Below are 229,646 nucleotides of genomic sequence, written 5' to 3'. Positions count from 1 at the left end.
GTACATTGTGAATTCACAGTTGAATGACATTAAGGTCTATAAATCTAAGTCATTTTGTACCCTGTTCCCAAACTACTGTACTTCCATTTCATACCATTGCGTAGATTTATCCAAATATCTATTAGAAAGTTGGTTAAATTTATAGAAACATTTAAGAGGTTTACTTTCTGTTGGCGATTTGGGCTTTTAAAATATTAATTTGTGCAGAAAAATTAAAATAAAATCTCCTGTTTTTGTTACTGTCCTCAATGACAAATACATAATAAACCCTGCCCCAACAAAACCTGATGCCTTATCAAATCTAAATTTACTAAGCTTACTACATTTTTCTTATTTAAAGTTGATGTTAAATCACAGAAAGACCTTGTTTATTTAGAGATCAGTTCCATTATGGGCTTCAAACTGTTCATAGTTCTTTTTTCTATTGGCTATTTTCAAAGAAAATATGTGAGTGGAGCCTATCCCGGGTAGGGCTGGGAGAGAGACACTACTTAGTTAAAAGGTTCTACATTCACAAAAGATAGTCACCATAATTTACATTAAATGGAATTTGGAGGTTTTATAACATAAATCTGTGGTTGTGATTGTTGCATAGATGCATCTGAATACATTTATTGATGCTTACAAGTTTTTTCCGAAATGGATACTGTTAAGAAACACTGTCTTTTGGGGGGAAAGCGAGTGAATTTAACATTACACATTACCAAGCTGAAGAAGATTGGAACCAAACACACTTTTACCATGAATATATTTTGTCTTGTGGTAGGGAGGAGGCATTTGTGAACATTAGACAGAGAACATCTACTCCGATGAAGGGCTGAATTTATGTAAAGCAACATCTGTATCTGAGTGTCATATATTCATTTATGTTTTTTTTTTATTTTAGGTCAAAATAAATATACCACAATAAGTCATTTGGATGATTTGACATATTTCTGCTTTTGTGGGCATTAAAATAAACATACCCTACCAGTCAAAAAATTGGAGTCATCCAAAAAATGTCTAATTTTTTCAAGAAATGTAATTATATTTATTAATTGAGTTGTAAGATAAGTAGAAAACATAGTCAAAACATTGAAAAGGTTAGAAATAATTATCTTTCTTTTAAAGGTATATAGCCACGTTATATACCAAAAACTGTTTGATCATGATAAAATAAAGTTGTATAAATGTCATGTAAAGCACTTTGCATTGTCTTTGTACAGAAATGTGCTATAGAAATACATTTGCCTTGCTTTTTGCCTTCCCTATACACCAAGCCTCCATCCTGATGATGTTTTGATGGTCCGTTTTGTGGACAAAAATAGCCTCAGCACCAGGTGCGATGAGTGGATATAAACATACGTGGCGCCTTCTCCTGGCAGTCTAGAAGAACCATCATAATGCCGGCTTGCTTAATTAATAAAACAGTATTAAATAATGCCAGAACAAGCCCTGACCCTCTTAAATGCCTCGCAGTAAAGCGGCAGCTCGGCGTGATCCAAGACCAACCATTATTAATTAAATATACCGATCTACAGCAACTTTAAAAGCCTCATATCAGAACATTTATTCACGTCAGTCAACTCTGCGGTCACATCTGAGCCTCGGCAGGTTTAGCATTTGCTTCAGTGAACAATGTTCATACTGCATTCCCAGCGACATTCCTGTCTTTTCCCTCTTGGAATCATATATTTTTGCCATTTTTTCACTGAATCTTGGACCATTCTTTATTGTTTTTCTGGGAGATGCTAAAAGCCATTTGCTGCTTCCTTGCTTTATCCCCTGCTGAACATGCACAGAGACGTATCTTCATAGTTATTATAAATAAACACGAAAGGCTTTAGTAACAAACTGAGCAAAAACAAAGCATAAAACGGCAAAATAATAACTAATACCCCAAGCAGGATGTAATAATATTTCATAAAAACGTTGTATGCTTCCAGAGTGAGCTACTGACAAATCAATAAAAAAAATAACGTGGCTATGCACCTTTAAAGAATCTTCCATTTGCAGCAATTACAGCCTCGCAGACCTTTGGCCTTCTACCTGTCTGTCTGTTGAGATAATCTGATGAAATGTCCGCCCATGCTTCCTGAAGCCCCTCCCACAACTTGGACTGGCTCAATGGCCACTCCCTGCTGGGCGCCCTCATAACAGCTGGCTGCTCCATTACAGACAGAGTATCACAATGACAGTGTCTAGGCTGTATTTCTGATTTATTTTATTTTATTTGGGCTTTTCATAAAAAAAATACATGGACATGTCTAAGTGACCCCAAACTTTTGACCAGTAGTGTATCTTATTACTTATTATTTTTTGTTGTTTTAATATTTAATTTGTGTTCTGACTTGGGCATATTATCACTGTCTTCATTTCACTAATATCATAACTCTCTACGGCGGCCGTTCTTAAATTCGGGTAAATCTTTGCTCTAATAGAATTATGAAAAGTTGTAACTTGCATGTTGTTTGTTCGTTTGTGTTTTTTATCTGTCTCACAGTCTTTCCTGCTGGCATCCTGCAGCCCACCCTCTACAATCCTGAGTTTCCACAGTGAGTATCCCCGCTTCTCTCCACAGAGAGTCCACAGCTGTTCCACAGCTACAACAAAGGTCGTTAAAGCCTGCGTTAGTCTGGAAACCCTCTGCTTCTCCTTATGTCCCAGCACACCCGATTAAACCAATTTAACTACCCACCAAGAGCTCAATTACTGAACAATGCCCTGCTAATGGAACAGGTGTCATTGAAAGGTTGTCGCCCTAAATTTAAGCCCGTCAAGGAATTTGATGGGGCATGAAAGTGGATCTGACTCTGCCTATTCTGACTGTCTCACATTTTTGTAAAAAGATATTAATGAATTACAGTTACAAAAATATTGACCATTACAATTTGTAACATTGAGTTGCTGTCAGAGGTTAACATACCATCATTATGAACTTAGAATAGAATAGAATAGAAATAGTTTTGTTTTTCTGTGGGGAAACTCAAATATATACACATGAAAGCACATGTGTATATATTTATACATAAATATAAGCAATAATAATAAAAAAGACCATATAGAAAGGTCAAACACACTACATGTAAAAAAAACTATCCAGTAAAGAAAAACTGCAGATACAGAGTCTAAGAAATTAAAAAGTGCATTAGGAAACTGTACATATGTGCGAAAATAGACCATTAACAAGAATATGGAAAGAAGCAAGGAAGTGCAGGAGTTTAAACACCTTATTGAGCTTGTTGGGAGCAGGGATGGCTGTACAGTCTAACAGCTGGAATAACCTACAATAATGCTCTTCTGTGCACTTAAGATGCAGCAGCCTGTTGCTAAAGCAGCTCTCCAGTGTTGTGTAAGTGTAATGCATGGGGTGGGAGACATTATCCTAGAGTGTTGTTATGTTTGCTGGGATTCTCCTTTCTTTTACTGCCGGCATTGGATTGAGGGGGCATCCAAAGACAGAGCTAGCCTTCCTGATGAGCTTCTGAATTCCCTTCATCTCAGCTATTGATAAGCTGCTGTTCCAGCAGACAACACCTTAGAACAGCGGTGCCCAAAGTTTTTTAGTCGCACAGACCTTCTTTGTCCCAACCGAGTTGACGCACCCCCAATCCCCTACACCTTCAAAAACAAAACAAATGCAAGCAGCATTTTTATAGCCATATTAAAGATGACATGTTTAATCATGCTCAAATGACCAGAACACACAACAAAAGAAATAATAAAAAAGGGAGAGGGTGCGAGAGAGAGCGAGAGGCATAGAGTAACAATAACAGAGCGTCGGCCATGATAAAGCTGTTATTAATCAGATAAATAAAAGTTATTTCCTGATTGTTTCACACCAGTTACATTCAGCAGGTAAACACGCCCATGGCAACACACTTCAGCTCCCCTCACCGCCACCACCGCACCAAAACCAACAGCGTTTAAGTTATTTCCTGTAGGTGTTACTCCAGATTTCTACACAACACCTCAGGCCCGGTAAAATCAGTGAACAGTAGAGTATTATACGTTATAATTCAGAAAATGTTTTGCTTTAGTAAGAATTGTGATGCTTCTGATTGTCTGAACATAGTTAATGTGAGGTGTCCAGCAGAATTTGTTGACGATAATCTACTATTTACACCTTTACTCCATCTATTATGACTTTCACATCTATATTTCCTTTATAATTAACTTGAACTTAGTTTTTCTCTGAATTTAGGGAAATTTGTTTCTGTCAAACCATTTTTTTTTTACTTTATTCATCCTTGGTGTGATATCACCCAAAAGCTGCTGTAAGCGCTCACCTGTACAGAAAGATTTGTATCATCTGGAAACAAAACAAACTATAATAATTTAGAAACCTTACATATGTCATGTCAACCTGGCCAGCCAGATTGATAGCGTGCAGCACTCTCTGTTATACACTTTATCAGTCTGGGACTGCTCCCATCAAATCAGTTTGGGGAAAGGACAGAATTTCAGCAGAACTGTCTGAGTTGATTGGATGAGGCAACACCTAGTGCCCGCCTAACAAATATTTGTTTTAGCCAATTATGGAATCAAATTAAAATGCAAGCAGCAGACGTCATGCGAAATCACACCAAGGTAAGCTAGTCAAGGCACTTGTTGCTGTTCTTCTTTCAAAGATGAAATTGTAGATTCTGACAAAACAGACATGATAGCAGCAATTTCAGGAAACTGCGGGATCAGCAGCTCTTGCTTTGGTAGCAGCTGGTATGTCCTGCCTCAAACCACAATACTGCAATGTGATTGGCCCAAACCATTTTTGGTTCAGTCACAAACGGTTGAAGGCAGATCAGTACGAGATGGATTCTTGTGTGTTTGTGAACGCACAGATACCACGAGAATAAACGGTTTGGGTCAAATGCTTTTTCTAGATCTACAAATAGACCCAATGCAAGCTTTCCTCTATTGATTCCAGGACTGCCAGTGCTGTGGATCTCTGAGATCTAAATCCATATTGACTTTCAGAACATAATTTGTGTTTATCAATTATGTTTTCCAGTTTATTAATAAAGTTTTTTTTATTTTGGAAAATTGTGAAAGTAGATAAATAGGCCTATAGTTGTGAATTGGTGTCTATCTCCACTTTTTCTAAGGCTATACAAAACTGCAGTTTTCATTTTGTTTGGAAATTTACCAATTTACCAGGAAAGAGAGGTTACAGGTATCAGTGGTTTAACAACTGCATCAATAACTCTTTTGATTGTTGTCACATCAGTGTCATTACATTCAGTAGAGCTTTTATTTTTTCACATTTGTTAACATCAGCTGTGGTCTCTCTCTCTCTTCCGCTGCGGTGAGAACAATATAATTAAGATTTTTTTGTTATTGTGAATTCCTCATTGCAGCTCTCTGTTGTTGCAGGATCAGAGATTGTTTCTGTCACGAACTCCTCATTAAATTTGTGAACCACTACAGACACATCTTCAATAAATATGTTGTTGCTATTAAAATGTTTTGGATAATTAATTTATGTAGATTTCTTTGGAAAAAATTTTTTTGAAATTAAAACCTTTAATCTTGGCTGAAATCTGCCCACTTGGACAAGCCAAATGACTTTGGAACTAAAGTTTTATGTACAGATGAGTCAAAGATTCAGCTGAGGAGCATGAGGGGTCTGGCTGAGACCTTCAAACATGGGGCTGTTTGGCTGCAGATGCCGAGCAGAATAACGAAAAATGAGGTCTGCCTCTAAATTCTGACTCCATCCATAACATAAAGGAGAGGCATCAAAAACACAAAATGTTGCCCGAAGTTTGGCATTTTTAGGAAAAAACAAGACCAATTCAAACAGGTATGCAGTGGTTACAGAGTGAGACGCAGAACAGCCCCGATTAGCTGAACAAGCTTTTATTTTCCCTCAACACACTCTTAGCAAACCAAAGCTGTTTTCAAGAAAGCAGTAGTGGTAATGTTGAGCAATATTTAAGCAAACATTCAAAGCATTCCTAACTACATCACCTGCAGTTTTATACCCCCCCACACACACACACACACACACACACACACACACACACACACACACACACACACCTCCGAACAACTCCATAGATACTTACAAGCATGAGATAATTAGACCTGCAGCTTGTGCATTCAGCATTTGCTTACGTTTTTATGTCTTCATTAGAGCTTATCACCGCTACTTCTACTAGTGGCAGCTATGCATGCAAATCGATTTTAATTAATGACGGTACAAACACACAACACACACACACACGTGTGTCCCCCTAAAGTTATTACTGCAGTAGCCCCAACCTCCCATAAACTCTGTCTCTCTCTTACACACACACACACACCTCTACACTGATGTTGAGTATAATGAAGCTTCAAACAGCCTGTTAGTTTAGCAAGGGAGTCGGCCCAGTGTGAGGCAGCTTATCGACTAGCTGTCAGAAAGTCATTTTCAGATGTAGCCATGTGAATAGCCTTAAGTCTGGCCTCTCATTGCTCTCTGGATCTGCATGTACAACACAGACACCACTCCCGCTTCTCACAGGGGTCAAGGAGAAGGAGGGGTACCCCGATCTTTTCTCAGGAGGGACACAGGAAACTTGTGGAAATGATATGAATGTTTTTTTTTTGTTTAGTTTTTTTTTTAATCAATCGACAACTTGGGAAATAAAGATTAATGTTCTAAGTCCCTCTATGGATTTGTGCATTGCTTGTTAAACATATATTTGATTCTTTCTAATTAATATAAGCAAAAAAAAAAGTTGCCTCTACACTGATTTTTATTCAATAGAAATCTGAAACAAATGGATCCAAGCAAGGTCTCGAGTGCTCGGTTGTTTAATCCAGCTTGCCTAAGCAGAATTTGCAATGAGGACAAAGGGACAAAGGAAAAGAAAGCCAAGTATCTGACACTAATGAGACACCTCAAATCAGTCAAATGGCTTTTTTTTTTGCCAGAACACAAACTTTAAAAAATCTCTAAGGAATTAATTGGGGTATGTTGGGGGAAATGTCTCTTAGTGGGAAGCGTTAAGGCTGTACACTGCATGAATAGGTCTAGTTATTAGCAAATATTAACACATTTCTAAAGAGAATTATTCATTATCAAAAAACATTTCTTATATGATTAAAGGTAGAGCTTTTTATTTTTTTCCGGAAATGTAAGTAAGTCCCTTTTTAAATAACTGGCCTTGTTTCTTTCTACCTCTTCTTCTCATAAACTTGTAAGACTGTTTGCTTCTTGCGACTCTCAGCCATTTTCAAAGTATACGGTGAAAGCAGCGGAGCTACAATGAACGGCTAACACCGAAGCTAACCAGGTACATAAACACTTGAAATACGCATTCGCAGCCAGCTAGAGTACACTAACAAGGAACGAGCACGCACACTGGTGTTATGTAAGCATATCAGAATGATTGGCATGTGGGACAACCAATAGATAAGGTGATACCCCCTGAACTTGAGGGACCGAGTGAAGTGAGGGCAGGACCAATCCTTCGACCTCTGACCAATCCCTGCCATTCGGACCAAATGGCAGGGATTGGTCAGAGTTTATAGAGGCATGCAGCTCTCACAGAGATCTAATTTTTTACCCTCTTTTTTCTGTTTAAATAATGTCTTAACTACTGTCAGTGTGGAAGGATGATTTCAAATAAAAAAATTTACAGTAAATGTCAAAATTTTAAAGTACAACTCTCCTTTGCCTTGTGTGCACAAGGAATACACAACAGGAAAATGTCATCTATAATTTAGGAGAAAATCTAACTACTGCATAAAAGGGGGTTAATGGAGTTGTACAGAAATTGACACAAAATAATCCAATATTTTATTTATATAAAAACAATGGATATAGTGCCAGGATCTAATTTTCCTGCAAATGTTTTATTAGAGTAGAAATCTCTGGCCAGGATCCTTTCACCTTGGATGAAGACTCAGCTTTGATGTAAAAATGCAGCCAGAACATGGACGGTCTGTGCAGAGTCTTTGGGTCATTATCAGAACAGCAGGAAGCTCTCCATGGGAAGCATACAGGCTCCTTTTCCTAAATCCTCGGACATCACGTATCATGGCGACGCTTTCGCTGAAGAGTGCTTACCAATTAGACCCTTTTGGACGCGGCCACTGAGCTCCCTCATCAGCATTCAGTCATCCAGCTCTGCGGAGGCCTCACAAAGGCTGGAGAAGGGATTATTCTAAAAGTTGCAGAAAAGTAAAACAGGAGGCCTGGAGTTGGGCAGCCATGCGTTAGCACATTGCTCCATTACAACACCCAAAAGAGATGTGACCGTGTGATTGTGGGCTTTGACCCAGTTTAAAGAACAGTCTTCTTTTGAGTATAATTCCAGCTTGACTTAATCACACATCAGAGTATCAAGTCACTGAACCCCACGTTGCCCTCCAATCTGCATACTGGTATTTAAATCTGTGTGCACCTGTGTGTGGGGAGCGGTGAATGCGACCTGAAATGTAAAAGTATATCCACTGATCAGTAAAACTAAAACTAAATAGAGTGATGTTTAGAAAATCAATCGTATTAAAATATGTGGTAATGTGGAAGTCATGAGAAGATTCTTCTGATGAGTTCAGGTTGCTTGGATACCTGGAAATTTCTAGGAAAATACCTGTTTGACAAGGAATAGGATTGTAGTGGCATCATGAGTTCCTTGTTACTGAAGGAACTTTTTCAAATTAACTGTGATCCAGCCACGTTCTGAGAGGTGGAGTATTTAACAGAAAAGGTAGCGTCAAAAGAGTCAAGGCATCTTTAAAAAAGCACTTTTTCTGCATATTTGTCAAAGTCAACGACCAACAAGACACTTTTAACATTGAATAAGGTTGACCTTGAATAACTGTCCAATCCAAGCAGACTTAAATGCTTTTATTGGTGAGCTCCTTCTTTGTGTAAGAAAGTCCTGCATAGACCCCAAACCTGATGTGTTATCATTGTCTGCTTCCATGTTGTCCTGACTAAACAAAACACAGCTTTTAATGTCAGGAAGTACATAAAACACATATGTAAGTCCATTTCTACCTGGTAGCACAAGACAGGATTTACAGCAAGGTTAACTTAGCTAATTTTAGCAAAATAATGGAGCCAAGTTAACTTTACATTAGAGAAAGTTTGACAGTGTCAGAAAGTGCTGAACAATGACAGCTATGTGTGTTGGTGAATTAACATCAGTCCAAGCTGAACTCATGATGTCAGAATGGAAATAATTATAGTTAAGTCTGGGTAAATTTACCTATCACTTACCACTGCAAGGACAGTTTTAACATTCTTGTCTTTTTCTTCTTTTACTTTCATTCCTTTCCCACTAATGTTCAGGTGTGTCTTGATGATGCCTGCGTAGTTCATATTTTTGTAATTTTCTGTTTCCATTCTGCTTCCAGATCTCTGAACTATGGAGGAATAGGAGCTATCATCGGCCATGAGCTGACACACGGTTATGATGACTGGGGTAAGAATGACAACCGCTCTGTCAATGTTCATCCTTTATTTTTTTTACCATTTTTACTTCACCTTCACATTCTGCTTCTTTATTATTTACTTGTAACTTTTTATCCCAGTCAAAACAATGACTGCCAGAAATGCTCTTCTGATAGGCTGTTCACCTAACAATTAGACAACGTAAGCCTCCTGGGGTGGTGCACTTCATGTTTATCTGATATGACAATGCAAGACAAGGGTTAATATATACAAACATAATGAGGGGAACTTACAGTATAATCTTGTTCAGCTACCAAAAAGTGGAGCAATAGCATGTGTGGCAGTTCTTTGACTGTGAAGAAAAGTTATGTATTATGCCGTTTTCATGCTGATATTCACCATCCCCCTGCACTTTTGCCCTTCATCTTAGTGATGCAATGGTTCATGTCCCTAGGGGGCCAGTACGACCGCTATGGCAACCTCAAGCAGTGGTGGACTCAGGAGTCCTACAGAAAGTTCCAGAGGAAGGCTGAATGCATCGTCAAGCTCTACGATAACTTCACTGTGTATAACCAGAAGGTGGGCGTTCCCCCCCCCCCCACACACACACCACAAGTCACAATGGCTGAAAATTGAATATTTCATTTTTAGAGTTGATCCCGTGCTGTAATGTATTAGTTCTGTTCCTAAAAATCATTTCAAAGTTCTGATGATGCTCAGTGGGCTAATAAAGCAACTCTTGTATAATGGAGGCGGCTCTCAGAGCATATAGTTAAGACCTGTTATGTGACTGGAACTGCTGGTCAGGGTGTCCTGGTCTCCTTTACATTAGAGAGTTTATTCCCCCATCCAGTCGTTAGGACTCTTGTAGTTGGTTCTTCACTGCATCTCCACTTCTCAACCTGAAGTTCTTGATGCTCTGGTGAACTGCTCTATCATATGTAAAGTTCCTAGCAGCAGTGTCTTTACATGCAACATCTTTTTTTATGTAAAGCAAATAAGGCATCTTTTTTTTTTTCTTTGAAGCTAAATTGTCATTGTCCACAGCTGCTCAGGAATGTCTCCAGCTGTCAGTGTGTGAGAGACAGCATAGGCCATGAGCAGATCTGGGATTTGAACTCAGGATCTTATTGCTGCTAGGCAACACTGCTAACGGCATCATCACCAAACTGCCCCATTGCTTATAGCAGAAGACACTGATGATGCTTAAAGCACATCTGTTCTTCTTTTATAGCAACCAGTTGGCTGATTAGATCGATGAACTGATTTCAGCTGGACTCTCTTACGGCTTCATTTGTGCTTACGATTGAACTAAAGTCAGCCATTCAATTCTCGCCTGTGCAAAGTGACTTATAAAATTATTTTTAAAAATTAACTTCCTGATTTGGGGCAGCTTCATAACCCTGATCGATCTGCACATTAATCTTAAACAACGCGTGAGCTGCAAAGTTTGCAAAACAATGCTGGTGTCACTGCTAAGAGTTTTGGCCACGTCTACATAACGCTGCATAAAGCTGAAACCAGCAGGTGTTAGTCTTAAAAAAACAAGAAATGGTTCCAGGGGATCTCAGTATACGTCCAAGTACTGATGTGATGACACTGATTACATCAGCAATATCCCATGTATAGTCTTAAAATTACAAAGTCAAAATAAAACTAAATAAAAGCTGCCTGTGTCATCCTGCCTCCAGTTGTAGCTAGGTGACCTTGACTCCATGGTACCCAAATGCAGATTTGACAATGTAGGATGCATGTGGAGTCAAAGTGATCTTTGAGGTGAGTCAGACTGCAAGCTCCAAAAATTGCAAACCCCACTGAAGCACTTAGTGGTGTTTAGGAGCGTATGTCTCCAAGCCGGAGTGAACTTGATATTGCAGTGCTTTAAAAAGCTTTTTACTGTTTCTTAATCTCCCTTTCTGTGTGTGCAGGTGAACGGCCGCCTGACATTAGGGGAGAACATTGCTGACATGGGAGGACTAAAGTTATCGTATTACGTAAGTAAAGTACTCTGCAGTAATTGTTACAATTTTCCTCTACTGCTTTAAAAAAATAGAAATATTTCCATGTATTTTTTTAGATCATTTAATAAATCCTTTGAACTATTCTTCATAAATCCCTCTACTTTTTCTTTAAATGAGAAAAAAGTTCTACATCACTATAGACTCAAGTTAAAAGATGAGATTTATCTCAGTTTCATTCAAATTACAATTTCATTAAATATTTGAGTTACCTTAGAAAAGAAATTGTGGCTGTCATCTGATTCACTCAGAATATCAAGTCTCCACTGAACTGACGAGTATTTAATGCTGGCAAATACAAGGTTCATTTCCCTGCAGCTACATAAATACACACAACACAGATCCCCTACGTACATCTTTATTTTTGCGATTTTGAGGGGGTTTGTGATGGCTTTTGTTTAGATTCATGTTTTTGTTGTCATCTGTTATGTTCTATAGGTCTTGCCATATTTTGTTTTTATACAGTCATTCCTCGTGGATGAATTCTGTCAGTAATGTGCTTATTGGAATTGATGCTGGAACTTTTTCATGTTAAATGGACAGTGAAACAGGAAGGTAGAAGAGGAAAAAAGGAGAGAAACAGAGACAAAATGCCAAAAGGGAGAGAAGGTGAAAGAGAAAGAGCAGAGAATAGGGAGAGAGCAATACAACATTATTCATTACTTTGAATAAGGCATTTCTAAAAACAAATCCACCGCCATCAACTGCCTGTAGAAACTGCCTAATTAGAAGACCCCTAAACAGAGTTCACTTTTGAGCAATTTATTCTCAGCATGAATGCAGCGGTTCTGTAAAAGGCCTTATGGGGTTTCTTAGGGAACATTAGAGAACAAACAACATCATGAAGACCCAGGGACATATTGGACAAGTCAGGGAGAAAGTTGTTGAAAAGTTGAATGCAGAGTTAGGCTGTAAAACAATGTCCAAGCCATCATCTGAAAATGGAAACAGTATGGCACATATAAAACTGCCAAGACACGGACAACCGTCTAAAATGGCCAGGCAAGGTGAGCATTACTTAGAGAAGCACTGGTGACTCTGGAGGAGCTGCAGAGATCCAACGCACAGATGGGAGGATCTGTTGACTGGACATTTCTTAGTCATGAACTCCGCAAATCTGGCCTTTAAGGAAAAGTGGTGAGAAGAAAAAAGCCATGACATGTCCTGTTTGTTTCGGTCAAGTGAGACCAAATCTAAGCTTTTTGAGCTACTGGCAAAGTGCTATATGGGGTTGAAAAGTAATATTTCACATCACCCTGAACACACTCAATCGCCCATTCATTCAAATATGCTGGTCACCACATCATGTATGCTTTCTTCAGCAGGGTCATGTATCATGTAGGTACACATATATGTGTACCTTGTACCACTCTTTTATGTGAAGCTCTTGGGGTGTTTTTGGAAGACACTGTAACATAATAAATAGGCTATAGTTGGTTTATCTGGTTCCTGGTTTCCTTTTTGAAAATGAGAAAAATCTTAACATCTAAGTCTACGGTTGTTTTTCTATTTCCTGTCAGTTATTATCTCTTCACTTCTTCTTGCAGGCATATCAGAAATGGGTGAGGGAGCATGGTCCAGAGAGGCCCCTCCCTGGCCTAAAATACACCCACGAACAGCTGCTCTTCATAGCCTTTGCACAGGTACAGAAACTCCTCTGAAGAATCTGCAGTTCTAGTTTTCTTTCTGATTTTAAATCATATCAGGTGCCACTCTCAGCTGGAGCTGCAAGGCGGAGGGCAGGTTGGCGCGGTCGCATACCAACATTAGCTGATAGATGCATTGAGAATTAGAGGGATCAAATAACCAGAGTCTTGATGACAGCACGGTGTCTTCAAGCGCTAGACCACCCTCGATCCTGCCAAGTATTACAAGTCATCATTGATATTCAATGGTTCATTGAAATTCATGGCTTAATGTAACCGAGGCGGAATCTGGAAACACTTTAGAATGCAACGTGGTGTGTTTAAGCTCGTTTTTTAAAACTCCTGCCCTGGGGGAAATGTTATGAAAGTCAGGAATATGTGCTTACATTCATGTGAAATGTCATATGCAAGTGTGAATAAAACGCTTAAGGCAACGCAATCACCTCGACCAAAATTAATGCGGGCCTCCAACCTGCACAGCAGGCAGACACACATGCCTTTCAAACATAATGACTTATTAGGTTTGGCTTTAAAAGGAAAAAAAAGTGAAGAGAAATGTGATCATCATAGCACGAGGGCTGTTTTCTTCAGTTCATTTGTTGCCATCGAAATATTTAGTTGTATAAAACGAAGAAAAAATCCAGATCCCAAAGTTTCTCAGTGTTCGATGACATTCACAATAGAGAAAGATGAAACAGACAAAGCTATATTAGCTTCTCTGTCAACATGCCCACTGGCTGTATGCAGAAGGGGACGGATGCATTAGTCTGGAAAAGATACAGCAGAAGCTTTAAACTAATAATTGTTTTTTAGTGTAGTAGCATAATGCCACTATCAATGATTTAAAAAAAGCTTTACCTATCATGCTAACCTTCGACTACCTGTTTTGGTTTTAACAAAGTGGCATTTATTCATATCATTTTAATATGAACTTAACAATTTTTCAATTTACAGTTTCCCTGTTTTTTTAAGTTGGTCAGAGTTCTGAGATTAGAGTGGGAACGTCTGTTTATTAATCACTGACTTCCCTTTTTTCTGGGGTATAAATGTAACAAACATCAATGTCTTTCAGCTATTAGCCGCTGCTCTGGACCATGACCCTTATTTAGCTTTCCACCATTCCCAACATGTGGTAAACGTATGGAGTTCACTAAAGTCTATGGGTTGAGGTGGGCAAGGTGTGAAACAAAGGTTGTATATGTGGAGAAATGCTTCCCCACTGTTAAAGGGTAACTCACCCCCAAATCAACATTTTTATAGAGCTGTCTACATATCCTATCATTATTTTTTTAAAGTTTGTGCATATTTGTTGAAATCCTGCTGAGACTGTGACGTGGGTAGCTCTGCCACTGTGAGGTATAAAAGCAGCTCTGTCTTAAAAAAAAACACACAGCTCCTTCTTGTGCCTCCACAGTGAGCACTGTTGCACTTTTCAAACCTTCTAGCGACTTTTTTCTTCAAAGAATAGACTAGAAACAAATCTATCAACTTTGTATGTGTTATTGGCAAATTTACATGAAAGCAACCAATTGTTGTGCTTCTGCCGTTAGTGTCTTGAGGCAGCCAGGAAGGGGCTGCTGTGAGACCGCAGTGAAGTTGGTATTAGGTAGGATATTGGATATTTGCGCTCCGTGGCTTCAACAACCTAACCCTAACCCTAGCCAGATTGATATTGCTCCGCCTAGCTTCACTCACATCCATCTGGGACCTCTTCCACAGAGAGTGATTTCTCCAACCAATTGATTTGTCCAGCCAATCAGGACGCAGGGCTGGAGTGTCATAGATGTGACGTAGTGGAGAAGCGACCGTGACGTGAGACTGTTTTGATACAGACAGCAATGGCGGCTCGCATCAAGGAAGCAAGCGTTAACATTGAGGAGAAAATATTCTCCTCCTCAAAAGACCAAACCATGGCGCAACTACCAGCATAACTCTGCTCACTATCCATGATTTTGTATGGTGGTTTTGCCACGGATCGGTCATTTGAAGTGGAGGATTTTTCACCCCCCAAACGCATAGCTATGGCAACAAAAGCATTACCATTTCAACCAATAGGAAAAGTCAACTGCCACCGTTCAAACCCTAAGAGGGCAGTACTAAAATAGTTCTAAGACAAATGTTGCAGAATTAAACAAGTTTGTCTAAAAATAGAAAAAGAAAAAAAAATAGAAAAAATGCACAGTAACATTAAAGTAGCAACTTAAGGCCCAGTTTTTACAGTTTATATGCAAAAAAGTATATTTTTGGGTGAGTTACACTTTAAAACAGCACTTTGTAACTTTTAGCCCTTAGGGGGTGCTAGACCTGAAACATTTAGGTTTAGCGCCCCTAAAGGCCACTGGCAACACTGCAGACAGGTGAAGAGAATAGACTACCAGAGAAGACCAGGGGCCCGTTCTTCGTACGTCGCTAACTCAGTTAGCTGGATTTGATTGTTGACGATTTGGCATGATCTTGGATTGTTTGGTTCTTCGAAACTCATCCTGGACTTGCTGTCATAGCAACATGTGCGCCAGCTTAAACCTGCTCGAGAGCAGGCTTATTTCATGTAGACAGGATTAGATTGCAGCTTTATAAGCGGAGGAGATAGGGAAGTCTGCCGTAGCCATGTCTTGTCCGTTTTTACGACAGCAACCTGTTGCAGAAGGTGCAAGAATAATTTCTGAGCTTTTCGAATTAAACGCGTATTGCGCAATAGACAGGATCCTTTAGCGCAGCGCGACAGTGTAATTGTAGAGAGATTTTTCTTGGTGGCTGTTATAAACAGACAAGCACATCATTTAACAGTGGCTTTTAAAGAGGAAAAAGTGGTGTTAGAGCCATAAATAGAAAATATTTAAGTTATTTGTATGATGGTTTACTTTTTATTTTTATCATATTCAGTAAGAAGATTTGTTCAGGCCATTTTATTGTGAAGTTTAGTTTACTTTGAAAGGCTTGCTTCCTGTCGAGCCGTACATTGCATTAGAAAAAAACTACGGATTGATTATCTAGACACGGAGCAATACAGTTTTACCGTGTAAACTGTTGATGACTTGGAAAAGGAAAAACTTCATTTTTTATAGATAAAGAATTTTTAGTTAAAATTAACGGTTTTCACGTGTCCTTTACTTCCAGTGTCTAAGGAATGACACCGATATTGGATCTGTTGCCATAAAAAGTGGCTTTTTTAAAATAAAGTATATTAATTAAAGACTACCATTTTGTAGAATATTCTTGTATTTCACTTTTACTTGTCCCCATGTTCTAATGGGTCCCGTGGAGGCTCTGATATAAAAGAACAAAGTAAATATGAGATTATTAAAATGCAAAAATACATACTGTAGAAAGTGATAAAAACATCTAACATGGAGAGCACGTACACATTAATTTGTCTGCTGCTTTTTGCCAGCCCTCTCTCCTGGCTTTAGCAGACTTTGAGGTGTTACCTGTCGTTTTAATTAATGACTCAAATTCAGCGTAACCTTCCATTAAAAGATCGTGTTCTGCTTGGGAGAAAAACTGTGGGCGTTCTTTGGCCATGCTGAACAGCCAATAGCAGCGCTGCTGATCATTGTTTCTACTATCGATACATTTCCCCTTTTAAACAAACGCATGAACGCGCAGTTATCTCAGATTACTCAATCCAGCCATACTGATCAGAAACAACAGGTGTGTTCGAAGAAACTCAATTAACCGGATCATGATTAGCCGGATGAAATCATCTTGGATGTGTCATTTGATCTCGGATGTTTTAAGCAACGTACGAAGAACGGGCCCCTGGACTTTTTATGGTCCAAGCAGATTGTGCATATAGCAACAGTCAAAGATCCCGCCCTCTCTCTCTCTGTGCTCCCACCTTGGAAAAATCTACAGAAGACTAAGTGCTGTGCTGTTGGCAAAAAGGCAAACATCAAACCCTTTTCGGTGAGACAATGTTTCTGCACTAAAAGAGAATTTATTTTAAGGCTTTTTTCCACAACTCTGGCAGAGGGAACAACAAATGTTTCTAAGTCTGTACCTAATGATTTCAGTTGAACTTACAAAAACACCTTTCTAAAGCTAGAAACCCTTAAGTATGTGGTAATTGCTCAACCCGATTACATGTTAAACCTTGGCTGATTGTCCAGCATGCACTATTACCAGCAGCAGAAAGAAGCGTGAGAAGCGTTATGCTTTTCAAAGATTTCCATTGATTTAAACAAATGTTTTATTTGCTGTGCAAAAGCAATGTCAGACATTTGCAAATGTTGAAATGAAGATTGGACAACAGAACTCTCCATGAATGCTTTGGATTTTCTTTGTATCTTTGCAGTAGAAGAGCCTAAGGTATCCCCTGCAGCACCAGCCACCAAAATAACAGATGTAAACACTCTCTGTAAATACTATAGAATTGTCCACACTTTCATGTCGACAGTGCCGATACATTCCTTTACAAACTATTTTGCCTTCTTCTATACCCCTACTGATGTCTTCAGCCTATCTGATATGATCAGCGAATAAGACAGGGGATGGAGTTGGAAATACTATAGTTTTCTGATACTATGTCTTGGTAAAATACTGCATACCCAATATTAAATATCAATGCTGTCTATCAGAAACTCCTGGACATGAGGATCTAATGAGGAGATGGTCTCACCTTTATCTCAATTTAGTTCTTACTTTACAATCATGCCTTAAACACACAATGACACAAATGACAAATAACATTTTCCAACATGTTTTTTTCCATTTTCTAGAGTACAATTACATTTTTTACAGTGTTGAAAACTTAATCTCAACACTGGAATTCACCCTGTCTGTCTAGATATCAACATCTGGACCAAATCCTGACTCAATGTGATCCATTCCTATCTCATTGGTGCTTGGAATCGATCACAATTTGTTGGCTTTGGCTTATCTTCCAGCTTCTTCAGGTACTGACCAAAGGTTCTCAGAGGGGTTAGGGTCTGGGGGACTTCTTGGCTTGACATTTGTTTCCCATCATGGCATTTCCTCGTGCTGGAAAATGCTCCAGGTGGTCACCAACTTGTTTCTGGATGGTATGGAGTGTGCCAGGACTACCCTGCAGGGCATTTTGATCCCACTCTTTATTCATGGCAGTGCTCAGACCCAGTTTTTTTTTTTTTTGTTTTTTTTTTTATAAGCAAATGCTTTGTATCAGGAAGCTTCACAATCATGGTGGCTCTCACATTTTTCAAAAATAGTCCATTCTCGTATTTGTGCAATGAGTCTAACAACTCTCATGTGTGACTGGAAAAACTTCTGGCCATGTTTGAACAATTCTCTTGTCAACTTGTTGGTTGCGTTCTGGTTTTGAAAACATCATTCACCATTTCCTGGTGGCAAATTTGCTCAGAAAACCTGTTGCTTAAAAGGCATAATGAATTATCACGGATTCAGCAAAGCTTTTAAAGCAGCATGAAGAATTGTTGCACAGCAGAAAATACCAGGAAAAGCACAACAAGTAGCCAGAATTACTGCTGCAGGGGCCCCAGTACAGCTGTGTTCTTTATTCTGTTTATTGCTATACAGAGATGCTTATGAGGACATTGCACAAAGAGCTAACACAAAAAACTAAGAAAAGAGCAGAGAATGTCTTGCAGTGCATTCGATCGTGCTAAAGGGCACACATATAGATGTTTTTTAAAACTCTACCTTTTCAGGTATGTTCAGGTGTCTAAGCTCTTGATGCTGCTTGTATTTATTTTCCTTGACCACTATTGAAATATGCAGAAAAAACGAAAATAAATATCGCTAACACAAGGCAACTTAGGCATAAGTTGCTGAAGAGTGATGACATGACAATTAGAACATCAACCTTTGACATCAGCGTTTCACGCAATGGTCCCTCAGTCCTAAAGAAGAATCTCCAGATCACAAGGAATGTTGCTACCTTAGAGCAGTAGCTGGGAAACCTAACAAACTGGCACCCTGTGCAGAGATTTAAGAGCACCCTGTCATAAGCCCAGCCTATAGTCCACCACAGTGGTAAATTAGTCCTTGACCACTCCAACGGTCTCTGTCGTTGTGTCATTGGTCAAGACACTTCACCTGCTTTGCCTGCTGTAGTAGTCAGAGGGGGCACTGATTGTATGGCAACCTCCCCTCTGTCAGTCTGTGGCTACAGTGTAGCTTACCGTCGTCAGCCTGTCAATGGGTGAATGACTGAATGTAATGTGAAGTGCTTTGGGGTCATCAGACTTCATAAAGTGCCATACAGGTACAGGTCATTTACCATGTTGTGACCAGAGTAACCTATTCCATATTAACAGATCAGACGTGAAAGTCTCACGTTTCTCCACATAATCAAGGCACCCATTAAGGCTTTAACCACGCAAAATCCCAGTCATGTAGCTGTCAAAACATTATTTTACAGTCGTCAGCAGCCATTTTTTTTTCTGACAAAGAACATATAAAATGGCAATAAAATTCTGTACCAGAAAGCGTTGCCCACCTCTTCACTTTACGCTCACAAACAACAGCTTCTGTCGCCTCATGACTGCTTGAGTCCTGCTAAAGCTATCTGTCCTAGAAAGGCTGAACTGTTGCGTTCTTTGTTTTTTTTTCTTCATTCCACGATTCGAGTTGTGTAATAATCCCTGAGTAAAAAGTCCACACTCCAAAGAGTACTCCATCCATCCTTTTGCTGTCTTGCTAGTCAGCAGCCACACGTCCATTTGACACACTCTCTTTAAAAATGTCCCTTTTTTTAAAAAAATTCAAGAAAACCGCTTATTCTCTGGTTATAGTCACAGAAAGTAACATGCTTCAAGATTATGCTGCGTTCCTGTTTTAGTAGGCTGTTTTTTTCTGGGTTTTAAAGTTTCTATTTTGGTTGGTAAATCAATGGTAATAAAAGACCGCAATTTATTCATGTTTCATACTTTCACTCTATGTCTAGGTTTTAGCTCCAAAGGGATTTATGCACTTCAGCTCACTGTGGTGTTGGGTTATTTTTTTTTTCCCTTTCAGAACTGGTGTATGAAGAGAAGATCTCAGTCCATCTATCTCCAGCTGCTCACTGACAAGCACGCACCAGAGCACTACAGGTGACGTGTGTTTATTTAATTTTACATGTTAAAAAATCATTCTACTATAAAGTAATCATGAATGTTGAGATATTTCACACATTCCACATTACCTTTAACCTTTTCTTCTGTTTTGCCATCTCCTGCAGGGTGCTTGGCAGCGTTTCACAGTTTGATGAGTTTGCCCGCGTTTTCCACTGTCCCAAAAGTTCTCCGATGAACCCTGTGGAAAAATGTTCCGTGTGGTGACCCAATGATCCTTGACTTTTCAGCTCCCAGCAAAACTCACCTTTTCCTCAGACACATCACCCATTGCCAAAGCTCATCGGGGAGTGTGAAAGCCCCTGCATACGGATCCGCTGGTCAAACCAAGCATGGGTCACGTCGCTGTTGCTTGTGTACATATGTCATGTGATTATAAATATTTTTCTACGTTTGAATTTATTTTGAAATCATCTATTTTTCTATTTAGCAGATATCGCATACATCATGTAATGGATTCATAGAGTTTTCTTTCTAATTATGTATCATGTTCTCTTGTTTCTCCCTGGAAAAGACTTTATTTCATGTGAACTGCAGAAAATGCCCAGTCTAAAGTGAATATGGATTTGTAGCATCTTTGTACCAGCCAATCAGGAAGTATCTATCGGCAGGCATCGCTTTCAGGCCCCCCACCATTTTCCAGTTCATACATTTTTTTGCTCTCATGCCCTGACATTAAACTTAATAATAACCCTGCTGTGGTTACATTTGTATTTCTATTATCCTACAGTGAAAAAACAGATGTGTACATACACTATATAGAAAGATGTATAACCTTTTGTTCACACTGTATGACATTTGATCTGACTAAACCTTTCCTGTTTTAGGTTCGTTAGGATTTCTATTCTCTAAATCACAGAAAAATAAGAGATTTTTTTTTCAGAATTGTATATTTCTCCAAGCTCAGAATTCCACTTACACAAAGATTATTACGTCTTTAGACAGTTTGGGAATCCCAGAGCATACTGTCATGGCTTTGTAACTGTGTGTTATGGAAGGAAAACCCAAAACATTTGACCTAGCTCATCCAGTTTGAAGGTAATTCCACCAAATACTACAGAAATGCATGTCAGCGAGTCTTTTCAGCCACAGCAAGTCATTACAACTTGCCCACAGACTTGGCAGAGTTTTAAGGACAGACGCCCTTCTTGATGCAACAGAGAGTTGTCTCTTCCTGTCGTATCAAAGACACGGACATAGTCCGCTACACCACCCCAGAGGGACTATTAGAAAAATGCATGTAAACAAAAATAGATATTTGTTTAATAAATTTCAGACTTTAGCAAATAGAAATAATATTTCTGGAAATTATAACTGACCTAAACAGATATTTTTATGTAATTTGATGACAGTAAGATTTTTTTTTTTTTTCATTTGGATGTAAATATCTGTCTTTGGTCATGAAGTCCCAATAGATTTTTTTTTCCTTCCAACACACCAAATAAAATGTGTGAACTGGAAGGCCTGGAGAGGGGGGGGGGTTGGGCCTTAAAGCAGTGTTAAGGACCTGAAGTTATTTATTATTGAAAATCTGGGCCTGCTCTCGCTCTGGTGTTGGAAGTGTCATTTGTGTTGCAGCGCCGCCCTCTACTGGCCGCGGAGAGCTGTGGTCAGTGTTCGGCTCGTCTCGACTGTTGTAATCAATGTTTGCCTGCATTGGTCTCTTGTTACTGTGAGTGTTTGTACGGTTTTTTTTAAAAGACGTGTTGACTCACGCTGGGTGACTTTCTCAGGATTTGTAGCCAAGTGCAGCACCAAAGAGAGACATCTTCTCTCCAGGCCATGCTGCCAGAACACAGAGGAAGAACGGCATCTGTTGGAGGTCACGCGTTACATGTAACCCGTCAGAGAAACCAACAGCCTGTACACTGAGATCTAACTGTAATTATGGAGAATCATACATTTGTACACAGTGTTACTTTTCTATGAAGAATTTGTTAATACAAAAACAGGAGTCATTAGAATCTTTGTACAGTGGTGATGTATATCAGATGTAATGGTTGTGGAAGTGAGTGCATGTTTCCATCCAGACCGGCATTAAATTCTGATCGACTAACATGGAGGATCCCACACGCGCCGTAGTGTCCAGCTGCTAACCCACATGTGGCTGCTCTCTCTTCCTCTCTGTTGGTCACTGTTAATGTTCTAATAAAAACAAAGGGTAACCGTCTGTCCAGGTCGTTGGGATAATCTCTGCCTTTGTGTTTTCAGCTGTGTTCTCCTCACAAGCTTGGAGAGATGTGAAGTCAGTCTCTCTTGGCCTAATAGTGCTGGGCAACAAGAGTCCCCCCCTCTCCCACTCCACCGCCGGATGGTTTATTACAAGCAAAGCTCAGCAGTAATCAGTACAAGTTGTACAAACCAGAAGGTTGTTTTCAACAGATAGAGCCTTGCATAAGTTTTAATACAATAACTCACGTCTCACGACGTCATAAAAAAGAAAACTTCAATGTATTTTATTTGCCAGACCAGGGGCTCCTAAAGTGGGAGTCTGGAGCCCCTGGGGGCGTCGCAAGACACCTCTTGGGGTCCCAAGATCATTTTGTTGCTGATGTGCTCAGACTCAGTATTTTCTTATTTGTGAAACCGATACCAAAGCATAACTAACCTTTCTCATAATTTTATGACTTTATTATAAGACACCCCCCCCTCCCACTTGAAATAATCAAGTGGGAGCAGCAAAGCAACGGGAGCATAGAAAAATTGGCATGGAGGGACCAGCCGCTGGCGATAAGATGTAGAACGCAACAGGCTTTTAACTACTGGTCGGGTTGATGAGAGGCATGAGAACCAGAAGTGACCAATCAGGAGAAGTGGAACAGCGGGGGAAGAACACAAGGAGGGACCTGAGGATAGGTGACTGATGAACGTGTTAAAAATAAGCATAAGAAACTAATTGTGACGCTAAATGATCTCACTGAAACAAAAGACAAAACCAAACCCTTTGCTAAGACTTCAACTGAACTACACAAACAGCAAAAAAAAAAAAAAAAAAAGGAACGAATAGGAAGCTGTGTGACATGGAACATTAAATGGAGCGCTGCTCGTTCTCCGACAAGAGTAAGAGTATGATACAGCTCCAGACTTAAAGAGGCAGGCCTGCAGAGAACAGCATCGATCAGAGAAGCATGAATGAGAGCCATGCAAACTCTGGAGGAGCTGCAGAAATCCATTGCTCGGGTTGGGAAAATCTGCTGACAGAACAAATATTTGTCACACAGACCAAAAATGCTGATCTTTAGGGACGATCGGTTATATTGAACACCAACTTTGCACATGACCCTGAACACACCATCCACACTGTAAAACATGGGGCTGGCCCCAGCATGCCTTAATCCAGCCAGGACAGGAAAGCTGCTGAGAGCTGATGGGAGAATGGATAAAGCTACATACATAGATGAAATTCTGGAAGACTTGAGAGAGAGAGGCAGAGGCTCTCCTTCCAGCAGGAAAACCATCCTAAACTCGCAGCCAGAGCTACAATAGAACGCCAGGATGGCCAAAGGTTGAGAGAAAATTACTGCTCACAGACGCTCAGTAACACAGACACACAGTAAAAGGAAGTTTCATCAAGTAAAAACCCACAAGAGTTGAACCAAACACAGTCAGAAGTTTACGGAAAGAATTTTGAACACTATGCATCATTGTCCTTCTGCTTCACTGTTACTTTGTGTTTGTGTGCAGCGTACATTCCCAATAAAATACTCTGAAGCTTTTGCAAGTTCCGCTGTGTGAGCACAAATATAACACATTATAAGACTGCATAACCTGAAGTTTTAATATTTCTTTATTTAACACACCACTCTACATCAAACCCAGCTCTGTGCAATCAGCATTTTTTTTAAACAATGTATGTGTAATAAACAAAACCTGTGGAAATATATTCAGCCTGCCAACCTCCACTCATCTGGGAACTGCATCAGGAAGCAGCAGCTCGGTCAGCACGATGGATTTTTAATAGTTTGTGTTGAGCCGTGCATATTAACATCGATGTTTAAAGCTCAGCAGATGATTCCTTACAAATAAGAGACATGGTAGAAAAGGTGTGACTTGTACTTGTACTTACCAGATCCGCTGGTAAGTAGTAGAGAAATTGAGATTTAGGGAGACCTAAAAGGAAAGCAGTAGGATCTCTTCTCATTTTGATTCTAAAACCACCCATATTTCCTTTCAAAAATAACTAAAAATGACTTCATACTCCTGGAAGCAGTGAAAGTATGCCCCCTCCCAGAGTGACAATACAAAGAGAAAACCTGAAACCACCTATTTTATTCTTTATTTCAAATACCAGGCGTTAAAAGCAGCCTGTGAACAAGCTGGGTTTTCTTTAATGTGCCGTGGTTCAGTCTTCTTCAACACTCTATAAACAAATCCTGAATCCTCCTCCCAGCTCATAGATCAGAGGTCATTAACGAAGGAAATGTTGATGCTAAACGTGGTTTTTGTGTTTTTAAGGTTTGCAGACAGAGGCAGAAACCTTATGGACTTAAAAATGGCCAATGAAGCACAGAATACACACCAAAAGAAAAAAAATATCAGACTGGATCCAAAAATTGTAGTGCTCTGTTTTTTATATATATATTTCATAAGAAAGGACTGTTCTTACATTTTGAAGCAGAAGGGCAGGGGTCCCACTTTCCTCAATCACAGCAGGGGAAGAAAAAAAAAAATCCTCCCCATGTTTAAACAACCCAGCTTTTAAAGTAGCAGCCTGTACCATTTCTAATTAAAGGGGATTTACATCATTTACATTTTCTATGTGAGAAACAGTCAACTAAATTAAACCTCTAGAGGAAAACGAAACAAAAACCATTTACATTCAACTTGAGCAAATTAAAACTATACAATAATCTACATCCAAACAAAACCCAAGTCATCTCCCCTTCCTCTCAGTCAGTGGGGATTTCCCTTATGAGGCTGATTAAAAACACCAGGTCCTCATCAGCACTGCTCATGGACGCGCTTCCATGGCAACACCTGACCAGGTGCCCTCAAAGAAAAGGAGAGCGGTGAGAACAACAAAAAAAGTTATCTTAAAGTTACATCAATAAATACATAAAGACTTAAACCTTCCCCAAATAATAATTTTGGATCGGAAAGACAGAAAATGCATGTTTACAGCACCTGTTAGTGAGAAGGTAAGTCCCCCACAGCGTTCTAAGGGGAATTATTTCCTTCATCTCAATAACCACCAACAAAGGGAAGGACAGCGACGTTTGACACCAGCGGGGCTTTCATGATCAGCTTAGCTGCACTGCCTCGTTTTCTAATTAGGACCCAACCTGACTCCATGACTAGATTTTATTGGAATAAAATGGACTGATTTGAAGGGAATTTAGACCCAACTGGTTTCTTTATAATTGGATGTCACTGTTTCTATGGCTTAAGTAACACCTGTAATGAATTGCTACTATTTAAGCTGAACTGAATTAAAGATCGTTTTGCACCGCTGTAATTCAGGATACAAATGATCAGATTTCATTCGATTTTCTGTAGCGCATCTGAAACAAGAGGGAAATGACTGAAAAATGAATTTACTACAATCCATCTTATCTGAGAAGCCTGGTGTTCCTTTAAAGTGTTAACTCGGTCTTCTCCCCTACTGTTTTATGAGGATTCTTTTGATCAAAGAGAAGCAAAAAAGGAACGTGCAACAGCAAACTCCAAAAAATGTGAGACAGAGATAAGAGAAAGAAGCAGCGAGCAGGGAGGCTGATTTGCTTTCCTTTTTACCTGTTAGATGTGGAAATATACTCAATAGTGAAGTTTTTACATTGGACTGAAACAAAGCTGATTGCTAAAACAATTTCAGTTGTGTTCTAAGAATCCAGAAGTGCTGTTCTGATAAGCAGCATAACTCCCAACACTGAGGATCTAGCAGATTACTTCTGCTATAGTATTGAGCCTATGTTAACTCTATCAGCATTGACCGGTGACCTTAGACCTCCACGTGGAATGGAAATGCATCCAAAAAATAAACTTGGGCTAATTTCTGACATCAAGGTTTTGAAAAGCTGTTCCTTTTAAAACACATGTCTTCATCATCCTGTTTCTACAGCTAAGATAACAAGGCAAGTGTTTTAGGGCTGAAAGGAGTATGGCATTGCTCTTCTGCTCACTGCCAGTCAGCTGGCTGAAAAGATGACTCGTACTCTTTTCCTTTGGTAAGTAGTAAGACAGATTTAGTTGCTTGGTAATATCTCAGGAAGAAGCCCATACTGTCCATTGCATTAGCGCTGGCTATTTCCAAAGAAAGGTACGCAGGCATCTTTGCACTGATATGCTCTCGCATGTAGGGTTGCTGCAAAGTGAATTGTAACTGAAAAAAACAACATTTCCTTTGATTTCTTAGCAATTTTAAAGGGCCTATATCACGCAAAATCAACTTTTTTGACATTTTAACTACGTTTTTATGCTAGGCCTTCATCAAAATCGGTATTTTGCTTGATTCATGCATGTCTGAGTAATCCTGGTAAATGCAGCAGCCCCTCCCTGCCCTGAAAAACTTTCATTTCTGGTCTACACAGAGCGTTGATCATTATATAAGTAGACGCCTCAAGGACGGACGCGGCCTATTGGCAACTAAAGTCCAAATATATTTACTGTAACTGCTGCCACGGACAGTGCAAAACACTCGTTGCATCGAATGGCTTGACCTACTTCTGCTTTAACAAGTGTTACTACCAGTACTTCAGTACTACACTCGCTGCCCCCAAAACTTCCCTAAAGTCAATATCTACACCAATTTGCCAATATAAAGTAAAACAAAGACTTGTATGTACTCTGAAGGTAAAGCTAAAGCTTATGTGAACAATGGACTGTTTGCGCTACTTCTGTCCCACTTTTGTGTGCATTAAGCCTCAACAACACACCTCGTCACTACGTTCCAACAATGCACTTCATAGTTTTATGTTTGACTGACAGAGATCAGTGAACTCTTTTACTACTGTCCATGCTGTGACTGAAGGACGAAGCAGAAGCTGCTCAGAGCTGCAGACGGAGACAGCGGATGCTAATAACATGCTAGGTTAGCTTTTAATAGGAAGTGTGTCGCTTACGCGTCTTTTATCTTGCAAAACTAAACTTTTGATAATAATAACTACTTATAAAAAACAGTACAAACGTACCTGGTGTAAAAGTGGGTGTCGTCATCTACAACGTGCTGCAAACAGAAGCGGCTCCGTAGCTGTAGCTCTTCAACCTGGACTCAAAGCTGTTCAATGATTCTGTGCAGCCCCTCGGTTTCATTTACCAACTCATTGGTAATTTGTCCCGTCGTCACAGAGACACAATAGTCATGATCTGGAGCCACGGTCACATCCATCTCAGTGTCTGGGTCCTCTGCTGGGTCTGCTGGGTCTGCTGTCCATCCACACTGAGCCTCGGAGGGAGCAATAAGTAGTAGCTCCACCCAAAAAGAACTGGTATAGCCCGTTTCTTCAGGCTCCAATCCTCAATCCTCCAGGAGTCTCCACTACATCTCCTGGTAAGAAATGTCAGCTACATACTCAGGTACCTTTTGTAGGAGTGAAGTTGACACGTCGTATTTTAGTTAGCCCACTGCAGACGCACAGCACTATCAAACGGGAATGAATGTAAACTTGTATTCCGAGTGTAGAGCAACGAATTAGTACAGCGAGGTACACAGCAGTATAGCCCTGAAACTCCTAACTTTTGATAAGTTAAACGCCTTCATTGAACCTTGAATACAATCATTTTTCTTCACTAACAACGCCAAATGAATATATTTTATATTTTAACAAAGAAACAAGTTTGATTATCCATTAAAATATATTTCACTCTCTCACACACAATGCTGAGCCTTCTGTACACACCAACAACAATAATTTCTTCATATTTTTGCGTGCAGATGATAGTAAAGAAACTGAAACCACCTGGCAACAATGAGCACAAGGACATGAACTTCTACAGAAAACCAAAAAATGGCAAAAAAGCAGAATAAGGCAAGATCTATAGAACATGAGATACAAAGAAAATGTCGATAAATATAAACACAAAATTAAAACCCTAACCTATCAACTCAAGATCATGACAATGTGTTTGCTAGTAAAGGCCTAAAAACAGCCTACTCATCCAAACAAACAAGTCGCAGTTCATCAAAATGTAATTATACAAAAAGTGTTTCTGAAAATGGATGACAGGAAAATGGAGATACTCAAAGCAGAACCCAGGTCAATGGAAACCAAGAGCACAAGGCCTCTAAGGCTCAGTTTAATGCTTGCAACGGCAACTACGAGACAGTCTCTGACCGGCAGCCTTCATTCACCGCCGTACTTACCTTCTGTCATTGTCCAGCAAGCAATGTGGTTTTATTAATTTGTTCCCTTTCTTCAATTTAGGTTTTTCATAATTGTATTGCAACAGTTTTTCCAGTTCTAGAAGAAAGAAAAATAATTTCAATAAACAAATAATGAACATGTAAAAAAACATTAAAACATTTCTTTATTGAATAAACAGGCACCTAATTGATAAAAAAAAAGCTTGAATCATATCAAGGTTTAATGTAGAAAGTGTAACATTCTAATTGTTTTTCAGGTTTGTACAGTTACAAAGTTATCCCTATAATTTTTTTAGCGACAATTTTTAGTAGTAGCCTATTTATTATCATGTATTTTAAGTATTGTAATAGGAAAACTTGTTGATATGTTGTTCAAACTTAAAAAAGATGTTATACGTGTGTGCCTTTCTTTTTCTGCAGTTTAGTTATAAAAGACAGGAGCAGCGTGGAGGCTTCCCAGAGTCACCCAGTCCCTCTGTGCTTCTGTTTCTTCCTTATGGAGCTGGAAGCTGCAGCTTTTATTTGAAGTTTTGACGTTTGAACCGCAAAGTGTGGTTTCACACAGCAGGACGCTCCGCGGCCCGAAAACCACTCCCGTGTCTTCTGCGCCCCCTGGTGGTCGATGGCAGAAACTGCATCCTGTGGTGGAGCAGAGGTTTTCACTTTCTGTTTCGGAGAAATGCGACCGAAGACAGAAGTTTGCGTTGAAGTTTCAGGATAATCTCCCACGCTCACGCCAACAGACAGCGGCTGTCGATGGAAAACACGGAACCAACTCGAACCTGCGGAGCATGGTGAGAACTGACACCACAACCGCATGATCTACTTTACCTGTTTATGTTTACCAACATAAACAGGCTGAGTGATAATATGGATGTCTGAAGGATGGGTTGGAATGAAGCTTTGCTTTTAGACCCGGCTGTTCACAGTCTGATCTGATCTCAGCCCATCATGAAGCTTGGTCAGCTGGGTCAATGCTGTTTAAGGAGTTTGCCTAAAATGAGCAAAGACAGGTGCAGAGACAGAGGTTTCGCTTTAGTTTAGTTGCCTAAACTTAGCTTGACATCTTTGGAGGAGGTGGTGGTGGCTATGGTCTCTGTAGTTCTGTGAACCAGCTGCTTCAACAGAACACAGAGTTTTACTTTAAGGTTTTTGATCCTTTCTTTTCCCTCTGATCCGAGGCAGTCCAGTTGTCCGAACACTGTCAGAGGATGGGTGTTGCCTCTCCTGACTCAGCTCTTTCAGGCTTTAAAACAATAAACCAGTGAAGTTTCAACCCTTGGATCAAAAACTTCCTGCTTCAAAAACTGTAGATCTTGACCGGGTTCTAGAAATGGGAGAGCTAACCTCAAGCGCACAAAAGCGCTGTCATAATTTTTCTGTCTATACCACAGGAGTTCAAAGCAGCCATGTGTGGCTGATCAAATGCTCTTAATGGACTGATCATCAGCAGATGGGAGCACCCATAGAGAAATCTGTGTGTTAGCACAAAGTGAAGGAGGAAAGACATCATGAGAAGCCACTGTCCATCCGCCTCTATCAGGGCTGCAAGGCCGTTCCATCATTCTGCAGCTGTCAGATTATTTGCAGGTGGGCAGTATTAAAACAGCTTGTCTGGGAGGCCCACCAGGAGAAGGCCTCTTCTCTTCAAAGAATATAACAACATGACTTTTACAAAGCAGCATCCTGACCACGGGAAACAACGACCCTTCCAGATCATACCAGATGTCAAGCACTGTGGTGGAAGTGGGACGGCTTGGGCTTGGCACAGGAACTGGGGACCTTCCAGTCAGTAAACAACCACCAACTCCAAGGTAGACAGGAAATGATCAATTAACCAGCTGGAGACTGGATTAGCCAGTTTCCCCCTCTGATCAGTGATCTGTGGGTTGAATAAAGAAAAAGTGAGGCAATAAAAAACTATTCATGAAACAGATTGAACTATGGAATCTGACTCTTTTTGGTCTAGACTCTCATCAGCCAACAGTGGGTACTTTGATGCACTTGTTTGAGTAGAATGCAGTTAGATGAAGGTTAGGGACATGATGGAAATGTTCTTAATTTTCTTTGTTTTTCTCTATTCGTTATGTTTGATTCACTAGCTCTGTCAAAGAACCTGCAGCACATGTTTTCCCTCTGTTATGTGTTACAGTCCTGAGGGCGAGAAACAATCTGAATCAGTCGAAACCTGAACTGACAGATCAAATCTAAAAAAAAAAATGGAAATCCTTTGGCCCAGGAAGAGCCTGATCTGTTCTACTGGCCAATCTAAGCCTAATTCACAGCTGAAGCTTGGTCCAAACTGGTTCCTGCACCAGTACTGGACTGATAAAGCCTAACAGAAACCAGTATTTCGAAGTTAAAGGTGCTTCTAATCGCTGTTGATTCCATAGCTGGGTCTGCAGTGCTTTTCTGTCTTGGTTTCATTTTTGCTTGATAAATAATGGCAGTGTGGGTTTGTGTTTGGTGTTACATTAGAATAGCACCAGAACCTTTTGTTTTTTGTGGCTCTTTTGGCCTTCATTTGAAAGAAGGCTGACAGGAAATGGGGTTGAGAGAGAAGAGGAGGACATGTGGCAAAGGTCCACGGGCAAAGACCTAAACCCGGCATGGCCACATCAAGGACTGAGGTCTCCAAACAAGGGTCACACAGGGGCACTACACATACGCAAACACCAAGCCTTTTTTTTATAACACCATTGTTGTTATGATAAACATATGTACTACAGATCCAGACATTTGCAAGCCAGTTTAGTTTCCTTTTAATAATAAATCGGTTTTAAAACAGGATTCAATCTATGGATTTGGAAAATGAATGCGGGACGTTGATTTGTACTTTGTCTGTATTCGCCTTTAAGTACAGGTAGACGTTACCAGACCATGCTGAGGAAATGCTAACCAAATAAAGGACGGCTTAGTATTAGGGTGGAGAAATGTAGCAAAAGTCAGCTTCAGAGCAGGAGAAACCCAGTCACAGTTTGCAGAAAGCTTCTGATTATTTTTCAAATCAAATTTAGTGTCTTTAAAATAAGCAAAGCAGCCCCGGACCATCGTTCTACCACCACTGTGTTTGACTGGCGACATGAACTTTTTCTGAAATGTTGCCGCATAACTTCTTAAAAGTTAGAAGGTTTCCCAGAGTGTTCTGGAGCTCATCGGGATGTATTTTTTTTACTAAGAGTGAATAGTAAAAAGTAATAGTAAAAAGGTATTCTGATAAATGAAATGTTTTAGTTGTTGCAGATGATAGATAACAACCAAACTAGGATATTTATTTGTGCAAACTTGTGATTCTCTCAAAACTGTTTGCTGTACCGTAAAGCAGAAGAATTTCACAGGGTGTTAATTTGTTTTAACCATGAGGCATGCACCAGCCGCTCTGTCATGTGGAGCATGGGTTTGTGGGTAAAAGGTACGGTCAGAATGTTTTTAATAAAACAATTTATTGTATGTGTTCTGGTCCAGCATGTTAGTCAGAATGAAAGCTTTTGTTATATTCTAATCCAGAACTGAGTTAGCCAAGTCACCCAAAAGCCACTCCTGAACCTGTTCTTCTTCTTCTTCTTCTTCTTCTTCTTCTTCTTCTCTTTTAGCCACAAGGAGGTGGCCGAGGCCAACTTCGCCCTGCATGAGAGCCACTGCCAGCGATTTCTATGCCTCTGTCCTGACTGTGATGAAGCTGTTCCCAGGGATCAGCTGAGGCAGCACAGAGAGGAGCAGCACGCCCAGGTGGTCATCCACGCTGTTGCTCCCTGCGGGTCACGCAACACGCTGTGGATTTTTCCCTGCAGACTGAACCTTATTGGTTTCTTTCTGATTTAACCATTCTCGTCTGTCTGAAGGTGAAATGCTCCAAGTGCAACAAGAAGATGGAACGCTGTCACCTCGCGGATCATGAGGTGAGTACTTTTGAACTCAGAGAAGCTTCGGTGGGATACCGCATGGGGCCCACATCAAGGTTGATATTTTCACTCCACAGAGTCTGGACCAAAAGTTTCTCAGGCTTTGTTTTCTCTGCTTTGTTTGCTCACATACATCCAGTCCTGCGTTTCTGGACTGGAACAATGATAAGTTTCAACCCCAACCGATTTAGGGCCAGATATGTGATTAAAAAAAGTGGGATTGGTATGAAAGCAGAATCCATAAAAATCTTTGAGGAGCAATGATGATTGACATATCAGATGATTGACATCAATCATCTGATATCCGATCCTACTAATTGGTCAATATCTGATCCAGGTATCGGATCGGTGCATTTCTACTTAAAAACCGAGTCCATGAGTGGAATTTAATAATTTTAAGTGAACTCTACCAGTTCTGCCAAAGACACGGGCTAGAAGTTTGTTGATTGTTACAAAAAGTTATAATTGAGGTATAATATTTTAGCTACTATCAAAAATAATGCGTAATCGAGCTGAATGGGTGTGTTTGACCATATGTGGAGCAGAGAAAATCAAACAATAATTGTTTTTAAAAATTAATTACAGTTGTTTGTCTTGCTCTAGTTCAAACTATCTTGTTGCAAACAGTGAAGAGCAAGAGCCCAGCGTGGGTGGAGCCTATCATGGGTTGAAAGTGATGGAGATCTGTTAGAGCTGCACGAATTGCTAAGTTGGACCACAGTTGCCATTGCAGTAACAGTGTTTGCAATCTGACAGACGCAAAGGACCGCTTGGATATAGTCTTTCAAGGGTCAGCTTCGTGAACTTGGACTATTACTGTCCATTAAGATCTCACCTGATCCAGGTCTTAGCAAACGGTGTGTCAGAAGATTCACACAGACTGTTGGGGGGGTGGGTTGTAATGATTGAACAGACAGTAATGATGAAAATATGGGTTACACATGATCAATGCCATCATCACAATATTCAACAATACTAAGGTAATTTCATGTAAAATCATGCAGTAAATGGGTATCCGCTGTGTGCAACAGAGCAACTTGATCTTTTCAACTCTGCTCTGCTTCCAGGCCGAGGAGTGTCCGGACCGTCTGGAGAAGTGTCAGTACTGTGAGCTGGAGGTGGCGTGGAAGCAGCTACGGGAGCACTGTGTGGTCTGTGGGAGTCGCACGGAGCTGTGCAGGGACTGCGGCAGCTACGTCAAACTGAGCGACCAGCCACAGCACAGTTTGACCTGCTCGGCCGCCGACGAGGAGGACTCACCTCGACCTGCCAGCAGCGCACCAGGCACAAGTGATGACGTGCCACAATCTGCCCAGAGCTCGCTTCATGTCCAGAATATAGCAGAGAACATAGTGAGCTGCAAAACCTGTAGGACTTCCGTTCTGGCAGAAAGGATGGACCAGCATAAGGTATGGTTACCATTGTCCCTGACATTTGCTTGGGTGATTGGGAATTTCAAGTGTAACTCACCCCCATGTAGAAACATATTCCCGTCTACAGACACATTTAAAAAACTCCACCAAAGCAGGCAGAGTTAAGCGATAAATGGCAGGGGGTCGCTGTGTTCAGGAAAGCAGCAGCTAGCTTAAATTTGTCAATGAATCATGAAGAGGACCAAGTTACCCTGGTAGTTACTCCATGGTTTGGTCCTCTGAGGTGGAGCATTTTTCACCCCCCTCATCACCGGGGTTGGAGGGAGTCCGTGGAGCCCAGTGGGCCAGAGCCGTATCAGTTTGAGCTGCTGGCTGCTGAGGAAGTGGAACACAGGATCAGTCTAAATATATTATCATATTTATTTCCCGCTTTATAATTCAAGAACTCCGAGTTCGAGTGAAACAGTGCTCACTACAGAGCCCTTTTATTCATGCGTGTGCTGGGTCCTCTGCACGCCGTATGGCAAAGTGCAAACAGGACTTCTTATGACTTTCTTTCAACAATGGCTTTCTTCCTGCCACACCATGAGGGGCACGGTTGTTGAGTACACAACTAACAGTTGTCCTGGCTACAGTTTGTCTTACCTAGCAGCTCCTCCAGAGTTACCGTGGACTTCTTGGCTGGTTCTCTAATTAATGCTCTTCTTCTGTCAGTTGGGCGGCCATGTTTTGGTGGGTTTAAAGTGCAGCTATACAACTTGAGATGCTTTAAACCTTCTTCCGGTTACCCGTCAGTTGTGTTCCTTCGCCCACATGGGGATGTTTGCTTCCTTACGAACCTCTGAGGCCTTGACAGAACAACTGGATTTGTAATGAGACTAATGTATAAACACTTCTCAAGGCGATTGGTTGAATTAAATTTTATCTTGGGGTATCTAAGTGAAAGATGCTGACTTTATGTGCATGCTCAGACTTTAATTTGTTAACAAAGATCTGGGACTACTAGGCTAAAAAAGTCTAAGTTCACAGACTATCTCCATCCAGTCTGACTGACAATGAGGAACAGGCAACATTTTCAGTCTGCAGAGATATACTCTAGGTGACTTTATAAAGTATTGACTCCAGGGAGCTAAATACAAATGCACGCTGCAGTTTAATTTGGTTTTAAATTACTGGAAATAACCTGTCATGCTCCTTCCTTTTCACAACTATGTCTTTGTTTATTGGATGATAAATCAATTAAAAGGACACAGAGGTTTGTGGCTGTACTGAGACTAAAAATGAAAATGTTCAGTGGGTATGAATCATTTTATAAAGCACCATATTTAGGTTAAATGTCATGTTTTCCTCGGCCATAAGCTGAAAATCTTCATAATTAACAGAAATAAATGCTTGAAAACATCTGCCTGTGTAAAATGTACCATATAAGGTGTTTCACTTAGTTAATTGAGCTCTCTTTAAATAAATGACCTTTTCAATAATATTCAAAGTTATTGAACGGGTCTGAATATGTAACTGTCAACTGCTGTGACTGAGGAGCATCATCACAGCAACAAATTCACTTTGACACATCTCAGTGTCTGTCTTCCTTTGTCACGAGCAGCTGGAGTGTTATGGCACATCCCAGTTGGTCTATAGAGAAGTCGACCCGATGGAAGACAAGTTGGAGGATGAAGATGACTTCTACGAGCAGCAGAACCAAGATCAGTTGAGCAGTGCTTATAAGGCTACTTCCCTGTCCTACACGGGGAGACTGGCTCCCTGGGGCAGTGGAGGAGACCCAGACCAGATCAGCACCTGCCCACACTGTCATCTGGCTCTCCCCTTCCCAACACTGAAATGGCATGAGGTAGAAATGCCACATATGCTATTTTTTTTTTTGGGGGGGGGGCATGTTGAATATTTAATAACTAGGTTTTTCTTCCTTTTGTCTCGTAGGCAAAGTGTCGAATCCATATGGTCTTGAAAGGCACAGATGGTTAAAGTCGGGGGGAAGTCCTTTGAATGGATCTGGTGCCTGAAGGAGTGACGATCAACATAAAGACCATCCTGGCTGTTTTAATGTCACCTAATTCAGCTTATATCTTAGGATGTGTGTTTACATTTCGTTTTGTTTTGTTTTGTTTTTAGCGGAATCGTGTTGCTTGCCAAAGTAAAACATTCAATCTGGGGCCTTTGTACATTTGCTAGAGAAAATGTTTTTGTTCGTTTCTTTCAGTTTCCTATGCTACAAAACACAGCCTTCTATGTCATTATAGATTAGATACATGTTGATGGTGCATGGAAGATTACAGACACCTTATTATTGAGCTGAATGACCTTCTGCCAACAAAGCAGACAGCTGAACTGAGCGAGGACACATGGAAGACGGAAGCTGCAAAGCAGAGCTGTTAGCAGGGCGCCGCTAAGATCTGGGCTGCATAAAACAATTACACCATTTTCTTCATGCTTTGTCTCGAGACTAACACTAGCAGGATGGATTATTTACTGCTACAAGTTCAATCTGTACATGTAAGGGCATTGTTTCCATCTTGCCACATGTGTCGGGGTGGCTAAAATGTTGTCTTATGTGGGACTAAAACATGAGGAAATGAAGCACAATTGTGGAGCATCAACTCCTGTCTCTACGATGAGTGTTGCTTCTGTTGAGCCCGTGATTTGTATGATATGTTTGTATTGGGAGGATGAGTGTAACATTACAAGTGTTCTGCTGCATCAAATTGGGTCATTTTTTTGTCATACCCTCAGCATCATGTTTGATTTTTGTCATACATAATTATCTATTTATACGGTCCCTGACATCTTCCAAGTAGGCAAATGGTTAAAGGCAAGTCTATTTATAAGGCAATTTTCAGTAACAAGGCGATTCAAAATGCTGATTTATTTACAAAGTAGGTGAAATTGCATCAGATATAGCCTCGTCAGCCACTCTTATCTTGAGGTACGTTTCTTTCTTCATCGCTGTAGACTGAGCATCTGCATAGTGTCACTTACTCAGGGGAGTAAGTGACATAATTTGGTCATTGCTAAAACATTAGGTTAATACTTGTGTCAATTTTGTAATATTGCCTAAAATTATTATCTTAGAGTGTACACTCGTGTTGCAGAATCGTGTCACGTGCCTAAAAAAGATCCTTGGCTTCCTGGCACAGTTGGAAATCAAAGTTTGTAGTATATGAAATGTATAAGAAGAAAGCAATGCTGGAGCATTATTTACTTGTGCTCTATGCCACAGGTTCCCAAAGTGGGGGTCGGGACCCCCCCAGGAGGTCGCCAGACACCTCTTGAAGATGATTTGATGTTGATGTGCTAAAAATATTTAGTATTTTTTGTGAAACCGGTACCAAAGTATAACTACAAGAAAAATCCCTCCTGCCAAAAGAGGGGTTACAGTCTGTGGCACTGTAGTATTGGAGGTCGTAGGATGAAAAGTTTGGGAACCCTGCTCAACGCCATCGAAATGCAAGGCAGATATGCAATAGGGTGATGGGGATATAAGAGACTGCTGTGCTTTTGTTTGTGACCAGCTCCACAGCAGCTTCTAATTCCAGCTAGACACGCTGACATAATAGTAAGGTGATTAGGCGGTGGCTCAGTTGTTAAACCCTATAACTTGGTGCTGTGGTGTGTATCTGAGCTAAAACATGAAATAGTAATGAAGCAGTGGATCCACTTGTACAACAGTTGGTAACCAAGGAACCTTGGGACTCAGTCTGGTGGAAAGAAACTCGATGTGATAGACAGCTAATTCAGCACTTGACAATCATCTTTTCAGTAACAATCATCTTGTTACTGAAAAGTGCTTTACAAATAAACGTACCTTGCTTAAAAATAGTGCAAAGTCTCCCCATAAAGAGATGTGACTGATTAGGCTTTCCTCCTCTTAAAACCTCTGACGTCTGAATGAAAGTGTGGATTCATTCAGACAAAATAAACAATTGTGTTTCATTATAAACTTTATTTAAACAAGAATACAAATAAAATGCCAACTTAAATTATGTTGGTGTGTATGTTCATAAAATGTTGCATCATAAAACATTGCCTTTTCAAAAGTCAACAAATCCCCATTAGTTTTGTCAGTTAATTTAGTCTAATATGTCTGAACATGTAAGGAGCAAAGAATTACAATAGTTTACATTTTATTACCTGTTTTCATGTTTCCTGGATCGCTGCAGTTTCTATTGAATTTATAAACATTACATTTACAGTGTCTTCCAATTGTATTCATACTCCTTAAATAATATAATATAATATGATTGAACTTGACTTTGTAAAGTGCCTTGAGATGACATGTTTCATGATTTGGCGCTATATAAATAAAATTGAATTGAATTGAATTGAAATGTTTTTCACATATTTGCACCACAAAGTCCGAGGTATTTTATCAGGATTTTAGTAAAAGCGCCAAAATAAAGCAGTCATGCATAATTTACATTTAAAAAAAGAATCTTAAAATTGGGGTTTGGATTTTTCTTAAGCCACATTTACTCTTTGCTTTTATCAGACAAGCAGCCAAGCGACCCATGGTGACCCTGAGGGAGCTGCAAAGATCCACGGCCCGGATGGGAGGATCTGTTGACAACCACTCTAAGCCTAAGCATATAGCCAATGCTTCCGTGGAAATGGTTGAGTCAAACGTTTATTCACGTGTTAGAATGGCCCGGTCAGACCAGACGTACATCCAACTGAGAATCTGTGCTAGTATGTGTAAAGCTGGTATAGACATATGTCAAACTATTGACCTGTTCACAATCTCCCCTGTTTTTTTTTTATCTGGCAATGTGGTGTTTCTGCTGTAGACTTCTGTAGTAATAAAAAAGACTCTTCAAACCGTAGCTATATTTTACCAGATTTAATCTAAAAGGCAGAGGTATGTTTACAGATTCAGTACTGGGTTCTCATAACAACACAACGCAACCGGTACCTGAGAACCCCGGTCGTTCTCACACACAAACCTTAAATAAGAAGCATGTGTCCACCCATTCAGGGACGTATACAGTATGATCAGTGTTCTGTTCATCACATTGGTGGAGAAGATCGTGCTGTAATGCAGACGTGTCCCTGCTGACACATTTTCCCATAATCATTCTGTCCAATCCAGGTATGTCAGACTCTGTGCCTTCAGAGTCAGTTTATCTGTAATTTCCATGGTAACCACCTTTGCAGTCCAGTCTCTGTAATCTCATAATCTCCAACATTTCCCCCTGTTGATGTGCTCAAGAAACACAGCATCACACATACCACAAGAACTTGGAGATAAAGGTGGTTCTACTTCCGTTGATGCAGAGTGCAGGATAAAATCCATGCCACACTAAGCTTTTTTTTTAACAACCTTGTATCATATCAGTTCACTTCCCATTCATCTCATAGTTTGTGTTGGTCCGTCACTTAAAACACACAGAAGTTGAAGTTCAAAGGACAGAACTACTTTTTCCAGGCAGTGTCCTGACACAAAAGCTTCAGTTAGATGAAGGTCTGTAAGGCACAGGGTAAAGGAAAGGCTGCTATTTAATATAACCGTATTTATTTTATATTCCATCTTTTACATGCCTGATGAATACACAGCTTGAACATCTTCCTGCCGCTGATTGGTCAGAAGTTGCGTATGATGATGGGCTCCCTGTGCTGCATGCAGATGACCTCATCAATGTAGAGAGAGTTGGCCTTGGTGTCAATGCTCTCCTTCAGATCCAGCTGGCAGCGAGCCAGCGCCCTCTGCTCCTCCTCAGACTGGGCCACTTCCTCACGCAGTCTGACAGCACACAGGTAAAAAAAAAAAACGTCATGTAATGATGGACTGTAAGCTGCAATTCTTATAAACAGGAACTGAAAACATCCATCAAACCCGCAGGTGCCGTGAGTTTCAAGCAATGTTTCAGTAAATACACTGCATTGCTTTGAATTCTCTAGCATTCGCTGTGTTTTGCTGGAGTAACTTATCTTATCAAGACAGGATCAAATGTTTTGTATTTTAATCTCTTCTCAGATAGGAGTGTAAGCCGGTCTCACTTGTTGATGTGAGCAGTGAGTTGCTGGACCTCAGCGAGGAGCTGGGCCTGTGCTGGGTCGTGGCACTGCTCTTTGCCAGGCCTCTGTTGGCGCAGGGCCAGCCGGGACTGGGCCAGAGTCAGGAAATGTTCGTTCTCTGCAATGGCTGCTTGGAGATCCTCTCTGATCTTCTGCTGGCTGTTGATCTCGGACAAGATCTAGAGGGAACAGAGGCGTTGCACTATGATCATTTCAACCTTCTGCTGATGGACATAAATCTGTCAAGTCTCATGGATCTGATTTTAGAAAACAAATTTAAAGAAAGATTGTTTCGTATGAATCATTAAAATTCCTTGATGCATTTTTAATGCTGATATACTTAATTCATTTTTGTATAACAGTCTGATGAAGAGGATGCTCAGGGTTGACCATAATCTTTTTTTCATTTATGCAGAATCCTTCTTTGCACAATCATCTCCAGTGGTTCCCCAGAACAGAGCTGGCCTTATTTATCAGCTTGTTGAGCTTCTTTAAGTCAGTTGCTCTGGTGCTGCTACCCCAACAGATGATGGCAGAGGAGATCACAGTCTCCACAACAGACTTAAGATCTGCAGCATCTTGTTGTAAACCCTGAAGAACCTAAGCTTCCTCAAGCAGTCCAGTCAACTCTGGACTGCAGATTTTTAATTAGCGCTAGGTATAGACATTGACTGAGCTTTTCTAACATCCCCCCTACCTCATCAGTCTAACCAGGGTACCCTCTTCCATCCATCCACCCATCCATCCATCCATCCATCCATCCATCGCCTTCTGATTATGCGAGATCAGGTCGCGGGAGCCACATGTGCAGGAGGGAACTCCAGACATTTTTCTCCCTGGGGACATCCTTCAGCTCGCTGTGGGGATCCCAAGGCGTTCCCAGGAAAGATTGGATTTATAGCCCCTCCAGCATGTTTTGTGTCTTCCTTGGTTCTTCTCCCAGTGGGACATGGCCAGAAAACCTCCATAGGGAGGTGTCCAGGGAGCCTCCTGTTCTTTCAATGTAGGTAACGTCTATGCTTTTACCTTCGATTTACTAATTTTATAAACGCCTCTCTGTAAAGTTTTCCCAAAGTTTCATTGCTTTTTCTCCGTGGTTGCCACATCACCATGATGAAAGAAAAGAAAAAACACAGCTGATCCATTTTTAATCCACATTAACATTCATAAGGGGCTTTGCATTGAACATTGATGGTTGAATCTGGCCGTGCAGAGGGCTGAACATGAAGCAGAACCTGGTAAAAGCAAAAGTTCAGGTACAGCTGGGATCCAGAAAGGGAAATTGCATGCTGTTGTGCGTGTACACACACGGAAATTCTTCACAAGGGTAAAGATCGGGTACATTGTTCAATGGCCAGGACGAAAGCCTCATTGCTCCTCCTGGATCCAAAGTCCAACAATCAGTTGGAGCCTCCTCTCCCAGGGAGGCTGAGAAGTGTGATTACTCAATAATTGGAAAACACTCTGCATTCTCCGTTGTTAAAAATTGGGACTATTACAACTCATGCGACATTGAAGAGGGGTTGCAACCATGACAGCCATACAACAGGGGTCACCAACATGGTCACCAGGTAGCCCCTTGAGGACCACCTGTGGTGCCCACAAGCCTGTTCTAAAGAAAAGCACAATCCACCAGTAAGCTGCATCTAAAACTTTATTTTATTCTGTTACTCTTAATGTTTATTCACACAATATAGATTTAAGAATGACAATATCTATAACACAGTATGAAAAATTTGTTCACTTTACATAGAGTTAAGGTGAACTCTCACTCCTCCAGTTCAAAGGTCAGTACTGGCAGCCAATGAAGTAGCTCTGAGTTTCAAAAAGGTTGGTGACCCCTGCCCTACTATATCCAAAAAAAAAACTCAGCCCAGTCTCATCCAGCCCTGGCACCTTGCCATCGGGGAGCTTTTAAACTACCTCAGCAGCCTCTGAAGACTTGAGAGAATATGATCCCATCCCTTGAGCAGACTCTGCCTCCTCCATGATTAAAGGGATCCTCAAATTGCTCCTTCCAACCACCTGACAATGTCCTCAGTCCAGGTCCACAGTTCCTTCCTACCTTCACCTTCCCTGAGGCAAATTGACCCTACGAGGATCTAAAGCTGTGCACAACATAGCTCTAAAAAGAAATTTTAAAAATCACAGCGGTACACAAGCCCTCCACCACATCAAGGTGGCAATTCAATGGAGGTTTGCAGCTTCTTACACATATACAGTGTACTCCTGACCTGTCTACTGTGTTCCTTCAATAGCAGCTTGTTCACTAATGTTTTCTAAGAAACCTCAGATGCCATCACAAAACGGCTGGATTCATGCTTAGTTAATTAAGGCACATTTGTGTAATTGAATCTAAGTTTCCTGAAGTAGGCTACACTGGATCATTTTCAGAGGTGTCTAAGTAAAGGAGGGCTGTACATACATATACATAGGCACATCACACCTTTCAGACTGCTTTTATTTTGTAAAACTCTTGCACACTGTGTATCCTCTCACTTCTACTTCCCAATTATGTACTAATGTTGGTTTATCACACAAAATCCCTAAAACATATGCAGAACAGGAAGTCATTCTCATTAAAAAAGATGGATTAAAATGCCTTTATTGACATGGGATTGAGAAAATAAAATTCCAATTCGTTTTGGAGGTAGCCTTCCGTAAGGGTTAATTGAGGGAGAAAAATCCGTGTTTACTGTAATATGTCATAATGTAGCAATTCCTCTTTGTTTCTGCCTTAAATAAAGAATAAAGCACATGCTGAACCCTACCTTGGGCAGCTTCTCTTCCTGTAGGCTCTTGGTAGACTTGATCTGCTGAATGTGGAGCTGAAGCGCCTCTGTGGTAGCCTTGAACTGCTTCTGCATGTCAGTGGCTGTCTGCGCGAGCACAGACTCCACCAGGGCCCGCAGGGACAAAGAGTTGCTCTTCTGTTGCTCCGCCTTGGCCATGGTCAGATCTGAAATGTTCTCCCACTGCTTTGGAGTGACTGCCAAGCTGGGAAAGGCAAAGGAAAACAGCTAGAACTGAAACCATTTGCTGACAACATGACCTCCTCCTGACATCCTGAGTTGTTAATTATATTTCTTCTACAGTTCTTGAACACTCTGAGCTCAATGATGGGGGACCACCGTCCTGCAATGGACATATAGGCCAGATCTGCTGCAAATTTGATGGATGGACGGGCAAAATGGGAAAGGGGTTAAAGTCTGGAAAAACAAGTAACATACAAGTATATACGTACAAATATACTAAGCAGCTCTTAAAAAACACACTCCTGTTGATATAGCCACGTTTTGTGATGTTATAAAAAAAAAGAGATACCATTAATCACTTTAAAGCCTTCTCTAAATATATTGTGACATTTATCCTGGTAATTTTTTTAACTGAAAAAGATAAAAATTCGTAGATGGGAAATCTGGTTGTATACTTAGTTGAAGCACCGTTTAATTGATTGAATTTGACTTTGTAAAGTGCCTTGAGATGACATATTTCATGAATTGGCGCTATATAAATAAAATTGAATTGAATTGAATTTAAGCCTGCTCAATCTATGAGAAAGAGAATGTTTCGTGCTCACATGCTCTTAAGTTGACCCCACAGATTTTCTGTCATATTCAGATCTGGAAGCTTAAATTTTCCTCTCATGAAGTCTTTCTTGTGAGGATCGTGATGTATTCTTGGACTCAGTGTGCTGTTTAGAACTGATCACAACTTTATTTAACTTGAAAGAAAAACCCAGATCAATCCAAAGACAAGTGACGCCCAGAGCTTGACGCCGTCACAGCCATGTTTCCCTGAATATGTATGGTTAGTTTTTTGGTGGCACACACACCTTATGAAACTGTTGCCAAAAACGTCAAGGTTGGTTATATTAGGCCATAACCTGTAAGTTAATAAAGCTATGGGGGATTTTAGCTAGGTCTGGGGGGTTCGCTGCTCTTTCCAGGTGCTCTGAGTCTTTATACAGAAATATGGGCCGGTAGCAGGGAAAGGCACACAGCTGATCCTCTCGAGTCAGCGCGGTTTGACCATGCTGTAATTTAGGAAGACTGAAAGGTGAAAATGAATCGGAAGCTTTTTAAGGAAAGTAGAAGCTTAAGGATGTGAACACTTGTGCAACCATTGAATTTTTTATCCTGCGCCCAGTGGTGCCCCCAAACTGCATGTTTTCACTGTGCATGCACGGGTTCTCTTCAGGTTCTCCAGCTTCTTCCTACAACAAACTGACCACTCTGTATTGCCTTCTGCGTCAATTGAGTTGCCTTTTGATCAACTCAACCTGTCCAGAATCCCCTTACGCTGTCAACCCCAGGCACAAACAAACTCCACCGCCACTACCCAGAAGTATTAAGCAGGTAAAAGTAATGGAAGGAAGCATGGAAGGATGAGGAATGCATCCACTATTGTGGAATACAATGGGCCAGGGAATAAAGTCTGGAAATTAAAACATTTTCCACTATTCTAATTTCTTTTCCGCAAACATGATAAGTAGATAATACCTTACAACTGTTTGTAGCTTGCTTTTATATAATATGTGCATTTAAATGAATCAAAGCAGGCAATGAAATGGCTGCCGAATAGCTATACTATAATAGTTTCTGTCTTTCTGTCAGGAAGCTGAGAGCTCACCTTCCCAGTCCAGCTGTGTTTTGCTTGGACATCTGCAGGTTATGGATGGAATGGACGGTCATCAAGGCACAGGAGTTATCGATGTTTTGAGCTTCGAACTTCTCCCTCAGATCCCGTTCTAAATGGTACTTGGCAGACCTGTTCAGTCTGGAGCATAAAAAGAGGATGTGCATCATTCTCTGTTCCTGCTCATGAAATTTAGACACATCACAGGAATGTACAATACACTGCTGCTCCCAACAAACGCAGCAAACATGCTGCTGCTGGCAAGGCTTCTTGATCAGATTAAGAATTATTACACCGTCTCTCGTACGTCTATTGCATCCTTTTAGCTTCCCAGGGAGGGTTTGTTTGTACATTTATGAAAATTACATTTTTGTACAACTTTATTCTTTAGAGATACTAGTGGTAGCTCTCACCGTATCTGCTCAGAGATCTGCTCTTGCACACTTTGAAGTAGAGATGCCACTTCCTCGTAGGTCTCCCACTCTTTCAGCAGCTCGGTGTTCACCTCATCAGGCATCCTTTCAGAAGGAGCCCGTCTCCTCCTGCGAACCACATAGCAGAGAGCATTCATTCAACAGAGAGTCTGTTGGGAGTTTAAACTTAAAAGTTCCAGAAATTTCATGACAGATTAAAAAATATTAAAAGAAAAAAAATGTAGGTTGTCTGCTCCTGACTCCTCAAGTTGCCCTCTCCTCCATCATTTGCCAGTCTCACCTGTCGTCCAGACAGAGAACGGTGACTCTCAGCGCCTCCTGGTTCAGCTCCAGGGCCTTCCTCACTCTGCTTTGTAAGTCTACAAGGACATCGATCTCTGGAACAATCTCCTCCAGCTTCAGCTCCAACTCCTTCTTCAGAAACTGGATGTCTCTGACCCGCTGATCTGAACAGCGAGAGAAGAGAAGAACAGCTCAGCTCGCCTCAGCGACAGCAAAACACTCGCTCCTTTTATTAAAAGCATCAACCGGCCCGACTTACCAAGACGTTTGCTGTCATCACTCTGCATGCGTCTGCATGCTTTCTCTGTCTCCAAGATGAGCCTCTTGCACTCGTTTCTGAAGAGCTCCGCGCGGTTCAGCACGACGTCGACACGGAGGAAATTAGGAGCTTCAAACTTCTGGTCCTGGACAGACATGGTTTTCCTCTGACAATTCCTGTGAGCAGACGGGACATTAGATAAGGCAACGTCAGAGAATGCATCAGATTATGGTTAAAAATAAACGACTCATTGGATGTCAGGACAAATTAAAAATGATCTGGTCGTTGACAGCTTCTCAAATTACTTAAATCCACCTTCAAGTGCATAAAAACAAAGTCCACACTGCCATTATTTGTTAAAAGACAAATCAGTATTTAGAACAGGACTGAACAGGAGCTGCTTGTTAGGAAGGGCTGCTGTTCTCTAAAAGCAAGGCACCCAATTTAGCTTCTTAATGTTCCAACCGAATGGCTTACTGAGCAGTCTTCTTTGGACCAATGAGACCAAAGTGAAAATGACGTCATAGCTCTGCTGACTTGCAACAAGAAGGTCCTTGGGTCCAATCCCAACCCGGGGTCTTTCTACATGGAGTTTGCACACTCTCCCTGTGCATGCGTGGGTTCTCTCCGGGTACTCCAGCTTCCCCCCACAGTCCCAAAGCCTGACTACTTGTCACGTTCTGGTTTATGTTTAAGGTATTTTGCCCTCCTTCCTTAGGTTCTCTGGTTGCTTTGAGTTTTGTCTTGTCTAGGTTCTTGTTTACTGTTAGTTTATCCTGTTTTGTCATCAGTTTTAGTCTTAGCTTTATTTTCTGTTTTAGGTTTGTACTTCAGGGTTGTTTTGTTCTTTATTAGATCGTGCGTGTGTAGTTTGTTTCTGTCCACTTGTCTTGTCAGCTATTTATATTTGTCTGATCTGTTCTTGTTTTGAGCCTCTGCACTGATGTCTGGTCTAATTACTTATTCTGCACACCTGCCTAACTCCACCCCTGCTGCAATCACTTCTCACCGGTTTCACCTGCTTCCACCTCCATATAAACTGTTGAGACCAGACAACAGTGCCAGGTCGTCTTGTTGAGTATGGGTGAGTTTTCCTCTTGCAACTTTCTGTTATGGTTTGCTTTTGGATTTTTGACCCCCTTGTCTCCAGAAACCTGAGCCATCCTGTTTTGCCTGTTCCTGCCGTGCCTGCCCCGTTACTCTGTTTATTTTTGTGCCGTCTTTTGGTTTGACGGTCTTTTTGGCTTTTTTCCCTGTTTTGCTTTTTGTTAATAAAGAACCTGATCTGAACCTCTGCTGGTCTGGCTGAATTCTGGGTCCTCTGCTCCGATTCGTGACACTACTGGGTTAATGGTCTCTCTAAATTGTCCTTAGGTACATGGTACATGGTTGTCTGGCCCGTCCAGGATGGAGGACCCTGATGGGTAACACCCAGAGGAAACCTCACACAGCAGCTCAGCACAAATACCTCATACAAACTCCTGCATGGTGGCGGAGGGTTGGTGATTTGGGCACATTCTGCAGCCTTACAGGTGAAATCTGCCCAACAGCTAAACGCTGGCTGGAGGTCAGCAAAGCAAAGCTGTAACGGTAAAGGCCAGAATGGCTCCTCATGGATGAGAGAGACTGAGTTAAAGCTGCTAAAGACGATTCCACAAGCTAGAGAAGGAGATGTTACCTTTGTCACTCTGACAGCGAGGAATATGCTGTCTAAAAAAAACAAAAAAAAAAAACTACTAACCGTATGCACATAAAAGTATAACATGAGTTCCCGTGAATTTTTTCATTTCTTTTTTTTCACACATGTCGTTATGTTCTTGCAGGACGGAATCCGTTAACTTTCGCAGCAAACCAGCAAAGCTGTTGCCGAACAAGAGGTCTTAGACCTGAGCCGGACATTTTCTATCTAGATGGTATTATGGGCTTTCCAGATAAATATGTTAGTGGTAAAAAACGTAGCTTACCTTGCTTGGAGCGACTGAACCCAACAAAACGCGTCGGAGCTTCCTCGGACTGCTGACAGTAACAAAACAAACGGTTACTATGGCAACCAGGGACGACGTCGTCTCCCTTCAGCTGTATGGGGTTCCATTTGTATCAAATGTCGTACAGCAGTTTAAACTGCTGTACGACTTGCATTCAGGCCAAGTCGTACAGCAGTTTAAACTAAGATAACTCCAGAACGATTGCTTTCCAATTTGAGATGTTGGATCTGATGGTGCTCCGCGGGAACATTAACAACTTGGATATTTTTTAAATAATTTTATTCTTCTCAACAACTTTGTCCCTGGCTTGTTTGGAGAGCTCCTTGGTCTTCGTGGTGTGATGCGGCCTTTCCAAAAAGCTGTGGACTTCATTTCTCTACTTATGGGACATTTGAAGGAAATTTTGCACAAAAACCTTTAGAGGCTTATTTTGTAGAAAAGTGGATAAACATGGCAATTCTTCGGTTGTTTTCTTTTTTATATATACATTTTCCTCTTTTCACTTCACCATCTTATGTCATGCTGATCATGTAAAATAAGAATAAACAATCTAAAATGACAAAAGTTTAGGTCATCAATGTCAGCTATTTCTAAAAGCAAAGCCATCAAAAGTGACCACCACCTGCACCCAACACCCTTTCTATCCTCAGTGCATCTTCTCGGTATCAATGGCTGCTAACATTCCCTTGACGCAGTAATCTACAGTTCGACTTTCTCAGCTTCAAAATTACAGTCAGTTTTTGTCACCGTTTAGTCCCACACAATTAAACTTAAGGTAGTGCTTAATGCAGATAAATCAAAGTCCATGTATTCTAATGGTAAAACGTTTCTAACCTTCCAAGGTTATCAACTGTGCATGGGGTCAAATCTCAAATGTTCAAATCTTATAAATATCGAGGCATTTTAATTGTTCAGAATAGGTCTTTTTAACTGCAAATCCAGAAACTCATTTCAAAGCTGAAATTGAGTTTCTTTTTTGGAAACAAGTCATGTTTTTCTTTGGAAGATAGAAAACATTTGATCACCTCTACTTTTTTTTTTTACCATTGTTGGACTATGGAGACCTGCTTTTTATGCATAGTCCAGGTCAGTTTTAAAGAAATTAGATGTCGTTTATCATTTTGTATCAGTGGTTTCACCTATGGCGTACATCGTTGACCCTTATATGCAATTGCACATTCTCCATATTTGTATGCTCATAGGCTCTACCACTGGCTGACTTTTATTTACAAATCTATTATATGTGTAGCTGATATGACGTGCTTCTCAGGACTTCATTCTGATGCAGATCCAAGAGTCAGAACTGAACTGTGAAGAAAAGCTGTTAAATTATCTGCCCCATCAACCTGGAATGATGCACAAAAGGGCCTGTAATTCAGAACTCTTACCTGTGGGGGATTTCAAAACTTTTATAAATGACAGAGTAAAAGGCATGGTTTGATGTTGTGACTGCACTTTGTAAACTGATAATCTTACCGTGTTTGATGTATTCAAATGTGTGATGCACTCAAAGCATGTATTTGAGGTGCCATCTTGACCTAGTCACTCTTGGAAAAGAGGTTTTAATCTCAATTAGCTTTTTTGCCTGGGTAAATAAGGGAATCTGATCCACGATCAGCTAAACGTTTGGTAAATAATTACATTTCATTAGCTCAAAATGGATTTACAGGATGCTAGCTACCATCACATGTGGCATGTTTTAGAGCATACATAATAATGAATGATGAAACACAGTCTGAGGTGGGAATTGTTTAATGTTCATTTTTAAAAAGTTATCACTTTGTTTTTTTTGTTACAGTATGTTTGCAAAGAAAAAAAAAAAACAGGTATCATAGGTTTAGATGAAAATGAGATCTGAAAGAAAAGAAGCAATAATATGTTGCCCGGTGATAGATCAGGTAGAGGTGGAGCATGTATCAAAGTTACGGTAAGCAGCATCCAGTTCAGTTCAGACCAACTTTGGAAAGGCACTTACTGAATTCATAAAGCTAAACATAGATTCCTAATAATAATAATAATAATAATGATGACAACTTTTAAATATTTACATAACATTCAACAGTGCAAATCTTTAAGTTTAAAGTGATGCCACCAACTGCAATAAAAGGGAATGGTTTAAATTATTTTTTTTAACTCCAAGGTTCCGGGGGACTCCGGGTCGCCTTTCCAACTCTTGAGTCCCTGGAAATAAATTCAACAGGGCCAAAAATTTGCAACAAACAGCTGAAGAGCTTTGACATTTAAACGGTCACTTAGGCATTCGTCTTCTCACAGCAGCTTATTTCTACTAAAACAGCAATAATCATAAATCATTTAAAACCACAATACCATCAAGCTTGCACACAACAGCAGTGTTTCCATGACAGTACACAGATAGAGAGACGCATCCCACGGCAGAGAATCCTTCACATTTTTCTAAACATTTGACACTTTCTTTACAAACTGCCACATACTTCTAAGGCAGAAGTGAAAAAGAAGATTTAATGTAATAATCTACGATCTCTACAATCTAGAAATGTTTCTGTAATGTTGCTGTAAAATAAGGGATCAGTGCATTGTACAACCAGACGGCCACTCAAGAAAATATTTTAATTGCTGAAAATTCTGCAAATGCAGACGTGCCCGCTGGTGTAATTAAGGTAGCATGGAAAGAGAAAAGTTTGCTTCCTAATTCCCTTTTCCAAATTGTAGCTGTTGATATCGACTGGAGGGTTGCCGTGTTCCAAAACAAGCCAATCTGAACCATTTAAGCTAATCTCCCTGAGCTCGTTACCTACGGTTTCAGGCTTCAAGTCCAGCAGCTAGTCAGTCTACCAGGAGAGCAGCCCTAACAGAAGACGCACTGACCACGGGGGCGCAGGGGTCAGTGTGGATGAGATTCCTAATCTGTGCTGAGCTGGAGGTCAAGAAACTGGGTCGCTTCAACTCATCCACATCTGTGAGAGATGCGTTTCAAAAGTCGTCACTTCTTGCTATTTTGTCCAGTCCGTTGATCCTCTCAGGAAGCAGGCCCTCTGCCACAGCCACCTTTGACTCCTGGACCTACAAAGAAAAAGATTTTACTGAAAAACACAGAAAAAAGACAGACCACCTTCTTTCAGTTTTTGGCTTTAAAGAGTCAGGACCCAACTCTCCCAGAGATAGTGATGTGAAAAAATGTTTGGCCCCTTAAAGATGCAGCCTGTTTTTTTTTTTTCTTCCTTTTTTTGGTAAGTTTTAGATTAAATACATTTTGATATCAGACAAATATAGTCTGGGTAAAAACAAAAAAGCAGTTCTCAAAGGATTTTATGTACAGAAAATAGCTTCTTACACCCTTCGTGCATCCTCTGACTTTATTATCATATGCCTTAATGATACTGAAAATAGCTGAACTTTGAGTCTTCACTCAATAACAACTTCCACATTGAAGAGGGTTGTGATTAACACAACCTAGTGGGACTTAAATATTAAGAAACAATCGCATTTTGAGTTTCTGACCAGCTGGTCACCGGTCAGGGTTGGTCAAGCTGAAAATCAGACGATCCCACCGATTTTTGGGGGATAAGAGTAAAAGAATGCTCCTTTCTGATTATTAAACAAACTGCAATTATTGCTATTTAGAATTAACATGTTGTAATTTAATAAACTACAGTGAACGCCATGGTTTATTGTTTTAAAGTTCAACCAAAGGGCTCTGGAACATTTTACGGCAGGCTTGTCGTTGTTTTAGCAAACTTCTGCTTATATAGAAGCTATTATCCATCCTATTTACCACATAACAAGGACCAGAAACTGGAGTCCCCGTAAAACCTGAGACGTCAAAGAGCACACGTCGACCGTGTCCACCACCAGGAATATCACACAGTCCCTTCTACCTTAATGCACACTTTCTCTCATGTTAATGCATGTTTTTGCTGATAACTCACCTTGAAGGGTTCACTAATTCCAATGATGCACCGCAGACTGTTGCTATAGTAACACAGGACACACTCTCCGCCTCGAACCGGGATTTCCTCTTTACTCATGAACACCTAGAAAGGACAGAAGAGTTCAACTCCTCGGCGGGCGTTTCTACTGACAGCTAGCTACGCTCCAGGCTACGCCGGCAGCTACCTGCATCACTTCCTCGTTGAAGGCCACCTCGTCGTCTTTGACCCACGTGTAGGTGATGTAGTCCGACACGCTGCTGAATCCAACCTGAAAGCCAGACAGGGTGTGAGCGGCGCAGAAACCGAAACAGAGGCCCTAAGCAGCCGGTGGCGAACGGCCGACCTTGTAGAGTCCGATCCAGTCCCAGGTGCTGGACGGGAAGGGCTGCAGGGGTCTGTAGAGAACCATGGAGTCAATGTCTGCGCTCCAGTCGCCTTCTGCGTGCAGACTCACCAGAGGGGTCTGGTACATCTTGGTCAGCTGTAAGGGCAGAGGCATCAACTTTAATGGCTGTTTAACAGTAAATACACCAATTCTAACGTTTCTAAAACTGGTTGACAGCAGCAGGCTATCAAAGCGCTAACTTCAGATGTACACTTCAGCCCCATTCCTCCACACCCCTGGTAGATCTAGGGTTCAAGTAATCAGTCAGTTTGACCAACTTGTTTTGAAGTAGCCTGACTTGAATCTGTAGAGAAAGATCAGGGTGATGGTAAGGAGGCCTTCCAACATTTAAGACCTGGAGTGCATAAGCGAAGATTAACAGTTAAAATACCAGTGGAAACATACGAAAAGCTGGTGAGGGATTATAGGAAGGGTTCGACTGCTGTAAAGCCAATAAAGACTTTCCACCAATTATCAAAGGTGGTGTAAATCATTTTAATTTACCTATTTTTAAATCAAGAAATAAAGGTTGGTGTTCTTTGCAGTCTGGGAACAAATATGTTCATGAAAATAACATGTTTTCAACATGTTTTTTATAAAATGTAACTACTAATAGATCATTATTTTCTTTTCTAAACTGATACTCCTTTTCCATCCCATTTCCTGTCAGAAACTAATTTCTTGGCTGAATATATGATTTTAAATGTAAATCTGTCAGGGGTATGAATAATTTTGGGCCAATCCTGATATTTTCGATACTTCTTTAATTATGGAAACTTACATCCTTAGTAATAATATAAAAATAAGAGGTTTCAGAACAAAGCTCCCACTTTGGTCCCAAAAAACTTGAAGAGAACTGGGGCTCATAAATTGTGTCTTAAGAGAACCGGCCTCTCATCTCAACCTGGGTCAGTTAAACCTTCTGTGGAACAAAGAAATAATGCCAGAAACCCAATCTTTCCCATTTCCTTCCCACCATGGTGGAGTTTCTCACCTCCAGGGTGAAGATGCCGATAACCGGTTTGTGGTCGCTGATGCTGTACTCCATGCTGCTGGTGTACAGCTCCTGCCTGACCTTCAGAGGGTACTCCTCCTCCTCTTTCAGCTGTTTCCTTTTCACATCCTTCAGGTCCGGCTCGTCGTTGGGTGGGGATTTGGGTCGGACCCGCCACAGAATCCGGTCGGTCCAGGCAGGCTTTCGCTTCTTGCCACTGGCAAATCAAGAAACGTTTAACATTTAAGGTTTTCACACTTGTTGAGCTTGTTTATTCTGATGACGTAACAACCACAAACTTTACAGCTTGTGGTGGTAGAGTAGGGCAAAAGGATAAAACTTTATCCTTCAATAAAAACTTCAATGAACGTTGCAGGATTTAGCCTGCAGATGCTTAAAAACTGTGATAAAGATTCTTTTCTCCTTCTTTCAGCATTACGTTTCAGGTCAGTTGTTTTTAATACAATTGCGAATGAGTTTTGCAGTTTAGTATGTTATTTCTCAGTTTATACATGTAAAATAAAGAAAGCTTGCTATGCATACTTGTAATGTTTAACCTCTTTTTGCCAAGTGGGCTGAAGGCTAAACTTAGAGAAGTCTTGCTGTGTCTATCTCCGCCGTAGAGGAAAAGATGGAGGAGCTTTCTGTGACGACAACAATCCTAACAACATGCCGATTTATGGACTATTGACAAAAAATAAATGATAAGAGCAACTGATTTGTTTTATAATGTAAAAAAAAAAGACCAGAAAGTGTTAAATAAACCCCCGTCTGATTTCAGCTGAGAGTAAGAGATGATGCAGAGAGCAGGGTCCATGTGTATCCCCGGCTATAAATGACGAGTCAGCGTTTAGCTAACATCAGCTTGTAATAGCATCACTACATGGTTTGTTTGGAAAAACTGAAAAGTTTTTTGCTCTTTGTGGACTCTGGCTGGTTTGCAGGACATGATTCTGACACAGACCGTTTGCCCTCCTCCCCTCAGATCAAAACTGATGTTAATCTACGTCACAAATGGGAAACATTTTGCTGCTTTGGGCTGCTCTTGTTTCAAAGTTATTAACAAAAGTTTAAAGGTCAAAAGGTCACACACACACAACCACACACATACAAATATTACTGAAATCAAACAAATTGGCGTCAAATGTCTGTTTTTGTTGACCTTTGTTGACCTCTGGAAACTTTCGTTAATATCTTTAAAATGATAGCGATGGTTGTTGGTCCTGTGTGTCTCTGGGTTGTCCTGTGACGGACTGGCGACCTGTCCAGGTCCTATCCCGCCTCCCGCCCAATGACTGCTGGAGACAGGCACTAGCCACACCAATGGATGGCAGAGTTTGGTGGGGCTAGGTCATCAACACCAAAACTCAGCCGTTCATGCCTTCATGGAGTGAGCTTAGGGCTCTGGTGAACAGTCGTGTTTAAAGAGGAAGGGGCCGTCTCCAGACTGTTCCCACAAAGTCCCAAAATCTCTTGGTCTGCTGAAGCATTCAGAGTTCCTGTCACTGGAGACCAGTCTGCATGCCTGGTTCTTGATTTTCTAAGCCTGTGGCCATGGAAGTGATTGGACAGCTGATTTGGGGTATTTGGATGGATGAGTGAATACCTTTGGCAATATAGTGTATATTAGAAAACATGCTGCCTTCTATATGAGCATTCCTGGAGAGCAGCAGCAGGTGTTAATGGGGAGTGGGAGTTAATGGGGTCAATACAGACTATACAGGTAAAAGGTACCCAGTTGGCTTTCATACTCCACTTATTTTATTTATATCAAATTTTATGCAATTTAACATACATATATATATATATATATATATATATATATATATATATACACTTTTTGTGTCAGTAAAGGGACCTTTTCCCATCAGCAGAAATGGGAAACAAGCATTTTCAGTCTTTCGCGTGCAAAAGCCAAGCTGGAGTTTGTCGTTTTAAGACTTTTAACTCTCTCTGCTTGTTTCTATCATCTGCTTCGTGATCTCTACCGCAGCAGAGCTGAGGATTAAATGTGATGTTTATCCTTTACCTTCACTTTTACTGGAAGGTAAAGAAGTGCAACATTTTAAAGCATGGTTAGATGAATTAGCTATGGCCAAATACAGAGCCAGCCTAAAGTAGTCATACCTCTCAAACTTCATTCCCCAGACGTTTGCCACGTTCTGACCTCAAACTTTAATGTACAATTAAGCCCAAAAGGGTTCACACACTGGCCGCTTTACATTTTCTAAACATGTAGAAAATGAGACAGGCTCAGTAATTGTTAAATTTAAATAATTGGCCTGTTTCTATTTAAATTTGATTAAAAAAAACAGCAGATCAAAATTATTTATGCTCTTCTCAACAATGATTTGAAGTACATTTACTGGCAGCCAAACTCTTCTTATAACTCTAGAGCAGCTTTCTGATCGTTCCTGCTGGTATTTTGCTGATTTATCTTTTCTGATGAGCTTCAAGAAATGCCTCCCCGCCATCACCCTAATCTACCAGTCTCAAGAATCTGGGCCGCTCTGAAACATTAATATCACTTCCAGTCAGAAGAAACGTGCTGGTAGAACTAAAAGATGACTAAACCTTAGTCTACCAGGGGTATGAATAATTGTGGGCTTAACTGTACACAACGCTTGGTGTAAACAGTTAGAACCCATCAAACTACACTGAGGCTTGTGTTTACATAATGTGGCAAAACGTGGAAAGGTTCAGGAGTACGAGCACCTTTAGGAAGACCCTGTATTTTAGAGAACATGTGTTTCTGATCAGACTTTGGGAACTCTTACTTAAAGCCAAACCATGTCGCGTAGAGCCTGTAACGTTAAGAAGAGGTCAGGATGAAATAAACACAAATGGGACCTAAAGTTGTGCTTTTCACCATCTTGTTGATCTGAATCTTAGTACCTGCTGTCATAAGTATCTGAGTTCAAGTCAAACTTGTATGTGGGCTGAAAGTCCAGCGGGCCTTCCTCAAACTCCTGCAGCAGCTGCTCCTTCTCCTTCAGCATGATCAACTGAAAACACAAGGCAGACTTTTTTTTCACAGCGCCATGGCAGCCGGCTACAGGAATTACGAGGGGAACGACGGAGGAGGGGGGGCCGACCTGGTCGTGGCTCCACAGCAGGTTGTAGGTTTGGTTGTTGATGCACGAGCGGACAAAGTGCATGCCGTGGTCCTGGATCCTGAAGTTGAGATCCCCGAACCAGAACACCAGCCTGGACACGAGGACGGGCGGAATCTCAGCGAGCAGACGTGGTTGAGCCGTGCCGGTTGTGCCGCGCGGGCGTTTCTCACCTGTGGTCCATTATCCTTGGAGCTTTCTTGCAGTCGAACGTCTGCGTGTCCACGATGCGCTCAAACTCATCCACCCGTTCGTTCGCGTACTTCATGTGAGCAGCCAGGTGGCAGTTGAGGAAGCAGAGCGTGTGTCCGTAAAAGGACAGGCGGACGGACACGCCCCCTTTGTTACCCTGGTGGACAGACAGGGAGAGAGAGAGAGAGGAAAGCACACAAACAAGCAGGAGTGAGGGTGAGAACACGTGAAACGCTATGAGAGGCAAGACTGGATGTAAACTCTGTGGGTAAATCTCTGTGTCTGCAGTCACAGGGAATCCAAAATCTGAGCCTTTTGTCTCTGAGAGGATCACACTGACACTCTATGAAGCTCGTTCCTTGTCTTCAGTACGACGGGTTTATTTAGCTTTTTAACTGCAGCCCAACTGAGCACCCAGAAGGAGCGGTGTGGTTTGGAAGTAAACAGGCAGACAGGTGATGCGGATGTAAATGATCTGATTTGCAAGCAGCTGGCAGAGCTAAAACTGGCTTCAGAGGGAACAGCTGGTGGATCCTCCATAGGTAACACCGCAAACACACCCACAACCACAAACTTCCATGTATTTTAGGGGATTTTGTGTCCTAGACCAATGTAATGTGTTGCACAATCAGGAAGTGAAAGGAAAAGGATTTCTCTGGTTTTCTTTTTGTTTTACAGAGATAAAAAAAATCAGAAAAGTGTCCCGTGCACTGGTACTCTGCCCCCTTTACTCTGACACCCCTTAATAAAATCCAAGAACAACTAACTGAACACCCACCTATGAGTGAATGTATTTATTTTAATCAGATTAGGGCACCACAGCAAACCTACCAAGATGTGGCTCCTTTTAAACTGAACGCTTCAGAGGGAGCATTATTTACAGCATGAGAGTGGCAGCATCATGCTGTGGGATTGTTTTCCTCCAGCAGGGACAGCAAAGCTGGTCAGAGCTCACGACTAGAGGGATGGAGCGAAATACAAAGCAATCCCGACAGACAACCTGCTACAGGCCTCAGCCTGGGACGAAGGTTGGCCTTCCAGGTGGAAACAGACCCTAAACTTTGACCTGCCTTGGTGCTGAAATGTGCTATACAAATAAACTTGACTTTAGATCAAAGCACATTCATGGGTTTGAATGGCCTAGTCAAAGTCCATGCTTACTCTAATCTCCATCACATCTGACTGAGCTCAGGCTGTTTTGCATTTTTTAAAATGGGGGAAATTTTTAGTTTCTCAATACGCAAAGCTGCTGGAGAGCTAGCCACCAAATGATCTGCAGCTATGATTGAAGCAAAAGACGTTTATTTTTCCAAAGTAATGATGTGATTCTCTATCCACTTCACAAATATGCATTATTTTGTTTCGGTTTACCAGATAAAACCCCGCTAAATAAATGAAGGTGTCTGGTTGCAACGTGACAAAAAGCGGGAAGAGTTCATGTGTGTTTAGCATGTCCGCAAAGCGGACGCCATAGCATGTTAGCCAACCGCTTTCTCAGGCTACCTCGGGAACATTGTGCGTGAGTATTCATCGCTCACCCAGTAACCAAAGATGCCAGTGCGGGTGTAGGTGGCCTGGATGTCTCTGATGAAGGGCACGTGCTCCAGCTTGGAGAAGAAGAGCAGCAGCAGACCCTGCATTCTCATCGAAGACACCTGGAACACCAGCAACCCGTACGTTAAGAGCGGTCTGTCTGCCCTGGTTTACGGAGCAGAGCGGCACGCAGGCAGACCATCTGTACCTTGACGTAATGCCGCGGTGCCAGGATGGAAATAAACAGCTGGCTCCACGGGTCGTCCAAAACCATGTCGGACACAAATCTCACCGGCCCCGAGTACACCTCCTGCAGCCTGAGCACACACAGTGTTGACCAGCAAGCTATATATACACATATATATGCAAACATGTGAAAAACCAATCCTACCCTATGACATAGAGGTCGGGAGTCTTTGGTGAGTTCAGATGGAGCAGCGAGGCCACATCTTCAGGAGGGTCAGCGGTCGCCACGTTCCATGTCACCATGTGAAGTCTGGAGGGTGGAGGGTGGGGAAAAAACAGAACGATCAAACGATAAACTACTACGTCTTATCCTGGACACAATAATAAAGCTTTCACTGTTTGGATCAGCACCAGCCGAGGCAAAGCTCATCGAGCACGAAAGCTGTGACAATGGCAGCAGTGTAATGTCGCCAGAGGCCAATCCGGTGGCCACAGCGTGTTCAGCAGAATCAACCCAGAGCTGGGGCTGCGCTGACCGACAACACAGAGACTCGCAGGAGAGGCTAGACTCAAAGCTTTGGTTAGAAGAACAAAGAGAGCCTGTTGTTAGGCAGAGAAGCAGAACCCAGAGGAGTGCAGATGTGAAAGAGACCAGCAGCGATCTCCAGGTTCTCTGTCCACCTGAAGTGGTCCTTCTTCGGCCTGTTGGCTCTCCTGGCGCACGAGCGGAAGGCGCTGTCCAGGGTCTTGACCATCTTGTCGTGCAGCTCGGTCCTGGGGTCCAGGTCGTCCACGCAGGTCATCAGCTGGCTGAGCCGATGGCGCAGAGCCAGCCTGCTGGCCGTGGACTGCGTGGCGTCGGAGGAGAGCGTGTCGCTGCGGGCGCGCCCGGCGGCCCCCAGCAGCCGGCTGATTTCATCCATTCTGGCTTGAGGCGTGAAGGCCAGCGACAGCTTTCCGGAGCGCTCCCTCGGAGGAGGTTTGGATGAAGTGCTCGGGGAAAAACAAAACCTCTCTCAAATCGGGTCAATCAGGAAGCGAATCAAGGAAGCAGAGAGCGTTTCTAGCGTAGCGTGGAACCGCTGAGGGAAGTGAAGGAAGCCCAGGCTGGAGGACCAGGGTGATTAGAATTACAGTTGCTTAACTCGCCTACAAGTCGTCTTTGTGCTCTAAACTCTGCCTCTAATCTCGCTAAAAAATGTCCCAACAATAGGCCTATTAATATCATTGAGAAACCACCTTGCCTGCGAGAACGCGGAGAACTCGAGGGCCCCCGCCTCAGCTGGACGGCACGGCAGCACGCCAAATCCGCATTAGATGTACGTTATGCGCGTTGTTGGGCAACCTAATCCACAGCGGCAGAAAGCAGCAGAGGGGTGAGCAGCGCTCTGGGTCTAGTTTTACGTCCGACCCCACACGACACACACAATCAGGCGTTTTAAAGAGATTCTTGGGAGTACCAGGCCTAGCATTAGGTGGGACGGCTGAGTGGGAATCTAGATGCCAACCAGTAAAGGCAAGAAAAATGGCACAAAGAGGAAAGGACTCTGCAAACATGTTTACAATGAGAATCGGGTCTCACCGGTCAGACGTAATCTAGGACGATATAGAAAATAAAGCATATCGATAAAATAGAAATCATATCGCTTGATATCGATAATTATCAACAACTTAAAAAAAAATGTATTTTGAATTTGTGTTTATATGAATTTTTAGATAAAGAACACAAACACTGAATTCAAACTCAACCCTTTATTCAACCAACTTTTTACCAAAACTGCAAGTTTTTAAAGAATGAGAAAGAACACGATCACTCTGAACTCTTTAAAGGGGGCGGTGCTTGGGGGGCGGAGCGTTCCTGGGTCTGGGTTTGTGATTGGTTGAGAGGATGTAACGACTGTAATATTAACCTACATGATAGGCTAGAAGGAAAAAGGAAGGAAAACTTTTATTCTATTGAGCTTTTTATTGACCCTTTTTTCTATCATCAATATACGTCTATCGATCCATATATATATATATATATTGTTATTGAATTATCGCCTAACGTAACGTAAACAACTGAAAAAGGAACAATTCTCTAAAAAAAAAAAAAAAAAAAAAGCAGGCCATGTTTTCCCCAGTATGCGTTTGTTTAGTCAGACTTTTTCCAAGACTTCCCTCGCTCCAAGACGGATGGAAAAAGCACGGCCTAAAAGACGAAAACGTTGTGTTGTACCAAACATTTTTCACTGTTAAGGAGATTTTTTTTTGTGTGTGTGTCGGTTACAATTTTCCCAAGATTTAAAATAAAAAGTCTGCATCTAAGCAGGAGGACGGGCCCGTAGCTGATGCTAATCGCATCGGTTTGGTCAGAATCCACAATTTATTTTTGAAAGAAGAAGCAAGAAGTGCCGTCACCAGCCTAACTTGCTGCTGCTCACGTTTTATTTTGATACCGTCATTGGCTAAAACCAACCTTTGGTAGGCGGGCACTAGGTGTCGCTTCGCCCAATCAGCTCGTAAAGTTCTGCTGAACTGCACTCTTTTCCCATAATGGATGGGAGCAGTGCTAGCTTGATAATGTGCAGACGCATTATTGATCTGGCTGGTCAGGTGTTAATGGAGTTATTAACACTTGAGGTATTAAAATCACCTCTGAAACATGTAAGCAGCTGTATTCAGGGAGAAGACGGCTACACTCAACTCTTGTTAAAAACAAGGTCAACGCTGTGCGAAGTTATAAATGTTTGGGTTTGAGATGTTTCTGTTACGTCTTGTCAGCAGAGCGTGAGAAGGAGAGAGAGAGATTCTGAGGGGAGCAGAGCTGAGAACAGACAAGAAGGCTGCGGTCTAGCCAGGGGTGTCATTACTTTGTCTCTACTCGATAGAACCATTGTTTAATTTTACTCAAGAAGTAATCTTTATTTTCCACAGCACCAGGTTAGCAGTCTGGGGCCACACAAAGGAAGTCCAGGGGCTGCACATGGCCCACGGGCCACACTTTGAACACCTCTGCTCTAAATAATGTGATGGCTAAAAAGTGCAGATGATTGCAGGTGGATGAGACTTAAACCTTTCTAAAGAGATTACAGTGGTGATGCAAGCAAAGCAGAGAAAAGATTAACGTTTTGCTACTTTTTCCCCCCAATATTTCCTGAGACTTTTTGGGAGAGAAAACGATGATAACCAGGAAGAAGATCCTACCGGAATCGTCCTCGGTCCTTCTCCGGTGACTGATGATCATCTGGTTGCTCCTCGTTCTCTTCCATCATCTCCTCACCTAGCAGAACAGGATGCGGCTGGTTCGTGACGTTATAAACAGATAACAGCACAGCTAGCCTGCCAACGCCTGGCCTAACACAACAAGCGAAACTTTCCTACACAGTGCACCTCATTGTGGGATGGGTCTCAGCGACTTGCTCGTACTCTGGTGTTGTGCTCTCCGTTTTAACGCTACACAGTGCTAGCTGCACTGCGCAGCAAGCTAAACACAGACTTTTCTTTAACTAAGCACCGAAAACCTGAAGTAACGTAAAGCGCTAGCTGTGATATCATCGCATACTACCTGAAATCCTATGTTAGTATCTATTTTGGGCATATAGTCAACTTGTAAGAACCCGTACAGTAGTCTTAGCAACTGTTGTTGTTCCCGCCCCTGACCGGAAAAAGAGTAGTTGACTTTCAAAATAAAAGTGTTCCTTGAAAAGCTGCTTGCTGGAGCTGGACTAAAGAGTAGATGCCGCATCGACCGCTTTCGCCAATGGGCGCTGACGAGATTTGGGGGCGCCATCTTGGGGCGGTTGACAGCTTTGCTCAGTTTAATGTGTTGACCAGGCGCAGAATCAAATTTAATCAACAACCCCCTGAATATTGTACTAATTTCCACGTTTATTTTGCTGAAAACCTTAAAACTATAGCTATTATAAAAAATGGTACAGAGCATTTAAATATTCTTCGTTTGGTTAAAAGAAATAGGATGTATGTTACAAAACACTGCCACTCATTTATATAAGTTTTTTTATTACAATATACACAAACACATTTATACACAAATATACACACACACACATATATATATATATATATATATATATATATATATATATATATATATATATATATATATATATATATATATATAGGCCAACACCACTGTATTGATTTTTTAGATTAGGCTGATTTCGTAGTCTAATCCATAATCCCCAAACTGGGGAATGGTTATCATTGTCCAGGCCAACCTTTTAATTCCTGTTCCTAGTGAAGTTCTAGGAACAGAAAGGAACAGCTACGGTACTGGCAAGATCCAGATATCCATGGATCACTAATCTTCTATTCCTATATTCCAAGCTCCAAAACTAGAAAAACTATCGTTTATCAAGCTGTGAAAGGCTGCAGGTCCAGATAGCATCACGACCAGGCTATTTTATTGTAAAGTATTTTGCTCTCTACTTGGCTGATGTAACAGATTATATAAATTAATAGATTAAACCCATGACAGGAAGTGCTGTGCAAACCTACTGCGTTATACCATGGAGCTTTGTTGAAGAAAGCCAGAAGCTGGGGAAGGTACCAGAGTTGTGAAACACCTCATGTGTGGTACCAGTGCCAAAGATCACACATGTAAAAGATCTCAGCAGCCAAAGGCCTGTAGCGCTGACCTCACAGCTGATAAAGACCATGGAGAGGTTGGTATTCAGCCATCTTCCCCACCTCGTGAAGTCTTTGTTGGATCCACAGCAGTTCACCTACAGCAGACAGGCATTAAGGTGTATGATCCCATCATCAAGCTCTAACCCACCTGGATCCTGGAAGTACTGTGAGGATCATGTTCTTTGTTTCCTCCGCTGTCTTTTTAACACCATCTTCCATCTTCTTAAGGCCTATATAATGTCATCAACTCAAATATACACAACACAGTTAACAGCTATTTTGTCCGGGGTGCTTGTTTTCAAACTGTGTGTATGGAAAAACATATTTCATAACTCAACAGTTTTTAATTGTCGGCATAGCCTGGAAAACAATTGGCCTTAAGTGTTCCACTGATAAATGAATGTACACATTTTTTTTTAAATTGGTATTATAGAAAAAAAAAAATAAGCTGAATAAAAGCCATCTTCCTACTATTGCAGTAACTACGCTTGTGCAAATGTGTTTATTATCAGGTGCCAACAGTTTCTGATTCAAGTAGGGGATGATTATGGATGCTCTTTAAACAGGCTTCTTCCACAACTCTGCGTTAAATTACAGCACATAAGATGCAAATGAAAAAACAACCTGTTTAATGTAATGCACAAACCCCATAAAACTTGTAATTATTGCAACTGACATTCGACACAAGACTCACAAGGATCAAACATTTTCAATCTGCAAACAGTTCAGATTCTTGGAGACATAACACTCATTTAAGGGCACAGTGTCTAATTCAAGTACCTCACCAAAATCTGGTCATGTGATATCAGGATCATGATTATTAAAACACCCTCATGTGTCACCAAAATCAAAATATGTATTCTTACTGTCTCAGGATGATGGAAGGCAGAATAGGAGCCTTTACACTGATCCAGTAAATAACAGCAGCATGAGTGCCATAGCAAACAACATGCCAAGAAAAATATATCTCAGGTTACTTACAGTACAAAAAAAAAATAAGATAAAACATTTACGAATGTAGACAGAAAACAGTTTTCCTTGCTGTGGGAAGTAAACAATAAATCCAAGAAATCATACAAAATCAAGAGGAGGAACAAATCCAATGAGGATTACTGTAGTTGGATATGTGCCAGCCAAGAGAACCCACACCGTCACTATAATGTTTTAAAAGTTGTAAAGAACAGGCATAAACAAGAATATTTCATCTTCCATCCTAAATCTCAAGAGAAGCGACTAAAAGCAGTCGTAGTCAAATTTAATTGTTGTAAATTAATATGCACGATTGCTTTACAATGAGCTCTTATTAAGAGCAAATCTTTATTAAGATGTAAGGGGGGGTATTCTTGATTATGCCTGAGAAGCCACTGTAGTTCCAATCAGCCTGAAGAGCGGAGCGTAAACTTGCAGGATGAGGTCAGGTCTTCCAGTATCACAGGTATCTGACAGAGGGAGACAGGGCAAAAATAAGGCCAACTGTGTTTGACAGATATTCACCCAATGATAAAGCTATTTATGACTTACTGGCTGGACATCACTCATCGGCACCCATTCCTTTGACCTCTTCGGTTTCCCTCAGCTATTAACAGAGAAACGCGTTAGTGATAATTGCGGCCAGGTACCGACAATTAAACATTTTGCTGACCTTACAGTTTGTTTAATGTGAAACGTGCTTGCTTTTATTTCAGGTTTTTCTACAGAAATGTGCTACAATATTGACTCCAACCCATCACTACAAGCACTTACAACCCCACCGTGAAACACTTCCTTGGCTCTTTGCTTTGCTTCCCCTCCATAATGCTACAGTCGCTCATGTACTGATCAACATCTGGAGGAGGAAGTGGGGGTTGCAGTTTGATATGTACATCACTAGATGTCACCAGAACCTCTCTTAAATTTTTTTAAAAGGCCTTCCTCCAGTTGGACTAATCCATTTATTGATTTTGTACAACACAAAGTAAAGCAGGCAGCCAAATTCAGTCAGATTTGATTTGCCACTTAACGACGACAACAATAATAATAAAGTATCAGCTCAGGGTGTCAATCCAAGCTTTTTAAAAATGAAACTCAACCAATGATTGCAGTTATTGGTTCACCGTCTGATTTCATCTGTCATGTACCAAACCAGCTGTGCATTTATCAATTATAGGCAGTGAAAATCGTGTTGTTGATCTAAGAAATCTGGGTTGTTTTTCACCCTTTACAACTATGTTGATGGTAAAAAGAGAGAATATTGGCTGTTTTACTTTCCTCCATGTCTCAGTCATGTGATCTGCTCTACACTCATATCCCCAGTGGAGCTGCACAGAGAGGCTGAAACAGCCCTTGTTATTAAATTTTACAACCCTCACACAAGTTCTACTTCTTCACATGTTTCTGAAGTAGGAGAATAAGTTATTCTGCGAGTCCGGTTCCCATAACATCACCTGGAACCACGCTGAATTATCAGCAACTCATAAAACCGGACAGTTTACGGGCTAGCATTAGCCTAGCATCAGCAAATTGCCACCCAGGAAAACATGGGAGCTGGACCACAATGTGATTTTACTGAAGACTTTTGTATAGCAACTAAGGCAGAGCAAACAATTTACAATGAAGACAGCATGTTGTTAGAACATTATAAAAGCTTTCCTAATTGATTAACCCATATGCTGTGAATAGATACTAACCCACAGTTACTCATACAGAAAAAGGAATCTTACACATCACTGGTGAATGGGTGCGTTGTTAGCCAGTCCTTTTATGTGATACTGACAGTATGTTATTTTATTGCATAAACAGCATTCATGTTAAAGAGATATTGGACCGGGACTGTTCCCGCTAATGATAATTTTAGCTGTAAATGATTTTAGATTGGTAGCAGGAACAAAAAGAAATTCTGGGTGGAACATCCATGCTCAGTTTACATGTTCAGTTGACCCCCCATTGATTTTTAAGACAAAATAGGAAATAAAGTATATGTCTGCTTACACTCACCACTTCCTCTCTTTAGACACTTGATTTAAATCATGAATGCAACAGATTGATGTTTTTCAGGATCCCTTCCTTTTTTGTAATTACATATGGAGCCAGAGCATTAAATAATCCTAATGCGGTAACACAAAGGGAGGGAAAACTCCCACTGCATTTATAAGATAGTCCTTATTCACCTTGTCCAGCTCGTTTTTCGTCTCCTCTTCCATTCGCCGTATGTCATCCATCGTCAGTTCGATCCAGTCGTCAATTGAGCAGAACAGCTGCCTGTGGAAGTGGGTAAACAAACGCTTCTCCACCTGGACACAGCGGGAGAAGCACCAAATAACACTGTGAGCACAACACACAAATTCAAACAGGGATGAAAGGAAGGCAGCGAAGATTCGTTCTACAGGAAATCAACAGATGACCAGGTCAGCTTTTTTACCCTTTGAATGAAGCTCTCCATCTTGTTCTGTAGTCCCAACCACTTGAATTCAATAGTCACTAGCTTGTAGGCACACATGTGAGGACATTTGGGGTTGTTGGCAAGTTCTTTCTGCAATTCCAGACAAAATAGCCAAAATGAACAAGAAAGTAGAGAAATAAAACTTTAGGGTCTTTTAAATCATCCAATAATAAACTGTACCTGCCAGTTGGGTCCCAGAGGGCCTCTTTCCGTCTTCTTGGACTGAAAGATAGCAGGGTCCTGCTCTGCCTTGTAGTCCTGTAGAAGAAAGGTAACAATGTTATTGTGACTACTCAACAAGGTGAATATATTATCTAGTAGAAATCAACCAGATTCAACATGGGGATTAAAAATAAAAAAAAAGAAAGACACCTTTCTTTACAACTTGAAAGAGGATCAGAATCCATGTTTCTGCTTTTTCCTCTAGACTCTCAGCTTTGGATTTTACAACCATAAACATTTTCAATTTGCTAACATGTTTTCTCTTACCTTTTGATTGATGCTACTGTTGTCAGCAATGTCAATGTTAACAACCTCCACTGTGTCCCATTTCTCCACATTATGAACCTGCAAGAGAAGAAATATCATTTTCACATTTGCTGAAGACAAGAAATAAACAGGAGTGTTAAAACATAATGAAGGTATAGCCACTTAGCGAGCAGATACGCTCTATTAACTTTGTATCTAGCTCGCTACAGAAACAGGCTCTTGGCCAGATTTGTGGTCCTCAATGAGGGAACAGCCTGATGAGAGGTTTGTTTGGGCACACTGGGTTTTTTGGACAACCCAGAAGGTTTGGAAAGGTTTATTTCAATAAATATTACCATTGATTTATTGATGGATTTATAACCTCTTGTTCATTAAACACCAAACAGCAGCAATTGTCCAGTGAAAAGATCCATTTAGACATGAGTGAATTAAATCTTTGCATCTTGTGCACATCAGAAACTTCATGCCTCCTAGTGTGGTTTTCAGCACCTTGATTCACATCTACAGCGAGCTGTTGGTAAACATGTGCAAAACTAAAAAAATAAAAAATAAAAAACTTTTTTTGGCCTTACCACATAGCCTGTTACCCGTTTTATTCTGTTGTGTTACTATATCTGCAGGTTCTGTCACAATCTAAGCTGATGAAAAGCTCCACAACCTTTTATTGGATTTCACTGCTTTAGGCAGAAGATGTCAGCAGGACAGTGGGGATATTCCCCTCAGGACCATGACCATCAGATCAAAGTGTAAAGGAATATCAGCTTCCTAGTGTTCTTTTAGACCCACATCTCAGGGCCTACTAATATGTGGGCTACAGAAGGGCTACTGCACTTTCATTCCTTCTACTTCTCTTGCTGATATCCATATAAAGAAATCCTTACATCAAAGTTCTGAAGACAACCATTTTCCTCTCATCACTGCTTGTTTTAACTTCTGCATCCTCATTTTCAACCATCATGATTGTGAATCATGAAGGTCCATTCCTGGCTTAAATAAAGCCAAATTGTTTAATCTCCCTTAGGGATTAATAAAGTATAGTTTAATTACCCCCATTGCAGTTCAAACGCTTCCTTCTGTTCGAGTTGGGGGGGGAGAGAGAAAAAAGTCTGAATGAGAATATTTCAGAATCCGTCCATAGTCGCTTGTCCTGCTTAGAGTTTACATAAGCTAACAGTCAATGTGAAACTCTCTTCTTCGCTGCTTACAAAATGTACGCGTCTATCGTCAGTCCTTATAACCCTCTTAACATCAGTGACCTAGATCTTCACAATGCAGAAACACTACATTGCAGTTTAGCATGCCTTCTAAAAACATGCATCAAATGTACCGATGTTAAAAAGCATCAGCTCTGTGAAGACACACCTTGTTTGTTCGTTGGAATGTTCTCAGGATGTGTAGCTACCGTACTAGGTAAACACCCTGAATCTAAAAGTACTGGTGGACATCATGACTTACGTTCTCCTGATCCCCCATATCAGGCTTGTGCCACGTCTCGATCTTGATCATGAACTTTTCTTTCATATAGGTGTTCTGTAGTTACAGGAGAGAAAGGCTCTTTCAGTCCAAACAGACATTACATTATGTTGGTATGTTTAACTTAACTAGTATGCTTCATGAATACTCACTGTAAGGACTGCATCAGTAGAAGAGGTGGAGGGGATGGCAGATGAATTATCAGACAAAGATTTATTAAAAAAAAGTAAATTAATCAGCAGATTTGAACATATCCTTTTTACAGTCAGGTGTTTCTAAAGCTACGGTGTTAACACAGGGTTTAACGTGAGACGTAGTCACTGACGTATTTGCAGGGTTCAGGTTGTCACATGCTGTATGCGTGCACTGGGACTTACTTGTTCGGCAGTAGGGATATGCATTCCAGGCCTTCTCATGCACCTCAAGAGAACCTTTGGGAGCAATCATCCTGACGAACTGCGGCACTTTGCTGCAGAAGCGAGGCAAGGCAGGTTTATTTGTACCGCACATTTCAGCAAAAAGACCATTCAACGTGCTTTAAATGATGGAAACGTAAGTACACAGCCGTGACAAACATAGTTTCCTCTCTTTTTAATAGCGTCCCAGGTGCTTCCATGTGGTCGTTTTTTTTACCTTAAAGATGTTCATCTGTATTCAGATACTTTTCTAGGATGTGCAGATTCCAACCTTTATATATAAAGGACTGGACTGGGCGGCCCGCTATGATTAGTTAAAGGATATGCAGAGACACACGACATACCAGAGGATATATGGACCCATTATGTTGCTTTACTAAAATAAAACTAAAATAAAGCGCAGTAGCCTATATGGACGAGAGTAACCAAGTTAAAACATGCATTAACTACACAACTTTGGGGGAGAAGGCCACGGTTCTCATCCCTCAGTGAATCTGGTTGTCAAACGATCACTGCTAGTCTTTTCAGTGTTATGAACTATACTGTTCATATAAATAAGACTGTTAGGCCAATGGTGAGGTTAAACATAAACGCTTGGATATAAAGTGGCACCTTAAAGAATGAAAATAGTAAGATGGCAAGGAAGAGAGATACAGAGACACAAAAATAAGGAAGTTTAAACCAGGTATAGTTTAAACCAGGGGTCCTTAATTCTGGTCCTAGCGGTCCGGTGTCCTGGACCATTTAGATGTGTCTCTGACCCAACACACCTAAATGAAATGACTGAATTACATCCTCAGTATGCAGTCAATGGCTCCATCCGAATAACTATTGGGATAGGACTCTTTAGCCGAAGTGGAACTGCGTCAGCTGTGGCCATGATTAGTGCTGTCCAGATACTGCAGCCAGCGAGGAAGGAGGTAGGAGAAGGTGTCTGTATGCTTCCTATCATAGCTACTTTAGCTTAGCTCCATAGTAAGGGACATTGTGAGGTTCCTAAAGAGCTATAAGGAATCCCACAATCCTTTATGTGACATGACATAAGCATAGCCCCCTCATGGAAATTAACAAAAGTATCTGGAGAGAAGCAAGCATGCACTTTATAGTTCATTTTCAGAAGGATGTGGTCCAGGATTGATTATTATCCAATCCAAAGGCGTAAAGAAAGAGACTTCGCTAACTCAGATGGCTCAGTCAACGGTGAGGGGCCGGCCAAGGAGGGTTGAAAACAACAATGGGTCGTCTCGTGTCTCATATACTGTTGCGGTGGATAAAACATATTTATAAATGCTTTTTCTTCACATTAAATAAAACAAATATTATTCATAGATTAATTCATTTCTTGATTAAATTATGACCCTAAGTGTCATATGGCCCTAAAAGTGTGTGGGCCCAGTGTGCCAATGGCCAGCCCAGCCCGGCTTATATAGCATATGTGTAAATGTACAAGCTAGATGATTGTAAAGCTGAGTAATTTAAGGTCTTGCAAAGTTCACCTGTTAACAAGAACAGTAACTTGATCATGAGAGAAAGCCAGAGTAAGGGGATTGTAGCACAGATGAAGGGTTCAGGTAACCAAGCACACCTACCTCTGCAGGTGGTAGACCTTGTGGGTGTACTGTCCCTTCTCGCCATCCTTCTCATATGGCTCGTTCACAAGCACCTCCACACCTTCTCCCCCTCCCGTCTCATTTTTACTGGCTTCTGCGACTGTGTACAGCTGGCCCACCTGGTACTGCAAAAACACAAGAAACCCAGAAAAGTTTGCTTTGAATAGGCATTTTTAAACACAGCTCACAGCTATTTCTAACCTATTGGAAGTCCCTAACCACCTGTTGGCATTTCCAGTGATAGACCCACAACAGGTAGAACATAATTGTTAAGTGGAAGGCAAATGATACAAGTAGTGATGTGTCCAGTGAGCCGATGCTGTGGAGCGTGTGTCGAGTAATCCAGGCAAAGTTTTTGCAAAGCGGGTATCGAGGCTTGTGTCGATGACGTAGGTGGTGATGTCTGAAGCCTCCAAAGCAAGCCGTACCGCGGGACTGATTCAAGAACCGAGTCGCAGGGTAGCTCGTGATTTAAAGGGCCAGCTAAACACTGCCGATTCCCCATCACATCTAGTTGTCTTGGCATCATTTGCAAAATATTTGAGTGTCATTTTTAGCTTTGAAATCAGCAAGAAAGATAGTGTTGGAACAGGTTATCCCAACCTATAAACTTGCTTCTGCCTCATTCACTTAATCCGTGCCTTATCAAGACGGGGCAAAGATTATATCCGGTTAAATGAATGTCATCAAGAGCATAAGATAAGAAATCCCCTTATTGTCCCACAATGGGGAAATTTGGGATTATTCATTATAAACAGTTACAAAGTAACGTAAGCAGATTCACATCACAACGCTCAACCCACTTTCCATTTTCCCTTTCAGTTCAGGTATTATATCATAGAGACAGATTAGGATCATGGCCAGAATTCGTTTATTGGCATCACACACACTGTTCATTTATTCCGATTGAAGCGTCAAACACAGAAAAGTCAACCTTCTACCACCTGAAGAACATTTCTAGGATTAAAGGACTGATGTCCCAACAAGATCTAGAGAAACTCATCCATGCATTTATCTTAAGATGCACTGATTACTGCAAAGTGTCTTCACAGGTCTGTCAAAAAAAAAAAAAAAAAAAAAAAAAAGACAATTGCATCTGATCCAGAAAACTGCAAAACAGCAGAAGCACTGACTTCCTTTAAATCCAGGCTGAAAACCCACCTGTTTACCCATAATAACAGGACCATTGACCAACATATGATGTGTATTGATATTTTGATACAATTTAATGTATTGTACTGGTCTCAGAACCACTGACCGTTTCGATGTGTTTATGATGTTTTTAGTTTTCATGATGTAAAGCACTTTGAACCGACTTGCTGCTGAAATGTGCTATACAAATAAACGTGACAGAATTCATGTCAAATAATCACTCTGCCTGTTATATATTTATTGCCCAACTGATGGCGCAGTAGAGTAAATAAAGTACCCTGATGTCCCCACATGAGTGTCGAGCAAATGATGGAAAGTCTCAGTGCTTCAACAGGCTTCAGGCAACATGTTAAGGGTTGTTGTCCTGCTGGAACGTGAAGCTCCAACCCAACATTTAGCACTATTCATTCAAGCCGGGCTTCTGAAGTGTCCATGACTTACAGTTGTCCTGTCAACAGCTTCTCCCACCTGAGTCCAGGATATCGGCAGCTCTTCCAGAGCTACCATCAACTTCTTGGCTGCTTCTCTGACTAACGCTCTCCTTGCTAGGCTGGTCAGGTTAGGTGGACGACCACGTCTTGCTAGCTTTGCAGCTGTGCCACACTCTCTCCATCTCAGACAATGGATTGAACCGAGCTCTGTGAGAGGGTCAAAGCTGGGGATATAGCCCAACCATCCTTTAAACGTCTCCACAACTTCCTCCCTGACCCGTCTGCTGTGTTCCTTTGTCTTCATGATGTTTAGTCACCAATGTTCTCCAACAAACATCTGAGGCCTTCAGAGAACAGCTGGATTCATCCTGACATTACATGACACACAGCTCTGACGCTGAATGGTGACTTGAGCCAACCAGGCTCAACTCTTTTTCAGCCTTTTTCAACCATCACTTGCATCAGTCTGTCACACAAAAGCAGTCTGCAGCAGTAACGTGACAAAATGCAGACAAGTCCAAGCTCATAGCGGATCTCTCTGATCTCATTTTCTCACTGAAAAAGAGTCACCAAAACAGCAGCATCTCCGCGGTGAGGCACAGATGAACCCCACTACCCCTGACAAACAACAAAGGCTACAAAGTTAGCCTTTAGCTGGGACGCTGCATTTGCCAAAGCACGTTCCGGGTGTTTGAATGTTTAGGAGTTTGCCAACGTGACTCATAGTCAAACATGCATTTGTTTAAGAAGTGGCTGAGAAAATGAAGTGTCAACCTTGTGTCAAACACTTTAACACTAAAAATCCGAGTTGAATTCATTTTGAAAATTCCCTTTAAAGTGCTTTGCTTTAGATCGGTAGTTTTATACTTTTTGATCAAATCTATAGCCTAGGCTAATGTTTAAAATCCTCAGCTAATAAGAAAACTAATAAGTATATAAAGAGCAGTTTTGTCCGAGAGTAAACCCTTTCCCAGACTCAGATGTGGGAGCTTCCTTCTGTCTTAGCTTTCTTCCTCTTCCTCCGTTTCCTGAGTCCCTCACAAGGGGTGCAACGCTGGAAACACTGACTTGCACCTTGGGTGTTGTCAGCTCTGCCACTTTAATACACGTCAACAAGTTACAAGGAAGACGGAAAAAAAAAAACCTCAGACAAACAAAAAGCTTGACGGTTAGGCTCTTTTATGCAACCCAGAGGTCTGGGCCACCGTGGCAGCTGCTGTGTCATGACCATGTTACTAAGTAGGTTATAATAGAAGAGGAAATGCCATATCTGGTGCTTCAAGCCGCTTAACTGCACTCAAAAAAGGCCTAATCTTTTTTTTTTTTTTTTTTTTCCTAATCTTGTATATGACTTGGGGCGAGGTGTTGCTTCAGGCCCCTTTTGGCAGCAGTGGACGTTCTGCTTCTCCGTTGTGCTCAGGAATGTGACTTGCCATGTAGAACCAGTCCGTCTTCTCATCAGAGACAAAAGCAGGCAGCTCCCATGCAGGAACACAACAGCCAGCAGCGAGTTACGATCAGAAAGTCAACAACCGCTACATGTTTAGGCACAGATCGCCGTCTGTCAGGTTGGTCAAAGAAAGCGGCAACGTGCTGAATCAGGTCAGAATAACTGACAGAAACAAGGTGTGTGTTTGAAAGCTGTGTGACAACAAAAAATCACCGTTTCAAAATGTCGCCCTGGTCTCGGTCGTATGAATAATCAGAATGAGTTTAATGGCATTAGTCTGATCAAAACTTCTCAGGTTGCCTTCCACCAATATCCTTTTGATTCAGAGTTGAATGACACATGTGCAGCACTTTAGACATTTAAACTTTAAAGCCTGCGATCCAATATATCGCCCATCTTTTGTTGGATTGATCAAAGATGTCGGGTAATCCATTACAGGAATGTGCCTTTTTGGATCCCAGAGAGGTCAAAGGCCGAGATGGTTACAGTCCGTTCCATTTGGCTTACAAGTTAGAAAATAAAGGTGAGAAAGACATCACACCCAACCTTACTGTGACCCAGGTTGAAGTCAGAAAACCAGTTGGATTTGTTGATTGTTGCAGTCAACAAGCAAGGGAGCCAGACTTAGCAACGGATACCCATCCCAGACTAAAAAGACAAAATGTACAGAGCTGAGGGAAAGATTTAGGCTCCATCCAAATACCTCTAATTATAGCTCCTGGCTCCTGTTCCCTGACCTTTCATCTGGTCAACAGTGAGAACTCTATCGTGGGGCGGAAAGTAGCTTCAGACCGCTGTGCCGATTTCAGAAAGCCTTTAACTCAGTCATTATGTGATGAAAACGCACATGAAGGATTCTAGTCTAATGTAGCCTTCTGAAAATTAACTACAAAGCGAGCGCTCGCTTCTCTCCGCAACTTTTTGTTAATTTCCTTGAGGGGGGCTGTGCTTATACGTCATGTCACGCAAAGGATTGTGGGATTCCTTAGAGCTCCTCAGCACCAGTAAGGGACATTGCGGGTTCCTAAGCTAAAGGAGCTATGATAGGAAGCTTACAGGCTCCTTTTCCTACCTCCTTCCTTACTGACTGCACTATTCGGACAGCACTTATCGCGGCGACCGCTGATGCACCTCTGCTTTGGCTGAAGAGTCCTTAGCTAACAGAGATATATGGATGGAGCCTTAGTGTGGATACAAACTCTCTGAGGAGATTCTAAGAGCAGTTATTGCTGCGTTTTATAAATCTGGCAGCCACGTTTGATTTTGAGGACAGGAAAAGCATATTGAGCCATAACAGCACAGTCATGCATCCCGGTATCACACAAGGCTTCTTTTAAAAAGGAGCTGAAGACACCCTTGATATATATTAGCATGCATTATTCATTTGTAACTGCTCAAATGAAAATTTCCTGAAACCTGATATAAAAGAAGGGTTCCACTTTTTTCTTTACCGTTTAGAGCTAGATAAGGAGAACTAGCTCGTGTGTCAGCAGGATACATGTTCATCTGTATTCAGATACCTACAGCTAATAATAGGAACCAGGTCAACAGCTAGCATGGCTGTTCTAACTTTGGGAAGTAAACTTGTATCATTTCATTTCCATTCTGACGATAACTGTTTCTGGTCAATAAAACAGAACAGGGAAGAGGATCCGTTCCTTTGTGCTACATGTTTTGATCATCAAACAAACCCGTGGGCCCATCCCATCAACCCTTGCTGCTGGGTAAATAATGTTGAAACTGCACCTGTAGTAATATCCATGTTAAGTGTTTGGATTACACAGGGCACCCCTAATGGACGATGTCCTGATCCAACTCATGGTGCTGGAAACACCCCGCGCTGTTGCTCAACCAACCGTTGAGCCAACGTCTCCACATCCAATCCTTCCACGTCGAGGAGAGGAAAAGCCGGTCTCACAGCAAAGCTGTAACTACACGCTTTAGAGAAAAACTGGCTTCTGCTTCAGGTGAAGCAATAAAAACAAAAGGCTTCTCTGTTGAACATAACATTTGGATTAAAACACACAATGAGCCAGGTGGGAGGGGTCCACCCAGAAGAGGGAAGGGCAGACAGAGGTGAGGAAGCAGAACCCATTTACTGGAGCTAAACTAAACCCAACCAGATACACACCAGGGCTACAGGTGAGAACCTAACCTTCAACAGCCGTGGCCCTTATTCTCCACCAGGATTCATATTTCAGCCTCACACTGAAATAAGGCAATAAGAACCCAGGGGTTCATACACGTTAGTATTTTAAACTTCCTTTCTTTTGCAGACTCAAAGACTCCTATGCACTCCTCGACCCAGTTTCAATGCATAAAGTAAAATTATCAATCCACACTTTAAAGGTTTAAATATGTAAACTACAAGTTTATCTGAAGCACGAGACAGGAAACACAGCAGTTAAAATGCTTTCCTAACGAGTTTATGAATTCAAAGAGTTCAGATGTGGCTTTCATTTGAATAATCTTTGCATGAAACATGCTCAGATCAGGTTAATGTATGCGCGGAGGATTTTCAAGATAGCTTTCCCTAAAACGCTAAACTCAAGACTTGACTCGGTAGACAAGCAAACAGCAGACATGATGGGATATGGGATAATTAATGGAAATGGAATCTAGTCTAGAAATTAGGAATATTTGTCTATACTTGGTTTTAGTGCTCCTCTTTGGTTACTCGTGTTCAGGCTTCCTATGCAGTCAAGAAAGGTCAGGAAAAAAAAAAAAAAAAAACATGGCAGAACGTAGGACCGGTCAATGTGTGTTTTAAGATGGACAATGTGACAAGGCAAGTCACACAATGCAACAAATCTGATGTTCTGCCATCACACACACACACACATTTCAACCATGGCTGTAAACACACACACACACACACACACACACACATCAGGAAAGGGAGAGGTGACTAAGTCAGAGGAAACTCTTGATCTTTCAGTCTGAGAGAGCAAGACTTTCAGCAGGTAACAGGAAGGCTGACTGGAGTAGAGGAAAGTTGGTTTTATCCGAAATCTCCCAGTCAAGCTAATAGCTAACTTCTCTGTGGACGTGGCTGTTACAGTATTAGAAACATCATGAATCACTAATATAAGGATGCTGTAAATTAGTAAATCAGTACGGTTGAACAGTTTGTTGTTATATCAGAGCTTTAGGTCAAGACCGGGCACAAACTTCAGATTGCCGTATCTCTGACTGCGCACTGAATAAGTGAGAGCGAAGCAGGACATCCTGCAGATAAACAATGGGAAACATGTTCACCCTGCTGAGGTCCAGAATGTTGTGTCGCTGATGTGATGGAAAGTGAAGTAAATAAATGATTTAAAAAAGTGAAGAAAATAAATGAGTACCTCTTCGACTGAGATGGGCAGGACAATCCGGCTGTGAGAGAGGGAGAGAGAGCAGAAAGAAACAGCTCATTAAACGGGAGGACACACATCAGGGGAAGGGATGATGACATCACCAGTCATAGATTCACTGCTGACATCACTGGTGACTCAGGGTGAGTCACCAAGGTTTTCTTCTATTCTTCTCTTCCGGCCAACGGCAGCCCTCCGACTACATAAGCCTACCAGGTTCAAAGCTGCTAACATTATGGCCGTGTTATTTGGCTTAGCTAATGTTTACCCAGTCTAATTAAAACTGCCAGGAAGGTTTAATAAAAGGCAAGCCAGCTGAGTTCTCCTTTTCTTTTTTGCTGAAAATCGTTCCGCACAGGCAAGTTAGCCTTGAGGTCGATATCTAGCAGCACCAGGGGCCTCGCCATGTGGATCATGCAGCTATAAAGTGTTTATTCTTCTTTGTTTTTTTAAGACCCCTGCACGATCGCCTCACGATTTTAATCAGAAATAGTCCCCTTACGCAACTCAAAACGCACACTGGGAAGTAGCAACGCGCGTGATCTTCCGCTGGAGTCCCCACGATCATGGGAGCAAAGAGTAGGAACAGGAAACTATGAGGCTGCAATCCAGGCTCAGTGACCAAAAAGGCCTGGAGGTTTTTAGAGCAAACCGTGCCTGTCTCTTTGTGCTGCTGCCCCACAATAGCGGAGCGATCACCAGCCATTGTCAGTCTGGCACAGCTTGAATATTTCATAAGCCCAGATCAGAGTGGAAGGTGAGCTTTTAGGGCACCAGCACGTTGCCTGGTCGGATAGAATAAGACCAGATGTTCGCATTCGACAGAGGGAAAGAAACTGAGCATTCCCCCCCCCCCTCATCCTCAAACCCCTTTTCTGCTGCTTTCCTGCACTAAATGTTCCCAGCCCTGTCCAGCCTTAATGGGCATTATAACTGAAGCTGGCTCAGCCTGGCTATGTACTTTGCACCGTGGTCAGATGACAGTCAGGGCTGGATTTCCTCCCTGCAATTAGGTGCATATGACAAGAAGTAATAAACATGGGAACCCATTAGCCCCAACGCTTGTCTTGTAAGGAAACATTGTAAAAGGAAAAAAAAGCAAATCAGCTGTAAACCTACGGCTGTGTTTTATTCAATATCTTCGTACTGAAGAATTCTTCTTTTCAGCTTAATTGGGGTAAAGTTTTCAGGAAAGGAAACGGAGGCAGCGGGAAATTGCGCCTTCAGCCTCCATCCGACTCATGAATCCTCCCTGAAGCCCAGTTTCCAGGCTTGGCTCCATTATAGCGCTGTTTCAGGAGCAGGTCAGCGGATCTGTCTGAGCCGAAACTTCACACACTCACGCGTGCGTTCCCAGTAGAGCTTCTTCATAAATGGTTGCCATTCGTTACTGGATAAACATAAATAATGAGGAAGAAAAAAACTAAGTCCTGCCCTAACGACACAAACAGGGACGAGCTAACGGAAATATCACGATAAGACGCCGCTTTCGGGAAAAAGAAGTTCATATAAGAGTTCCGCACAGTTTAAGCTTCAATTGGCCTTTTGTAATTTTTTGTTTTTTTCCCCATTTTTATGTGAGTTTGCAAGCGGTCCATTTGGGTTTTATTTCTGTTCAGTTCAGAACGTTAAAGTCGTGGAAGTGGCAAAAGAAGCAACGCAGCGTGAGAAAGTGGAAGCGTACTCACAACTCTTTAATCAGCATGTTGGCTGCGGTTCCGTCCAAACGTCGGTGTGGGAGTGCAGAAGGAGCCGAAGCGAGCAGTTCATTCACCGCTTTGACAGCGCTTTTCTTCCTGTCCGATGCCGTACGTGTGTAGAAGGGGCGCGGCGTCGCCGAGGCGGAGTCACCCACCTAGTTTAAGGTAACTGCCTGTGGCGTTTAGGTGCTGTCGGAAAACTCAGCAACCATTTTTTTTGCCAACTTGGACCTGCTTTTCTCGAGCCACCAACGGCGCCACTGCAGTGAATACCAATCCAAAATGTACACTAGAAAAATAAAATCTAGTCGTGTTACTCGGGGTGTTTGAGTTTTCATACTTCCCCGCTGTTGTGTGAAACTGACAGACCTGTGTCTAAGGAAGCTGTCACTGATATTCCCAGTGCAGTCAAACCATCACAGGACGAGACTCGGTTCTGGTTCAACCAGTCTAAACGTTGGAGGAGGCATCCTCCAAGCAGTATTAGGCATCGAGCATTTTGGTTGTGGCATACTCCAAAGGGCTTGCCAACAAAGGTCACTGATGTATCATTTCTACAACCCATAAGAATGTTGGGTGAGAGAGCAGTTTATATCTATCTATCTATCTATCTATCTATCTATCTATCTATCTATCTATCTATCTATCTATCTATCTATCTATCTATATATATATATATATATATATATATATATATATATATATATATATATATCTCGACTTGTGTCGATATAAAATTATCATATTATATATTATTCCACCATTGTGTGGAATGTTGTGTATATATATAAATGTTTGTATATCTGGAGCGTGTAACAAAAGTAATTTCCCTCTGGGATTATTAAAGTCTGATTCTGATTCGGATTCTGAAAATGTACGCTTCTCCTGAACTGGAAAACAAGAGCAACAATTACCATCATTGACTGGAACAACACAGCTCATAAAACACACTTTGCTGGAAAATTGTGTACATGCTTACACTTTTGAGTATTTATTATAGACGGTTTTAAATGAACAAATCCAACATGCATTAATTCATACATTCCTTTCTATGCGGGATAATTCAGGACTCATGTTTCTTTTTTTTAAAACAACAAACCATAAGGCAGATCTCAGCCTTTGATCATTTTTAAGTTACGCATTTCTTATTTTATTAGATTTCTCAGGTTAATTCATTTGTTTGATTTGCATATTGTTATTTATTGTCCTTGGTATCTTTACTTTTGTTGCTTTGGTTTTCAACCTCCCTCACTGACTCATAAAATCAAAGATAACAGTACCATATCACCACCATATCACGTTGTATTATGGGATCTGTCCTTAACCGTTGTGTTTTCAAAGAACAAACAAGGAAGAGGACTCAAAAATTGTTCAGCATGGGTACATGTAACAGTTATCTGCTATTTATAGAAGAGTGACAGAAAGAAAGCAATTGTTGAAACGCAGCCAGAAGACGTTCAATTTACAGTTGGTCACAACCCACATTTGAAACACAGCCAATGCATAGTAAAATCTGCTCGTGTTAGATAAGACCAAAATGTAGGTTTGTGGCCTGCATAGAAAACAGTCCACATCCCACTCAGCGCTCCGTCTACAATGTGAAACACGGTGGTGGCAGCATCATGCTGTGGGGGTTTTGTCCTTGAACAGTGCGAGCGGTTGTACATAGAGAGGGTTTATTGCTCTCAGCCTGTTTAAGGGGCTTTTTTCATGTATCATGGTCTATTGGTTCAACATTTGTAGCTGTAACATAACAAAATCTGTATGAATATTTTAGCCAGGCTCTGTATTTCTTACAGCCCGCTCACAAACATTGATCCCTATTTCTGCCCCTTTCGTCTTTCATTTTTGCATGATATGCATTTTCAGCCTGATCGCATCATGTTTTGTTCCTTAGTCCACCTTTTACAGCCTTCCCATTTTGCTTGTTCTTCTTTATTAAAATTCTAGACACAGTGTCCTGGGGCTGGGAGCTGCCATGTTTTGCAGAACTCTGTATTGATTTACCTCCAGGAAGGAGTTTTATAATCCTCCCCATTGTTTCATCCTGTAGCTCTCCTGCTGAGGGCCAGGTTTCCTGTCAATCAGCCGGGTCTACCAACTCAATAAGGTCTGCAAGCAATCGCTTAGATTAAAAATGCTTTTAAATTGCAACAATGTCATTTAACTTCCTAATAATAATTGGTTTATTTTTGCTGAACAGCAAAACAACCGACGGAATGTCCTAAAATTGTAGTGTTTCAGTGTGAGGGGTTGTACATTGAGTGTTTCAACAGAAAAATGAGCATCTTCTTTAACGTGGAAGTCTGACACCTAGTGCTTTAGAAAGATGTTGCCTCTCCAGACAGTTTTACCCAAATCTACACGTGTGCCATTAAAAACAGGAGACTGATATACAAATGATTGTGTTTATTTCAGTTCATATATTCAAACTTTTTCAACTTTCAATTAAAAGAGCATATCATGAAAAGTCGTCGATGACAGTTATTCTGTGGTGAAGACAAAAACGCCAAACAGAATACAAGGTAAAAATATCATGGAAATGCACATTCTTGTAAACACAGAAAGGAAAAAAAAAAAAAAACAGAGTAAAGAAGTTTAGACATGATAGAAAAAAAATGCAAAATATCAAGTGAAGAAAAAAAAAAGGTTATGCATTTCATCTCATATTCCCACTTTTAAGCATCACACGTAGCTGGACAACTACTAAAAGCTAACACCCAAAATGTATCATCAGGAGACAAAACGATCCACTGAAACGAGCAACATTACACCACAGTGGGCTAGAGTCCCTAACCTGGAGGGCTTGGGGTTTGGCGGGGAAGGAGAGGACAGGGTTAGGAGATGACGAGGACGCGGTGAGGACGCGGTGAGGACGCGGTGAGGACACGGCGAGTCCTCTAAGGAAGTCAGTAACTCAGTTCCCATGTTCTCATCACTTGTTCAGTACAGGCTCACGTCTCACATCGGTCAACAATGCCAGACAGCTGTCCTGTAAATAATGCCAATAGAAGATTTCTGAGGGAGCTCAGAAACAGAGCAGGCTAATAAAAACCAAAATCAACGTTAACACAGATCCCCGTCTCTTGAATCTGAGCCTCTTTTTCAGAAAGACCCCAGGTCCTTTCATTGGCAAATCCATTTCTATGAAGGAGAAGCGGAGCCTCACATTAGAGAGGCGAGGGAGGGAGAAACTCATCATTTCATTTTAAAATCTCTGATTCTTAGTAATGACTGTGCAATTCTTTTCATATGTGAATACATTCTGACCGTTTGTGAACTGAGAGACAAGACTCTGCTGCACCCTCTGTGTGAAGAAAGGCAAAACATGTGAAGCAACTCTTCTTGCTTTTTTTCTTTTTTTCTGATCATACAAAAATAAAAAAAACATCTTCCAGCTTCCAGAATGAGAACAAATCTACATCCAAAGGCCCGGGTCTACATTCTTTCCGTTGTGCACCATCAGTGAGCAGCCGAGTGTCGCGTACGGCGACAACAGGCTGTGCAAAAATATGCAAAGAAAGTCAATCTTTAGACATTTTAAAGTGCATTGTGTGCTTTTCTAATCCTCATCGAACGTCTGTCGCTGGGAGCATGTGAAGGCAGCAGAGTATCGTCTCTCAGTTCGGTTACCTGTAAACGATTGAAGCTGTTTGCAGACAGGGGGGCTGACAGGGATTATCAGACAGCTTTACCGACGGAAGGGAAGAGGGCCGTCCAGAGGCGGCCCACTGAATAACCATCTCCATTGCTTCACTGTCAACACACCAGGCTTCTGTTCTGGATCGCTCGCTGAAAGACAAAAGACTCTTTCTTGTCTGGGTTTAGCCTTCTTACTCTCAGCCGTTTTCCTCTGAGAAGCTGGAACAATGAATCATTATTGGTTTCCTCCTTCGCTCAGAGGCCAGGTACTGTTACCGAGGCGTACCTGAGATGTTAAACTGTTAAAAATCCTTCCTCGTGTTGTTCATTTAAAGGTTTTAAAGTCCTTTTAATGAGAAGCTACTGTTTTTTTTTTTGTTTTTGTTTTTTCCAATAGTGGATGGAGCCTTCAGCTGTTGCTGCACACTGCCGGTCACCTGGCTGAAAGAAAACTGCTACCTTGATTATTATTAGAGAGATGATTTTGGCAGCTTGGAAACATTTCCTATTGCAAATAAACACAGACAGTGATGGAATGGAAACTTAAGGAGCACCGCCACACACTCCTATGATGGTAACTCTGTTTTAAATCTAGTTAGGGAGCTACCAGCAGCATGTCTGTGCAGCAGCTGACTGCAGGCTGGCTACCTGAGGCGATGGCCCAGCTAACACACCAGCCAGTATCAGCTGGTGTGTTAGCTGACATCCTTCAAGAGCAGAAAGACAAAAAAAAAAACACTATTATTCTGGGCAACAGGGAAGGTTTGCTTCTAAGTAGATTTAGTTGGTGTATTCAACATCTTTGCTGTATCAAGATAACAATAATTGTAAATAGATTACTTTGTTATAGCTCTATTAATCGATGTATAATATTGTGTTTGATTCTGAGAAATACTTGTGGCTTTTACATCTACAATAACAGTAATCAAGACGAAGTAATCAGGCCACGTAATACAGTTTTATCTTAAATGTTTGTGCAAATACTGTGAAATTGTGGGGTTTTTACTCAATGCGGCCACAGTAGGAGAACCTAATGCCGGCCCGTGCCAAGTTCCCACCAAGCAAAGAGCCGTTCCCGGGTGTATGAGGTGAAGTCAAGTTTCCCTGAGTTGCTGCTGCTGATAGGACTGCACACCATGTTTTATATTGTGGGAACGCCACATAACACGTAAGAAAAACAAAGCAAAGCTACGTGAAACTGTAGCTACACTGACTCTTTGGAATCCAACTTGGGATGGAAAAAAAAGTGGGAGGTTTGATTTGTTTGTTTGCAGCAGGACCGCCTCGGCTGCGCCCTGAATCGAGATGCAAACACACTTCTGGTATTCTAACTAGCACCTTCCATAGTGTAGGAATAGACTTGAGGAAATCAACACACACGTGGGTGAATGTCCAGTGCCCAGCACTGCACACAAATACTTATTGCTGAGATGAACACACACAGACACCACTCCAACCTTTAAAAACGCGCTGTCCTTGTTCTTTCCACCTGCTCTAAGCGTTCCTTCGCATCACTGGGTCGTGATTTAACATCGCAGCGGAGACCAACTTCTAAACTAACACAAGATCTCTCAGGTTTTTTCAAACGTAAGGAGAGAAAACAGCCTTGTGGTTTTTCTTCTCTGGTGATGAAGTAATACATAAAACTAAGGATCGACACTGTCGCTGGGATCATGCACCAACAATCTAAGGCGCACACTGACGCTGCCGTGTTTCCTCAGGGACTTATCAGTGTGATGGGTCCCAAAGCTGTTGCATTGTGGGTCTCTGCTGAGTCCAACAGGAGGAAGTGGAGATGACAGGGAAGAACATGCGGCTCCAACTTCTGCGTTTGTGTTTCTCTGAGCGAGTGAGCGGGCACGCAGCACCACTGCCCCCTGCTGGTTAAATGTAGGACCAAGAAGATCCACACTGTTGATTACCATCAGCACCACCTTCTCCTGTGCTTCTGTCAGGTGAAACAATGAATACAGAATGGCAGGGGCGAGGAGGAGGGGGCGGTTAAGGGAGAGGTAAGGAGTCCACGGAGTAGGACGTTGTGTTGATTTTCTGTCACGGAGCATCAGAGAAGGTGAAACCAGTCGTCACAGTGTTCACGCGTGCAGAATTAACAGTTCAGCATTCCTGTGCGGGTGTAGAAGATGTGTTTGTGTACAGGTTCATCACACGGGTCGGGCAAAGAACCGACCTCCTCCTCTTCCTCTCTGTGCCGTAGCTTGTTGACCTCTGGAACGAGGACGCGTCTTCGCCCCGTCCCTACACACTGGCCTCAGGCGCGCCGCCGCTCGTCATCTTGACGTAGACCTTGGGGTCGTCCTCGCGCTCGTCTCGGAGGCGCTGGAGGTGGCGGCTGTGACGCAGCAGGTAGATGGGCAGGCAGAATCCCAGCATGCTCAGCACCAGCAGACCCACGTTCACCTGAGCGTCAGACAGACATAATGGTGGGCGGCGACGCAGACGGGCGAAGAACACTCAAGTCATGCTGGGGTATTTGTGTCTTACCCATAGAGGGTCTCCCTCCAGGGGTCCCACCATAGCCATGAAGAGAGGCTGCTGCAGCAGAGCAAAGAGAGCGCTGATCAGGGACTGCATTCCGGTCAGGCTGCCAAACTGAGAGGAGGGGTACCTGCAGAGGATGGACAGCACATGTCAGAAGGCTCTGTGCAAAGGTGCTTGGAACAGTGCAAACATAGGTTTTCTTTTGATTGGTGAAAATATCTGAAGGATAGGTGTGTTTAGAGAAACAATCATCTGAACATGACAGGGTTCACTGACTGGAGTGAAAATGTGAAGAAAACTTCCACAAACGTGGAAATCTCCCCCTCGAAATATAAAAAAATAAGAGGTGTGTTAAGACTTTAGCAACATATGGGAACCACTGTGATAGACCAACACTAAGTAGTGAGCCCCATCATTCATGGTTGTCAGAAGTTTTAACATAAATCTACATTGAGCCCACTTTAGTCTTGTATCTCTAACAAAAATCCAGCACAACCAGCTGCCTTCAGAAGACACTTAGTGACTGTGTGTGTAAATCCATTCAGGTCACAAATATGCTTTGAATGCCTCGCAGGGAGATGCTAATCAATCCTCTCAAAATAGAAGGAGCATGGCACAACTATGAGCCTACTGAAACAAGGATTAATCAGACAAGCAGCCAAGGGGCCCAGGGTAGCTCTGGAGGAGCTGCAAGGATCCTCAGCTCACATGAACAATTTGTTTGACAGGACAAATATTAGTCATGCACTCCATAAATATGGCCTTTATGTAAGAGGAGAAAGCCAATGCTTTGTGTGTGTGTGTGTGTGTGTGAAATGCTCAAAGCATTTCAATATGTTAAAGTCTAACTAAGAATCTGCAGCAAGGAGGCGCGGTTGTGGCGCAGAAGGGGATGCAAGGACCCACGTACAGAGGACTTAGTCCTGGACCAAGGTTCAACTCCCAGCCCATGGGCCTTTGCCGCATGTTTTCCCTTCTCTCAACCCTGTTTCCTGTCAGTCAACCTTCAAATACAGATAACTAGTGCCACAACAATAAAAACAATCTGGAGCAAGAATTAGCTAACTCTGTTAACAGACGCTCTCCAAGTAATCTGAGTTTAAACTGATTAGCTAAGAGGGACAGGTCAATATTTCAGTCTGGTGATGCGCACAGCTGGTAGAGACATACACAAAACTGCATGCAGATGCAACTGTAGTGAGAGGAGGGCTGAATACATAACTTACTACTCGCGCATTTATTTTGAAAGATTTTCAAAACTATGTATTTTCTTTCAAATCTCTGTTGGTCTATTACACAAAATCCCAATAAAATCGATTAAAGTTGTAGAGGAATGAACCCTTTGTATTCTTTCGTTTCTGTCATAAAATCATCTTTTCCAAATGTCCCACACTTACACAGCCGCATACAGGCCTCCGACAGCCGAGTGGATGAAGCCTCTGACTATTGTGTGAAGGATGAAGGACAGGATCTGTAAAGAAATGAGAAATGTTGTCCGTCAGCGATCCCAGCAGCTCTATATTTAGCAGCAGCTGGCTTTTATCTTTGGTGGAGGACATGCAGAACCAAATAAGAACAAGCAATATTATTCTTTACCACTAGGTGTCACTGAAATACAGAGAAAAACACTGAGCTTCACTGCCGCTTCTGCAGCGCTCACCCTCCATGGCGCAGCAGCGGCACATGTTTGGAAATGTGAATCCCAGAAAGCCTAAAATGGCAGTAGGGCAACAACACACACACACACACACACACACACACACACACACACACACACACACACACACACACACACTTTCCCACCTGAATCGGCAGGTTTGGTATGATGCAGGTGACCCCGAAGCCGACCAGCAGCAGGTTGGTGAAGATGAAGGCTCTGGTAGCGTTGACGATCTTCTGGATCTTTTTGGTTGGGCGCCGGGGCTGACCGGGCTCACTGATTGGAGGGGGGGGGGGGATCCAGGAGATAAAATAAACTAAGTTTTGACTTGTTTGACAGCTTGTTTGACAGCTTTTGGTTCGATCTGGAGCTCACCCTCACCTTTTGGCAGTCTTGTCATTCTCATCCTCGCAGTCTTTGAGCTTCCAGTCCATGACGTAGCCAATCATAGGAGAGGTGACCAGGCACAGAAGCTGGAGGACGCCAAAGATGGACGTGTACACACTCACTGAGGGACACACAGCAAAACAGTGTAACTCGCTGTGCGTTCAGGCCAGATCCGGAGCACGGCACTTTACGGAAAACAGAAAATGAGGCGTTTTTCTTATTAGCTTTCACTCTGATCACACATTTTACTCAAGACTTCATGCTCCAAACAGGGACAGACAGTGGAGGAGGGGATGAATGAAGGTGGATAACCGGGCCTCAGAGCTCTTACCCACTTGCATCCTTTCCACTGCAACAGCAGCAAGAAGCAGGCGTGACAGGGATGTTGAGATGTTAAAGATAAAAGGCCCACAGAGCAGCGTCTGCATTTACATTTGTGGCTTAGCACGCAGCCTGCAGGAAAACGACGCTCACCCGTGTTCAGGTCTCCGCCTGTGAGCGACTCCAGGATGGTGTTCATGGCTCCCATGTAGAAGATGAGTCGCAGCTGAGTAACGCACATGGTGATGAGGCTCAGCAGGAAGATGGGGCTGAAGATGCTCTTCATGAAGGACTGGGCTGCAGAGGAAATGAAACCACATCTAATAAAATCCTTTTCATGAGGGATCAAACAGATAGGAAACATAATAAAAAGTGTGATTTTTGTCTCTGATTGCTGCGAGTTCAGGTGAGACACTTGATCCTTTCTCATAAACAAAAAAAAAAACAAAAAAAAGCCTCTAGGCTTGCATTGCCCTCAGTGCTCCCAACGTAACTCTATAAATGAGTCAGTGATGAAGTTACGCAACAAACCCCCCGGGCTAATAGGTAAGGGTAAACATCCAAACCTTGTTTTTATCCCACCCATCAGCCGAGCTGTCACTTCTGTACTCATAATCTCACACATACAGCATCTTCAGATCACACCAAAAGCAACAGGCTGATAATGAGCACGTCATGTCCATTCTGTGAGATCAACTTAGGTTTTGCTAGCATGGTTTAAAAATGCTAAAGGAAAGAGCAAAGCAGAAATGTACAGCCTGCATGTCAGCACCCATGCCTGGTAATGAGTCTGGGTTTGATGTCTCATGTCTAAGCATGCCTGACCCGCTTTTCTCTCTGCACTATTCTTAACTTATGAAACTGTTCCAGTCACTTGTTTTCAAATCCATCTGTCTTGAAAAGGTGTTCATACCACCTTTAAACTGACATACCCTGTTTTGTCACTCCAGAAGTCGATGCACCTTTAATCGGTGCCTAACTGTCCGGTGGTAGGACTCTGATCCAAGGCTTTCGCAATTTCCACAGCTACAAATCTGAAAAGTGTGGCGTGCATTGATATTCTGACCTTTATTCCAATAAGTATTATTTCAGCTCTCCGACTGCTCCGTGCTCGGCTGTCTGATCCCGAGTGTGCATAGTGTGTCTGACTTCTGCAGCTGAACGTCTCGTGAAATATGAAAAGACAGAGCCAAAAGAAACCTTTTCCGTGTTCTTGCCACCCGGAGAAGAACAAAATTCTCTGTTCTCGTGGCATATGGAACAAGCTTTACAGCCACCTTGTGCTGCCACTCAGCAGCAGCAGGCGATCATGTACCTTGCAGACATGTCCAGCATGCCTGACCCTGTTTTTTTCCTCTGCACTATTTTTATGTTAGAAAACAGACAGCAATCTTTTAGGATAGCTCTCAACGGGCTTTGCACTTCTGGATATTGAACGTTTTTTTGGACATATAATAGCTCACATGTCATCAGACCCTCCCACCTGAGCTGTTGCTCGATTAAAGACTCACTACAGGCTGATCTTCCTGCCCTGCCTGTCAGTTCTGACGGATTGGTTTGTAGCTGAGCCATGCTCTCTCCATAGATTAAAACGTAATGAAGACTGCGATGTTGTTTGCACTTCTTTGCTTTTAGCCTATCACATTATAAACCCAACTAAACACATTGAGGTCTCTATTGTGATGGGACGATAGGACAATGTGCGTAATCTGGGAAGACGCTGCAGACTGCAGAGTCCTAGTTGTCGCCTAAACATTCCCGCTGCCTCCGGGCGCCATGGTAACACTTCGTAACCTGAATAAGGCACATAGCAGCAGGAGGATCCTGCAGGAAAAGTTGATCATTGATGCAGGTTGTGAATATGAATGGACAACGGACACTCGTGTCCATATGGTGAAGTGCTGCACAATTCAATTAGAGGCGAGTGCACAGATGGAGCAGGCGGGTTTATTGCCTTGATCAACGGATACCCATGTCGCGCTAATGACTGCAACTGTTTGGTCACGGCCGCGGGACGTTGGGCTGTTTTGCCAGGCCTTTTAGCGCTGCATTATTAGAATCTGAGCATGCTCCATTAACCACAGCATAGGCCCGCGAATGAGCAGCCCAGAAAACATTAGCTGCAGGTTTCCGTCGCAGCAAGGCTTGTAGAAACACAGAAATGCAGCTTGTCTCTGAAAGTCGATCTAAGCCACGGGTCAAGGAAAGCTGTGTCCCGATTTCTAGAGCGGGAAGCGAGTAGGGTTTACATACCAAAGCAGGACACTCTGGCCTCTAACATGCCGTTTGTTATTATAATCAGACAATTTATGACCGTTCCAAACATTTTACATAAGCAAATATTAGATAACCAGAGGATAGAACCAAAGCCAAGCACAGATGAATAACCAGCTGAATAAGAAGGCCGTGTAGGAAACGGGCCTCTCCACGGCTCCGGACAGCTGTTCTCAATCCACAACATGGACATAAAGATGAAATGCACACATGGTTGAACCAGTTAACCCAAAACAACGCCTCTCTGATGCTCCCTGCCAGAGCACCGCACCTGCTGAGCAAGCGGCCTTTCCTAGAAATCAGTCTGAAGCGATTCCACGGTCCATTTGGTACCAACAGGACCAAGAGGGAAGCCACCAGCCTACCGCTGGGAGGGCCTGACCCTGAGGAGGAGAGCGGGGAGCCAGCAGGGGCCAGGAGGCGCAGGGGTGAGCGGGTTGACTTAGAGAGGATGTGGGACAGAGGGGACGAGGGTTCTTTTGTAATTAATACAGTTCCAGGGCAAGTCTCAGTGTTTAACATGTAGGGCATTAATAGCTAAAAGTCTCTAGGCCGTACAGGTCTTTTGAAGCTTTGTTTATGCTAACTGTTTTAGGAAAATGAAGTAAAGTTAGAGTAACACTGACGTATTTGTGGTCACTTGAAGAAAAGTGTTAAGGTTTAAGCTGGAATCCTGAAACATAAAATCAAAGATCCACAGCAGGGCGACCAACTCCAGTCCTCAAGAGCTGCTATCCTGCAACGTTTTAGCCTGGCCAGCCAGACCGACTTACTCCATGAACACGGCATATCAGTCTGGAGAGGCACCAGGGAGGACTGACAGTGTCAGCGGAGACAGGGTAGAACCAATCAGAGATCTATGGATATCTACTACTGCCTGGAGCTTGCCATCTGGGGCTTTTTTGTTTCTTTTTTACTTTATTAAGAGGGCTGATTGGTGCTGAGGTAGCTTCCACAACAACAGTCCTGTCTGTTTTTTGGGACCTGAAATATTTCCAACAAGCTAAATTCTTCTCTTCCTTTATCCAGCAAGGTGAAAATGTAGCATTCTTCTTTCAGCCAGCTGACTGGGTGTGTGCAGCAACAGCTTCATTACTATCAATATTTAGCTGGAGAAGAAACTGTTTGGTACAGTTTAATGCTTGTTATGCCATGTGCTGCTATACATTGCTGTCAGCCCAGACCTCATTTACTGCTTACCTGGATAAAGAAGCTAACATTAAATCAGACACGTATTTGATCCTAAGAACCCGAAAGTTTGACTCATTTCCTTCACAGCTCCACTGGCAGTCTGCCAATTGAGATGTTCACATGCACATCACAGTTTAGCGTTTTAGTACGAGTCTCCTCTGCACTGACTCGTTCAGGCATACGTTGTTTTTATTCTGGAAATCTGGCTCAAACAGTCAGGGAGTGTTCTGTTAGTAGCGTGTTGGAGATGCAGCTTGTTCACATCCTTTACATGGCATTTGATCTGATTTCACCACAGCTAGAAGAAGAGCGCTTCAATCAGATCTTCCCCATTGCAGATCGCCATAGTGAGAAGTTCCCCCCCCTGTGACTTACACTCTTCACTGCCCTTGCAGTTCACCTCCAGGTCGACGGTGGACAGGCACAGCTTGTTGGCGTCCTGCGCTGACAGGTCGTTGGACGGCTGCTGCGGCTGCTTTATGGCGTTGCCCACGCTGAGACGGCGGCCCACCGTGGTCACCTGCCGATAGAACTGCTTCCCGGTGATCTTGTGGTCAAAACCCAGCCAGCTGAACTTGATCTTCACCCTGAAGGAGGAAGGCGTGGAGCGGGAGAGAAAGTCAAGGTTGTTTCTGAGCACATCCGTCTTCCAAGGGTGCAACTTGCCAGCAGACGAGAGAAAAGGAAACATGGATGAACAGAGAGAGGAGGGAAAACATAGAGGGATGCATTAAAGACCCATATGAAAGAGAGCAAATCCCACCAATCATCTGGTTTTATGTCGTTTCCTATTTAGGGCTCAGCGGGGGCTGCTGCCTTACCCCAGGATTTACCACACTGAAGTGAGCCTGCATGTCTGTGCAGTCTGCTCTGTGTGTATTTGGTAATGCGGTTACCTGAGGAGACGCTGAGGTTCAGCGCTTTGCTGGAGCATTCATATCTATTTTTACACTTTTTGTTTTGCTTTAACCGCAAACTTCAATCAACCAACACAAAGACGCTCATAAATGTTAAGTAGAACCACTTATTTGAGGTTTTTAAAACGCTGGTTCTATTTGCTCCTCTTTACTCTGATCCTCCTGCATAAAGTCCAGAGGAACCCCTTCCCTTCAGATGTTAACTATTTACATTAATAGAGTGTGAACAACATGGACATTTTTGACTTACACGTGAAACGCTATTTATGGAGTAAAACTGACAGCTCATCGCGCTGAACAGACAATCCATGGCGTAAGACATGGCAGTGACTGCATCGTGCTGCGGGATGCTGGTCAGAGACAATGGGAATGTGGATGAAACTAAATATAGGGAAATCCTGGAAGAAAACCTTTTTGTCCTTTTTTATGTTTATGAGCTGCTCTGTGGTGGCCTATCCCAGAAGAACCTTGTGAAACACACTAAAGAGTCTGAGTGAAAAGTGACTAAATGTGATGATCCTTAGGTGTTTGAGTGTCTGGGTTTCTTTTTGTCTCTGTTTTCTTCATTTCTTCATTCCCTGCTGTTAATATGCTCTGGTTGTTACCATTGGGTGTTCAGCATTGTGCACATAGTGTAGTTCATTCTTGTGTTCTTTGTGTATTTTGTATTATCTCTGTTCTCTCCAGTATTTCTGCTTATCACTGTTCAGCTCCTGTGCTCATTACTCCCCTCCCCTCAGCACCCTCTGCCTTCCTCAGCCTCAGCTGTTCCACATGTTGGTCATGTGGAACAGCTGAGGCTGAGGCTTCAAGTGTTGGTCTACCAACAAGCAGGTCAATCGGTATGAATACTTATGAGGAGCATTGTACAAGATAACCTACGATTAATGAGAATAATAGTTTGTTCGTATTATTTTGAGTGTGCCCCAGAGTGAGTCTTTTGGTCTTACGTGAAGTCCATGTCCTCTGGACCTGGGAAGGGCTCCAGAGGCCAGTTGATGAAGCAGTTGAGGAAGACAAGGCAGGCGCAGCCGGCCCAAACCAGCAGGATGGAGATGAAGGCGGCTCCCAGATCATAAATGACCTAAAGGTAGGCAGAGAGAACCCAAACAAAAACATTGTAATGGAAAATCAATAGCACATCCTTTGCTGCCTTTTAGGAAAGAAACGAGGGCTGTGGGTCAGAGCAGAAATCTAATGGCTGCACAAACTGGAGTAGATCTGAGTTTAGACTTTACCTTAATGCCAGGGAACGTGACGGCCGAGGAAGCATAGGAGCCGATCATTAAGGCGATGAAGGTCGACCTCAGGTCTCCAAACATGCTGGGAAGCTGGAGGAAAGCACGAAAAGAAGTGATCAGATGGGATGTAAGGAAAGAATAAATGTCCCCCATTACTGCCATTGTCAGAGTTTCAGCTAATCTGATGCTCTTTGTGCATAATTTTCTTTTATAAGTTTTATGTTAAATTGGATGGTCAACAAGCATAACTGAGACAGTTTACTCACATGGCAACATATCGTCTCCTTGATAAAGTCAACATGAGCACCAAATGAGAGAACACCAAGGAGTGAAGCCATACAGTTGTATAGTTTTAATTACTACAAAACAGATTACTGGGTGTTTTTTGTTCATTTTGATTGTCTGACATTATTTATTAATTCAACAAATATCTCAATCTCTCTTGTCGTTGGATTGGTTATAGCGTTTCTTCCATGATCGCCCTATTTTTAGCTTCATCCATAATAATAATATATTTTTATTATTATTAATATTAGTTGTAGTAGTATTAGTATTATTATAGGTGGACTTGGTTGATTAATTAGGTTACATCTGAAGACAGCTGGTTACACAGGAATTTATTCATAGACATCAGAGTAATGGGGTTGAATGAACATGCAGATCAAACTTTTCAGATTTTTTATTAGCAGCAATGTTTCCTAATGTTTCCATGAAAAGATACAGTGACCCTTGCAATTGGAACGAAATAAAACGGTGAAAGAGTTCAAGCAGCATGAGCCCTGCAGAGCACTAAGTGTGAGCCGAAGCTTCTGCAGGAGAAAACCCACTGCTATCAGGCTGCAACACAAAATGTTATCTCTGATTGGATTTCCTTATCTAAAGCAGATTTTAGTTTTGTGCTTTGAGCAGCTCTAAAGGATCCAGACCGATCTTTGTGATCCTGGTGACACCACTAAAACCAAGAAAAGGTCACTGACTGGAAAAGAATGTGGTAAACTGCACACGTGTTGGCATTCAGAGCTGAGTCCTACGGACCTCTGATAAGGCTGGTGAAAGTGCTGAATTCAACTGACTGGGTATAAATGTTTCTGTGTCCTGGTGTTTGCAGCAAAGCGGAGAGAAAAACGGCTGGGCAGACATGACATCAGGCACGGCTGAAAAACAGCACACGACATTCCCAGCCAGACAGCCAGAAACTGTAACCAGTGCTCTTCAGGAAGTCAAAACCACATAGGAGTGAGCATGTGACCTAGAGAGTGCCTCGCAAAAGTATTCGCCCCCTTTTGCATTTTCAGGTTTTGTTGCCTCATGACCTGGGATTAAAACGGACGGTTTGAGCGTTTGAACCACTTCATATACAGAACATGGCTTAGAAGATGTGTTACTTTTCTATAGTGAAGCAAACAACCAACAAGACAAAACAACAGGACTTCAGCTTGCATGAAGTATATATATTTATATTTTTTTCTCTCATTTCAATTCGCCAACTTAGACCCTTTTGTGCATCTATCACATACGACAGGAATAAAAAACATTTAAATTACATGTTGGAATGTAACAAAATAGGTAAAGCGCCAATAGGGGGGTGGGGGTGAATAGTTTTACAAGGCACTAAAGAGGTTCATCTTCTTATGTCAGCTTTAAGTGTTATTTTTTGCATTTGTTTTCTAGAAGCTGAAGAACTCCAGGTCAACAGCAATGAACCAAATGAGGCTGATTATTAAACTGCATTAACACGGGTCATGAATAGTAAAGGCGGACTGTTCATTCACCGCTGTTCTTCTCCAACACTGTCACCATTTATCCATCCAGATGCAGTCTTCACCACAGGGGTGCAGCATGTTCAGCTTCCTGAACCTGCTCACCCCAGACAGACGTCACTCCCTCGACTAATTGGAGCACAAAGCAATCTCCCAACACTCGCTACAGCTCCTACAATGCCAAGCAAATAAAAAAACTCCCGCGTTCTCTGCAGCAGAACTGGACCAAGAAAGCCCAGATTAAAAAAAAAATTTAAAATTTAAAAAACATTTCACACGGTGACAACAAGGAAGTAGTGAGCTGGGGTAAGATGGCCAACCTTTGGAGACAATGAGTTCATAGATTCACATTTCCTCATTCTTTATCACTTTTTCTTGACGTTCATAAGAGCTAATATTTCATTTCAGGTTAAGAGGTTGTAGGCTTCAGAATAAAAGACCGCGATAGAGGATAAAATGTCTAGACATGGTTCTATTTCTCCTGACGAGCTCAAATAGAGCAGAATAAAAATCTGCAGCATAGGTCTGTTCTTACGTCACTCTGGGACTTTCTCAGGGTTACTATGGGTCTGAGTCCCAGCCAGCAGCTTAGACCAGCGTTTCCAAAAAAACATGAGACAATCCGCTCTGGGCTGCTGCCTCCGAGGGACGGAGTTGGGATTAATGGATTGAGCAGCGCTGTGAAGTGTGAGCATGTAGATGGGAGGAGCAGCCATTTGGCCTGATGACATGAAGATAAAAAGTGTTTATGTAGCCGGAACTGGAAAAAAAAACACACACGAAAAAAACAGGTCGGCTAGGCAGGCAGAGATGTTGCTCTGCAACTGTTACACGTGAAGGAACAAAGAACAGCTGTGGCTTCAGGCCACAACGCACACTCCCAGAGAACAGCGACCTTAACAGGAACAGACCCAGAACCAAACAAAAGAGCGCCGAGATGAGATATGACTTTGAAACTGAACATCCAACAGATGATCTTCTGAATGTTGTCGATATTCACTGTCAGGGAAAAATTACTTTTTTTTAATGTGCTCACCTGTAGGCACCGTGCAGTTATTCAATTGTACAATTATTCACATACAGTCAATTTTGACCATTTGATGATTATTTGAACTATTGCTTTTTCAGGGGGAGAGGTCATGCAACAAACAACTTCGGTAAAATTTTAAAAATAGTAGGTGCTCAAGTTTGACTCATTGTGGTTTCTCTTATCCACAAAAGGTCAAAATGATGCACACTAAAATGTAAATATAAATATAAACAAAAATACAAATATATCCATGTACCCTCAGTAAAACCTTCCAAGGTAACAGCAAGCTTGTGGCGTGATCCTGGCTGGATGTCTGACCTCTCTTCTGGGCAACAGATGTGTACCCAACAGGGCTGAGGTCGGGGCTTTAACGTGATCCTCTTTTATTCAAACCAAAACCAGTCTCGATATGTGTCTGGCTTCATTTTTCGGTAGGAACAGTCAGTTCTGTCCAAGTTTTAGCCATCTGAACCAAACGGTCTCCCTCAGGAAATGAATTACAAAGTACAGGAACAACCTGGCAACTACCAATGGCCAATATAAACCTGAAATGCTGAGGGTGTACCTTCATATTTGTGCCTGTACTCTGCCTCAAGAGGATTACACAAAATCCACCGTAAATTGAAACTTGTGCACTAAATACTTTGCAAACATCGTTGCAGTTGTGTATTGTATCATCATTCCGCCCTGAAAAAGGAACAGCTTAAATAAATAACTAAATGGCCAATGTAAACTGAGTAATGTGATGATTTATGGGAGTAAGTACTTCCGGCGCCGTACGAGCAGGCAGCTAGGTCTAGCAGCTCCCCCCACTCTACCCAAGGTTTTGCTTTCCTAAATCTATTTTTAGATTGGTTTCTCTTTTTTCCGACTTGCTCGTAAACATTATGTAGCTGACTGTCTTGCAGACGTTTCTATTTTTATTTTTTAACATCATTTGTGTTTGGCGATCATGTTGGTGTCAATGCTTCCATAGTTTACACCAGAGATCAGACGTTAGCTCTCAGTAACTCTGCTGTGCCGCCTCCCACCAAGGAGTCAAGCAGATATCGGATGTCGCCACCGGCAGACCCTTCATCATGGGACATGTGATATCACTTCCTAACAAGATGAAGGGGTAGGTGGCCCTAACCCAGCATCCATGGGCATCTGGAGAGACCTGCTTTCTTGTGGAGTTCTTCAGGGCATAATCCTTGGTCTTTTTGCTTTATTCCTGCTCCCGTTGGGATCTATTTTAGGACAAACATGGCATCTCTTTCCACTGCTACGCAGGCAATGGCCAGATTTAACAACCTCTAACACCTAATACCCCATGCTCCATCCAACCCCTATTAAATTGCCTTGAGGACGTCAAGGCCTGGGTGGCTCTAACAGCATGTAACAAATCTGGGGGTGATTAGGGACTCGGATTTCAAATTTAATAAACAGACCAGCTGTTTTGCAAAAGAACATTTCTTCCCATTCAGGCAAAGAGCAAAGCTTCAGCCAGTTTTGTCAAGGCATGACTTCAGAAGACTACTACATGCCTTTATCTCAACTTGTCATGAATATTGCAATGCATTTTACGTCAGTCAAGCATCTCTTGCACGTACTCAACATGTTCAAAATGCTGCAGCCCATCTTTTAACTGGTGCACACAGACGTGAGCACCTCTCACCTGTCTTGTCTCACTGACTCCCTCTGCATTGCAGAATTATTTTTAAAATCCGAATGTTGGCTTATTGAAGCCCAAATGGTCCGGCTCCTCTTTACCGCTCTGGTTTACTCCAACCTTGCTCCTTCACAGATCAGCCGAGCAGCAGCTCTTCCCAAAAACAAAGCGCAAACAGAGAGGAGACTTTTCTGTTGTGGCTCCCAGACTTTGGAACACAATGCCTTTAAATGATAGACAGGCATCATCACATTCTGTTTTAAAGTCTCTTTTAAAAAAATTTTTTTTTCCAACAGCGTTTGTGACGGTGAAAGTTGGCATTCTCTTTTTATAGTTCTGTACTATGAGCATGTCAATGTCTGTTTTATGTCTTAGTTCTATCTCTTCTCTTTTATCTATACTATTTTCGTACATTACTTAAGGTAAACATACAGATTTTTATATCTGCTTTATAAATAAACTGGATTTGGATTCTTGTAAACAGTTTGTTGGTGTTTTTATGCATAAATTACCTACACATTTAGGCATATGCAATCATTTATCTATTTTGAACAGAACGTACAGCCTGGAGCTGCTTTGGCAGTAAAGGTTGAGATCATTCAGTCTGAACCTTATTGTCTGTCCTCGAGTATATCTCAGCATCAAGGTGTTTTTTTCCATTAAGAATTCCTGCTAGATTTCCCTCAAGAGAACAGCGGCTTGTTTTGGTGACTTTTAATCCTTGAAAGAATGTGTTTTCTGAGTTTACTCAGCCTTCAAAGTACACTATGTGACTTTTGATCAGAGTCTATTTAGTGTTTGTTTGGGTGATTTTATCCCTTCTATTCCCTCAGCTGACTCGTCACTTCGGGACTTTGCTAAAACTTAACCTGTGTGACGACAAATATCAGCCTTGGGATGTTCATCTGCCTGGATAAATCTTCAAAACAATAACACCACTTGTCTGCTTTGACCACGGCATGACAGGGCTACTCTAATATTTAAAGACAAAGCATTACGTTTGGTTGTTTGGGATGTTTAATGCTTTGCAGTAGTAGAAACCGAAGCTTTACTGAGCTTTTCAAACATTTGTTTTAAAAGTCTTGGTCTTCCAGATGCTCTGCCAAGCTTGCAGTGCTACTCACATTTATGTCCTGCTTGCATATGAACTTCCTTTGGTATTTCCTATCCATCTGCCTCACGGGCAAATAAACTCCAACCAACACTGTTGCTTTTGCCTTTTCAACTAAAAAGTGTCACCAAGGCTCTTCTCTGCACACGTTTTCCAGGTGGCAGGAACTTTGGCCCTTTTTATGCCTTGAAAAACTTTTAAGTATTGATTATGTTAAATTGCTGATTTTCTTTTCAGACAACTCGATTCTAAAAGCCGCTCTCAGCAATGTACTTCAGACCTAATGAGCTTGCAGTAGGTCATCTTTTGAATGTTATCAGTGCAAACAAAGGAGATGTGCACCATGCAACCTTTCTCATGTAGAAGAAACACCCTTATGAACAATATTTCAACAAAGCCTCAGGCAGGAATAACACTTTCCCAGCCTGATCTTTGGTCTAGCCTTTGTCTCCAAACCAGGAACGTGTTGTGTGAACAAGTCTTCCTGTGCACATTTGGAAGTGGCATTGGATAAGACTTTGTGCTGAGTGTTGAAAACTAAAGCGGACAGAGCAGACCGTGATGTGAGAAGTGGACCTAGGGAAAGGGGACAAAGATGCTGAGACTTTCTAGACTAACAGGGGTAAAAAGAGGAAACTGGAAGCAGCCGTGCCAGAGGAAAAAAAACTGAGAAATGAAAGGAGGAAGACTGCTTTTTTTTTTTTTTTTTCCTGCTGCTGAATCGAGCAGAAACTTGGGCTGCCAGAACCAGCTCTGACCGGTCGGGTCCTGACGCGCGGAGCAGGACTCCTTCCATCATAAAGAGCGGCCAAGTGGGCTGGAAGATTAGCAAACACCGGCTGACAAACAGCAGACAGCGTGTCTGAATCGACGTGACGTCAGCCTTCGCTCCATCTTAAAGCACATTCCTGTAACTGCACGGATTACATCTGGAGGAGATTACATCCAGCGGTACATTATGCTTCCTCGGTCTAACACACACATCCCTAATATCAAAACTAGTTTCTTGCCGTTCCTTCTAGTAGCTCGTTCATAAATGCCCTCAGCTCAGAGGGACGTCTTACATAAGGACCACATCATCTTCTGCTTCATCAAGAAGAGTGAGAGAAAGACGATCACTCATCATTTTTCCTCATGGTCCAGATTAAAGTGTGGTTAATATGGGGGGACAGGCTGTTGGGCATCTGCAAACAGGGAGTAACGTATCCTCTAAAACAAGCCACCATCTTAACAGAGAACAGGAGGAGGAGCCTCCTGTGGCTGTGGACCCACTGTGCTGATGTACTGTATGCGTACGTACAGAGTATAGAGGGGCTTCTGTTCTGTTCGGGAGTTTTTAACGAGCAAAAAAAAGATGGGCCTGTCTGTAACATGATGCTCTCTCAACGGGCGGAATGGACCTCATCCTATCCAGATACAACCCATGTTACCCTGGGAGGAGGAGGACTGCATCCAAAGAGCGGAGGAAGAGGAAATGACATGATGATTGATGAAATAACAGACAGGATAGGGAACAATCTAGCAAAGAAGAGGACTGGATAGGCTTTTGCTCCTGTAGAAACTAAACCATGTATCCAGTTGAAAGCTGAGTGGGCGCTAGAGCTGCAGAGTTTAGCGGACCATAGACGATGCTAGAGATGGGGGATGGATTCATGTAAATGAGAGAAAAGCTTGTTTAAATTCTGTTAGCTAGGTGAAATATTCACATCACTACAGCAAGTAAAAAGGGAAAAAAAATGTTTTCCAGTACCAAGCAGCCTGTGCAGACACACCTGCACACACAGCAACATGCATGCAACTGTTGCATATTTGGGACATGCTTTTGACAGCTGCAGTGGGGCCCCGCCACGGCGAGGAGGAGGAGAGGAGGAAAACAGCTAAAGCTGACAATGGGAGGGATGTGACCGCTGAACCGTGTGTGTGTGTGTGTGTGTGTGTGTGTGTGTGTGAGAGGCCCAGCACAACATCTTAGAAACTGCAGAATTGGGTAGGGAAGTTCTCATGTTGCAGCTTCCTGTTTGGATCTTTCTGGCCGGTGTGTGTGTTCTTGTACTTGTACTGAGTGAGAACATTTTTAGTAATAATAGTAATATCATCTTTATTGTCATTGAAACATACATTACAACGAAATTTGTTCTCTGCTTTTAACCCATCCCCTTGGGGAGCAGTGGGCTGCCATGTGCGGCGCCCGGGAAGCGTTCTGGGGTTAAGGGTCTTGCTCAGGGACCCAGAGTGCAGGCGCTGGGGATCGAACCAGGTACTTGCATCCTTCTCTGAGTGCAAGCACACTACTCTCTAGCCACTAGGCCAACACTCCCCATACACATTTATGGCACATTTTACCAGTAAAGTGAGGACCTTGTTCTGGTCCTCATTCTTTTCTGGGCTAGTAGTTTGGTTTATGTTAGGGTTAGGCCATAGAAAGGGTTGAAAATAAATGGAAGTCAAGGCACGCTCCTCACTTTGTAATTCAAACAAGGATGTTTGTGCATGCTTGCATGCACGCACGTGTGTGTGTGCTGTGATGAAGTAACAGAATAGCCAGACTAGCACAGTTCAAAGTAAGCAACTCTCAGATGTGTTTTCTTCAAAGCGCACACTGTAGTGTGTCGTTAAGGCAAAGATGCATCCGGCAGAATATAGCGACCTGCGTTCCTTTTGCAAATGAAAAAGTAATGAAGAGTTTTTTGGCTTCAATCCCCAGCAGCAGAGCAGCAGTGAATAATAAATCACTGATGCGTCTTCCTTGCTCACATGCTACCTCCTATGATGCAGCACAATCTGAGTGATGAGAACCTCCCAGCCACTGTCTCTGCTGATCTGCAACGTGCTCTACTCTGCAAGCATCTGCTCTTCCCTTTCTAAACAAAGCTGCATGACAACCCTTCAGCTATCTTCTCAACTCATCCACTGTCTCTCTCTGCCTCCTAACATTGTTCTTTGAAAGTACACTAATCCTCTCTGGAGCCCAAGTCCCTCTCCAAACTGTTTCCTGTCCGCCGTGTTCTTGTCATTTCTGCTCTTTATTCCTAATAATCCCATTTTCAATCTCCTCAATATTCTACATTTCTTTATCTACAATGAATCAACACAACCCTAAAACTTGGATCAGTGTATCTGTATTCCTATGCTTTTCAAAGAGCATCGACCCCTTAGCTGTGTTAGAAGTGATTTTATGCTCCGACAACAAAGGCAGGTAAAGATGAACGAGAGCGGAGTAGAAGTTTCAGCCCGGCTGAGGCGTTCTTACCGTCAGAGAGGTGAAGGTCATACACATGCCTCCAAAGCCATTCATCGCCAGGGCAAAGAAGATCAGGATGGAAAGATCTGAGAGCCAGAAAAGTACTGGTCAAGTAAACATCTGACTGGATAAAAAGGGAAATGTTTGTCACCTAGAGCATTAAGCTGATAAGGGACAGGGCGTGATGCGGCACTGCCCTGAACTGAACATTAAGGCCCAGCAAAGTGACAGAGCAGAACAAGTTACGTACTGGTAGGATCGCTGGCACCGTAAGCAATTAGGAGGCAGGAGAAGGCGAAGCAGGCGCTGGGGACACAAAGTTAGAGTTATGCATGAGAAGAATGAGACATTCTGAAATGGCCATAACTGTGTGTGTCGCATATCAAGAAAGAGTTGCTTCTCCAGCCTCACCTTCCCAGAAGCCTCAGCTTACGCGGCCCGTACTTGTCCATGACGATGCCCAGGGGCAGAGTGATGGCCGACAGCAGGAAGGAGCCCACGGTGAAGGCCAGATTCAGCATCTCGTCCTGGTCCTTGCAGATGGGCCAGTTATTCATCAGCAGGAACTCCTCTTCCTCGCCGCCGGCCTCCGACACGGATGAGTTGGAGATGTTGAGGCTGGAGCTGTTTTCTGCGCGGCCAAAAGAGTAGAGAAAACCTTTGAAATGCCTGCTTGGCTCGCTGGTTCTTTCTGCGTGGTGACCTACGGTAACCCTAAATACACCGTGCAGTAGCGTCACCTGTTCCAACACACCAGGGGCCTTGCTGATCTACTCTCTGGACATGGTGGTAATATCTTAGCTTCCACAGCTTCCAGCTATTTCAGCCGAGTACATTTCTAACGTCGCCTGCTGGCGCCTGAACTTCTGTTACTCCGCTGCCAGTGCTCCTTCCAGATGACCAGCTGATTGAAAAGCCAATAAATTAAAGGTTGAGTAAACAATCCAGAGGGAGGAAAAACCCAATCCTTGGTACACAGCCCCCCTGAAATAGTCACGGTCTGCACTTTGGCACGGCAGAGGGAACTCTCGGTCTCACTCCCCCCGGCTGAATCACCGGTAAACACAGTCCACTGAGTTCATGTGGAGTCTATTTCTGTCCTGATGCTCTGTCGGTGTGTCAGAATCCGTTGGTATAAACAGACAGACGGGATGCCAGGGGCACAGCTGACAGGGGAACAGCGCTTCCCCCAACCTGACTTGTTTACTGGGAAAACGCCGGAGAAAATAGTAGTGAGTCTGCGTTTAACAGCGTTTAACAGCCAATCCAAATACAGAGGAACAATCTTCTCGTTCGACACAGTGTGGAGGAAAGGTGGGAGAAGCAGCTCTTAACTTTATCTAACAACCCATTTGAGCCTGAGCTTCCTCTCCGTGTCCGTGCAGGGAACGCAACGTCGGGTTCTCGCTTTGCTGAGTCAGGTCACAGTGGAACAGGAGGAAAGGAGGCCGGGTGGGGTTCAGAGCCACAGGAAGCTCCCGGGTCAGACCAAACGCATCCTGAAGTGGAAAACTGCTTTGTGTTTGCGAGGATTTAAGTAGGGGAAAGGTTTCGCTGGGCTTAATGAGCATCTGATGGCTGCAGCGTTATTACAGCGCGGTTGCATAAACTCGCAGAGGGAGGTGAGAACATTTGAAATTGCTGAGCGTAGCAGAGCCAAGGTGATTATACATCAGAATGCTGCTAAATAATGAATGATATGTGAGACGCGTGGCATGTGTTCAGTCAAACGAATCCATTTGTCTTGTGGCCTGATTGGATGGACAGTGGTCGGATTTAGGTCTGAGCTTTGACTAGGCCATTCTAACATGGATATGTTTTGACCTGTAGCTCCGGCTGTATGGTAACGGTCATTTTTGTGATGGAAATTAATTCTCCTCCCAACTCTCAAGCCTTGCGAGGTCTCTACCAGGTTTTCTGTACTTCCCTTAATCAATCTTACCGCCAACTCTGACCAGCTTCCCTGTTCCTGCAAATACGTATCCAAGATTATCCAGATCCTCCCACCTGAGCAGTTAGATTGGCAGTTCCCTCTGGTCTCTCTTTATCGCAAATAATCCAGCTTGACCACGCTGAAGTCTACGTTTGTATGTTGACAAAAGGTGTTTAAAAAAAACTAAAGGGGTATGAATACTTTGGCTTTTTCAGTCGCAGCATAATATGTGCCCCAAAGGAACAAGACAATACACGCGGATAAATATATTTGTTTGGGAACACTAACTACTTTCATACTGCGGCACAGATTAAGCAGAAGGACAATTCAGACTGAATATTTGATGCCAGCAGCGTCTGTCCCCCGGCGGCTCCGCCTGCTGACTAATCAAATGATCGCAGCAAACCTGAGTCAACAGGGGAAGAACCCTGCAAACACACACAAACACAAACACACACACACACACACACACACACACACACAGGGCAGAATTGATCTTCAGTGAAAGGTCCCACTGTGTTCTCTGCACACCTGCTGAACTTCAGCGAATGTTCATCTCAACACCATGGAGAACGCAGCTCTGTGTGGTTCTTTACACGACCTCTTCTCCTGCAGGTCTGCCGTACGCAAACACCAGCACCTCTGGATTAATTATTAGGAAACTGTGCCAACAAGAAGCCCTGGGACTCGCCTCCACGCTCTGGTGACAGTAGGTGGAAACAATGCGGCGGCAGAGACGCAGTCAAAGGGCCGAAATAGGCTCTTGTTCCCACGAACTGTGGGGGGGGCGCGGGGATGGTGGCATAATTACGCAAACGTTAAAAGGGCCATTTGATGGCTATCTGTGCAGCCAGAAAACACACACGCACGCAAGCAGTGGTTTCAACCATTCAGACTCCCTGAGTTTGTCCTTTGCTTAGATCAGGCATGTGCTAAGTGCCCTGTACTGATTCTGTGTGGCCCCCCAACTGCATTTCAAGAAAGATTTGTTCCACCAGCATAAGTGGCTGATGTAGATGGAAGATTTTAGTTTTTAATTAGGGCAAAATTATTGCAGAAAAGTTAAAATCCTACAATTGAAAATGTTAAGTACAACATAAAGTATTAATCTTTTAATAAACATACTTTCGACATTCTCTTTAATTTCATAGTAACGTCTATCCAATGATATTTAATTACTCAAATTTACACTTTGGTGCATTAAAATCTGCTTTGAATTCAATTATTTAAATTGGCTAATTACAGCAAGTGTTTGCAAAGAACAACTGACCCAAATACTGTTCTTATATTACTAGACCAAAAAGAGTTCAGTTTATTATTGTTAAATTAAATTATTCAAAATAATTTCCAAACTGGATGAATACAACAAATGAGTAAAACCCTTTTTAAATTTTGGATCTACAATTATGAAAAATTAATATGATTGATTTGGTTTAAAAAAAATCTTGTTCATTTTTTGGACCTTGAGTTCCTTTGAATTGAGAATTTTGTGTTTGGACACCCCTGGCTTAAATGTTCTGATCTCATCCAGAAAGAAGCTTTCAACTCCCTGATGAGGAGTTATGGAGGGAGTAAAGAGTTGTCAAACCGGGAGATTGCTTCATGACTCAAGGTAGAAAAGCAGATGACTTGAAGGGACGTGCGTGTTGCCTCCGTCTCACCTTTGACACAGATCTTTGACACCAGCCGAGCAACCACAACAACCAGGCAGCAGCACTGGTGGAAAACGAGCTTTAGAGCAAAGCCATACAGTACTAGAAATACACGAAAACAAAACGGGTCGCGCAATGACTACGTGCTGTTTTTAACTCTGTGACTGAGAGGCTTTTATGTTTTTAATCATTTCACTCCAAGACATACCCTGAGGACTCATCGGCAGTCCTATGACTTGAAAATCGGGTTCAACGGTAAATGTCTTGGGGCTTTAGAGGGCAGCTGACTACATCAACAGATATACCAGCCAAGGCTTCCACTAGTGCGAGGCAGACTTCCCACGAAAGCTCATCCAAATCCTAAATGTTGCTGGGTGATGGTTTTGAGTTTTAGCTGCTCTCACAGAACTGACTCAAATGGAAGTCAAACCCAAAGACCTTATGTTGAGTTGTGATGCAGGCTTACGTATTCACAGAGATTATTCTGAAAGGGTAAAAAGTCAGTAGCAGCAGACGAAGTAGCAGCTTATCCTGGGATAAGCTGCTGCTTTTCTACCTTCCCACGGCGGCTAGCTGTACTGCAGCGCTAACGCTAGCTCGTATGCAAACAAGAACAGGGGGCTATTAGCTTTTACAAGAGTCTTCTCTTTAACTTTTGCACTTTTTCGCCACTGTTTGTGTCACACATTTACCATAACTCCTCCCTTTTCTCTCCTGTTGTGAAGTCTGAGTTGCTTTTTATTTAAGGCAGTGAAAGATCAGTGTGTGGAAACTAATTCAGGGAACCCATGGAGTGGACTTGTATTATAGCTGTCAGAGTTTGGAATCAGGAAGAGGGTTCATCTAGCATCAGCATTTTAACGGTCCGGCAACATGTGGATGGGCTGTTTAAAGGGCTGTTCAGACGGGGGTCTATTGTGAACCGTGTGGTCCAAGCTCTAGCTGAGGTTGAGGTCAGTGCAGTAGAAATATACGGAGGATAGAGGATGGATCTGGTGCCTCTGACCGTACGTTAAGGTGGCTCGGGATACTTGTGAGCAGATTTAAAGCAACATTTGTTTAGGACAAGCTTCCACTGAATCCAACTGTAGGGAACATTTACAATAAACACAAGCTTTTTTTTTATATATACACTTTTTTTTATATATAGGATACCCAGGAGGGTTTTGTATTTCCGTTGGCTCCAAACTTTTTTTTTTCCTTTCTAAATCAAATCTAAAGAATCTTGATTTTCCCAGTGCTGTCACATGTGCACTCACTCGCACACAGCACTCACGCAGACAGCAAATTGATTTGGCGAGGAGCTAAAAGCTATTTAGCTGGAGGTCGGCGAGACACCGGAGTGTCGAGGATAAAAAGCCGCAGTTTCTTTTTCTTTTCTTAGAAACGCTGTGCTGATTTCACAGTTACATTAGTTCAACAAAGGCCTGCTTGTCACACAGCTGACGGAGGGAGGGTGCTGACCCGTGTAAAAGCATTTAAGTGCAGGGATGAACTCTGAACAAGTCACGCCGCATGTTTCACCTGTGTATGACAACACGTGAACCTCCAACGCTCTGCTTGGATACTGCATCGTTTCAAACGCAGTGAGCACAAAGCTTATGTTAAAACGAGAGAAAAAGATCCTTGACAAAAAAACAGCGTAATTATCTAAATGAATTAGGTTAACTAGGTCTTTGTTCACAGCATTAAAAAGTGCTGACCTGAAGGTTCTCCTTGATGGAAAATCACATTTCAAACATTTTCAAAAGACTCAGCCCTCTTCTAGTCTCCTTCTAAAACTTGAAAAAAGATGATCATTCAAACCTCTAAACACAATGGCCTGCGAGCATTTGGACCAGATGAACTCAACCCTTTTGTTACACACCAACCACCTTAAAGGGTTTCCATCTCTCTCCCTTTGTAACATAATGAGAAAGACAAAAAAAAAATACAATCAGAGGATGAAACAAGCCAGAGAGTGGGGATCCTCACAAATGGATCAGCTGCCCAGCCGAGAAGACTGTACAGTATAATATGGAGATGAACCGTCTTTTTATTTTACTTCCTGTTAGACTAGCCCAAAAAGGAAAAAGAAACGCGGCCCTCATTTAGTTTGATGTCCCCAAACAAAGCCTTGTTTACAGGCTGATAAAGGCCCACTGAGTGCACACGCTCAGAGCGTCACCTTTGATCATAGTGAGCCAAGGGCACAAAGAAATGATGAAATGATGAAATCTTTGATGCACTTGAACAATTCAGAACTGCTTACTGAGCTTATTTAGAGCCAGTTCACTGCAATTCCATATGTTTTCTGAATACAAGTCCTCGCAGGTTTGCTCACAACTCTGATTTCATCAAACTTTAGGGTACTTGCCAGTAAAATGACATCCAAAATATTGCTGCTGTTGTTGCCACACCCCTAAATTGGCAGAAACTCATCAAACCAGCACAACACACAGTACCCTGTGAGTGTTGCAACAGGCCTGTTGAAGGCTCTGCTTTTCTCAATTTCTCTCTACTGAATCTGAAAGGCCATAAAAAATATATATCTTGCAAACTCTAGATTAAATCCAGACCGTGTGTTTTTGGAAGGTAGTGGAAGAAACCTGGTAGCACTTACAAAAAGCTCCGCCTGTAGCTTTCAAATGGATCACAAACAAACACGGTCGAAGTCTTTTATTAGTATGAATCTCTTTAGAATGTTGCATCTGAAGTTGCCAAGTAGGACGCCTCTAACCCTCATGGTCTTAAAGGACAACCCAGATAGGACAGACGCACCTTGTGCTTGGCACAGGTAGGAGTAGAAGCCTTCAGACTTCAGCATGATGAGCAGCGACGACCAGCCGAGCAGCACAGCAGAGAAGAGCAGGTTTTCAATGACCGCTGTGACGGCCATCCACCAGCGGCGGCTGAAGGCTGTGGCGAGGGTGGGAGCCATTTGTGCTGGGCGGGAGGCGATGGGACGCTGACCTGAGCTGGTTTAAGGTGGGGCTGCTGGTGCCTGAAAGACAGGAGGAGGAATACAGGAAGAAGATGCTGAGTCAGCATCGTACTAAAAGATGTCAAAATGTGGACAGCAAAGAGAAGCTCTGATTTCTCTTTTTTTATTCGAATACGACGTGCCAGCGGTTTTTAGTTTGTATCTTTGTACAAAGGTGAATTGTTTCCTATATCTTGGAGAGATATAACTTGGCTTCACTTTTCCAACTTGAGCACCTAACTTGAGTAATTTGGAATCAGGGGATTCGGTTTCAGTTTCATTAATTCACATCTTCGACAATTTGTGTCCGGATCTCAACCCTTTCTGCTTCCGCTTTTGGTACCCTAATCAAATGATTTTGTACCCATGTACATTTAAACCATTTCCATATAAACTCACTTCTATTTGTAGTTCATTATTTTCAATGCGTTATAGATAAAAAAATATATATATATATCAATAATATAAATACATTTCACATTGAATTTTGTGCAATTCTATATAATGTTCTGAAAAATTTGCATTACTTTTCATCCACTCCACACACGGTGCAGCTACTGAGGACAAATGTGAAGGTAGACTACATCAGGACAACTTTTAAAATGAAGTCTTAAAGGCCAAAGCAAAGAAAAATAGAAGTAATAAAGTAACAAAAAGGGTTTTTTGGTAAAAAATAAAAATATATAAAAGTTTTATTCCTTTGTCTTTGCCCCTTTAAACAAAGATTTCCCAAACATATACTTGGATTATTTCACCCAAAAAATCAATTTCATGGTTTAAAACTGCTTAGATTTACAATAACAACCTTTGACTGAGTTTTGAGCAACTCTAAAATATTATCCTTTGTTCTACCACGGACACAAACAAGCGAAGCTTTAAACCCCGCCTTTATTCCGCCCACAGAAATATCTGATTGGCTTCCAAGTTTATTTTTTCTTCTCCTATTGGCTGCTGGGGGCACGGCTTAAAGTTGTTCATGTGAGCTTGTTACTGTGTTCCACACTGACGGGGAAAGACTGCATTAACATCTTTTACTGACAGGAAAGGCTACTTTCGCTAGCGCGTACACCTGCAATGTTGAAACAATGATTTAACGTTCTCATTTTAAAAGAATAAAGACATGCTTATATATAGGACGATTCTCAATCTCAGTAAATGTAAAAAAGGTATCACGTTGATTCGGAAAACAAAAAATAACCCACCCTTAAAGAAAAAAGGTAAGCACATTTTCCTTTTGCCACTGTGCAGAAAAAAACGTGCATGTTTAGAAAAAGAACGGAAAAAATACATGGCTGAAGGGTTTAAACGTGTTGTTTACTGACAACTGCACTGGGCGTGAATGCAGCGCGAGCTCAAGCCAGTTCGAACCGGTGCGGCGCGAGACTGCTCTGTCTAACTTGTGCACGGGTGCTGATGCTGGCGGCAGCACTGTTGTCCGCGTGTAGGTATAAATACAGCATCAGTTTAACTACTTGCACGGGAGCGGAAAGGTTCGGGTTTAATATAAAATTAGGGACATAACGTTATTAGATAACAGATTGAAAATGCTGACACGGCAGCATTTGAAGGACAATCGCATCAATTTAGTGTTTTCCGACAAAGCACTCGAGTAACAGTGCCCGGTTCTGCATATTATAAACTTACTGTTCGTCTCCTTCGGCTAGAAGCTACATTTATAGTACCACAGGCGTCATTTTGCTGGCTTTCATTTAGCCCAATTACCGCTCGGAAACAATTAAACAAAAAAACAAACAAAAAAAAAAACAGAAAGCTGGAGAGGGAGGGGGGGCTGCTGCATTGAAACTGGTCTAAACTGGACTGAAATCGTGTTCACAACAAACCCCCCTCCTCCTCCTCCTCTCCATCACGCCCTTCCTTCGCTTCCTCTGTGAAATTAACCACAACAAAAACATAGCGTTTCCGCCGAGGAGTTTTAAAGTCCAATGCACACACACAAATGACACATTTTTCTAAATCAGTTACAAAAATGTCAGTGTACAACTTCAACGTCAAATTGTACCACCACTACTAATGAGAAACAAAAGGAGAAAGACCGCAGCTATAAATGGTGACAGTCCTGAAGTTGTTAGTGTCTCAGGCTGTTGCACCTCCATTGTGAGCATAAAGCTTGCTGACATGCAGGGGAAGCGGAGCAGAGCTGGCTCCTTCTCCTCTAACCGGGCCACAGTAAGGAGACATCCTGTCCTCTTCTGTCAGCGCTCCGCTTTGTGCGCATTAGTGTCTGGAGCATCCTCGGTGAATGCGGACAGCCTCACCTGAGTGTGGGGGATGCTGGTGGGGGGGGGAACAAACGGGACAGCACCGTGGGCTGCTGTCTCGGCGGCTCCAGACGTCCCTCGCTGACAGAACGGAGGGAGCGGAGGAGCTCAGTCACCTGGGGAGGATGTCTGCTCGTCTGTCTTCTTCTGCCACTCGGTCTCTGTGATTTTTTGTGGCTCTTCTGTCTTAGCTGCCGTTTTTATATCAGATGCGGCGGCTCCCCACAAACAGCCCGGCCTTCGCATTGGTCCGCGGGTACGCCGAGATACCACCCACCACCAATCAGAGGACGCCGATATTACATATGTGCGGTGTTTCCCAATGTTCTTTTCTGTGCGGAGAAACAGTTCATTGAGTCTGTGGCTGGGTAGAGGGACAATAACAACAACTTCTTGCTATAACCTGATATAAAGGACACCAAACACATCTGACAGATGAAACAAATACGGCTGATTTTTAAACACACCAAGAATAACAATATTTCTATTTCTTTGCATTTACATACTGCAGCATACAACTGCATCCACTTCAAGACTCGTAACGAGACGGCTGTTTTGCACTAAAGTGCTTCAAAGTTCAAGAGATAATTTTTCTTATTTCAATCCTTCAAGCAAGCAAAATGTTTTTTTCCCCCTATACTTTATTCTTAGAAAACTTGTATATTAGCTGTATGTCTTCTTTGTGCTGCTGCTCATACTCCCCTCGCCTTGTGAGGTGACACCCTGTTTACATCGCTGCTTCATACCAAATGTGTAATTCCTAGAAATCAGGGTTCACATGTTCCGGCTGGAAGAAAAAAGGGGGAGACGGGGTGGGGGCGGACGGACGGAAAAAAACGCTGGAACTAAAAGGGCGACATCTAGTGGCCGCTTCAAACATGTTCTTTGCTCTGTACCAAAACCTGACAGAGTGTTCCCATCTGTTACATTATGGCAGCTTTCCAGAAACCCTCCTGTAAGCACCGAGAGCAGAAAGTACCCTGAACTCATAGTTGATGCTTATCATAAGCGCTGATGAGAAGCATGGCCTTCAGGAGAAAAGAATGTTTTGGAGCGTTCATCCAAACCATATTTATATTAGTTTTTGTTTTTTTTCAGTTTGTTACATTACAACCAAAAACAACAGTGTGTATAAACAGTATTCATCCTCCCTAATCAAGCAATCATAGCAGGGGTTCCCAAACTTTTCAGCCTGCGACCCCCAAAATAAAAGTGCCACAGACCAGTAACCTCCTTGGCAGGAGGGATTTCCCACCCACCCTTTTTTTTGGACAGGGGGGGGGGGGGGGGTAAATTATAAGAATAAAGTCAGAATATTTTGAAAATACACTTGTAAAATTATGAATAAAATAGTATTTTTATAAGAACTCTTATAAGACTGCACAAAAAAAGTGCAGCATTCCTCCTGCATTGAAATGAGGAATATTGCGGCGTGGCCGGCTAAGACAAGGGATATAGGGTGCTGAGGACGCATCGGGCTGAACGATTACACACGATGATGTTCTTTTATTGCACCATTTCACGAGCTTAATACAAAACAGGTAGTTACTTTATGAGCCGTGCATGGATACCTCAGACAGTGCATAGATCAGGGGTCACCAACCTTTTTGAGACTGAGAGCTACTCCATTGGTGTTGTATCATACGAAGGGCAACCAGTACTGACGTTTGAACTGGAGGAGTCAGAGTTCATCTTAACTTTATGTAAAATAAACCTATTTTCATGCTTTGTTATAGATATGTCATTATTAAATGCAAGCGTGAGTAAACAGGAAGAGTAACAGAATAAAATAAAGTTTTAGTTGCAGCTCATTGGCCGGTTGTGCTGTTTTTAGAACAGGCTCGTGGGCGGCACATGTGATCCTCGAGGGCTACTTGGTGCCCGTGGCCACCATGTTGGTGACCCTTGGCATAGATTACACCAAAACGACAACGTTATGACATTCAACAGAAGGTTTCTCCCCAAACTCACCCAGCTGCCATAATCCAAGCCATGTTGAACTCAGGTGAGCACACATACTAATACAAATGGAAACCACAGCCACAGGTCCACCCACAGACGCCGGTCACAGTGACGTCACGTGCGTGAACATGCACCCACAGAGAGGACAATACAATCCCAGTAGCACAAGACAAAACAATGGTCAACATTCCTTGTAGGAACATTCCTTGTAGGAATGTTGAGCATCTTGTAGAGTTATACTTTGGTATCGGTTTCACAAATAAAGAAATACAAAATATTTTTAGCACATCAGCATCAAATCATCTTGCGAACCCCAAGAGGTGTCTGACAACCCACTGGGGGGTCCCGTTCCCCACTTTGGGAACCCCTGCTTTATAGGACTACCACTCAGTTGCAACGCAGTAAGGCTGAAGTGTTTACATGCCTCTGTTAGGTTAGAAAACACCAACATCTTTGCCCATTCTTCTTTTCCAAGTATGTCGAGCTCAGGCTGATCGAATTCTCCATCCCTCCATTCAATTGGGTTTATGTCTGGAATTTGGCTGGGACATTTAAACTCATGGACATGTTTGATCTACACTGTTCTGCTGTAGCTCTGGCTGTACTGTATTCCTTCTGGCTGTACCTCGACCAACCAGGGCCATACACTAGGATCCTGTCTGTAGACTTCAGCTCTGCCTTTACCACCATCAACCCTGATATCCTCCACCAGAAGCTCACCCAGTTCACAATGTCGCCCTCCACCTGTCAGTGGATAACCACCTTCCGCAGCAGGTGAGGCTGGGTAGTGCCATCTCTCTCCTGCCCAGGAACAATCAACAACGGTGCCGTCCAGATGTGTCGTCTCTGCTCCCCTCTTCGGTCTACAGGTGCATGTCATATAATTGCTTTTTCAGTAATTCCATTCAAAAAGTGAAACTTGTCTATTACGGCGTACTGGCCATCAGCCTAATACTGTACTGAAGTGGTGATCCTTGGATGCTTTGACGCGCTAGCCGGCTGACGTTGGACCAGCTGTAGCGTGTAAAAAGTAAATCCCAAAGATCCTTTTGGATTGCAGGTTCACCAGTTTATTCATCCCAACAGGGCGGTCAGTGCACAAATCCAGTAACTCCAAAATACACGGCAACGGCATTTTTACGGACTCCGCCACCAGAGTCCATAAAGCTTAGATCCAAAAACCTGTATGCTTTTCCGGGTTCAACACCTGCCTGCCACAGACAAATGCTGCCTGCCTGCTACCTGTTGACTCTCGGCTCATGTACTTGAGCCTACAGCGCCATCTAGTGAACAAACAAAAGTATAACACATACTAGGCTCCTATATGCTGTATTTTTCAGTTCTTACACACAGACTGGTATATTTCAAGTGTTTATTTAATTAAAATTTAATGATTATAACTGGCAACTAATGAAAACCCCAGTCAGGCTTCAGAGTTCATCATAGCACTGAAACAGCTCTGGTGAAAGTCACTAATGATATTCTCATGGCCTCAGACAATGGACTTGTGTCTGTACTTGTCCTATTAGATCTCCGTACTGAATTTGATACAGTTTATCACAATATTCTACTAGAAAGACTTGAACATACTGTAAAGATTAAGGGAAAAGCATTAGGCTGGTTTAAATCTTATCTGTCGGACAGATTCCAGTTTGTTCATGTTAATAATAAATCTTCCTCAAACTCCAGGGTCACCTGTGGAGTACCACAGGGTTCTGGCCTTTGGACCAATTCTCTTTACTATATATATGCTTCCGATTGGCAAAATTAACAGACAGCATGGGATTAATTTCCACTGTTACGCTGATGACACTCATCTATATTTATCCATAAATCCTGATGAATCCAATCAATTACTTTAGCTAGTTGTTTTGATGACATCAAAAGCTGGATGACTTAAAATTTCCTACTTTTCCAGGGTGTCCTTTTTTCACCTTCGGAATATTGCCAAAATATTTTGTCAAGGAGTGATGCTGAAATTTTAGCTTCCCTTCATTGGCTCCCTTTAAAATCAAGAATAGAATTTAAAATTCTCCTTCTCACACATAAGGGCCTTAATAATCAAGCTCCATCATATATCAGAGCTCTGATTACCCCGTATGTTCCTAACAGAGCACTTCGCTCTCAGACTGCAGGTCTGCTGGTGGTTCCTAGAGTCTCTAAAAGTAGAATGGGAGGCAGATCCTTCAGCTATCAGGCTCCTCTCCTGTGGAACCAACTCCCAGTTTTGGTCCGTGAGGCAGACATCCTGTCTACTTTTAAGACGAGGCTTAAAACTTTCCTTTTTGATAAAGCTTAGAGTGGCTCATGTTGGCTCACCACTCTAACTATAGAGTGGCTCACCCTGAGCTACCTCTATAGTTATGCTGCTATAGGCTTAGGCTACTGGAGGACATCAGGGTCTATTTTTCTCACACTGCCGAGTCCTCCTACTGTTCTCCAATTTGCAATGTTTGTTATTTCTACTTTTAGTTCTCTGTCTTTTTAGTAGGTACACCTAGTCTGGCGTTCTGTTATCTGTGACATCATCCAGGGGAGGCAGATCATTTGCTGTTACCATATTGCGTAGAAAGGATTCCTGGATCAATGTATGCTTCTGTGCTTTTTGTTTGTCTCTTTTTTGCGTCTCTGCTCTGTCTTCTCTAACCCCTAGTCAGTCGAGGCAGATGACCGTTTACCCTCTGCTGGAGGTTTTCATTCCTGTTAAAAGGGAGTGTTCATGCATGCTCAGTATGAGGGATTGCTGAAAAGCCATTGACAATGCAGACGACTGTCTACTGTAGCTCTACGCTTCAGGAGGAGTGACTGCTGCTTGTCAAGACTTGATGCAATCTGCTGGGTTTCCATAGATGGGAAACCTTTTAACCAATCTGTATGATTTGATTGAATTTGACTTTGTAAAGTGCCTTGAGAGGACATGTTGTGAATTTGCACTATATAAATAATATTTGTTGTGAGAGCCCAGGTGGCTCTTCTGCATTATTAGGTCAGCCGTATCATATCTTCCTCTTCACAATACCCCATAGATTTTCTGCAGAGTTAAGGTCAGTAGAGTTTGCCGGCCGATTAAGAATACAGATACCATGGTCTTTAAACCACTACTGGTAGCGTTGGCACTATTATATATGTGCAGGTGCCAAGTATGGTTGGAAAATGAAATCTGCATCTCCATAAAGTTGGTCAGCAGCAGGGAGCATGAAGTGCTCTGAAACTTCCTGCTAGACGGCTGCATTGACCTTAGAAAACCCAGAGGACCAACACCAGCAGATGACATGGCCCCCCAAACCATCACTGACTGTGGAAACTTTACACTGGACCTCAAGCAACGTGGATCCTGTGCCTCTCCTCTCTGATTTCCAAAGGAAAGTCAAAATTAACTTTCATCAGAGAACATAACTCTGGGCTACTCAGCAGCAGTGCAGTCCTTTTTGTCTTTAGCCCAAGCGAGATGCTTCTGACGCTGTCTCTTCTTCCAGGGTCTTGACAAGGAATGCAACAACTGAAACCATGTCTTGCATACATCTGTGCGTGGTGGTTCTTGAAGCACTGGCTCCAGCTGCAGTTCACACTCTTTGGAAATCTCCCCCACATTTTCAATGGGTTTAGTTTCACAATCCACTCCAGGGTGCGCTCATCCCTGTTGCTTCCTCTTTCTTAATGTGCTTGAACAGAGCTCTGATCAGCCAGCCTCTTTAGCAATGACCTTTCGTGACTTGCCCTTGTTGTGCAAGGTGTCTATGGTCATCCTTTGGACAACTGTCAAGTCAGCAGTCTTCCCCATGATTGTGCAGCCTACAGAACTAGACTGAGAGACCATTTAAAGGCCTTTGCGGGTAGTTCATTAGCTGATTAGAATGTGGCACCAGGTGTCTTCAATACTGGACTTTTTAAAAGTGTTCTCATTTTGTGAGATACTGAATTTGGGGTTTTCATTAGTTGATGACGCCACTGTCATTGGGCTGTTCCAGGGCGATGATGAATCTGTTTACAGACAGGAGGTGGATTGGCTGGTCCACTGGTGATTTCAGAACCACCTGGAGATAAACGCGCTAAACACTGCAGAGATTATGATACTTCAGGGGACTTCAGGAGACAAAAAGAAGTAAAGAAAAAACAGCCACTCATCAGCTTGTATTAACTTTTTCAATTTATTTATTCAAATTATAAGTATTATTTAGTGTGTTGGCATAGTTATACATTAGTTGTACAGTAAGATGGGACAGAAAGCAGGAGTGTATCTGTAAATCAACAAACATTGGACTTGGTTTGAATAAAGCTTGTACACAGAGATGAGCAAAACCTCTGAAAGTCACAGAGAGGATTTCTTTTAGCAAGCGGATCTTGTGTCTGTCTAAAACAAGGCACGTGAATACAAAGTTTGCACTAAAAACCATTAAAAGCTTTTCTTCTCCTCTCTCACATAACCAAACCTCTCTACTTGAACTGCTCAGTTATAAGAGACGTCACAAACTGTACATTTATAACTCCCCACCCCCCCAAAAGAAAACAAACATGACATTCCTTACAGACACAATTACATTATATTAATCATACAGCACAGAATCAAAAGAAATCAACAAGATCTTTGGCTAATAAATGCGGCGACACAGTCCTGCTTTGGTGGGTGGTTCCACCATCCAGAACCATGATCGGATAAGGAGTGCTGTCACGGAGTGAATTTGAGGGGGGTAAAATTGAAAAGCACTTGACTGTATCTACTCTGAAAACATTTAGAGGTTCCTCTGGGAAGCTTTTCACTACTAGTCTTTGGTCTGGAAGATGTCGGAGTTGGAATGGGACAGCGCTGTTCGTGGCAGAAATGGTCCACTGGGCTTTGGCAGAAGAACCCTCTAGTTCAGAGAAGCCAAGCCAGGAATTTTTAGTGTTTCTAGACAGCAGGTTTTCTTCTTTCTTTCTTTTTTCCAGAGCAGCTAGCCTTCTAGCAGACTGCTGTGTCATTAAAATTATTCTCGCCAGACATTTGTGTCACTGATGAGCCGTATTGCTAATGTAAACAGGTATGCTAGCCTTCTTTCATAAAGCTATGCTAGCAACCGCCAGGCTTTAGCTTTTTTACAAATAGCATATCGACAAAGTGGCTTTTTAAAATGTTAATCCAAAATGTGAAATTATTCCCATCCCTCAAAAAGAAGACAACATATTAGCATCTGCTGCTTTTCCAACAAGTGTTTTTAGTCCTTGTGAGGACTTTAGCTAAGCCCAACAGAACAAAATCTAGTCTGAATTCAGGTAAATGAGCTCGTCTCTGGAAACATAGATACACCAGAAGAAAATCTGCCAGAATCATTTATTGGCAAATTTGGACATTTCAAAGTTCAAAGTCCAGCTACTTGTCCCCCATTAGACCGGTTCCGGTCTTGACAGGAAGAGTCAGAACAGACATGGAGATGAGGAGGACAGCGAGGCTGACGCTGTGGTTTAACGTTTAGTCAAAGAGTGACTTTGTGACTCTTTATCTCTTCCACTGGGTTTAAAGGTTTTCAGATTCATCAAAAACAACTGATTAAGGGTTCGGAAAATGTAATTAGCCAAAGAAAATAAAGAGGCACCTGGATCGAAGGTAAAACAAGGCTGTGCTTTATCGTGTTTTTCACCTCTCCCCTAATCACGTCTCACTTACTTTGGTCATCTTTATGCAGCATTTTCAGAAAGCTACAGTTCCGACACCAGCAGCTGTTTCTGTGTCGAAGTATTCTAGGCCTGCTGGTGAATTTCTCTTCCTCGCCACTGAACCTCTCCCTGTCTGCTCCACACGCGTTCATGCCCTGATCTGTGCACCGTCGTAACTCAACGAGAAGACGTCTTCCGCAGAAAAGCAGGGATAAAGCTGATTAGCAAGCAAAGAGGAATAAAAACAGCGACCAGCAACAAACAGGTTACTCTGATCTTCTCCAGAAACAGGACTCCTGTTCTCCTTGGTGTCTGAGTCTTGTCCCCCACTGTGTTCTTGCTCCCAAATACAGCACAATAAGCTGGCAAGGTGCAAAAAAAATGCACCTGAAATATTTGTTATTCCTTGGCCTTATACATATATTTATAAAATCTGAATATTTAAACAGCAACAGCATTAATCTCAAAAATATTATATATAAACATAAATATGTCAATTAGTTTAGCTAGATTTTTATTTTTTTTTGGTTTAGATTTTTAATTGGAAGCACAAGCCCGCAATGTAGACACAGGCAGCGTCTGGTTGGCTTAGGTAGAGCGAGGTCTGCATTCGTGTGATTGGAGGATGGGGGAGCTCGGTGGGATTCCTGCCATGTTCCGGTCAGGGTGGCCATCATCTGGAGTTCAGTCTCGGAGCCGTCTGGAAAATAAGTGAAAGATCAGTAGGATGTAAAGAAACATTCTGTAGCAACGTGTTAGGTGCTGGATGCAGCTGTAGAAAAACAGAGTGTTGTTCTTCTCTATAATCATCATCAAACTACTACGGATTTATAATGAAAGAAAGTTCATGTTGACTTTGATTTCCCTCACCACAGACAAGTGTCCGTTCTTTGCCTTTGCCACCAGCAGTTCTGATCCGGGCGTGAAGTCTATGATCCCTTCTTTCCCATGACCCGCTGTAAACTTTATACTGGAGGAGCAAAACAGATGATAGACGGAGTTACAACAGGAAACAGAGAGAGCACAGAGCCATGGACAGTTTATTTTCCCTTCCAACTACTCTGGAAACAGCCGCGCGTGCAAAACATCCGGCCCGATCCGATCACAAGTGGAGCTCACTGAAAAGTGTGAACAGAGATGGTCTGTGGTGTCATTAGAATGAACAACATTTTATTCTGGGTTTACTAAAATGTGAGAAAAATTGTCTGGTTACCCACAGTGCTTTTCACACTAGAACCAGCAACATTTAAATTCCTCCTAGAACCACTAGAGGGAGCTATGTTGACTTCTTCATGTAAACACCAATGGTTCTTATGGGGAAGTGCTTTTAGCACTGACAAATATGACATTTAGAAAAGCTGCATTCTGCTTTATTTTAGGCATTTCATTAATACTGAACAAAAGACGAGTTCACCAGCTAAAAGTTAATAAATAAAAATCATTTGGAGACTTAATCCAAAGTAAAATTTTCTGCTTTTTGGCTCAATGATTTTAAGGATTGTAGTGCATGCAAAAAAACCTACAAAGCAATTCTACTAAACTCATAAAAGTGACTCCAAACAAAGATTAAAAATATTTTCTCTAGTAAAATAAAAATATTATTATAGCAGCAGCTGATAATGTCATGATTATTATCCCATGTCTCCCATGAACAAATAACCCATGGAAACAGTCGAAGAGTTGGGACTTGTGGAGTTAGTTATATTCACTTGCATAATATTTTATATAATACACAAACACACACCCATAACACACTGTCAGAAACTTCTGTCTAATAGTGTTTGGACATATAGGCACAGTTTTGGGACTGTTAGTGTTAGGCTGAGGATGTACTCAGTGTGTCATTATTCAAAGACTGCAAACATGAAATAATATCAGGCCATAAGAGGCATGAAGTGCATAAAGACTAATCAGTCATCTTGTTTTTAATACAATATTGATCACTGACTCCATTTTCCTGGCTTTCCTTCATGCAAAAAAGCCTAACCATCACAAATCCAAAATCCTCTACACAGAAATTATGTAGTGGTAACCTTTTCTGTTTATTCTGTTGTTGTTGCACATCAGTCCAGAATCTGTAAAACTGTATCCTGTAGTGTATGTCCTACCGCAATAAATCTAAACCATATTCCTAACTACTGGGTTTTTCTGTTGGTTTACCTATAGTGTTATTTTATGAATTGTAATTATGCACTATACAATCAATAAACCAAAACAGCAAAGATTTTTATTATTTTATACAAGAACCTCATTTCCATATAGTGTAAAAAAATAAATCCCTCTGGGGGTTTCCTCTAAACAAATCCTCAATTACTTATTTAGAAAAAGTAACCCATTGGGGAGTCAGAATAGGACAATCAAATATTTATTTTCCCCCTTCCTTGGAAAAATTAACAACTCTCACAATAGTTCAATAAAAAAATATATATAAATTAACAAAATCAATTGAAGGAGGTCACATGATTGTCAAAACAACCTCAATTTAACTGAATTTATGCGGCACACTGTTGTAACTAACTGATAAGTGCATGAGGCTAAATATGGACCCCTGAGGAACCCCAAGACCGAGAAAGGCCACATTTTGATTTTCTGATGGGAACTGGATCAATTCAGGGTTGACCGAGGCTAGCTGTGAGCACCCTGTCTCTTCTCTGGCTCTTACCTGCCCTGGTTGATGTTAATGCTGTTGATTTTGTCAGCACAGATGGCGATCTTGGTCAGGGTCTCGATCACGTGGTCGCTCTGCAGAACCACATCCCCCTGGGAGTAAACAGGCACACACACACGCACAATCATTATTTTCACAGAAACCCAACAAGGACATTACTCTGGAAGCTTTTGTCCCTCGTCCTTGGTCTCACCTTTTGTTTGTTGTCCTCACTGGGCACGTGCAGAACAAACAAACCATCACTGAGAGAGCTTACCGAGATGCCTGGAGAACAAACACAGTTAAAGTGACAAGAGGGAAAGATTGTGCCAGGCTAATAAATCAGATCCTGGATCAATTAGTTAAATTCATCTATTGCTCAGATTCATTTCTCTGCTTGTTAATCTGGGACCTTTCAGGGCTCCGTAGTCGATGCGCTGCTTGAGTTTGCCCTCCTCGACGATGATGGCGCTGTTGGCAGTGAGCAGCAGCTGCCGGGACCGAGGCTTGTAGCCCTTCCTGTCATACTTGGTGACTGGCACTGCGTACTGTGGTTAGAGAGGACTCCCATCAGCATGCTGCTGAAGCACAACGCTCAGACAACAGTCTGCACAGGGCTTCACTAACCTTCATCTTCTCACTGCCCAGAGCTTGTATTGCTTTGGGGTTGATGTCCTCGCCATCTGAGCAGAAACAGAAAAGGCAGAGTCATTTTAAAGCCCGACCCTATAAAGACCGGTATGCTCCGTGGGAGGAAGTCTTACTGAGCCTCGTGCCGACAAACAGCTTGGGAACGCTCTGAGGGTAGTTGTCCTTCTTGTCCTTGAAGATATCGCTGGCGATCATTTTCTGCTCCATCTATGCAGACCAGGGTTCACAGCCAAGCGGATTAAGAGAGCAGCAGACACTTAACACAGACTCAGAAGAGCAGGTGCTGACCGCTGACAGTTCTCACCTGATGCTTCCACTCAGAGTCGATCTTCTTGCAGTAACTCCACACCATGTTCTGCATGCACATCTTGCGTAAAAGTTCTGATGCCTGAAGGCAGACAGAGTTTTTTTTTACTATTGGGCTAATGTCTAAAACGTTCAGAGCCTCGCTAATGTAAACAACCCCTTAAACTTTACATTTTGTCACATTACAGCCACAAACTTTACTCAACCTTATTAAGGCTCTATGTGACACACCAACACACAGCAGTCCACACTATAATAGTGAACTGGAAGGAAATGGAGAGATGATCTTAAAATGTTTTACAAACAACTTTACAAAGCATGGCATGCCCCACAGAGTCCATACTTTACAGAACCTGTTTTGCTGCAGTAAGATTATATTTCTAAAATCTTTGCCCATTTACAAACTGGTTTCTTTTTTCCCAATTTCTGCTTACAGCATAGCTCTGGCTCATTCAGGCTGGATGGAACATGGCGGTCAGGTCTCATCACACTTTTTAGGTTTGGGCTTTGACTGGACCATCCTAACACATGAAGATGCTTTGATCTAAAATAGGGCTACTTCATTGGTGTTGTGTCATACAAAGGGCTACCAGTACTGACCTTTGAACTCCAAGAGTCAGAGTTCACCCTAACCTTATGTACAATAAACATACTTTTCATGCTTTGTTATAGATATTGTCATTTTTAAATCTATATGAATGCAAGTGTGACTAAACAGGAAGACTATTGGGATAAAATAAAGTTTTAGATGCAGCTCTACCATAAAGGCCATATTTCTGGAGTGCATGACAGATTCTTCCATGTGAGCTGTAGCTCCTCCAGAGGTATCACACACTACTTTATACAAACCAATCAAATATCCTAAAGTTAGTGGCTGTAACACCACACAACGTGGAAAAAAGGATGTAAGGATGTTTGCAAGGCACTGTATCTAATTTACCAGACTTACACCAGTTTTCCTTTTCTAGATTTGCAGGTTATTGCATATGTGTGATATCTATTAAGAATGTCTGTAACTAAACAAATGCAGATTCCCACCTCAGTCAGCGCAGCCGGAGGTGTCGGCCAGCTCTTATCAAGTACGTTCTTGGGAAGGTTCCTGTGCAGATTCATGAGGAAGGAGTAGCGCACATAGTCCAGGAAATACTCGTTCTCTGGACAGCGCTCTTTGTGGCGGTAGATGAAGCCTTTGATAAACCTGCAGAGAATAAGGTAACAACTTTAAAAGGTCTAAATCAGTCCCTATAACAACATAGTCAATAAAATCTGAAAACCAGGAGTCATCTGCATCCTGCGGGTTTACTTGATAATCTACCCTGATGTCTATTCCTTACAGCCCAATTAGATATTGACACATAACTGCTTCCTGACATGCTTTATTGTCTCAAACCTGCGTATAGTATTAGCTGCCTGTCGCCTGCGCTGGGCCTTCCTCCTCGCCAGGATGCCCCTCCACCACGCCTGGATTGCAATGGCTGGTTGGGACAGAAAAGGCAGTTCATTGGACCGATGCCATTAAACTGTCACACTTAGTCCAAAGTGCTGGATGCACAGAAGACATGTGGAAACAGGAACTTCCTCACCTGAGGTCCTTAGTTTTTGGAATTTGGTCTTCTGGCAGTAGCCTTTCCATCCCGCCTGTAGCTTGGTGGCTGTCAGGTAGAAAAGAGATTTAAGAATAAAATGATGTAAAAGAGGTGCTGAAAATGTTCATCTGACTCTTGACCGAACCCCCGACTCTTACCAAGGCCATGTTTCCTGGTCTCCAGTGCATCCTCAGTGGCAAACAAAGTCTTGGGGAAGCGGATGAAGATTTTGGATCTGTACAGTTCAGAGGCAGAAACCTGCATTATTCTGCATTAAGAGCCCGGCTCACTAACCGTAGCGTATCTGACTCTGCACCTTTGTCCTACAGACTTCTGGGTAGCTCACCTGCCCAGCTTGTACTCCTCAGGCTTGTATCCCAGGTGTTTGACCAGTGTGGACACGCCATCAGACAGCTTTCCATTCCAGTTAGGCCAGGTCTCTGGGCAAAGGGACTTGTACCTAAACACACACATAAATACCAGCATGCGTGTTTAGACATGGATCTTAAAGAACATCCTAGGAGTAACGGTAATGGTTCAGATAATATCCATCTCCACAGATAGATATTATCTTTTGTTTGCCCTTTGCCAAAAAAAAAACATGTAGGGGAAACAGCAAACACATGGAAGAAGGAGTTTTGGTCTGATGAAACCAAAGCCGAACCTTTTGGACTACACGCAAAATGCTGTGTGTGGTGAGACACCAATACTGCACCTCACTTTGAGGCAGTGAAACACAGAAGGAGTAGCATCATGCTGTGGTGTGGGGCTCTGAAATTAGCCAGAGTAAATCAATCCTGCACACTGACCTTTCTGCAGGTAGGACAGTAGGACAGGTGCTGATTTATCCTCGGCTCAGACCCCACTGACCAGCAGTTGCTAAGAGTCTCTTCATTACAAACACCTGAGTGAAGTTGGCCCCCCCCTCCCTCTTCAAATCAGACGAAATTGGTGTCAAACGTTTGTGCTACGTTTGTGCTGGTTTGTGCAGCAAAAATTTTCGTTTGTGCCGCTATCATTTTAAAGATGTAAACAAATGTTTTTAGAGGTCATCAAAGGTCAACCAGTCCCCCCACCTTCTTCAAATTAGACGAAATTGGTGTCAATCAACTCGACTCCGTTTGTGCAGCAAAAATTTTCGTTTGTGCCGCTTTGGTTTTGAAGATATTAATGAAAAGGTAAAGGTCAAAAGGTCAACCAGCCCCCCCACCTTCTTCAAATTAGACAAAATTGGTGTCAAACGTTTGTGCTGGTTTGTGCAGCAAAAATTTTCGTTTGTGCCGCTATCATTTTTTTACAGGTTAAAATTAAATTATTGTTATTCATAGGTTAGCAACTTATAATTTGTATGAAATTCACATTTTCAGCATGAACAGATGTTTACTGACCTTTGATGACCTCTAAAAACTTTTATTTATATCTTTAAAATGATAGCGGCACAAACGAACATTTTTGCTGCACAAACCAGCACAAACGGTTGGCACCAATTTCGTCTGATTTGAAGAGGGTGGGGGGGCCAACTTCACTCGGGTATAACAAACAAGCGTCTGATCACCTCTGTAGGAAGGTCTCGTAGCGCCGTCGGTAAGCGAAGCCGGCCCTCCTCACCCTCAGGTTCTCCATCAGTCCCAGATACTTGACCTGGTGACGGATCAGCACCTCGTCAAACCGCACTGTGACAAACGAGAGAGAGAGAGAGAGAAGGGGGCGTTCAGAGACACATCACACTGACAGAGATGGATGGGCCAGCTGGACGACACCAAGCAGGGAGAACACCTAAATGGTTAGCGGCAGTAGGAGTAACCGAGGACAGAGGGACAGTGTGGCGCCAACAAAGGGCCGAGTGTGGAGAAAAACAAAGGCTGGCCCGATGTGCTGACGACCACACAGAACCTTAAACAGCCACCACTGATGCAGCAGAAAAACAGCCTGTCTGGGTCGGTACCGGTAAGACCGTCAGGTCCGAGGGGAACAGATCTGCTTCAATGGCGTTTACACCACCTGTTCCTAAAAACTCACAAGATATGGAAACAACCTTCAATAAAGGATTTCAGTACCGCTGGTTTTCTAATCTCAATATTAAATAACAAAATGGTGTAATTCAGGTTCTACAATGGTGGAATGGCAACAAGCGTTGTGTAAAAACTGGCTAGATGTAAAGATGCACAGAGGAATCATCTGGTGACCAAAATCAGACAATTTTCCCCTGGATCGGCCCTGAGTGCTGACCGGCCGATCGGAAAGCCAAAAATGTGATCTTTCTGTGTGATCTGCGACAGCAGCACACCTACACCACTAGGGCAGGAAGAAGACATCATTCTTCTGCATGGCTGCTGTTTCTAAGTGAAGAACACCTAAAAGGTTCATCAGCAAGCAACGGTACAAGCAGCACATGATGGATGGCTGTGGAAACAAAGGGGCGTGGCCTACGCATCGCCGCATTCACCTGGGTAAGACGAGTGGGATCTCCACCAGTGGAAACCCCACACACAGCGCTGAGCTTTGTGTCACGGTACTCATTCAGGTCCAGTGCTTCAAGCCAGGTTGTTGTCCTTTATCCCCAGCATGAAATCATCTACATCACAATCTGCTAATCGACATATTTCTCAGCTCACAGGAACACTGGATAATACCATGTCTCCGTCCTGTGGCGTAACGTGATGGGTCGACTCAAAACCCTCTCCTTGAAGTCCAGAACTTTCATTTCATTACTCGTAACAAACGTGTAATGAAAGGTGGATCTGAAAGGGGCTAACGTTAAGCCATTTCCTGTAACGGTGAGGTGTTTGAACAATAAAAGAAGAAGAAGCTGAGTAATAAGACACTACTTCAGAGTAAACAAACTACGGCTTTTAGTGATAGAGTGCAGGAGAGCGAGAGAGAGCAAAGCGTTCATCAAAATGCCATCTGGGGATATTTAAGTGTAGCTTTTAAAGCCTTGGAGTTAAGCTCTTCATGCTTAAGGAAAGGAGAGGCTTCTGTTTCAGTTACTTTAGCCACGCTAACCAGGCTTTTAGCTAATACTAAAGTCTATAATGTGACCCCTATAGTGACTTTACATGTTTATCTTTGTTTATCTAAAAGGAGTAAACCTTTTACTGGGACTGACCTGAAACTTAGCAGCTCAACGTTGCCTTTGCTCCTACTGGAAATAATACATGACTTTTTTTTTAATATATTCCTATTTTATAGTTCTTCAAGAGAAATCTGTGGACGGCTACGGTGAGACCAGCCGAGAAATTGGCCACAAAATCCTGATCGGTGCATCGCTGAATAAACGACTAATCGGACGTAACGACAACGATGCAGGGCTTTTATTTTATAAATTTATGCAGCCAACTACAAATACAATTCCACTTTCACATTACACATCCATACGAAATAGGCAAACAGAAAGGTGACCGCAATTTCAATACCCTCAAGAAAATAGAGGGGAATTCAATTTAGAGCAGAGCATCAACTTAAATACATGGGCTCACCACATTCCACATCAGTAAGAACAAAAAGAAAAAGTGAACACCTTACCTGCCTGCTTGGAGTCATTGGGCTTGATGCAGCGGACATACGAGGGCTCCTTAGACATGAGGATCTCCATGAGTTTCGCCAGACTGGCTTTGAACTGGGTGGCTGCCTGAAGGGGCAGACACAGACGAGTCAGAAAAAAAAAAGAATCAAGGTTGTTGGGACGCGGTTCAGCAAGAGCGGGGAGCAACAAAGAGCCGAGCAGCGGGTCAGATCCTGATGACAGAGGCAACGAGCAGAAGAGAACCACGTTAGCACAGCGCTGGTTGATGTGAACACTGGGCCCAGTGTGGAGGAGCGGGACGCTAACTTACCAGCCTGTGACAGTGCCCTGCGTCGCTCTGTGTGTGTGTGTGTGTGTGTGTGTGTGTGTGTGTGTGTGTGTGTGTGTGTGTTGGGCATTCCTCAGTGAGAGGGCAGCTGCAGAGAATCCCCATCAGACAGCCCACTCAGCATGGGACAGATAAACAACGGCGCTGTTTATTGCGCTGTGGGAAACTATGCTGTGAAAAGCGCGGAGCGGGTTTTTTAAGAGTGGAGACAAACACGGGGTGGAGGACAGCTCACCGTGTCGGGACGTTTCTTGTCGCTCAGCTCGTCTCGGTCGAAACACTGCGTCAGGATCTTGTTCTCGGACATGCACATAACCTGAAGACACAAACACACGCTGACCTGTAAAAAGCTGCAGTGAAAGGCGTCGTTCTTCGAGTCAAACTGTATCTCACCTCTTTTAAATTCCTGAAGAGGAGGTCGTTGTTTTTGTCCAGAAATCCTGAATGAGAAAAGGCAAACTTTCATTCCTCTGACCATGAAGCAACAGATCTCTCTCTTTCTCTCGGCAGGAGGTACCACTGTGCAGTCAGATGCTGATGGGGTTTGCTGCTTCTGAACACTGAACCCATCCTCTAAACTGCCCGGCGTCATTGAGAAGTCTATCCAACATTTATTTACACAGCTTCAGCTGCATAGAAGCTTTCATCATTAATTTACATTAAAATACAAGTAGTTCCTCACATTTCCTGTTCATTTTTAGTTCTAAACATTGGCGGGGGATTCAAGATTTTGTCCTAAGTCATTTGCTTTTGGCTTCCTCTTAAATTCTGATGACAGTTAATATATGACTAAATATTTCCTGTATCGGCCTCTTCATTTCTGCTTTTCCTTTTTTTTTTCTTCTTAAAAGCTCCTGATTTCAGTTGGAGCATTTCAATTGATCCCATTACAAACTGAGTCAGAGAGAGTTAAATTAGGCTTTCTAAAATATATTCACATGATCTGTGGGATGTTTCCCAGCCGTATGATCCGGCCACAATCCAGACTGATCAGTTATTAGAGGTTTTATTTGTAAGATCATTTTAAAGAATGTGAAAAGAAATCGAGCCTTCTCCATTAGGTCTTAGGTATTTTAAAAAATAACTGCTGCTGTCAAATAGATTATTATTTACCACCCTAAACAGTACATGACAACATATGTTTGTTGAGAAAGGACACATTTGTTCCAGACTTAACTTCATTGCTATTTGACACGTGTCCCTGTTCTAGAGTTGCGAAAGAGACATTGTGGTTTGAGGCTAAACCTTTTAAAAACATAAATATGGTTAATGAGGGTCTGGCTATTTTTCCCCCTTTATATTTTAAGTATGTATACAGTAAATCAGATGAAATGTTCCTGTTTTAGGGCAATTGGGGTTACCTAAAAAAAAGTATCTGCTTGCTAAATGCCAGAATAACATGTGAGAGCTTGTTCTTTTTTCTCTGCCTTCTTCAAATTCACAAGTTTACACTAAGATTACGATGTCTTTAAACCATTTGGGAGAGCCCAGATGACGATGTCATGACAAGTAAGTCAAACAGAGAGGCACACCTGTGGGTATGTTTTAAGGCAACACCTCAAACACACCGCTTCCCTCTGACCGCAGAAATAGGGAGAAAATTGTGGGCGTCAGGAAGTCTGGTTCATCGTTTCCAGATTCCTGAAGGTTCATCTGTTCCAACAATCATATACAAACACTAGAAACACCACGGGAAAACACTGTTTAAGGAGGAGATGGTTCTGTGTCCCAGCCATGAAGGTGTTTTGGTGTGAAATGTGAGTGTCATCCCCAGAACAAAGCCAAAGACCTTGTGAAGACACCGGCTAGACAGATAAGAGAGCTCCTGCGCTCTGAAACAAGTCTTGTTCTGAAAGGCCACTCAGAGAGGAGGACTTAGAATACAATCTGCAAATTCAGATAGGCACAAAGACCTGGGGGTGTTTTGCTGCAGGAGGGACTGGTGCACTTCACAAAATAGAGGGCATCATGAGGAATTAAAGGTCCGTGTAAGAACTGAAGCAACATGGGTGCAAACGGATGGATAGTTGCACATATCTACACACCGTTAACGTTGTAGTTGACCTCTCCGGCGTAGTGCAGCAGTCTGAATTCTTCTCGGCCCATCACCTTCCTGGTCTTTCCATCGGCCAGCTTGTGACTGAAGGGACACACAGAGCAACAACTATCAGCCAAAAGGACACCTCTTCAGCCTTTCAGATTCTGATGCAACCCAGAAGCACAAAGCTTTATCATCGGAGACCAAAGTGAGGTTGATTGAGCATCAAACTGACGTGACAAAGTGTGGATGTCCCCCCAGGGTGTCCTCCAGCTTCTGCAGGAAGGTGACATCACTGGCATCTCCGGGTCTCAGACACTCCTCGTCCTGTGACGACAGGACAGCGTTAGGACCTTAGCTAACATTTAATGTCCCGTAACTCATGGTTAGCTGTTTTCCAAGTCTGGACCTTCTATAAGGAGCCAGAATTCAGCATTCTCAAGGTTACAAATAAAGATGTGAGGAAGTTTACACGCACTCAACATCAGCATGAAAGTTACATTGATCTGGGCTTTTAATGGTTTAATTTAGGCGTGAGTGAAATGAAATACATCCGGTAGAAATAGAATGTTTACACAATCTGACAGAGCAGAGAGATCATGGGATCGTCCGTAGGGCACATTCTATGCACTGCAGTTCTACGCTCTCGCTCCGACACATTAGCTGTGCTTTGTTCCTTTTCCTTCAGCTTCATGATTTAACTTCATCTTGCCGCAATGGTGTGAGTATAGACTGCAAAGATTACCTTGGTAGAATTTAGTTATAATATGTTATTATTATTTAAATATCAAGATTAAAACCACATGCTGTGTCTGCGGCGTGTAAAGCTTTGGGTTTTTTCGGCTGTGCATTGAACGCACTGTCTCAGGTGTGTTGCCTAAGATGCAAGCAGAAGGCATTAAAAGTCCAGCAGAGATATTTGAACAGCTAAACAGAATAAACTAATAAATAAAGCTGTACTTTGGACCTTATACCTGCACGAGGAAGGCCTTTTGAAACTAGCAGAGTATTCATCTCCTCCTGCAGGTGCTGGGCATTTTTGTTATATTGCCCAACCTTAATTGATTTAAAGTGTTTTTTTCCAGGGTGAACCGATTATACAGCATACAACTAAAATGATTTTTAAAGCCTGGTTTTGGTGGGCAGTTTGCATTTATCGTGGAGTTCCTCTAATCTGCTTCGGGTCTCAACTGGAGCTGCCAACACGTGGTTTCTAATGAGTTTTATGGTCAGGATAAAGTAGGAGAGCGCTGTATGTTTAGCAAAGCTAAGATTAACTTTTTAATCAAATGCCGAGCACGGCGGTGGCGGTCCCTGACAGTCCTTGTTTTGAAATTTTTGTCAAGAATGACTGAAAAAAAATTAGACACTTAGAATCTCAACCGAGGGTGATTTAAAAACCAATCCCTGTTATAAATTTGCTGTTCTGATAAAATGTGCCTGAAATCTTGCAACTTGATAAAGCCCTGCAGCAGACCTTGGCAGAATTGGTACAAACATAAGTAATGCTTCTTTTTAATTCCTCATATAACTCCCACCATGTCAACCATAGGATTGAGCATTACAGAGGCCCTAAGGTCAGCTTTTACCTCATTTGTTGAGGTAAAAGCTTTAAGCGTGCAGTGCTGAGACTTTCTGCTGGGTAAGGGCAGAGGTTGGTTTAGGTGTTTGGCTGCGGCTCCTCACCAGGATGGAGATGATGCCTTTAAACTTCTCCTCCACCAGGTCACAGATGATCTTGTTGTTGAAATACTGGACTGGCTCCCACTGCAAACACACACCAATGGTTCTGTGAAAAAGAGCTGGCCAAAAATGAACCGATTGTTGGAAAGGTCACAGAGAGGTTGGATCAGACAGAAAAAAAAAACTTGGACGACGGCAAAAGGGCGAACGCCGGTTTAAAACGGCTCCTATAAAGCAGGACCGCTGAAGCAGCTGCTCATAACTCCAATTTAAATCATTCAGAGAATGCCAGGAATCCTGGCACACGGACACACCCCCTCACCTACTTGTATGTGGACCCACACGCTCCACAGACAGCGTTAGCCCATGTTAGCTTTGAGAGTCACATCATTTCCACAGAGACGACAGCGGGAGCAGCCCACGGCTTTCATGACGCATCATAATGGCCTCTTTGAGACCCAAAGCCAAGAGTCTCCCCCAACATGTTTGCTCTGAACACATTTACATTAGACTGATAACAAGAGGTCCTTGTTCTCCCTGAAAACAACACAATAAAAGCGCAATAAACCCCAAAGGCCAAAAGAGAGAAGGAAAATGAGCAGAATCAACACTGGGATCTGGAATCAGCTTTCAGTGCAAACCTGTTCTGATGTGACGCCTCCTTATGAGGCTTCACCTGACCATGGAGTAACTAAGAGTCCTGAATGTGGGAATTTAATTATTCATGGGCCAGATTCTCTCTAAAGACAGGTGCACTCAATACAGGGTCCTTACAACAACGATCCCATCAGGAGCACTATGCAGAGGGCCAACCCTGTCTGAGCAAAGGAAAAAGGTGATGAAAGAAGGCGAAGAGCCTCTTCCTACTGGAAATACCGCCCAGGCCGATTCCACAGATCAACGCGATGATCCGCTGACTCACAGAGTCACGTTACTCTGTGGAACGAGCAGAGTGTGTGAGTGTGACTGACCGTGATGCCTTCGGCTTCGTACTCCTCCTGCTCTGACTTCAGGGTGAGCTCGATGAAGAGCTGCTGCAGCTTCTCGTTACAGTAGTTGATGCAGAACTGCTCGAAGCTGCAGGACACAGAAAACCAGGAGGATTAGCCGCTCTGATTGAACAAACGACACGAAGAGCATCGATGTTACGCTGGGTGTCAGGGCCAGAGACGCCCTCCACGCAAAGAAAATAATCCAGGACTGCTAGAGTCAGAACCATCAGAGTCTTGCACATTTTGTCATTCTACAACCACAGATAAATACCAAGGAACAAAGCTGTGAAGACGTTTAAAGCTGTAATACTTTATACAACAATATTCCAATCTGGGCTTCTTTCATCTCTGTTCTATCTGAAAATGAAAAACCAGGACAACTGAAAAAGGCTTGTCTGTCAATCTAAACGACAGGTCGGCCAAGGAGAGCATTACTCAGAGAAGCAGCCAGGGGATCTATGGTAACTCTGGAGGAGCAGCAGAGATCCACAGCTCATGTGGGCAACTTTGTCAACAGAACAACTATAAGTCCTGCACTCCACAGATTTGGCCTCTCTGAAAGAGTGGCATGAAGAAAGTATGCAGGTTTTTGCTCCAGCAGGAGGGAAACCCTGAAGATACACGGTGGTGACAGCATCTTTTTCCTCACGCTGCACCATTATGCACAACTTTGTGTTAGTCTATAAATAAATAAACTTGTCTATCACATCAGACCTCAATAGGAGACCGTGGATTTTGTGGTTGTAAGATGACAAAAAAATGTAGTAAGGAAGGCAAGTGAACCTGCTTTTATATTAGAGTAGCCCTTAATAGATAAACTATGAACATACTCAGCTGAACATCATGCTCAAACAAAGAAAACTGGATTTGTGTCCACAACGCTTGCCATGTCTGTTTCAGAGACGATCTGTACCTGTTGTGCTGGAAGACCTCAAAGCCATAGATGTCCAGCAGGCCAATAACTGAGGCATCCTTGTGAGATTCATCCTGTTAACGACACAGATTAAAAACTCATCTTTGGCATCAAAACTCAGACGATCCATGCGACTCAGACTGTATTATGATCAACGGCATTCGTGCAATCTGGCTTTTAATGATCATTGTAAAAGCAGTCACTCTCCTTTCAGCACAGCTGGGTTTTGGCCACAAGGCGGAGCTGTCCGGCCACAGAATAGAGACGGTCCTCTCAGCAGCATGCTGTGGTTAGATTTCAGAGCGTGTGTACCGTGTACGCCAGCGATGCATTGATCTTGTTAACCAGCCAGGTGAAGGTGCGTCCGTACACCGCCTTGGACAGAGCATCTCGAGCGGACGACGACTGCTCCAGGTTCAGAGGGCTCACGAGCTGGACAAACACACAGTGTGCATCAGGACTCCTCAAAGCTGAGCTGGGACACTCACACATGTAGCAATATTATTACTTCAAACCAAAGCAGACATTACACATTACAGGAAAGCTTTGCCTACAAGTGCTTATCACATAATGACAGCGTGTCTCCAAGCCTACCTCCTCTCCCTTGGCAATTATCTTCTTGTGTGTGAGGGCCTCTGTCAGCACCGTCCCATTCACACCTAACAACTGGAAAAGCACAACGACATTAGTGCACAAACACGCCAACAGTCCCGCCAGCCATAAATCCACCTCCTCCAGTAAGCAGACAGACGTCCTGCCTGTCAGCAGCTGGAGCAGACTCGCCGCTGCCCGTTTATTATGGCTGTGGTCAGTAAGGACAGCACAACAGAGAAAGTCTCAACATCTGTCTGCTTTTCTGCAGATGTGTGGTTTTTTTTCACATTAGGAGTCAACAGGAGAAGAGAGGATATAACGTGACAGCATCTGTGGCAGTGAGGAAAACATTTACAGGCAAAAATACAGACAATAATGGAGAAATAAATATGTGGCTGGTGTAAGAGCAAATCATGTAAGCAGCAAATCTGCTTACATGATCAAACATATTATAATTACAATATACGTTGACTCTATGCAATTGAATCTGAGTCAAGTTTATACGCTTGGATTGAATATACATTTTCATATAAGCGGGTATAAATGTGACCAGCTTGTCTTGTAAAGTACCTTAATACAGCATCTTTTGGACTATATGGCACACTTAAAAGCCTTAATTTTTCTCAAAAATTGATAGTGTGCCTCAGTGGCGGCCGGTGAAAAGAAATCTTGGTGGGGCTGGCCAATAGATTTCCCTGCCTAACCAAGTACATGCATTCAAATTAAAAGTGGGAAAATTACTACGATTCCACAATAAGCATTTAATTCCCTTCTCAGAATCAGCAGCTTACAGATACATTCAACCATTCACACCTATTTTAGGTCTTATTTTGGAAAGGAACAGTATTAAATACAACACTCAAATTCACAATTTGTCACCATAGATAATGGCATGCACCATACTGTACTGCCATTATCTTCAGCCAAACAGTTTCACAATGACACAATGGGTTTCACAACAGAACTGAAACAGAACAGAATTTCAAAATATGAAAAAAATCATCAACTGACAAAATTATGTGCATGATACAATGTTCACAGTATCGTCCACAATCCTTTAACTCTCTTCAGAAATAATAGCCCAACATTCAAACTCACTCACCACATGACAAAATGTGTGTGTCTCTCTCTCTCTGTCATGGTCGCCATAATCTCTACGTCACTGCCTGACTGAATACTAGCTACATCACCAATTTATGTTAAACCGGCTTGCCATACACCTATATTACTGTGTAGCGGGGGCAAAGACTCCAGGAGCCCCAAAACCATTCATTTTGGCGATGCTGATTGGCCAAATATTTATAAATTTTCCCTAACAACATTATACAATTGGTTATTTTGCTACACTTTTGGGCGCTTTGAATGGTAGCCCCAAAAGTGTAGAAGAAGAGAAATGATACGTTCTGTTGGTGGAAATGCACTGTTAAATGAGAGTCAATTGGTAGAAGTGTTTTAATAATTCATATTACATGTAGCCACATACTATGTAGGAACTGACAATGATAATACGTTTAAAATCTCTATATATTTTGACTTTTCCCCTCTACATCTAGGGAGGGGAGCACCCGAGCGCCCCCTATGGGCCAGCCGCCACTGGTGTGCCTTAAAATCCGGTGCATGTTATAGTCCGAAAAATACGGTGTGACTAATTGTGAATTGGAGAAAAATAAATAAACTGATCTGAATTGGCCTGAAGGGAATCAAAACATATTAGTCACAGAGAAAAATTTAAACATCTAATGAGATGTTTTGACTGCCTAGACAAATCGAAAGTGTTTGTGACGAGGTGATAGATTTGAAAGGGGGAGATCTGGCAGCTAAAAACCAAACTTGTCAGAAAACACCTCACTTCAGCAAAGCGCTACAGATGCAGACAAGGCAGTGTCCAGATCATTATTAGACAGAACTACATTACTGATGACATACAGCGTCTTATTTTTTCACCCTCTGAGAGCATGTGAGGTTTTTTTTCATCTAAGAATTTGGTATTGTTAGGTCCCTAATATTATAGCACTGATGGACCTGTTAACGGTTCATTTGGATAGCATTTAGTTAAATAAAGTGCTTTTGTCAGTGTTTTTGTGGGCGATTATTCATATTCATATTTAGCCAAATTGCAAAGTATTTTGAAAATAGTTATTCACAAAAACAATACATATTTGTATTGATAATCTGAAAAAAAAGACATTTTGAATTTTTATTAAAACTTCTGTCATTGAGACACTTGATTCCACTGTAGAAATAAAGCATTTAAACGTACAGGAAAACCTAACAACCCATCCAGTCAGTAAAAGACCAGAACAAAGCTATCAGTGGGTCTGATAATGCTAAACTGTGATTTTGAGAACATCACAGTCTCTAAAGCCTTTAAAGTCAGAGTCATATCTGCATGGTGTCTTATTGTGTCTGGTTTCTTTTCATTTCCTCAAAAGGAAATGTTGTTATTGTTATTATTTGATCTGGAATGCACATGAACCAGCTTCAGTCTTACCCTGGCCAGGTATTTAATTTGTGTGTCCGACGTGATGTAGGCGTAGCCTTCTTCCTCTTTGTACTGCACGTTACCCAGGTGAAGCACGCTGGCGATGATGTTCAGCAACTCCTGCACAGAAAAAAAAGGTTAAGAAGGACGCAGTGAAAAAGCTGAGCAGCAGGAGGACACGAAGGGAACAAAGGTGAGGGGATAAAAGGCGCCGGCGCAATAAGATTGGAGCTATCTTTACGAGCAGCTGAAGTGATAAGCCTCGCTTTGATTAAAAACTGGACAAAGATCGGAGCGGGCCGGGTATGTAGCAACCCGCACACTCTCACACCTGCTGCTCGCCCTCTGAGCGGCGGCAGCTCCAAAAGGAGCTTTGGAAGCAAGCCCAGACTCATCAACATGTAGGAAGACTCCCACGCTGAGCAAAAGTAACTTCTAACTACATAACAGCTACACACACACCGTTCTGTCTGACAGACGTCCGCAGAGAGACAAAAACAGCCTCAGGGATAACAAGAGCCCCTAAAACTTCTTCTGGGTTAATTTTCCCCCTTTTGCTTAAAACAGTTTTATTAAAAGCTCTTTCAAGAACAAAAGTTGACAAAAACAAATTCCCACCTTTCCCCAAACGTAGGATGAGATTCTACAATCTCAGGTGACCAAAAACAAAAAATGAGATAGAACACTGAATGAATCAGTGTGGCACATATAAATTGGATTTAATTCATTTGTTCTAAGAAAATGCTTGAATTTTCCTTTTATTGTGCTTTCATTGGGCTTTTTTGATTGTCTGAAATCAGAGTTTAGAAAAGTCCAATTTAAGGTATTCTTCATTTAAAAGAAGTAACCAAACTGGGTAAAAAATGAAAACACAGAGGATAAAGAAATTTAGGGATTGGAAATAAAATAAATGGATCAACAGCATAAAAAGGAATGTTAAAAGGGACATATCATGCAAAATCTACTTTTTTAGCCCTTAAATACATTTGATGGTGTATTTGGAGTCTCTAGGAGTGCAGAGAAGTTTAATTTAGTCTGTCATAATTTTCAAGCTGTTCGGTTTTCTCTTTTCTCTATTATGTTTTTAGAACCATTACATCACAACATTTGCTGTGGAACTGCTAAACACACAAATCTGCAATTTTTATTTTTTGCTGCTAATTTGTAGTCCAAGAAGGATGCCGAAGCTAAAGGTGGCTAGGTGGAAATGCTCTGCAACTTGGAGGGGGGCGGGGTGTGTAATGCCTCCTTTGCATTTAAAGAGACGGCATCAAAACAAGTTGTTCTGAGAGGAGCTGAGCTAAATTAACGAGGAATTCAGACCATAACATTCTGTGTTATATAGACCACAACTGAATGATTTCCCTGTGAAAAAGATCAACTTAAAAGCATGATACGTCCCCTTTACATTCAATGTGACCTCTCCAGTTTAAGCAGTTTGTATTTCAATTGAGCTGTAGTTAAAGGAAAAGGCTCGTCTTCACAGGAATAGCTAACAGTTAATATTCCCACACTACCCACAGTCCCAACACAAATAAACAAGGAAGAGGTTAAATAAAAAGGTAACAAGAACTTCTTTCAGTTCCTCTATTTGTTTAAAAACTACATGTGATCTGGTCCTTAAGAGGAATCAAAGCAAGGCTAATGCAACTTTAAAAACTACAATAACATTAAAAACCGAGATAAGCAATGCCTCAGAACTTTGGTTCAGCTTTTGTTATTATGTCGTGGGTTGTGGCTGATCTGAGGTTGCGTATACTGAAATGTAATACCCACTAAGGACCAGATTATAGCTTGTGTTGTGACACATAAAGCCAAAGGACTTTGTTTTTACCATAATAGTGTTGTTTGTTCCTCACCTCCACCTCATCGTCATTGAAGCCAATGACAGCCAGGGCTTTTCTCACCACCTTCCAGTCACTGCGATCGTTGATGGAGCTCACTTTGGGACAGTTGCCCTGTGGGACACATCAGAGAAACAAAGCTAAAATGTGGAGAACACATGAGGCAATGGAGCAAAGCTTGGACCTTTCAGACAATCTGGCTAACGTGTAAGGGAGAAGTTCTCAGAGCAGGTGACGGTTTCCAGCTAAAGACCTGCATGTTGACAATGTAAACACCTACTGAGCCAAACACAGATAGAAGTTGCTTTTGCTTAGGTGATGGAGAGGGTTGGTGTGAAAGGGCGTGATCAGAAAGTCCCCTAAGGAAGATTTGTCCTCTGAGGAAAGCCCTTCCCACTGCACTGAGCATTCCTCGCTCAGAGCCTATTAACTTTCACCCCCACGGGGGACACCGATGTTCAGTACAGACCAGAAGCTTCAGGGGGGTTGGGGAAAGAAAGTGACGCTGAAAGACATTTTGCTCCAGTGGATTATAGATAGTAATGCTAAACCGGATTCATAAAAAAAAAAGATTCGGCCTTTTACTTTTTCACATTTTGCCATTCTGTAACCACCAACTTAAATGCATTACATCAGCATTTTATATGATATACAGGCACAAAGAAGTGCACAGTTATAAAGTGAAAAAAATATTATTTACAAATGTAAATCTGAAATGTGAGGCATGCTTTTTTTCAGCTTATAATACTTTGTAGAATCACCTTCCTCTGAAACTAATGTGAGTCTTTTGGGTTACATCTTTACCTGCTTTGTACAGCTAGGTGTAGGAAATTGTTGCTCATTCATATATGCTATATACAGTTGCTCAAGCTTATTCAGACTGGAAGGAAAATATTCTCAATTAGAGTCATGTTTGAACTTTGACTAGGCCGTTCTAACAGAACTGGCTGATCACAAGTGTTTTTGTTCTACTAGTACATGACCCTCGAGCTCAGTTTTAAGTTTTTGCAGCATTTAAATGGTTTTCTTCTAGGACTGCCCCGTGTGGGGCTACAGCCATCGACTCTGCCCACCTCCTTGTCCCTGCCGAAGAAAAATGTCGCCACAGCATGAAGCTACCACCACGCTGTTTCAAAGTGTCTTAAACATACATTTTTAAGCTATAATGTAACACAATGGGGAAAAAAAACATATTTTTAAAGCCTCTCTATGAGCACATCCTGCAATGAGCCGCAGTATGGAGTTGTTCCACCCTCACCTTGACCAGGTACTGGTACTGCTGAGAGTTTCTCTCCAGGCCGAGGCGCCTCAACAGGTCCTCCTCTCCTCCTTCGATTATCTGGTAGAAAATGTGGAAGTTTCTCTCTCCGTGGTTCTGGTGGACCACTCGGGACTTCTCCAGCAGGTAGTTGATGATGTGGCCACCGACGGGAGCGCCCTGTCGACGGGACGGCGGCCGGGGACGGGGGAGGAAAGAAGACGAGGAGAAGGAGGAAGAGGAGGATTGGGTAAGGCTGGGGTACTGAGGTGTAATAAAACATGCAGGTTGCAGGGGGATTTTGTAGTCCATGAAATGCAGACTCATAAACAAAGGGGAGATGTGTTCATTAAATGCGTTAAGTTAATCGTTTTCCTTAATCCTTTCAGGAGTATATCTTCAATTACCATCTAAAGTTTCAAGGATTTTGGAGACTGCTACTCACCTTGAAGTCGAACTGAATGTCCATGTACTTGCCAAAGCGGCTGGAGTTGTCGTTACGCAACGTCTTGGCATTACCAAAGGCCTGGGAGTGGAGGAAGACGGTAGATAAGGAGAGGAGAGAGAGGAGAGGAGTGATAAGTGATGGATTATGGAATAGAGATAACAAGGTAGAGGAGATGAAGAAAGGCGATAAAGACACGAGGTGAATAAAGAAGAGCGATGAGAGTGAAAAAGGGAGTGAAAGAAATCCATAGGGGCTTGTTTAGAAACTTACTGACATAGGTGACACATACAGATAGAGATTTCTCTGAGAACTAATCTCTCGTTGGATAAACTCTGCGGTTTCTCACCTCCAGCACCGGGTTGGACTGCAGCAGACGGTCCTTGATGGTCTGCACGTGTTCGCTGGCTGGACAGGTGACGGCGTAGTACTGCAGGATCTTCTTGGACGCCTCCGTCTTCCCAGCGCCGCTCTCCCCTGAGATCAGGATGCACTGATCCTTCCTCTCCGTCCTCATGGAGCGGTACGCGTTGTCTGACACCGCATAGCTGCAGGAGCGGAGAAGGACAAGCGGTCAGGAGATTTGAACATCCATGTCTTAAGAGACAAGGAAATGCAGTACCGCATTTTTGGACAATAAGCCCCACCGGATTATAAAGCGCATTAAATATTCTTCGGAAAGTGTGTAATATCACTCCGCCCCTCCACGTACACAGCTCTCTTCTGAGAGGGAGAGCTATCCGTGTCTGTCAGGAGGACAGAGTAGTTGGATTACACTGCCCTGTTTCTAATATAAGGCCAAAATAAACTTCACTTTTATACTGAATTACAGTCAGGCAGTCTTGTAGACAGGTAGTGACACAGTGTACCGTAATGCTCTGAATATCCACTGAGTGGAGCGGCTTTGTTGCTAACCAAAGCCGTACTTACACATTTTACCAGATTCTTGAGCGCATTGTACCACATTAAATTGGTCAGTAAGCACAACGGTAATCATATATAAGGCACACTGGATTATAAGCCGCATAATCAATTGTTTTGAAAATTTAAGGATTTTAAGTATGCCTTACAGTCTGAAAAATACAGTAGTTTATCCAAGGACAGTTTAAAAAGACCCTTTAACTTAGCAAGTCTAAAACAGTGTTCAAGCTGATGTTGAAAAGCTTGTAATCTGTATTATTTAGTTAAGCATATTGAAAAATGCTCAAAGACCGCTATGTTCAGCATCAGGTGTGGTGGAGCAGAGAAACGTCTGAAGCATGAAGGAGGGTGGGCCCTAAGAAGCTGGACGGAGAGCCACGGCACTGGATAACACACACGGACACAGTTAGTACTAACCGAACTAATCCTAAAATTTAAATATGCAAAGGTTGAAAAACGCCATCTCCCACTTGTGTTCGCTTTGTTTAAGGGAGTAAAACCTTGCTTACAAAAGAGCTGACTTTTCACCCACACAGTGGGATGTCACCTCTTTTCCAAATATGAATAATTAGTGGCTGCTCAGACCAGAAAAGAAAACCAGCAACCAGAAGTTCACAAAGCTCTCCGTGAAGCCTCTCTGGCCCGAACCGATACAGTTCTGCCAGTCCGTCCTCATCCAAGACCGACTGGCTGGAGGGAAAACATTCTGCTCTCCTGCTCATTTTGGGTTATCCCAAGTCATTCCCAGGCAAGTGGGGACATTTTGGCCCCAATAATCCATTCTTTGAACAGGGACTTGTCCATGACTACCAAATCAGTAACAAAAACAAGCAAAGATTTAGAAAAACAGGACGCGTCCACAGAGAGAGCATGCGTGCCAATCACCGAATGATAAAGTGGTAAAGAAAATATGGACTTAGGGAAAATTCATCTTTGGAACGTGTCATTTGATAGGCCGACAGAGTTGGAGTAGCAGCATGACTCCCAGCTTGTTCTAGTTGCTCCATCACTCATCCGCCCTGGGTCGCTATCTTCCTGGCTTTGTTGCTTCAGCGTGTTTTGACACATTTCTGACAGCAGACTAATTGGCGAAAGATAGAAAGCAGCTTGAACGCTGCTGCGATTGTAACGGTCCGCTTTGTGGTCGACACTACAGGCTGAGCAGGGGTCATGTTCGGGTCAGAGGAATTCCCTCTCCAGGGAGGAAACCTCCCGCCTGGTACCAACATTTGCTTACTTTTCTTTCCAGCACCCCCCCCCCCCGTCCTTCTAACCTCTCCTCTTTGCTCAAGCACATCCCTCTTTCCACTCTCAGGGAGAGCAAACATTCAGCCACACGCTCGCGTGCAGACCACGTAAGGGCCAAAGCTCGCGGATGGTTTCAGTGGAACCGCTCGGACTCTTTATAACGTGCTGGATTGTTTCACAGCGGGCCCTCTGCTCCTGGGAGGATTTAGAGGGAATTCCCTCACCATTCCTGTGGCAACCTGTCAAACAAACAGCCTGCAGCAGATGACGCTTTGCATGCTGACAGTGTGACTAATAGAGAAAAGGACAGTCGGTCATTGTGAGCGCTACGTAGCTGACTGGCTGTGAGAAGAGCGCACAAAGCTAATATTTAAATGTGTCTGAGCATTGTGACACTATTTGACACGGTTATGTCACAGGAAAAACAAATGATATATCGACAGCAAAACACATTGTCCACCACGGCTGATGTAGTCGGGGTTTGGACCAGTATCAGCACTAGGGCTGAACGATTTTGGAAAATAATCTAATTGCGATTTTTTTTTCTTAATATTGCGATTTAATGCAATTTTTTTCCCAGTTTAATTTATCATGTCTTTTTAAACATATACAAACAACAAATCAATTTGTTTCCTCGCTGTGCAGATTAGGTGCTAAAAGACCCACAGCATTTAAACTCAGAGCAGAAATTATTGCGTTCTGCCTACAATATATTTCAACCAAAATTGCAATTTTGACTTTTCTCTGCATTAACCACAAGCAACAAAAATGGCCTCTAAATAAAGACGTTTGTAAACAAGGAATATTTAAAACAAGAACTTTTAATGTTTCTATTAATCAGAATATTGTTCAAGAGAAAAACTTTTAATTTAATTGGACATCAATCCTTGTTGAACATAAAGTGCAACCAACAAACAACTCTATATATTAAACTGATTGACCTGTACTTAATGCTCTGTATGATTATATAAACTCTAAAACAAGTAATAAAATTAGATTATCTCACTGCTGCAACTGTCTTCCCTTCCATGTGGAGGCAAACCCACTTTAAACATTTTACCAACACCTAATGGACGTGTCTAATTCCCTAATTGTTACATAGTTAAAAATTGCAGACTCTGCGATTTGGAAATTGCGGTTTTTTAAATCGTGATTATATTGAAAATGCAATTAATTGTTCAGCCCTAATCAGCACCTAATCCAGCAATGAATTATTGTTCCCCGCTGCGATTTGATCAACTTCTGTGGATTCGGTGGACAGTTTAAAGAAAGCCCCACCGACTTTAAACATTTTTATCCATGTTACGTTGCAGGGAGGGGGAAAAAGCAGCGCTCACAGAAACCTGTCTCAGTACATACACCGTAAACCCACCCCACATCTGCAGGGCCATAGTGACTGCTCTCTGCTGCAGGTAGGGCAGTCTGTGCAGAGTAACACATCTGCAGGTGGTGTGGCTGCGTTCCTGACAGATCTGTGTACTTACATGTGTGGGGAGACCTCGTAGAAGTTGACACCGCGGTATCGCTCCATGTGGTTCTTGGTGTAGATCTCCAGGTCTTTGTAGGGGTTTACCGACACCAGCACGGAACCGATGTAAGTCTGAGGAAAAGGGCACGGAAAGGTCATGCAGCCGTGGATCAAAGGTTATTGATGGCAGCTTTTGAGAAGAGCATGTTGGAAAATAGGCAGCAAACCTGTTTGTAAATGAGGGATCTGACAAGACATTCAGTTAAATAAAGAGACAATCCATGACTGGAGTATCTTATTTTCTTAAATAAATGGTTAAACAAATCACAGCCTCTGATTTAAATCATCTGTAATCAGTCTAGAAAAAAATAATTCAAGGTTAATGTTGTGCTTTTTGTCCTTATCTAAACTGAAGTGGTCAAAAATCTTTCAAAAAATGTTGAATATAAAAACAATAGAGTTTAGGTATAGTCAGTTGTGAGGTGAACGAACACACACCAACAGGCCCTTTTATCACAAGTCTGACACTGCCAATGGGTGTTGCTGTAAAGCGTTGTACAAGTGAAACTAAAAACAGCCAAATGCATTTTAGATTTGATTCTAAAACTGGAAAATAGTCCTTTAGTTTAAGCAGATAGATACTCAATGATTGGGAAGAAGAAAATGTTCTTGTAGTCCTTCCTAATCATTCTCATCTCATATTTCTGTCCAGGCAGCGTGCCCAAAAGACTGCCAGCTTAAAGGTGGCGGCGGCTTCACACGCTTACCTTTAGCGGTCGACTCAGCCGACACAACTCAAGAACTTCTTTATATCCTACTTCAAAGTAAGAGTCTCAAAAGTAGTAATGGACTGTCTAACTTGAAGCAATCCCCTCCATAGTTATCGTTTAGACTTCTTTCCCCAGATAAAGTCATGCTAACAAACCGCTGCTTCACAAGAAACTTCAATTCAAGAAATATATATCCAAGAAATAAATTTTATTTTTGCTGCGAGAGCTCATTCCACCTCCTGCTAAAAAAAAAAAAAAAAAAAAAAAAAAAGAAACTGTAAATGTCTGAAAACTCACATAGATCAGGTTCTCCTTGAAGCGTTTTCGCAGGTTCTCTATGAAGGCCGCCTCGCTGGTGTAGTTCTCCAGCAGGACGAAATCCTGCACGCCCACCCGGTCTCTGGCTGTCAGGGCGGACTCCATCATAGCCCGGACCCCGTCACTCGCCACCACCTGAAACAAGACAAGGAGGTTTGTAGTGAAAAAGAAGAAAATAACACAAACGGTGTTGCTTTCTAATAAATGTATCCAGCGAGCTAGACAGAAACAGGGATCCTGAATTGGTTATTGTGGCTAAATGTACTATTGACTGCAACATATCATTATTGTTAGGTGTGCACCACCAGAACTCACATGGTGATCTACAGTTTATGCCTTGCATTAAGTAAGTGTCTCTAAACAGATTTCAAAGGCTTGACACATAAAACATGGTAAGCTGACAGAGTAGCCAGCAGAAGAAGAAAAGATTGACTATAGAACCAGGATTACAGCAGATAGAAGTAAATGGAAAGCAGTGTGGTCCAAATTAGAGCTTCTTTAGTTCTTCAGTGGTTCAAACTTTAGGTCCGATTCTTTAAAACTGAATCATTTAATGTTCATAAGTCACTACCTAAAAGATTCAAAGATAAACTCAAAGGCCCAACACGAACTAATTCACTTATTTAGCAATTCTGATGAGACCAAATCTATGTTTAAAAAACAGTTAAATTTAAGTAATGTCATTGGTTCTTTAGCACATACACTGGATCATCTCCCAGTATTTGCGATCTGTTCTCGGATCCTTCATTTAGAGCATCTCCCTCCACTCAAATTTTTTTTGTAATCACATACGCCGTCTTTTAACAGGTTAACGTAAGTTGCTCTTATTGTGAAATTATTCTAGTATATTTTCTCTGACGGCAAACAAACAATTTAAGACTACCCGCTAAAGGCCCATCGGCCTGGATTCTTAACTCATGGTCCCTTTGTACACTGTGAGCTCAATGCTGCTGGATAACAAAGCCTTGATTCAGCCATACTTACATGTACACTGGTCAGAGGAAAGAAAAGGTTCAAGTGGCCAAAAAGAACTGGGTGTGCACTGATAAGCGTATAAAGCCATGACAGCGCACACACACAGGAGAGTCCAAGAGAGAAATATTAGCCGACTCTTAAGAAGTAGCGATGCACAGGCTAAAAATTGTGTAGTCATTAAATGGTGTTTAATGACTACACAGTCCCTTCAGGTAAAAATAAAGCCACTTAGGCTGGGCTCAAAATTGTTGGAAAATAGTAACCCTAATGATCAACTTTCCTAAAATTATAAAATGCATCACTGCGAAACGGAACCGAAATGGGCCACAGATCTCTGATCGGAGCATCTCTGCTGAAAAAGATAGATATGTCTTGGCCTGCGTCGCTCAATATTCTAATAACAAATGTCCACCAGGTAAAATGCATCAACAGTTATGATGTACTTGAAAGCAACAGGCCAAACGCTGAATGCCTCCCATTCTCAGAAAGACGAGAAACAAACCCGTTTTCTGTTTCTAGATCCTCTAAAGTTCTCGTTCAAGACGGGCCAGCGACTGAACTTCCCACTTCTAAAAAAAAAAAAGTGAGATCGAGCCATGCCCAGACGTGGCGGGGAAGTGTTTTCGCCTCAACCCAAGTGCAAAAAAAAAAAAAGACCCACCCTGGTTTCACTTGTTTAAAAAAGCACACGAGACAAATTTAGCATCAGAAGCGTGAAGTCAAAGTGCAGCACTCACGTGTCTCAGCTCTTCGAGCCGTTTGCCCAGGAAGCCGTTTTCTAAAATAGTGGCTTGAGTTTTCCGCATCAGATTAGATAAGTTAGCGACATCCATGGTTAAGGCACAGTCAGCAGCACAGTGTCAACTAAAAGAAGTTGTGTTGCAGGGTGGAGGAGGAAGGAGCCGGTCTGAGGACGAGACTGGTGGCATAAAAACGCGCGCAGCAGCACAGCAGGTGTTGTTGTTGTGTTAGGCAGGGCAGCAGACTTCTCCCCCAGGAGACCACAACCAACACTTGGATTAAGAGAGAGATGAGAAGGCTTGAGGGAGGAGAGCAGATATTAATTAGAGCCGAGTGAGAAAAACACAGGAGAGGGTAGAACACGGAGGAGAACATGATGGATGCCCGGCTACGACTGCAGTCTGGTTCCATCAGCGTTTAAGCTCTCCTGGAAAGTTACCAATCCTCCCAGAAATTCCTCTCTGCAGCCATCTTAACAACACAACAGCAGGCCCGTTAGCGTCTCTGCAGAAATCACACACACAGGATCTAGTTCTAATTTCCACATTGCATGCAGTTCCATGTTTTAGCCCAGCTTTTGAGAAGAAGCTGAGGAGCTCGGTGTGACTTCAGGAGTTTGTCTCGGTCCATGTCTCTGAACACAGGGTGAAACATCAGGACAACAAAGCTGAGCCTGATAACATTAGCTAACACTGCCTGCTCCATTTGTGCTCTTTAATTAACCGAGACACCCTGTAATTTATCTTTACAGCCTCTCAAAGAGGCAAGTGGCTCGGCTGGGAGGGAGGGAGCCTGTTAGAGCTGACTCACCTCTCTCCTGATGCTCATCCCGGCTTTCACTGTTGTCCCCCCTTTAAGGTCAAATGCAAAGCTGGAAAACAGCCCAGGGTCTTAAAAATGACACAAATCAAAGATGAAACCAATCGGATTCAATCCCCTCAGAAGAGGCGATGAAATGTTCAGAGAAAAGGTCCTCAACGGGTTTAATAGGATCTGAAAATTTACAACTTTTGAGCAGATTTGAGCAGAAGTTAAACACAAAATGTGTTTTATGGTTTACAGATCACGCTTTACACATACAAGTACCCAAAGCTACACACAAACAGGTTTACAGCTTACAACTCTATTATTACAGACACACACCTACATTGAGTCTGTTTTCGCTCCATACTGATCCATCACAGAAAGGTGGGAATCTCACCAATCATATATATTTTTTATCAGCGAACGTACCATACCTAAGCGCTACTCCACACTTCAGTGGTGAAATTGTTACTGAGGGAAGAGGACTTAGCCATTTTTCATTATCAGTAAGTGGGGGTTTAAAAAAATAAACTAAGAGGAAGTTCAAAAGGAAGCAGCGTGTCAGCAGGTAATTCAGCCTGATATAGACCAGGAGTTCAGCAAGGGATGCTCATTTAACGCTTTATGCAGTTTTGCAGTTTTAGTCACTTCATAACCCAGTGAACAGACCCAAAGCAACTTCAGCAGATACCAGGAAAGCTAAACACAGCAATGCTGCTATTCTATTCTTTCAAATGTTTGGGATCCACCCAAGCCACTGCCAGTACTATCGTATTTGTGATATACTACTAAATAGGATTACTTTCAACTTCCTTCCAAAGAACCAAGTTCTGTCCCAAGTCAACCTCCATGCAACAATAATTCAGACTAAAGAAGATGTTGAAACATATTTAATTAGCTTTATCTGATTGCTGCAAAGATGTGACTAGACTTGGCTTCTTTATATTAATAATTTTTAGCAGCTTTATGATAAACGGTATTTGACTGTATTGTAAACAGTGAAATAGACTGTATGTTATTGGATCTGAACCGGACTGTATGATTGGACCGTGCTGGACTGATTTGGATTTTTTTTAAATGGGAACAATTATCAATGGAAATAGGGCAGTTTGTCTGGTGGCACGCCTAAAGCTGCCATTAGCTATGATTTGATGAAATAAAGTGAATAAAAGAGAGAATGGGTTTTTCTATAGCTGATGCTAATATAAAAAAAATGTGTTCTGTTTTAGAATCTGTCCATTGTCTTTGCATATAAAACATTCTTGTACTAGTATGCTGGGGCAGCTAGCAGATTCTCTCTCCTTCTGAGCCTCTAGAAATCTGGAGGAGATTTGCAGGCATCAGTCGGCAAAATGTTAAAGTGACAATACGGATTTTTACGCTAACCTAAATGTGATTTTACTGCAGCGGGCAGTCAAAATTGTTTTTGTTTGCTGCTTTTGCAAAGAACCCCCGTTACTGTCCCAGATTACAGACGCTTGACATAATTTACCATCTTGCGATACTTGACGCTTAAAACAAATGGTGCTGGAATATGTTGTGGTCTGAATGATGAGTTTCTATGATGTATAAGGGAGTTCCTTCACAGGCATGCTTTTCTGAACATGTGATTACAAGCATAACATGTTTTCTATTTATGTAGAGCCTTTGGGTTATTACTACTAAATGTAAAAACTAAGTCAAACAATAAATCCAAAGTCTGAGGAGACGGAGGACCACCTTTGGGGATTATTGTTGGAACTTTATCCCATATATCCCTGTGTCTCCCACCACTCAGCCCTGTTTGGACAACATGAGCTTTGGTGACCTATTGTTTCACACAGAAAACAGCAGCTGTGACTGAGTGAGTGAGTGTGTGTCGTCACGGCCCAGTGTTTTCATATCCTCGCTATCAGTCATCACTTTGGCGGTTTTTAATGGGCTCTCCTCGCCTCCCAGTAAAACACTGTAAGGCAGTGGAGCTTGGGAAGGAAACTACGGCGTTTCTTCAGGTATTTTCACGGTTTTGGTTTTTTGAATCTAAATACGCCGCTGTTGCCGCAGCTGGAAACACGACTTCCTCCACAGAGGATTGATCCTGGGAAAGACTGAGCTGAGCGAGCAGTGGGTGTTTTAGCCCAACAGTGAAGGAAGTAGTAATGAGGGCATTTTAGTGTAAAAAGAACAGAAACTTGACATAGATTTACATAAAGGGCCATGCTTTAGTACTCAACAGCCTACGCGTAATAAGACATTTCCTCTCTCTACCCTTGAACACATCCTCATCTCTCGTCAACATTTACTCCTTATTCAGGCAGTCCAGCTCCACTACTTCACCGTTTTCCCGATTCTTCTTTCACCGCTTGGCTTTCCTGAGGGCACTATGGACCTCCACCCGCTTCAGGAGCACATGCCTACCCGGTTCCCACATGCCGTCATGTTTTCCAAATCCTGTTCAGCAAACAACGCAGCTCAGAGCCAGGCTAGAGGGAGGAGAGCTGAAAAAGGTGGCACTCTGCTGAGACGGGGGATCGCTGGAATCATCACCACACAGACTGATATGTCTCAACATCAGCTGGACCACTGCTATTATTATTAGTACTGATGCTGCGCTGTTCCAACATTAAGCACGTCCTAAGACTAAGTAGCTCCTGATTTATACTACATGTAATTAAAGAGGCCAAAACGTCTTTGTCTATAAAGTAGTTAAAAGCATTGCTTTCTAAAAGAGCAATTAGCAGATTTATGTGCAGTAAAACGACTGTCAATGGATAATCTACGGCTACAGCCTTGTAGCTCCACAGCTTTGGGAGAATCAGACGAAATGCATTTAAAAGATTCTGAGCAAAGTTAAGTCGCCAAAGGCAGATTAATTGTTTTTCTTTTTAGAATGTAATATAAAGAAAGCTTCCCTATTTTTGCATTTTATACAAATCCATCAAGCTGCATTTGTCTTGTTGTTTTCCAGGAAGATGTTGGTAAGATTGTAAAAAGACTGAGTTTATATGGTGCTTTCCTAGTCATACGGACCATTCAAAGCACTTCACACTAGAGCGCCATCCACCAGATCACACTCTCACACATTCATAACACCGATACACAGACCGCTGGGCAGCTTGGGGTTATGTGTATTAACCCGGGGACACAGTGACATGAGACAGGTAGCTGGAATCGAACCCACAACTTTCCAATAGCAAGATGAGCCGCAGTCGCTTAGACAATGACGGTCATAAAAGTTTTCTACTGGAGAGTGAATGCATCAGATGCATTCAGATGTGATGCAAGAAATTTCCCTTGCAAAACAGCTTTCATTCCTGGGACCTTTTCACACTTTGTCTGCCTGCAACTGCAAACTTCACTGTATTTTATCAGAACTGTTTTTTCGATAGAACCAACACAAAGACGTGCATAATTATGAACCGGAAGGAGAAGGATCCATGGCTTTTAAATAACATTTTCCACAAAGCATAACCAAACAATCTGAAAAGTGTGGTGTGTGAATGCATTCAGCCCCCTTTTTACGCTGATACTCCTAAAACATCCAGCGTGGCCAGATGTTTTCAGAGCTCCCTAATAAGCAAAGCAGTATAACCTCAGCATAAATCCAGTTGGTCAGTGAACGCCTCCGAGGTTTGCTGGAGAACATCAGCGAGCGATCGGCGTCAAAAACACAAAGGAGCACAGCAGACAGGTCAGGGAGGAAGCTGGGGAGACGTTTAAAGCAGGGTTCGGTTGTAAAGCAATATCCCAAAGTTTAAAATAGCTCAATCTATGATTCAAACATAGGGATGGTAGAATCATGCTGTGGTGAGGTTTTGTCAGAGGTGATGGGGAAGCGGGTCAGAGTTAACGGGAAGCTGGATGGAGCTAAACACACAACAATTCTGTAAGAAAACCTGTTAGAAGGGGAGAAGGCAAATGCATATGTCACTTTTCTAATTTTCCCATTGATGTGCCTTGTTTCTGTTAGTCTATGGGTAGAATTCCTATAAAACGCATTTAGGTTTGCAGTTGTCACATGACAAAATGTGGAAAAGTTTAAGGAAACTTTGCGAGAAACAATATTTGAACGTCATGGCTAGATACTTCATCTCCGATCATGTTTGTCAAGTTTAGAAATGCTCTGAATGTCAGCCAGCTAGAGTGCTATGTTAAGCATGTAAAAAACACAGATAGAATATGCAAAAAGGCATCTTGCCTTCTGGATCACATGATTTGTAAAAATAACCAAATGTGTGTGACTGTGTAGTTCTGATACAGTTAACAGCTCCCAATGTTTTGCCTCCTTTTCCACATTTTTCATCTATGAATCAGATTTCTGGCATTGATTTCTCCTCTTTTTCCCCTCATCTGGTTCTGGCTGGTTGAAACAAGAGGGTGCAGATGGTAGAATTACAGATTTCATTTCAATTCAGTCTCAATTTGTAACCGACTGGGGCTTTTGTGAAAGTTGAAGTAAAGCCAAGGACAGTGGTGTGACCCCAGAACATGACCAGTTGGTGTTTCTGGGAACAAAGGTCCACCACAGGATTTTATAAACAAAGAAGTGGTAAAGAGAAAACACTACAAATATCTGCTGCAGAGCTTCCATTCAGCCAAGGTCTACCCAGGCTTGTGTGAATGTGGAGTAAAGCATATCCCACAAGCCTGTGCAGGTAAGGTTGTCAATGCTTGAAGCGTTCTCCCACTGCTCACCTGTACAGGATTCAATCCTGCTGACTTTGTCAGCATTATTACTGTGGCGATGCACCTCCAGCAAGTAATTCTCTCTCCAAAAAGAGCTAAACCGCTCTACAGAGCACTCAGACAGGTGGAACGAGCTGTATGCTGCAACATTACACCCCCACCCGCCCCCCGCACCCACCTGAAGGCATGTGGGTGAAATAAACACGACCAGCTGCAGAAATTCTACTAATTCTCAGCTACTAAAACAAATTCACAGCAATTCCTTTTTTTTTTCTTCATTCTTACTCTAACCTGATGTTGCATTTCTTTTAACCTCCTCAAAGGTTTGAATCGAGAACACGTACATGTTCTATAATTGATACAAGTTCTAAAAGTTGCTCCAATTTACAAACGCAACCATTTTACATTTCAGAGTTCTCGGCAGCGCATTTCGCTGAAAGTTTTTCAAATTAAGCTGAAATTGTCAGTATAACATAGAACAGTACACCACAGATATTTGAAAGCAACATAGAAAGGTCAGTGAAGCTCTTGAATGTGCTTCAGCGCAGCTATAAACCTCCCTTAGCTAGCTAATAACAGCTAGCCTTGGCTAGCTAATAACAGCTAGCTAAGGCTAGTTATTATTAGCCTGACCAACAGCTCCGCTGCGTGAATTTGTCCAAATAATACAGTAATGTCCACTTATTATTAGCTTTTATGTTAAAAATAAAAACTATTTGATCAATGTATGCATTATTTTGTTAGTAATAAACAGGACACAATGAAACTGTGTCATTTTTATTCAACGTTATTGTACCGTAAAAATCTCCTACGGGCTGACGCCTACTGGTGCTATTGCCAATAAATGCATCTTCCATTTCTATTTTTACAAAAAAAGATCAAGGTGTCACATATCTTGCCAAATTCATTACCAGGTAAGATTAGATCAGACAAGATTTGTTTTGACTTTGAATTGAATATCACCTTTAAAATACCTGTACATCAGCCCACTTTACTTTCTACTGATAGCTGCTGAAGCTTGGGTCTTTTTTGAGCTTCGTAACAGTTAGCTGGATGCTATGGTCTAACGGTTCTTACAAATTGTCCGTATCTTGTCTGCTGCCATTTCTGTTTCTGCTGAAAATACCATCACTCAAACAATTAAAAAGGGTGGGGGGTGGGGGGGGGGGGTCTCTTTGCTGCTGTGTAATCCACCTCTGTTAGTTGACTGTCACAACAACAAGGCAACTCTAGAACTACTTCCTTTCTAACATCATCAAAATAACTTCATCAAACAATGTCACATCCTGGCAATAACTTAAGATGACATAAGTCACATTGATAAGAAATGCTGCGGTGTTTTGAAATGATAAGACCTCCTGCCACGCCCCTGCAAAACACCAGAGCTCTACTTGCCTAAAAGTTGCACATTAAGAAGAATCAGTTCCTCCCATATAAAAAGTGAGAGGACACAATCGCTTTTAAGCTACAAGTTACAATTTATGCATTAGTGAAAAACAGCTGATCGTTCACACAACCTACAAGAAGCCACTCGCTTACCTGACCCCAACGATACTCCATGGAGAGAGGCAGCTTTGCGGCTTTCATGTCATTAAGCTTTACTCCTAGCCAGATTACATTCCCTTCCACAGCAAAGAAAAGCTTTTGACAGCAGAAGATTGCTACAGTCTACGAAGTGACAGCCGAGAAAAGCCCGAAGAGAGGGAGGCACGCCCAATATCACCTACATTCGGAGCTGAAGTCGAATGCCTCGCAGGCAACAATGACAAGTGTGCCAAGAATGTCTTGGTGTAATATGCAACCCTGGCATGTGTCAGCTCCCCGTCTTGCACATACATACCCTGCCGAAGGCTCAGAGAAGACTTCTGATGCGGATGGAATCCCTACGGACGCAGAGACATGTGCCAAAACCTGAAAGAAGTCCTGACCCACTGTATCCCAAGTAATAAGCAGCTGGAATCCACTTCACACTGACACACTGACTCTTGGGCTCAGTGAATGGCCGAGAATGCAGCACAGCTACGCAACACCACTGTGTGACTGCCTCGCCCTGGGGCACAGCAAACACACACACACACACACACACACACACACACACACACTGAGGTGAGGGCACTCCCTTGCAGATATCAAATAGGTCCGCCATCAGTGTGACAAATACAAAGCAAGAGATGCTGAAAGGCGATAAACTGCGTCTATGCAGAGCAGGTGAGCAACAAGCTGCCTCAGCTCCATTCTCACCTGCGTCCTTCAAGTCCAAGAATGCTCCGTCAAGGTTGTTTCACAATCCGAAGCAGCGTGAGGGAACTCATGGAATCTTTACTCCACGAGTCTCGCCACAGTAACTCCCATCCTAGAGACGAGCACTTACCCGTTACTCCTAACAAGTCCGAGCTTGACTGTCTGTTTTGGGTAGAACGACCCATAAACCAGAGGCCTGAAGCAACCACAGCCAGAACAACTTTTTCTCCCCCATTCTTACCAGAGGTCTGTACTTCATGGCTCTCGAACCGGCTCTCCTGTGATCCGGACGGGCTTATTCTCCTTCCCACAGCTCCGACGGCCTGGGGCTGTCAGGAATGTGGCCTCCAGCGCCGCGTCACGACCACTATTTAACCGAGAGTTTGTTTTTAGAAGCTCTCCCCTCTGTCCTGAGAGCCAGCTGCCATGGCTTCTCCTCTTACTGTTGCTCACAGACTCGCGGCGCGCACCTCGTCCTGCCTCCCCTAACTCCCACCGCGTTCACCCAGCCTTCCTCTCCCTCCCTTAGAAAGGAAACAGTCCCTGTGTTTTTGGGACACAGAAACCCCCTCCTTTCTTCTTCCTTTCTGTGACTATTTTCCCTATCGCCCCCTCCTCAGTCCAATGGATACCTAGACTCTAAGAGGGGGAGGATGGAGTGCATACTCCTACCAAAGCAGAGCTTACATCTTTTTATCGTGTGCGTAAAAACACATCTGGCTCTAGCCACCACTGGAGAGAAAAAAGCACGAGGAGAAGAGAAACTGCATGCTGATGCCACTGTGGTGAGGAGAGTGTGTGTGTTTGTGTGAACGCATCCAAACTGATCCCTGTTCTCCTTCTCCCTCGCCTTCACTTAGACTTTCTCCTGCCAGAAATATGGCTGCCGCTCGCTACATTTAGCAAACACCCTATATCCGTATGGAAAGTTAGAGTTGCACAATCAATATCATTAGAGGGCGCGTAATTTGCCCAGACCAGCAGAACATGCTCACATACACGCCCGGCCGCTGCGGATCAAAGGTCTCTGTGGTCTAATGCATCTGCTTGTTAACACTAATAACAGCTGACATCTTACAGGCAAGGGGCGTGTGCTACTGTGAACCCAGGCGGGTTTTCACTACACTTACTGGACTACTAACCGCACAGATGGTAATATGAAGTCGTCATTTAAATACAGCGTAACATGCGATTAGATTAGTGGGGGTTTGTCTGTACGATCAGAGCACCAGAGGGATTCTTGAGCTTCCACTACTAGGGATGTGTACTGTTGGACATATTAGAGACGCGGTGAACAAAATATTGGGTATACTTGCCTTAAAACGTCTTAAAAATGTTCAATAGTTTAAAAAAAAAACAAAAACAAAAAAAAACTCTCATCCGATGCCTGTATTTTTAGCTAGAAAGTTGAAAAGTCAACCTTGGATCTTAGTGTGAACCACAAACCAATATTCAGTATTTTGAGACTGATTTTAAAACAGAGGACCTTGTGGGTTTGAATTCAGAATAGGTCAGGAAAGTGTATCTGAGGTAAAACCTCTGCCAAGTCTGTGTGCAAATTATCATGACTTGTGGCGACCCTTGAATAAGGGAGCAGCTGAAAGGACTCACTCCTCCAGAATCCTGAGCTCTTTCACAACCTACAACCAAGCATCAGAAGAGATGCATGAAGGGATACAGTGGCGTTACTAAGGACTAGGGAAGATGTAAGGTAGTTATATTTGCTTACATACATTTCCAGGAAGTCAAGAAGAATATAACTGCTGTATGTAAAACATGTGGGCTGAAAAATTACTCAAAGCTAAGAACGACCAACTTCTTTATTTATTGTTGCACAAGAGCTGCAAGGCAGGCCTAATGCAGTTTATTTTTGCTTGATATAGTTAAATCCTGGTGGCTGTAGAGTCATTGCGACCAACAGAGTGTAGTACTTTAAATCAGACAGGTATGTGTGCAATCTGCTAACGTCGCCCCAGTGGCAGAATACACCAGCATTACTGTAACTGTCTTCATTGCATTGAATCATTTCTACGGACTACTCTGTGCCCAGTCCTGTCTCTGTGCTTCAGTCCTGTCTCTGTGCTTAGGGCCTGATCCGAAAGAGTCACACCAGGCTAGACTGGTGCACAGCTAGCAGATGGCGGTGCCCTCGTCACTTCTTGCATTATTAAAAAAATGCATTGTTTTAATTACATTTAAAGATCAGAAATGAGCTGGTTATACTGTTGTCAATGTGAGCCAATTATTATCCATATATGATTCCAGCATACCTGCAAATGCTGCTTTGCATTGTTGCAGTTCCTTGTTGCTGACCTTTTTCTATAGGAATAAAGGCTGTTTGTTTTCAGTCAGGATCGACACGCATCATTTTGTATTTTCTGGTTATTTGATTTTTAAAAAGAACTGAAAAATAGTAAAACAAAGCGACACCTTCCCTCCTTTTGTCAGGTAAATGCTCGTCTGAATGACAAAATATTTGAATTTTATAAAGACTACCTGCTTTTCTCTTCTAGGTTTAGCCCTTGGGATGTGACCGGTACCATGATGTTTTGACTTTGATCCTACTTGTGATGGGATGTTAACTGGCTTTAATTTGGACTTGAGACTGCAGTGGAAAGATTAGACTTATGGTGACTGGCAACACAGTCCTTTGGTCCCACCTCTTGTATTTTGGGCCATTTTATGGTATTGGAAGACAGTTCTAGAAATGATTTACAAGGAACTCTTTAGAAACAAATAGAAGGATTAATTTGGAAAAGCTCTGCTTTCCGACTAAGAACTAGGCCTTCATCTCTTGGGCTCTCTTCAGACTAGGCATCAGGGCTGCACGATATTTGAAATTCTTGTGAAGGAGATAGTATCGGTAAACATTGCGGTGACAATATCAGTTGTGGTAAAACCCATTTCCTTCTTTCCCCTCTGTGCTTCCCTCAGTCTGTGACCTTTAGCAGTTCAGATGATGTCCTTTGAGTCCGGTGGAATCATCTGACAGGCCCAATATTACATCCACATGAAAGACGCAAGTTCATACGATCATTAGCTAACAATTACTGCACTTCAAACAGCTCTTTGCCAAATGAACACGGCAGACATCAATATTGTGATAAAAAAAATTGGTGATATTTTGTGCAGCCCTTAAAAGGTTTTAACATGCATCCCAGCTGATTTAGATGCAAGTGGCACCAGTGTTCAGACAATAGATACAAATAACGCATTAGCCCTGAGACGCAGCGGGAGCAGCTGCTCGCTATAAGATTACAGATAAATTTAGACCACATTCTCCTTTTCACATTCATTCACATGCTCATTCCCTAAAGTACACTCAGTTTTTGCACTTTTATATCGAAGAATGTACGCATGCATGAATGAATGAATGAATGAATGAATGAATGAAAGCATGTTGCTTCATTAACATGTGTTAGTCAGGGGACATACATGTAAGCTAGTATGAGCCTTGGACATGAAGCCGTGTGCTTTACGTCTGAACCCTGGTTTCTACGTTCCGCTGTAAATTGACTCTGTCCGGGCCAATCACTGGAAGAATGAGAAACTGAAAACTGTGTTTGGGTTTCTCTGCTTTAACAGGAATTGGCTTGCTTTCCCTTCCTCTCTCTGAGCTGAGGTGAACATCTGAAGAAGCTTCATGAAAGAACCAATCCTCAGCCATCTCGCACCAGGAGAAGCGATTAAGACGGGCCAGTCTAGCCTAAGCTGCAACAGGCATCGTGTTCAAAGAGAGGAGCAGCAGCAGCAGGAAGAGCCAGCTTTTATAGACCTCATTAGGATGCCTCCCTTCTTTCTTGTGGATCTGAGAGAAAACGCCTCTAATCCTAAAGATTTGGGACCTGCTTGTTTTGAATCACGTGTGTCTCAACATCTCACTCAAATTCTTTTTTTCTTTTTTTTAGCTTGTCTTTATACTTTCACACTAAGAGTACTCAAAATAAAGAAACGGGGAGAAGAAAACCCTTAATTTGGGTCTCTCTCTGAACATCTCCTCTACGTCAGTCAGTGCTGGTAAGGGGTAAAGTCTTCCTCAAGGTTATCCTGTTCATAATTAATTTACCTGAAGGTGCTCGGCCCTAAGAGCAAAGACTAAGGCCTCCTCAAGAAGCACAAAGGCCCTTTTCAACGCTGGTGAACTGAGCAAAAGATTCCAGTGTTCGTTTGCCATGGGAGCTCCTGACAGCAGCCTATAACACCTCACCATTACATAATCCTTCCAAGCGGAGCGACTGTGTAACGGCCAGCAACACACAAAGGTGAGTTTTGAACTCTTGTCAAACAGCACTGGGAGCAGAGAAATGCGATCCACACAGAAGAGTCACTCCAGGCTCTAGAATGCCCTCTTCTGGTCACCTCATGCCCATCTCCCCGCAGACATTAGGGGAGCTAAGACACATGAAATAATACCCCTCCACCTGCGCCTCCCCTCCACAATACCAGTACGTCGGAGGCCCCTGGCGCAGGACTGAGTGATCCTTTCCAGATTAATCTCCCTCTTCCCCTTTCTGCGTGCGTCTCACTCTCACCGCAGCGTGAGATCAGTGCTTAGGCAGAAGGAAGCGAGCTCTGATACAACACCAGATAGCGGCTCAGAGTTGTTACACACTCGACACGTCCCACAACTTTCGCTTGCTCGCGGCTCTGAGCTCACGTCTCTGCCTCCGGCCGCTTCTGGCAGAGGAGCGAAGGCCTGAGTCTGTGAGTGCTTTTCATGCTGAGGCAGCATATTTGGAGCTCAGCAGTAAGAGGGGAGGGGCTGTTTCTGACCACCGCTATCTCAGACTTTAACCCTTTCATAGCGTCCACTTCGTTTTCCACGTATGACCTTGATTATACCTCCGCCGAGGCTGGCACTAGATGGAACATCCTGCCAAGTCTTATCCTATGCAAAAAAAAAAACATATTCGCTATGACTGTACTCTGTATTTTATGACTATAAATCCATAAATGATGGGGCATAAAAGCAACAAAGAGCTATAAATCCATGGAAACAACACACACACACCTCGACCACAGGCTCTGACACTCCCGGCCTGTGGCAGGTGCATCCACTTTACAAACAAAACTTTGGTCACTGCGGGGTTAATCATTACAGGATTCACTTTGGTCCTGTCCTTCCTTCAAGCAAAGCCCTGCTCTTATTTGGATTTGAAAACCGACGCGCAGCTTCATGGAGAAAGACGGGCCCTCTCGTGGTTTGTGGAAAAAGGGCTTGCATCTGACTGTTTTAAGGCCTGCGCTGCATGTGATCTCCGCTCCGTGGGAAATCAGATAAAAAAAAAAAAAACAGCTCGACTTTCCCCTCAAGCTCCATGCCTCCCTCTCCCCATGACTTAAATTCTTCTTTCCTGTTGCACTTCCTGTTCAAAGTTTGCTCAGAACTAACTTGGATAAAAATAGCCTTCTTCAGCTTTCCCCACACTGCCTGCTCAATGAAAGCCTGCCGCGTAGAAATGGGCCATCTGATTGGCTGCACACTGCCCCCCGTCTTATCTAGCTGCTAATGCCGCGCCGTGCTTGCAACGTCGCTAGCCTACACGATTTACCTGCTTCAAGGTGTCCTTTAAGCGGCTGGCACATTGAGAATATTTAATCTCATCTTCCGCTCTGCCAGAAATTACAACACGATCAGTGAGTCATGACAAGCCATGTAATGCATTCAGTCAGTCGGTTAAATAAGGCTAAGATGAGATGTGTTTACATTTCTGCACCAGTTATGTCTCTATGAACATGTTAGAAGGCGTGGGGATGGATAAAAAGCATCTGGGGTGCACGCCTCAATATTACCAGACTAAGCGTTGTAGCAGCTGGGTCTGTATCGCCTGTATTGGAAGTGAGCGAGAATGGAGTGACTGATCAAAAGCTTTGATTAGCGGCTCACCAGGATGCATGAGCAGCTAAACGCTTCTGCAGACATCCATACTGGAGCGTTTTTAAAAAAAATCGGAATAGGGTGCAAAAGTGCAACAGTATTTCTGATTCATTTCAGAAAGTGAAACTCGTATATTACATTGGTTACACATGGAATGACGTATTTTTAAGCCTTTTCTCCCTGTAATTTTGACAAGGATCAGATCAAGAAAAGCCAAAATCCAGTGTCTCAAAACACCAGCTCATTCTATGTTAAACATGTTGGTTAAAAGTTTAGAGTTTTTCCTCCCGCTTCACAGTTATGCAGTATTTTGGGGTGCTTTATCACAAATTCAAAAAAAAAAAAGAAAAAAAAAAAAGATTGTTGTTCCAACATGACAAAATGAGAAAATACTCAAAGGGTGTGAGTACATCTGCTAGAGGCTGTATAGTGCAACTTACATACTATTGACAAGTCAGAAGCTTACTGTATTTCTCACTCATATTCATATTACCACTGCTGTGAGTTTTGCTTTCATCTTTCTCATTACCTCAGGTAGATTCATGCAATGACAACAAGCTGCCAGAAAGGTGAGCTCACTTTCCGAGTTGCATCACGCTGAGCACGCCCGTTGACTCCAAGGTTGCGCAGCTCATTTCTGCCCTGTGCTGCAAGGTCTGGTACTCCACAGAAAGAATGCTGCTGGAGACGTCAGCGATATGACCCCTTCACTGCTTGATGTAGAACACTGTAAATCCCAATCATCTTTGGCGCCACGGTGATTAGCCTGGAACGCGACCATCACGGCGGAGCAGTAAAACAAATATGTTTGTCGCGTTTGCTCAGCCACAGCTAAACCAAGGTAGGGAAATAAAAGATTGATCTTTTAGGATTCACAGCCAAACGGCAGTCATCCAAAATTTACTTCTATCCCTCTTGATTACCGGCAGATAAAGAACCAGTGATATTTCAAACTCCTGTCCCAATGGGCACAGCTCCAACATATTTGCCTTCTGTCCAAAAGCAACATGCCTGCACTCCTCTGCAGACAGATGTCAAAGGAACACACCTGTACTGGGAAGCATTTGGCTGTCGGTCCGCTGCAAAGTGATGGAAGACTGTCCTGGGATCTAATCAGAGCGGCCCATCCCCAACATGCCAATCTCTGTCTAAATCTCCGAGAAAGAGAAAGCAAAGGAAGGAAAACGAGAAGTGCTGTCGTCACCGACAGCGGAGAGGAAATGTTTGGCAATTTCTGGCCTTCTCCTTCAGGCATCATGGCCGTTTGTGCTGAGGCGGGACTGGACGTCTTCCTGAAACGCTACAGTGTTGACAATAGCGGACGTTCCTCTCGTACAGTAAGTAGTTCACGGCAACAAAAAAAAAAAAAAAACTTTGGACAACGGATGCTGCAGCGTCTTGACATCAACATTTTTACCTTTTGCTGTGTTATGACCACAAACGAAGGAGGAAAGCACTTTTACCTCTGAGGTGGTAAGTACACAAATGTATGTATCCAATAAGTCAGCACAGAAGGGAGAAAGGGACCCTGAACTGGCACGCAGGAGGTAACGAATCAAAAATGGGACTTAAAAAAAAAGTGAACATGCATGGCAGCTGTGATGTCAGAGCGAAAGAATGCGAGCCATGTGGGCGGCAGACGAGAGTCGGGGAACCAGAGATGGAGAGAGCAGCAGAGAGAAGTGCAGAAGAAGAAGAGGATGAAGCAGGAAGCTGGCTACACGTGGTGAGAAGTGTGACATTACAAACGACGTGAGTCAGTGAATGAGTGCGTTTGCAGCTTTTGAAATGACTAAAGGATCAGCCAGGCTGAAGAGATCCTGGATTATTGACACGAGGGGGTTCCCAGGGGCCAAACACGCTGAAACCAGCCTGCCTCCCACTTGGGTTGCTTTCTCTCTTCAAGGCCTCGATGATCTGGGCTAAGTGAGAAACCACAGTGGGTGTGTCAGTGGGTACCAGACCGTAGCAATGTGACATTTTGGCACAGAACGCCTCAGTGACTGGGAAAGAGAGCAGTGGGCTTAAAAGTAAGAAAATGAAGGAAACTGGGCTGCCGTTTTTTTCTTTTCTTTTCTTCTTTTCAGTTCACACACCAAATATGGAGACGCTCTGTGTCCTTCGCACACGAACCCACCCACTTTTCCACTGTGGCAGCACTTTGGTCATGAAGGCATTTCCTAAAGTCTCCCATGTCTGTCATAGAGCAGCGGTCCGTGAGCTGAAGTGCAGGGCGGTGTTAGCAGAGAATCTCGGTGTGTGAGGGGCGGTAGAGTGCAGCAGCATACAGTCAGAAAGACAGTATTAGAGCTGCCACTGCCAAGGTGAAAGAGTTTGAGGCCCCAAGACGAGCCTGTGCATGCATGTTAAAATGCATTAGACGCAGAATATGCAGAGCTGCAGATGCAGGTGTCTAAGTCAGGGTCACTACCCGCAGGATCGCTGTAAACATGGAGAAATCACAACACTGCACTTTTTAGGAATAACCTGACTGAGGTCAATGGGATCCTAAACATAACGACGCTCTGAAACAGAAGGACAGGCTCATCTAATGACTGAACATGGGACGCTTGGAGTGTTACATAATTAGCTACATGTCAAGTAGGCCGATAACTCAGTGTCACTCCCAACCATCAGTTCTAACACTTTAAAATCCACAAGTGCTGATGTTGCAGGTCAAAACCCAGATGAACTGTAATCTGGACCCAGATCAGTCATCATTGAACCTTTTCCTTTTTTCTAAGGGGGGTTCTCACACAACACAAAGTAGTGCAAGGAGGCAGAGGACTGAGATATGCAAATGAAAAATAAAAATATTAAAGGTGAGGTGTGTGTGTGTTGTGTTGTATTTAGACCCAGTGCATCAATACTTTGCAGAACTACCTTACACTGGAACTACAGCTGCAAGTCTGTCAACACCGAGAGAGGCACGTTTCTCTTTGCATCCATCTTACCCTGAACTCTAGCTTTCCTTTCCGTGCTGAAGAAAAGCATCCCCACAGCATGATGCTGCCATCACAATGTTTCCACATGATTTTTAATATAGCCCCCGTTCTATATCCAATTTCTGAGTCAAGCGATTTTAAAAGACTTAAACGTAATTTGTTTTCGGAGATTGACAACACTGCACTAGTGCAGCGTCTCATTAGACAGCTGTCAGTTCAGCAGCTCAAATCTGCAGTCATTTGACAGAACGATGAGGAGCAAAACGAGACGGGTAACTCATAAGATTTGCAAAAAGTAGACAACCTGTCCTTTCTGCTACTCGTGGCAGGTGAACAGGTTTAAAAAAAAGCAGTAAGAATCAAACCGACAAAATGCTGGTGTTGCGACAGATGACAGACCATTCCAGCTGCAGGGCAGGTAAAGACTTGTTGCGTTTTGTTGCAAGCATCAAACTCTGCTACTCCCATTCCAACATTTTTTCCTGAAAAACTGCAGAAAAACTTTCCAGATCATTCTAGCAGTGAGCACTTCCATCTCATCTTCCAGTATTGTTCCTCTTCCACGTCTCCCCTCTCTGCTGCATGTCCTCTTTAGAGCAGCAGGTCTCCTGGTTGTATTTATACCCACCAGGCCTTACATGGGCTGAAGCCTGTAGTAGTGATGGTTAGACAAACTTATCAAAACAGATCCTAATAAAGAAAAAAGAAAACTGGTCTCTCATGTAGTATTTGTGTCATTTTCTCTGGCTGCATACATAATATTTGCACAGCAAGCTGGCTTTTCCTTCACACACAGCCGTTGTCGGGCTGGTTTTTGTGCCAGCTTGTGTTGCTTCAAGATGCTGATGAACACACAACAGCGTGCGGCCAAAGTTTAGACTTGTAAAAACTAATCCGACGATGTCTGATCAGATTTGACTAATAGCATGAGAATCGGACCTGTCAACATGTTTCAATCCACAGTATATGTAAAGCATTGGAAGAGCTCAGGCTGAGCTGCTAAGCTTCCAAACAAGGAACTTCCTGTTTACTCTGAGCGCTTCCTCCAAGCTGATTGGGTATTATTGACAGTGGCGACCAAACAAAACCAGATGATGATGACTAATAACAACATCATAAAAGATGGCCTCTTCTCAACCCCGCCCCGCCCCCCACAGCCCGCTATAATCCCAGCCTTCCCTGTTTCTTGTAATGAAAATGTGACATCGCTTGGTGCAGAGCAGCTGATCTATAGACCAAAGGAAGGCGTAGCAACACCCTCTGTTGGCATTATTGCAAGCATCTACAGAGACTGGTTCATTCAGGCTGCAAGAGGGCAAGCGAGAGCAAGACTTGAAGGAGATAACCGGAAGGCTGAACAAAGTACAGGAAAGTTGCTCTTATTTTGAAATGTGTCTGTTTCTATCTAGGAACAAGCTGGATCTGGAACTGATGGCCATCTCAGAGCTGCTGTAAGGATCCGCTCTTTAGGGAATACACACAAAGACGGCTGTTTTAGTGATATAAGATGCTAACGAGCCTGTGCAAACTCTTAGTCATCTGGATCACAGCAACCACAACGATCTTAAATCAGAGATTTAAGCACGGTTTTTCTGAAGAAGGTTCGACACCAGGGCTTAATTCTGCCTTCTTGCTCTTGAGCAACCTGTAGTAGGATGCTAACAGCAGTTCCAAATGTCAACTCTGCAGAGGTTTCATCTTTTGTTCACCAATGAAAAACCTTGGTATTATGACTGTCCTTACACACAGCGACCTCACGGCGCCTCAGTTTTCATTACCTCTAATGGGAGGAAGACTGGATAAGTCATCTTTTCATAGTTTCTCTTACATTATAGATCTCCAAGAGAAATCGGAATCTGCTAAAACGAGCGTCAGCAGATCAGAGCTTAATGAAAACCAACAAACGGAAATCAGCCACAGAACTCTGATTGCTGAATCTCTAATTTGAAAATGCAGCATTCAGGAACGATTGCTCCTCAGAGGCCATTGGTTTCTAATTAAAACGCTGTTGCACTCCCTCTAACACTGACACGAGTGGAAATTTATGAGTGAACAGCTCGAACTGAGAGAAAAACGCAACACAGACCTCCTCCCAGCACAGGATGGCTCAGCGATTTGATCATACGGGCTTTGTTGCAACATCTCTATCTGAATCCTCAAAACACACACATACACAATTCTGAGAGAAGTGTTTAACCTTTCACTTTTACTTTATGTTTGCACGGCCACACAGGGCCAAACACTCACCAACCCATGATTAACATAAAGTTTATCATAAAAAAAGACAGTTGCTGTTCAGGATGCAGCAGGTCATTTGGTTAGAGTCAGCCAGCAGTGACCAGACAGCTACGCAGTCCTCCACACAAACAGACACTCAATCCCTGAAGCCACCGCCATGATAATGGTGAAACGTTGCCGACTGCCAGGCGTCTGGATGCGTCTCGTTATTTAAAAACCAACCTGAAGACGGGCAGGGGCAACATGGTAGGGAGAGGATGCGCACAGATCCAAAGCAGGCATGCACAAAATGATGTATTATAAACCAGTACAAGAATTTATGGGAGAGTGAGACAGATTGAGAGTGAGTGACAGCAAGAAATAAAAAAAATAAAGAGAGAAAATGTATCCAGTCAACAGGGAGTGGGTATGACGGCGTCCTGTGACTGCAGTTGGATCCCTCTCAAACAAACGGCCGGGAAGGTAGATAGCAGCATCAGCTAGAAAGCACAGTAATGGCAGCATCATTCTGTGGGGTGAAATCAGGGGTCGCATTTACTGAGTATTTTCTGTTTTAGTACAGAAACTATTCTGAAGGCCATCTGTCACGTTGACAGATTGCTTTTCACACCACTGACCACTTGTTGAAGAGTTAGCATATCGATCAGCTGTTTTCCCCCGTGATGCATGACCTTGTAGGCTTCACTGGGAAAAATGCCACGATAGCCGACTGTCCGAAGTTTCTTGAAAAGGCCCAATAAATACGATGGTGTTAATAAAGGAGCGTCTGTTTACGCAAAAGCGGGTGTGCAATTCAGGTCAAACCTAATATTAATTAAAATGAATGAAAAATGCTATTGAATGTTTAGTTATATCATCCTTTAAAAAATAAATTGGCGGGTAAATATAGATTACTACAGGATTTCTGCTTAACCCCGTCAGCCAAAATGACAGACAATGAGAAAGTCTAGCACAACCTCTGGGTGAACTACAGCTCCCAGCAGTGGACATTCACACCCAAGATTCTACACTGTACAGGATGATTACCAAGAATATTTGAATTCTTATGATAAAAGTAATTCAGCTTAACTGTAAAAGCCTCTTAACCCCATTCATCAACTAAACAAGTCTGTTTCCATACAAGCAAGAGCTCACGGCTGATGTGCAACACAGTGACCTGTTAAGTGTGAAGAGATACAAGTCAGACAAATGCAAAAATAGCTTTATAATGCACAAAGCAACAAGACTGGGATCATGGAGAAATCCTATGCTCTCGTGCTCTTTGTTTGTACAGTCCAGAATGGACAGAGGAGCATTAACAGAGCGAGCAAACCTAAAATCCCAACTTCAAAGATTACAGCAGCCTGCATTCTGAGTCACTGCTGTGGAATCCAGATGAAGGTGAAAACCATCAGATAGGAATTCTGCCCTTCAGCTTTCTGTGCCAGTGGTGCTACATTAGGTCAACAGCATGCTTTGGGTCCGGTTTATGCTAGAATATGTGCAATACTTTCACCCTGATCAGCAAACAGCATGACAGACGATGAGACGGTGCTCAGAAATCTGCGTAGGTTAAAAGGCTAGAATGTCAAACACTACTGGGTTTATGTCTCTGCACTCGGTTTAGCTCATCCATTCCTTCAGTAGGTGCCTGGCTTTGTCTTCAACACACAAAAACGTTTGCCTTCTCACACTTTCTGACATTCTAGCTGTAAGTCCAGCAACTCCCCCTTTGCCGCAATATGGATCCATTTAGCTCTTTGAGCGGCTGAGGCCACACCTGCCTCTACTAATGTTTCCTTTATCCATGTTCCAAGGAAAGACTTGGCTAAAGTTTAACAAGAGGGCACTGAATCGGAGACAAAAGCCAAAACCAAGCAGAATGTAATTGTCTTCAAAGCAAAGCAATGGAAAACACAGCCACTACGTTTTGCTTTGGTGGGTATCCCAGTATGCTGTACTGCACTGTTGGAGCGTCCCTTCAAGTTGATCTACCTCAGGAAACTGAAATTGCCATTCTTTGTCGTCGTGAGTAAAACATGAATTGTTGTAAATTACTTGATAATGCTGTTCATTGATTCCATCACTCCAATAGTTTATACGTAAAGTTTGTGTCTTCCACCTAAAGCCATGGTAAAAGTACCGCTGGTGCCACTTTGGTTACCTTCAGTGGTGCTAAGGTAGCTGATAGCACTTCCTCTATGTGATAAATGAATCATCATCTTCTGTGGTGTGAAATTAAATCTCAAACAAACTGATCTTTACTTCAGTTGAAAAGAAAAATGCAGAGTAAAATCTTTTGAGGAACCGTGCCGGTCCTACTTGTTGTGAAACCTTTGAGAATCATTGGCTTACAGCAGGGGTGCAAAAGTCCTGCAGCCTGAATTCCCTCAGCCATTTTGTTTAGGTGTGTTGGAGATGAGACGGGCCCTCCGTGGTGTAGCGGGCTAAGTGTGCGTCTTTGATGCAGGGGGTTGAATTCCCGTTGCCTCAGGAGGGGCATCCGGCGTAAAAACTTATTTTAAAAACATTTCCTGGAGCAGGTAGGATGGTATTACACGTGCACAATTATTCAAAAGGTGACTTGGGCATTTCTTATCTACATTTCCAGAGACGTCCACTGTACCTTTAAGGTGCCAAATCCCAAAATTCCTCTCTTCAGCAACACAGTCTTAATCTGAGGCTCCAGAGGTGCTCCAGACCATAAAGGACATACGTCCTCTCCAGTGGATTCTGGGTCCATCTTAGATCTCATCTACAGTAAACCTCTGAAAATGAGGACATGAAGAAGACATCCTGGCTAGACATCTGAACGGCATGCAGAGCAAAGGCAAGTGTTCAGAAATGTCATCGAAAATGAAGCCAAACTAGTTTTTAGGGGAGCAATCATTATGAGACACCTTTTACTAACACCTTCTGAAAGGCAAAGATCCAAACATCATTTAAATCAGCTGACTTTATGCAACTATACATGTCTGTTCTGCAGACTACACCCAGCTTATCCAGGTACAAACGTCCCTCACCTTCTGGCCCTCATGTTTGCTTTCTCAACTACTCACCTACGAATCATGTTTGTTTAAATTGCATCTATGGGGGTGGGTAGGGTTGGGTTAAACTCCGTAACACCCAAAGATCCCATGAGCTCCAGAGGCATTCATCAATCCAACACAAGCAAACAAGAGCATGGAGCTCCATATGGAGCCTTGTTTCAACAAGGACTCAGATTTGCCTTTGGTGTCATATCGCAGTAAATACCAGGTGGGCAGGCGCGAGCGACTCAGCACCGAGTAGGTAGTGTGGGATTGGACGTCAGCGCAGGTATGAAATACTACCAGATCAGCTGGGCAGAGGAATAGAGTCCAGTAGGATAAGTGCACAGAAACAGACAAAGTTAAACCTGAAGGTAAAGCTCCTAAATGAGGAAGCTGATTCTGCAGAAAGCATGCTTTTACTCTAATTCAGGATTAAATCAAAAAATAAATAAATAAAAGTATGAAAGGTGCAAATATTTAAGTTCTTGAAGGTCAGTTTAGAGGTTGTCCCAGTTTTGTCCTGGGCTCACTGGCATGACTTATGTGAATACGCAGAGCGCCGTTATCCCTGAGACCACCTATGCTCTGTATGCATGGGAAGCAAAGCAATGACGCACATCAACATGTATTTATATAAGCCTCTATTATTGTGTGTGAATTACTGTTGAGGCTGTGATTATATGCAGTCACACCGTAATGATCCAGTAAAATAAGCACAAGATTAAATAAAAAATAAAAAAGAATGATTTCATCCAACACATGACACAGAAATCACAGAGCTCCTCTCGGTCCGTACTTGCTGCCTGGCCTGACGAAGTGCAAGAACGGATGAAACGGGATTACCAGTCATCCTGTTTGAAGGGGGTTAATCTGGTCCAGGTGAAGGTGTGAGTACAACCAGGCCGGATTATGAAGTGGCTTGGTCAGCAGTGGTGCATGTGAACATGAATGAGCAGTTCTGCCCTCAGATGACTTGGCTCCACCTGCCCGGGACAAACTCTTGGCTCGGTTCAAGGATATTACTTTCAAACTGAGACTAATTGGAAAGGAAACTCAGAACGCCATCATTTCTGCAGGCGCAGATAAAGTATCCGGGGTTTTTTAAGGTCCTCCCACCTTTTCCAGCACATATCCAAACATGGTGTCAGTGAATCTGACGTGGGGTTTTGACTCACATCCAGGGTGTTTTCCAGTCTCAAAGACGTCCAGACCGTAAAAGCAGAGTCAAGCGGGACGAGTCACCTCAGAGGAATTATTCCCAGCCGGGTGGTGCTCACATTGTACCACTTGGCTGCTGTTGTGGATGCTGGAAAAGAACCCTGTGGAATTTCAAATGCAGCTCTGCCACAGAGCCGGTCTGAAACCAACCAGGCGCAGTACAGCGGGACACCCTCTAGGACTGACTGGTTCAGGAAACGTACACTGAGCTGCTTCAGAACCGCCCCTCTAATTACTGCCATTCTACTGAAATGCTTCTGCAAAGTTTCCCACTGCATCTGGAGGTCATGTGACACCCCGAGGCGCACACGGGTCCTCTTGGCTAACCACAGCGAAAACAAAGCTCTTTAGCAATAGTAAAATCAAACATTCCTGTCGTTCTACCTCCGGCTTTTTAGCTGAACAAAAAATATATATCTGAATTAAATCCTTTCATTTTACTACAGGATCTTGCAAAAGCATTCACACCTCTTCATTTTTTTTTTTTTTTTTTTTTTTTTTTTACATTTAATCAAGTTAGCACTGGAAAACTTCAGTGGATTTAGTTGAGATTTTATGGGATAGACCAACACAAAGCAGGGAAGTACAATACTTTTTTTTTGTTGTTTTTTTACAATTAAATATCTGAAACGTTTGATGTGCATTATGCGTTCGGCCCACATTTATTTTCTCACCCCTAAATAAAGTCCAATGCAACAACATACCAAATTAGTAAATGCAGTAAATTTGTGTTATTTCATCTTAACAGTCACCCAGATGTTAGCTGATGACCTGAGAGGTTTGTCGGGGAACGTTAGAGAGCAAACAGCCTCGTGGAGACCGAGGAACATAGCAAACAGGTCAGGGAGAAAGCTGTGGAGAAGTTTAAAGCTTTTTAAAAAGCTAAGTAGTGAGGAAGGTGTTCTGGTCAGATGTCACCACGATTTTTCGGCGCCCTGTGCAAACCAAGGTATGCACAGCAGAACACGATACCTCACCTAGAACACAACCTTCACATGGTGAGACATGGGGGAGGGCCCATCATGATGTGGGATGATTTAACTTCAGCAGGGACAAGGAAGACAGCCATAATACAGGCGTTTACTTTCTATCAGCCATAAACATACAGCCATAGCTCGGTGGAATGCTTTAGACTGATTCATTTTGATGTGTTAGAATGGCCCAGTCAAAGTCTAGACCTAAAGCTAAACCAGTAATCTGACCATCCAGTCTAACTCACATTCAGATACTCAAACATAAATGGGCTACTTTTTCATTCTGTATATGTGTGAAGCTGGTAACGGCAGCCCAAAGGACCTCCAGCTGGCTACTGCAGTGAAAGGTGGTACTAGAAAGTATGGACTCAGGGAGACTTCACACTTTTATTGGTAAAAAATATTTCAGAACTATTTATCATTCTTGACAGTTGCACACTACTTTTAGTTGGTCGATCAAATAAAACTGCAATAAAATGTATAGAGATTTGTGATAATAATGTAAAAAGGTTTAAAGGGTTTACATCCCTATGCAAGGCAATGCACAACAAATGTGGGCTGAGAGAATAAAAATGCTGTGATAGAGGAACACGAAGGTCAACTACTGTAGTGTCAAAATAAGAATCTAGGTTGTAGTTGGATGTTGGTTAGGACATATCACTCCGAAAGCATCGGTCAGACTGTGATGAGCCCACAAATAACTGATTAAATGAATAGTTCTGATAGCTTTGAAGAAAACGGCTCATTTTTTAGTAAAGTGATGCTGAAAATATTCAAATAAAGCCTGTAGGTGAGCTGGAATATCTTTCTGCCTTCAGCTGCCTCTCTGCCCGGGTTCAGATTTAAACACATTTCCCTCCAACACATTCCCATCTGAAGGTCTGACTCGGTGTCTGAGCAGCAACCATCATGAAAACCCATCTCCCACACATACCATCAGCATCGCTCACTCAACTCGGTTTCATCCACTTAATGCCAGGGCGGTCTACCCTGATCTGATGCATCTCATGTTGCATTCCACAGATTTGCCTCACAGGAAGCGACGAATCAGTTTGCAGACATCAGATCATCACTGGAAAAAAGAATCTGTGTTTCCTCCCCCCAAAAAAAGACCTATGATGAAGGTTTACCAGCAACTGAAAAGGTTGGAAAGCAACTGAACATGTCATGTTTACACAGAGGTAAACCTACAGCTGACTGGAAAAAACTGACTGAAATCCCAATGGAATTCAGAAGAGAACCTCTGGAACGTCTTTATGAGAAAGCGACCTAGAACGGTGACATTTTAAGGATTTTACATAAGTAATGAGGAATCTCCCACCAAAGGGAACATATCATGCTTTCTAATCCTTCCTTTTCACATTGGAATCCTTCAGTTGTGGTCTATATAAAGTGGAAATGCAATGATTTGGTCTAAAGTCCTCATTAATGAACCCCTACGTCCCCCCTTTTCCCCCCTGTGCTGAGGTTCCTCAGAAAGCAAGTCGTTTTGGTGCCGTCTCTTTAAATCTGAAGGAGGCACTTCACACCCCCTACCGGGTTGCAGAGCGTTCCACTCCACCCCGTTCGGCCATTTTTGGAGTGTGGGACGGCGTAAGGAACAGCCAATGACTTTTCCGCTTGCAGCTCCAGCATCCTTTAACTTGGACGACAAAAATCACTCAGAGAAATAAAAATGGTGGATTCATGAGACTATTAAGCTGGAAGTCCACAACCGTTTTTAGCAGCTCTGCAGCAAGTAATGTGCCATTATTGTTGAAAAACAGGGAAAAGATGAAAAATATGGCCCAAACAGAATATTAACATATGTACGCAGCTCCTGGACAGACTACATCAACTTTTCTGCACTCCTAGAGACTCAACGTATGCAACAAAATGGATTTAAGGGCTATAAAAGTGGATTTTTTTATTTGATTTTTTTTACGATATGACCCATTTAAAATGTAAATTCAGCCAACATGATATAAGCCAGCACTTCCATGTATTGATAAATGAGTCCAAAGGTCGCCTTGCTGCTGTAGCTTGCTTAGGTCCTTATCAGTCTCACTTCTGGTTCTGATTAATCTGAGCTTATCTCTATAAATGGTACATTTCCAAAACCCTCACTGTAACTTGGTTCTTGCTGCACTCACACATGACAGATTATACATGAGGCATGCAGTCATGGAGGGAAAAAAAGGGAGCTTTCCATAACTGTCAGTACATTTCAGAGAACTACTAAGTGCATCTTTAATGATTCCTCAGGAATTAGGAGGGGGAGTAGCAGCCATGTTCTGGGAATCAAATTAATTTGTCATCAGCAAGTGGAGCCACCTTTACAGAGGCGAGAGTTCGACACCGTGCAAGTGAAAAACATTTTGGAAATGTTCCAAGCGGATGTCGGACGAATTCACCTCCAGGTCTGACTGCGCAATGCTCAAAAATTGCAAAACACCTAGAAGTCGATCTTAGATCCTACAAGCCTAAGCAGGCATGTTGATGTTGAAGTTTGACGGTATAGCCAGGTAGAAAAAAAAAGAAGAACATTACTTGTTTGGAACATCTGATTACTGGGAAGGTGCCGGCACGAATTAGGTTTTGCAAAGTCGCATGTGAAAAAAAAAAAACATTACTTCTGAAACAATGATCTATGATCTTTGGACAGACAAGACCAAAACATAAAGATGCGTGGGGATAATACATAAAACCATGTTTGGGGAAAAAAACAAAACCAAGCATATCAGCTCAACACCACCTGTCAAGCACAATGGAGGGATGCTGAGGACTTGGCCTTGCTTTGCAGCCACAGAGCCGGGGCATCGTGCAGCCATGGAGTCAGCCACGACATTGTCTGCACATCAAAACAGCCGACGCCTGATCCAAAGCTGCTCGTCAAACACGGCAGAAAAATCTACAAACAAAACTCTGAATAAGAACAGGATCAAGGCTCGTAATGGAGCTGAGAAAGTCCAGACCTCATTGTGAGAGAAATGCAATGGAAGAAACTTCAAAGAGCTGTTCATGAACAAATACCAACAAACCTGAATGAACCGGAGCAACGCTGGGAACAATGGCAGGCTGGAGTAGCGGCACACTGACAGCGTACCAAAACCCGGCTAAGAATCTTTCAGCTAAAGGCCATTCCACACAGAGCAAAATCCGCTTTTTTACAAATGGAAGCTTCGTGTCGGCAGACGTGAAGCAGAAAAATTGATCGCTGAAATATTTTTCATTAAAACTGACATTGTGCAAAGAGATAAATATGGGAAACTAATTTCATGCTGACCCAGGGACATCTTCTGTCCCCCTTCATCCCACCCACCAGCCTGTATTTAGCCCAATTTCTTTTTGTTTACGTGAAGTGTAAACTCCCTCAAGCATGACGGCCAGGTCGTTAACCGCCACTCCACCAGCAAAACTTACAAAACGGGCTCACATTTTAAGGGTCCTGAGGTGGAAATAGCCCACCCTGAGCACTTCCTAAAGCGCAGCACAGGTAGTAAATGTTCATGTATGTCAAGCTGAGTTTCCTGCTGCAGCGGTGATGACGGCCAATCAGCTGGGCGTGTCCTACAGGAACCGCTCAGGAACCACCTGACATGTGGTGGACACCACGGTACCGCGGAAAAACCTTCAACCTGTCAACGGCGGGTCATGCGCCCCCCCCCCAAAAACAAAGCGCACGGAGGGTTTAATGCATGCTCACTGTGTCTCTGGTCCGCCGCTACCTTTGGTTCTCTGTACACCATCTCCCTAGCCGGTTTGTAAGACAAGAAATCTGTCAAAGGTTGTATTGTCATGACAAAGTAGAGCCATGGTATTTAATCAGATAAACAGCCCAACAGCATGCCAGGACCAGTCTATTCACCTTTTTCTCACCCTGATAGGAGAATGTGGGAACGGCAAGCTTGTGGACCTCTGTACAGTGCTGTGAAAAAGTGTTTACCCCCTCGCAGGTTTTGTCTGTTCTTGCTTTCTTGTCCCCCTTAATTGTTTCGAATCAAACAAATGTTAATGTTAGACAAAGATAGCCAGAGCAAATACAAAAAAAAACAGCTTGTTTAGGAAGGGGGAAAAGGATTCCAAACCAAGATGCCACTCAATGAAAAAGGTAATTATCCCCTAAACTTGATACCTGGTTGTTCCACCGCTGTCTGCAATGGCTGCCTTCGGGTGTTCGTGATAACATAACAAGTGTTTTACATCACAGTGTAGGGGTCTAGCCCGTTCTGCTAGGCAGGATTTGTTCAGAAATCAGCTACACTGGCGGGTTTCCCCACATGAACGCCCTGGTTAAGGTCAGATCACACCATCTCACCATCTCAATCCAAAGCAAGTCCGTACTTGGACTAGACCGCTACAGAGAAAGTCTTTGTTTCTTTTGAGCATTTTCAGAGGTAAACTTGCCTGTGCGCTTTGGATCAATGTTCTGGTTTATTCTCCGTTACACTCTTGGAGTAGTTGTTGTAGGCCAGCCTGCTGGAAACATCCACCATTGTTCCATGTTTTCTCCATTTGTGTTCTCTTCAGTCCCAGAGCCTTAGAAATAGCTTTGTGACCCTTTCCAGACTGACAGATGTCGGTGATTTTGTTTCTCATCTGTTCTTGAATCTCCTTAGATCTCTTCAGAGTTCCTTGCTTTTTGAGATCTTCTGGCCTACTTCATGTTGTCAGACAGGTTCTACATGAGTGTCTTTTGATTCAACAGGTCCAACAGTAATCAGACTCTGGTTTGGCTGGAAAAATGGAACTAAAACAAATGTGGGTAAAAAAATAATGATTTAACAAAAGGAGGGAAATTACTTTTTTCACATTGTGACAAGTTGGTGAGGACAGGCGTTACCGTTAATTAATCAAATCATCATTTAAAAACTGCTCTTTGTGTTTATTTAGGTTATCTTTGTCGGATAATGTTTGTTTGGTGATCTGAAACATTTAAGTGGGACAAAAAAAAGCAAAAACAAAAGGACATATGTTAGAGAGTAAATACTTTTTGACAACTCTGTATAAAGTCCTCTAAATAAACCTAACTATCTGACAAATTGTGTCATATGTGTGCTGATTGAATCTTCAACAAAGACAAAGTTAAATCCCCAGCTGTGAGGAAGCCGGCTCTTATTATGTGGAAAGAAGATGAATCTTGCCTTCATTCTCTGGCATGGCTTCAACCACTAAAGGTAAAATCCAACCAAACCGTTCACAGTCCATGAAACACGCGTTTCATGGAAAATCTGAGAAACCAATCACAATGCACCGTGTGCCAAGCGAGGTGTGTTTTGGAAAAACCTATTGGCAGCAGGACATTGATGTTTAGTCTCTGTTGTATAATTGAGTCCATGCGGAAAGTTCCGCCTTCGGTGGTTTAAAGAGCCAAAGAGGTTCCTGACAATTATCAAAAATGCAATGCCACTTTACACAGCCCTGCTTCAAAGCTAATATCTGAAGTGATGAGCTGTCATTTAGAGACGCATTTAATCAAACTAAAGCAGACTGAGGGCCAAGGCAGAAAGGTCCCGGCCCTCAAGGTTACCTTCAAACAACAGGTCAGCTGTCTGATCTGACCCCAAAAGACTACTGTACCCAACCTGGCCCATTTTACAGAAGTCTTCCCTTCAAAACAAATTCTGGGAAACATATCATGGAGATCATAGAATTATAGAGATTTCTAAAATCCAGAACTAGATGCATAGGTTTGCATTTACTGTAGACTTCCTTTAATACACACACGGGATTAAAATTACATACACCCTCACCAACATCTGATAAACATCCCAAAGCTATTTGCACTTCATTCACATGCCAAGAACAACCTACAGGCATAATTATGATCGCATATTTGACCGCTGGTCTTTACAGAAAATGAGTTCCCACTAAATGTTTCATGGGGTCGAGGCTTTGGGCTGGCCGTCTAGGTTTCATGTAAGCCTTTCCAAAACCAGTTCTGTTGAGTGCTTGGCTCCAGTGTTCTGTTGAAACACCCGGTTCAGTCCAAGCTTGGGACATCCCACCTTAACGGTCGCTTTCAGGCGGAACAATATGTGCGACTTGTTCAGAACCAACCCAGGAACCATCAGGAACACCAGAGCCAAAGGTGGAACAGCCTGGGAGGGTGTTCTCCAAGAAAGACGCAAGCACATGCTCTGACAGGGACACCTCGACTGAAATGGGCTGCTGTCCACATGGACAATGCAAAAAAAAAAAAAAAAACATCTGGAGAAAGGTTACAAGCATACAAGACCAATATTGAACTATTTTTCTACGATGAGAAATGGAATCTGCAGGAGTGAAAGAGAGGCGTTCACACCTACTACTGTCTGGGCTGTAAAGCACGGAGGTGGTAGTATCATGCCGAGAATCTGTTTCGCTGCCGGTGGCACTGGTGCATGGCACCAAGCGGGAGGATGGATGACCGTCAAATTCTTCAACTTTACCTCAGCTTAACCTCTAAACGGACGAAACCTGGACACAGTTTGATGTTCTGACAGGAAAACGACCTCAGATTGAAGCACCTGGGAAAAGGCCTCCCAGAAGCTCTGCTCTCGAACACATTGAACATCTGCGAATGTCCCCCCCCCCCCCTGTTCCCGAATGGTTAAACAACCAGCTGGTGTTGTGGCAGGAGATTGCTCACAGGTTTCTCTGCAATTCAGCAGATTTATCCGTCGTACTCGGACAAATCCGCTGCCTGTTGAGACGCTACAGACAGAAACAGGTTACACCAAAAAGCCAGGTGCTTCCCGTGTTTACAGACCAAACACACATTAACAGGTGGGCTGGTCTGTTGACTCCAAGCCGTGGGGACAAGTGTCCAGTGAGCATGTGTCCAGACAGCTGCATGGACACATATTTGGAAAAATAATAATAATAAACTTCCTAAATAAGAAGCAAAACGTTAACGCCAGGGTTCTCTAAAAGTTCAACAAGGTCAGGTCAGGCAACCTGCATTACCTGTTAATTCAGACCAGCTCAGACGTGCTGAAAACGGATTTTCAGGGCAAACAGCCCTTCAGTCAGTAGTTAATATCCATCAGGGAGGTCTTCAGGAGACCCTTAAAGCCCAGCAGGAGATCTAGTGGTATCATGAATGTCTTCTCCCATCCAGTGAGTTCACAGCCTCCTGGTGCCGAGGTGTGGAACACTATTTAGTTAAGAGTCTTAGCGTGTGTCTGGGTGGAGGCTATAAAAAGACAACCCCAACCTTAAGGATTTATTGTTGTGGGCCACGAGCCCAGTCAGTACCTCTAGAGAAGAGTCAGCCAGCCAATCGGGAGCCGCGCTGGGACACTTCAGGGTGGGATGACGCCAGATATCTCACCAAAAACTAAGCCCCCCATAATTAGTAGGAGCATTGTTGCAGCGTTCTAGCGGCATTTGTCCCGCGGTTGTCCTCCAGAAGACACACATTTAAACACGCAGCAGTGACACACAGACCCGTCAGCAGAACCCGTCCACATGCCCCGCAGACTTGGAGCAGACCCTCCGCTGTCGTTCCGGGCAGGCGGACTGACAGCCAGAAAGTCCGCAGAGGACGGCTGAGACCTGCTGTCCGGACTATAAACGTACCTGAGGTCAGAAACAGCGCGAGGTCCTCCGTCCACGCCGGCGCTCTGACTCCTGTCCCTCCGCTGTGTGAAGACCGTCCGCCCGGTCCCGGTCAGCTCGCTCTCTCTGTCAGCTGCGGACTGTGGGCCAGTCCTGCCGGGTTCCTCCCGACCCCTCCCACTACCACTCCCAGGCAGCGCGCCCACAGCGGGCTCTGCTACAGCTGCGGCTGCTCCCACGGCGCCCCGCGGCCGCAGGAAAGCCCGCGCCCTCCCATATTACCAGGACGAGGACAAGAGGGTTAAAGCGGAGCCAGCCGTCTGTCAGCGCGCGGCTCGGTTCTGTTCGGTTCGGTTTGGTTTGGCCGCGTGGGAGTGCTGTGGTAATTTCCCGCTTTTCCTCTTCTGTCATTGAAGGACAGCTACACCCTGAACCACCAGGAAGTTCACCAAAAAACCCGTCCCACGAGCCGCGGCGGGGGAACCGCGGACGTTCTCCACCGAACCGGGCTTTTATTATTCTGGCGGACAACAAAATGCCAAATGTCAGCACTGACTCACCGTCTGAATAAACAGGAGCGCACAAATATTAATGGTGGGACAATTTATATGGGTTCCAACTAAAATACCCGCTCAGCGACATAATTAGCCTATAAACCTGAAGGCTTTGGTCGGCCGCTTTCAGTTTGGCCTCCTTTAACTAACTGTTGGACATAAACACATCTCTAAATATCACTTTATTGGGAAGTATTCGCTTTAACTTTATGCCCCCGAATGGCTTAAAACTAACCTAACTGATTAAAATATAGTAAGCTAGTTGTAATATATTTCAGTTTTAGGTGTAGGAATTTCGATTCAGGTCCAAATTATGCAGCATTTTGTAGAGAATTGTAGCGTTAATTATTACCATTTGGTATAAAGGGGCTCTTGCGCCCTCTGCTGTTAGCAAAGGCGCCACTGCAGCACCCTGATGTTACTGTGGGATGAGGGATTTACGGTTCTTCCAATCATTTAGCTCAACAGTCCTTGGAACCAACTACATTCTATCTATCTATCTATCTATCTATCTATCTATCTATCTATCTATCTATCTATCTATCTATCTATCTATCTATCTATCTATCTATCTATCTACCTAGGTTTCATTAATCCCATATTTCTGTTTTCTCGTGTTTAATTAGCTGTAAGTGATAAATCATTATAATGAACAGTGTGTAACCAGTTTATATAAAGTGCCTAACTTGGTCAGTTGAGTTGAATAAATTAACTTTTCAATAATATTCTAATTTATTACATATGCTAATAGATGGATGGATGGATGGATGGAGTAAAGCAAAATGGGAATTTTCTAACGCTGTAAAAATAGGCCTCTATGAAGCAGTTTTAACAGTAAAAGCCACAGTCAGAATCAGAACAGTATCTCTTGGCAGAAGTGAAATAAGTAGCTGAATGATTGATGAGTTCATTAATTATTTTGTAGGCGTAAGCAGTATGTACTTTATTTATTGTTTACGAATAGTATTTAAGGCTAAATAACTGACCGAGTAATATACAGGTTCATATTTAATGCTCATATGCCAGAAGTAACCATTCCAAAAATGTGACGTAATTTTATCTTTGACCCACATGAAAATGTAAATGTGATAGCTCAATCTTAATCACACAAAAGAGGTGGTGTTCAAACTTTTTGCCATAGAGCAGGAAACTCGGAGGGCACTAAAAATATTTTATTTTTCGATTAAAAATGCCTAAATCATTTAAGATAACATTTTTACATGGCTAACAATACACTAAACAGGTAATATTGAATTAAACAAAGTAGTTAAAATTTTGTAGAAACAGGATGTGAATCCTCATTGAGCCAAGGGAGTCTTTCCAACAATTTCCTGCTTTTGTTGGTCCAGAAGAAAGTTTTTTTCCCAAGTCGCTGGATGCTTGTGGTTCTGCATACTAAAGTAACGAAAAGGCAATCCAAAATCATTGTTCAGAAAGAGAAACAACTTTTAAGAAGGTTTTATGTTGTCCTCAAAAAAAATAAAAAAGACAAGATTAAATTCAAATCATTCCAAAATTGTTATTGGCAACCAAATCAGATAAAGGGTTGTAAATTACCCCCTGCCCATACCCCTGAATAAGAGTGCAAGAACTGTCGCTCCATGTCTGCTCTCCTCTTCCAACAGACTATACCATAGTTTCTGCTGTGCTGCACCCCACCTCCCAACATCCAGTTTTATAATATTACAGTAATTCTAGTCTGTTGCTGCCTTAATTGGAGCATGTTCAGCTTTGGCTAAGCACTGTGGCTAGTATTCTCTAGTGTCTGCTTAACACAGACGTATTACCTGAAGTAAAAAAATTAGTGTTGTACCGATACCGATACCAGTATGGGCGCCGATCCAGCACTAAAATGGTGGTATCGGTATCGGTATCGGCGAGTACCAACAAATAGGGCACAGATACCATTTTGATGTTTGTATGTCACTTGAACGCAGTCTTCTCTCTCCAGACTTGTATTATACATGTCATATAAGTTCATGAAAGTTGCACTATTCTGGCATTTGAGAGCCAAAACTCAGGGTTTAAAAGAGATTATTCAATTATTAATGTAATTTTACTGTCTTACTGTTGCATTGCTATTATACATGTCATAATTTCCGAAAGTTTATGCAACTATTGTCACCCATTCCAGTTAGGCAATAAAAAGTTCTACTACCCTAAGGAGTATGCAGTTCTTCATATATACACACACACACACACACACACACACACACATCAATTTCAAACAGATGGTATCGGTATCAGCCAATACTGCACAGCCAGGTATCGGTATCGGGGCCAAAAAATGGCATCGGTGCAACACTATAAAAAAAAAAAAACAGCTCTCAGACAGGAACCAGCTCCTGACACAAGACCCGGTTCGGTCATAACACATCAATACGCTGCTGTGATCGCACTCATCTTTATGTACACTACAGAAACAGCAATTACTCAATGGGCTGATTAAAAAGAAAACAAAAATCTCTGAGTTCATCCTCACATTGTAGAGTTCACCAAGCTGACAGCAGAAGAAAGATTTTTTTTTTGTCTGTTGTTCCACACCAGGGCCTCCTGTATGTCCTTTTCCATTGAAGGAGTGCAAATTCTCCTTGGAAAGGATGTCTGAGGTCAACCATGGGGAATTTTAGCCTTCTTTATATATCTGGTGTTGTAAAGGTTGAAAATTTCATTCAGGGATGTGTTTTACTGCGACAATTCCCTGCAGACAATTCTCGTTTTGAACTGAAAGCGACTCATGCCAGAAGGTAAAATAAAAGGTAAGAACAGACTCAATAAAAGAAGGATAAAACATCCTTGTAAAAAAACAGAAGGGACATAAAAATGCAGAGCGTTCAATAAAAGTGCATTCGCTGGTGTGAATTTGTGGCCGCTGACTCCGCATGCAGCTCAGACTGTGTCATCAATAACCGCTCCCCAAGTATTTATAGTGTGGTACCAGCTTTGATTATTGAGTGTTACTGAAAAGTACATTTTAGGCCCTCTTCCAGAGAGTTTAGGGAGGGAATGTTTAAAGTAGGACTAGTAAATCTGACCATGACCAAAGCTCCTAACAGTTTACTGAGCGCCGTTCCGATTATCATTGAGAAAAAAATTGCAAAGCTACCAAAGCTACATCTACCACAGCCATCCACCTAAACTGTCAGTGTGAGCTTTAATCACAGAATCCCAGAGGCCCATGGTAACTCTGAAGGGGCTGTAGAGATCCACAACTCAGGTAAGAGTGTCTGTCAACAGGACATGGCTCTGTTGCCCAGACTCAACAAATCAGGCCTTTATAGAAAAGTAGATAGATGCTCTTCATCCAATCTGACTGAGCCTAGGCTATTAAGCAAAAGTATTGGTCTCTAGAGATGCAGGATGGTGGAGCCATACCCCGAAAGACTTCTGTGACCGCAGGGAAAGGTACTGACTCAGGGGGTCTGAATTCAGAGGCAAATCACACTTTCTAAAAATTTATTTGTGAAAAAAATATATAAAATGTTGCATCCTTTTCCGTTCACTATTGTTCACTTTCCTCTGTTGATCACATAAATAAAAGGCATAGGCGTCTGTAGTTATTAAAACAACCAAGACTGCTTCGTTCTGACATTACTGTGGTTATGCAATGTGCCCTTTGCTCATGTGGAGGTGACCTCAGCCGGCTGGACGGATGGGTGCATGCCACGGAGCCGGGCTGTAATATGGCTGCACTGCCAGAGGGGGGAGTGATCGATTCAGAACAGGACTACACAAGCATTCAACACACACTAACACATAAGGTCGTATCCTGTATGCAAGGTCACGTTGGACAGTCTGACTGTACTGGAAGGAAAGGCTAGTCATGATAGCCATCTGCTACTTCCAGCCTGTTTCCTCTCCTCCCCGCTCCTGTGCATTACTCTAAATCAGATATTACATCGCCACTTAACGCCCTATTTTTCCTGTTTTTTACTTAAATGCCCACTAACTTCATTGGTATGATGCGGAGGCGTTTTTATAAGAAGCCGGATCCATGTGCTCCCATCATGACGCTGTCCGCGGGTCTTACAGGGAGCCTGAAGACGTTAGGCTCCACATGGCACAGGTTAAAAGCGTCACAGAGCCTAACGACATGGGGTTATCTGACCCTGGAGGAATGTGGGAAGAGGAACAAATGAAGCCCAGGGCAGGAATGTCTTATTCGTTTCCTCCTGCCGAGGCTGCAGAGCATTCCACACCTCCCCGGTCATCACCGGGCTGGGCACTGAGGGCTGATCTCACGCGTCACATTCCTTTGACTGGAACTCTAGAACTTGTGTGAGTCCATGCTTTAACGGTGCCACAGGTAGACCTCTGAGGGACCGCTTTTTTTAAAAGCTCGCTCCTCTTATTCCTCAGATGCTGTATACACTGATGTCTGACAACAGCCGTCTGGATCACTTCCCTCCTACATATGTTCGGCGCATGCGGACGGCCGCCCTTGTTGAATGGTCAAAGTGATAAATGTGTCCGCTGTTTCCCGCATGGCAACACTTCCAAGGCAGAAGCTAAAGGTTGAGACCAGAAGATCTCACCCAGACATTGATGTTAACCTGTCAAAGAAATCCACAGAATCCTAGCTAATCTACAGTAAAACCTCCTCAACCAGGCTGCGTAAGCCTTCACAGCCATTGTCATTCTCAGCCAAAGTTTTACTAAACCCACAATAAGCAAGCAGCCAGCGCACAAGTTCAGATTAGCCCTTTTAAGGTAACCATGCTGTTCTTGACATCTTCTATGAGCAAATGTTTTGGATCTTGCCAAGCAAAGTTGGCTTAGGGTTAGAGTTAGAGTTTCAAAATTACCAGTGACTCCTGTGGTTACATTTACACTGTTGTGAATGTCAGTATCTGCTCAGGAGTGACAAAGTCTAGAACTTAAGCACTGTCTGTATCAACCGCCACCAACCTGAACCCTTCTGTCTTTAGGTTCGTTCTCACGGGCAGACTTTGAGCTTACCCTGCAGTTATGGCAGTAGTTTTCTCCATTTTTCCCCGGAGGAAGGATTATTTCCCCTGTCGGGATCAGCTGGATCCTCAGTTCCATCATTGTTCCCTGTCTCCCTCTTCTTCCTTTACGCTCTCTTCAGTTGATTCAATCTTGTGTTGCTCTCACAGAAAGTGTGACGGAGTAAAAAACACTTCTTTCCACAGGTGCGAAGGCAAATCCTTTGGTGCCAAGGAGTTCAATCCCAAGCAATGCCTGAAAAACAAACGTAAATGTTAGAGATCTACTTTGTCACCAGAAAAGTATTTTAGTGTTTCAGCAGTGTTCCCGTTACATGCCTATGAAAACAGAAAAGCGTGATGGAGGGATTTTAAAAGTAAATGTCAGTGCAGAGCGCTGTGGCAGAGGTGTTACCTGTTGCAGGGCGCAGAGTCTCAGTGAGGGCTGCTTCCCCTCACTGCAGCCAGAGGATGTTGCCTTGCTGGCTGCAGGATCGTAGGGAGGATGTGGAGCCCAGCCTGACTGGAGATGGATGTCACATGCATAGGATATGTGTCTTACAAGGGAGTAGATGTGGAGGTGTGGGCCTGTGGGTAGAATTGTACAAGTTTGTTAAGAGGAGCAAGTAGACATGTTTTAAAAAACAAAAGAAAAAAACAATATCATCAAGTAGGCTGATTTCTAGTTCTTTTAGAAGTGTAGAGTACTGTAATGACATTTCTCATGGTATTAGTCGTAGGATGTACCTGGGGACCGATCAGAGAGGACATGCCTTTTCATCAAATGACAGTTGGGCAATGTTTAGGCTCATTTCACCCCTACCAATTTTTTAAATTCTTAATTTTTGGATAGGGCAAATTTGAAATCCTGTGCCAGCAATTAACTCTGCCTCTTATACAGTAGCTTACGATGGCATTTGTAGCACTTAAACGTGTGCACATTTTGTAATTTCCAACCTGTTTTTTTCACTGGTTACTTTATTTACCCCCTTCCATCTTCCCATCAACTCTGACTAGCTTTCTTGTGAAGACAAACATCCCCAAAGCATGGCATTGCCACTGTCGTGTTTCAGAACCATAATAGTGTGTTCTGGGTGATACGCAGTGTTCATTTTCTGTCAGACATCGCTTTTTGCACATTAAGACATGACACATAGGTGTATACATAGGTGCACTGATAGTCTTAGTCATCATAAACTAATGCCTCATCCCATCAGCAACCCATAACCTCAGTCCACAACAAAACAGTTCCAAGAAATGATTTGGCAGCAATGTGGTCCCCATAAGGACCACAGGTCCCAGCAAGACAGGTGACTGAAGAAGGTCCTGGGGAGTGGGCATAAGCAAGAATACAAACACACACAGACAGCTGGTTGGTCTGAACAGAGGTTTCCTCCTAGAAACGACTTCCTGCCTCAGACGTATTTTGTATCCACCCTGAAGATTTAGTGTGTGTGAGGTGTGTGCTTATGATAGGTGTGTGCATCACTGGACCCTCCCAGGGACCCGAGGTCCTTTCTCCGAGGACTATAGACATACCCTGATCTTCACACTAAGCCAACACACACACACATTCCCCCCTGTGGTTGGTTTTCAGGGTTAAAATGTGACGGGGTGGTCAATCACTGCTGTGTGTAAAGAAATATAAACAGCTCCATACTGCTAGAAAAACATTCATCACTCAGAGGAACTTCCTGACACGTCTGATAACTCTGTGTTCCCGTTCACTCTGAGCAGACTACATCCAGTTATTCTGCTATTCATGACCTTTTATTTCTGAGTTGAATTTCCAGCCTCATCCTGCACGCTGTCTGTGTTCTTTTTTTCAACGATGAAATGCAGAGTTTCAGTTAAATGAACTCTAGGAAGGGCTTTATAGATTTTATTTGACAAGCAGATGTGTCTTTTAGGATGAGTGGTGGAGCGGGCGTTCTGCACAAGCTGCTGAGGGAGGGGAAGTGACAGTCGCAGACGTCCTATGACTTCTGACCCTGGCTGGAGGCATTCTCGGCCGCCTGGCATCAACAGGAAATCTGTAGCCTTCACACACTCCTGCACACGCACAGACACACAGTCCTGGAGGACTCTTGGGTCCTCCCAGCTCTGTTTCCAAATAAGAGCACATAGTTTCACTGTGATCAGCTTCCAAAGCTGCTGTGTGAAGGAATGATCGCGAAAAGAAACAAAGCAGACTCTGTGGTAATTAGTACTGAGGGATGTCCATATGGAAAGCTTGTCGTTCATGAGTATAAAAAGTATGAATTCATTTTAACCTGTACTACGGTTTGTTCTTCTTTGTTTCCGACTCTGCGTCACATTGATGGAGACTCAATTAAAAGATCATGTAAAATAAACTGACAGCCAGTAAAACTAGATGTACCTGCGCTGTGTTTCACACCGTAGACTCAGTAACACTGAGTCAAATCTTTGATCAAATCTTTGCTTCCTTTTGACATTCTATCCTTCGGCCTCATAAGGTCAGCACTTTGCTGGTTTAATTGAAGGTGTGAATGGCACTTTATGGCTTCCTTTCTATTTTTCTGCACTTCAGTTTGTCCTTTAAAATCAGGATAAAGGCCGGATAACTTGAAAATGCACTTCATCCACTAGAATGGAAGTTCCAGGGATTTTAGGACAGGCATGACTGATTTTCCTGAGATGCTGAAGAATGACACTGACAGGCTTCAATGTCACATGGAGGCCTAAGACCTCATCTGTGGAGTTGCATACTGAGGTGGTGGTCCCGGTTTTGCTGAAAGGAAACCGGAGAGTGTGTTCCAGCTATTGAGGTAAGTTAGTCTTCAGCCTCCCTGAGACTAGTGTGTTGGAACGATTGTGTGACCTCAGGTCCAGGAGGAGCAGTGCGGTTTTACCCCCGTGGAGTTGTTGAGGAGGGTGACGGGGGTTTGTTGTCCACTCCTCATGTTCTATGTGGAGGAGACTTAGGACTGTGTCCCTTTAATCGATTTGTGGGGATGCTTCAGAAGAATGTGTTGGGATACCTACTTAATAGTTTCTAGAGTATCTCAAGGATGTAGAGCCTTTAGTTTCAAGTCAGACACTTTTGGAATCAGCTAGCAGTTTTTATCTGTGAGGAGGACCACCCTGTCAACTTTGAAGCTTAGACATAAAACCTTCTTTGATAAAATGGATAAAAGATTGCTAAAAGCCAAAGTATTCGTTATTTGTGATTCTTACTGGTGTGAGCTGTGTTTTTCTTTCTAATAGAAAGTATGCCTGGCCCAGTCCTGCTGTGTTGGTATTTATTTGCTGTCCTCTCAGCCCACAGTTGTCTGAGGCAGACACCATTCATCCTGAACTTGATTTAGTTTTGGGTGTCTTTCCATTTAAGCAGTTGTTTGTCTCCACTGTATCCATGTGCTTGTGAAGAATGAGAAATGCACCAAGTTGAGACTCCACGCCATCTGCTTAGACAAACTAATTTCAATAAATAGGCATGTGCATGATCTGCTCTGGCTGCATTGGACTGAATAGAACAAGACGGTATGAAACTGAATCTGACTGTACCTGAGTGAGTTGTATCCGGATTACATTCAGAGAAACTTGATGAAATAAGATTGTACATAATTTGATATGAATTGGACCTTTTTATGTTGTAAAGTGCCTTGAGATGGAATTGCTGTAAAATTGTGCTACATAAGTAAACTAAATCAAATTGAATTAAACTAATGAACAGGTTTCTGAGAAGCCTTTATGTATTTATACAGTATTGACCAAAGAGCTTTGCACCTTGAACCATATTGTACTGTTTGGAGCTGAGGAGTTAATACATTTCACTTAAACATATCTTTTTGAAAGCAGAGCTGTTTCTGAGGAAACAATCCTGGAAGAACAAACATACTATTTCATAGACAATATGTATGTTACACACACTTTGGGCACATGGGCACTGCAGAGCAGTTTGAAGGGTGCATGCAGGACCGGGAGTGCTTCATTTTACAGCCTCATCCTGCCGTATATATAAGTGGCGCAGCCCTGTAACCAGATCCTGCTCGGATCACATCAGGCTGGGGCTGAGTAAATCTCACAAGTGTTGCCTGAAAATAACCCCGGCTATTAATAACTGCTGTCTCCACAGCGGGGGAGGAAGTTACTAATATTTCATTGACGTTTGTTCCCTAGGTCCCACTCTGTGAGCAGGAATCTTGCTCCAACAACAGAACACCGTGGCAGTTTCCAGTTTCCACAGGAAGCTGGAGGACGTTGATCAGGCTGCAGATGGAGCAGCAAGCGCCACCGACGCCTCGAACAAAACCCACCCACCGGAGAGCCGTTAATGAGTGGAATGTTGCACCGTGTTTTGTTCACTTATGATCCCTCCCAGGACCACCTCCTGTGGAAATCTGGAAATTATTTCAGGATGACTGATGTATTGTCTGATTAGGTGGAACCTGCTGCCCTCTTGAGGTTTCACATTACAACAGGACGATCTAAACTGAAGTTAAAACGCAAGTAAAGGGATTTACAGCAGTACATCTACACCATAACATCACCAAAGAGAAGAATCATTTAAGAATGATAAAGAGATTCTGCACTAAAATCACAAAATAACTTTAGTAAAAGAGAGGATTTGTATTCCACGTTCACACAGGTTCATTATGCGTTAAACTGTAGATTCAGGTCAATGAGGATTACCTCCAATTTTCCCTTATCTGTCTGGTATTTTGTCACATTTATCCTATTCGATATTTATAGCTTTATTAATTTCACTTTGATTAAATCACTTTGATTTAACCCACCATCTGTCTCACCATCTGTGTTCTCAGCCACACAATTTAGAATAGAATAGAAATACCTTTATATTCCCGCAGTGGGAAAATGCAAGTCGGCAGAAGACACAAGATTTACACACAACATTAAATAATAGGGAAAGAACAAAAGTTAAAGTTAAGCTGTACACCAGAAGGGAAAGAATGTTTCAGGAAAGGGAAAAGTACTGTGCAATTACTGACAAATAGTAAGCATATTCTGTTAAAGATGTGAAATGTTCAAGATAGAAAAGAAAAAGAAAAGTAGCAGCCAATCTACAGAACGATGGTGAGGATATAAAAACACAAAGATAAACAGCGGTGAATTGCACCAAATTAATTATTGGCTTCATTTTAAAAAGACATAACAGAAAATTTGTCGTTTAAATTGAAATAGTAATGGTGTCCTTAAGCCAAAGCATTCAAGTTACAAGGTGTGCATCTAAATGTTCTGTTGGCCTACAAGCAGGTTAACACCTTTCTCCAGATCTAAATGATCCAAATGAAGAAATACCAAAAATGTCAAAATATGTTTTTCAAAATGTTTATTTTCAATACATTGTATATTTCATTAGGAAGTTCCAAAAGCTCAGCTTCTGTTAAAGAACAGCTACTCAGATGTGCTTGCACATGCATCCATTCAGATTTTAAATGAAAAATAATTAAAATCTCCCACTTTACAATTACGCAGAAATTGTTGTTGGTCTGTCACATAAAAGACAATTCAATGAAGCTGACATTTGTAACATAACAAAGGGGTATAAATACATTGACAAGGCATTGTAATATTGAAGAAGCAGAAAAGTTTTTATTTAGGATGGGTCACTGTAATACCTGCTGAGATGATTAACACTGTACTAGGTGTCTGATTTCACTTTATAAAATGTAAAAGGATAGAGAAATGAACTCCAGGATGCAGCAAAATATTCTTGCCTGCAGGAATGTTAGTGTCACTATCTAAACATTCATTTTAAAAAAAAAGATTAGTTATTTATGACAGTGTCTGCTGTGGAGCTGGTTTGACATCCAGGGGGCACCAGAGGAGCTACTGCAACACCAACCGGCAACTGTGCATGCTTCCATCTTTAAATCAGCTCTGTCCTCCAGACCGACTTAATGTATGTCACACACTTCCCTCACATTACAGCACATCCCTCAAGATGGACATTCTGACAGCTAAGGTGAGGACTGAGACAGACATAATCTTGCTCAGATTGAGTCACACCTTCTCTGACACTCTCATTTTAGCTGATATTAGGTTTATGATGAGAGGAGACACAAAACTTCCACAAAGAAACACCAAGAAAATTCAAGCATTGGACACATTTAAAAAAAAAGTTTGAATTGCCATTTCACAATTATAGTCTGATAACATTAGTCTCAGGAAGTTGCTTTAACTTTACTGAAATCTTTCCCATATGCTTTGAGTCATTATCCAAATGTTGGTGCCACTGGGAATGCCTTAAGACGACAAGTTTCACATTCACATTTCACACAGTTTATTTCAATTCAGTTTATTTATACAGCACCAAACACATGTCATCCCAATGCACTTTACAAAGTTATTCTAATGAAATAATGTGTGGTTAAAAAGTTTTCTATCAGTAGGATGAAAAGAGCTCATACCATTAATCACAGTAAAGGCTAAGCCCATAGCTATGAGAGAACATAAAGTTAAAAGTTGAAATAAAAGTAAATAATGCAAGTTTGGAGAGTAATAGGAGAATGTAGAAGAGTGAGGGAAAGTGGTCTTAATGTCCTCCAGCAGTCTATGTCTACAGTACAATAACTACAGAGATAGCTCAGGATAACCTAAGTCACTCAATTGGTAAACTTTATCAAAAAGCAAAGTTTTAAGCCTGTACTTAAAAGTTGACATGGTGCCTGCCTCAGAGACAAAATCTGGGAGCAGGTTCCACAGGAGAGGAGCCTGATAACGAAAAGATCTGCCTCCCATTCTACTTTTAGAACCTCTAGCAGACCTGCAGCCTGAGAGTGAAGTGCTGTGTAAGGAACATATGAAACATGTATGATTCCTGATTAACTTCTAAAACTAAAAAAAATCAGGAAACAACTTCCAAATATGTATCCCTACTCACATATCTTAAAATACGCCACTTTGTTATCTAACTACTTGTTTCCTATATAAATTACTGTGAAGGTTTGCTATGCCTTTTGTTTGTCTGTCCTTTCTGTTGTGTGGGAAAGGAGAATGAAAGGAACACATGGAACAATGAATTATCTGGTGGATGATGGGCCTTGATCATTAAGGGCTTTATATGTGAAAAAGAGAATTTTAAATTTTATTCTGGATCTAATAGGGAACCAATAACGGGAGGCTATAGTAGGAAAAATATGATCCTGTTGTTAACATTGATCAGAACATTTGCTACAGTATTTAGAATTAGCTGAAGGCTTTCAACTGGATTTTGTGGACTCCCTAATGAGTAAAGAATTACAAGGTTATTCAAAGTAACAAATGCATGGACTACTTTTTCAGCATAACTCATAGACAGAATACTTCTAATTTTTTAAGAGGTTTTTATTTTTATTTATTTTAAGAGGTGAAATAAGGAAATTCTAGAAAGTTGTTTAATACCAGATATAAATATCATACATTGGTCATAACTAAGATTAAGGCAAAGATTTATACTTTCTTACAGGAGTCAAGTTTAATGCCGACCAGATTAGGTGAGTGACTAAACAGCTTCTTTTTCAAAGAAGGGTCCAAAGACAACTTGTGTCTTGTTGGAATTTAAAAGCAGAAAATCTAAAGTCATGTCTTCTAGACATGCGTGTAGTCCATCTGGTGAGATAGACTACTCATCAGTATTTATGAGTAAATGTAGTTGAGTATCATCAGCATAACTGGATATTTACCTCATTCGGTCTGATAATTTTACCTATCGGAAGCATATACACAGTAAAGAAAATTGGCCCTAGCACCGAACCCTGTGGTACCCCACAAGTAAACCTGGAGTTTGAAGAGGATTTATTATTTACCTGAACAAACTGACATCTGTCGGAAAAATAAGATTTAAACCAGCCTAGTGCTGTCTCTTCAATCCATACAGCATGTTCAAGCCTTTCTGGGACTGTACCAAATGTAGCACAAAGATCTAACAGGACAAGTTCAGACACAACTCCATTTTCTGAGGCCATGAGAATCTCATTAGTGACTTTCACCATTGCTTTTCCAGTGCAATGATGAACTCTGAAACCTGACTGACACTCTTTAAATAGGTGGTTAGTGGGTAAAAGCTTACACACTTGATTATCAACTATTTTGTGTTTTAGATAAGAATGATTAGATATTGGTCAGTAGTTTATTAAGTCATCTTGATTAAAATAAGGTTGCTTAAGTAACCTTATTTGGATAGATTAATCATATCTAAAATAATCTGGATGGGACTGGGCCTAACATACAAGTTAAAGGTTAACATGCAGTTAATATTTTGTTAATTACAAAAATCTGAGCTGGATTAAAAACAGTCCAAACACAGATCAGGTTCTACAGTTACCTGCAACGCTGCCTCACTTACTGTTGATGAAGTAACCATTTTTGGGAGGATGCAAATGATTTTTTTTAACATAATCAATTTTATTCATAAAGAATCCCATAAAGTCATTACTACTGAGAGCTGAGGGTATGGATGGCCCAACAGAGCTATGACTTTGTAAGTTTGGCAACTGTACTAAAAAGAAACCTAGGATCAATATTATTATCTTCTAATAATGATGAAAAACAAACTGTTCTAAATTTGCAAAGGGCTTTTTTATGCAACAGTAGGCTATTTTTCCAGATGAAGTAGGACTCCTCCAAATGTATAGAGTCATTTTCAGTCCAATGTCCTAATGCTGTACTTTAAAGCATGCAAATCTAAATCAAACAAGGGAGCAAGCTTCCTATTTCCTTCTTTTCAAGGGTGCTATATTGTCTGATGCGATGTGCTATAAGGAACTATCAACAAGAAGATCATTTTGGGGAATAAATTAAATTTGGCCCTCTGCTTGCTTTTTTTTCTCTGTGATACTGAGGAAATTAGGGGACAGCTTCTTTAAAAGCTGTTACAGCACTGTCTGATAATGTTCTACTATAATAAATAAAATCTCATGGGTGAAGAACTTGGTCAAATTAAACTCAAAGGTTATTACAAAATGGTCAGACATGACAGGGCTATAAGGAAATATTGTGATTTCTTTACAATCAATACTATATCTCACCACAAGGTCCAAAGCATGAAGACAAAAGTGGCTATGTCTGGATGTCATTTGAGCAAACCCACAGACTACATTTAGGCTATCGCTTTCAATGTCAACATGAATTTTAAAATCCCCCACTATAATAATCTTTTCAGTATTTAACAGTAAGTTAGATAAGAAGTCTGAGAACAAACAAAAGTGGTTTTATTGCTTTGTAATTTGGATAAGGGGAAACTAAAGGTTGAATATTAAAAATAATTGTAGGTATTAATTAGCCTGGGACTATAATAAATCGACGTTGAAGTTTGAACACTTCCTATTTACCCTGTGAGACATAGCTGTTTCAAATCAAAGCCATTTTTTCATTAAACCTTGAAACTCTAAGCTGTGCTAACCTTATTTTTTTGTTTACAAGAAAAGGGGTCACAGTGGTAACACTCCTGAACAGTCCATACCTGTTCAGTAATCTTCTAGAGTCATTAACTTTAACATCCACCATGTTAGCCAAGACCTGTATATTCTGAAATGCAGCTCTTTTTAAAAAGATCAGGGTACAGCCTAGTTTGAGTTGGAAACTTCTTGGGATGTCCTTTGTTAATAATTACTTGTAACATACTGAACTCTAAAGTCCAAACAGCCACTTAGAACTTTCTAAGTGGTTCAAATAAATGAAATGTACAATATTTGTACATATTTGTTCTTGTTTTGAATTGAACCGTTCTCTAAATAGTCATTATCTTTCCACTTGGTCTCATAACCTAAGTAAAGCCAAATTGGATGATCTCTCAGTGAGAGATATCCTCAGAAAGACATAACTCACATCATATACAAACTCTTCATTTCCTCTACAATATCCACTGGGCGAGCGCTCCACACACTTACATTACAAATATGACAAATTTCCGAAACTGTGTAGTACTGAAAGTAAGTAAAAATGGGGTAAAAGAAGCCAACTGAACAAACTAACCAATGTTTGTGCTGAAATGCCTAATTTTTTAACTTCCCAGGGGATTTAGTCTGTGTCACAAATAAGCCCTAGCTTGCACTACCACTGATCTACAACGCCATACAACTGCAGACAGAAGCACATTAGAGCACAAACAATCTTTGTTTTTTCAGTGGAAATAGGAGTATATCATGAATTTAAGATTTATATAAAGCAGTCAACATAGAAACATTATAATTAGTATAGAAACACAAACATTTGTTGATAGAAAAGGCGCACTTCTAGTGTTTATGTATCTGGTTAGCTTAGCAGTTAGCTTAGTGGTTAGCTTCAGTGTTAGCCGTTCATTATAGCTGTACTGCTCACACCGTACACTTTGAACATGGCTGAGAGTCGCAAAAAGCAAACCGTGTTCATGTTTCTGGGAAGAAGAGGAAGAACTCAGTATAAACAAATAAGACCAGAGTGGATTAGGGAGATTTTTTTTCATGTGATTCCCCTGAGGAGCAGAAGAGCAAGGTAAGATGGTCTTGTGCATGTGCAGTTATTCAAAAAGGGACTTGGGGAAACCTCCGGAAAAATGGCCGTCTCTACCTTTAAGGAAGCTCAACAAGCTAATACATAAGGCCAGCTCTGTTCTGGTGACTTTGTAAAGAAGGATCCTTCATAAAATGAAGAACATTATGGAGAACCCTGAGCATCCTCTTCATCAGACTCTCGTACCACTAGAGAGTGTCTTCAGTCAGAGGCTTCTCCAGGTCCGCTGTCAGACAGACCGGTTCAGGAGATCCTTCCTGCCTGCAGCCATCGACATCGTTGAAGAAACCCCCGTGAGTTGCACCAGCACTTAATTTGCCTTTGGGATTAAGAAAGTATTGAATTGAATTGAATTGAATTGAAGTCAAAGATTAAAAATGCCAACTGAATGGATTCCCAAAGTCCCTGTTGTGGCAGCTCTGTCTCACAATTCTGGGCCAGTCTTTAAATAATTACAGAACTGAATTTTTAGCTACAGCACATATGAGTTATTTAACAGAATAGCTCTAGATCACATCCTCTGCTGGCTCAGTCCCTTGCATGACAGTGTCACACCAACTGTAGGTGAAATGCCACTTTTCAAAAAGATTTTGTGGCACAAGTGATCTTTAATCACCATATTCAAGACGAGAACAAAGCAGAGAAAGAGGGGAGTGACACGCAGCTAAAAGTCCAGAGGTCTGGTGTCAACTCCCGGACAGCTGACACCGCACCTCTAACAACAAACACGTAATAATGCTGAGGTACTGCTAAAAACAAATGACATAAAACCATTGCTTCAGCAGCAAATGCAAACAGAGTGAAGGCCTTTGCACCGTAGGACGCCCTGACAGTTGCTGCTTGCCGGCTGCTCTCTGACAGGCTCTCCTCCACTTTCAGCCTGGGATCTAAATTTAGAGCAGGGCGGATCAGTCTGCTATGGGTGATGTAACTGTATCACAGAGTGCAACTGCTACAGAGGTTAAAACTGAAACTAAGGAGGTAAAAGGTTAAAGCCTCTGGGCCCCTTGAGAGGGACAGCGCATGAAAAACTGCTTAGAAGATGTATTCGTTTTTGGGGTATAAACAGACAAAACCATGACTTCATCAAACCATAAGACAGAGTGTGCTGCAGTGTCGAGGTGGCACTAGAAAGTGTTGCCGTGTGATCAAAGTGTCTTTAAATGGTGCGCTCAGCTGCCTCTGTTAATCACGCTGCAACTTGGGTGATGTCACCAACCACTGCACTCACAATATCACTGCAGGAGAACGAGCATTAGGCTTAGATCTGTCTCACAGATAATAGAATTAGATCATAGAAATGTCTGAGAATCAGGCTCAGATTTTGGGGAGAACATCTGCTCTGGGTGAGGACAATGCTGAGAGTTCAGAGAGCCAACATGGACCATGAAACCTAACATAGCCATTTGTCCCTTCACTCATTTGTACCTGTGTGTTTAACCATTTGAGAATTACTGACCAAAAACATCTTCATTGTTTTCTATAGTTAAGGTATCCTTTATGGCATCTTAGACCCCACCTTTGTCAAAAACCACCAGATAACCCCACTAACCAGTTCAGAATGTGTCCACTATGTGTTACACGTTTACAGAATATGTTTAGGAAGCTGTTTTAACCTCAACCCATTCTGCCTGTCCCCACACGCCTTCTTGCAGTTTAAAAGGTTCCATCGCATACACCTTTGTGCACTAACCTAAATGTAAACCCTGAATGGGATAAAACCAAGACCTGCTTCACATGTATTAATCTTATTATCCCTCTCTACAGAGAGGGATCTTTATTAAAAGTGCAAAGGTACACAAAAATTATGGTTCTGTGTGTACTTCAGACTTAAAGTCTCGGTTTGGTACGTTTTTGGCACTTTATAATACCAGATAATTCTGATCACTTGTTTGCGTACAAACAACGTTAAAATAGTCTGATAATAATGTCATTTCCTCTGAAAGTTCTAGTATTTCAAAAACGCTCTGACTGAAGATTTTGTTACCAGTTGCACCTGAATGCACCATATAAGTGCAGCTGTTGGGCATGACCAACCCCTGGGCTCCTGATCTGCAGGTCTGCTGTTAGAAAGACTCACTGTGCTTTTGGGGCGGTTTGAATGTGACACACTGCTGGATTTGGACTTTGGCCTCCATACCAATGATGTTTAGATTCTGCTTGTTTTCATTCAAGGTGACCAAGAGCAAAGAGCTACCCTGCTTAAGCATGCTGACATGAAGCTTTGGTTCTGCTCACCTTGCTGTAGCTTACCCATCACTGTAGCCGATTTATATAATTCAGTGGAGAGTCTACCCTCCGTTTTACCAGAGAGACTACTACTGTGTGCAACCCCTTAAATAAGTGGTCTGGACATGACGATCAAAATCGTCACGTCTTTTATTTTCAAACCTGCAAATGTAAGGGAAATGCTGCCCAATCTTTTTTAGGTCAAAACAGGAAGATTCATTAATTTTAGAGTGTTAACAATTTCTTAAAAACATAAAACATTTTACGTTTACAGCAACATTCAGTAGCACAAACACTTGTTCTGATTTGTGTTTGCATGGAGTGGACCAACCTCTGGTACCTGTGAGCAGGTAATCCAGCCCTGGATGACTGGACTACAAGCCACCACGTCTTTGCATTTCCTCGTTTGTTTCCTGTTTGAAGTGACTGCGGTCACTGGACTGGTCCAATTATCTGTCTGGCCAATCCTTGTTTTCGGACCAAAATTCTGCCCTCCTGTTGGTGGGTTGGGCAGTCACCGTCTTTTCTAAAGGACCCATTTTAGTAGGATTTCCTCTTGGGCACAAAGCAACATGACCTCATCGGGTATTACGACTGATCATTGAGTCCTGGTATGCAATAAATAGCCCAACACCATAGCATGAGAAGCATCTCCATACCACATGGCCTGAGCTCAGTGTTTGGGTATCTTCTGATAAGCCATCTTCCGCCCCTAAACCTAAAAAGAACGATCTTACGTTCATCATCATGAAATGTTGGTTCAGTTCAGCATTTGTTGGCAAACTGACCTTTTTAGCTTGTGGTTTTTCAACAGGGGAGGTTCATGCCGATGGCTTGTCTTCACATGGGGATCTGTTCTCTCCAAAATCTTTCTGGTTTTGCTGGTGAATATTCTCGGCTATCCAGGTCATGATCGATCCAAAAAAGGTTATAAAACAAAACAACTGGACTTCTATTCTGAAGCTGAAAACGCTTCCCATCCAAGATGCTTTCTCAAATCAAAATGTCTGGAGTAGTGTGGAGTTCCGAGCTTTATAGGCCTGCAGGTGAGGCTTCGTTGAGTTTAGATTCACATTCAAACTCACCTGGAACTGCTCGCCCAAACAACGAAGTCGTTAGGCTCGTCGTTTGCCACACTACTCCAGACATTTTGAATTAAGAAAGCTTCCTGGATGGGAAGTAAAACGTCTTCAGCTTCAGAATAGAAGTCCAGTTGTTTCATTTATGTTACTGCACTTTTTTCCTCTCCAATCAACTATTTAATCAAAATATGCCGTTCATCTGAACAATGGAATGATCCAGCATGTAAACCGTTTGCTGTCTTTGTCTTTCACAAAAGATGGCATTTCTTTTTCATAACCTGGTTAAAAACTGTTACATCCTCCCTTTACTTTTCTATTTATTTGTTGCCTTTAGTTACTGTAACAAATTGGGAGGAGGGTGAGAGACACCAGACCCAACAATGTAGAAGACCTGAAGGCAGCCATCTAAGCACCCAGGGCCTCCTGATCGCCTCTACACCACAATGCACTGATGCAGTAATTCATGCAAAAGGATATTGAGTGCATAGAAATGAACAGAGGGTTTCACAAACCTAACAATATCCTTTTTATTGATCTAATGCAAAGTTCCAATATTCTGAGACGCTGCATTTTGGGTTTTCATTATTAAGCCATGATCATCAAAATTACAACAAATAAAGGCTTGAAATATTTTACTCTAACAAATCTATACAAGTTGATCTTTTTCATCATATTAAATTTTGTTGCTATTCCTGTAGTTGGTGGGTTCGTACCTGAAAAAGTCAAGTACAACCTCCCTCTTCACATGCTACGAGATCTACGCTCCCCCAGAAAAATGAATCTTACAATTATAGAAAAGAAACAAGTCTGTTTGTTTTAATTTAGATTGTTTAATGTTAATGCCATGCTGTGTTTCAACAAGAACGTTACAGATTCCCTGTCTGTGGCTCCAGTCAGATATCCAGTAGTACAAATCAGCTCCAAGTTACATATAATGAAGCAAAAAAAACAAAAAACAAATACAGGAGAGCAAGAAATGAAACAGCCTAAGAAAGAAAATCTGATTCTAGAGGAGCTTTATGATAAAGCAGGGGAGAAGCAGCAGAAGCTAACGTGTTAGCTCATGTCTGTGCTGCCCGTGATCTCAGCGGGGGAACCGGGTCAAACAGACACTTTTTACACAGGTGAGAAATCTCCCAACGTTGGTGAAGAATCAAACCAGTTAGAAATAAGTTAGTGTTAAAGAGATCTAGCATGTGTCAACACTTACAGTATTTCAGCACAAAACACAGTCCAGGAACAGCTATAAAACACGAGACTAATCGTAGTGTAAAACATTAAGCACTTCTTTGCCCCACGTGGATATCGCACATTCTGCCAACTTCCTCGGAAAATCCAGCCCAACAAAAAGGACGCCGGGGCTTCCCCGACGTGCCCGTCAGAAGGCCGGATAATCTGTTCGACATGTCACTAAAAACAGAGATAAAATAGCTCCCAAAACTAGTATTCAACATTATTAGTAATAAAAGTTAATTTCTGTAATTACATTACGAAAAAAATCTCAATACATCCAGCAACTGATAAAAATATGGAGGAAAAAGCAAAAAACAAAAATACAATAAACAAAGAATGGTTTTTCAGAACTGCTTGTACCAGGACAAAAAACAGCAAACAGGGACCTCTTTCTCTTTCTAACGTTGGACTTCCTTTCTCAATTAAGTGGTATTTAATCAAACGGTGTGAGGGCTAATACAAAAATAAGAGAAAAATAAAATCATTAACTCCCATGACCCTGCAGGGTCAGGGATTGCCGGAGGTGAGGAAAAGGAAAAAGGAGGAGGAGGATGAGGAAGACAAAGGCATGGGCGGAGGGGGAGGGGGGGGGGAGTGTGAGGAGGTGAGGGGCAGAGGGGAATCAAGTTGTTGGCTGTTGGTGGCAGTCTCACTGGGCCTCGTCCTCGACGTCTTGCAGTGTCTCTTTGTTCTGTTCTTCACCTGGTGGACGGAAAACACACGTTTAGAGTCGGTCCAGGATAAACGTCCGCCCGTAACATGACGGTATGAGCATCTTAACCCGGACCAAGAAGGTGGGTGTGTGGTTCACTTTTGATGATCGTGAAAATTAAAAAAGGGAGTTTAGAGGAAAAAACAAACAAAACAAAACAACAAAAATCAGACTGTCCTAGTAGAAGAAAAACTGGAGTGGAGGAGCACAGCAGCATGTCAAGATCTCAGCTCGACATGCAGATGTCCTCTATGGACCTGATGAAGACTGCTCCATTTTGGAGCGGGTGCATCCACTAAGCTGTGGAAATGGCTGAGCCCCCTACTGTTTGGGAGGTCTAACTGAAACAGGATTACCAGCTTTGAAACCTTTTGAACTGCCTGGGTTGAGTGGGGTTACTGTTGGTGAGGAAACATCTCCGCATTAAGGGGTGTCCTGGGGTCCGTTCTTCGTACGTTGCTTAAAACATCCGAGATCAAATGAGACATCCAAGATGATTTAATCCGGCTAATCATGATCCGGCTAATTGGGTTCTTCGGAACCACCTGTTGTTTATGATTAGTATCACTGGATTGAGTTATCTGAGACAACTGCGCGTTCATGCGTTTGTTTAAAAGGGGAAATGTATCGATAGTAGAAACAATGATCAGCAGCGCTGCTATTGGCTGTTCAGCAAAGAACGCCCACAGTTTTTCTCTCAAGCAGAACACGAGCTTGGAAGGTTATGCCGAATTTGAGTCATTAATTAAAACACCTCAAAGTCTGTTAAAGCCAGGAGAGAGGGCTGGTAAAAAGCAGCAGACAAATTAATGTGTAAATACTGTCCATGGTAGATGTTTCTATCACTTTCTACAGTACGTATTTTTGCATTTTAATAATTTCATATTTACTTTGTTCTTTTATATCAGAGCCTCCACGGGACCCACTAGAACATGGGAACAAGTAAAAGTGAAATACAAGAATATTCTACAAAATGGTAGCCTTTAATTATTATACTTTATTTTAAAAAGCCGCTTCTTATGTCAAGAGATCCAAATTTCAGTGTCATTCCTTAGAGACGGGAAGTAAAGGACACGTGCAAACTGGGAATTTTAACAAAAAAATTCTTTATCCATAAAAAATGAAAATCTTCCTTTTCCAAGTCATCCACAGTTTACACGGTAAAACTGTATTGCTCCGTGTCTAGATAATCCGTCCATAGTTTTTTTCTAATGCAATGTACGGCTCGACAGGAAGCAAGCCTTTCAAAGTAAAACTAAACTTCACAATAAAATGGCCTGAACAACTCTCCTTACTGAATATGATAAAAATAAAAAGCAAACTATCATACAAATAACTTAAATATTTTAGATTTATGGCTCTAACACAACTTTTTCCTCTTTAAAAGCCACTGTTAAATGATGTGTGTGTCTGTTTATAACAGCCACCAAGAGAAATCTCTCTACAATTACACTGTCGCGCTGCGCTAAAGGATCCTGTCTATTGCGCAATACGCGATTAATTCGAAAAACTCTGCAAATTATTCTTGCACCTTCAGCAACAGGTTGCTGTCGTAAAAATGGACATAGCTACGACAGACTTCCTTATCTCCTCCGTTTATACAGCCGTGATCTAATCCTGTTTACATGAAATAAGCCTGCTCGAGAGCAGGCTTAAGCTGGCACACATGTTGCTATGACAACAAGTGCAGGATGTCTTTCGAAGAACCAAACGATCCAAGATCATGCCAAATCGTCAACAATGAAATCCTGCTAACTGAGTTAGCGACGTACGAAGAACGGACCCCCGGATCCAATCCTCAGTGCCAGATCAAAGTCCTAATCAGAGCATTACTAGATGCTTTGCATTAGATTCTGAATTTTGTTTCAGCCACATCTGGAGAGAGCTAATCGACTCTACAACTATTCCCTTTCAAATTAAATGACAACCTACTGCTGTGCATGGCTTGCAAACTATTCTGGGTCCAGTGTTGTGTTGTGGTGACCTAACAGCCAGATTGATAATGGGTAGCACGCTCCTTTCTGTATATTATGAACTGATCTCACTGAATCTGTTCAGGGAAAGGAGGGACATTCAGCAGAACTCTCCGAGATGATTGGGTGAAGGGACGCCTAGTGCCCGCCTACCAAAGGTTGCATGATTAGCCAATCACGGTAACAAATGAAAATGTTTATGAAGCAGGAGAGAATTTTTTTTTCTTCTGCCTGCTTGACTGGAACTGCGATGAACTCTTAAAAGCTCACTTATCAACAAGTCATATCAAAGCAGAGTTAACATGCTATGGTTAGCCTAGCATGTTAGCACACTGCTTAGCATGAAAGACTAAAGACCAAGCAGGAGCAGGACAGGATTTTAATGAAGACTGCAGGTCTGTGTTGCAGTCTAGACAAATAGACTGAGTGATATAGGTGGAACAAAGACCTAAAAAATATAGTGTGTTATTTGGGTCACTTTAGCCCCTTTCCTACTGCTACCAACTTTGCTTGCCTTGGTTTTTTGCATCTGCTCAGCTGAGTCGCGCAGAAAAAACAACGTGAAAATACTGCTGGTCACTGATTAGCTAAGGGGCGATATGAATCACAAGAGCGACTCCTCTGCAAGAACCAAACAGGGCCTTTTTAGAAATTAGCACCAGTAGCTAGCGTAATGAGCTTTTAGGAAAACGGCAACGCTGAAGTTAACATCATAGTCCAATGAGGTGCTGAAATTTTTGTGATGGAGGGATATTTAGAGAATTCAGAGAGAACGACACGGTGGATTGCCACACACCAATCACCTGACGTCACATTTTGGCGTCAACCTGACATCAACCCGCACTGTGCAGAGTTGAGATGAGCAGGTACTAATGGTAAAGATCCATTTAAGCAACTGAGATAATTGGGACTGTACTGGCAAATACCAAGTCTGAAAATGGATCGGTACTGGGGACCTGGGATGCAAACAAATAAACTTATGATTAATTGTCAATTAATGACTTAATCGGAGGAAACAAACTTTAATCTAATTACTAATTATGTTTGCTTAGACGGACCACTTTTCAGCGCTGTAGTATGGCCCCCATTCAGCAGGGGGCGCTGTCAATCATTCTAAAGTGGAGCAACAGCAGTTGTAAAAGAAAAAACAATCATGGCAGATAGTTTTGTGGGATTATTTTACACAGATGACAGAAAAGAGGGCATTATGGCAAAAGAGTTACAGAAAAAGACGTGACGCCAAAAGCACGGCTTATGTCTATGGCCTCTTTAAAAATTCTGCATTGTAAAATAAAAAGAGCCCTTCATGTTATGGAAAGACCCTCAATAAATTTTAGATTAACTGATTAATCGATAACTTGCATCCCTACTGGGGACAAAAAAAATCCTAATGGTTTATCAACTAAATACATGCTGTTTTATAAATGTTTGCTATTTTATTAGAATTATAGCATAATTCTAATGTTTAGTCCTCTTGTGTATGAAGTTGAGCAGTTTGCACTGCATTAACTTTAATCCCAAACCAGCATCATTAAAAAAAAAAAAAAAAAGATTCATTTAAAATCAACTTCTTTCAAGCATAATGCCATAAAAAAGTCCAAGACCCAAAGTGGGGTGATTAGAAGTGAAGCGCTAAAATTTAAACGATAAAACATTTTCTGTGAGTTGATTAATATTACTAAGTAACAGAGTTTAATCAAGAACAGAAAAGTAACATTTCAGAGTCAAACACCATCTGCATGCAACAAATCACCATCGCAGTAGTAGGCTGGTGTGGTCATTCCTTTCAGCTAAACTATAAACAGCAAAATGCATGTGAAAGTGAGGGGAGGGACGCTAACAAAAGTGAGCATGAATGGTATTTTGCTTCACTGAGAAATCTCCCTAAACCCGGCCCAGTGTCAGACTGCGTGATTTTATCCGTCTAACTGGCAATAAAGAAGCTCTCACTGCGGCAGCACAATGTAGCAGATATTTCCATCATTGAAATATCACTAAGCACCATATTAACATTGGGAAAAGTGCTTTGACCGGCATGTTTAGATTAATTAATCATCTAAGTGCCGTGCACTCATACTCCGTAAGCCCATAAAATACTAGCCGATGCTTGTTGTCTAGAGCAGCAGGAAATGTAGAACAGGAGCATTAGAAACTTTCTTCCCATGAAACCACGTTGCTTCACTGCAGCTGCAGCAACATCCGAGGTTTCCACCCAAACTGTGTGGAATGGAGCGTTACGTTGTTTCATTCTTATATTTAGTGTCTACAAAGGATACTCACTATCTGGGGCCAATGTTTCCAATAAACCAAGAATGACATTGACACTCCACAAGTAATTTTGGTTTCTATTATTGATCTCAAGCAGCCTTTACCCCCAACAACTTTTAAATTAATTGTTTGGCAGCATTTTAGTTACCCGTGTTAAAAACAAACTAAACTAAATCACCAGAGCAAGTAACAGAAATAAGCTGTTTGCTGCAGATGGAGTGGAAGTCTGCGTGTGATTGGCAGCTTCTGGTCTGGCACTAAGCAGCCATTTAATCGGTTACGCTATTCAAACTGCATTTGTTCATTTCAAGCTTGGCCCACCAGGCCATGAACCCGGTACCACTCCTTTAGGATTTTATTGTGAAAAACTGAAAGCGCCTGTCTTTAGAATTAAGAAGAAAACTGACAAAATTGGCTAATTTGGTTTCAGGACCGTCTTGACTGAATTTCCCTTTGTGGTTAATACAGTAAATAAAGTAAAGTTTTGAGCCAACGTTTAAAATTTCGCAAAAAGGCGCATCAGACGCGTTTCCCTTTACTTGGTTGTAGCGAATGAACCAGGAGACGCAGAGCGTGACGTCGTCATATGTTGACGTTGGCTGTAATAAACAGGAAGTAGATGTTGCTAACTAGCCTGGACCACAGACCAGTAACGGAGCAAGGTTTTAATGAATGTGTAGAGCTTTCCTTTTTTACGGATGACACTAGGAAATGATCACGTCTCTTCGTCCATCCACACGTACCCGTCGTTGCTTCCAGACCTGTTTGAGCGTTACGGGAATATCTGAAGACGCCGGCAGCAGCGACAGCTGATCAGTCAAGTGAGGTAAATGTTCGCTGCGTCACAAATGATTTGAAAAATGTGGTTCCATCTCATTTTTAGTGCATTTACTGTTTTTCGAAAAAGTTAAAAAAAAGGAGAAAAAAAATTCCAAGCGAGCGTAAAAACGTAAGCAAAATTTAGCGAGTTAATTCGAATTGTGCCGTGTTCATCAACCCCTTTCTAATGCGATACTTCAGAATGCGCATTAAAAAACGTTTTAATGGAGTCCTACCTGAAAACTTTTGTTATTAGAGAAACTAAACCTGGACTGACTTATTCTACACTGATTACCGATTCTTGTTTGCAGTCTGTAAAAAAAAACAAAAAAACATTTAGTCTCTTCATGAAAACAAAAATGAAGTTTCCCCCCAAAAAAACGCTAAATAAAAAAAAGCTCATCTTTTATAAACCCAACGCTGTGTGGTTCAACGGCAACATAAACGTTCATCAGTTTGCACAACCACCAGGGCGTCCATTTCTAATCGACCCTCTGAACTCCTTATCGGACCGGGTGACAGCATGTGTAGGAACCGGGGCTGTGGCACATGCTAACAATGCTGGCCGTCCTGTACGAGCAGCATCACATGCCAGTAACCACAGAAACAGCAGACCTTCACACAGACGTTACGACTGGATCAGCAGCACACAGACATGAGGGCAAGTAGAACTGCATCCAAGCTGAAGTGCGCTGCTTCTCTGAATGTGGTGAAGACCTACAGACCTACAGTGTCTTAGGGAGGCAGGACATCCCGGTGACAGACAGGTGAGTGGACACGGGTGTTAAACTGGACGTGTGAGTAGAGTAGCACACAGAACAAGGTGTGGGTGAGCAACACTTACAAAGTACAGTTAGCATGAGAAAAGAAGCGCTTTGATTCCTTTAGGACTCTACAGCAGAGGGAACGAGAGAGAGACAAGAGACATGATGAGCCGTCAGTGTGAAACGCCCCGAAGAAAAAACTGCTCTGCTCCATGTTCAGCCACTGATCAGATGAGCTAGAACCCATCAGAAAGTGGAGATTCTGATAGCAGCTCCATGTGTTTTACACTCCTGGCCGCCATGTTGGAGTTTCAAGCTGGGCTTGGCCTTCACAAATCAGGATGCAGCTTTGTCTGTTGACCCAATTTGTATTTCAATGTACAAAAAGAAAAGAACAAAGTGTGGACTATAGGCTGGAGATGAGGTCAGTTATAGTTTATTAACCCTGGAGGGAAAGTGGACCTTTTAGGACCTGTGGATGGTTCTAGCTGTGAGCATGAAGGAGCTGAAAACAGTTGTTGGAATGAAGGTAATTTGGAAAAAAAAAGATTTTGTGACCATTATTCAGTTACTTGGGGCGACCGCTTCAATGCAACAGCCCGTGTCGGCCAAGGAGGGAATGCTATTTTTATGAAGAACGTCAGGCTTTTAGAGGTGCGGTCCACTTTGAAAGCCCAGATCTACTCAGAGTAGACAAAGTCTTGATTTAGTCTGCAGTGAGCCTGGCAGCAGAGTGCAGAGAACCAAGGTGGGCTGCTTTATTCTCTTTAATGCAATAAACAGCAGCACCAGGGTTCTAATATAAAATTATGAATGAAATCACAATCTTATGTTTACTTCACTAAAACTACAATTCTCGAATATTTCTAGATGTTTACTGTGTAGGATTTAAACAATAAAACCTTACTTTGCATCAGACTTTTACTTTGAAAGGATTAATAAAAGGAAGTTATGAGACTCTCTCATTGTCTCCACATTGTTGCTGAGAAGGAGGGATTGCTGCAGTCAGAGACCCGATGCAGACGGCTGGGCTTCCTTAGACAGAGAACATGGGAACCAAAGAAGAACAGAGGGACGCTACATCCACCTGTAAGGCTAACATTAGCTCCCACAGCTGCAGGTTTAGAGGAACCCACTGCTTCTCAGGAAGTAGAGCGATTAACCACAGTAACAGGTACTGAAATTCCCCCACAGCGGTTAGAAACGATACCTCACGCACATCTGCACTTCCCCGTCCGCTTGGCTCCGCGTAGAGGAAGCCTTTCACTGGAACTGTGCCCAACAATATACGTTACTTAAATCCTTTAGCGGCTAATCTGATAATGACGCTGAGCTGCTGCTGCTAGTCTGGCATTAGGGACAATCCCTACTGTTAAGGCGGGAGTCAATGCAGATAGGAAACCAAATGTTACACCGCAGACTTTAAATGGCGGAAATGTTAAACGTGAAATTACCAGCAAATCAGTCTGACAACAATCCAAGCTTTAAAAAAGGCCATTAAAGCAGCCGTACGCTCCGTTATGAAAGTAACCAGGAGGCAGGAGACGAGGTAGGGGGCAACAAGACGGCGGACGGAGCGGCTCGGCGGTCTTGTTTCATCGTCTGAAGCGAGGAACCTGAAGAAAAGGCCGAGTGAGAGCTCCTTACCTTCTCCCTGCATGTCTGAAGTCCATAGTGTCAGGTTGTCGCGTAACAACTGCATGATAAGCGTGGAGTCCTTGTAGCTTTCTTCACTCAGCGTGTCCAGTTCTGCGATGGCGTCGTCGAACGCAGCCTTCGCCAACCTGAGCAGACACACCCCCCCATTAAAAAAAAAACCTTATTCGGTTCATGTCTGAGCAACAAGTGGCACTTCAGACCCCCACAGACTCGCCGTGTGTCGGCCGTCTACGGACCAGCTCATGTTATCGGATCTCACATGGATTATGTAGCAACTAAAAACTGTTTCGGTGTTTCTTTCATCATTTTTTGGTTCTGCTGGGCACCATAACTGGGTGAAATACGCACCTTTAATACTTTCCCCATAAAATTCCTCCCTCCCTGCCATATTCACAAAATCCTTCACTAGACTAGCAGACCTCCGCTTAGAGAGGCTATTCAAACGGCAACCAGATGAGCAGAACATCACCTGCTCTCTCTGGATTTCCTGGACAGACTTGTCTCCAGCAAATGTTGCCCCTTATAATCGAACAACCGTTACTGTCTACCCCCAGACACGACCTGCAGACAAACCGCGGCCGCTCTCCCGCTGAGCTCCGCGGGAATTCTCGTCTGAACGCCCCACCCTGAGGCGTCTCCTAACTTGTCATTAGTCCTAAATGAAACCTTGCAGCGGCGCGAGCTTCCACGGTTTCTGACGTCAAGCTTTCCTGGGATATCGTTTATCAGAGACACGGCGCAGGTGAGCATTATGACACACACCCGGCTGCGGCCCACCCATTAAGCTAAGCTGCATGTTGTTGGCCTGCAGGGGGAAGATGGAGTACCAGGAGAAGCCCCGCCATACACACGGAGATTTGAACCTGGGACCTACTGGCTGCAAGGCAAACATGCTGACAATTTAACAAATCTGCGTCCACTTTTATTTATTGGCGTAGATAACTAACTGTTCAGCTAGATTTGAACAATGGACATAGTGAACTACGGCACTGGTAGAACGGGTTTACTACTTCCTGTAGTAGTTGCTCTCCCCGTCCTCAGTAACAAGCACGCTGAGGTTGCAGGTTCTCCCCCTGGTTCTCCCCAGAGCTCTGAACTGCCAATACCGCGGGCCTCCTCCAAACGAGGACGCTGAAAGACAAAGCCGAGGAGACGCTGACCTGCAGGCGCGGTCGGGGGAGTTGAGGATCTCGTAGTAGAAGACGGAGAAGTTGAGGGCGAGGCCGAGGCGGATGGGGTGCGTGGGCGGCAGCTCCAACATGGCGAGGTCCGTGGCGGTTTTGTAGGCCACCAGGCTGTTCTCTGCCGCCTCCTTTCTGTTGTTGCCGGTGGCGAACTCTGCCAGGTACCGGTGGTAGTCCCCCTTCCTGGGGACGGGAAACAAGCAGGGAGCAGGTTACTCTCAGGACCCAGCTGCTGAGTCAGCATAGCTGGACTGATTGTATAGAAACGTGTTGAAGGAAGACAAAACACTCTTTTATGAAGATATTATATGAAGATACTATGAACTACTGAGCTACGGATGAATACAGTGAAATTAAACAGGCTTGGTTTGTGAAGCACATCAGTGGTTCAGGGTTCCTACAGCAAGTTAAATTCAAGACTTTTTAAGACTTTTTAATGCCACTTGAAATAAAAGGTTAAGACCAACTTCACGATAAACAAGATAAACCTGGTTGCGACAACTTCACCCAAATATTTATTTTAACATAAACCATTACTTTCTGGCCCAATAGACATGTTTAAAATTTTGAAAAACATTCCATATAGGAAGAAAGCTAAAAAACACACAAATTACAGATATATTTTTTAACAACTACTGAACTGAATTCACAAACTTTGTTTTGTTCCCTACTAAAATAAACTATAAAATCAGTTTTAAAAACCACTACATAACCAGCGCCAACTCTTTTTCACAGCTATGGTCCGGTTTTTATTGGTTCCGCTATTAGGACGGAACCAATAATGGTTACATTGAGCCGTTTGGTAAATTAAAAAAAAAATTATAATTATGTCAATTATTTTACTGTTTGGTAAGGATTACAAAAATAAAATCCTATTTATGACCTGGTAACAATTTTAAGACCTAAGAAAGATTGATTAAGACATTTTAATGCCAATTAAGGCCTTAGTTTTATATTAAAGAATTCAATGACTTTTAAGACTTTTCAAGGATCCGCGGGAACACTGGTGGTTCACACACTGACGGGGTTTACAACGAGTATTTAGGGCTGTTCACTTTACTTCTACGTCCATTTCTCATTTAAAGTCCACATCCTGTGTAGCACAGGGATGCTCTGAGTGCTCCAACAGAAGCACATCCATTGAACTCACAGCAGGACCACCAACATCTCGTTTCAGGGGCTGTGCGTTCAAACGGGCCGGCTGGATGGACTGACTGTGTTTTGAGCTCCCAGATCTCAGCCAATGAGACGCTAAAGCTCAGGGAGAGTGCTGTGATCGTAGCCGTGATGGAAGAGAAATAAAGAGCAGCACAAAGTGCGGGTTAACCTCAGCTGATGGTCATCTGGACATTCAGCAATAACACTGCCGCTTCCTGCTGCGCCCGTACTGAGCCGCTCTAATTGAAATCAAAGCCCAAGTGGAGGATCCTGGTAAATGTGATCTCCGTCTGTTCCAGAAGGGTATATCTTAAAAAATGTCAGTGAGAGAACCTCCCTCCTGGGGTCATACCTTAGCAGGACCTGTGTCACGGCTGACCGAGCTGAAAACCTGCCAGAGTGCTTCCTGCTTTCTAATCCCACACTGCTAGTGCAGGTGAAGCCAGAGCTGGAAGTCTAACGTTATTATTGCACTCACATTTTGTTGTAGAAGACCTTGGACTCGCCCATGGCGGCGGAGGGGAGTAGGTGTCGGTCCAGCGCGTCCAGGATGTCGCCACAGATGGACTTCAGCTCCTTCTCCACCTGCCAGCAGACACAGCGAGCAAACACACTGCTTAGGTCCAGAACAGTTTACACATTTGCTAATGAGGACCTGATCTACTGACCCCCCCCCACACACACACACACACAAACAACACTGCATGTATGTGAACAAACATCTTCTCTTCTGGTTCTGTGCCTGAGCTGCCTCACACTGGTCTTCTTCTAGGCCACTCTTCCATCCACTGCGCCACTTTGCGTCTGTGACGAGGCGAGATGCAGAAGAGCGTCCAGGAAGGATGGCGCCCGCCGCTCCCTGCGGCTCTGACCGGACCATTATCCCCCCGTTAATGTTGCTAACGGGCCCGACGCAGCCCGTCAGGCTGTAATGCTGATCCAGGAAATGCCTTCCCACAGGGAATAAAACAGTCGCTGTGGAAATGTAGGTGGACTGATGTGTGCGTGCCATTAGATCACCGTCTGCAGTCCAGCTGCCTCTCCCATCCTCTGACACAGTCTGGCCTCTCCCACTATAATAGCTGCTCTGACTCCTCTTCATACAAGCAGAGCCTGCAGGGAGGACCTGCCAGCGATGACTCACATGCTGCCTGTCCAGTAGCTGCGCTAGCCGGCAGATTGGGATCCCGCCATCGGCGCGGCTGCTCTGACGTGCTGTGTGAGAACACCCCCCCCCCCCCCCTCGGTGTTTGCGCGGTGGCTTACCGTTTGCCTGTACTCCCGGATCATCTTCAGCTTCTCCTCGCCGCCCTTGCTCTCTTCCCTCTGTTCGATACTGCTGATTATCCTCCAAGACGCTCTCCGAGCCCCGATCACGTTCTTGTAGGCCACCGATAGTAGGTTCCTCTCCTCCACTGTGAGCTCCACGTCCATCCCCGCCACCTTCTTCATAGACTCCACCATCTCTGTTAGAGGCCAAAACAACAGGTCACAGGTCACAGAGCTCAAAGCCTCGCGGCCCGTCCACGACCCCCCGGCCCTCGCCCGGATGCTTGGCGACCAGCGGGCGACTGGAGGGCGCTCTGCACGCCACACGGGGGAAACCACTCAATTTAGCTTTTTTTTTTCTTCCCCCATTATCAGTAAGATTGGAATCAGAGAAGCGTAAGAAGCTACTTAAAAGTGAAAGTGAAGGGAAAATGCATTTCCTACATGTCTGGAGCTAAATCAGGCTGAGAGAGGAAGACTTTCAGCCCCTAACAGGAAGGCCAGCGCGGACCCCCAAAGCTGCTCTGTCACCATACGCGCTGGCTTAGGACACGCCCGCCGCCTATTGGGGAGAAAGTCTGACCCGGCACACGGAGCTACGGTTGATCACACAATAAAAGACGCTACTGACTGTTTAAAATGGGATCCTGTGCATAATTTAGCCTTTTATTTTCTGGAGTGAAGATTTCTAAAACCCCGTTTTACAGGACTGCTCTGTCGCAGCACGCTGTAGCTTCTGCTCCTCAGATGAATAATTCACGGCCGCTCACAGCAGCACGACTAGAAAATAAAAACTTAAAAGCCGATCTTCACACATCAGCGTTCTTAAAAAGAGAACTGAAGCCGGTTTTCCTCTTAGTATTTTCTTTCCTTTAACATTAAAGGCATCTTACAAAGTAGTGCAAATTTTAGAGTTGGCCGTATAAAGTTTTGCTTCTGCCCTTTTTTTGATTGCTTTTGTGTAATTGCTATGGAAATATGGATTTTGTGACTGAAATAAAAAATCATCCAAATGTCTGATGGGTGCCTCTCTGGTATTACCTTAATAAAGCTAACTGTGTAGTCTGGGAGAATATCTGAAGCATCTGGTGGAGGTGCCACCTTATGGGACACAGACAAGCACCACAGCGCTGCAAAAACGGAACTAAAACCAAGTCCAATTCTCTCTAAATGAGTCCTGGAAGTCCAAATGATCTGCCAACGAAATAAGATGTTTTAACCTTAAAATGAGGAAAAACTCATCTCCATCACCTTGTTTCCAGCGCAGTATACCTAATTATCTTATTTTAGGGGTAAAACACTCATTCCACTGGCACCTCATCTTCCTTATCTGCTCAAAACAAGAACAAATACACTAATTTAAAAGGGACATTTAATTACTTTTGCTTCCCTTTTTTGCAGCGCACCACCAGCACCCTAACAACCTTGTTGCTGGGCAACGCATCCTGAACCTGGGCTCTTGGGGTGGTTGCAGCTGGAGAACTACAGTCCGCTGCAGCAGACCGGAGGACCCTGCAGAGGACAGTGAGGGGAACTTGGAAGGTGATTACCTAATGAGTCTTTGGCCCGAGCCGCTGGTGGCTCTTCTCAGAGAACGTTCTTTGCCCCCAGAGCCAGCAGGACACCATCATTAGCAGAAGGCCTTAGGGCTTATGGTGTACACTACGTTAATGGCAGGCACCCGTGGTGTTTTTAGCCGCTTTGTGTCTTCCTGTTCTCTGTTTTTTTTTTTTTTTTGTAATCCATTGACTCGCTTTTGCGACCCGGAGAACGGAATGTCGGTTCTTGGTTTTGCCGGCAGAAGGCCGGCGGATGGACGCAGAGAGCCTCAGCCCTGAGCGAACCCGTTCCTCTCAGACAACTTCAGGCAGAGTAGCAGCGGGAGAGCTGCGCTGCATTCCTGCGAGGTTACAGTTTAGCCACCAAACCATAAATCAGCCCCTGAGGAGTCTCGGTCCAGATCCTGTGAATGAGTCACGGTCACTTAACGTTACCGGGCAACCTGTGACCCCCCCCCCCCCCCCCCAACCCGGTAAATATGGCCATGACAGCGTCAGGGTTGTCCAGGGGAGAGGACGAACCGACTGGTCTCCGGTGATCGATCCGCGCAGCTCGCTAGCAGGGGAACACCCCACGGACGTGAACAGCTGCGGCCCCACTCCCACTCCCTGCCAACAGGCTTCATGCGGCCAACAGTGCAATGAGGCTAGCATTGCATCAGACACGGCTTTGGTGAAAGAGCCCACGGTGGTTTTAGATCACGGTAACGCCCGTGGGGGGGTGGGGGGGGGGAGTTCTTACGGCCTAACCGGCGGAGCCCAGGCGCTCAGGTCCAGAGATAGCGTGGGGCAGGGGAGGCAACCCCCTGACAGCTCACGCTTCACTGAGCCGCCATTTTGTTGTAGCCACATCGCTAATGTTAGCCGGGCTCCACAACATTCCTCCCATATTACTGAAACCCGCGCGCTTCCCGCCGCCTGGTAGGAGCTTAAAGCCCTGCTCCTTTCCCCTAACAACGGGTCATACGTCATGTCAGCAAACGTACGGCTAAAAGAAACGGCGGCGGGGTCGCACAGTTAGCCCCCTTTAACTGGCCACGGCTACCACTGAGCTAGTGCTGCTGGGAAGAAAAAAAAAAAATCCGAGCCGTGAACGCGTCCCCGCTCCCGGGCGGGCCCTCGGACTCACACTTACCGTCATATCTCTCTGCCTGTTCGGCGAGTTTTGCCTGATAAACTAGGTCTTCTCGCTCTCCCATGTTGCAGTGAGTTGAGGGGATACGACGGCGAGTTGGCAAATCAAAGCGTCAGATCTCTAGCAAGAAGCCACGGTGGTGTGCCAGGTCTGTCGGCGGTTCCTAGAAACCAACTGATCGATGAGGAGTGTTCCGCCCCACCGGCAGCGTTGCTGTGTAGGGGTAGAGGAAAGATGGCAACCGCTCTCATCCGGGTACTACGGACACGGACCACCAAAACGGCTACCATGTATGGCAAGCCGTTTTGACACAATATCTCACTGCGCTCGAATCGATCGGAGATGGGAGGGAATGGCATTCTTTCTGGTAAAAGGATATTCCAAAAGTACGACCGCTGAGATTGTGTTGAGAAAATGCGTTTAAATTGAATATATGCAACAACCCTTCACAACTCTTAGAGAGCATTTTAATATTGTATGGCAATAGTGGTAAAAAAACAAATCCATACATTAAATTGTCCTAGTAAAAAAAAAAGGAAAAAAAAGCACAACAGATATTTTAGATAAGTTCACCCTAAGGAGCTGTTGCCCCTCACAGATTTCTTCAGGCTTTGCTATTTTGTCTCCACTTAAATGTTTCAGCCTATCAAACAAATAATGCAAGGCAAAGATAATAAAAGTTTTGAAATGGTGATTTTAATAACTGGTGGGAGGATGTAGCCTGGCCCTATGTGAATAAGTAAACTTTACAACTTTGTGCCAGCCTTGGCAGCACCATCAAGAGAGTGTGATAACAGGTTATCAGTCCTTTGGATCTCAGTGTAAGAGAAGGAGTTGTTTTAATTCAGTCCCATCTGAGTCACAAACAGTCTGTTTAAGGTTAGGTCAAGCAATCCTACCAGATTCAAATCTGGACTTTGATTAGGCCCATCCAAAATCTTGTCTTTTTTCCTACCATGTCAGGTGCTTGGATCATTGTCCTGCGATAGAAAACTTACTGGCACGTCCCTGACTCCCAAGGTTTATGGAGAGGTTCAAAGAGCTAATTAAGTTGTATAGGGTGATTTGTAATTACCCTGATGAAGGCCACAAGTCAAAATAAGGCTTAGGTCAGCAAATAAAGTTGTTCCTCGGTATTTCAAGCACTACTGGCGTCCTCGCTTGGCCAGATCCTTTGTGGTTTTTACCTTCAGGATTTTCTGGTAAAGAGCAGAATTCATGTTTCCTCACAGCACTATCGTCGTGTTTGATGTTTCTGTTTTGTGTTCGTTGTAACCGATAAAATCCTTCAAAAAGTTACGCTTTTGTCCCGTCGGTCTACAAAATATTTTCCCAAAAAGCTCAGCCGTCCGCAACATATTTACAGGTCACAGGCCTTCTTCTTTGGTCTGCAGTAGTTTTGGTCCTGGAACTCTTCCATGGACGCCGTCGTTGCCCACTCTCACATTTCAATCATCACCAAGTTACCGTTGATCTGGGTTCTTTTGGAACCTCCCGGATGAATTGTCACTGCCCTTCATGTTCATGTAATGTGTGTTATATCACAGTTGTAACTGGTGTGATTACTTTTTTCATAAACGGCCAGGCTGGTACGGACAGACAGAGCACTACAGAAGAGCTGTCCTGCCAATAGCCATCAGCACCTACAGCAACTCTTTGAAGAAACCTGCAGGATTTCAGTTACGGCAACATTTCATTTCCTGTTGGGATTAATAAAGTATTTCTGAATTGAACTGAATACAGCTGCGTTTGCAATAACTCCGGTTACCTTTTTCTAAGATAAGAATGTGATCATCTGAAACAACGGAGACAAAAAAAAAAAGCACAAAAAAAAGAAGTCTGTAAAAAGGCAAATACCCTTTCCACCCTACTGTACATTCCTGAGGTAGATTGCTGAGTTGTATTTATTTGTACCAGACATAATCCTCACTGTAAAGGCATCTCCAGCAGATTTTCATTTTAATTTCGTTTATTTTTACCCTTTACAATGACAGATTTCTGTTAATTAATTTAACAAATGTTTCCAGCTTTATGATACACTTTCAACATTTCTTGGCTTCTTTCTATCCTTCTGCTTGTTCTCAGTGAGGGAAATATCTGAGTGGCTGCCTGGCCTTGGGCTGACATTTTTCTCAGGGCTATTATCTTTGAAACACCTCACCATCACTTTTACTGTGCTCCATCGCGTTGGAAAATGCACAAACCATCGTCATCAAACGTTTTACCTGCATTGTTGGAGGAAGTTGCTCTCAGCAAATGTCCTGATCCCACTTTTAGTTCAAGGCAGAGCAAACTGGCTCCTAAATGGAAGAGAATTAATCACACATGGATTGGATCAGGATGCTGTGGAAGACAAAGACTCATGGTAGCCGTCAGCTTATCTTCTTCAGATGAGAAATTATTTAAATGCCTTTTTTTTCAGTCTGTCCTTGATTGCGGTCTTGAAACAAAATGTCTTCTTTGCTGCCTTTCATGTCACAAGGTCTTCATATCTTCCCCACCGTGCGCACTCTCACACCTGCCGCCAATGCTGGCCAAGCTCTGCACCGGTGGCAACACAGATCTGCTGTGCATTCCTATGGAAGCAACGGCCCACTTACTTACTGGACATTCTCGGACATAATAGAAGGACTTTACTCACTTTGGCTAAACCACTTAACTGTCTTGATGCTAACTGATGATGTCTGAAAGCTTTACTTTTGTGGGAGCCATTGCAAACACAAAGAAAACAATCATTTTAAGCGCATCTGTTCCTGTTTCATAGCAATCTATCCGGAGTATATATACATTTGAAGTTTAAGCAAAAATAGATAAAGCTACATAGTTTACTAAGTATTATTGGGGTCAGTGAAAAACCTTTGACAGTTAAATCAGATATAAAATTAATGTGTGGACCAACACCAGCAGATAACATAGCACCCCAGATCAGTGAAGGTGGAAACGTCACTCTGGGATTTAAGCGACGTGGATTCTCTGCCACTCCACTCTTCCTCCAAACTGTTTATTTTCTAAAGAAATACCAACATTACTTTCATTTTGAAAAAAAAAAAAAAAAGACTTTGGATCTCGAGTCAGCCTTGTTTCTCCTTAGCTCAGGTCAGAGACTTCTGACTTGTCTCCGGTCCTAGAGACTTAATATAAGGAACAGCTGTAGCCCAGGGGCCTCGTATTCAAAGCATGCAAAAAACCTGTGGCGCGATGTTTAACGTTCAAATTGGCATGTCCAAAAATGTATGTTGCGTGAAAAGTGTGCGGTAATCCATGCGAATATGTTGACCTGCTGTGAAAATGTCTTCAGTTGACTGTCAGAAAACCAACAAAGTACAAAACTCACTCAAATCTAACGCCATTTGGTTTTATTCAATGCAAAGAGCAACGGACCTGATGTTTTTCATCGCAGAATCAAATATAGCGCCATACAATAATGTAATACGCCTCAAAATTACGGAAACAATCTCAATCAGATGTAAACTGTGACTATTTGTATAATTCTGTCAGATGTGCACAGGGCCACGAAATGCATGGAACTCCTCTAAAGAGCGCTTTCATTCTCACTAAAAAGTTGCAGTGGTTGTCTGGAACAAAGGTGACGTCATTTGAGAAAGAGATCTGAATTTGTTTGTGCGCTGCAAGTTTCTAACCTGGCCAGCCAGATTGATTCAATTCAATTCAATTCAATTTTATTTATATAGCGCCAAATCATGAAACATGTCATCTCAAGGCACTTTACAAAGTCAAGTTCAATCATATTATACAGATTGGGTCAGATTATACAGATTGGTCAAAAATGTCCTATATAAGGAAACCAGTTGATTGCATCAAAGTCCCGACAAGCAGCATTCACTCCTGGGGAACCGTAGAGCCACAGGAAGAGTCATCTGCATTGTACATGGCTTTGCTGCAATCCCCAAAGATTGATAATGTTTAGAACTCTACGTTCTGCACATCAATCTGGGACTGCTCCCATTGAATCTGTTTGGGGAAAGGAGGGAAGTGCAGCAGAACTCTCTGAGCTGATTGGATGAAGCAACACCGAGACACCGCCTACCAAAGGTTGCTTTTAGCCAATCATGGTATCAAATTAAAACATAAGCAGCAGGCACTATGTGAAACCATAAGAATGTAAGCTAGTTAAGGGCCTCCTTACTGTTCTATTATCAAAGAAGAAATTTACAAAGCAAACGTGATAGCAGCATCTACGTGCGTCCTCTTGGGCTTTCATGTTTGTGTAGTTTTGGCAATGGGCTTAGCTTCTCTTGCTTTCTAACAGCCGTATGTCCCACCTTAAACCAATACTGCAATGTGATTGGCCAAGATGGATTCTTGTGTGTTTGTGAATGCACAAGTACTTCCAGAATTCATCTTGTAGGCAAGGTTAGCAAGTTTCAGGATTTCTCCCACAGACATTAAACGTATGTGATGTCTATGGATTTCTCCCTACTGCCGAAGTTTCACACGAGGCCCCATTTCCTGGATATGTCCGAGTGGTTGCTCTTAAAGCATTAATTCACCTGCAGCCCACAAATTTTAAATCTCCAACAAACTCTGATTCCAGATTTTGCTTAAATATGTGGTCAATATTTCAATCCTGCTTCTTGAAAACCTTCCTCTTTCCACAAGGTTTTTCTTTCACTCAACTTTCCAATGGAAATTTGAGTGGAAACTTTCAAATTACAATTTTCACGTTATAGCTGACATTTATTAAAGAAATGCTATTGTTGCTAATTGTCTGAGATGCATCTTTATGTTTCACATTAAATCATCGTGTAATTATTGTTGTGACTTAACAAAAGAAAAGAAACAAAGGCAGTCATTTTTCATAGGTTTTGACTTTATTTACTAGTATATTAACACATTACATGCTACTGAAAATAAAAAGGTAATTTCAATTGTCTTGAAAGAATATAGTGTTATAATAAAATGGCACATTTCGATATTAGACGGTTTCCACTGGCACTCTGCCACCCCATTCCTTCCTCTGAAAGGAAATGAACGACTTCATGCAGGGCCACTAAAAAAATACTTCTTGGTGGTTTCATTGGCAACACAATTTAGAAGATGAGCGATGTGGCAGAGCACCTGCTGTGTGCAGTGTGTGTGAGAGAGAGAGAGAAGCTGGATTTGATCAGAACCACACGCAGAAAAAAAAATGGACTGTGGGTCAAAGCTGGCAAAAAAAAACAAAGGTTTCTTTCCTCAGACTGATTTCTTCTACTGAGTCACGACAATATCACTAGAGCAGAAAAAGAAAACCTTCAAGTAACACGGAAATAAATGAAGGCGGGACAGAGCATGACGGGCACAAGTTTAAGGTCAGAGAGATAACGGGCCACCTTAAGAACCGCAGCAGATTAATGCCAGCAGTGCATTTACACAGGTGGGGACATTTATTAGCACCCCCTGGTTAAGATGTGTACAAAGCCTTAAAATAATTCCATCCTCATTTTGCAGCAGCACAACATCACACTGAAATAATTAGTAAATAGAACAGCCTTTAATGTGAGTACATTCATTTAGTGTGTATGGGGGGTGTCTCCTGTTAAAGAATTAAATCCCCAGTGACAAGTGTTGCCACCTCTAATGATACCTTTAAACAAAAGCTACTTTACAATCTTTTAAACTTGGCACCTTGGGTTTCCATGGCAATCATTAGACAGGTGATGCCTGCAAAAAGCCCATGATCGAATATGGAAATGTAGTGTGTGAGCCTGGCTGAGACTTCCAACCCGTCTTCAGTGGAGCCTTTCAGCAACAAGCTTTGGACCGAATCAAGAGGAACGGGGGGAGAGACGCCACGCCCACTGCTCAGTACGGCGGAGGGCCCATGGTGCTGTGGGCCTGCTTTTTGTCCTAAGACATCCTGGTTGGAGGGCAGGGTGAACCACCAGGACATTTGAAATAAAAACATGGAGTCTGACAGAAAACCCAACAGCAGTGGTTCACCAACGACCAACTTTCTAGTGGCCGTCTCATTCCACTAAGTGATAATACTTCTTAAGACTTCACCATTGAACCCCCCCCCCCCAACATGAATAAACATACTGAAAGGTTGAGATGTCGCTGTTGCATTAGAAGAGAAATTCATTCCAAGGCTTCTTCCATCTTTCCCAGAGGAGCCAAGACATCTATCCACACCGTCCTTCACTGTCATCAGTACATGCAGAAGAGGATCTGAGCTGTCTCAATGTTGCTGCAGTGCCATCTATGGGTGACCGTGGCGCCGCAGCGGAGAGGAGGAGTCACCCCCCCCCCCCCCACGGGTCACGTTTAAAGGTTGTCAGCTTTGTGTTTGAGAGTCTGCGTCATGATAAATAGTAGTGCTGATGATTGTCACAACGAAACGGCTTCCTAAAGGGGCAAAAACATCATGGACTGCAAACCTCCGTTCTTGTCGACGAGGAAATGGTGAAAAAGAACTAAACCCGGAAAAGACGCCGTCTGGTGTGGCCCATTAGTTACAACTAAACAGAACTTTAAATAAAAGACGGGCAGAGGATTAAATGAGGAAGCACAACAGGAAACAAAGCAACTTGGTTCAAGGTGGCAACAGGTTCATAAAAAGGCTTCAAAACAAATAGGACAGGTATCAAAATAATAACACTTGTCTCCTTCCTTTGACACATATGACAAGACATGGACACAGCTGTCAGCTTTAGTGCGGGAAATTCGGGGGTGGGGGGGCTGAACGCAGAAGGCCAACGTGGACCGATGGTCCTAACTTAGTGTGGTGGGCCGCCTACATTCAGTCCGTTTTACTTCAGTCATTCCCAGCGGGTGCAGGGTGAGAACATGCGAGGGCCGGTCAGTCCTTCAGGCGGAGCCGTGCTTCCCTCCCAACGTTAAAACACCCCCCCCGCAAAAAAAAACTACATGTGCGCCCCCGGACAAAAAGCAGCTATGAAGACAACTAGTGAGGTCTAAACGATATTCAGCATGAAATGAGAACCACACAGTTACGTCATTCCATAACAACATGATCTATGGATCCTACAAAGGACTACTTGGTGGTACGTGGCTGGAGGCGATCGGTGGAGCGAGGGTCAGGTGGGAGAGTGTAGTGTCGCCTTTATTTGCAGTTTTTCTCTGGGGTCCGCTCCGAGGCTGCAACTACATGCGGTTGCTGTTAGCTGCTGGTTTGGACTCAGTGTTGGGTGCTCCATCTGACGGAGAGGAGGTCTACACCTTCATGTCTTTATGGAAGCGGTCTTCCCCCTGAAAGGCTGCTGCTGCTGCATTGAGCCCCGCTGCTTCAGTCTTTCCAAGCCACGCAGGACACGGCTGCATTCATGTCCGCTGAGACGGGAGCCTGTCAACCACATCACCGTCACGCGCCTCAGGTTAGGGATGACAACCCTCAACTCTGATTGGCTGTTGCAATTTCCTTCAAACCCGTTTGTTTCTTTCAGGAATGATGCTACTTTAACGTAGAGAAGCACCGAGACGTCGGCTGGTGAACAAAACTGAGACGAGTTGCGTACTGAAATATTACATCTCCTTTAAGCCAGTCTTCAGAGTGGAAGACATTACAGAGAGACGAGTCAGTGACAGTCACTGTTAGTAAAAAAAAAAACAGACCGTAGTCTATATTAGGGGAAAGCCATTTTCTACGGCATGTCAGCATTTCTTTCAGGCTACAACAAGGCAGGTGAGAGTACGACAGATTTCTAACAGGAAGGCCAAAGAGTCTCACAAATTACCACCTTAATATCCTGTTGATTTCAGCCCATCTGTCCACGAAGATGGCGAAATCATGGCAGACCTTAGGAAAACACACAGGGACTGGTGTTCTAGTCATGCTAGCAAGACGGTTGAGAAGGTCAACTCTGATCATTTTCTCTTTGAAATAAATGGTAAAACTGCTCTATAGTCAAGGATCTCTCACACAGTGTGACATCACCCCTGCTGTTAATACAAGGCATTTTGTATAGAGGCATGTTTCTGCCAAACCAGCTAGCCCAGAAAGAAGACCTCTTTTTTGTTATCCCTATGGTTCTTAAAGAAAAGCTGGAATCAACTAAAGTCGGTTGCAGCAGGTTAAGTTTTTAAAACCCGGAGAATAAAAACAAAAGCGCTACCCGCATCGGTGCATCCCTACTTCAAGGCTCTTGATGAGGAAACAGCTGACATGAATGCAGCCTGCGTGACCAAAGCGGAATAAGAAAATGACAGCAGTCATCTACTGGCTCCCACACAGGAAGAGGAAGTGGTTGAGGAGTCTCCTTAGGAGCGAGCGTCGATAAGCTGTCCAGGGCAGGGACAAACTACAGGGAGCGGTTGTCGAGTCCATGGAACAGGAGAGGCAGTTTTATCTTCCGTGTTGCAGTCAGGGAGAGCAGGAAGGAGGAGGAGGAGGAGGAGGAGGAAGGGGGGGTGTGAACATTTATACGAGTAGAAATGAGATGCAGGGTGGGGGTCCAACGAGGGCCTGCGTTGTTGTCGGTGATTCTCTGAAACTGTACTTGGTGCGGCTAAAAGCTCAGGGAGGGAGAAAGGGAAGGGTGTGGGGGTGTGAGGGTAAGAAAAGAGGTGAAGAAGGGTCTAATACTAGTGTCCAGGTGGAGGAGCGGCTGTCCGCCCTCAGCTCAGTTCGTCCTCGGCGCTGTGCTGGTCCAGCAGTTTGACGTGCGTGAAAGGAAAGTGGCCGTGCTTGCCTTTACATTCGCCCTCCCACTGGCCGTTCACGTTTATTTTGGTCACCTTCACCATGTCGCCCACCTGAGGGGGGGGGAGAGGGAACAGGTGAGGAGCAGAAACACAAGCACACAGAGTACTACACCCTGACGTCAAAGAGCTGAGACTAGTGATGGAAGCTGATCCACTGATGCAGAGGAATAACACCCGTTCTCCATTTCAGCTTCCTGAGGGAACAGCTAGGAGGACGTCTGACCTGCACAGGGAGGGGCGTGGCCGCTCCTGCCACAGTCAACCTGAGCAAACAGGGCCACACTGAGGAGTCCAAAGTTCAAGTCCATGTTGATAAGAACCGTCAGCAGAGGAACTTCCTGCTGATTCCTGACAGGAAAGGTTCACAAAAATAATCCTAATCCTTGACCCTTATTTACATTTTGTTCATTTTACAACCAACCTTTCATGACCCTAACCTACGTCCACCTAAACTCACAGGCTGATCAAGGCAGTGTCTAGAGGTCCATGGTAACTTTGGAGGAGCTGCAGCTCAGTCTGGAGAATCTCTTGAACAGTTCTCAGGTCAGCAATCTGATGAAACCACTCAAACAGCAATGGGATGGCTGACATTAAAGCACCACTTCATGTCTGCACACCCCCTGATCTTAAGTTTGATTCTTTGAGACAAATAATAATTTTCCCACCACTTCACTATAAATATTTCAGTTAACTGTCCAGAATAATCTTCCTTTTGCTGATTAACCTCAGAGCTTAGAAAGTTGCAGCAATATCAACTGCATGAAATAGTTTATACAGTGATGTCATGGCACCTTTAAGATCAAATTTCCACACCACTAAGAGCAGTGGGGGGGAAAATAAAGCACAAAAATGAGTGTTCATTGTCATCAATGAAGCCTCGGGAAGCCAGCTAGGCTGCACAGCTGCCAGACGCCAACTCACAGGGAATCAGTCCCAGTCAACACGGCTGTCCGTTTAACTTTGTTCACTTTGATGGCAGGAGGTTTGACTACTTCTGAGATGTTTGCTATTAATAAAACCATGATGGCGTGTGCTCCACTGAAGGCACAGACCACGCTGTTAGACTGCAGCGCTCAGGCCTCACCTGGCTGATACCGCGCTCAGCGTTCCTTTCTGGTCTCACCATTTCTGATTTTATTCACTATATGAAAAATGCTCTGCATGTTCTTTAACAGGAAGTAGATGATTTTCACAAAAACATTAAGAAATTACAAAACACACACGCAACCATTATATGATGATTTTGCTGCCGATTGCTGGGTTTATAGACCAAATAAAGGTCAGAGCTCTAAGTTTTAAAGCATTTATTAAATTGTCCTTTTTATTGACTTTTCAGTACTTATCTGCAGATTCCAGATCAGAGCTAGGAAAAAAAAGCCTCATTTCATCTCTGACCGGCTGATTGGTGCATCTAGCAGGAGCAATAATCCTGTCATCTTTCAAACTAGCCAGTGATATCAGGTAAAAGCAGTCCAGCGTCTCTACATGTGCCGTGTGCCAGAAGTCCAAACGCTTCAAACAGATTGTTGGGTTCTCTGTCATTATTAGCCGTTTTACAGAAGTGGAGAAAAAAAAAAGAAGACAACCTACAGCAGACATTTGTACAGTTTTAAATGTGGGACCTGTAATCACCAGAGACTGGAAGGCAGCGGAGGGACGGGCGGATGGCAAGCAGATAGCTAGATGGATGGACAGACAGAAAGAGATGGGTGGATGGAAAGAAGCACAGATGAATGGAAGAGCAAATCGATGAAAGGGGAAGAGAAGGACAGAAGCATAGATTACGAGCCATCAGATCAAAGATGGAAGGAGGAGTACAGGGATGCACAGACAGACGGATGGATGGATGATGGACAGGATGGCTGGCTGAACCATCCTGACCTGGAGAACAAATACAATCCCAGGCTTTCCAGGACCTCCAGTTAAAATCCTCCCATCAGAAACTCAGAAAGTGAACCAAGTGTTTCTCAGGTGGAGCGGCAACAGAACCTTAACTGCAGGTTGAGCAAAAGGCTGAAAGCAGAGCCTGGCTGTATGAAACATCCCATAATAAAACGCTGCTTCGGTTGCCCAGCATAGATCTCCATAATCAGTGTTTTTTGGTTTTAGGCAGCCAGGAAACAGAGGCTACTTATTAACTGCTCACAGCCAAAGTGCTGAGTCACCCAGGGCCTCCTGTGGGCTCCAGGTCAGAGGCCTGTTTCTGCCCAGCCATGCGGTGCTGAGGAAAGTTCTCCTTACCATTTTAACACCGTCCTATTCCTCTGCTGGCAGAGGAGCTGGAGAAAGAAGAACCACCCCCAGGCTCAGCGTTTGTGCTTTGTGACGGCACCAGGGGCCAGACGGCGGCTCTGTAGCACCCTGTCCTGCAGCGGGCCGCTGGGAGGAGCAGGAGGCCAGGCCTGCCTGCCTGCTCCTCCCAGCCCGGCTCAGCTGGAGCCCAGGCTTCACAGAAACCAGAGGAAATGGTCCTGTTCCCAAACACAAACTATTTCCTTCCCCCCATGACCTGCTCCGTGGGAGCCCCGCTCTGCTTCCGCTCCGTTAAATAGCCCAGGCGCCCGGAGCAGCCGGCGCGGCACACGGGCCGCTGCTCAGGGTCCGCCGCCGCGTCGGCTTCAACCGGCCACTGATGAAAAGCTGCAGGGCCGGCTTACGGCGCGCTCATCTGCCGCGTGACAGCACGGCGCGGGGAAAAGAAGGAAGCCACGACTGGACAGAGGCTAGAGGAGAAGTAAAGAAGCTCTGACCAGAGGAGACCTAGCTGCCGTCACACTGACCCCATTATTCCCACTAGGGCTGTAATTTAACCACAAGCAGCAGAAATGCCCTGTAGATAAAGATGTTTGTTAAGAACTATTTAAAACAACATATGACTGTTTATATTAATCAGAATATTATTATTCAAGACAATAGCCTGTTGAGTTGGACATCAATCCATAAAGTGCAACCATCAAGTCGACCAATGGGCTCCACAGGTAGTCATCTTGCAATCATAAGGTTGTGGGTTCCATTCCACATGTCGATACGCCCCTGGGCAAACTTGAGCCCAAGTATGAATGTGAACTTAGATACAAGTTTAGTCCATTAACAAACAAGTCCATGTATTAAACAGTTTGACCGGTACTTAATGCTATGATGCGATTCCTGAAAACATTATGATTATATAAACTGTAAAACAAATAATAAATTAGATTATCTCACTGCTGAGACTCTCTTCCATGTGGAGGCAAACCCACTTTAAACATATTACTACGTCTTATCCATTAACTGTTCCATAGCCAAAATTTGCAGATCTCTGCAATTTGGAAATTGCATTTTTTAAATTGTAACTATATCGCAAATGCGATTAACTCTGCAGCCCTAGTCCCCACCGTGACACATGGTTCTGATGGGTTCTGACCAGCCCGTCAGAACGGCCCAGTCAGAGTCCAGGTCTAAATCTGAACGAGGATTGGTGGATGGACTTGAAAACTGGTGTCTAAGAAGCCGCTGTGTTCAGTCAGACCTGAGCCATGAACGGGCCACCGTTTCAGTCCAGATGTGCAAAGCTGGTAGAAACTGACCCCTAAACAGCTGCAGCTCTAACAGATGTGTGAGCAACGTACTGATGGGTTGGTCTACGGCATAAAATCCCAGTAAAACTCATTGGAACTAGCAGCTGACACAACGTTGAAAGGGTTGGAATACCATTTTCAAGGACCTGTACTGAACAACGTAGTAAAAGCCCAATGACTGTGACCCGGTTCTGAGAGGGCGAGCCCAGCCTCGCTGAACGCCAATGATTGGCCATCACATCTCCCCTAGCAACCACCCAGCCATGAGATGAGTGCACACACAGCTACAGGGCTCCATATTTACCTCCAGGGCCAGGGCGGTCTTGTCGTAGGCGTTGGGCACCCTCTTCTGTATGGCCCGGGCGTAGACGGGGCCGTTCTGGAGGTTGGGGAGGGGGGTGGGCTGGGCGTACTGGCTGGGGTCTCCCAACAGCGGCGCGCCCGACTGAGCCGCACAGCTGTCCGAGTTCCCGTGGAGCGGCATCCCCGGAGGCGGCGCCGTGGGCACGCCGGCCCCCGCCGCCGCCCCGGGAGAGGCCGGCCGGTACTTCTCCACGTACGGCACCGGGATCATCCCCGTTCTTCCCTCAGAGTTCTGGGCGTTCCACCACTGCTCCTCCGGCTTCTCCAGCACCCGGAGGATGTCGCCCATGCGGAACGGGAGGTCCTCCTCGTCGTTGCCCGGGAAGTCGAAGAGCGCCCGCACGTACTCGTCCTCCAGGCGCGGGGGCGGGCCGCCGCCCGGGATGAAGGAGGGGTGCTTGGACTTGTTGATGGGCTCTATCAAGGTGGTGGTGTCCAGGTAGTGGATCTTGTAGAACTCGAGCAGAGCCGGGAGAGCGTCGAACTCTTGGTCGCCGATGCGGAACCTGGGGTGGCCCAAACCTGGTCCCACACGAAGGAGAGAGAGAAGAGAGTGAGAAGAGGCGTGGCTCCGCTTTAACTAACCCTGAAGGTCAGGGTTGCTGACGTAACGTCTCTAAATGTGAGCGTCCACTAGCCGCCATGCTGGGTTCATTAGCAGGTCCAGCGGGTCAAACGAGCAGCATCACCATCCAACTAGGATGAGTTACAACTGCTTTTTTTTTAATTTAGCTTTGTTTAAAGTCTACAGAGTATTACACTTTAACTTCAGAGCTCTAGTTTTGTTGTTTTTAATGTTCGGACATTTTTTGTGGCGTTCCCAGGGCTCCTGCTGACCCCTGCAGGCCTGAGAGTGTGGCTGTGGACTGAGCTTTGCTCGACCACACCGCCCAGAACTCTTTGCCTGCCCGGTTGGATGTTGTGTTCAGGACCAATCCGTCCTTCCTAACACTTCCACTAGGGTTTCGATTCGCACCGTTTATATGAAGTAGATGTACAGAATATCACAGGTTCCAAGAACAACAGATGCATCTAGAGGTTTGTTCTCTCTGTGTGTAACATCTTTACAGTACTTTGTGTTAACATTTTTGAATTAACTTTTTTTTTTTTAAAAAGGCCAGTTCTGTTTCGGTTCTGGTGACGCTGCCCTTTTTCGTTCCTGAACCTTTCCTGACCCGCTGCAGGCGGTTGGCCTGGTTCGCTTATGCTTCTGGCCGGCTCTGCTGATGCGTAACATGTCAGGCTGGACTATTTCTGAAAGCGGGTCATGATGCTGGTGATTTCCAGAGTAAGTGGGGAAGCATCCCAGTTTCCTTATTTTACCACATGAAGCTGTGGGGCCACAGAGAGGCCAGATAACAGCCCGCTGTGGCCCCCCAGGCAGGGCAGGGAGGCTGAAGGGCCAAACCCAGACCGCTACAAGCCCTTTGCCTCGCTCCCTGCCGATCCTGTTTATTGCTGCACTGCAAAACGTCATTCAGTCCATTCATGAAACTGTGGCATTTCATGAAAACCGAGTTACTCGTCTCTGGACACAAAGAGCCAGAGGTTGTGTGTAAGCGGGGTTCTGATGGGCTGAGACAGCTCTCCCTGCGCCTGGCCAGCCATATTCCCTGCGCTGGGCACTGCTGCTGCTGCAAGTCATGCCAGAACGGTCCCGTCGGCGGCACCGGGCCCCTCCACGCCCCCCTGCCCTCTCCGGGCTCTTACCTGGGCCGGACTGTCGGCTGTTGCTGTTAATTATGTAGTGCGAGACTTTGGAGTTCTCCGACACCGACAGCACGTAGTCGCCGGGGCTGGTGATGGAGTCCCGGACCAGAAACACGCCGTGCCGCTGCCCCTGCAGCAGAGACACAGCCTCCTGCCTGCTCAAGCGGCCCCAGTACCAGCTCCCGCGGTCCTTCGCGTCAAAATGACCGGCCATGATAACCAGCGCCAAAAGCCGAGGCTTCAACCCGGGGGGGGGCCTTCCCTGCTCTCCACCAGCGGAGCCCCTTCAACTCATACAAAAAAACTTTAGCGCCGAGAGCACGCTCAGTAAACGGGCGACATCCGCGGCGGGGCCGTGCGGGCTCCGATCCGCAGACACGAGGAGGCGAAGCGCGCGGACAAAAGGAGCTGGGCTGCGGCGCGTGGTCGGCCCGCTGCTCCGCCGCTCACACTCTCGGTCTCGGAGGCACCAAAATGTGGCCACAGACCAGCCGCCGACGGCAACTAACTTCAAAAACTGAAATGGCGGATACGTGAAAACAAAAAAAGGCCCCACTCACCGGATGGGACGTAGACTTTAGACGCAGGGGCACGCACGACGTCAGGCTCGGTACGTCATGAGAAACGAATGAACGCGCAGTTGTCTCATTCGCAACAATGCACAGTAGCCGCGTCGAAAATATAACGTGTTCTTAATGCTACACATCCATTTATACAACCCAGGAAAGTAATTATATTATCACCCAGACAAGAAGACTTGGGGTTCAATGAACAATAGAGGCTCGCAAATCTTTAACGAGATGAAAAAAATAAAAATCTGACACTGCAATTCTCATCAATGTCCACTAGAGGTCACTAAGCGCGCGTTATAATAATCAGTCACTTGACTGATTTACACTTTCCAAACTTTTTAAAGGGTTTAAGATGTAAACAATAAATGCTACATTTCGAAAAACAATAACGACGCGTGTCCCTGTAGACTTACATCTCTTCCTTTTATCTCCTCTTTCTTTCAACTCTTCTCTTTCTTTCTTTTTCTCTTCTTGTTTTTCTTTTACTCTCCTACTTTTCCATTGTAGTGTCCATATAATTTGAAATTCTCCCTGCACGAATCACAATAAAACTATTTACATGCACAAATCAAGCGGAGCATTATGGCCAAAGCTGTTTGCTCCACTTGTAAAAGCAAAATCTGTCGAGCTCTATTTGGCATTAAGATATCAATTCTTATTGCCACATTGCTAGACAGGACACTGGGGGAAAAACAAACAAACAAACAAACAAAAAAAAAGACTTACATTAATCTGAAAAGATTAGCTGACTCGTGCATAGATGTCACCAACCCTTTCCTACTCCAACCAAATAATTGGATTCGGCCATTATGGCTTGCATTTCATTTTCTTCTTCCTTTCCAAAAAGGAAACTTAAAAATAATTTGCAGATCTTACCGAGGATGTTGAAAGCAATTTTCCATCCTAAATCTTGGGCCTTTTATACCGTCTACACTGTCTCCCAGATGCTAAGGTACACTTGCTTAGCTACTTGTGCATATTGCATATTATCTCATATTGTTCTGTGCATTGGCTGGTGTTTTCCCTCTCCTTAACTTGAATATTTCATCTTTATTTTATCCACGTATGCCGTATTATCTGTAAATGTGCAATACTTGTTCTGGTATTTATTTTTCTGTTTTATATTGGCCTTTCTGACAAAGCCCATCATCTGTTGCTTTAGAACTAACTTTAGATCAGATTACCTATTGTTCATTGTTAAAAATAGTGTTTAACTCCGTCTGTCCCCATATGATCCTTTAAAGAGGAAGTTGTGTTCAAACATTTCTATGCAAAGGTCATTACTTTCATTATTTAAATAATGTGGAAAGACTCAAACTCGGTGGTACTGTGTCTTGCTAAAGTTTTTGTACATTTTGAATTTTTCATATGTTCAGTCTATATCCACCAGCATTCATTGGTATGTAGTGCATTACTGTGTAAAAGAAGGAAAGTGATGAATGGTCTTCAAAAAGGGCTTTAAACTAATAAACACAAGTCTATTTAATAAATACAGTTACAGCTGAAAGTCATCTGGGGATGCTTCTGGAAGCTTTGCACAATTTTATGTCCATTCTCCTTTGCAAAATAACTCAAGCTACGTCAGACTGGACGCAGAATGCAAATTTAGATTCTTACCACATTTGGATTATCATTGAGGCTTAAACTTTGACGTTGCCATTCAAAAACATGAACATGCTTTGATCCGAACCATTCCTTTGTAGCTCTTTCTGCATGTCTGGGGTTGCTGTCCTGCTGGATGGCGAACCTAGGGTCCAGTCTCAAGTCTTTTGCAGCCTCCAACGGGTTTTCTTGCAGGATAACCCTGTATTTAGCTCCATTCATCTTCCCTTTGAATCTGCTTCACTGCTGATACTGAAGACACTGTCAGCACTGTTTGGAGGGATGGTTTTCTTCCACACATCGCATTCTAATCTCTGTCTCACCTGCACAGAGCACCTTCATTCCCATGATGCTGTTTCTCTTACATGGCTCGTGGCAATCTGCAAAAGGTAATTTTTATCACATTCTTTTGCAATAACTTTATTTTACAAGTCTTCCATAAGGGCCAGATTTGGGGAGGGGACGACCAATAATTGTCCAGTCAACAGATTCTCCTTCCTGAGCAGTGGATTGCTGCGGCTCCTCCAAAGTCACTACGGTCTCCTTGTGTGCTGTTTTTACAAATGCCCCCATTACTCATACGGTCAGTTTAAATGGACAGCCATGTCTTGTTAGGTGTGACCTGGGCCATGCTTTATTTTTAGAAGACGGTTTCAGCTCATCTATGTGAGATGTTTAGTGCCTGGAATAATGTTTTATAATCTAACCCCGCTTTAAACTTCTTCCTTACCTTTCTGCTGGGATCCTTGGTCTTCACGGCGCTGCTTGTTCACCGTTGTTCTCTAACAAACCTCTGAGGTCCTCATTGATGCGCTGGACTTATATTGCGACTATATGACTGACATGGCTTCTGTTTAGTATCAAGTTGACTTCTGAAGGCACTTGGTTACCATGGATTTTATCTGGAGCTGTCAGAATAAAAGGCGCTGATTAAAAAAAAGCACAATAATAAGGATAAAGGTGTGAACACTTATGCAACCAGGTTTATGCACCTTTTAATCCCCCCTTCAACCGATTTGTTTGGCTTCAAGTTGAAATGTACATAAGAAATGTCAAATTATCTGTGGAAAGTGCTCTGAAACTATTTATAATGGCCTCCTTTTTATATCACAAAAACCACCAAAGGATGTCATTTACCATCCTGAGGTCACCCACAGGAGGAACATGTTTTGGAAAGAAAAAGACAAAACTACCGATGTATTCTTTCTGTTATTATAGGTTTTATTGGTTAGATCCTAGGCAGAAAAGCAAATCATGGGCATACAAATCATTTGGGTTTTGAACAAATTCTACAAATTTCTTCGAAAACAATCGGCTGGAGAAAGTGACAAAGATTTACGTTAGTATAAAGATTAGTACAGACGCATACTGAAGATTGAGGAGCATACAGAAAAGAAAGGATCGATCCAAGGCCATTCAGGCCCACAGAGTCGCTCCCATGTTCACTTTTCCACGTAACAATGTCATCTCAGCAGAGTCCTTGAGGAGGATGTTCACCGCATCTTCCCTCGCTTTCCGTAAGTCCGAGGTGATCGTCTTACTGTAACATTGAGAAGGACTAGCCATTCTCTTTCTGGAAACGCACACCGAGTGCAAGGAGAAGAAAAAAAACAACAACACGCATCACTAGAATTTGAAACTCTGCACAGAACTGTCCAACATCTGAGTTTCTGTCACCAAAAAGCATCTGAAGCTACTGTCTAGATTATTAGGCCTACTGATCTTTCGTTTGAATTTCCTGCATGGAAAGATTGCAACTAAACGCCCCCCCCCCCCTCCCCATCCTAATCATCTGTTGATTTATGGAGCTAATTCAAGCAGCTATCCGGTTGTTCTGATTTGCCGTGACCTTCACATTAAAAGCAGATGCATGCACGGCGGCA

At 42.9% G+C, this 229,646-nt stretch overlaps 9 protein-coding genes and 1 long non-coding RNA gene across 24 annotated transcripts in view; 2 read left to right on the top strand and 8 right to left on the bottom strand.

The window, feature by feature from the left end:
• Positions 1 to 22,253, top strand: part of LOC105926737 (endothelin-converting enzyme-like 1) — a 96,622-nt gene extending 74,369 nt beyond the window's left edge. The window contains exons 12-18 of one of the 4 annotated variants that reach the window (XM_036149736.1): positions 2,483 to 2,534; positions 9,331 to 9,398; positions 9,822 to 9,946; positions 11,296 to 11,361; positions 12,933 to 13,028; positions 19,986 to 20,062; positions 20,191 to 22,253. In XM_036149736.1, the coding sequence (XP_036005629.1) occupies positions 2,483 to 2,534; positions 9,331 to 9,398; positions 9,822 to 9,946; positions 11,296 to 11,361; positions 12,933 to 13,028; positions 19,986 to 20,062; positions 20,191 to 20,290 (584 nt within the window). In that variant the 3' untranslated portion in view covers positions 20,291 to 22,253. Of the gene's footprint in view, positions 1 to 2,482; positions 2,535 to 9,330; positions 9,399 to 9,797; positions 9,947 to 11,295; positions 11,362 to 12,932; positions 13,029 to 19,985; positions 20,063 to 20,190 lie in introns of all 4 variants that reach the window. The other 3 variants (XM_036149734.1, XM_036149733.1, XM_036149735.1) reach the window with 3 other exon arrangements.
• A 6,520-nt stretch (positions 22,254 to 28,773) lies between these two features.
• On the top strand, positions 28,774 to 36,377 carry xaf1 (XIAP associated factor 1). Its single transcript, XM_012863204.3, has 6 exons — positions 28,774 to 29,176; positions 31,976 to 32,111; positions 32,225 to 32,281; positions 33,352 to 33,693; positions 35,261 to 35,506; positions 35,596 to 36,377. Exons 1-6 carry the CDS (start codon positions 29,139 to 29,141, stop codon positions 35,638 to 35,640), a joined length of 864 nt encoding a protein of 287 aa, XP_012718658.2. The 5' UTR covers positions 28,774 to 29,138; the 3' UTR covers positions 35,641 to 36,377.
• Positions 36,378 to 38,983: 2,606 nt separating this feature from the next.
• On the bottom strand, positions 38,984 to 47,327 carry tekt1 (tektin 1). The gene is made up of 8 exons (XM_021316856.2): positions 47,262 to 47,327; positions 45,298 to 45,473; positions 45,037 to 45,202; positions 44,736 to 44,864; positions 44,317 to 44,463; positions 42,456 to 42,681; positions 39,667 to 39,863; positions 38,984 to 39,409 (listed from the first exon to the last, which is right to left on the bottom strand). The coding sequence occupies exons 2-8, from the start codon at positions 45,452 to 45,454 to the stop codon at positions 39,250 to 39,252; spliced, it is 1,182 nt and encodes a 393-aa protein (XP_021172531.2). The 5' UTR covers positions 45,455 to 45,473; positions 47,262 to 47,327; the 3' UTR covers positions 38,984 to 39,249.
• A 2,715-nt stretch (positions 47,328 to 50,042) lies between these two features.
• inpp5ka (inositol polyphosphate-5-phosphatase Ka) lies at positions 50,043 to 61,254 on the bottom strand. 3 transcript variants are annotated; one of them, XM_036149834.1, is made up of 13 exons: positions 60,783 to 61,254; positions 57,802 to 57,906; positions 57,619 to 57,727; positions 57,416 to 57,532; positions 55,859 to 56,034; positions 55,668 to 55,779; positions 55,468 to 55,577; positions 55,350 to 55,376; positions 52,573 to 52,789; positions 51,537 to 51,674; positions 51,378 to 51,461; positions 51,191 to 51,295; positions 50,043 to 50,324 (listed from the first exon to the last, which is right to left on the bottom strand). In XM_036149834.1, exons 1-13 carry the CDS (start codon positions 60,848 to 60,850, stop codon positions 50,235 to 50,237), a joined length of 1,458 nt encoding a protein of 485 aa, XP_036005727.1. In that variant the 5' UTR covers positions 60,851 to 61,254; the 3' UTR covers positions 50,043 to 50,234. The 3 variants fall into 3 exon arrangements, with proteins under 3 accessions (XP_036005727.1, XP_036005725.1, XP_036005726.1); XM_036149832.1 differs by lacking the exon at positions 60,783 to 61,254 and adding an exon at positions 58,278 to 58,803; XM_036149833.1 differs by lacking the exons at positions 55,350 to 55,376; positions 60,783 to 61,254 and adding an exon at positions 58,278 to 58,793.
• A 1,457-nt stretch (positions 61,255 to 62,711) lies between these two features.
• On the bottom strand, positions 62,712 to 77,854 carry LOC105926759 (phosphatidylinositol transfer protein alpha isoform). The gene is made up of 12 exons (XM_036149918.1): positions 77,712 to 77,854; positions 76,015 to 76,045; positions 69,614 to 69,759; positions 67,986 to 68,077; positions 67,761 to 67,768; positions 67,591 to 67,665; positions 66,136 to 66,213; positions 65,827 to 65,904; positions 65,626 to 65,736; positions 65,375 to 65,497; positions 63,750 to 63,804; positions 62,712 to 63,667 (listed from the first exon to the last, which is right to left on the bottom strand). The coding sequence occupies exons 1-11, from the start codon at positions 77,726 to 77,728 to the stop codon at positions 63,760 to 63,762; spliced, it is 804 nt and encodes a 267-aa protein (XP_036005811.1). The 5' UTR covers positions 77,729 to 77,854; the 3' UTR covers positions 62,712 to 63,667; positions 63,750 to 63,759.
• A 2,263-nt stretch (positions 77,855 to 80,117) lies between these two features.
• LOC105926766 (large neutral amino acids transporter small subunit 4) lies at positions 80,118 to 109,665 on the bottom strand. Of its 2 annotated transcripts, XM_036149465.1 has the most exons (15): positions 109,472 to 109,665; positions 106,994 to 107,216; positions 101,060 to 101,279; positions 100,899 to 100,954; positions 100,658 to 100,734; positions 91,853 to 91,945; positions 91,565 to 91,698; positions 90,073 to 90,284; positions 86,386 to 86,529; positions 86,243 to 86,260; positions 85,906 to 86,032; positions 85,668 to 85,800; positions 85,262 to 85,335; positions 83,868 to 83,991; positions 80,118 to 83,783 (listed from the first exon to the last, which is right to left on the bottom strand). In XM_036149465.1, exons 2-15 carry the CDS (start codon positions 107,151 to 107,153, stop codon positions 83,622 to 83,624), a joined length of 1,734 nt encoding a protein of 577 aa, XP_036005358.1. In that variant the 5' UTR covers positions 107,154 to 107,216; positions 109,472 to 109,665; the 3' UTR covers positions 80,118 to 83,621. The 2 variants fall into 2 exon arrangements, with proteins under 2 accessions (XP_036005358.1, XP_012718670.2); XM_012863216.3 differs by lacking the exon at positions 86,243 to 86,260 and having other exon boundaries at positions 109,472 to 109,664.
• Positions 109,666 to 115,565: 5,900 nt separating this feature from the next.
• On the bottom strand, positions 115,566 to 181,970 carry LOC105926760 (unconventional myosin-Ic). 7 transcript variants are annotated; one of them, XM_036149512.1, is made up of 32 exons: positions 181,810 to 181,970; positions 143,065 to 143,220; positions 142,014 to 142,129; positions 138,710 to 138,908; positions 138,361 to 138,441; positions 137,916 to 138,095; positions 136,673 to 136,771; positions 134,823 to 134,933; positions 132,332 to 132,403; positions 132,050 to 132,169; positions 131,738 to 131,811; positions 130,804 to 130,909; positions 129,836 to 129,916; positions 128,385 to 128,476; positions 128,157 to 128,251; positions 126,505 to 126,551; positions 126,347 to 126,427; positions 125,783 to 125,888; positions 123,813 to 123,930; positions 122,604 to 122,717; positions 122,416 to 122,492; positions 122,255 to 122,323; positions 122,062 to 122,146; positions 121,710 to 121,869; positions 120,670 to 120,753; positions 120,479 to 120,572; positions 120,342 to 120,397; positions 120,127 to 120,262; positions 119,929 to 119,999; positions 119,730 to 119,827; positions 117,938 to 118,037; positions 115,566 to 117,767 (listed from the first exon to the last, which is right to left on the bottom strand). In XM_036149512.1, the coding sequence occupies exons 1-32, from the start codon at positions 181,897 to 181,899 to the stop codon at positions 117,741 to 117,743; spliced, it is 3,195 nt and encodes a 1,064-aa protein (XP_036005405.1). In that variant the 5' UTR covers positions 181,900 to 181,970; the 3' UTR covers positions 115,566 to 117,740. The 7 variants fall into 7 exon arrangements, with proteins under 7 accessions (XP_036005405.1, XP_036005408.1, XP_036005411.1 ...); XM_036149515.1 differs by lacking the exon at positions 181,810 to 181,970 and adding an exon at positions 176,318 to 176,546; XM_036149518.1 differs by lacking the exon at positions 181,810 to 181,970 and adding an exon at positions 175,703 to 175,725.
• A 14,402-nt stretch (positions 181,971 to 196,372) lies between these two features.
• On the bottom strand, positions 196,373 to 211,530 carry ywhae1 (tyrosine 3-monooxygenase/tryptophan 5-monooxygenase activation protein, epsilon polypeptide 1). Of its 2 annotated transcripts, XM_036149428.1 has the most exons (7): positions 211,296 to 211,530; positions 208,599 to 208,798; positions 207,811 to 207,917; positions 206,151 to 206,357; positions 204,979 to 205,115; positions 203,412 to 203,459; positions 196,373 to 197,497 (listed from the first exon to the last, which is right to left on the bottom strand). In XM_036149428.1, the coding sequence occupies exons 1-6, from the start codon at positions 211,357 to 211,359 to the stop codon at positions 203,452 to 203,454; spliced, it is 723 nt and encodes a 240-aa protein (XP_036005321.1). In that variant the 5' UTR covers positions 211,360 to 211,530; the 3' UTR covers positions 196,373 to 197,497; positions 203,412 to 203,451. The 2 variants fall into 2 exon arrangements, with proteins under 2 accessions (XP_036005321.1, XP_012718663.1); XM_012863209.3 differs by lacking the exon at positions 203,412 to 203,459.
• Positions 209,037 to 211,289, bottom strand: LOC118566652. Its single transcript, XR_004933185.1, has 2 exons — positions 209,725 to 211,289; positions 209,037 to 209,686 (listed from the first exon to the last, which is right to left on the bottom strand). It is a non-coding gene; the product is annotated as an uncharacterized LOC118566652 (long non-coding RNA).
• A 4,575-nt stretch (positions 211,531 to 216,105) lies between the features above and the next one.
• crk (v-crk avian sarcoma virus CT10 oncogene homolog) lies at positions 216,106 to 226,168 on the bottom strand. 2 transcript variants are annotated; one of them, XM_021316873.2, is made up of 4 exons: positions 225,590 to 226,168; positions 223,821 to 224,401; positions 221,592 to 221,638; positions 219,863 to 220,010 (listed from the first exon to the last, which is right to left on the bottom strand). In XM_021316873.2, exons 1-4 carry the CDS (start codon positions 225,801 to 225,803, stop codon positions 219,995 to 219,997), a joined length of 858 nt encoding a protein of 285 aa, XP_021172548.2. In that variant the 5' UTR covers positions 225,804 to 226,168; the 3' UTR covers positions 219,863 to 219,994. The 2 variants fall into 2 exon arrangements, with proteins under 2 accessions (XP_012718688.2, XP_021172548.2); XM_012863234.3 differs by lacking the exon at positions 221,592 to 221,638 and having other exon boundaries at positions 216,106 to 220,010.
• Positions 226,169 to 229,646: the final 3,478 nt, after the last annotated feature.

The sequence above is a fragment of the Fundulus heteroclitus genome, chromosome 18 (genome assembly GCF_011125445.2).
Source record: "Fundulus heteroclitus isolate FHET01 chromosome 18, MU-UCD_Fhet_4.1, whole genome shotgun sequence".
Classification (NCBI taxonomy): Eukaryota; Metazoa; Chordata; class Actinopteri; order Cyprinodontiformes; family Fundulidae; genus Fundulus; species Fundulus heteroclitus.
The sequence above is the reverse complement of the archived record's forward strand: the minus strand, read 5'-3'. Positions and strand labels throughout refer to the sequence as shown.

Excerpts from the sequence above, each read along its gene's own strand:
- xaf1 (XM_012863204.3), top strand. The coding sequence starts at position 29,139 with ATGGAAAACACGGAACCAACTCGAACCTGCGGAGCATG. Across the intron at positions 32,112-32,224 it reads GAGAGGAGCAGCACGCCCAG|GTGAAATGCTCCAAGTGCAA; the intron begins GTGGTCATCCAC and ends GTCTGTCTGAAG. Across the intron at positions 33,694-35,260 it reads AAAGGATGGACCAGCATAAG|CTGGAGTGTTATGGCACATC; the intron begins GTATGGTTACCA and ends TGTCACGAGCAG.
- tekt1 (XM_021316856.2), bottom strand. The coding sequence starts at position 45,454 with ATGTCTGTCCAGGACCAGAAGTTTGAAGCTCCTAATTTCCTCCGTGTC. Across the intron at positions 42,682-44,316 it reads AACACAGCTGGACTGGGAAG|CTTGGCAGTCACTCCAAAGC; the intron begins GTGAGCTCTCAG and ends TGCCTTTCCCAG. Across the intron at positions 39,410-39,666 it reads CTCACTGCTCACATCAACAA|ACTGCGTGAGGAAGTGGCCC; the intron begins GTGAGACCGGCT and ends GTGTGCTGTCAG.
- inpp5ka (XM_036149832.1), bottom strand. The coding sequence starts at position 58,519 with ATGGATGAAATCAGCCGGCTGCTGGGGGCCGCCGGGCGCGCCCGCAGC. Across the intron at positions 57,907-58,277 it reads CCGAAGAAGGACCACTTCAG|ACTTCACATGGTGACATGGA; the intron begins GTGGACAGAGAA and ends TCCACCCTCCAG. Across the intron at positions 51,675-52,572 it reads TCGGCATCTTCACCCTGGAG|CTGACCAAGATGTACCAGAC; the intron begins GTGAGAAACTCC and ends CTGCCCTTACAG.
- LOC105926759 (XM_036149918.1), bottom strand. Across the intron at positions 68,078-69,613 it reads AAGGTCTACCACCTGCAGAG|CAAAGTGCCGCAGTTCGTCA; the intron begins GTAGGTGTGCTT and ends TCGCTTCTGCAG. Across the intron at positions 65,498-65,625 it reads TGGAGAGCTTCATTCAAAGG|GTGGAGAAGCGTTTGTTTAC; the intron begins GTAAAAAAGCTG and ends CGCTGTGTCCAG.
- LOC105926766 (XM_036149465.1), bottom strand. The coding sequence starts at position 107,153 with ATGGCTCCCACCCTCGCCACAGCCTTCAGCCGCCGCTGGTGGATGGCC. Across the intron at positions 101,280-106,993 it reads CTACCTGTGCCAAGCACAAG|AAAACAGCTCCAGCCTCAAC; the intron begins GTGCGTCTGTCC and ends TTGGCCGCGCAG. Across the intron at positions 83,784-83,867 it reads TGGAGGGAGACCCTCTATGG|GTGAACGTGGGTCTGCTGGT; the intron begins GTAAGACACAAA and ends TCTGACGCTCAG.
- LOC105926760 (XM_036149512.1), bottom strand. The coding sequence starts at position 181,899 with ATGATGGAACTGAGGATCCAGCTGATCCCGACAGGGGAAATAATCCTT. Across the intron at positions 138,096-138,360 it reads ACATTCAGTTCGACTTCAAG|GGCGCTCCCGTCGGTGGCCA; the intron begins GTGAGTAGCAGT and ends TCCCGTCGACAG. Across the intron at positions 136,772-137,915 it reads AGTACCAGTACCTGGTCAAG|GGCAACTGTCCCAAAGTGAG; the intron begins GTGAGGGTGGAA and ends TGTGTCCCACAG.
- ywhae1 (XM_012863209.3), bottom strand. The coding sequence starts at position 211,359 with ATGGGAGAGCGAGAAGACCTAGTTTATCAGGCAAAACTCGCCGAACAG. Across the intron at positions 207,918-208,598 it reads TCCGGGAGTACAGGCAAACG|GTGGAGAAGGAGCTGAAGTC; the intron begins GTAAGCCACCGC and ends GTCTGCTGGCAG. Across the intron at positions 205,116-206,150 it reads TCCCCCGACCGCGCCTGCAG|GTTGGCGAAGGCTGCGTTCG; the intron begins GTCAGCGTCTCC and ends GTGTCTGCTCAG.
- crk (XM_012863234.3), bottom strand. The coding sequence starts at position 225,803 with ATGGCCGGTCATTTTGACGCGAAGGACCGCGGGAGCTGGTACTGGGGC. Across the intron at positions 224,402-225,589 it reads CAGCCGACAGTCCGGCCCAG|GTTTGGGCCACCCCAGGTTC; the intron begins GTAAGAGCCCGG and ends GTGTGGGACCAG. Across the intron at positions 220,011-223,820 it reads AGACCGCCCTGGCCCTGGAG|GTGGGCGACATGGTGAAGGT; the intron begins GTAAATATGGAG and ends CCCCCCCCTCAG.